The following is a 284,342-nucleotide window of genomic DNA, read 5'->3' as shown; positions in this document are numbered from 1 at the left end:
GCAAATTTCCACTGAGGCTGGCTTCAACTGCAGGTAACATTCACGTTCCTTTTCACTGACAAAAGGCAAAATGGCAACGTGGGGAATGCAACGCTTTCAGCCTGAACCTTCATCGTTGTGGAATCACTCGAGTTTAATTGCTCACAGAGCCAGAGTTCCAGATTAAGCTGCATGTAATCCCTTTACCTCGCAACTCGCTGGGTTGTGTGCAGGTAGCATGTAACCTTCTGGTTTAAAACCTGCTTCCGAGCAAGCACAAGCACAATTCCCATTAGCCTCTGCAGTTCAGGAGCAGATGAGCTTCCCCAACCTGAAAAGTCGAATTAGTAGAGAGCACCCTTGTGCTGCTCCACTTCCCATGCTGGGAGATGCCTCCGGTCCCTTTGTAACTCACACAGCCTTTGCGTGGAGGAGGCCACTTCCAGGAGCTGACTCACTTGCCTCCCACAGAGGAGCCCACACGCACACAGAACCATCACAGCTGCAAGGGAACACATCTCCACGTTGTCACACAGCCAGGCAGCACGTAGACTGGGCACGGGCTGAGGGACAGCAGCCTGGATGCAGATAACATCCTGCTTGTGGCTGCTCCGTCCTTCCACACATCTACTTTTCCAGAACAACGATACACTGGCTCACATGGGCCACTGAAATTAGTGAAGGATCCCCTGGCCAACCTCAGATGAAGGCCTCTTTGTACTCCTTTTGTGGTACAGTTGGGAACTATTCACCTGGCCAGTGACAAGGCACCTTGCTTCATTCTGGGGATGCCTTACCCATAAAAAGACAATTCTTTCCTAACACCGGCCTGGAGGCAGACTGCAACAGTTTTAAAAGCCAGTTCCGAAGGAACAACATTAATGAGTGTAGCACCATCTCTGGAAACAAACGAGAAAGCAAGAAAGACTGAAGTAGAGGAGACAGATGTGAGGTCAGCTTAAAGAGAGCCTAAGTGACTTCAGAGGAAAAGCCCATGTCTGGCAGAGGTACCTGGGAGTCTGGATCACAGAGCCAGTCTATGCCCCTCGCTGCCCTCAGATGTCCTGCCGCTCAGACCAACCATCTAGCAAATATGACAGCACACGTACCAGCAGCTGAACCTCCTCCTACTTCTGCAAAGCCAACGTGGCACCCTGAAGGACCACCGAAACCAACTGATGGGCTGAGCTGTCGCAGGACCTACCCTGCAGGGCTTTCCAGATGTTCTCCCACTCCCCTGGGTACCATCTCTCCCCTTTCTTGGATCACCTGAAGTATGCAATCACCTTCACAGCCCATCAGCTGGTGTCCTCCCCAGGCACCTGTAGCACACTAAGCTCAAGAAGGATAATAGCTGGGAGGGGTTAAAACATCCCCCACACCTTGTCTTGCTTTAACTACAGCTAAAATCCAATTTTTAGTTACCATGTTACTTTAAAACACAAAAACCACACAAAACCCCCCAACAGGCTTTATCCTAATTCTCCCAGGAAATAATGACTTTCTGTTATTAAATAATGTAAAATGATTGAGGTGAGTCATAAAGCATTTGTATTAACACTAATGGATCCATGATTAATTTTTTCTTTATTTTATTATTATAAAACTTGTCTGTATCTCCCCCCCGCCATCCTCTGTCCTCCCCATTGCATTTTGTTCTCAGGGGAGGTAATCAAGACTTCACTTGAATTTCTCGTTACTTGAAAGGCTCTGCATCACAATATGATAATGGGACAGTTTCATAATTAGAATTTAAAAAAAAAACAGAGCAAGAGAAAACTGGAGAGGCTTTCAGATGCTTTTGTCTTTCAGTCACCCAGAAATTAAAGAATTGCTTTAAAAACATATTTAAAAAAAGAGGAGAGGGCAGTTTTGAGTTATTGTTATGCAAAAACCATTGTGCCTGAGCCTTATTTTGGAAAGTCCATCCTCCTTACTTCCTTCAACCACCTCCTCCCTCATTTTTTTTTCCTTTTTTTTTTTTTTTTTTCCTTTTGATAAAGTACTAGGCAACATTAACTTCCAGTAAGATACAAAACTAGACTGGTAGCTCTTGCATTTTACCACTAATTTCCTTAAATGCAAATTACCCACTTTGTGCCTCAGTTTCCCATTTGCAGTGGAAGACACTATAGGAGCTAAGGCTGTTGTGCTGTTTTTACCCAGAGGAGACCTACAGGCTTATACAGCCTATTTTAAACCCTGCCTTTAGGAGCAGGACGCAGGTGGCAGAGATGAGCTGAATTAGCCCTGTTCCCTGCTAACAAGCTTTGAGATCCCACAGGATATAAGGCTGGATTAGATCTGACAAATAATAATGATTATTCTTATTATTCCTCCTAGAACTGGCCTAAGACAACAGCTAGAGACATGTCAAAGTGGCAAGACATTATGTTTTATGTGAGACTCTGAAAAAGCTAGAATTTCTGTCTGAAAATAAAGAGTCCTTTGCTGGGCAGAATAAACACATTTTCTGCAGGGAGTGTTGCTCTCTCAGGCCCCAAGTGCATTCCCTGCACAGCACAAGCTAGTCATCCTGATTCCTGGGGTCCCCTCTCAGACTGGCTTATAACTCCCTTGTGTGACCAGAGGCACCTTGCAGTAACCACACCGTGCCTCAGTTTACCTACTGCTTCCTCCACAAAGCCCTGCAGCACCCTGAGGGTGAAGCTGCAGAGACTCTCAGCAGTACATGAACATACATCCAGAGACTGGCTCTGCAGGAAGGAGACTCCCCACTAGCCCTGATGTTGCTCAGGGAACCCAGCCCTCACACCAAGGCCCTGAGGCCCAGCCAAGCCCCCAGCAGCCTCACCTCTGTGACTGGCAGAGGAGCACAGGAGCTGAGGCAGGGAAAAAGAGGCTGATAAAGAACCTTTGCCCACTTTCAGCTGGCAAACCCAGATAACTCAGACTAAACCTTTACACCTTACCTGCCTGAAAGCTGCTGGGCAGCCAACACACCACCGCTGCCCGCCCAGCCGGCATTTATACCCTCGCCGTGAGGTACGGCTGCATGGGATTGGTTGGGGTGAACAGGCAGCAGCAGCTGATTGGCCAGTGAGGGAGCTGACCCGCCCTCCCCCCCACCTGGGGAGCAGCCATTTTCCCCCCAGAGGCGGCTGTACCTGGGAGGAGTGTGAGGGTCTGAGCCCCGAGGTGGCTGTGCTGCCGCCGCCCCATGGCCTCCCCGGGGTTTTGCTTGGCTCCAGGTGCTTCGGGTTTGTTCTTGGTGTCAGCAAGACCCCCGGGCATCGCTCTTCCTTGCCCTGGTTCCAGCTGTGAAAGGCAGCCTGGCTGCAGGGCCCGTAGTTCTTGGAGGCAGGACCAGCTCCTTGAGTGTCAGCACAGCTCCCCGGGCCCTGGCCTCTGGCAGGGCCTGGTTAGGCACTGCTGTAAAGCAAATAATGCCCAAATGCAAATAGCAGCAGCAGCAAATTCTTGATTAAATATGAACAAGTGCAGAGAATTGCTTATGTCACTCACCCCACTCCTCTCTGTCCTCCATCTGTCTGCTTCCCTCCTCTTTCACCATCGCTTCCCCCAGCCATCTGTTTAGCGCTCTCCCTCCTTCGCTTCCCTCCTGTCCCCGCACCCCCTTCCCTTTGCAGCTGTTCCATTTTGAGTGGGTCCCAGTTAGCTGCTCCTCTCCCTGCTTCCAGGCTGGGCCAAGCCTGGGATTGTGTATTGGTGGTTCAAGCTCTCTTAGTTTGTGTTAGTTTGGGTTATATCAGTGCAGGAAAGCTGAAGGCAGAGGGTTCCCAGTCCTCTGCATCCCCTGGGAATGTCTTCCTGGCATCCTGCTTGAAGGAGCTGCTGGTGGAGAGGGGAGTGGAAGAGGGCTTTTAAATCAGGTTAGCAGCACCAGTTGCCCTGCTTGTGCAAGGAGATATTTCACAGTTTTGAAGAGCAGCCACTTTAAAGTGGGTCCTGGGGCAAGAAGGTTTCATAGCAATTCCCTGTTAATCCATGGGATGTGGGACACCTGGTCTCAGAATACCATTTGGGCCAAGGGCAAAACAAAACTAAATTAACGTTAGGCCGTACATATAGGTAGTTAACATATTCGGTGGTCATAATGGCAAAGATCAAACGCACCCGTCATGAGCCTGTTGGCTATCTTGCAACATCACTTACACCAGTGCAATGTTTGCGCAAACTTCTTCTGAATCAGAAGAGGGGCCTTTTAGTGCACCTAAAAAAACCTAGTGGGTTTTATTTGCTTTTCTCTGGAGTGGACAATAGCACGAGGCAAAGGCATCGGATCAATGGGCATTAAAATCTACAGAAAGGACATAAACCTCATTGCTCCAGTGCATCACCTACATCTTCCCAGAGGGTGGGAAGGATGCCCACTGCCTGGCTGGGTTACCACCAGTGCTCCTGCTGCAGGGGATTTGTGTGCTATCATGGAAGCCAACAAAGCTGGCTGCTGTCAGAGACAGAGATTGGGTTTGATCCAGACTGGCAAATCCAGGGTTCCTATAAAATACCTGAATAAGGGCTCCGTGTCTCACAAGAAAGAAATAAAACTATTGGATTGTTGGCTTTGATAAATCCTTTCCCTGACACATTCTTCAGACTTTGTCTCAGTAAACGATAATGGCACAGAGAGAGAGACGGTGTCCTTTTTTCTGGTGATTTAAATACAGTGAAACAATGACGTGATATCAACATAAAGCTGTTAGAAGAATAACCTGACTGTGCACCTTCTTTCTTGAGTCTCCAGGGTGGAATCAGTTTAGATTGATGCATGATAAAGGAACGAACCTGTTGCCTGAATGGGGCGGCTCTTGGTGCAGGAGGCAGAGCTGTTATCAGACCTGTTAAACAAATAAAGCTGTGAAGTGCAGACATATTGTCTGAAGCACACGCACGCCACACGGCTTTCCAGGCAGCCGAGATCTTCTTAAGGAATCCTTGATAAAGGAACAAGCCTGTTCAAGTTAATGGATATCCTCGGGTGATGCTTGGAGAGGACGCGTGAAGCGAATGGGGATCTTTGCTGCGGCTGCTGATGCACATCCCTCCCCTGCACAAATGCCCTCGTTCATGGGAGCGCTGCCTTTGCTGGAGCAAGAGGAAGAAGAAGGGGACGTTACTGCACACATAGGGCAGAAGGTGGTGATGGATGAGCCAAACTAACGGGATTAGCCCCAGCCCTGCTCAGAGGTAGTAGCAAAGGAGCATTTGGGTTGTCAGGGGTGTTGGACCTACAGCTGGGCCTTTGGACAAGGACTGCTATTCTGAAAGAGCTCACAGAGCAAGGGGGAATACAGAGGGGTCATGGCTCAGGGCTGCTTTGCCCAGTGTCCCACCTCCAGTGACCAAGTTGCTTGGAGAAGGGAAAAGAGGAGTGATACAGGATTTGTCCCCAGCACACGTCCTCCAGGTGAGCATCTTTCAGGAGTGTCTCTAGTCAGAGGCTATCCAGACTGTCCCACTGACCAGCTCCATCCTTAGCCCATGCTGTAATATCCACAAAGCAGGGCCCTGACCTCGAGATCTTGCATCTGGTAACAAGAATCAGATGCCAGAGTTATCTTTCAAACCAGCTTCATGCCTCCTTCTTGTCACAAGCATCTTTGGACTTTGTCCTGATTTGCCCCAGCTTAAGTGAGAAGAAAGCTGGGTTCCCTTCAACTGGGTTTCTAGCAACAACAAGAGAACAGTAATTTCACTGCAATGTTTTTCCTAAGGAAAAAAACCCCACAATTTGTTTGTCTGCCTGCGACGGGGAGAATTTTTCATGTTACCATCAGCCCTGGAGTTCATTCACCTATTGGAAAGATGTCCAGCTTCGAAGGATGTTTAATCTTATTTGAAACGAGATAATTAGGAAAACACACACAAACACATGTGCCACGCTCACAATCTCATTAGAGACTTCTTTCTCCTTCAGCTGAGGAAAAGGTTTTATTTTGATTGTGGGGGTGAATGTGTTTTTGTGCTTGGTTAAGGTGTGTGTGTGTGTGTGTGCATATGTGTGTATCCATATGCATATGTAGATGCATATTTATTTCTCTGAAGGGAAGAGGTTTTTACCTTGTTGAAACCTGTGAAATTCCTCGTCCTAGTTCCATTTTTGGAAGCAGATTTTGATGAGATCTCTCCCGTCACTGCACAGAGAGCATCTAATCACACTGTACAAAGACAGTCACAACTGACAATGCGTCCCCCTCTTCCAGCAGAAAGGAAGAAGGGGACAAAATGAATAATTCAAATGATAATTAGCAGCGTAATTATTCCTGTTTTTAGAGTAACCTACAGGACAGAACATCAATGTATGAGTCACTGACAAAGTATAAACAGAAATAATTTGGAAGATGCTGTCCTGATGGTTTAGAAAGGGACTTGTCAGAGACTTTCTCTTCTGATCTCACATTGGCATCAGGAGTCCCCTCCAGCTGCTCCCTCTAAGGTCAAAACTGGCGTCAGTCATCTGGAGCTCAACTAAGGGAGAAGGGGAGCTTCAAAAACAGTGACAGGCAGTCAGGGCACGCAGGGAGGACACAGGCTGGTAGAGCTCTCAGACTGGGGGGCAGAGCTGAGGCCCATCAGCTGAACACCCATAACATGGGGCAGTGGTTTGGGCTTGGTTCAGGCCAAGGAACAGTCTCTTGCCACGTGTCTACGCAGCCTGGTGTAGCAGATCCCAGTTGAAGGTTTGGCTTTGATGCACTCCAGTCCTGCAAATAATGATGCCCAGAGCCCAGACCTGGGCATGCACCAGGGGCTGAGATCTGCTGATGCTGAACCATGGGAAAGGAAGGGAGGTTTTATCCCTGCATTTTGGGCTGATTTGGGAGGGGAAAAGGTAAAAGCTCAGTCTCAAGGTGTCCACACTGTGATGGGAAGAGCCAAACCCTCTGTACAGGACAGAGTTGTCACATGCCTGATGCTGCTCTAATCATTTCTGATAGGGATACATGCAATAAGTCTAGACTTCAGCTACAGCTCAGACCTCTGCTTAACCAATAGCCTTAACAATCTTCCGAACTTACAGTCACTTTTGCTTTTTTAAAACCTGGAACATCTCTCTTTAACAGGAAACATGAAACCTCCGTGGCCGGAGCAGCTCCTGTCCAAGGAGACACTGAGGCAGTAGCAGCAGCCTGTAAAAGCGAACAGTGGGATGCCTCTTGGCACTGTAACACAAGAAGAAGAGAAGAAAGATGTCTTTAATTTGCCTGGTAATGATCAATATAGAATCAAATCCCACCTTGAATTTTAATGGCTCTGTACTAATAGCAAGCCACCTGCAGATGGATGGAGGAGTATCAGAGCAGCCTGGGGAAGAGAGGGCTGGATGGTCCAACGCACAGCAGGCTCAGCACCCTGTGTGGCCACCCCCTGCCACCACAGATGTGCTTTTCTGGGGTGGCAGTGGCTGGGGATGGGCCGTTGGGGGCACAGGAGGCAGCGTGACCCAAGGCTTCCTGCGTTCCCCCAAACGCGGTTTCATCCAGCAATTTCAAAGCACTGTTTTAAAAGCAAAGGCATTTACAGCTATGAATGTTGAGTCAAGAAACAGGTAAGTCCTTGGCCCAAGGTCACGTGGCAGCACCCAGAGCAGAAGCAGGTCTCCCAGGCCCCCATGGCACCCTCCCTGTGACACCGAGGCCTCTTCATTGCTCCGTCTTTGACGTATATCAGATGCCGTACAGACGAGATGACTCAACTCCTGACCCAAGGCACTGACAGGATTTGAAATTGGCCAAGACTCCTTAAAAAGAGAAAAAAAGAGAATGCATATATACATTTTTATATATAAATAAATAGAGATGAGATTGACCAGTTGAAATTATACAGCAGCTGTTAACATTGGCATCTTTATTTGCTACATCAATTGTATTTGGTTAATCTTGTTCCCACAACGCTGAAAACATTTGACTCATCTTCTGTTTTTTTTTTGTTGATATAGAATCATTTTGACAGTTATCCTGTTGGCTGTTAATAAATATCTGCACTTTCTATAATCAATCATAAAACAAATCCAATCGCCTTTTCGCTTTTTATTTGACCTTAATCCTAACAAATCTGCCACTGCTTTATTGAATTTGCTCATGAGCCAGCAGAAGAAGAAAGAAAAAGAGAGGGTACCCACTGATGCCTTTCCATCTGTCTAAGGCAAAGACAGTCTAGAGGAGCTGAGAAGGAAACAAGGAAAATACCCATCTGTAGTCTGAGACTGTCCGTTGAATCACGCCAGCCAGATCCCTTCGCCTTTCGTGTCTTACTTCCCCTCCCAGAGGACAGAATAAAACTGCAGGGAGCTGAGCACCACATTTTTCTCTCTCCTCAACCACAGATTCACAGGACCAGCTGCCTTCTGTCGACCACACAAGAAAAGGGAGTTATCTTGCTTCTCCAGGAGCTGTGGGAAGGACTTCTCCTTAGTGATCTCACCTGGACTTTTAGTGTTCACCAGTTTGCAGGTTTCCCCCTTCCTTTGCCCCACACATTCAGGGGGAGCAGAGTGGTACAGCTGTGGTGTGGGAGATCTGGTTTCTGTAATGCAGCTGAAATTAAGTGGAGGGAGCTGGAGGGCAAAGGATTCTCCATCCGGCACATTCCCCACCATGCGGCCATTCTTGCTTGTGTGACATCTATGTTTTCTTCCCTCTCTCCCCTCCCAGACTTCTGCCTGCAAAAACAACCCACTGAGCACTTTAAAACTGCCAGTGAGATGAGGCTTGCCTCTCGGCACAAATCCTGTATCACGTGGTGGGGAGGAAGGATGCAACAGCACTCTTCTGCTCTTAAATCAAGCCTAGATCTTCCCTTGCTCACCACCACTCCAGGAGGCACGAGGGTGCTTTACGAGCAATTCTGGTATGGTTTCTACTTTGTGAACGTTTCCCTTCCTCCATCCCTAACAGAATTCAAAGTTTATATGTAAAAATAAATAAATGAAAACAATTCTGCAATTAAAGGGGAGGGGAAAAAAAAAGGATAAAAGCAGGAGAAGCAACTTTGTCCTTTGGTGCCCGCAGCGCCAGGCTCCTGCGGTTGGAACCCCAATGAGAACCAAAGTATCTTCATCATTATGTAGCTGCAAACGGCAGCTGCTTTGCCAGCCGCTGCTTGGGCGGGACGGTCTGTTTTACGAGAGCAGGAAGGGAACAGTGGGGCAGGGAATTAAAATATGGGCTACAAATTGGAAACAGCAGGGGGTGGAGGGGGATTCATCTTAGCCGGCGGACGCCCAGCGTGCTCTCTATTTATGCTACGCCAATGACTTTGCTCTCAAGCAGCTTGCAGGAGAGAAAGAGAGAAAAAAAAAAAAATATATATATATATCTATCTTGCAGCTTGCCTTGACCCAGGAAATTCCTGCAGAAGCCAATGGCAGGAGAGACTGCAGCGCTGTAGGTCAGACCGTGGTGCAACAGCCCATCTGAAGCCATGAATTACCTGCCCTTGTGCAGGGTGCTCTGTCTGGAGAATAGTCTTATGGATGAGGAACTGGCTGGGGAGGAAGGGTAGATGCAGTGGTGGCTGCATCCCCTTATGGTGTTGCAAACCCCATATGAGGTTGAGCCCAGGCTGAAGACAGGATTTGAAATGTCAAAGCTCATCCCCAGGTTTATCTCACACTCAGGGGAATCCAAACTCAAATTTATGCTCCTGTATGACCTTGACACCTCTGTGTCTCTGTTTTCCCATCTTTAAAATGGGAATCAGTGCCCAATGCTCAGAGCACTGACAGGATGAACATGCGGAGAGGTGCAAAGTACTCAGACAGGCCCTCCCTGGAGCTGTGGCCCAGCTGCATCTGGATGTCCCTTTCCAGCAGGACTCTGTCCTTGTCTCTGCTTCTGTGGCCCCATATCACCCCAAACCTGACCAACAGGCCTGCACTTGGCATGCGCTGCTGGGAGAGAAGCACGCAAAGAAGGAGAATAGTGCCTGAGAGGTGCCTCCCTAGTACAGCGAGGCGTGAGAGCAACCAGAAATAGAAACATGGGGCCATGAATTAAACACGCTGCAATCTCTCATCTGTCTCCAGCGAGGAGTTCAGCTTAGGGCAGCTCGCTCCTCTGCTTGAACGGACGCAGGGGTGTTTCCCTGGGCAGGCAGGGCAGGGGTCAGCAAGTGCCCTACCCCACTGGTTTGAACAGAAGCAGTTCCTGCGAGTGTCCCCATGCTGTCCTCACCTTCCTGGCACTGCTGGGCTCTCTGGGGCAACGTTGACCAGTCCCAGGCACTTCCCACCTCCTCAGTACCCTGAAGCATCCCCCAGAGAGATCTGCTGCTCAAGGGCCAGAGCCACTGGTTTCCTCCACACGTCCCAACTGGGAGGCCACTGTGCCTGAGCATGCAGAAGTGGGTGTGCTGCAAAGGGGGACTGGCGAGGCACAAAATGCTTGTGGCTCAGCTGGGCACAGTCCCCAAAGCTTTGGCAGAGGGAGGTTGTCCCTGGGGAACACGCTGCACGACCAAACGAAGGTGCAAGGATGTGACAGGCGGCTCTTTACTGAGGCTGTTGGATATGAAGGTAGACTTCAATCTACAGGTTTCTCCTATGGGAGGGGACACTATCGCCCTGTTATTTATGGTGCTCCCAGCCTCGGAGGGGAGAACAGGGCTGTGCTTAACATCTTAAACTGACATTGGTTGTGATCATTGCTCCTGCGGACATGAATCTCTGCTGGCCTCTGTGCCTGGGCATGATACACGGGCAGGGGCTCACCCCGCCAGCGAATACCCCAATTCCTGGAGGCACAGCAGTTGTGAGCCGTGGTCCTGCCAACTGCTGCTTGGGTGGGAGGGTGGCACAGGCAGGAGGAAGGGCTCAGCCCTGGGGCCAGGCCACCCGGCTCCACTCCTCCCGCCAGGCTCCCTCCACTCTCAGCAATTGTCTCAATTCCCTTTGGTGACACTGAGGAAGGACCAGCCTTTCCCAGAGGCAGGCAGACGTCGGGGGAACATCGCTTGGGCGGCAGATGATTAGCTTTGCTGACAGCTGTCTCAAGTGGATGTGATGGATGGTGCCTTGGTCTGCCCGAGCGCCGGAGTCTATCGCGTGTCTCTGAAGTCCACCAGACAGCAGAGCTCACGAAGGATTAGCCCCACGCATGCCTGCAGCCCTGGGGCTTGAGACAACTCCAGAAGTGACGGGGAAAATGAAGGAAGTAATTTAGAGCCTAACGAGGGGAAATCCACAAAGCCCTGGCTCACCCTGAAAGCTGGTTGCTTGAGAAGGGGCTTGATGTTCATCTGGCTTCGCAGGCACTCTGAGCAAGTTTTCCTGACTCATGAAGGGAAACACGTGGGGATTCGGCATTGGGATGGCTTTGCCCTCCCATCTCTAGCATTGCTTCATTAACAGACCTCGCAGAAGACGCGGAGCATTTTCAGTTCACAGATAAAACACATTTGCTACGTGGCTCACACATGCGCGTGGCAGATGGCGTGTGGGGCCACAGGCAGCCGTGTGGATTGGCTGCACGCAATTAGGCTACAAACGCAGCTTGCACACAGACCAGCTGCAAGGAGAGAATATATTGCTGTTCGTTCAGCCCTGCACACACTCGAGCACTTACCTTGGTCCTCGGGGATGACCACGCTCCCGTTCCCTGCTCCTCTTCTCCTTTTGCTGCCTGCAGGCAGCATCTGTCCCCCTCTGCATGCACCCAGGTCACCTACGATGCTCGTGGGGATGACTGCCACATCCATCACACACAACTAGGTGCAAAGTGTGAGCATGGACACTGGTATAATACCGATCCCACATACACAGTGTTTTTATGTGGACCAAACAGCCACAGGGTCCCTGGTCTGGAATCACAGCTAGGATACTCACATGCATCTTGGGGAGAGGACAGTGCTTGGACAAGCAGGAATAGGAAACCCAAGGACAGGAGTACCACAGACTGCTCTCCATAGGGACAGCTAGGGAAAGGGATCCTATAAACAACCAGTCCAGGCAAAGAAGGAGTTTGGGGACCCTCAAATTCTCTGCTTCTCTCTGCCTGTTCCTCTCTCTCACTTGAAAAAGCCTTGCCTGCCCCTGCAGAAGCCCTGTCTGCTCCCTCTCCCTCCTTTTCATCGGCTTAATTGGCCGCTGCCTTACCGGGCTGTCAGCCCCGAGCCGTGCTTCGCAGGCTCCAAAAGCTACCAGGAAGGCACTGACGTGGGGAAGGGTTTTTAACCTGTCACAGAGGCAGCTGGGGAAAGGAGCAGGACTTGGCTGCCTCTAATTGCTCTTTGCACAGAGGTGCCTTGTTTATTCGATTAATTTGGAGCCATCAAATGCCAGAGCTCAACAAGCAGCTACTGAGAGGGGGGAATTTTTCCTCTCCAGAAGGATGGGGTATGCAAAACCCCTTCTTTCCTTGAAACAATCTCACTTCTTGGTTTTTATATGCATTAACATTCCTTGTGCCCTTAGTAGGAACTGTACTGAAATGTGTCTGGAATGTTTTTTTTCCCCCCCAAAGTCACCCAGAAAGTTATTGTCAGAGCAGGATGGAAATGCTAGTCCAGACCCAGGAGTGAAATCCTCGAGGTTGTGCTATTTGGCCAAAGGAAATGCCCATTTCCATTGAAAAATGAACAGGTATTTACAAAATAACAGATATTGCCTCTTCCCCAAGGCTGCAAATCCCAGACCCAAATTGTCCTCCTTAGCAAGCAGAATCCCCTCCACTCCTGATCTCTAAATGTCATGCACCAGCCCTAGGAAACACACAGCAACCACCACAGCCTGGAATGGGGAGAAGGACTCCTTGCTCCGAGACATAAAACCATAAATCAGAGCAGAATGTATTTCCTCTGCGTGGCTTTCACAGCTCTCTGTGTGTTAATTTGGCCGATTGCACCCTCCGCGTGCATCATGCCGGGAGCCCCTTTCAGCAAGGTCCAGGATCTGGCTTTTTAGAGCGAAATAAAATGAAATAATACAAAAAGCCTTGTTTCAGCTTGCCTGTTCACAAGCAAATTTTCCCTGAGCATGGGCAGCAGCCTCATGAGCCGTTCCTGTTTGATAGCTCGGGTTTTATTCACATAGATAATGAGTTTGGCAGGAGGTTAATAAGTGTCAACTGAAAGATAATTTAAGAGTTGTAAAGATAAATTTGTTGTGTGCTCTTTTTCTGTGTGTGTGGCTAATATCTCAGTGCCCATACACGTGCACACACACACAGTGCACAGGCTGGTTTCCAAGTCCATAATCTATATGGTTTTCTTTATTCCTTGAGGTATTGTAAATATCTAAAAGTCCCAGTGAAAATCCTGCTGCATGTAAATTCCCATCTGCCTTTTTTTTTTCCTCCTTTCCTGGGCAAAGCGATTAGATTAACACAAAGGGGGAAAAGAGGAGAAAGAGGAAAAGAAAAGCAATAGAGCTTTAGAAAATTGGCTTTTCCTCCCTAACACAATGCTCAAGCTGAGAATTTCCTTGCAAGCTAGACAGAGATGTGGCCCTTATGCGAAGTTTTGAGATAGAAAGGGAGTCTTTGAAAAGGCTTTTTTGGGTTTAGGCAGCTGTTTTTTCTTTTTTTTTTTTTTTTTTTTTAAAATTTAAAATGGGGTTTTCCTTACAAAACCCCTGAGCGTTGTCCCACTGAAGCCAAACTAATGCATGCTTCCAGTGTAGACGGTGCTTGGCTGGAGCTTCATGCAAACCAGAGCTCAGGACACCTGTGCCCAGGGACAACAGGAGTCAAAATCCCCCATGGGGACGTGGCCCAGGATCCCTCCTACACCAATACCCCACAGGGTGGCACGAAGGTCTTGCATGTCCCTTCTAACCCAGCTCAGGCTACTTGGAAGTGGTTTTCCCTGCTAACTGATGCTTTCTGCCTCTCTGAAAGCTCTATTAGAGCTTGAGCCTCCACGTTTTAAACATCAGGATCAATGCAACACTCGGCAAAAGACGTAACGCTCCCTGCACCTCTGACAGGTACAAACCACCCGGGATGAAATAAGCCATCAGTTCTCAAGGGAACTTCACCTGCCCCAGCCATCCACAGCGTGAAGGGCCCTTCCCGGCTCAGCAGGCATCTCGGCTGCACCCCACGAGCAGCTAATCAGCACCGCAACGCTACGCTGGGCCTTGCCTTCCTCCTCTGCTCCGCTCCATCCCACCCTCTTCCTAATCCCTTTAAAGCAGAACGGTTTAGGAAGGATTTGGTGGTGGATGCTGTGCGGCGGGGCGAGAGAGGGGACAGCAGGGCTTTGTCACAAGTATCAATACGATACTCTTCCATAAAACAAACCCTCCCAAGTTAAAGATTATTTACGTTTTAGATACGGGTAACAACCATAATCTATTTGGTTAGGCGAGGCTTGAATTAAGTACCAAATTTATCTCTTTACATTGTCAAACTTAATAGTAGTTTAAAGATAAACCTCATTGAAACTCTGCCTTCCCTGCTGGGCTAATTAACACCCATTTAGACTCTTAAACCTTTGATGGGTGTTTCTGTTCCAGTGCTTTGGTAATAGGGGAAGCTGCTTTAATAAATCAGAGAAAAATCTCGGCCGAGCAGCGTGAACCAAAAGGCTCTCTGACCAGGTGTGATGGGTTTCCAATGCGGTAAGGGAGATAAAAGCACTTTCTTGATTAAATACTGCCACCAGGTTGAACTCTGAGTTTTCAGGGGCTGGTACTGCTACCACTGCTAATGTGAGCAGAGTGTTTTACTTCGAGGTTTGTCCTGTAAAATGGGCCAGGTCCATGGAGAAACTCAGCCAGAGCGTGCTGAACTCGATGGGTGGCTGCCTGTGCATTTGGTGGCTTTTGATTTGGGTAAACAGATATAGTCCACAGAAGATTGTGAGGACTTCATACTCTCCTTGGTGGGGAGATAGTCTGGTAAAGCAGTGTCTAAATTAAGGGAAAGTGGGAGTTCAATGTGCTGGTGCAAAGAAATCCCGAGTGAGCTGTGACTGCTGGAGTCATGCTGGGCACTGCAATGGGATCAACCCCAATTCTGCCCTGCCAGAATCAGGACTGGTGGATCCAACTGGGGGTTACAGCTATGAGCTTCTTCCACATTCCCCCTTTGATACTGCTTGTGGTCTGTATCTGTTTATCTGAGGAAATGCCCAGTTATTCTCTCAAGTGGCTCAGTCTGGATTCCTTTTGAGACAGGAAAGAAACCTGCTCCTGGCTCCTCCACCCACACGTGAGATTAACCCTGTGCAGATCCTGGTGCCCCAACCCCTCCTCAAGCAGCAAGAGAGCACTGGTGGGGCCATTTGCCCTGGGCTGCAGCCACAACCATTGCAAACTGGAGAGAGAGCCAGAAGAAGAGGGCAGGGAACTAAGTCCCCAAATATCCCCAAATACTTTGGCAGCTCCTGCTGCTGAAGCCCCTCTCTGCTGCCCCGGGCAGCAGGCAGGGTCCAGGGTGGCTCATCACTGTTGCTCAGGGAGAGCAGCTCCTGGAGCCCCGGTCTGCTTTGAGGAGCGAGAGCAGGGCAAGGAGAGATGGTGCCACATTTAATTAGCTCTCAGCAAAACCAGATTATTCTTAACATTAAACTAATCTTCAAAAAGGGAACCCTTTAAATGAAAAGAGAAAGTGCAAGGCTGGGAAACCATTAATTGATTCCTTATTCATTAACCTTTGCAAACCACTCAAAAGAGCTGAAAAATTACTTCCTTTGGAGCAAGGGCTTATACAGGGGCTTGAAGGAGCCTCTCATAACCTACAATGCACAGGGCAGGAGAAGGGACGGTCCCAAACCGCTCCTTGTTTTGCTAATCAAAGAGCAATTCCTCTCACCGAGTCCCTGCTGTAAACACCGCTGATCTTGAACACGCTCCTCTGAAACCACCCTGGAGCCACAACAGCTTCTCTGATATTTAATCTGTAAACCTCAAACTTCTCACGCCCATCACTGAGCCTAGCAGCTCAAGTCTCATGATAGTTATTTTTCCTTTTCAATCCAGAGCTTCTGGAGTCAAGGGATTTGCATTTAAAAAAAGTCCCTGCTAGATGAAATTGTGAAAAGCAGTTTGCAAAGGGCTTTTGGGTTTAAAAAAAAAGAACCACCCAGAGCCAAATGAGGCTGACAACAGTATACTAAAATCCAGATATAAAATATCTAGTTTAGTTATCATAATGAAACAAATGGAGAAGGGAGATGAGCTGCCCGGGGAGCACCAGCACCACAGGCACTCAGGCTGGGAGCACCTTTTTGTGGTCACCCAGAGAGTCAGCAGGAAGATGGAGCAGTTCCCATCCACCCGCTGTCCCCAAGCATCACCATGCATGGCCGTAGGTCTCTGTCCTGCTCCCCTGCCTGGCTACCCCACAGCTCCCAGTCCCGCAGCCCCTCATGCCCCTGAAGGCAAAGGTCCTTTGATGGCTTATTTTGCTTTGCGGAGGCTTTTCCCCGGGCAGCTCTGCATGTCCACCATGCCCATCTTCCTCGGGATGGCGGACAAACAACGGCAGTTTCCATAGCCACTGGGGGAAAAGAAGAAAGAAAAAGCCTGCCCGGTCAACGGCTGCCAAATCGCCTTTTGTTTGTGCCTAGCAGCACTTGGATTTTCCCTGATCCGAAATGACACTTTTCTCCCTTTCTGGGGTCTTGTTTTCTGGGTATGTGATTCTTGTGCCAGGGTTTGGACAGAAACCAATGGCTAAAAGCTTCCTCCTATAAACTCTGAAATTAACAACCCTCTTTCTCTGACCTCATCGGCACGGCAGGACAAAAGACTAGAAGCATTTTCTCTCTTCACACAGTTTAGACAGAAAGGAACCAAGCTCTTCACGGGAAAGAAGGGCTCTCTCAGAGGCATAGACCGAACCTGGAGATACGGTACCTGCAAAACTGAGATGAAGTTTGGATGTTCCCATCTAGGGTAACTACGGACTCACCTGATAAGCCATGAACCCCATGCTTTGGGGACGTATCAGACCAACGAAAGGCTCCATCAACTGAATTGCTCCTGTTTGCAAAAGGTGCTGGGTTTGCTACAGAAGCACTGGAGGAACCTGTGTCCCCCAGAGCCCCAGACCATGCTGCCCCTTGGGCTGATCATACACATCTCAGTAGCTGGAAGCATTAAAAGGTTTGCGCACTCCAGGAACGTGGGACATGCAGCGCACGCTCGTCAGCACGTCTGTATTGCACCGACCTCCCAGCATAGGGATGAATTACAGCCTTAGCACGTGTTCAGCAAAAAATTAATCTTTCCCAAACATCCCCTCAGCAGTGCTTGGAAAGTCACAGGTCCCGATCTTAAACAAAACCACCACAACCAACCTTCCCCTCCTGCACATCCCCCGCGAAGCACAAGGGCCGTTTCCCCATTGCTGCTCAGCATCCTCCCTCTGCTCCCTGCCTCTGTCCTCGCTCCTCTGATTCCTCCTGCTTCGCTCAGCGTTTGAAGCTGGGTGCTCTTTAAAGCAGCCTCTAATGATACTCCATTGATCTCAATTATCCAGAGACAAGTCTCAGTTATCCTGAGGCCGATTAAGCAGGTTGCAGATTAATCACAGCCTACTAAGTGCCCCCTTCATCCCCCTCACTGGTTCCTTACATCTTGATTTTGTTCTTTGAAAGAAAGCACACAAGGCACCGCGTGCTCCCGTTTCCCGTACCGCAAGTCAGAACGGTGCCTTTGCTGTATCTGGCTTCTTCTACCTCATTATTAACCTGGACATGTAAGACTCAGCTGATATTTTTGTTGCTATTTCTTATTTTCATCATTGAGAGCCATGCACCCAGGAAAGCAGGAAAAAAAAAGCCTCCAAAGACATTATTTTCTCCAAATTCAGCAAATTTTTCGCTGTTAAAATGGAAACCCCTCATCAAAGAGCCCCAGGGAATGTTTTACCTGTGTTTCGATGTTCAGATCTGGCTCATCCCAAGCTTGCGTGGTTGGTGGTGCCCAGGAGGAAACCTCAGTACTAGTCTGAGGGACTGAGATGCTTTGAGATGCTTCTGTAGGGAGAAGCTTGGAAGGGACAGGGGCTTTCTGGACACCTGGAAAGCACAAAGTGCAAGGATTTCCCCTCCTCGTCCGGCAGTCCCTGGCTCAGAGGTGGCTCACACCAACCCCAGGCTGCGTGTGGGCAGGCCAGGCTGCGGGCACAGCCTTGGCCATGAACCTGCACCTCTGGGGACACACATGTCCCATCAGAGCCAGGCAGGGCACTCAGGGATGAGCACAGCGCTGGGTGGCCTCTGCATCTCCACCCCATAGCCCTCCTGCTGCCAACCTGCGATGCTCCCATGCATGGCTCCACAAGGGGATGGCTTTCCCCTCTTCCTCTCAATGATTTTGGCTTTCTCCTAGTTTACAGCTTTGCAAGATCCTTCTATCACAAGGAAGAATGGGTGGAAGAAGGAAGGTTATGCCATGTCTGGGAATTAGCAATATTAGAGGAAAATACACTGAAAGGAGCAAAAAAATTCACCAGTAGCACCCTGCCCTTTAAAAGCTTGCTGTTTTTCTAAATTTTTTTTTTTTCTTCTTTAAGCTCTTGGCTCCAGTTTACCCAAAAGGAGGAAGGGAAAAAAAAAAAAAGCAAAAGAAAAGCAGCAAGAGCAGCGAGCCCCGCACCGCTGCCCTGCTCGGGCTGGCTGGCTGCGAGGCGCAGCCCGGGTGAGGCAGTGCTAATGTCTCTGCGCTTTCCAGATTAAGCGCAAGTGCTTTGTGCAGATAAATTGAAAACCCTCAGCCCTGGAATACAGACTCATGTAGCGGCGCCGTCAGGTTAGAGAGCGAGAGAGGGAGCAGCTGCCTATGGAAAAAGAGATAAAAAGCCAAGAGAGAGACTGGTGCACCTTTATGGCTTGAGCTGTAAGCCGGAGATGGCTTTGAGATGGGAAAATGCAGAACTTTGAAACATATGTATTTATTTATGTATTATACACCCACACATACAGCTCCACATATACTAAATACAATGATATAGGCGTGCACACAATATATATACACACCTACAGAAGTGCTAGGAATACCCTACGTCAGATGCTTGTGCCTCCCCACGGCGCGTGTCCGAGTGCCACCGGGATCAGACCACGAGGACGCAGCAGCCACGGCACAACTGCGGCCACGGCCACGGCCGCTCCTACAAACTCGGTGGCAGCAGCAAGAAGCAAAGGAGGAGCCGGGGCTCAGGACAGGCTGGTGTCAGCGCTGGGGATGAGCCGGATGGCAGCGAGCCATGCACAGGGGCGAGCATGCTCCAGTACCCCCGGCTGGCCCAGCTGCCTGCAGCGGGGACACCCTGCTCCTCCACTGACTGCCATTTAATTAATTATCCTTTGCAATTAACTCCTTTACTTCCCTCCTTTCGCATTTAGCAAGCAACAGTCCCCAGGCCCTCCTTAGCATCCCTTGGCAGAGAGCGGAGACAGTGGGATGGGGACAACAGGACCAGCTTCTGGGGGACAGTCACATCTGCTGGATGGGTTGGGAGGAAGGGGGGTGGGAAGAGGAGGAGGAGGAGAAGGATTTCTGGCTCTGTTTCTGCTTTGAGAGTTGAATCACGACAGGGAAAGGCTAACAGCAGAAGTGGAATTATTTCCCATCTTCCTCAAGCCTGGCTCGCTCTCTCACACACACCCACAATCTAGCCCGTGATCTTTAAGTGAAACTGGCTTTTATCATTACTTGTTCAATCTAGTCAAAATTTCAATTAGTGGCAGGGAATTATCATTCCATTCAGCAGAGAGAGAGGTTTTTTGTTTTGTGTGTGTGTCCTTTTTTTTTAAATAAGAAGTGGCTGTCACGTTGCTGATCGAAGCCCTGGGCAGCCTCTGCCAGCACCCTGCTATCAGCCCAGCAGCGATGCTGGGGGCTTCCTGGCCCCCCCAGCGCCGCAGGTTAAACCCACCGCTGCTTTTTATAGACAGAAAGCACCGACCCTGCTGATAATTTTTTTTTTTTTTTCCCCTCTTTCCCTAATTTCCCTGCATGAGATTTCTCCGTGCTTGCCCAGGACGAAGGGCAGCAGCTCACCCTGTGACTGTGAGGGAGAGGAGGGCGAGCGCAGGAGGGAAGGATGGAGGGAGAGGGGGGTTAGAAGAAGAATCCGTTTGTAATTACTGAAACAAACACAAGTCGAGGAGAAATGCAAATGCCTTGTGTTGTGAATTACTTGACAGAAGAAGTGACAGCTTTTTATTAGGGTGATAACAGCGAGGAGTTTTAAAATAGAATAATCGGTGCAACAAAAGCAATTTTCATTCTGAATTTTCATATTAAATGGATGATCTTGCTTTAATCAAGCGCGTCATCACAAAATGCTTTTAATTACCAAAAGTCAAGAGCTATATTGTAATTTTAATGTCTGCTTTCAGGCTGATGATTAGATTTATATAAAATGTGTGTGTGGGGGGGGGTTGTTGCCCCATTCCTGCTTTCTGTCATTTCCCCTCAAGCGAGCACAAGATCTGAATTTACCATTCAAAAAAACTAAAAGACTTTTTGGAAAGCGCACTCACCTTGCCAACAAATACCGAATGGGCTTGAAGCAGAAGATATTTGTTAAAATCTGGGTTTGTTTATTTTCTTCCCCAATCTCCTTCTGTGTTATTTGAAGCAGCTGAGCTGCTAACACAAAGTTTGACTTTTTGTGCTTTTAAAGGCATTCTGGGATGCTGCCGTAAGCCGAGAGGTTGGACCACTTCCCACAGACTCGGAGAAGAATCCGCATCCACCATCATGCCAGTGAAAAGGCTAATTTCAGGCTCAATTCCAAGCACAAAAACCACATCTTTAGAAGAAAAATGGCTGAGGCTTTGTGATTAGAACTGAGACTACACAGCCAGATCCTCCCTTGGCTCCGTGAGGGACTCCAACATGAGATTCAACAGAGTCATTTATACCATGTAAAATGGATGCAAATCAGGAAGGGGCGAAGCTGGCCTTTTGTTTTTCCTGGTGTAACCTGCTAAGGTACCTTCTTCCTCATGGTTAAATATAGAAGGTTTAAGATTGAAGATGGTTCAAATAAATCAGCACAGCTGCAAAAAATGGCCATGGTCAGTGAGCAACATCCAAGTGGTGGGAAGGGCTCCAGGCCCACGAGCAAGGGGAAGGCACAGCATCATGACCAGCACGTCCTGCCCAGCTCCAGGCTTCCCTACCCTGGCCAAAGCGGGGAGAAAGAGGGATGAGCCCAAGACACAGCTGGGATGTATGTGGCCATGGGATGTTGCTTTTCAGTGCATGGTGAGAAGGAAACTCGGCAGCTTTCAGCTTCCTTGGCCAGAAGGTCGCTTTGGTACCCCACCTCCAAACCCCACAAATTAAAATTACTTGTGTTTTTAACCAGGTCCTCTGCCATATGGGAATGGCTGGTTTATTTTCCCAGGCATGATTGGCCCAGAAGAGATCCCCTTCCCCTCATCCTGCCACCGCTTGTGTTTTTTGACTGAGAGCTGAGACCATCTTGATGTCTCTATTTTTTTTTAAAGAATTTAATACAGACCCTCAAATATTCAAACAACGCAAGCATCAGACACGGAAATTAGCTGAGCCTTCAGAGGCCAGCTTTCTCCCTTCATTAATATCAATAACAACCGCGGAGCTTAATTGAGCCACTTTGGAAGCTGCCTTTGAACAAGCACACAGCAGCGAGAGAAAACCGGGCTCCTGTCTCCCCTGCCCTGCCTCCTGTGAGCTTGTCCCCGAAATCTGGTGCCTGCAGGACACTTGTACCTGGGGAAGGTGGGGAAAGCTTCCCAGCCCTGCGATGCAGAAAGCTGGGAGAGACATGAGTCAAACGGCTCCTTTGCAAATCTTGGAATAATTTCCACCGTGAGCCCCAGACTGGCTCATCCTGGGGATGGACGCTGGGGAAGAAGCAGGGTGGGAGGTGGGTGCTGCTGCCCACGGCAGCGTGCGTGTCCCTGCCTGTACCTTGGGGTCTCAGTGTCTTCCTTCCCTAGCTCTCTTGCAGCTCCGCTACTCGCCGCTTTCCCCATTTCATGCCTGGAATTTAAAAGATCTGTATATTTATCTGCTGCTCTGTTCAAATTACCGGCTGGGCTGAGCTCTCCACGGTCTCTCTGGGAACAGGCAAGATGCTACATGGCTTTTTGATTGAAGCAATCTTTCTGTCGAGGTGGTTTTTTCTTTGCACAGGGAAAAAAAATGCAGATTTTTTTTTAATACCTTTTTTTCCCCTTTCTCATTTTTGCCAAAGAGCATCAACTTGAGGTGAAATATTTCCCAGTGCTGACAAAAGCTTTGATATTGTAATGCCAAATCTGTCAAGCCAAAGCTTTTAACTCTGCATTGTTCTTTTTTTTAAAAATATTGGATTTGTGATGTTTGTCCTCCTTCCTCTTGCCCACCATTGATCTGCCTGTCCTATTTATCTCCTCCATCTCACTGGGCCGTGGCCTCGAGCCCACTGGAGACTTTGCATCGATTGCCCAGGATTTTGGAAGAAGCCAGCCAGTTATTTTCCCTTCCCCTCTTCACCTCCATTACCTGTTGCGTATCCTCTAACGGGGCCTGGATGAGGCTTTTTTTCCTGAATTCAATTAACCAGAAAATGCACATCCCAGCATTGTGAACAGGGTTCAAGTTTGGTTAAAAAAATAATTTTAATATTTAAAAAGTTCTTCCATGAGTCAAAATTCTTCCACAGCATTTCCAAAACTAAATGTTTCCAACGTGAGGACATGAAAACTTCCATCTAGAAATTAATTACATCCAGTGGCTTCAAAAGATGATGGAAATTCTTACTTTTTCACACACTGAGAACAAACCATTTTGTTTTCCTCCAACTCACCAAAAAAATAAGTCTCAAGTCCATTTTAAATGATGTTTCCCTCCACGCCGATGCAACCTATGCATCAGTTAGGGAATGTCAGCACCTATTTCGTGGTCCTGCTCTGATCTGAAGGCTCAGCCTGTCCCTCCAGACCTGCCACCGCCATCCTTCCCCCCAAGCAACATCAGTCTAAACCTCCCCCAGTACCGACTCTTCGGTGTTTCTAAATTAACTACTTATTTTCACTACTTTTCCTTTCAGTCAACAGAGAGAGACTGTCTTCTCCAGAAGGCAATTGCAAACACTGAAGCTAAACTTGCTGTGACAGATTAAGAAGGAAAAACCACTGCGGAGGTGGTCGCTGCGGCGTTCAGCTCGAAGCGGATCCCATAAACCAGGCAGGACGTCAGCTCTGTAACCCCAGAGCAAATGGGAGCTGGGATTACTGGGAGACTGGCAACATCATGGATGTAAAGAGTTAAAGTTTAATCCTTTACACTAATGAGGGCTTTTAGCATTGAAGGTATTGAAAACACAGTGAGTTTCAGGGTCCTTCCCCCCATTCATGTGCACACGGCGTCTCTCATTGAGCCGTTTGCACCCATCAGCTATTGAGGGTCATTTCGGGATGAAGAATTATGTGCTGGAAATGTTTTCCAGTCTCGAGTCCCTGCACATGCTTTATTGGTACCACGGGGCAGATTTCCCCTTATGAGAGCGTTTTGCCCTCTCACCGGTACCAGAGATCGCGGACAGAGCAGTTTGAGCATTTTAACTCACAAGTTTTTGCCCTTCAACCCTCCTCCAGGATTTAATAAAAACCCCAAAACAAATGGGAAAAACAACCCATTCAATTGTTTAAAAGGGGGAGAAATAGCAATAAAATCCCCCAACCCAGCAATTACGGATTACACAAGCTATAGGGAGGAGTGACTCCAAACTCCAGCATCATTAAACAAATCTTGTCCTTCTAAAACACTGCAAAACCTTCCCTTGAAAACGCTTTGAAGACAGGAAGCAAAGTACTCACAACGCTGACCAAGGAACCCGTGATATAAGTCTCCCTCAGCTCCTTTCTGCCTACTTTAAGACTTAATTAGTATTAAAGGCCCTAGGACGTCTGAAGATTATTTATGGAGAACGTTGTGGTAGATATGGCCTAAGGGAAAAAGGAGGTAAGGCAGAACTACAGAGCCTGTCCAGGTGACTAAATCTACATTTTTACTGTTTCATTGCTCAAGGGAAAATTTAGGTGCAAATCTGTGTTTCCCCCCTCCCGTCTCCTGCCCAAAATGTCAAGATACTGCAAAGCTTTTCCAACCTGGAATTGGGAGGACAAAGGAAAAAAAAGGTCAAAGCCCTCAAAACAATTTGGAGAAATCTTGACCGAGACGTTTCATTTTTACTCTGATAGGTTTTTTTTTTTTTTATTAACTTGCACAATCATTTAAAGCAAAAAATGATCTGCTAAAAGACACCGTTAGCCCAACGCAGGAATGGCCTTAGAGGTGTTGTGGTGGGAGATGTCGGTCTCGACAGCTCTGAAGGACCTTCTGTGATAGTTCTGCCTTTGCTGGCATTAATTAACTCAAAATTTCTTAGTAATTATCAAAGAATAATACTAAGAATTTTCTTAGTAATTAATGCAGAATGTCTAGAAACTCTTAGTAATATGAAGTCACTGGATCCCAACCCTTTCCAGATAAACAGACGCATGGAGGGGGGTGGTGCTTTCTGGTAATTTGCCGAAAGTAAAAGTTGGAGACGCAGATCCACAGAAACAAGAAAATAAATAAAACATTCCCCTCTGGTCCCTGCTTGGCTGGAACATGCCCGTTCCCCTCCCACCTCTAAAGCCACCCCGGGCTCAGTGCATCCCCAACAGCCGAGGCAGCTTATCATCGCTCAGGGCTGGACCATGCCCCCTCCCCACGGGCAGGATGCGGTCCTGGACAAAGCCATCCCTCGCTCACAGCTCTGCAGCCAATGTAGCGGATTTTGCCTTCAGTAATCCCTTACAATATTGTGCAGACAGCTGTAGACACGAGCTCTGCTTCACCCAAAACTCGGGCAACCGACGGTGAAGGCATTTGTCACTCTTTCCCCCTCCAAAACTGGGAAGCTTAAACAACATGCATCATTTATGCACCTCGAGAAGCAGAGAAAATCGGAATTGAAAACAGACTGGTGCCTCTGTCTGCATGTGTCTGCATGAAATATTCAGCACAAACTCCGAGTCCTGCTGCGTGTCAGGGCTTGGGAGCGCCACATCTCCTCTCTCTGCAATCAGAAACCATGACAGCTCACAAAAAAACAACAGCTGCGCGATGCAACAGATACCATCTCAGGTCAACTGCTAAGATGAAGAGGTGCTTCGAAGCCTCTTCAATATTTAAACCGAGAATAAGACGCATCGAGACCCGATCGCTAATGGCTTCTTGCCTTGTGCTGCCACAGTAACCCCAGGCAGTGGGATGACTTGCTGGGATCGCTGGAGATACCAGGAAGGGTGAGGAGAGAAGCGCTGTCTGTTCTAATTGCTGGGTGTCCCAGTCTGCTCTGCCCGTGATTGCATGAACAAGGAGGAAGATGTCGGCTGACTCCCAAGAATCCGCAGCAAATGAGCCCTACCTGGGTGAACCAGATCCTGCTTTAGGAACTGCTTGCAAAGTCTTGTCTCCCTGGATAACGACGAGCAAGATCTGGTCTTTCAAACACAGAGATGACAAGCCAAATCCTCAAACCCTCCCCGTCTGCTTAAGGAAGTTTTGAGGCTTCCCCTCAGCACCTCACCGGGGATCTGCCGCTGGCACAAAGCCATCCCGGGCAGCTTTGCAAAACCTCCTCCTGCAACGCCACAGACCGGGGTGCTCCTGCCTGGCAGCGCTTAGAGCGGGCCCCCTGTGAGGGTGGCAGCCGTGGAGGAAACATCAAGCATCCCCCAAAATTTTTCCGTTATGGAAAGGATGATTTAGCTGCTAACTCATCCCAGAAAAAAACACAGACTTGTGCCTTCTTATTTCTAGTTTCCAGTAGCAGACGGACACTAAGATGGATAGAAAAATCACTGACCCGCAGGGCTCCTGTTGAATTCCAACGCGCTGAATAGGGATCAAACATCTGCCCTCCAGCGCCCGCGTGGCCTCCGCTATTTACAGATCACAAACTAGCTGGGAGCCACGAGCAAGTGCAACACATCCTCGGCACAAACCCTCACTGCCAGCGCGTGGTGCTGGGGAGCAACCGTGGTTGCAACCTCTGCGTCCAAATCAGCACCCGTCGAGCATCCCCCGCCTGTGAACTGCTCCCCACCCCACCAGCGCTCCCAGTCGGAGCTAAACAAGGGCCAGAGCTCCTCTGGAGCAAGGAGGTGGTTTCCCAAAGGCAACTGAGGTTGGGTTTTGGGTTGAAATTTGGGGCTGCCTTCTTTTAATCCCCTCCTCATTAGCTCTATATCCTCTCCCTGGGACTCTGAGCATGGTTTGTATTGCCCTTGTCTCCTCTCTCCTTTTGGAGTCCTTCGGAGCAGACAGGAGCACTAAAAATAAAATCACCTGCCAGGTTTCCCAGTTATTACAAACAAAATGTCCTTTACGAAAAACGTAACAAGTAAAACCTTCATATTGTGTGTGCTTATTCACATAAAATATTTAGAAAGCTCCTAATGTTTTTACAGCTGTAATTAATCTTGTGTCATGTTGGGGGAGAACAGAACATAAAAAATTACTCTGGCATCAGGCAGCAGCTCAGGCTTCCCAAGGCAAACCTGCAGCACATCCACGCTCACCGTTTTTAATGTCTAAAATCATGGGGATTGCAAGAAAAAGCTCCCTGCACGTTCACTGCAATCATCAGGATGACTCTGACTATCACAGGAGTCTGAACACATATAAATTGTCACCAGAGACTTCTGGCCCACCTTACCTTGACAATAACTTATTTGATGGGAGTATTCCCAGAAATATGATGCTTAAAAATCAGGGTCCAGCCCTTGCTATCTACAGCTTCTCACCAAATAGGAAATTTTGTCCAAGATACCAGAGATAACAGCTTCCTGCAGCTCCTCGTGAATAGCTGGTAGCCATGGAGGGGGGGGGAACCAGACGGCTGCCTGCTGAGGCACCTCTTGCTGCGGGAGGACAGCCCAGCCTTGGCAAGAGTGGGTGCAGATCCAACATTTCCAGTAACTTGAATAGTTTTGTCATAAAAGCGTCGGAGAACCTGTCCCATCGCACTGGGGCTGGGTGTAGAGGAGTTCGCAATCGAAGCCCAAGACGAGAGATAGGTTGGCCTCAGCAGAGTAAAGCATTTAACCAGCATAACAAAAAAGAATGTATTTGACATTTTAATCTTGATCCTTACACTTCTAAATTGCCCTTTGGAGGAGGAAGATAATGTGTGAAGTACAGGGCTGCTCCTGGGGACCCACCAGCCCATGAAACGCCAACATCCTGATGAAGACGAGTGCCACAGACCTCGTACAGCTCAGGGATTTGGATCAGCCGACGGAGACACCGGGCTGATGGAAGACCTGGCCCAGGGATGGAGCTGAGCAGGGGTAACCAGGCATCATGGTTTTCCTCCTTGCAGGGAACAGGGTGTTTATCCAGGCTGGGAATTAAGATTCAACAAGATCCATCTCTGGCACCCAGTCCCAAACCCCACTCAGCTGGTGCGGCACTGGAGAAGGGGAGGGTGGTCCCATTGATGGCACACTGATGAGGTGTCCTGCCAAGCACTGCTTTATGAGTGCGTATATACCACAAGCACCATGTGGATTTATAGCCCTGTTTATTACTCAAAGCCACGTGGGCTTTAACCTTCCTCCTGCACGGAACAAGAATGGTTCAGGGTTCAGGTACGAATGAACGGGTTCAGGTAACGGCGCAGACGTCCCAAACATGAAGCTGTTACACACATCCAGAGGCGCAGATGGACAGCAAGAAAAATAGAAAGGCTAAAGCAAGAAGGGCTGATGCATAACCCAGCACGTGGCTGGGCTGGGACTGCAGGGGAAGGGACAGGTTTCTGCGTGAGCTGCATAAAGCTCAGGAGTGGGGTTCAGCTGGACCCCAAAATCCACCGGTTCTTCCACAGCCACCTCCTTAATTCCCACATATTTCTGCACAAGTGTGTGGGGTTTTTTTTAATTTAGTTGACTTTCAAAGTAGCCAAGCTGCCGACACCTCCCATTTTGCCTGCAGATGCTCTGCCTTGGCTGCCTCTAAACCCCTTGAAATAGCCACAGCTAAATCACAGCTCTGTCAGGCGATGCTCTATTTAACAGAAGCTGCCCGTCTCGCGCAGCAGCTGCAGCCCAGGAATCTCCTCCCGAGTCCATTTTCTCAGTGAGCGGCAGCAATAAATAAAATCCAGCCAGTTGGTCCTTGAAACGCTACCACGGCCTCTCGCTTGATTACTTCTGCCCGGGATTTTGCCAACCATGCCGCAACCTCCGGCAGATGCTGCCTCCCTCCTCCCCGGGCTGGATGCGGGGGGAAGAGGCAGCGATGGGACCATGCATGGGATGGGACCAGAGTGCAAATGCAGAGCAAAGGGGCCCAGAGGAGGCATTTCCACAAGGATGTGCCCCCATCAAAGCCCCTTGCCCTTGAGCCGTGCAGTGAAAGCAAGGTCCTGCCCGGGAAAGCTCCTGGGTTGTTTCTTGCAGGAGCAGGGAATGCTCCCCCCTGCCTTGGCCAGGCTCCAGGGTAGTTAATTGCATTCCACCTGCCCAACGTTAATTAATTTGGTGTCATGCAGAGACCACTGCGCTGGGTGCATCCGGGAAAAAAAAAAATTCCACCACCTCCCACACCCAATAAATAAGCGAGGGGGAGGGAGCCGGCCTGGCAGTTGGCTCCGAGGCTCAGCAGCCTGGACATGGGGTCCCACTCACAGTGGGAAGCATCTTGTCAGGATTTGGCCATCTCCTTGCGATGCTGGACCCAGCTCAGGTAGCTCTGACACCAATTTGCTTTCACCTACGAGTGAAGGGATCCAAGAGGTCACCTCCAGTTTGCTCCCTGCATCCGTTCCCAGGGTGGAAGATGCCAGTGTTGGCCGGGAAAAGTGCTTCAAAGAGCAACTGATGGACAGAAAGAGTTGCGTACCTACTGCCCACCTTGGCAGCGCCAGGCTGGGCTCGCAAGAAGGTCCATGGGATTGAGTGTGGCTGCAGGACTTGTACGGATCTGGGGGTGCCTTGGGCTTCATGAGCACCGAGAGCGGTTGTGCTGCGTAAGGAGATCCTCTGTATCGACGTGTGCAGTCGCTGGGTGGGAGGGTGGGCATTGCTACGCTCCATCCTGCGCCCCCAAATAAAAGTATGTACACATCAGGGCTGGGGAGGTAAGAGAGGTGTCCCGTGGATCTCTGAAGGTTCTCAGGCAGAGGGGTCAAAACTGCAGGTGGAAAATAAGTCCCAGGTACGTGTTTCTAGCAGGGCACTCACAAGGTGATCGAAGCGGCACCAGCAAAGTCCAGGATAACCCCAACCCCCTGCAAAGACTCTCGCTGCAGAGATGTGGTGGTCTTCCAAACAACACTTACAGAAGGAGCTGCCAAGGGAAACTCATCCCATCCAGGCAGCAAAGCCACGAGGGATGAGACATCCATAGGGAGAGGGCCCCGAGCACACACCTCCCCTGCCAGGTTGTTTTTGGAGGGCAGAGCTATGGCAGGAGAGCCCCTGCTCACACAAAGAACAGATGCTGGTTATTTTAAACCTTACTGTTAACTCATTAAAGCATCTGTCTGCCATCCCCCGAAGACAGACAAATTAGGATTCAACTCAACCAAGAGCACAACACACACACAAAAAATATGTGGCTGCATGAAACACAAATGAGCTTGCTCCCACCACGGCGGGCCGGGGAGCTGCCGGGCCGGGGGCCTCGGGGGGAGAGGCGAAAGGAGGCAAAGCAGCGGATTCATTTCTCATTGTCAAGTTAGAGCACAGTCCCCAAACCAGCCAAAGTCATAACCTGTGTCTAGTTGATTTTTTTTTTCCTTTAAATTCTTGCAACAATAATTTGTCAGATTCACAGCTGGAGAAGCAGCAATGTGAAGAGCTGGGTGTCCTCTCCTCCTGGCCCTGAGAGTTAATTCCCTGAGCTGCAATTCCCTCCCTGATGGGGATGATCAGAGAGGAGGGAAGACCCTCAACCACACGCAGGGAGCACAGCTGGACCCAGCACCCATGGCTGTGACGTGTGGATGCACCAGAGGTTCGCACATGCGGTGCATCAGACGCGCCCAACACGCAGCACGCACCTCGTTCCTGCGTGATGGTGGGATGCTGGGGCACACGGGCAGAGCCTTCAGGGTCACACAGAAACGTTTCAGCACCTGAAGATCCCTCGAGTCCCTTTGCAAACCTTGGTGTAAGTGCTCCATCCCCTGCGAGGGTCTCAGCCTTGACACCCCATCTGCAAAGGAGGGGAGCAGCACTGGGAAATTTAGCACAGCAAAACCCGCGTCACTCAGATGAGTTAAACGATCATTCCCTCGATAGCCAGAGGTAGCAGCACCGACACAGTATCCTCCCGTTGCTGGAGACGCGTCTCATTCATGCTCAGTTAATAGTTAAAGGATCCAGGTGATTATTTCTGACCTCCTGCGAGTGACAGCAGACCACTACGGAGCGATTTGTAATCTAACAGAGACATTAACCTTTTAAAGCATCTCCTGGTCTCCCTGGGGCTGTTGAGGGACACTCTGTTGTGCAGGGGAACAAAGAGCCCTGGGTATTACTCAGGAGTGACTGGCAGGGATGAGCTTTACATAAAAGAGATCAATAAAAATATATCAACAGCTCACAGAGGGCATCGGGAAGAGGTGGAGGGGAGGGGGCTGGGGGGAGATGCAGCGCCGGCCGGGTCACGGCAGCGCAGCTGTTATCGAGGAGTAGATGAAGAGACGCTGATGGGGCTTTTAATCTCTCTGCTTGACACATGGGTCCCCAGGGACGAACACGCACTTTGCTTCACTGCTGGCAGGGCCAGGGCAGGCGTGTGGGCAGGGGCTGCCCCGCTCCCGCTGGGGTCCTCCAGCCCCATCCCCTCCCCATCACATGGGGAACCCCACAACAGCTCCGGCAGCACGTGGACCGCAGCTGCATCCCACGCAGCTGTCCTTCCAGCACGGGAAGTCAGAACTGTGCTGCTCACATGTGCAGCGAGTTTGGCGGGTCTCAGTTTTGCTCCCAAAAAAACCAGCACTGCTGGGCTTAATAAAAACAAATGAGAGGGCAGAGGAAAAAAGCCTGAATTTCTGCAAAGATCCTCCCAACACACAGGGATTGATGCTCCCGGTATCAATGAGACAGCCTCGTGAGCAGGGAGCCTGGGGGAAAGGCTGTTCTATTTCTGGCCGAGACTTTCCAGTTGGGGAAGCGTGTAGCACCAAAATCAACACATTCAGCCTGGAAAGCAGATGGTCCGTGGAGGTGAGTCCCACTGGGGTTGTACAGCGAGTCTGACACCCCGGGGAGAAATCCCACAGACTGGCGAGGTCCCCAAACTCTTCCCTGACAAAGCTTATGGCTGGGGGGACAAGACAACCTGTTCAAGAAAGCCCAGATCCACTGTAGCAAAGGCATGGAGCAACCAGGATTAGGATGGTGCCACCAGCCCTTGGAGCAGTGGGTGCCTTCGCCCATACGAAATAACATGCATTTACTGGACGCATCCAGGGAGCATTAACAGCCTCCTGCTATCCCCAGTCCTCCTGCCAGCCCTGATCTCTCTTTCACTACACAGAGCATTGAAAAAACACCTTGAAGAGGCTCGGAGCTGACCTCACCTGCCTCGGTACACGTGGGAGAGGAGGATCTGGCCCTTTCTGCCAGCAGCCGAGCTCCGAGTCCCGCCTGCTATTGAGAGCGGATCTGGAGCAGGCGAATCGACGCACGAGGCACAGCGGCTCGTCTGCACTGATTGCACCGAGTGGGGTTATTATCTAAATCAGATTAGAGATGCGAAAAAGCTGGAGCGGCAGGTACAGCAAACGGAGGAGGCCACCAGACCGAAGCAGGGATGTGATAACAGCAGGGGCTCGAACACGAGGAGGAACGTTTCTTCTAATCTCTTTGTAAAGCATACTCCTCCAGCCGTGGCTGGATGTTGTTTTCCAAAGGGACTTTCTTCCCTGCCAGCTCCATCGAGCTCTCCCGAGGAGCAGGAGCAGGGCTCAGCAGCAGATTTCCAATGCTGCTCACAAATCCCTTCCTTTGGGATCCACCATCGCACGTTGGTGGTGGAGCATCCAGCAGCCTTCCCTGCTCCACAGCCGGCTCCCGTGGGAGCCTTGCAAGAGCCCACCCCACACCTCTCACCCCCAGGGCTCCGTGCCGGTGTGGCACAAACTGGGAGCAACTGGAAACTGTTCCAGCCTCATCTCTTTGACATGGAGGGGAAATTATTATCTAAGCAGCAGGTTTCCCACAGATCAGGTCCACGATACAGGCTTTGCCCTAGCCAGGATCGAGCGAGAAACCAGGGATGGAGCTCGGGCTGCTCTGGTTTCTGCTCTGGCAGCACAGCAGGAGACCCAGCAGGAGCAGAGGAGGGAGCTCAGCTCCCTGAGACGTTTGGTGCCGGCTGCGCCAAGCCTCGGCAGCAAAAACAGGCTTGTTTTGTTACTGGGCTTTGCAGAGCAGAAAGTGGCATTTTGCTTTCTGAGGAGGGTGCAGAACATGACACCGTGGGAAAGAGCCGCCTCGAAAATTTGACCCAAGAACAACACAAATGCAGCATCTGCCTCTGGCCCTTGACCGTCGGAACAGCTCGAGGGAATGAGGCTGGTTCCCAGAACCATCATTGCAGTATTTGCTTCCTTCTGCAGACCAACCCCAAACCCTTTTAAAAGCTCGTGGGACACAGGATCCTGTTAAAACATCCATTTGGGGCTCAGCCCCTCAGGCTTTTCATTGGGGGCTTCCCCCCCCCCCCATGCCGCCTGGTCAGGATGTGAAAAAATAGCCACCAAAACACAAAAGCAAACAGCGTCAGAACCAAACATTTTGTCAACACCGTCAAAACCAAAACATCTTCACAAAACAGACACCTTGGCTGGAGCAAAACCCCACACCTGACAAAGTTTCCCTGTGGGTGGAAAGGTCCCAACAGCTGCAGAAGAGGGGAACAGCAATTCATGACCCCGTTACAAGGTGAACATCACTTTCTTTCCCATTTGCAGAGCACAGAGGCAAATATCCCATTTTTTTCCCCCTAAATTCCTTATCAGAGCAGCCTTTCACTAAACCAGGCTGCAAACCTCCTGATTAACGAGCAGATTGCACCCTCCTCCCTGCCACTACAGGCCACTCACACCAATAATGCCACCAAAATCAGCACAGCCCCACGAAGGAATTTGATTTTTGTACAAGCTCTTACAATCCTTTTGAGTAACACTAATTTATTCAAATACCTGGGAAACAAGGGAGGTAACAGCTGAAGCCTTGCTTTCTGCCTGACCCTTAGGGCAGGAAAATATTCAGTTAACACCTTAGACATCCAGCCAGACCACATTTATTCTTCCTCTTATTCCTGAGGCTCTTATTCCTCATTTTATATACTGAAAAATACTAAGTACAACTCAAAATAAGAAATATATTTTAAAATATAGCATGCCAGGGCCTCTACTGACAGATACTTAGTGTACTTTGATTTGCCTTTCCTTGCAACCTCTCTCTCAACTATTATTTTCTTTCCCAGTGGTGTCATTCTAATTTTCAACCTCAAGCAAAAAAAAACAAATGGCTCATTCCTCACCTCTGGTCAGGAGCCATCCCAGGAGACTTTCTTCAGCTTCTCAACAAACACCCACACCACCAGCACCTCCAAACTTCTCCCAGTCCTGGGGAAGTTATAGCCACAGAGCAGATGTTATTAATCAGCATCAACAACTCAGGTGCACCATAATGAAGCAACTTTCCTTCATTAGAGACCTTTCCCCCCTCTCTCACTTTGTGTAGGAGGGTCTCCCAGGGTATGAGCTTGCAGAAGGAGGGGGGGAAAGAAAAGAATTGTGGGGTTTTCCCTCCAGATGTGAAGTTTGGTTTGTGGCAATGGCCAAGGGGGAGCATGGCTGCCTTGGGATGGAGCTGCGTGCTTGTTACTGAGCTCCTCGGTGTCCCGACCACCATCCAGGACAGGCTGTCATCATCTCTCTGATGCCCTCTCTCTTCAAGGGAATGATATCAGCCACAAATCGAGCCTTTTGGGTCTTTTCCGAGTCTTTTTCCCCTATCCTTTTTGCTCACCACCCTGAAAATTTTAAGAGAAGCTGCTATTTCCAAATCATCATGTGGTGGGTCTCCCCGCGGTGGCACACATCATGCTGAGATGTGATGTGACTGGAGCCATAAAGTGTTTTTTTTGTAGCTGTCACTGTGGATAAGAGCACACAGAAGAAGGATTTATGTATATTTTCTGTCCTCTTTCACCCCACTATGCCCGCTAAGCTCCAACTGCTCAAACCAGAGCTTTGACTTAATTACACCCTGCCGAGCAAAGAGTCTGGTTTAGAAATCAAGCACGGAGGGACGTGTTTTGGGACTCTGCCAGCATTAAGGGGGGAAAGGGGGATAACCCAGCTTCACAGGAGGATGAGAGGGCAAAGTGGCAGCCATCAGTGCTCCTCTGGGCACGCTACAGTGGTGGAGAGCTGTCGGGGCCCACGAGGCTTTTCAGCAAATCCCCCTAATAATGAGCGTTTGGCTTCTGGTTGAACGTTCACAGTCCTCTGTGTCCTCCCTGTTACTGGGAGGTGCTTTGCTTTCCCCTGCTTGGATGAACCCAGGCCAGGGGCCCAGCCTGGGCTGCAGCATCGCCCACAGACACTGGGGTCCTGAGTGGGGATGTCACACCAGGGAAACTTCAGCCTCCAGCTCAGAGGAGCGTGTGTGGTGGATTGTGAACCACCGTAGTTGACCTTCAGGGTTTGCTCCAGGCCTGTCCCTTACCAAATACTGTATAAACATTAGGAAGCATATATGCATAAAATATATAAATGTATATAATATGCCTGAGGAACAACTCCAACACCAGCTACAACTTCCCATGTGGCAGTTTAGGTCACTCAACTCTTCATCATCATAGTTGGATGAGACCTTTGCTGCACCTCCATCAGTGGTACAGCACACTGCTCCCTATCAGTGGGCACAGATGGGGCTCGGGTTGTGTGGCTGAGCCCTTCGATACTTTCCAGAAAAGGGTGGAAACCTCACAGCCACTGTGAAACCAACATGGGGAAACTGAGGCACACAATTAACTCCTCCCAAAGCCCCAGACGGACTAATTGCTAAAGCCGAGCTTTCAGCCTCAAAACGTAGTTGGCTTCCTGCACTCGCAGGGTGGAGGGAGAAAGAGAAGGTGTCTGAGGGTCCTCCAGGCTGGCAGGGTTGTGTGAGAGCAAGCAGAGACAAAAGATAAAGGCAGCATGGATGGTGATTTGTGGGATTTGGAAATGATAAGGAGATGGGGAGATCTGCCCAAGATCCTACCACACATCACCTCGCTTCCGCCCAACAACTGGTCCCAGTTATCAGTACAACCTGGGACCAAACACCATGGTGGCCAGACTGCAGCCAGCGCTGCAGCCGCACGGCAGCATCTCCAAACCAGCCCCACCAGCCAACACACAGAATCACAGAATGGTTAAGGGTTGGAAGGCACCTCTGGAGATCATCTAGTCTAAGCCCCTGCCAGAGCAGGGTCACCTTGAGCACGTGGCACGGGGTTGCGTCCAGGCGGGTTTTGAATGCTCGAGGCTCTGCGTGAGCAGCAGAACAACCTTCCACCTCTTTTCTCCTATGAATAGGAAGGGACCTTACACCCAAATTTTTCTTCCTTTCCCCTTCTTGTCTCCTGCAAAGGATGAACCTGAAGACATCACCTCGTGTCCCATGCCGAGCCCGGAGCCTGCGGTGTGCTCGATGCCGTTCGCAGGTTTGCCTTAGATCTGCTCTGACGAAGCCGAACAAAAACAAGCTCGGGAGGATTTTAATTTTCCAAGCTTTAGAGGAAAATGTTTCATTTAAAACCTTTTAAAGATTTAGCCCACTTCGCAGTTCCTTCCAGAGCCTGGTGTTGTGCTCTTTAAATAGGAGACATGTTTTAAAGCTCCTGCCATCGTTTATTAAATTAGCTTCAGACTTGCAAATGTAGCTCCCTCTTATTGAATCTTGTAATATTTATTTGCCGAGTTGTGATATTTGAAGCTGCGCACGTTACACGTATGGGGGGGGAAGAGGGAGGTGATGGGGAAGGCGCGAGGGGACGGGGGAAGGAAACCGCTTCTGCTGGAAACGGTGTAAATACATTTGCACATCCCAAGAGGGGAAGGGAAAAGGTATCGTAATTAAAGTGACTGCCAGGGTATTTTAAACAAGGGAGAATAAATAGACTTTTCTCTGCATGGCACAGGCTCCTTTAACTTGGAAACTTCGTGACAGAAGATGATTAAAAATATCTTATGGCATGTCTGAAATCTGCAAGCTTTGATGAGAAAAATGTTCTTGGGAATGAAAGGAGATCAAGTGAAGGAGGAACAGTCTCCTACACAGTGTTTTATGGGCCCAATTCACGACTGCAGATGTCGCAGAAAATAATAATTAAAAAAAAACCTCTTTTTTTTTTCCTACTACCTAACCGAACAGGGGAGAAACACCCCCGGGGCTCCTGTAGTGAGAAGATCCCTTTACTCCAGCTCTCGGAGCAGCCGTGTTTAATACTGGCGAGAGGATGCTCGAGGAACCCATGGCGATGGCTGAGGAGCTGCCGAGCTCTCCCCTGGAGATGTCACCCCGTGTTGCCGAGGGCGCAGGGCTGGCCCTGGCACCCCGCTGCCTTGGCAGGGCCCAGGGCCGCAGGACAGCCCCATCCCCGGGCTGAAAACCCGCCTTGATCAGAAACCCTGCAACACAGATACTCGCCCTGAGCTGGCAACATCATTGCAGCTTCAGCGCTGGATAAAATCCTCTGTTATTTCGGCCCTGCTCCGAGGTGAGCCGGGGTAACACCTCATCGATAGGCTTCTGAAGACCTTAAACCTGGGAGTGCCTGATCTGCAAACCGAGCTATTTCAGATCATTTTGATCAGGCTTTTTTTTCCTTTCTTTTTTAATGATTCTAATTTTTCTACCGCTCAGAGCCCCGGACCCGGTAACCACGGAAACTCAGCTTCACAGGCAGAGGGAGTCGAAAAATACAGGAGCACCACTACCAAATACAGCATCTAATCATCTCCCCTAACTGTGACATTAACAGAGCTGTGTGATGATGCATAGCTGAAAGAAAGGATTTTATTAGTGTTTGCTTCATAAAATGCTCTCCTTCGTATCAGGGTGTGCTTAAATTTGGGGCCCGCGATGCGAAGTGCTGCACAAGTTACAGCCCCCATCTGAGGGCTGATGAGTCCAGCGAGACAAGGCAGACCCGGAGGGAGGACAGGAAGGTTTTGTCAAGGCACACTGGGGAGAAGCATCCCTGCAAATCCCCACGCGCTGCTGTCCTGCCCAAGACAGGAGAGCAAGGTGGAAAAAAGGAAAAATCAGGGGGAAAAAATGCACCAGAGAAGGTGGTTCTTGTGCAAATGCTAATAAAGAGTCCCTGCCTCAGTTTCCCCATTTGCATTAATTATCTAAAAAGCAGCAAAGAGCAGCTCTCTCTTGCTCGGAGGTGTGAGCCATTGCAAGCCTCTTCCAGAGGGGCCCAGAACTGCACCAAGTGACCCCATCGCTGCTGGTTGATGGCAGCTGAGGAAATAAGCTGGGCAGCATCTGGCCTTCCTGACCGTTGGCACAGTTGCCCATTGCTCCTCAGCTTCAAAAACCTCAGGATAATCCTCCCTCCTCGCCAGTGCGGCTGTTAACCCTTGTTTTTCTCCAGCAAATTAACCTTCCCCCCCATCTCCATCATCCTCGTGTCCCCATCATCTGCTCTGGTCATGACGGTGCCTTGGCTGGGCTATCGCCGGGCTCGCTCGAGCGTCCAGCGTTCACACACAATGGCAAATAGAGAGGTTCTGGCAAAGCCTCCACCCCCAGGGAAACCGATCCCCACCTCCCAATTTAATTATGACAAGAGGGCAATCTAACTCTCCAGGAAAAAGCCATGCAGCTCGTTTGGGTACCTGCCCTCTGCACACACATGCCGCCCTGCAGCCTGGCGCTCGGTCTGGCCCAGGGCAAAGCAGGAGAGACCCAGGGGGAAGAGGAGGCAGGAAAAAAGGACCATGCAGCGAGTGAGTGTGAGGCTGTGGGGCTGGAGGGGTCGGAGGGCTGGCAGGCTCCCAGGGCCGAGCCCCGGTGCTGTCCTGCTGGCCCCCTCTGCCTGGCACATGTCGGAGCATCGCTCTAACGAAGACAGCCTTGGCACCGGCGCTGGCCAAGGTTTCTCACAGGCCAGTGGATCCTGTTCCTTATCCAATTCCTACACATGCTCGTCCTGGACCTGGCTCAGCTCTGCTAACAGTCCCAAAGATGTAAAGGAGAAGAGAAAGCAAAGATAAAGGGACAGCAGGGAGGGAAGGTCAGGGAATGCTCTGCAGCAGGACAGAGCCGGGAGAGGGTGGCCATGGCGGGCTGCTGTGAGTGGCAGGACTGGGCAGGAGGGAGGAAGGAGGTGACTTCATCTCATACCCGAGAGCTGCCAGCCAGCAGAGTAGAAAAGCCTGGGAATCCCTCGGCTCCAGCGAGGAGAGCTCTCAGCTGCCAAGAGCGGAGGGAGACGGGGAGCTGGGCTTTGAATTGCAGGCTCAGCCTCTGCCCTCCATCTTTCCCACGCCAGTGAAAAAAAAAAATTTAAAAGAGGCCCAAGTGACAGGGGGGATGCCTGGGACAGGAGCTGGCTGCCAACAGCGATGCCGGCCCCGCTGCCTCCCTCCTCACTGGCTGCCAGGAGGCCGTGGGACACCAGGGAGGAGGATGGAGGGAACATCTGCGGCCGCCGAACCGCCCCGTCCATCACACACAGTTGCTGCCGGAGATGGCATCGGGGCCCACCTCTGGGCTCCTGGCACAGGCAGCGTCAGCAGAGCCTCCCACACCTCTGCCTGCCCTCCCCACAGCCTCCCCAGGGTCCTCACTTCAATCCCAGGTGAATCCCCTTCTTCTTGGGGGCAGCCCCCCAGTCTCACCCCAGCCTGCCCGCACAGCACCTCGCTCTGCAGTGCGGGTGAACGAAGCAGCTAACGAGCACTACGGACCCTGCCAGCCCCACGTGGGATGTCCAGGGGCATTTAGTGCCGCAGGAGATGCACAAGGATACTCCAGCTTTCCTTTGAGCATCTTCCCTAGTCAGTGCCCAAATCGCAGCTCGCCACCTGCACGATTCCTCTCCGGGCTGTTACAATCCCTAGCAAAGGTAGCAAGTTATCTCACAGGAGTGTTTTACCACACCAGGTTTAACTGCCTAAAAGAAACTTCACTTTTTTCCCCCATCTCTCTTTTTTTTTGCTGCTACTCCAAACCCAAGACCCAACCTCCAACTACCATTTGGAAAAAAAAAAAAGCCATAATCAAAGTAATTACCACCTCCACTTCAAACATTACATTATCAAGCTAACCAGCTACCCATTGAAGACAATTAATCTACACATAGGCACCAAAAGAAACTGTCAGCAATTAGAAGTGGAAGCACACCTTTGTAGTTAATTGGGAATATTGCACCTCTGTTACATATTTCATTAGTTGATGGAGTGTGTCCCTTCTCAGACATTTTTCTCTTTAAATTATACCTGAAATTCTTTTTTTTCCCCCCCAACAATTTTTTTTTTCCTGTGCAAAAGAATAAAGGAAATAAATGATGTGTGAGTAACCTGAAACCTGATTCTGGCTTTTCCTTATAGTGTGTACACAGGAGTTTATAGACTCCAAGAGATAAGGAGGAAAAGTTTTTTTTTTCTTTCAGAGCTTCTCTTTTTTTTCTTTTCAATTCTTAATCTGATTTTAAGACCTTGCCTCTGCATTTTCACACTTCTCCCATAAATCTCATTTTCTTCCCATTTCCCTTGGGATTATCAGGTGATCAAAGAGGAGGGCCTGGGAGCTGAGCAGAGCTGGGCACATGCTGCAATACATTCATTTAAACACTTATTTTACAAAGGTTCTAAATTTTATCTTTGCATAATGATGCTGCTTTGCATATCTATAGCCTCTTTCATCCCATGATCTCAGTGCATTCTGCCGACTGTTAATTAATTCTCAAAACACCCTGGCGAAGTCAATAGGAATGCTTTATTGGGGGAGTTTTTAATCTAATTTGTAGGAGTGAAGGGTAAACTGAGGCAGGGGGAAACTGGTGAGGCATTTACAGGCATGGGACAGCAAGACAAAGCCATGTTACAGAAGCCTTGTCTTTGCAAACCCTGTAGACAGAGACACATCACAGTCAACATGTCACTTGGTCCAACAACTGCACATCCCTGGTTACCAAATAACCAAGGTTTAGCCTCAGCATGGTGTTAAACGGGATGTGCCCCAGCCCGCGGAGCTGTGCTCAGCGGCTCTGGTCCCCACAGCTCCTCCAGACCACGTTCCCCTGCGCTTTCATGCCAACACACACCTCCCAGCACAGCCCAGGTCTCAAATGTTCTGGAAGACGCACAAACAGAGCGTGTCTTTGCTTGGGGAGGTCTTTGCTTTTGTCATCCTTGGCACCGCTTTCCAAACACTCTAAAATGAAAACATTTTTATACCCAGAAGGGCCTATTTTTCATCATCTCAGAGCAGCATAGACCAAGAATAACTTTGCTTAAAACTAACAAATACATACGCTGGCTCAAGGCAAGAATCAGCCTGGCAATGGACGTCTGCTTGCCATGAGCAGAAAAACATTGCAGGGCCCGTCTCTAACCCCGGCAGTGACGAGCATCGCTCCTGCACCACTGAAATTGCAGCATGGGTGGCATGCATGGTCCTCACTGCCAACTCCAGCTAGCCTCGCTCCAGCTCTAAAAGAAAACACTCTGCCAAAATCCCATCACCTCAAGCAGAAAGATCCAGCCTGTAGGAATTCAACGTGCCTGGAGGACTGCTGGAACGAACCGCGACAACAAACCTGCGGAGAACTGAGCTGGCAAAGGCGAGAACACCAAGGCAGCTGCCATCCTCACCGCTGCCCTTCAGAAAAACCCTTCCTACGTTAATGAACGTCATTGATTCGTTTGGAGCGTCGTTGCAAGAAGAGGCCACTCTGGCTGTGAATCAACTCCTTCGTTTTGTTATTTGCTGGAGTGAAAACTTCCAAGTTACAACTCAGCTTTGGAGATAGGAGGAAACAAGTCCAGCAGTTGAGCTGGTGGAAAAAAAAATTCACTTTTCAAGTTGCCTGGGAACAACTGCACACTTTAAAGGGCAAGAATTTGTGTGGGTGAGTCTGTATTGCTCTCCATCCTTGGGCAGGAGGCATTTCAGCAGCTCAAGAGGACCCTGTTGGGGTGATGCCTGTGTTTGCCTCTTCTTCCATCTCCAGGTAGTAGGTACAGCTCATCAAACACACTGTCTTCTGGGGATGCAAACAAATGAGGCAGATCACAGAAGCTACCAGGACCATTAGGTCATTGCAATTTCAAGCCGGCAGCAGCACAAGCTATTCAGTGTGGTGGTGATATCATTTAGTACCGCCGGCCGAAAATCAAACTGCGTTGAAGTCAAAGGGAACGTATCCACCGGGCTTTGGATCAGCCTGCAAAGCACATGGAACACGTGGGCGCTTTCTCTTTTTGCCAGGGACGATCCAAGCAAAACCCGACCTCCTTCTTCCTTCAGCTGAAAGCAAGCATCAACAGAAGACTGAAATTTTGGCCTGAAAAGGAGCCAAGTGCTGCTGAAAGCTGGCCCGTGGTCCTTGCACCGAGGATAATGAGAATTACTGAAGTGCCTTTGAAAACTGCCTTGAGATTGTGCCAGGGATTCAGGAACAGCCAGACTCGGAGCAGGACAAGTCTCCCATGCTGACCATGAGGTTGCAACCTCGTCCCCACCACTGGCTGGGCACCTTGGGCCATTGCAGTGGAGCACCGGGCTTTTTCCCTTGCCCTGAGCCTCCACGGCAGATGCAGTCAGGCTGCTCCGAGAGCTCTGCTGGGTACCTGGGGGTAGGGAGCAGGAGAAATGCAGCAGTGGGAGGGAGAGGGGGGACTCCATCTCATAAAAACCATCCTCAAGAGGACCCTCACTATGTGTTACATCCCCAGCTAGACCCTGACGCACCATCCCTGGTGAATGAATTGCACGCACCCCCTTTCCTCCCAACACACATCTCTTGTATGCAGCAGGCAGTGGGTATTTGAGACATCCCTCGGTCAGTCCATCTCCGATAGCCCGTGGTATCAGCTGTTGCAGGCAAAGATGCAAAACCCCACCTATCAAATCAAACCCCTTTTTGAAAGTTACAGCATAATCTCCTCAAAGGAAAACTTCCGTCGAGTGCCCTCCTTTAGAGTTTAGCTTGTGCCCTAAAGCAGGAGGAATTAATCTCAATTCCACCACTCACCGATGCTTTTAAACCCTTGCTTTGTAGCTCTGGCCACTCTAGTAACCTCCTATGATGAAGGGAAATCTCTTTGCTAGAGAGCTGCATGAAACAGCTTGCCTAAAAGGCAGCCACGCATCCGTGTGCTTGACCCGCTTTTCTCACAACCTGAAAAGACCCACACTGGTGGCAAACCCAGCACACGGTGACAGTCCCCACAGCAGCGTGGTGGGTACGTGCTGGCTGCTGCCCCGGCACAATTCGTCTGTGGAGGGGTGATGGGGCGAGAGCCCACTGTGCCAAGGGGGTGCAGGGGAGGAAAAAATAAAGCAGCTTTTCAAATTCTGCTACCAATTTTGTTTATCTCACAGGCTGGCTCCTCCTGCCAGCCCACCCATGGCAGGCAGCTTGACCCCAGCATGTGCTTTTTTTTCAGGCAAACAGCTGGGGAACGTGTGCAGGCAGGCAGGTTTTATGTACCAGCATGCTTGGGGGGCTGACAGCCACTGACTGCATCCTTGTTTCTCCCCTCTTCGAAGCAGAGGTTTTCGATGGCACAGAAGCGAGAGCGAGGAGACCAGCTGCTCAGGGACATCCTGAAATGCTCCGGGGCCAGGTTTCACTTGTTGCTTCAGGCACCTGTTGTACAGGGTGGGCATTTTTGGATACAGGGTGCTGAGGGCTGTTGAGTACTTCTGAAACCCAGAAAAGTGTGTGACCTATACAGCTGGGGGAAATGAAAGCAGGGACCAGAGCAGATCCCCCTGTCCACATTCATCAATGAATGCTGGTGAGGGTGGTAAAAGGTGCTGTCTGGATGTGGATAAATGCAGGCTGGGAATGCAAAGGCACCCCTACCTCAGAGCACAGTCCAAGTGCTCTGGACCAGGATCCCCATGGGATAAAAAGGGACCAAAATCTTAAGTACCATAGGATAGAGCATGGTTTCTGAAAGTGGATTATGAGGCTGGAAGCTCATGACCACAGGGGCTGTGTTCGATGACTCAGTCCCTTCTGTCCTGCATCAAACAGCAGCATGTTTGTGTCCTGCAGCCTCAGTAAATAATTCCCTTTTTTACATATTAGCACAGCCACGTCCTGCCTTACACACCAGCGCTGGTACAGCCACAGGGCAGAGTATTTAATTCTCTCTTAAGCTGGTGTGACGTTCTCATAATAGCAACCCACTGTCAGCTCCTCCGGGTTGTGCGGCACTCGCCTTCACTGCTGCAGAGCGCATGGAGCTGGGTCACTCCTTGTCCCATCACAGTGAGCTGAGAGCTGCCCATGACAATTTTCAACCACCTCCTGCCTCTTGCAATCTGGTCACATGCAAAGAGTCAGCAAGGGACAGGGTGGAGAGACACGACCCTGCTTACAGAGGTCTACCAAGTGGGTAAAGGAAAGAAGACCACCAAAAGCCCAAAGGGTTTGCTACTCTGGATGTCTCCAGGGCTGTTTTGCTGCATGAACATTGGACTTGATCATCTTAAAGGTCCTTTCCAACCAAAACGATTCTATGACAGTGTTTGCAATGTGGACATACCTTCACCGAAACGGCACGTACTGTGGTCTGCTGAGCCCAGGAGCTTCTCTGGACTCTGAAATACCACAGTGGTAGGACCTCTTCCACCACGCTGTGGGGATCAGAGAACAAGGAAGGGCCCATTGCATTTGCAGAGCTCTGCATCAGGAAAATCGCCCCATCTGGAAGGAATTATCAGAAGAGCTGTTTGTCAGCTGCTCCCAGTCAGAGGAAGGGCTGCGATTTTACACCACGAGCCTCCCCCAGAATAAAAACCAGACAGGCGAGGAGATTTATTACACACAAACCTCACAGGATTACAAACACCCCATGGAAAGAGACCTGCCTGAGACAGTGTTTTTTAACTGGCGTGCAAGAACAGAGCAGCCTCGCCAAAATTACCTTGGAGCATGGAAAATGGAGCAGATCCCTGGCTGGATTAAACAATGGCATCAGCAAATGCCTAGTTTGAGAAAGGAGGGGGAAAGAGGAGATGAGGGCTCTGACTTGAGGACCACCCAGGAGATGAAAGATGCTTACTTGAACTGCTGCTGAGCCCTCCAGCTTTGGCTGGTGCCTACATCAAATTCAGAGACAGTGATGATCCCCCAGACTGATCCAGTTGCAAATGACTTCAGCGAGATTCGAGATCCCAGGAGAGGGATCTGGTCTCATTCCTGCCTTCACCAAGGATGAGTTTGCATGCGAGGAGTTGTCCCTGGAGATGACTGTACAGTGTTTTCATGGATTTTTATACATCTTGTTTACCTGTTCCCAAATTGCAGGAGTCATTTTTACTTCTTTGTTGCTAAGTTTTCCACGAAAGGTTTGCTAAAAATCAAAACTGTGCTTGAAACAGATATTGAGCATGTTTTTGTTTCCTGACAACCACACATAGAGATTCAATTTGTATATGCTTCTCGGTGAATATGTCATACTGTGATTGCTCACACATTAACTGACACAGCAGAGCTGGATGGGAAACATTTTTTCTATTCCACGAGAATTTCAGAGACTAATAAAAACACCAATGGATTTAAAAGAGACCTTGATGTTTTGTAACGCATAAGACAAAAGGCTTTACTATTGAATTAGCCAAAATGTTAGACCAAAAAGGATGGTTTAGATTTTGAAAAAAGTCAGTATGGAAACTTATAACTGTTTTCTGCTTCTCCTGAATTAAAAGGATTTCAAATTGGGAAAATGAAAAGGAAAACTTTGGGAAAATCACAGGATGACTTTCTCTTGAATAGTCTCAGTTAAACCAAATCAGATATTTTCTGCTGAAGCCCAAATCAGAAGCCGATCCAGCTGCTCTTGCAGACAGCGTCACCCCAACAAATGCTCTTCTCTCACCAGTATTGGCTCACACGTTTCCTCTAGAAAAACAAAGATAACGACTAACTTCCACACGCTGTGTATAGACAGAGTAAACTCGTGCTGCTTATTATCCTACATGCAGGGACATAGCTTGCCCCTTGATCTTCATTAGAGAGAGAAGGGAAATTCCAACGTTTCAGAGGCTTTGTTATTATCTTGAGTACTGCAGCAGCAACTAGAGAAAGCATCTAGCGAGACAAGACAGAGGATGGGTGTTGGAGACAGGGCACAGCAGCTCAGACATGCGTTGGGTCCGTGAGGCTGAGCTGGAGAATTCCCAGCTTCTCATCTGCCCATCAGCATTCCTGCAGCGGGGAATTGCAGAGTCAGAAAAAACCAGCGGAAAAGAAAAAAAAAATCAAAACCCACACTCATTTTTGTGGTATAAACACAAGATTTGCCTCCAACACTGACCAGCGAACAACTATTTTTGCAGTGAGAGAATGGGAGTGACATTTGCGCCAGCAGCCACCAGCTGCCCCAGGGTCCCGTGGAGGGACACACGCACACCCCTCTCGATGCCTCTTCAGGGATTTACGCACCCACACTTCCACTCCTTGAGTTTTACACCTACTAGCAGGCCCTACTCATCTGAGCACTACTTTTATTCCCCCCTAGATCTGCCTGAGCCTCAGCACACATTTTTGACGCGCGTCACACCATCCCTGACGCATGCATCAGCGTGCACCCTCCCTGCCATCGCTCGCGTACGCGTCTGTAGTTCACAAACACATTTCTGCTGCCTGCTACGGCGCTTTCCCCTCGCGTTCGTCAGCACAGAAACCTTTCTGCTCCTTGTGCTCATCTGTCTGATCTCACTTTCCGCTCACACATCACCAGTGGGCAACCACACATGTGAGCAAACCCCAGGTGTCCACCAGCACCTCTCTCCCTTCCTCTCTGCGTCCTGGGGGGTGGCTTACGCAGCAGCCACGGGACTCAGGGATGCTGGTGGCCAGTGGTGGCAGGCAGGTGCGGAGAGGGAGAGAAAGGAGAGGAATATACGTGTTTTTGAAGCGAAGTTTAGCTGCAGGGTTAAGTGGATGATGAATGATGGTAGGTGCACGCTTAACCGCGTCCCGCTAGCAGAGCCCTCTTGCCTCTCTGCCCACCACGGTGCCAACGGAGCGGCTCCATCGCAATGAATGCTGTTTCAAGGTTACTTAAGCGATAAATTATGTTATATGCTTAACATCCCCAGCAATAACACCCACCCATGACTTGCTCATCCTCCCCATTTATTTTCCCCTTGCAGATGCATGGCTGGAAAACTGCTCCGGCTTTGACCTCGTTACGGGGAAGGAGAGGCCCATTTCCATTCAACAACCTGCAGAAACAGCCACAGCTCGATAATGAAAATAACAGGAGCCAGATCCTCCAACCAGCACCACCTCTTCTTGCTCCAACAAAGTTTTGGGAGCTGTGCTGATTTACACCAGCCATGGATCTGCTTTCTGCAACATGTCCTGCAAACCATAAGGAAAAAAAATCTGTGGCGGGTCCAGGCATGAGGTAAAAACCAAGGGACAGCGACAGAGCTCCTAAAGGGGAATCGCTGCAGAGTAATGCCCTCATGTGCACTGCAAACTGCAGGTGAAAAGGAAAAGAAACTCAAAGGACCTGATTCTCCCTCCAGTTTCAACTGTACATGTAGAGGATCAATCACCCCTTTACCCAGCAATCCCAGCTATAGCCAGCAAGTTCCAGTCCTGGAGATGTCCTTTTATGCCCAGAGATGGACACTTTCTAGCACTGAGAGAGGAGCTGACCCAGTCTCCTACATCACATCAGCCTCCTCCACTCAGCTGCACCTTGGTTGAAGACATTGAAAAGGGCAACACATCTGCTCCTCCATCCCACCCGGCACTGAGCATCCCTGGGGAGAGCAGCACGGAGGGCTGATCCCTCAGTCCTTCCTCACCATGCTGTCTGGCTCCGTCGGTGGCGTTGCCCAACGTGCTCTTCCGTCAGACCTTTGCGTGCCAGACGCCCTTGTAGGCGGCTGCACGCAGGATTAAGATCAACATGTTCAAACCATGTACAATTATGTGCAACTGTTTTCCATTGCAAATAGATGGAGCAGCAGTTACGGTCTCGCATTAGTAATTTCCAAAGGACAGTTGTGTGCCCACTGCCCATTACAGACAGGGCAAATGAAGATGAATGAAAGGGAGTTGGATGACCCGTCTGCCGCTGTTCTTTTGCTGGATTACAGGAAACATCACAAGGGAAAATTTGCAAGGGTAAACAGTTACAATTTCTACCTGAATCCCAGAAAATAATGCATTTAGCTGCAGATGCAAAAATCAAATCACCTGAGATTTGAGTTTTACCTAGTCCTACCTCCCCATCGCTTTGCTGCAGCAGCTCTTGGAGCTCTTATCAGCCATAACCTCCAGCAGCCCTACATGGGAGATGAACAGTGGCAACCCCATGTGGAGAAACCACCAAGAAATAAAACTATGATGAAAAAAATGAACCTTGGAAGACCATTAGGAGCTGTCTCAGAGGAATGGAGCACCACCAGGCGCCAGCAACTTCACCCAGTATGGGCGGAAGAGGGCAGAACACAAAGCTACTAAGGAATAAACCCTCAGCATCTCAAATAAAACTTCAGGAGACAAAACAGACTTCATGGAGATACCTGAAAATTTGGCCTGAGTTTCAAGGTTATGTAGTAAATCAGCAAGAACAGGACCCAGGCGTCCTGAGCATGATCCCTTTCTACCCTGATCAGCATGGCCTCACATAACCATTTGTGCAATTGGCTTATTTCACTGAGTGACTTATAGATGCTATTGTAAGCAGATCCAGTCAATATATTTATTTTCCTTTTGATATACAGCTACAATAGGAAGCCATGCATGAAGTTTATTAAACCTGGCTAATTTTCTATCAGTTCTGCAAAATATCGATTCTATGCATTCAGTTCTCTGGCTCAGCCTCAACCTGGAAAGAGAATCATTTAAAAACAACAAAAAAAAGCATCCAATTCCTCTGAAACAAAGCTAGTCGGAGACTGCAAAGTGTCCCCGTTCTCATGGGCAGAGCCCTTTGATCGATTGAGCCAAAGACAACTGTGTTATTTAGGAGCCATTTGCAAGCTGGCAAATTAAACAAGGTTTTGGGTTTTTTTTCTAAAGGGCGAGTAGGGGGAAGAAATAACAGCTTTACAGTCGCAGTAAAACATCCAAATGCCTTTTTTTTCCCCTCTGACAGGGCCAGATTCTGCAGGTTATAGGGCAGCACAGAAGGATCCGCCATTCTCCATCTCCCCAGGACCACTGCAGGGGCTGAATCCCTTTTGCTGTACCAATAATTTGATGTCTCTCTGGCGGGTCAGGAGCACAGCCAACCTCTATAGGGGTAGCGGGCAGGATCCTGACACACAGAGCAAGCAGGGAGGAGGTACCCCAGTGATGCATTGCCAGGGTCCAAGCCTCACAGGAGTGTGAGCATCTCTGTAGGACAGCAGCTTGCACCGCTCCCGAGCGCACCCTGGGCTGACACCACTTCTGGAACCGTGAGGTTTTGCAGGTGTTTGGCTCTTGAGAGCACAACTGCAAGTCCTGTCCAGCACGCAAGTCTCATGCTTAACCCCTGACTCTCTGTCTTTCTCAAAGCGTTTGCATAGTAAAACCAGAGGCAGGGAGTTTTCTATCTTTAAATCTTAAATCTGAACTGATACTCTGCACAAGGAAACTGTTAGTGTGTCCATATCGTGATGGAAACCAGCAATGAATATAAAGATGCTCTCTAAACCAATACGGCAACGTGTTTTACCGCATCAGTCTCAGGGTGCCTACACTTGGATTAGCATGTCAGGGCAGCTTTCAGCGACTTCCTTTGGTTTAAACTTAACCTGCTGCTTCTCCTGTGCCGTAGGCTGCTCGAGACCAGCTGCGAAGCATCATTGTACAAGACAGAACATATGCACAAGTAAACAAATTAAGGCTATCTCCAAAACAACAGGCCCCTGGCTTCCTGGAAGAGCTGCAAAGAGAAACTTAATCAACAGCAGCGGGTGAAACGGTAAAGGGGAGGAGATGGACCTCTGCTAATGAAGGCGATGCTTTCAGATTGCAAATGCTTGCTCGCAGCACGCGAGGAGGCGACGGCGGGGTCAGTGCCAGCGACACGAGAACTGGCAATCACACTGGCTCCAAGGAAACTCTGGTTTTCACAGCACAGAGCAGCCAGTTTAAGCTGATGCAAAAAGAAAAACAAGGAGCTGAGCAGTGGCACAGGCTCAGCCTTGCCCCTGCCTGTTACAACGAGTGAGAGCTCAGCTGTCGGGCCAGATTTGGGCCCGTATCACGGCCTCTCCAGGCTCCCTCCCCAGGGACTCATTAATGGTCTGAAGTTGCAGCAGTTAAATCAGTTGAATACCAGGACAGTTAAATCTCTGCACACCTCTGGGCAGATGCTTAGGCGTCAGTTTAAGCCTGCCTGCCGCTGGCTTCCCCTTGTGCCTTTAAATGAGGGAGTGCTGATGTGGGAAAAGAAAATAGCAGAAACCTTTCCCTTCACTTCCCGAGGGCAGGCAGGTCCCTCTCCAACTTCACCCTGGAGCTCAGGATCCTTCTCTGCTAAAAACCTCTGTGCCTTGACCCTACGAGCCCAACCGGAGAGCAGCTGCTTACAGTGGATCCTCCTGGGAGCTCATAACCACCAAAATTAAACCACGACAAATTTTATTGCATGGTGTGATAATTTAGCATTGAAGAAAATCCATATTTTTAAAAAACCACACGCATGCACCTGGCTGTTTGCTCCTCTCTAACCTTACATTTTTATGACCAGCTAAATCTCCCTGGTTTTCCTTTTACCCTGAAAGAGCAAGACAACATATGTTCTCTTAGCAAACCTGGAAACCCTCTGAGATATCCCAGGGTCTCTCAGGCCAGTTCTTGCAACCTGCCTCCTTGCTCTGCACACCAGACTCACCTCCCTTTGCCAAAGCAAGCTGCTGGCGAGACAACTGGGAGCCCCAGCTCCTCCTTACCTCAGGCCCCAGTCTCAGAGCAGGGTCTGGCACTGACGCCTAACACAAATCCCCTGGTGTGATAACAAGCAGTCAGGGCATCTGAAAGCGTGAGCAAACCATCCACGATTTATTTGGGGTTACGTATGCCATCACTGGGTCGGTGCTACTTTGCCTCAAGAGGATGCAACATCTGCTCACAGCTCTGAAAACAAACTCAGGACAGTCTGACTTGCCATGGGGCAGTTTATTCGCACGCTCACAGGCCGGTGTAGGACACAAACATCCTGCAAGCAACTCAGCTCACCCGTCAGGCACATGGCTGGAGCTGGACAAGCCTGAGTTTGAAGAAAAGGCTGTTCAAATTTAAATCAAGTACAATATAACTCGCACCTAGTCGAACGCTGAAAGGTGTGAGCTGCTTCATTACTGTGCGCACCCGTGCTCATGAACACAAGCTAAAAGGAGAGGGGAGAAGCTTGCTTTGGCAGATGGGTGCCCCCAGGCAGAGCTACCACAGCTTATCACCACACCTCCAGGTCAAACAGATGTTTCCTTCCAGATACAGATGTGCCAATGGAAAAGATCACTGCCCCAAGATGCGCTTCGCTCCCTCCCTGCCAGATGTTCCTAAGCCTACAGTCCTGACAGCTAGCAGGGAAAAGTATTTAAAAGAACTGACTCATTTAAGACAAGTGTCTCCTTAATCCCAAGCAGTTAGAGGTTGTTTTATGCCCTAGACTACAAAGGTTTGTATAGCTAGTTTATTATATTTTTAAAGCTGCCTTAATGTAACAGTAAAGGATAAAGAGCTGCACGTGTAGAGAGTTGCCTTTGCAGGATGGATCTGGCACATCACCGTGCCAAGCTGAGATCCAGGTCTGATTTTGGTTCCTGCTGCACAACCCCATCTCGCTCCCCAAATCCAGTAATTTTCAAATCTGGGTTTTTGCTCGGGTCTCATACCTCATCAGCGGTGGATTGCAGGAGCTAAACTGCTCGTTGTAAAGCAGCGATTCCATTTTCCTCTGGTCTTAAGCAGCTTCAATCCATCTTACTGCATTAGAGAGCCCGCGCTGATTGTTCTGCTGTAGTGAGGAATAACAACTTGTACTTTGCAGATTACCCCAGGGAACGGCGCTCCCGGCTCTGCCGTACCACCGGCTCCGCAGGGCGGGCACACATCTGCCCTAAGAACCCCCATAGGGAGGAACAGGGCTGCAGGAACGAACACACAAAGAAATTTGGGTGAGAAGATGTGGAAGAGCAAAGGGAGCTGGCCTGCAGCTGGCAGCCATGGGGAAATTGGGGTGCCCAGTCCTGCGAGGGGTGAGCAGTTGCTCGCTGCAAGGCCTGTCAGGGCTGCAGATGCAACGGACCACAGGAGGAAAGAAATAAAAATGGGAGAGAAATGGACATAAAGGGGAGAGAAGATGGGGAGCTGTAGAAGAGGTGTGAGGGGAAGGCAGAGGCACCGCATGAGGCAGTGGGCCTTGCGGAAGGACTGAGAAGCTTCCGGAAGGAGGTGGCTGGCCTGGGCTGCCTCAGGAGCCCGCCAAGAGCCTCCTCCTTGGGGCTGAGGCACCCCAGCCCCCTGTCCCCAGCATGCAGCACCCACTCCTGTCCCCTTTCCTCATGGCCATTGTGATCCTATGCCTCCAGCGGGCTGCCAGCAGCCATGGCAACGGCACTGGGCCGGGTGGTCTAGCTCTCGCTGCCCCTCACAGAGGGCGAGATGGCGGGCGGCCCCGCTCTCGGCCATGCCCACACAGCTTCCTTGGCCCTCAGCCCCCATCACCACAGGGCTGAGGCCCCTCCTGCTCAACGAGGTGGACACAAGATCACCACCAACTCACCAGGCTTTGGGGACACGGCACCAGGTAACGGGGAGCTCGAGGGAGGGCCCATGGTGGCCTTCATCATGGACGTGAACATGAGGCTTCGGAGGAAGACCTGCCAGGCTGAGCAAGGGACTGTCGTCCTCCTGGATGAGTGCTGCTTCTGGAATGACATTGTGTGGAGCCTCATCCACGGTCTAGATCTCCTTTACTATGGTCTGATCCTGCCCCTCTGCAAGGTCACCAGCATCCTGGTCCCCATGATAACAGGCATCCAGCTTCTTGCAAGATGTGTGAAGAGTTACCAAAGCTGGAGGGAGAACAAGCAGCAGAGCGAGGAATGGTGGCCGCAGTCTCCCCCCAGCAGGGTTTGTGGGGCTGCTGACTACCCCGAGTGTGCCATCTGCCTGCAGACACACAAGCCTGGCGAGGCGCTGAAGCTGCTGTCCTGCTCCCACGCCTACCACCGCAAGTGCATCGACCGGTGGCACCGCGCTCAGCCCGGGAGCAAGACCTGCCCACTTTGCCTGCGCGGCGTGACCGCTGTAGCATTGATCCTCCTTGGTGCACACAATGGCGAGCAGGAGCAACCCCAGGAAGGGTAACTCGGAGTCCCTCCTGGAAAATCAGGACCCCCCCATACACGCTGCCGGCAGCTCTGTCTTACACCCTCCCCACAATTCAAGTTCCAGCCAATGCCTCTCAGGAAGCGTGAGCACAGCACAGGATTAAAAAACAAAACAAAACCAAACCCAACAAATATATGGCAATGTGGGAGTAGGGAATAAAGCCTGGAAGGACAAAGGGAATACTGAAGACCTGTCCTTGGCTCTGCCCAGTTCGGGCAGCTGATCACATACAGGTCTGCTTCACATTAGAAGATTTGTGAGGGCCACAAGCCCAGCACAGAAGCAGCAGCTAGCTCTTGCCAAGCCCCTGGACAGCTCGTCTTGAGCTCCCTCCTCTCACTCTGCTTCCTAAGCTCTCCCTCCTGAAAGCCTGCACAGACAGGTTTATTACAAAGGGGCCAATTACCACAGTTAGCAGCTAATTTTTTAGCACAAAACCTAGGTTGACAAAACAAGCACCCTTCTCTACATTTTTTTTTTGCACGCAGATAGTTAAAAAGAACAAACCCCTGCTAAATAGAGAGGATGGTTTTGCTTTATGTCCAAGGTTTGCATGGCATTTTGCCAAAACTAAAAAAGGCAAGATATTATTTCCAGCACCAGTATCTAACAAAGATGTTTCCCTCCGTTGCAAGGCAAACGGCTGGAACTGGAACTCATTTCCAAACAAGAGTACTAAGTTGCAATGGCCCAGATTTGCTCAACTGCCTTTTTTAATTGTGGGCATTAGCAGATTATGGGTACTTTTGTAGCAGGTCCATAAATCACTGCTTTATAATCTTCTGGGTACATTAGGGCCCAGATTATCATGCTTGTACTTGGTAATAACAGAGGAGAGATTGCCTGGACCCCTGGGAAATCCAGGAGGGGCACCTGGTAGAGCACACGGTGCTGAGACACGTGTAGGGGATGGTGCATGCAGCAGGGCTTGCAGAACTCCCACAAACCTGCTCTCCCACAGCGGCAAAAAACAAGGCACAAAACCTCTCTGCACACACAACTCCATTTCTCATGTACCCAGCTCGCCTTTTGGGTGGTGACTCCGGCTGTTTCAGCTATCTATTCTGTAAAGACATGGGTCATCCTTTCCTTTCATCCTAGATGAAAGGAGGTGGTTACATGCACCAATTTCTAAATCAGCTCCTAGCAAAAGAAATCATTAACAAGAGGGTGCAGGTCTGCCTTCGCTGCGGAGCCGGGGACTTGCTCAGTCAGCAAGAGGGAGGTAAGCGTGTCCCACATATCCTTCTTTTAAGAGCAACTGGGAGCTCTGGAAGCACAAAGGTTTTCACTGGAAGGTCACTAGATGGCCCCAGATCTTCCTTCACAGCAAATCATAGTGTTCCAGCTCCAGGAGCCTGGTCCTCACTAATCCTATAGCATGACCCCAAAGGAGCAGAGGGCTCTGATAAGAAGGGCACCAAGCTAGAACCAGGGATACCTGCCAAGATGGCTTGAGCAAAGCATTTAAGCCCTCGTTGGCTTTTTCTGGGGAGGGCAGGGAGAGGCTGTTGTGTGTCTGTGCAATGCCAGTGCCTGTGCACCTGTGACGCCAACCTAACACAGATAAAGGACGAGAAGTCCTATTATGTACAAACTCACATCACCCCACTGCCAGGCTGCTCTTCTCATGCTGCAAAAACCTCAGAGTGGAAAAAGCCATCTAGACTTATTCCCCAAGTTAAATCAATGCTGGATCTGGAGCCTGTAATGCACATTTTGTGGGAGTTGTAATGATGTCAGTCTCCTCTGCATCTCTGTTACAGTTTAAGCTGTTTGGGCAGGACCAGGGTTAGATTTTGCTAGCAGTTATGTGGGTTTAAATCAGCATTAAATTCCTCTGGATTGAGCAGACACTTCTGTGGAATACAAGCAAAAGGAGGAGCTGGTTTTATATCCCAGCTCCTGCACTAAGTGATAGCCCTAAAGAAGAAGTATAAAGGAACACAGACTTTGGGAGTGGTGGGGTAAGTGATCTGTTAATAGAGGTAAACGGTCTTTTCCTTTCTTCTAGCTTGGATCTTTGCTCGAGTGGTAAAATGAGACCTGCTCCCTGTAATTGCTCTGCTCTTACACACAACTGCCGTCTCCCATGCGTGGCTTGTTGACATTCAAATAAATTGCAATTATTCTGACAAAGTAGATTGCAGGGACTCCAGAGAAAATGGGTCAAGAATACATCCAGGAGCATCTGCAGTGTGTTTAACCCATGAACATAACAGAGGTAGGGCAGGATGAGAAGGAGACTACAGTGCTGTCTGTAACGAACGCAGCACGGGGCTGGAGACAGCCTGGCACAGCCCCACAGCAGAGCGGGATGCTTGGCTTAACCTCAGGCACTGGAGCCAAAGCCTCCAGGGCACTGGTGATGGAGGAGGCAGACAGCAGCAATGCAAATGGGAAGCAAGGAGGGAACCAGAACAGACAGGGCACCAGCTTTGGCTCTTTGAGTGCAGACCATCTTGGCCAAAGTCCTTCTCCAGCCCTCCTCTCCTTCCTTCTGCAAAAACAGTCAGTGACTTCAAAGGAGGTGAAGGGCTAGGGTTTTCTGTCTCACACTGCCTGTGGGTGGGATATGGGTACCCTGACTTCAGCTTTCCCTCCTTCCTCACTCCCCAGAGCCTTCTCTGTACCCCATTCCTCTTCCTCGCTGTCCAACCTCTCTTGAAGAGGATCTGTCCTTTTGCCCACATCTCTCTGGGTTACTGCTAAGAGTTACTGAGATCCAGGTTGGAGACTGAAAACACCTTATTTCTCCTGTTATCTAAGGGTTTTGGTGAGCAAGCCAGGATGGCTGCTCCCTCCTGCCTTGCTGTTTCGAGGATGTAAGAGCTGGTGCTGGAGCAGCCAGGAGATAAGAACACACAGAATACAGAGGGGATCGTTCCTTGGTCCCACATCTGTCACAGCTCACAGAGACACATGGCTCCTTGTCCAGCCCCAAAGACAGACCAACCCCTTATGCAAGCAGCAGGTCACTGGCAGTACATAAAGCTTTGATTCGGAGGCAGAAATAGAGCACTGAGTGCAAGTAAAGAACACTAGGATGATGGATGCCATCACAAGCAGCATAAAACCAAGCCAAAAATGCCCCCTAAAAGGTCTCCCAGTGTACCTCCATTTTCTTCTTCATCTCTCATTCTACTAGAAAGCATTTGGGCATTCAGCTTCTCCCTCCTCCCCAAACCTTTTCCTTGTTTTGTTTTTAAATTCACCAAAATGTCTCCTTGCAAGTGTAAAACTCTTTAGATGAGGGGAAAATAAAATCGATTTGAAATCACAGCTGCTGGGAGTCTCTGGCGCACACACACACTGTCTGCTGACATTTGCTGTAGCTCTTTTCCCAGTGAAATCTGTCTCAAGCAGAGCCCAAGGGGGCTAGTAAAAAATCAGTTGCCTAGTACACAAGTCATTTTTTAACTACAGGTCCAACACAACTGCACTGGAAACCACGGGGCTACTCTGAAGTGGATCATTAAAAAAAAAAAAGAGGCTGTCTGTTAAAAGGTACAGGTTTTTAGGGATTTGTGGTTCTGAACTGACCTGGGTTCACTGCATATTCAGACCTAGTTTGTTCCGACAAGCAGGAGAGCTAGTGCATCCCCATCAGGCTGGCGTTCCTCGGGGCACCGAGCAGTCACCATATGAGTTGGGAATTGCCTGAAAGATGGGAGTTTGTGTCAAACATTCTGGGGGGGAGGGACAACACTTGTGCCTTATGCTTTCCGCTCCTTTTTCAGCTTTTTCACCATAACCAGAATTTTAAAATCAGTTTTTATAGCTAGAACCTGTAGTCTTTTTCCAGCCATTCAATTTCCAGTAGCTGAGTTTTTAAAGTAAATTAAGGTGAAAAGCACCAATACAAGAGTTGATGGCAGCCCTCCCAAGCTCAGCCGCCACCCATTCTCACTGTGGTAGGGCAGGAGTCCAACAAGCTCAGCCCCAGCAAGACCCCAAATGTTATCAGCCCCTTCTGCAAATCCAGCTGCTCACTGAGGGGCAGAGAAGGTGGATCTGCCCTCTCAGCAGTTTGGGGAATGGCAGAGTGAGACCACACAGGCAAACAGAGACTTTCAGCTTCTGCCAGCTGCTGTGTTGACTGACAGTTACCAATTGACTTATTTCAAATGACAAACCCCTTCTACCCCAAGCAATTTATTTGGCTTGGTATCAGTTCAAAGATCATGATTTTAAGGAAAAAGTGCGTGTTCACCAGACCAATCCAAGTTGCCACACACCCCCAGCAGTGGACACAGACTAACAGCTCGTTCCCACTCTGCCACATTTTCTGGGAATTGCTTTGGCCACCAGCGTGAAGCTTTCCAGTCCACAATGGGCACATAGATGATGGGGAGGCTCATTTCTCCTGCCTTCACATCATCAGCAAAATGAAACCGGCATCTTATCGGTACCCTGAGGGAGATGAAACTAGTATCTACGTGAATGGAGCAGACCAAAAAGGAAGGGAAGAAGAAATTTAAGCAGGTTGGCAGTAATGTTACATGACCCAGCCTTGGGAAACAGTCAGTGGGTGATGTCACAGATCTGCAGAGAGGATGTAAGCATGTTGCCTAGCAGCTGGAGACAACAAAAAGAGACTAGTTCTATCCTGGGAACCTCTGGACCTACACAGAAACCCTGCAGAAACAGGTTTTGATCTCCATCCTTCTGTGGCTCCAAGTCATGGCATTGTGATAAAACCTGGGTGGGATAGTGCCCCTGTGACGGTCTCACTTTTCCTTTGGGACCAGCCTGGAAATACTTATTCAGAGCTACCCAGCTGCATTCAGCATGAATCTTCAGCTCCAACTTCTTCACTTTGTGGTTGCCGCTGCCTCCTACAACACTGCTCTCAGAGAAACCTTTGGTTACGTGGCTTACAATGACAGCTCCGAGTGCGTTGTTTATAAAGCCCTGCCTGCGTGCTTTGGGCCACAACTCCCAGCAGAAGGGCTGACAGGGTATTTGATGAGGGTGACGCCACCAAATGCTTGCCATGCAATAGAGAACCCTCCTGCACTACGAAACACCTCCGAGATGTATATTGCACTCATACAGGGGTATGACTGCTCTTTTGTCGAGAAGGTCCTTCATGCCCAGCAGGCTGGATACCAAACCGCTCTTGTGTACAATGTGGATTCAGAGCAACTGATTTCCATGATGGCTGATGACAAAGAAATCCAGGAGCTGATTAATATACCATCACTCTATACTGGACAATCAGTCTCCCTCCACTTGCAAAGGACTTCACAATGCAAGAAAGAGGCATACATTAGACTTCTACCACCCAAACGCTATTTGAGCCCTCGTCAAGACGATGCTAAAATGCTGCAGGAAACTTTCATCATGCAGGATGTCAGGGCCATATTCTACATCATTATTGCCACTATCTCAGTTATGGTTGGCTTAAGCTGGTACAAGAGTGTTCGCAAGATAAATCTGTGCATGTACAAGCAGGGAGACAAATATGAGACCTGTGTGATCTGCATGGCAGAGTACAAGGAAGGGGAATGCCTGAAGATCCTGTCCTGTTCCCACACTTACCACAGTGCCTGCATTGACACCTGGTTCCACACCCAGCCCAGGAAGAAGACATGTCCCTCCTGCAAGCAGGTGGTGAACACCTATGGGCGAGGTGACCTCCTGCCAGAGCAAGCTGGTGAAGGTGCAAATGGGGAGTAACAGGACCATGAAGACAATGCATTCAGAGAAGGGCATTCAGAGAAAGAATATTTGGTATGGGAGCTGGTTTACATCTGCCAGGATGCTTCCTCAGTTCTCTCCCAAAATACACATACACGGACACACAAGCACGCACACACACACAGAATCTTGCTTTTCAGTGTTACCTAAGGGGAGTGCCCAGAAATCCCAGGTGAGACATGTCCCCCATTTATTGCAGTCAGCAGGAACCATTCCCTAGCCTGACAGGTACAGAGAGGGGGAAAAAATATGGGATACTAAAGCATAAAGATGGAGCAATTCCCCCTCTCATCAGCTGTAAAAACAGAGCCCACAAGCCCCCAGCACCTCCTTGTCACCCACTGCACTGGCACACGCTGTCCCCCCACATCGGATGGCTCAGAGCCGTCTGCTGCAGAGGACAGCGTGGCCTTTAACTACACCAGCAGAAAAACAGCGCTGGAAGTATTGAGGACACTTTAAGCACTATCTCCTCAGACAGGAGGTGATGCCAGCGGGAGGTAGAGGTCTTTACAGCAGGATTCACTTTGTGGAGCTGGGTAGATGGAAAAAAGAATGAAAAGCTTCTGAGCGTGGCATAATTGGCTGCTTTTGCCTGCTGGCTGGCAATCTCGCACGCTGGCAGAGGCTGACGTGACAGGGACATGTAACCTCCTGCTACCTAGGTTGTTCCAGGTCATTATCCAAATGTGCCTGAGCACCTTAAGGGGAGCTGGATTTATGTACTAACATGATGCAAACAGATCTTTATCTCTTCTCTAGATACACCAGGTATAGTCTTATTTGGGCAGCCTCTGAATACATTTCCAATCCTGCTTAAAGCAAGAGCACCAGTAGAAATCAGTGCTACCTCCCCAGGCTGGTACAGGTGGCTTTAACACCCACTGTGGATGGGGCAGCCAGCCAAGTCCCAAACCACATATGGGGATACGGAGCTGGAAACAGCCACAAAACCACTATTAACATTTAATCTCAAAAGAAAGGCATAAAACCTCTTTAGTAAATGCCAAAAATTTAGGAAGTGAACAGCTCTAACATACTGTGACCAAGACATCAAACCTGCACAGCTGTACAAAGGCTAAATTCCCAAATCAAAGGCTCTCCTTTAAACATAAAACATCCTATTTCTTATGGGCAGTATCCAAGAAGTGGGCTGTCATCAGATCACTATTCGGACCATGCAACAAGATGACACAAGTATGGCCAACAAATAAGACTAGTGCCTTGAAGTATTTTCCTTTTGAGTCATTACATTAATACTCAAAAGGCCAGAAGTTTAGAAAAATGTTGTCTGAAAACATCATGCTGCAGAACTGAGAAGTATGATGTCTGCAACCCAGAAAGCTTGGTGACTCTTGAAAATAACAGCACCTAAATTACATGGGCATCTTTAAGATAGATATAGATATATATATATATATATATACATAGTGTTTATCCTAGAAAGGCTTGGAAAAAGATAAGTGAATACATGTGATGGCCATCAACAAGGTGGACCTGAATCCATCACTCCTGCCCCAGGGAAACCCAGACAGCTTCAGGTGGAAGGAAGAAAGGAAACTGCAATTTCAAATTGTTTTTTTGGCAGTGGAGAAGTTTGAAACCAATTTCTCTGGGAATGAAACATGGCAGCATTTCCAAGGACTTGATGGAAACAAGTCTTTCTGCAAGTCCTCAGACTGAGCTGTTTCATTCCATTTGTGGAACAAATGAGGAAAAATTATTTTTAAGTCACAAGAAAACTCCCTCCTCTGTAGGGTGTGCAGCCTCCTGGGAGCCATAAAGCACTTCCATTGCAGAATAAGGCCCCTCAGGGTGCCTGAGAAGGCAAAGGCGGTTGTCTCCATCTGAGGAAGGAGACAGGTCTTTCAGATGGTGATTAGCAGCAGGAAGTTCATTTAGGTGCCTTTAATTGCCTTCTGGAGGTAACTCTTCTGTCAGCAACTTGGAAGGAGACAGGACTGGCTTAGCTAAGCTGCACAAATGTCTTCTCCTTCACCCGCTGCTGAGCATCTGGAGCTGACCTGGAAGCTCCCCTGGGTCCATAGCCCCCACTGAGACAGGCGACCCCAGGCCCTCAAAGGGAAGGAATAAAAGGAAAGATGTCTGTAGCACTCCCAGCTCCTGCCTCAGCACACTCTTGCTGCCCTCACTCTCCCTCAACCAAGGTCTGAAAAAGCCCAGAAGCTGCAAACATGCAGGGAGCAGGTTGAAGAGCCAGTATTTTCAGGGCACTGGTGGCATGTTGGGCCAAAACCACACTGCTGTTTCCCACAGCAAGTGTCTTGCATCCTACTGATGAAGGAGAAGCGATTGAACAAGACCCCTGAGCCAGACCTTGAGATGGCTTTGGATAATCACAGAAAAAGCCATGGGTGTCATGCAGCTGCAGAGTGCTGGGCTCAAGAGGAGAGTCCTGGGGAGAATTCTCCAGGCTGTATTATGCATGAGGTTGAGATGAGCTGATCACAGTGCCCTTAATGTCTATGAATTTCTTTCCATCTTCAAAAGCAGCACACGCTCTAGACGGGCTGAATTTTTACTGAAATGGGTCAGTAGAAAAATAGATCCTTCTTACAACGCAACACTGCATTGCCTTAATTTAAAAAGGAGAGGAAAAAAAGGAATGGAATCTGGGTAACAGAGAAGCTCTTCACTCCCCTTAATGTTATCAAAGCCTATCACACTGAAAATCTGAAATTTGTGCCCAGTAAACCTGACCTCCAGCCCTACAGCTGTCAGACCCATTGCCCTCCCAGCATTAATGGCACTCCTAATGCAGCAAGGTTAGCTGATTGCCAGGGTGGGACACGCAGCCCTCATAGCCTGAACGAGGATTATTAACTTCTCTGGAGGTAGCACTATCCCAGCATTTAAAATAAACCACAACAGACAATACATGAGAGGGAAAAGGAGAGTGAGGGGTGTGGGTCCCACTGGGGCAGCAATGGAGCTGTATATCCTACAGCAGCTCGAGGCCGAGGCTGTCCCAGTTCAACAGCGCTGCAGTTTGGTTGTGAATCAGGAGAGAAGTGCAGGGAAGTGCAGGTAGATGAGGTCTGGAAAAGGCCATGCTGGGAGGTGCTGTGGGCAAATCTTACAGGAGGATTCATGGCTTCTGCAGAGATGCTGTAGTTGCAGTGAATTTAATTGTCACCAAACCACACAGAGGAGGCAAGAGATGAGAAGACAGCAGCTACTGGGAGAGGAGCCTGATTTCTATATGTCCCAGAGCTCAAGCAGAAGGGGCACAGTATCTGCAGAGTTTCAAACTCATCCCAGAAAAATAACTAGAAATATTTTAGACAAACACTGTGCAGGAAAAGATTAACTAGGGGTAAAAGGGAAGGTGAATGCAGTCTCTTGGGTCCAGCCAGGAGCAGCCAAAGCCCTAATGAACCCATCAGAAAGCCCTCAGGAGGGAAGAGCCAAGGATGATCCAACACGTGCATTTTTGATCAGAGCACCAGTGCCGGTTGGAAGCACCAGTACAACCCACATGGGCCAAACCTCCACTGATATCTCCGCCTTGGGGGAGCACCCAAACATTGTGCTTAAACGAGCTGCCAGGAGCCCTCCTCTTTTGAGCACGCTCCTACCCCCTAAACCAAGCTCCACTGCACATACTCTATTAAGCAATAACCAGGTTCTGGCACAGCCTGCAAGAATGACTTACAGATCTCATTTATCAGGGGGTTCTTTCCAGTCTCTTGCACATTTTATTGCAGGCTTTTTCTCCACAAACATGGTTTGGTATATTGCTGGGAGAGTCACCAGACTGTGACCCAGAGGGAAGCAGCTGATGATCCAGTACTGGGAACTATTGACTTCACCAGAACGTCAGTGCTATAGATCACCAGGAGCAATTAGGGTGGCTGATTACCCCACGTACAGCCTATGGGCCACCATCCAGTTGAGACATTTCTTCTATGCAGAGAGGCAGCACTAAGCCTTGGCAACAACATTTAAAGAACTACTTTGAGGGTTTAAGTGAGATTTGAGTGATCTATAGATCCTGCGCAGGCCAAAGGTAGGAATTTCAACCTTGAAGACTCAAGTTTACTACCTACTGTAATTAAAAGGAGAGTGCCAACTTCCCTACAGCACAACCCAACCGACATCAATAGCGTTACAGCAGCGGAGAGCCCTACCTTTGATCTCCAAAATCCATCTGGGATGGAGATGAAGGACAGCATGTGCCTGCCCACAGGGCCAGGAGTCTCTGCTACCCAAGGACTGCAATATGCATGGAAACCTTCCTTCCTTGGGCCATACCGCCTACCTCCCACGCCATCGTATCGCAGGAGTTTTTTCTTGCGAGGTAGGCAGGTTACCCCGAGGTGTCTTTGCATGCAGGAAGCCTGGAACAGCTAAGCCAGGCATCCAGATTTCTGGGGTAATCTACAGAGTACGGCTGGTTATTAGTCACTACAGCAGAACGATCAACACAGTTCCTGTAATGCAGTAAGATGGATTGAAGCTACTTAAGAACACAAGGAAATGGGATCAGTGCTTTGAAAAAAAATAAGAGTAGCTTGACTCACCAAATCCACTTCTACTATAACAGCTCTGAGCTCACGCACAGCCTTTGATGGCACACGCTGATGCTGCAGCACAGATGCTTGCAGCTGGCAATGCTGGGCCTGAACAGCCAGTGGACAAGCCCGTACCAGGAACGCCAACACCTTACTGCGATGGAAATACATGATAGTCCCATGCTGAGGTAGCAAGGAGCAAGATACTGCTCTGCTCTGTTGCTCCTATCCCTTTCTTGTTATCAGAAGAGGTCACACCTTTGCTCCGTGTCTGCTTTTGCACTAGAATAATTCTGTTCTTTGGTACTTTTCCCTTTCAAACATACTTGGAAAATAAAGATCCAGCTCTTCCCACTGCTTCTGCACCAAGACCTGAGCAGACTGCAAAGTCTCAGAGGCTTCAAGCTACCCGCTCTCTTGCTTTTGCTTAATCACAAAGATTGATTCCACATCTCCCTGAAAGAGATGAGGCGTGAGCAGGTACAAGACTCCTTCCCTGACCCAAAAAGCATTCTTTCTCCACAAATCTCTCCCCTCTCTTGAAATCAGCACAGATGCTACTTCAGAAATTTAAGAAATTATATATCAACAGGGATAAAAAGTCTCCCCAGTGCCAGATCCCACTAGCCACAGTAGCACTGGGAAGGAGAGAACATAAGTATTGCTGGCCCAGCATCGTAAGTGTTGGGAAGCATCCTCCATAGAGGCATCTCCTGCCTGAAGACCAGTATGTGACAGTGATCCTAAAGAAAAAAAAAATTAAAATGTCTTCTGACTCAGACAAGTGTCTTTTTCTCTCCCAGGAATCAGGGGGTGTGAATGGCTCTGCAGAGAATACTGAGAGTCTGGAGGAAGGAACTGAGAAACAACCAGGGAGAATGAAGCAGGCCTTGAAAAGGCTCTGCAGAGGAAAAGCAGCAACATTACCTCTTGGAAGACTATTCTGTGTTTTCACTGCCCCTGCCCTGTCTGCAGGAGAGCTACCCTGCCCTCCCATGCCCCGAGAGGGCAATAGCCCCACTGCCAGCACTGAGCTTGCCCAGTACAAGGAACGAAGAAGAGGGCCAGGAACTTGGGAAAAATGTGTCTGATGCAGCTTGTTTCTATGTGAATGAAAGCCAAAAGTCTCCTGAGAGAGGAACCAGGGGCATGTGGGTAAGAAAACACCACTTTATAGGTAGGGAACAGAGGTGCTTGGAGAATGGGGGCACATCCAAGACTCCCTGTTTACCCATTCCACAGAGCATCTCCTTATTACTCCTGTTTATTGACTAAGTGTAAACCACTGTAGCAGTCTAAGGATTGAGATCTGAGCCAATTTTTTTCTTCTGACCTTTATGCCCTTCTGCCACAAGGCTGGGGGAAAGAGGGAAAACACTGCCCTGGCCCTGACTGCCCTAATTAACTGGAGTCCTGATTGATTTTGATAAGTAGCTCTGGCCTCATTCATCAGCGCAGCTTTTATCCAGATAAGCAGAGGAACATTGCATCAATCCAGACCTCCTTGAGCAGCACAGAGCTGGTCTAACAGCAACAGCATCTTTAACACACCTCTCCATATGCTGAAACTTCATCATCTTTTCGATTATCCCTCCTGACACTTTTTAAGACCTAAGGAAAATCATCCACCCTTTTCAGATCAACAGCAAAGATTATCCCTAAGGGCTCAACCTTATTAAACTTCAAGTTTGGAGCTGTGGGAAGCCCTGGCTCCATCAGAACAAGTGGTGGCACCCGTGATTACAGGGGCCAAATGCTCTCAGCCCATCTACGGTGCTGCTCCTGCATGTTGCTGTAAGGAGATGCACCACGGGCTGGCACCGAGCTAAATTGAAGGTCAGTAGGTAAAAATCAAACAGGGAGACTGAAGGCAGGCTAACACAAGGCTTAAGATAGAGATTTTGATTAAGAGGAGAAAGGGGGAAGGAAGCACACACAGAGCAACATCCATCTCTGGCACCAAGAGCCTCACCAGAGCCCTGCAGCCCAAAGGGAGAGACTCCAAGCATTTTACCCATCAGATTTGAAAACACTTTCCAATGTTAGCTTGGTTTTGATCTCCTTCAAGCATGTGATGGAGAGAGAAAGTGAATGCAAGAAAAGAGATACTGTTGATTTAATTGGCCATATTCATCACCAGAGCAAGAAAAATAACCCCAGCGATAGCCCTGGCTGAGCGACACCCATTTAATCAGTATATGAGATGCATTTGCTTTGGTCAATGAAATATGTATTAAAACCTTCATCTTAACCTGACCTTTCCAGGAAAGCTCTGCTCTAAACAGCACTGCCCAATGCTGCTGTGACAGCTGGGCACTCCCCTGCCACTCCAGCACGCCCAGAGCAGCACCCCTGCACCCCCACAGCCTCCCCGCTTGCCTCTGCTTTGGCTTTCCCTGTGCACAGCCCTGCTCTGAGCTGTGTCTTGCTTTGCACTGTTTTCTCCACCCATTTACCTCCTGGCATCTTTACACTGCTTTTGCCAGGCTTGAACTAACTGCCTTCCCCTACGGAGACGGTGCCACCAGTGCCATCCTGCAGCCTTGCCAGGGGCTGAGCGTTCCCAGGGAAATCAGTAATTTCCCCTGGCAAATTCACTGCCTGGTGAAGCAGGATGCCAGGACGTGGGTCCTAGAGACTGATGGAAGCAGATCCACCCCTCCCACTGTCCCAATAATATTTCTTTAGCTGTAGAAGGTAACATAAGCTGTTTATTCAGCCTTGACTCGGCTCGTCAGAGGTTTACAGCCCAACTGTTTCACTGAACCTCTCCAAAGTCCTTCCTCATGTGGCCCAAAGGATTGTTTAGGGCAGCGTCCTGGGAGCTCTTGGGGTTGAGCCGATAGTGCAAAGGCAGAACCAGACAGATTTGGGGGGTCTGATGTCTGCACCCACAGTCAAGATTCCCACTGTGGGAGTAAGAGCTCCACAAAACGAATTACATCTAATTAGAGCAGGTGCATGGTGCCCAAGGAACATCATCATGTAAATATTTATTCAAATCTTTAAAAAGGCCTTTGTGAGACACAAAGCAAATGGTGTTTCTGTAGCCACGGATGGTCGGTCCAGCCAGGCGGGACCACAGCACTGCAAAGCCATCCGTCAGCACCTGAGCTCACCCTCCCACACAAGCTGTACATTTTGCATGCCCCTTTGGTGCAGGATTGGTGAGGCTTTGGTGACATGTTCCTTTGTCACACAAGGTCAAGCCAACCATCTCCTCCTTCCCAAGGCCTCAGATTTACCCCAGCCGTAACTCCCTCGACTTCCCCAGACAGATCTTGGCACTGTGGCCTCTTTTTTAAGTCCCTTGCTGCAGCGTGAGGGGACACCTGGCAGAACTATTCCGCCTGGAAATCCATCCTTGGACTGCTTCATCTCTATTAGCCCTCGCAAGCAGATGACAGGGGAGCATGAACATAGACAGCGTGGGATGAGACATTCACCCAGCTGCTAGTTCAAAGGCATGTCATCATTTATAACACTCCTAGCTATTCCAACTCTCCCTACTTCTTCTCAGTTAAAAGAAATAGAGAAAGCCAAGCCATTTCTAGTTCTGTGTATTTAGCATTCAGGGAGACTGTTTATTTTGGTGCCTTTACTCTCAGGGTAGCACAGCTTCCCCAGCTCCATGGGGCATTTCTCTTCCAGAGCAGCGCTACCAAGTTGTGCCATAACCCCTCAGCATCCTTCTAGCAGGGCTGTGTGACAGGGCAGGAGCAGCCAGAAAATGGAGAGATGGGAAGAAGGGGACCAGGTACCCTGCTCACTCCCAGCATCTGCAGCAGGGAACAAGAGCCCATCCCAAAGCAGGGCAGTGAAAGCGGTGCCTGCACATTTCCCGTCCATCTCTGGGCCCCTGCAACGATGCTGGTGGGTCCGTACACCCTGGGAAACCCAGCCAGGACTCCTGACTTTGCTGCAGTCCCCACCAGCAGATGTAGGATGCTCAAAGGAGCTTCTTACATTAGGCATTGCCACCCCAAAGCACCTCTCCTGCTCTGAAAAAGGGCAGCAGAGGGGAATTGAGTCCCTTCAAGTTACAAGCCTCTCTGCAAATAACTTGGGCGCATTTCCAGCCCATCACTAAGACGATGCAGAACCGACTGATCCCCAGAGACTGCAAATGGTCTGATCCAAATTCTGCTGAAGTCCATGACAAGGCTCATTACCTCCGTCTGGCATTAGCTCTGGCTCTTTGCTCGCAATAGCTCTGGGCAAGAACTCCCTCTCCAAGGAGCCCTGACTCAATTAACTGGGGAAGCATCACTCCCAGCTCAAATCTGGGGAAAAGCCCCAGACCCTTCCCCACCTCCTGTGGGCACATCAGCCCCAGCCAAGCCGTCCAGGCTGGGTCCAATAGAGGGCAATAACTAATTGCCAACAGCCAAGGTGAGAATCCCTGCCCACCCTCCTCTGGGGCTGGATTTACCCCTTCCCTCTCTCCCCATTTCACCAGGAGGCGAGCGGTTGCACGGGCAGCTCGAGGCTTCAAAGGAGATGGTGACATGGCCAGGAGGGACAGCTCCAAAGTGTTTGAGTTTTGGGTGCTTCTCAGCCAGTCGTGCTGATTTTCCCCTTGATGTGGGACCCTGCAAAACTACCAAACCACCCATCCTCCTCTCCTGGGTCCCATCAGGCCACAGTCCCCTCTCAAAGCTCTACCTCCCCCTCCCCACCTGCAGCTCATTACAGCAATAACAAGCTGCACTCCATGTAGAACCACAACCTTCTGCCAGGCTGTTTTGCATCCAGACACCTTATACACTAGCAAACATTTGTTTAATTAACACTCTTGCTTGCCAGAGGTCTGCCCACAACCCCTGTCGCTGCACAGGGAGAGAGATTTTCCCCACTGCAACCTAGTTCTGACCCCTCCGAGCAGGGGAGACCTTAGGAGCGAGGCTGGGGATGCACCATCCCCTTCACCCTGGGGAATCACCCTGCGCTGTACTCACTGCAGCCTCGCCAGCATCGCTCTGTATCCAGGCACAGCAGCCTAACGAGTCTGTGCAATCCTCTTGCTCACGGGGAGCGTATCCCAGGCACACAAGCAGAGCCTGCCCGTGGGATGCTGGCAGCAGGCATCAGCGCAAAGCGGCTCGGCCAGCACTGCTGCACGCTAGCGAGGTCTGGGTTGCAGCAGGTCTGGCGAAACAGGGACTATTTTTGGGGGAAGCAGTACAAAAAGCAGAGCTCTGAGTTGTCCCTCATCAACTGAGCTGAAGGAAACGCCAGTGCACTTGTATAGTGAAATGAATTAGTGTAACGACGGTTAAGCTAACATTTTACCCTGCATCCACAGCAGGCAGGGAGCTCGCAGGCAGCCAGGCACTGTAACTCCCCATCCTGGGCTAACATGACCATGTGCAACCATGATTTAAGCTCTCACTACAAGAGGGTGGAAGTAGAGCTGTAGACAGCCTCCAGGAGGTGGGATTTCACCCTTGCTCCCACCTGGGAGTCCATGGAAGATTTCCACTGACACCAGCAAAGTCCAGGTTTTACCCTTTCCCATCACAAGGGTTAGCTCATCCCTCCTTGCGTTTGGTTACAGCGCGGGTGGCAACCACATCTGTGTGTTACACACTGCACGTCTGCTGTCATCAAAAACAAACTCTGCCCAAGGAATTTGGTGGAAGTCGCAGAGATGAAGAAGCTGGGATTTCACTTGGGTTGGCAGCAGAGCCTCAGTCCCAGCATCCCCACGGGTTTCATTCGAGCAGGCTCAGACAGGCAGCTTGTTTCACAGTGGGGATGAGAGCCCAAATCGCCCAAATCCCAGATCTCCTGCTGTATCCCAAGCCATCCTCTCTCCCCACAGCACACAGGCCTCCTCCAGCCCATCAGCTCCCTGACAAAACCTGCTCACCAGCATTGAACCTGCTTGTGAGGGGCCACCAGAAAAGCTCCGTCCCCATCACCAAGCAAGCCCCATTCTATCCATGAGCCAGCACAAAGGCAGAGCTCAACTCCTTGGGACAGAAAAGGCTGGACCCAAGCCACAGTGTTGAGCTCAGGGACTAAGTTACATCCAAATCTGAGGGACTGGGAGGAAAGGCTCCATTCAACCCCAAAACCAGCAGCTGAGACAAGCTGGGAGCTGCAGTTTGACTAAAGGAATTCCTCCCACCAGCAGCTGCTGAGCCCTGTTAAAAGTCTTCAAGCTAAAGGCTTGGCCGAGAGCCTGGAGGACAAGCTCATCTCTCCCTGGGTATGTATTTGTTTTCATCTGGATTTACATGATGAGATCAAAGCAGCTGCACGAGGGTTTACCGAGGGCAGAGCTCCAGGGCATTTGGTTGTACAGTTTTGCCCCCATCTCCATTTCACCCGGGGGGTTTCCAAGCTGTTTGAAGGATGAGCTGGGCTGATTTGCTGTAGCCCACTGCAGCCTGTGCACACCCAGTGCTCAGCACCACTCGCCTCCTGGCACTAAATATGCCTCCAGACTGCAGCCTGTGGCAGAGTACACCAAAACGAGCTCCCAGTGCTGCCTAGGGCACACCCGGAGGGGTTTTTTGCTGGCTACATGCTAAGGCCATTCACGTCTCTGCACAGCAGATGGACAGACTGAAGCCAGGAACAACTGCAAACCCACCTTATGGGACACAACCAGGGGACCTGGGCGCTTGTATGGAGACACCCAAGTCCTCCTTTCGGGCTGGAGAAGTTACCAACTTTGCTTTTACAGAAGCGAGGATGTTGGTGCACCTTGAGCAGTGCTGGCACAGACACTGCAGGAAGGCAAGAGCTGACCCTCCACTTAAATACATAATACAGGAGGCAACAACACAGGGAAGCACGTGGGCTCCAAAGCCACGTTCTCCAAAGCTGATCCCTACGCAGTGGCAGCACTCGAAGCCACGATTCACCCCGCAGCGCTTGGTGCTCCATCACCAACGGTGGGTAACACCCTCCCACGACGGCTGTGGTTACACCGGGTCCACCAGAGCAACCTCCTCGGCACTGAGATTATTAGGGCTGAAATTTGGGGGAGGCTGTTTAAAGAACAGATGGTCGTGCTTCAGTATCGCAACACACTGCCAGTTAATTAATGCTAGCTGTAATTAAACTTTACACAAATTAGCTGTCAGCTATGCTAAAGGGAATCATTTCTCTCAAATGCCACCTTGAATCGCTGAGTTGTGAGGCTTTTCTACAACGTAATTAAAAGCAGGAGGCTGGCATGGAAGGGGGCGGTGGCAGGGGAGGGAAGAGCCAGGGGATGAAAGCTGCAGGCTGGGAAGCAGCTGGAGATGCCCACCCTGCACGAGCAGCTCCTCTCCTTTGGTCTGAGGGACTCCAAGGGCTCTGCTTGGCTTCTATCCCTACCAGCATACAAAGGAGGTTCTTCCTCCTGAGTCAAAGTTTTAGTCTGAAGCTGAATTTTTGGCTCTTGGAAGGAAAAAGGTCTGAGTTCAAGAGGCCCAAGACCACCTCTGGTAGGACAAGGAGAAAGGTGGGTCAGGAGTTGTTGCAATGAAGCCCTTCTATTTGGAAAAGCAGAAAACAAGATGCGTTTGCAGGGAGAGGGCTGGTTTTGACAAGTCTTCTGCTTAGAAGTCTGTCAAAACAGCCATGTTGACATTTTCCAACAAGTTGCATTTTATTCTGAGTGATAATTTGGAAATTTTAGCTCATTCCTTGCTTTGCGTATTTGCCAGTGCTCACTGAGCTATGAGATGACTAACGCAAGAGCACCATGACCAAGCAGGCGAGCGCTAACTTGGGCTGGGGGGGAACTAGGAATATTAAGACTAATTTTTCCCAAATTAGCACAAATTTGGCTGGAAATCAAATAGGGGAAACAAATAACAAATGCCTTAGCATCAGATATGTTGATGGTTTTCAAACATGCCGCTGTTTGCACATATACAGAACACATCACAGAGTACCTGTGCATGGTGAGAGCCATCTCTAGAAGAAGCTCCAGGGTCTGGACAGGCAAGAGATGAGGCTGGAAACAAGGCAACAGAGGATCCATAGAAGAAACAGGGCTGGAAAATAAAAACCCTCACCACAACCCATCCTGGGCTTAAATAGCCCTCCTGGGTGAGTGCGTGGGGGTCCAAGGTGAGGCTGCTCAGGGCAATTAAAGCCAATTAGTGACTCAGTAGTCATTAAGTCAAGCCACAGCCTTAAGGAAGGGCCCAGTAACCCCAGTTAGACTTAATGACTTCAGTCCTTGGGGTTATTTCCCCACTTTCTGGTCCTGTGAGCCACCTGCAACCTTGTCCAGGTGCTGTGGATGGTGTATCACCACCCCAGCCCCACGTAGGACAGGGGCAATGGGCCCCAAAGACAGCTGAGGGGCTGTGCATGTCCCCTGGGGATGCATCTGAGGCAGCCTGAGGCGTTACTGATGCTCATGTCTCATGCAGTCACGGGTAATTGATATGCCCAGATGTTTTCCACTCCATGGTATAGAGCAAAGCAAAAATCTCCGTGGTTCCTGCCAGACTGACATGTGGAAAATTCCTTCCTGATCTCAAACCTGCTAATCAGATCAAGCACTTCAGGGAGACTTGGCGGGCGAGCGTGTCTCGGGAAGGAGTCCCTACAGCCCCGTTCCTGCGCTTGCTGCCCATCCAGCATCCCACCTCCCGCCCCGCCGCGGTTCGGAGCACCTGGGAGCGCAGCTGGCCAGATGTGCGCCTGAGAAACCACTTCTCCTCGACTCCTGCAGACAACTGGCTGAGGCTCAGGATAAGTTATAGTCATGGCCTTGCCGCAGAGCTCCAAGTGTTACGAACATCTCGAGGGCAGAGCGGGATGGCTTTCTCCCCAAGGGCAGGAGCGGGAGGGATTTATGAATTAAGGTCAGGAAGGGCCACCGTGACTCCTCCCAAATGCATACGCTGCAGCTATTTTTCTCCTCCGGCAGCTGAATTAAAGCCTCTGGTTTGTAGCAACACCAAATCTCCTTTTGGAGCCTCTGAGCAACAGTAAATCCCTGGTCCCTTGCTCTCTGTCAGCCCTCGCTGCCCTGCAGCGTGTCCTCCTCCAAGGTTGCCTTCAGCTTCCAGCAATTAGGGCTTCTCCGGCATTTTGCTTGACAGGCTGTAGGCTCTGTTTCCAGCCCGAGACGCGCAGAGGAGTTCAATTCCTCTGCACCAGCGCTCTCCAACCTCTCCTCAGGGACCCTGAGCCTCCCACCCCACCGCTCGCCTCCCACCACCACTGAAGCCCCTTTGCCCTTCCCTGCTGGCTGGCACGGCGAGCAGGGCTGGCCCCACATTAGCTTGACCGTATTCCCCCGCACGCTGCACAGACTCAAGAGCACTTCTCGGCTTTGCTTTTGTTTTCTTTTTTTTTTAAAGCTCAATCAAAGATCACATCAACTTCTCTTTTTCCCGCAGCTCTGCGCTGGGAGCTCATGATGAGGGAGTTATACACCCATGACTCCTAAATCCTTCTCTGAGTCACTGCCGCTGCAAGCTCTGCTCTCCCATCCTGGAGACAAACAATCCAGCTCCTTTGTTCCCACCTAAGCTACAGTGGCCTCGTACAAAGCACCAAAGCCACCGGTATTTTACACTTCAGGAGTGCTTGCTTTTGTTTCCAAAGCAGCACAAAGCAGTCATAGCATGGCAGTACCTGGAGTCCCCAGCGCAGACCAAAGGGGATGGAGCTGCATATTGCCGAGGTCTGTGTGTTACTAAGGTGGGGATGAAAAGGTTGAAGATGGGCGTTAATATGAGCCCGATTCAAAATGTTTGTCCTTTGTGGATTTCCGAGCTCCTCAGCCTGGTGGCCAGAGGGACCCCAACCCAAAGAGCAGGAACGTCCCCAGGGCTTTTCTCAGCCAAAAGGAACCCACAGCTTTTACACGAGGCTTCTCTGCCCCCAACTCCTTACTCCAGGGACACCCCAGTCCTTGTGCCAAAGGATACCTGCGCGAAAGTCAACCAGAAACAGCCCCCAAACGCCTGCCTGAGCTGTGGGAGGTGGAGAGCTCAGTCCCAGAGTTACAGCACCGAGAGACACAGGAGGTATTGGCTGCTTTCCCCCACCTCCTCCAGTTCAATCAAGGAACAACATGTTTTCCTCCTTGTCGCCATCCTTTTATCTCCAGCTCCTTCTCGTGCTGCTCTTCTGTCTCTCCCTTCGCGTGACAGCAGCATCGTGGTACCCAGCTCACACAGCCCCTGGGAGCACGGCTCCGTCTCGCAGCCCGCAGGCTGCAGTGACACACACAGCTGTGCGTGTGCATGGGTGTGCACGTGTGTGTGCATGTGGGTGTGCACATTTGTGCATGCATGTGCGTGTGCGGGGATGTGTGTGCATGCACGTACGCACGCATGTTATCCCCACCTCTACGGCAGCCCTGGCACTGGGGAATCACTTTGCTGGCCGCCTCTGCTGGGGTGGTTGAAGGTAAGAAAAGGTGGTTTTGGGAGCAGGAAAGAAGCATTTGCTCAAGGCTGGGTTGTATCCAGCTGCTGAGCTGTGCCTGCCCGGCCACCCCAGCAGACACCCCGCAGCGCCCTGCTTGCAGGATGCTCCTCTGTTTTCCACGCCAGGCTCTAATGTGGATTTTCAGCTGGGAGGAGATGAAACACAGCCCTGGGGAAAGGTCTGAGCGGGGTTAACGAGAGGGCTGGTGTGTGGGGGGGCGCGGGGAGGAAGGCCTGTGGGCACAGCGCTTGTTGGTTAGGGGTGGGTGTGCCTTTCCTCCTCCGGCTGCGCTGAATCACCGTTTGCATCTCACTTGCTGGAGGTTTGAGGGCTCGGCTGCGGCGTGCGCCCACTTCCCGATGGTGAAGGGAGCTTTCCTGGAGGAAAGCCCAAACAAAACCCACGCGCAGATCTCCCGTGCCCAGGTACGAGGTGTCAGCAGTCACTGAACTACACTGAACTACAGCAGGCAGGTTTCTGCCCCACTGCCTCTTGCTGTCACACAAGCCAAGGGCAAAGGGACAGATCCTGGGGCAGACACGGCTCTGGTCCTGCCACCCCGCTCCATGGGTTCACCCTGACAGACGCCAGCTTAGGAGGAGAATCAGGCCCCTGTCATCGCTTGAAGAGTTGATGAATTCATCTTTCACGTGAATAACTGGGGGTAACCGCACAGCTTTTCCAAAGCAAATGGGATGTTTGGGCCCCAGTAGCTGCGTGGTCCAACTGGGAACCCTGCCTGGGCACAGGACCCGTCCTCATTCCAGCTCCACCGTGGCGATCCTCGAGGAATTTAGCAAAAAGAAAAGAGCTGCTTTGAATCCATAGCGAGAGGATGGAAAAGCAGAGCTGGGCTATTCGGGAGCCAGAATAAAAAGAGAATAAGCCCTATAAAGTCTCAGGCCTGGGTGGCTGTTGCCAGGTTTTGCTGCTCTGAAACATTCCTCTGCATTTCCCGACACGCGGTGGCAGACGCCGGGTGGGACACACGGACAGAGGGGTGTCCGTCTGCGAGGTCTCGCACCATCCAGTGCTGAGGATGGAGACACGGCTCCTGCTCCCAGCCCTGCCGCCGACACACGGTGCAGGACCTGCTCTTGGGTACCAGCCTAGTTGCTCCTCAGCTTCCCCATCCTTAAATCAGGGACAACAAATTATTTCTCCGAGCTGTGTTATTCACACGATAACTTTATTGATGAGCAACACAGGGCATCAGGCAGGATGAGGACCCTGGATAAATGGAGCAACACAGAACTGGAGCTCAAGGCAAGTAGAAATCTGCCCATCTGTAGCTCCGGAGTTCAAGAAATCTCTCCTTAAACCAGGCTGCAATTTCATGAGTGTCTGCTCTGCGCTATTTGCTTTTGCTTTATATTGTGCTCGGAGGGCTCTGGGTGACAAGGACACTGTTGTGATTATATACTCCTGCGTGTGCGTGCCTCCACACTGGCTCAGGTGTCTGTCGGTCGGAATAAATTACAGAGAGACAGCAAAAGGAGACGTTACGTTTCATTAAAGCCCCGCTTCCCAGTTGCACTGGGAGTTTCTCCGGTTAGAAGTCAAACTGCACACCCGCCACTTGCTAATTGCACTTTTCAGAATCAAAGGCTTTAGCCAAAGGGATAAATATATAAAATGGTCGGGAAGGAAACATTTTCTTCTTGAATTCCAAGTGCGAACTGAACTAATACAGACTTCTTTTGATAATAAAAGCAGCAGAAACTGATATCTGATCTCCGTGGCTAAAGGCAGCTTGGAACAGAAGGCAAGATTCGCTTATCAGGCCAGGACTGTTCTAAGCGACTGAAATTATATTAGGAAAATCATGTCCCTGGTTTCTTCTGTAATTGTCTCTTGTTGTTTCAGCCTCTTTTCCAGGTAACTCCATCACTATTTGTTCAGTCTCTGCTTTTTTCCCTACTTCTTCGCTCATCTTGCCAAAGGGGCCAGCAAAGAGCATCCCTGAGACAACCCGTGGCGTCAGGCATCCCGACTGCAGGATCCCCCCACCCCAGCCCCCCACCTCCTTTATTCCCCTTTATTTTTTTTCCCTCCCTTCTTTTTCCAGCCAAACCGTGGCCATTCCTCACTCCTCGGGCCCTGGGACAGGGAGATGGAGGACAGAGTCACGCGTTGTTAACCCCCACTTCCCTGTGGCTGCTGGTGATTTATTACAAGCAACGAGGCATGAGGACAGCGAGGCGAGGACCAGGGAGCATCTTCACTCCGTCCCAGCTCCGGGCTGGTTAATGAGCCATTTGAAAGGGAAGGGAAGGGGGGGGCAGTACTTATTGGGTGAAAAAGTAAAGGACATGAGGTTTTATTTATTTCATGCCTTGGTTCTTAAGGAGGAAAAATATCTCCATTTCAGATGGGGCAGCTTGAAAGCACGACGTCTGCAACACACCAGGAGGGTTCAGCCTTGAGCAGAGAGGCCAGATCCTGCTCTTGGTTGCAGTTGGGTGGCTTGGTGGGTGAGATACCTTCCTCCGCTGCTGCGTAACGAAGGCAAAACCCATGCACATACCCCATTATTTGTGTATTTGCACCTGGTCTCTGGGCAAGGCTGGGGTTTTGGCTCAGTTTTTATCATCTGGTTTCCTTTTTGCCCTAAGAATCAAGTTAGTTCACTGATTACAAAAAAAAAAAGGGAAAAAAAATTATGTGATTACTAAATAAATAAATAAAAAGAATAAAAAAAGCTCTACTGGAAACTCTGCAGCTTTTTGCAAAAACGACTGTGAAATTTATGGAACAGCAGCTAAATTGAATGAGATTAGGAAGAAAAGGGCCTGTCTATTTATGTGAAGAGTTTTCAGAGTTATCATAATTAATTATAACAAACATTTCGCAACGCACATTAAATCTCAGCCTTTGAGGCTTAGGCTGGCTCCTAACACTCCAGCCTGGGATGAGGGGCTGAGCTGCCCGAGGCATCCTCGCCGCATCCTCGCTGGCAGGACCGCAGCACCGGTGTAATGTGGAGCAGAGTGTGACCCTGCTCCTACACCTGAGCACCAAAATGAAGCCAGAAATGCAGTAAAAAACCCTCATATTGCCTAAAAACCTGTGAGGCAGGGTTTGTTTAAAGAAGCCAAGCCTATTTTGTGCATCCCGCCAGCTCTGTGGACGGGCTGGGCTCCTTGCAGCAGGGTCCGACCCAGGCGTGCGTGTGGAAATGCATCATCCAGGAGGGATGGAAAGCCAGGGCAGGGGCAGAAATGCCTCCTACAGAATTGGGGGATTCAAGGAGTTAACAGTAGGCTCAGCTTTGCCTCGCTCACCCCTTCCCACAGGTCCTGGGGGCGATGGATGGACACTAATGACTCCAGCACCACTTGTTAAGAGTTAATTAGGGACTGGTGGCTTCGGATCCGGTCCCACCTGCGGCTCTTGGCTCTGCACAAACGTTAACTCCCAACGTGCAGCAGCCCATAGAAGAGCCTCTGACTCTCCCTCTTGGCTCCCCAGATTGGAAATGAGTTGGGAAGGACGTCAGGGGAGTGCGGGAGAGACGTACGGGCAGGAGAATTGGGGAAAACCAACTATGCAGAGCCTGAAGGGAAGTCCCCAAATTCCAGCTGTGTGCCCCAATAGTGACGACTGACAGAAACACCCATAAAAGTGTATTGCAATTTTTGGCCCCTCCTGTGAAACCCAGGAGACAGAAGGACAAACTGGGGACAGACAGACAAGGGCCAGGATGACCCAGGGCATTTTTTTTTGGCATGTTTCACCATTTCCAGCGTTTCCCTGCGCTGCAGCGGTGAAGCGAGCGGCTCAACGGCATCAGTGATGCTGGTAAAAGGAGCAGAGTTATTCCTCCCACAGCCTGATGCTGGACCACGTCCCACATTTGCAGATCCGAGGGGTTTGGATTAAAAAAGCTTGTTTTGGTGGAGGGTTTGGTTTTAAGCGAGGTTATGAATTCAGCTGCCAGCTAAGGGTGCCCAGCTGGGACTGGCAGAAAAAAGAAAAGGCAAGAACAATTCCTCCCCAGTCCAGGAACTACCTCAATAGTGAAGGAAAAAAAAAGCCAAGTTATGCCAACGCAACTCCACTGAAAATTTTTTACTTAATCTGCTCCCATGATTGAGCCAGATGGATCAAATGAAACCTACTGGGGAAGAGCAACACGTGCTTTTCTTCACTTGCAACCAATATATCAACTCAGCCTTCCTGCATGGATTATGAAACACAAATCTTCATGCTTTCAGAGCCCAGAAATAAAGAAATAATGGCATAGGATTAATATAAATATTGGGGGAAATCACATTGCCTGTCATTTCAGGAAGAAATCTTTATACAACAGAAAAACTGGCAGGTCCATCACAGTGCTGCTGGTTGAAAAAAGAAAAATCATTAGATGGGACCCAGGAATCACAAGATTGATGCAAAATTATCATGTTTTTAAAATGGAGATTAAAGTCACACCCTTTGATACACGTCCCGCCCTCCCACGCTGCATGTCAGAGCAGCAGCAACAGGGTCCCAGGGATTATTGGTGGGTCAATGCAAGGCTTGTGTCTGCATCTGAAAAGCTGTGGGTTTGCATTGTCACTTCAAATGCCGAGTTAAATATAGTTTTGTGTATGTATATATATTTATATATAATCCCTCTCCCAGGCCTTCCCCACCATCCCATCCTCGCAGGGTCCGGGGAGGTTAATAGAGACATCCCTGCCTTCCCCTTCCAGGCAACAAATCCATTATGGAAATGGAGCTGCCTTTGACTCATCAGCCTGTACCTTTTATGCAGTTTGGCAGAAGAACATCATTGACTCATATCATAAATCAAATATTTCTCCCTGCCAAGCTCCCGCCAGCCTTTGAACACTTTCATTAGGGTTTGGGGACACCCTGTCCCAGCCAGCCGGGCTCAGACCCAAATCCTCCCCTCCCAGTTGCGTTAGCAGAGGGGAAAGAGGTGGAGGCTCAAGTCAGCCCTTGGGCTGGGGGAGTTGGGGACAGGGCTGTCCCTCTGTCCAAGTGACCTCTGTTGGGAGCAGGCAATGTGGAACAGGGGGGTCTGCAGGTGGGGGGAGCCCAGAGGCCCCCCCAGCTTTCTGCATGAGCACCCGGGGGGCAGAGCCCAAGCTCTTGCCAGGATGGCTCCAACCGACTCCTTTTGTCGCCCTCTGCCTCATTTTCCTCCTTTCTACAGTGTCTCTGCTGCTGTTAATATTGATAATTGATTTCTGAGGTGCTCAGACGAAAAATACAAATTAAAAAACAGCCAAGTGCAGAAAATGACCACAGAGGCAAAGTCAGGAGGACTCTGTCACCCCAGCCAGCCCCTCTCAGCCCACCTCGCCTTTCTGTCTGCAGCGATAGCCGTCCCTCATCCATCACCCCGTCTCCACAAGAGCCTTCTCCAGCCTTTGCACCGCCTCCCGTGAGGCAACGATGTGCCTCTTGGGCTTAAACCTGCAGCTGGTTTTCTTACAGATTGGTTTGGGGGGTTTAATTCTCCCTGGACACCCGCACCCAGATGGTTTTCCAGGTCCAAAATGGCCAAAAGTGGAGAGCTGGGAAGGAAAATTCCATCATGCATTGGACATGAGGCAGGGAGCAGGCACCCCTGATACTTCAGAGTGGGACCGGGGACTTTCCTGACCCAGCACCCCTGTTTGGAGGATCACCCGTTTGGAGGATCACCATCACCCGCGTTTGCAGCAGCAGACTCCAGATGTTTGCTCTTCTCCCCTTGCCTGCTGAAGATGGGATGGCCAAGCCCATCGCATTGCTGCACCCAGAACGGAGGATGCACGTCCCTCCTTGAGCGCTGAAGCCAATGGATGCCTCTGCCAGGATCAAAGCACCCACCGTTAGACGCTCCTTTAGGAAAATTCCAGCCCAAGGCTCTAAAAGCTGCCCCCATGGCTGATGTGACCCCCCCAGATGAGCATGGGTCCCCACAGGTAGGGCCATGGCAGCGACTGAGCCCCACTGATGTGTCCCTGCAGATGCGATTTACTGTCACCCATGGGGTTGATGGTGCAACCAGCCCTCAACCTTGTAGCTCCTGGTCTCTCCTGGACATAATCAGCCCCCTCCACCACAGCCCCGCACTCAGCCATGTCTCTGACCAACCTCTCCCAACCAGGATGGTTTTGCTACCTTGTGCTCCCCATGGCTGACCCACACCGTCTACAAATAAAAAAAAAATCTATGGAGCAAAGCTGCATTAAATCAACAAGCCAAGGTGCCTGCTGCTAAGATAAGCACAGCTACCAGGGTCTCTCGCTCCATCATTAGCGCTGTAGGATCCTCCAAGCCAGAAAACCCGGGGAGACTCATTAGGAGAAGCGGCACTTCTGGCTGGATTTACTGAGAGTCTCTCGCCAGCCTCCGTGCGCCCCTTTTTCGCTGCAGGAAGCCCTGCCCTTGCTCTGATCTGGTATGCAGCGTGCGGAGCCCATAAGGCTTTCAAAAATAACACGCTATTAAAATAGTTTTAATCAGAATTCCTCCAGCCAAGACACGGCAGCCAGAGATCCTGCTGTCTTTGGCAGAAAGGAGCTCGGAGAAATTAAGCGATGATGGGAGGAAACGATTTCAAAAAGCCCGACTGTATCTTGCTCCATCAAGATGGACCTGGAGTTTTTCATGAGGTTCAGACCCAGGAGGAGAAACCCAGCCTGGCTGTAAGAATAAATTTAGATTAAGAGGTGAAGATCTAAACGTGGTTCCTGCCTGTGCAGAAGGTTTTCTCTATGATCTTGGGCAGGTCACGTAATTTCTCTGTGCCTCGAGTTCCCCAGCAATCAAATAAGCTTTTGCTTCTCTTCTCTTCTGCCCTGCCTCCCTCTTTGGAGTCGAGGCTGTCCCAGGGTGTTTGCAGAGCAGCGTTTTGATCTCAGCTTCAGCACTGTAGGGAAAACAAGGAGGAGAAATCACCTCTGCACACAGGCAGGACGCCATGCAAGGAGCTGGCAGGAGTCCTTCAGAAATGAAACCTGGAGGCAGCATTTTAAGGAGAAATCCTTAGGTTTGGGGAGTCCAGCTGCCCTTTGGCACCTGGGGAACTCAGCAGGACCAGGACCCATCTTGGGGATCAGTGTCCAAGAGCAGTGGATGCTGCAAAAACCCTGTTTCAGCCAATATGTGGCAACAGCTTCTCACACAACGAGGCAATGGGCTTGGCTTTTTGGGGTCTCCCCTGTGCAAAGGTAATTTTGGCAAGATCAGCCTCCCACCCATTGACTTTGGGATGAATCTTGGACCAAACCATGGCCACTGGCGGTCTCTCGCTGGAGAGCAAGGGTCTGCCTTGATCTCTTGTCTGAAATCCAGTTTTGTTTATTATGATCTGCCTATCTACCCATTTTGATAAAAATCAGACCAGTGACATCTCCAGGAGGCCACTCTCCATCACTGCCCAAACCATAGGACAGCCCTAACTCAGCCCCCTACCACCAACGCCGCAGGGATGTGTCCACCATCCACAGAGACTCCCAGTGCCGGTCGGGATTCGTGGTGGATTTGACTTGGGTGTGAGAAGCTGCAAGCCCCATCTGGAGGGTTTTTTCAGCCTTGGATGAGATCTTGTTTTATTAGGGCAGGTATCAACCTTCTGCCCACGAGAGCCAAAACCACCGCGCACAAAGCAACCTGTCCATGGTGACCATGGGTAGATGGAAGGAGGAGGAGGAGAAGGAAGAGGAGGGTGAAGGGTCCCTGAAAGCCCTTCTGATCTCCGGAGAAATATTTGGGAGTGGAGATCTGGAGCGCACGGCAGCCCGAGCGCGTTCACTTCAAAAATAAAACAGATGGTTTATAGCCGAGAGAAACAGGCAAACAATGAATGGATGCGCTGGAGAAAGCCAACAAAAGCCAGATGTTCAGGATTGCTTGAATAACCTTAAAATACCCTTTTTAAAAAAAGAAAAAAATCATAAACTGCTATGAATTGGTCTTTTTCTTCAATTTCAGCAATCCTGAGGCATGTGATGGCTCTGCCTATTCCCATCCCAAATGGAGGAGCAGACTTCCCCGCTGTCTCCTCCTTGCTTTGCAGGGAAAAAAGGGGTTCAGCCCTCATTTTCCACCCACTGCAAAAATCTCTTCCCCACGCACACCTCCAGGCTGCCACGGCCCAGTCCTCCCAGTTTAGCAGCCCCAAGCCCCAGTGCCAACCACCAGTGCAATGCTTTGCTGGATGGACATCATCTCCAGGAGGTTCCTGCCCATCGCTGCAGGGAAACGTATGGTCACGGCCCCAGATTTAATTATAATAGAATATCCCACGCCAACAGGAGTCTCGTTGTCTTTCAGGGTTGTCTCAATAATTATGAAATAAATTGCGTTCCTATTGCGTCTTTCGTCCTTGGATCTCAAAGTGTTTTACAAGCGTTAATTAATTGAGCTTTCAAATGGCCTTTCCCTCTGATTGCATATAAAAATTTAATAAACAGGTAGTGGGAGAGGCAGGGACCTGCTCTGGGGCACGTGGTGGGTCAGTGGCAAGTGCAGAAGGAAAACCCCCAAACACCAGAGCTTGCAGGGCGTGAGGGTGTCAAAAAAAAAAAAAAAGGAAAAAAAAAAGCTGGGAAATAGAGATGTGACCATCGCTGCATCTGTTCCCCCTCTGGGACCCTGGAGCCCCTCACGTCCCCCATGGCTGTGTGCCAGTACTGGGAATTGCTGCCGGGGAAGGGGGAAACCCAGGCTGGGAGTGTCAGGAGCTGTTAAGGCACATGACATATTGAGGGAATTAAAACACATTTAGGGAAATCTCCAAATACGTTTTGGTTTTTTTTTTTCCTCTTTTTTCTCTGTTTCTTTTTTTTTTTTATTTTTAGCTTTAAAGAATGACGCTGACTGTCTCAAGCTGTGGTAATGTATTCAGGCAACACAACTGAGTCAGAGCTAATTGAATTTAAAAGCAGGTATTACATCTGTGCCTTCGGAGTGAGTACATCCTGAAAATCACTTCAGTGATGAAGTGTTTTACCCAACTACTACTTAATCTTTTTACACAGAAAGCAGAATTAACCCCGCTGCGCAGCCTTCATTAAGGAAACCAAATGAAGTTACCTGGTGAGGTTCAAATGTGCTGCAAGTGGTAAAACTTCAGCTGAAGTTTCTTAAATCCAGAGGGACGTTTTTTTTTTGTTTGTTTGTTAAATCCTGCAAAGTGGTTTAAACCAGGTCAGTTATCTGGGTCCTGGTTTACTTTCCTTTGTTAAATGTGAGAGGAAATAAGTACCCCGGCCCTCTGTAAAATACATATATGACTAAAACAGGTCAGCTTCCCACGTCCCTCTCCCCGGCACCCTCCGTACCTGCCCTCTTTTCCCCATTCCCATCCCATTTTCTCTTTCCCTCCAGACCGTCTCCCTCTCGCCAGGAGAGAGGATAAAATACATGAAGGAGAAAACGTGCCCTGAAGAAAACTCCAAAAATAACCCAGCTCCCCCCAACAACAGCACTGAGCATCGTCCAGAGCCCCCTGCTCTCCCTCGGCAGCTAAATACATCCCAGGGCAGGTCAGCAGCCCTAAAGCAACCAGACGTGAACTCCTCATGGATGGAGTAAAAGCCCAGAGCTTCTTTTTATATATATATATATATATATATATATATATATATACACACACTGATTTTTTTTATATATATGTAGAGTCATAGAATGGTTTGGGAAGGGACCTTAAAGATCATCTAGTTCCAACCCCCTATAGATATACATTTACTAATATATATATGTGTATAAGTGTGTATATATATATACACATATATGTAAGTGTATACTCATATAGATATATTTATATTCTATTATTGATATATATTATCTACTATATATTTATGCTTATTTATATATATTATATACTATATATTTATACTTAAATATATCCATATATCTTATATTACTTTATATACTTGGTATATTACTTTTTATATTTTTTTAATTGATATATCACATATATGAGACATATTGCTTTATATACTTGGTCTATTACTTTACACCAATTAAAAGCTCAAAGCAATTAGCTGAGCACAAGAGCTTGATGCACCCACCAGCGCTCCCATCCTCAGGCCAATGCAGGGTCCTGGAGGAGGTGATAGACCCTCCTTCCCTGGACTGGAACCAGAGCAGGGAAAACCCCCCCAAAGAACCATTTGTAAAACTATTCCAGCAAATCAACAATTTTTTGCCTGGTTGTACTTATCCATCAGCTCCCAAGGCAGCCACGAGGGAGCTGGGAAAGCTGTGGGGATCCCCTCAACGCTTCATGAATTTCAAGCGCAGACAATTGATTTACATCGCCAGAAATTTGCAAGGGGAGGAAAAAAAAGTAAAACCGAGCTCTTCACCATTCATTAATTTTGTCTAAAATTCATTCATCCAATTAGGCAGCTGAAATGGTGCGTTGTAATTTAGATACCCTGTGACACACCGTGACTATTGATGGTTCCTGATTCAAAGGGAACAGGAACAGAATAAATCCCAGGCTACCAGCTCTTCAAAACCTAATTTCCTTCTAGTTATGAACCAGGAAATCATCTGGAGAAATCAGGAGAGATTCAGACAAATTTGGGTTGGGCATCAAGAAAGGGAGCCGGTTCTTCGCTGGCTGTGAGCAAGAGTTGGAGCCTCAGCTCTCAATTTGGGGGAATTTTTCCTTTACGAAAATATCTTGGCATTTATCATTGATGAATCTGAAATGGGGGCACCCACCCTTGTGCGTCCACCCAGGAGAGCATCTCCTACGGCATCGCCAGCTTGCTTAATTAGAGTTTCATTTTCAACCTCAGCATCTTTATTAGCAGGGAGAGGTACCGGGCAGGACAACTGCCAAAGTCAGGACATCAAGTTTCCGCTGCAGAGGGAGGGTTTGAACAGTAATAAACAAGGTGATTTTACGTTGCCTCTTTGCCATTAAGAGTCACTGCAATTTGCTGACCGAGATGGAAGTGGATGTTATCAGGGTAATAAAGCGGCGACGTGGGGGCCCTGTGAATGTTACCAGCCAGGTCTTCCCGCTCCATGTGGCTCGACCCATTTTGCAGAGGAGGAAAGCAAAGCACAGGATATTTTCAAGTTTTTCAAGGTGTTTTTCAAGGTATTTTTCAAGTTGAACAAAGTTGCAATCCTAGAAAAAACATCTCACCAAGGTCCTAAAACATGTGGAAATCAGGTTTTCCCCAATTTCCCTTACTGACCTCACTGGGAGCAGGGGACTCCACCCACTTGTCTGCAAGATGCATTTAAGTGGCCTGATTTAACACAGCTGAAGAGGGAAATTTGGGGTCAGACTGAGTCATTTGGAGGCTCCCACAAGTCAATCCCAGGCTGTGGAAGAGAACCAAGAACTTCACATTCCCCTGATGACCATGAAACCCTACAACTGTGCTCAGGGTCCTCCTCCACCTCAGGGCTACGGTAACACACAGCATAAATAATACAGCAATAAATATTCAAGTCAGCTGGCTTCATCCTTTAAGTGAATATGGAGATATATATAGATACGTATTTAGAGAGAGTTATAGGCAACTCATCATCGTAACATGTGAGCACTTATTGAGTTTTCCGGGATTTAGGGGGAGATCCAGAGATGCACTTTAGGTGCTGTAACTCAGGCAACATGGTGCTTAAAATAAACGATGGGATACTCAAGGACACAGTTCCAGGTGTGGTCAATGCCAAGACCTCCAAGAGGAAACTCTCCTTTCCTGGCTGCATCAAAGGACTTTCCTGATGTCCAACAGAAACCTTGGGCAGCACCAGGGTTTAAATCCAGACAGAGAATCAAGATCTGGAGGTAAAAAGGAAACTCCTGGTGCCAGGTCCCTGTCTCTTTTCCCCAAAAGCCTCCCAGAAAAAAAATAAAAGGAAGAAGTAAATAAATTTCACTGAGCCTTTTGAAAACGCTGTAATTGCCTTTGTGGTCTAATTGCTCCTCGTTTTACAGCCTCATTTCTTGTCATAAAATTAGTCTCACTTTTTATGCTTTTTCCTTTGCTACTTGTCTGTGATTATTATTTTTTAATTGCTTGGGTATGTTGATTTCTCCCACATCTCCCCAGGGAAGGGGGCGAGGGACCTCACCTGCACGGAGGATGCCACGGCTGCCGAAAGGAGACGGCCACTCAACTTTTTGGGGTGAATATTTGCATTAATCTCCCCAAAGTTGTCTTTAATAGCCAAGAGCAGGTACCAGGGCATCCGAGCACAGCTCAGCCACAGGGGGAGGAAACAGTTATTAGAAACACAGCAATTTCTCGCAGGACTTTCTGGGGAATGGAGAGATCTAGATACAAACCACAACCATCGGGAATGTAACAAGAGCATAGGAGGAAGCAAAACCACCTGAAGAAGATAAAAGCTGCATCATCTCTAACCCTTTTAATAACCACCTTATTTCAAACAGCACCAAATTCTCACTGTCTCTCCACAACAGCATCTATATTTGTTTTCTTTTTGATATACAGCTGCAATAGGAAGCCATGTGTGAAGTTTATTAAGCCTGGGTAATTTTCTATCAGTTCTGCGTGCTATTGATTTCATCTACACTGTTATCTTGCTCTGCCTGAACCTGAAAAGTCATTTAAAAACAAACAAAAAGCATATAATTCTTCAAAAATGCAACTGTTATGGGATGTAGGACATTGCCATTTTGGATGCATTAACAACATGCTGAAAATGAATGTGTCAGAGAGAGAAATCTTATTAAGGAGACTTTGATGATACCGAGACTAAAACAGAGGGAGCGGTTTGATCTGAACCAAAACACAGAGCCGAATCTGAACTTAACTCCGCAAATTTCTTTCTCAGGGTGGAAGGAAAATGGGATTTGCTTTGGCTTTCAGCCCGCTTTCCTTCACCCTGAACCAGCTCTCCGCTGTCCAACCTCTCCTACATCCTTGGAGTTGCTCCCAGTTTATGGCATAAGCAAGAGTGAGCTCAGAGCGAGCGGCTCTACCCACCACGCTGGCGATGCTCAGAGCTGGCACGGGTCCACCTTGGGCTTGCGAGTCTTGCACGGCATCAGAAATGCAGATCCTCAATGCAGAAAAACAAACCTCGAAGCCTTCTCCAATCCACAAAGGGTTTGCAAAGATCTTCAGCCTGACCCAGGGCTTCCCACGCACTCCTCCATGAAATGAGACACCCCGGGACCACGGGATGGAAGCAACCACGTCCTATGTGCGTCCCAGCCCCACGCCCAAGAGCGGCCATCCCAAGTGAGCAAAGCTTTTTTTCCACAGCTGGATCATCAGCCTCACGTTTTGGGCTTCACAAATTAAAAAGGCAATGGTGACAGAGCAAGTTAGACACGGGTCCCAGCCAAATCCAAACCTTCCCGGAGCCATGGGGTGCCAGGATTTGGGTCAGGCCCATCTGTACTCAATTCATCAGCTCTCTCAGCTAACTGGCACAAACCACCCTGCTGTGACATTTAAAACATATTAATTAAGAAATCAAAATGTAGGCATCTAATTTAGCCTGTTCTCCAAGCACAGCTCCTTGTCAATCATGGGGACTGGCACAACCTGCCTGTCCTCAAGCTCAACTCTCCAGCCCTGCAGCCCTGCCCTAACCAGAAATGTCCTTTTTCTCCCAGTTTTCCATGGCTTTAGGTCACCTTCATTTTTTTTACGCCAGTCAGACCAGTGTAATCCAGAGACATCAACCACTCCAGACCCACAGCACAAGGAGAATTTGTCCTGGCTGGACTTAAAAAAAGAAAAAGCAAAGTACAGCTGAAGGCTGCAAGATGAGTTGCGGGAATGAGAGTGCTTTGTGGGACATCATCCAATTCCTGCTGGACAAAATCCATCATCCCCTCGGTACTCACCTGCCTCTGCGCCAAGAGACACCAAAAGATAGCCATGAGCTTCAGAGACCTCCAAAACTTCATCCTACCAACTCGGGGTGCAGCACCTTGGGGTGACAGGGAGGAGAAACCCCAAAGGAGTTTGCTAAAACTTGGGAGTATTCAGAAAAACTGATGGGAAGCAGCAGGACTTCTCCCCACGGCGACAGCGGGGAGACCTTGTGCTCGTCTCGGGCATTCTCCAAACTTCCCTGGAGAACATCTCTGCAGCACAATATTGCACCTCGCAGGCAGCCCGAGGGAAGAGACACAGGATGAGCTCAGGCTCAAATCTCCTCTGCAATTCAGCTCATCGCCAGCATCTGTGGGCATTTTGGGAGGGGGCTGAATGCCTTTATCACCTCCCAGCCCATGGTCTCATAGAGATATCACGGGAATCACTTGTGTTGGGTTTTTTTGTGCAGTGTTTTGGGTGGGGAAGAGATGGGCAGAGGGGAGGAAATGGCCAACCTCATCCGTAATGCTCCATCATCATCAGCCGACCGCAGCCAGGCACTTCCCAAGGAGCGGAGGAGCAGCCCCACGGCTGTGACATTTGCGATGCATTAAGTTTAAACATTTTCAATAAAGAAAAAACAATCCATTCAGACTTGCTTTATGATTCATAGTAATTGCAAATAGAAGCAGTTAATACAATTGTCCAGCTGAGACCAGCAGGCTGGGAACATGTAGCAGTGAGATGTACAATCAGGGGAGGTTGGGAGGGAATTTAAGTGCAGGTTAAGCAAATGCATTACTTTAATAATACACAGAGACAGCCCTTGTAGTTATAAAGAGGATAAAATAAATATTGTACCAGAAATCTACAGAATGGGAGGTTTTATCACCAAGAACTGCCCGCTTGCTATTTACTTTCAATTTAGGTTTTACAAAAGCTGCACTTGCCGTGTTTTTTATGTATGGAAGAGAATGACTTGAATTGACAAATGACCTTATTTCTCCGTAAGTTTTACACAGGAGCCTCAGTTTCTCAAAGAAAAATCGTCACCTCCCAGCAGTCATCCTGGAGAGAGGAAGATGCTTTTATAATTCAAAGGGGAGATGGTGTTTCTGCTCCTCTCTGCCTTGGAGGTGGGCCAACCTCTTTGACTTCTCCACATCACTGAGGGAAGGGACCTGCTTCTCTGCAGTGGTTTTTGTGCCTGAATTTCAGCCCTTTCCTTGCTCCATCTCAGACGTGACTGTGGTGGTAGGCGATGGCCTGGGAGGAAAGTCCAGCTTTGGGGCACAGCTCTGATGTTGTGATGACCCTACTTTGGGTTTCCTGATCCTGAAAATTAGGGTTTTCTCCCTTTTAAATAATTAACTTGAGCTGGTTCAGTGCACAGCATGTAAAAAGGAGAGGGGTAAAGAAGCAGCTATTGAAAGACATCATCATCATCATCATTTATCCAGCTTAACCAAACTCTGGCTCTCCAGAGAAGAACTATAGTGCTTTATTTATTAAAAGATATTTCTGAGGGCAGCACATTAAATTAAAGTATCTTGTTCACAGCCTCCTGACTTAATGACACATAAACAGCTAAACAAAACAGAACATCGGCTCATTACAACCATTTATAAAATATTAAAGGTCTTAAAAATTAATTATTCACAGGCACCTTCTGCTTCTTTATGGGGGAGAATGAGGATGCACCGGCTCAAGCAGGATACCTGCAATATAGAAAGAGAGAAATTGCTGTAAAAGTCCCTCTGCACATTAGCTGGTGTCCCCTGTTCTTGGCGGGGGACGATGGATTAATGCGATGGGTTAATTCTGGGGTGGCAGCGCCTGGATGTTGGCACCTCCGCAGAGGGCTGCATCCTCCAGCATCCCCCCTCCGGGTGATGGGCTGAGAAATGCAGGATAAAAAATGCAAAAAATATCATTACCCTCCTCCAAAAAAAAGCAGACCCCAAACGAATAGGGGCTCTTGGAGGGCACCCCAGGACTACCCATTACGCCGCATGGTTGCAGATGTAGTAAACAAGACCGTATCCAGAGGGCTTCGTACCAGGGGAAGGAGACAGGGAATGTAATTTTAGAGTTGCAGAATTTAGCATAAGAACGTAATGGGATTGCAGTGGCTTTCCAGTAAATGTCATTGCTGTAATTAGGAGAACAATTATTGTCAACCGCCAGAATTGTCCCCTATCTGTCATTTCAGCAGGAACAGCCAGAGCCACAATTAACACCCGCGCAGGTGGGTCGCCTGGTTCAAACCCAGCTAAATGGGATTGACGAGGGCAGAGCAGCACCCACCAGTGCCCAGAAGTGCTGGGGGACAGGGATTTTGGGGGGTCCATCCCCACTGGTCCCACTCCTGATCCACACCAGCTGCACACAAGGCAACGTCGCACCTCTTGTCTCGATGGAGCTATTTATTATGGCACCAGCCCGATGCTCTGGCCTTGGACAGGAAAGTCTTTAAGCGACTGCTTAACTTGGAAAAAAATAATGTGCTGAACTGATCTATAAATTTGAGGCCAAACCTGCCTCCACCTACAGCAGCAGGAAGCTGGAGAAGCTCCAGGGAGGAGGAGGATGCCCCAGCGATGAAGCCGGCCCAGGAACACGTATGTTATCTCCAGCTTCCCCCCACCATCTACTTATTTTCTCGGTGAGGAGGTTGCTAAAAGTGCCGCTGACGGCACATCTGAAGTACGGGGCATGGATGAGTCAAAAAGAAGTTCCCGTGATGTTAGAGAACGGAGGCGGCTGCAGCCATAACCTGCCGTTAATGGCATCCAGTCCCCCGAGATGGCTTATCTCCGGCTCGAGCCCTCGGTCCGTGGCCCCAGGCTCCCAAAATCCCCTCTCCTGCCGCACGACCTGACCTGTGAGCGCTGTGATGCAAATTCGGGCTCGGTGGAGCTCAGCCCTTCCCTGCCTCTGTGGAGGTGTCGCCACCAGCGAAGCCAAAATAAAAAAACCCCAAGCAGCAGCGTGCGTCCAAATACCTCAACTCGGGGAGAAAAGGGGCTCCTGCTCTGAAGGAAAGGGGGCTGCAGTGGAGGGAAGGAACAGGGTGGGCAATTACATCCACTGAAAGCATTTCAACTTGCCATGATTAACCAGAGTGCTATTAGCAGCCCGGGATGATGATTAACAAGCTCTCCTAATAGCTGTTTTTAAACCTGCTTTAAAAAAAAAGCTGGAGCAGAGCTGGAAGGGGGTGGGGAGACCGGGTGGTATCTCCAAGGAAACCAGAAACAAAACGGGCTTTGGCACATCGCAGAACCAGGCGGGTAATCAAAGATTACAACCAGTTTTAATTTAAGGTTAATTATTGTTTACTCTCTGGAGGCCGCCCCGTCGGGAAGCAGCAGTCGGTCTGACCTTCAGCAGCTCGTGGTGGGGCCCTCCAGCCCATCCCTCCCCAGAAAGGCTTGCTGGCATCTCCCCGTGGGAGCGGGGATGGAGGGGATGGAGGGGGAGAAGCAGGAGCTGCGAGAGGGAGGAATCGATGGAGGAGGATGGTGAAAGGAAACGTTGATGGAGGCATCCGACGCCGAGGTGAATCCTGCCCCAGCTGCACGTTGAAAAGCTTCATTCAGTTTTATTTAAGTGGTTGCCCCTGCTGCAGACATGGTTAATTAATACTGGGCTCCTATCGATTTCCCATTGGGTGGAATCACGCTGGCATTTTCACACAAGAGCCGCCCCATTTTTATCAATGAAAGTGCTGCGTGCGGAGGCGTCTTCCCCAGGTGAGACTGTCTACACCCACGGAGGAGAGATGGAGGCTTTAACATGGTCAGGTCACGGGTGCTTGCTCAGGGACGGGGCATCCTGCCCGGGGACGGGGCCAGGCGGGTGCGAGGATTTGGGGAGCTCCTCTTACCAAGAACCACAACTGATTGAGCACCAACACAGCCCCCAGCTCCTCTTGCTGTCCCCAGGGTGGGGGGATAAGGACGGCTCCTTCCCCCAGACCAGACACGATGTCTACAGATAGAGGTGGGCAGGGACCAGGCTCAGCGCCCCGCGCTCACACGTCCCCATCCCTTTTCCTCCTCCTTAGCACCCAAAGATGCCCACAAGCCCAACTCAACCTGTTGAACCCAACTTTGCAAAACACCCCTCCTGCTCTAATACACCTTTGATCTTCTCCAGGCTGGGTCCACCCTGCTTTTTACCATGCAGAACACAACGACTTGGAACATTTCTCAAAGTCTACCCTGGAAGACACGTTTTTCCCCAAAAAAAACCATTTTGCCGCTGCCCTGACAGCGCTGCTGAGGAATGGCAGCTGAGATTAAGGATGGTGACAACTCCCCTAAGCTCTCCTCCCTTTGCCCGGAGACAGACATATTTAATTATGATAGAAAGGCGATCCTGCTGCGCGCTGCAAATGCTTAAGGTGGATTGAAGCGTGAAGCTGCATACAGTTTGCAAGATTTGAGTTCCCAATCTGTTTGGGCTTGTTTAGACAGTTTCTGCTGTTTATTCCCTCTGTGTTTTAATGTGCTTTCTAGCACACGAAGACTTCAGAAAGGCAAGTCTGAAAAATCTCATTGCGGAAAGGTTTCGGTAACTTCATTCCCCATTTGATGCCTGAGATGAAGCCCCGTTAACAGCGATGGGAGCACGGAGTGGGGTGAGGAGGGGACGGGTACGGGAGGAGGCATCACTTCTCTCCAGGAGCAGTTTCCAGTCCCTCTCTTGAGGATTCATCTCTCTCTCATCGCTTTGCTGATCACTTTGCTTTGGCTTGGTAGGGGTTTGCAAAGGTCTTTGTAACCGGGTGTGTGCGTTGGACAGAGGGGAAGAGGGAGAGGGCTTCCCCATGATGATGATCCCTTGGGGTGGGACCTGTGCGTTGTCCTCTCCCTGGTACAAAATTCAGGGTAGATGCAATGGCATCAGCAGGAGCAACAAGGACACTGTTGGTCCTCCTGCTGCGACACACCTGACACAGAGAAACTGGGGTGCAGTAAACATCCCCTTCTGCACTCCTGAGACATGGAGACCCAGCAGAAAGCAGTTCTTGGAAGTCAACACGGACCTTGGTTCATCTGCTGTCCTCCAACCCAACCAGTTCACATGTGGATCCTGGAGATCAAGGGCTGGTTTGTGGTCTCTCTGAGCTACCAGCCAACGTCGCGTCTATTTGCTTTTGATCCCAGCAGGAACTGACCGATAGCAGATTTCAGACCTGGATAAGGACAGGTTTCAATCTTGCCTGGCTGGAAACACTGCAGGTATTTAGAGAAAATAAAGCAAATGGCTTTCCAGTGTTAATATTTACCTGGGAGATCAAATGATTAAACTATGATCTCCTCAGAACTTTTTTTCTAAGTTGCCTTTGAAAATATTTGTCACACTTCCCTTCTGCAGCATTGCTACACCTGCAGTGACCCCGATGCCCTCCCACCCCAAGGAGACCTGCCCAAAGCCACCAAAGAGGCCAGCAGCAAGAACTTCAAACCAAGACAACAAAGTGCTATCCCAGCACTGCCCCATTTGCCCTAAAAAGTGAGATCTCAGTGAGATTTCACACAACCAAGAAGTCACCAGGTATATAAACACTGGATTTGGGCCAGGCCCTCAGCAAGGCACAGCAAACATCCCAAATGTAACTGTCACATGCTGCATGATGTCCTCAGGCTTGTCCCTGTCCTGGGCAACTCTTTGGGTGCAGGGTCGAAGGATCCTGGAGACATGCACACGCGTTTGCACGCTCCGGGGGTACATCATTCATGTGGACACTCGAGGGCAGCCTGAAGCCCTCACAAAGGGCTCGGGGATGGAGCATCGTACCCTGCTGCTATGCTGAAGTGACGACATGGACAGGAATGGCTCAATCCTGGTGTACGTGACCTTTCTTGGGCTTATTTTTTTCCCTTTGGGCTACTGAGGCAGGGAGCACACCACAAACCATGGTGGCTCAGTGGCCCGGACTGTTACCACCTCTGCACTGAGGAAGGAGGAAAAAAAATCAGCTATTTTGATAAATATATTCAAAATAGTACCTGTTTGAGCTATGCCCTGGGAAGACGGACACATGGATGCACCTGGGATGCTGCAGTTATTTACACCTGGGGTGCGGTGCAACCTGGCAGCACCGGCTCCTGATCAGGTCCCAAGAGAAAAATACAAGTTGGGGGGAACAAGGCGAGAAGGACGCTTTGGGTTTCGTGGCATGGATGATTTGTTTGTTTTGGGTTTTAAGCAGCAGTTTTGCATCCCTGGTTGCCATGGCAGCGCAGAGCAGACCGCACGCTGCAGAGCCTCCACAGCTCAGCACCGTGCTGAGCAGGACCAGCGATGGCCAAGCACAGCCGGGGCCCAAACAGGGTGTCGAAGGCAGCCCAAAGCCTGCAGCGAACCTCAGAGCAGAGCGAGGAGCAAGCCTGGGGCCCTGGCACAGGGCTCGGACCCTGCCCACAAACAGGGACACATGCTGTCCCATGCCCAGGAGCTCTTCAGCCATTACTTCCCAGGAACACCTTGGCCACCACTTCCCAGGAGCTCCTTGGCCACCATTTTCCAGGAGCTTCTTGGCCACCGCTTCCCAGGAGCTACTTGGCCACCGCTTTCCTGGAACTCCTTGGCCACCACGTCCCAGGATCTCCTTGGCCACAGCTTCCCAGGAGCTCCTTAGCCATGACTTTCCAGGAGCTCCTTGGCCACCCCTTTCCAGGAGCTCCTTGGCCACGACTTTCCAGGAGCTCCTTGGCCACCCCTTTCCAGGAGCTCCTTGGCCACCATTTTCCAGGAGGTCTTTGGCCACCACTTTCTAGGAGGTCCTAGGCCACCACTTTCTGCAGGACCCAGCTACCTCCCCTGTGCTGCTCCACCACCCTGCAGCCAGACACTGTACTTTTAAACCCAATTAACGGCAGCAGCCGGAGAAAATCAGCACCTTCCCCTTCCCACCCAGGGCTGACACCCGCCGAGGAGGTGACCCTGGTACCGCTTTCTCCTTGATCTCATCTTCGCAGCGGCACTAAGGGGCTGTTCCCGTTGCTGCCCACGCAAAGGCAGCAAGGGGCAGTGGGAGCCCAAACTTTACACCTTTGGCAGGTTTCCCAGCTGCTGTTTCCCTCACAGTTGCTCCCAGCGTCTCCGTTCCCATCTCAAACCCATGCTGTCTTTCTCCCCGTTACCTCGAGTGCTTCTCTTTATTGTCCTGTTTGTCTCCTCTCCACAGTGTAATTTTATCTTGTTAGAGCGATGCCGGCCCGTGTTTACTTTGTTTTACTTTTGTGGCGCTTTTTATTCTAAATTCTCTTCATCTGGGCAGCACTTTATCAGCGAGGGGAAGCCGAAGGAAGCTATCTTTCATCCTTATCGAGATTCCTCTCCTTTCATTATCTCCAGTGCTGCTGCGGAGCATCAAAAGGGCATCTTTGTTCTTGCAATCTAACGTAATTTCGAATATGGCAATTCAAGCCTTTTGAGAAAATTATGTACGCAAACACACATCCATTACCACCCCTCGCTCCCCTCCCCACGACGCTCCCGTGGGAGCTCCACGGCTGCTTTGGGGCTGCCTGGTGTTGAGGGGTGCGAGGTGGAGGAAAAGGACATTTTTCAGGTTGTTTGTGCTGGTGATGGAGGATGGGGATGAGCCAGTGCAGGTCCTGAGCATCTCTGGTCCTGATGCTGTCCTGTGGGTGTGAGGATGGCCCCAGGGGCTGGGGGGAGCAGTGGGACCAGTTGGGAGCTGGCAGTGGGCAGCATTTTTACCCATGCTCAGCTGGAAGCCCTGCTCCATGCCAGATGCAAGTGAGACGGTCCAGATGTTTCCTCCGGGCTCCATCTGTGTCAGAGCCATCTGCAGCCACTGATCTCAGTGTGTGTCCCATGCAAGGAGCGGTGCAAGGTCCAGGGTGGGCTGGGGGAGTCGTCAGCGGTGATGGACGATGCTGCTCTTGATGGACAGCCCGGCTGGGCACAGCGGAGGAGATCACAGATCTTCCATTGCAAGACATGACATGGATGGGGTGAGTGGCCAAGGGGAGATGGGGAAAGCAAAGTCATGGGTAACTTCTACCTGGGAGTGTTTCCTGGGCAAAGGGACTCATTGAAAAGGTTTGAGGGGGATCTGGCTTGAAATCCTCCTTGCTGGGGCAGCCAGGAGCCCTGTGCCTCATGGTCCCACTCTCTCCTAGTCCCAGCCAAGAAGAAAACCCAAACTTTGCTCAGCCATCAAACACTGAGAGCCAACGCAGGGTTTTCACCACACCCCAAAACCCTACGTGACTTCCTAAGCACATTCACTAAAACCCATCCTCTGGTACCCCCGGCCCAGACCTCTCCTCCGGCTCCTTTCCTCTCTCCCACACTTGGCCGAGCAGATCCCTGGGGGCCTGGATACAGCCACGTCGCAGCTTGGGGTAGCACAAGCACCCACCTCCCACCTCCACACCCTTCCAGCCGCTCTGTCCCCATCCCTGCTCCAGCCCCACCCCTCTCCCCAGCTCATCCACATTTCAAACATAACCAGGTGTGAAGGGGGAAAAGCTTTTTAAAGCTCGTGGAATCAAGGAATATGAGGGGGCTTCAATAGGTGTTGGAATAAATTGCCCATGAAAGTGCTGGGGAAAACCTATCTAGGGAAAAAAAGAGAGAAAGAGGGCGAGGGAATGATATATCTGGGCAGGAGAGAAGAAGAGAGATCGGGAAGCGGCTGGCTGATTGTTCCATAAGCACCTCTTAAAAGCAAACACAATAGACATGAGCAGTTTTTAAAATGACAGACAATACAATGGGAGATAATATATTTAAAACCCATATCAGTTGTTAACAGACCATAAAAACGCCAGTACATTAATCTGTGCTGTCTGTCATAGACTCACGAAGCAGCTGTGTTATTTTATAGTTTCATTCCTGCGGGCTTCTCTGACACTTCCACAAATACATCTCAATTTATTTGGATAAGAACAAATAGAAATATTGAATTCTTCTTCTGCTTCTGCTGCTTTTTTATTTTTTCCCCCCAGCCCCGACGACGCGGGGAAGGCACTCGGTATATCTTTGCCAGTGTGTTTTTATCTGCCAAAATGATTGTTTTAGGAGAAATGCGCCATGCAGATGTGAGTCTTGTCCCTCGCTCTGGACTTTCTGAGCTGCTTTCGCAGCAAGTGGGATGAAGGCTGGGCTCCCGTGCCCCCGGGTGCCCATCCTGGCTGGGGTGGAGGTGAGCAGCGGGTGACTTGCTTGCGTGGGGCAACTCCATCCTGCATCACTCTGGGACTCACAGCCGGACGGTTCTCAAACGCCGAAGTGGGACGTGATTTCTGCCTTAATAAACGCCCGCCTTTCGCCTTTGCGTGCACAGCTCTGTCCCCATCTCCACCTTCCTCCTCTCCCTGCAAGGTGGGACCAGCCCGTCCCTAAATCACATCCAAAATCCCATTGCCTTCGCTCCCTATTTGCTTTTATTTCTAAAGAGGAAGGAGGAGGAGAACTAACGTGCTCCTTTGCTCCCAAGGAACATAAAGCATGGATGAGGTGTTCGCTCAAAGCCAGTTTTGTTTTCCCTCTCAATTTGCCCTCAACTTTTTAAAGCATCAGTTTTATGATCGTAAATACACACGCACACACGATACCATTGATGGCAGGGACAGCGGCTGCTCCCAGCCTGCTGCTTTCCATGGGCAGGATGGGTCCTGTGCAGCCCTTTTCCAGGGACTCAGGACCCACCCCACACCCCCATCCTATGAACCCATGAGCAGTGCTGCTCCCCAGGGGCTCTGCAGACCTATGGGCACCCCACAAACATGCTGGTGATGCTCTCACCCCCTTCCCCACACGCCGGCACAGCCCAGGAGCAAGGGGAGCTCTGGTCCCCCCACTGCTACAAGCAAATGTTTAACATGAATTATACTGGGCGATGATACGTGGTAGGTTCAAAGCTCGGATACAGGCTTTGGTGTGGGCCCTTCAAAGAAGAGGCATTTCTGCTTCAGGTCCTGTGGGATGCTGGTCGGGAGCTGCTTAAGAAGCTGCAAAGCGCTTGGTGCGTGTCTCTAATGAGGGTGGAAGGAGAGCAGGAGCCTGCCTGGGGAAAAGCAGGCAGGGGTCTGGGAAGGGCTTGCGCTGGGGGAGCCAGAGTGGCTCTTTTTAATGCTGAACCAGGAGCTTCCATCACCCTTAAGATGTGAGGCGAGGTCTGGTGCCGCCTGCAAGGGGAGCATCGTCGTGCCCCGTCCCTGCTCAGCCGGGCCGTTGCTCTGGGTTGCAGCCGGTGGCTGCCACAGCGGGTACCCCAGGACTCTATCCTGATGGCACCAGCAGCATGCGGTGCAGGTGCAATTTGTGAGCTGCTGCCAGCATCAGCAAAGAGAGGACAAACCCCTCTGCGTTGGCAAAGAGGGAAAGCACCCACCCGACAGCTACCACGGACGAGCCGGTACCCGGGAACTCGTCACCACCCCATTGGATTTTCCCCCATTAGGAAATCCCTGGTCAGATCTCCATCACTGCCCTGAGAGAGAGAAAATCATCTGCAAAGCAGATTGGCTGTACAGAGATAAGGAAAAAGAAACACTTTTATTATTATTATTATCATTATTGTTATTATTGGTATCATAATTTTTCTTCTGCAGCTACTTGTCTGAAGCAGAGCTGGACTCCGACCCTTTCTACGTACCCTGCCCCAAAGGAGGAGGCACGTACCTTGAAAACGATTGCCATGGAACCTGCCAAGCCAACACAATTACTTCCCCTCGATCATAAAAGGCTGAAATACTGCTGCTGTCCCCAGTATATTTTATGTCCCAGCCCAACCCTGTCCCTGCTATCTCCAGCTCTCGGGGCTGTCACTCAGCTGCAATTTCCCACTCTGGATCTGCACGAAGGAGAAGCTGCGACTCCTCCAGCACTGTCAGGATATCATTAACCTTTGCTTTGCATTTAAACGGTCTCTTCTTGTCACTTCAGAGCTGTGCAGTCATTTACTTCCAGCCTCTTTGCTTGCAGCCTCCTTCCATCCTCCAGGTCTCGGGCAGCACTTTGCTTGGTCTCAGCACAACCTGGAGCTCACGTGTGCCCACACACACATGCCCACACACACGTGCCCACACACACTTGCCCACACACATGTACTCACCCCCCAGACGCGTGTCCCTGCCCCACCACTGTCCTCCCCATCTGCCAGGACGATGCCCACGTCAGAACCAGCACATCCACCTGGGAAACCCGGCTCTGCTGCAGCCCTGGATCCAAACTGAGCAACCTCATCTAGTTGAAGATGTCCCCACTCATCACAGGGGGTTGGTCTAGATGGCCTTCAAAGGTCCCTTCCAACCCAAACCATTCCATGAGTCTCTGATTCCACATCCACCAGCGTGGCAGCAAACCCCATCCCAGCAACCCCGCTGGTGCTGGGTGGAGGAGGGAGCTCCTCCAGCTCGCTCTGTACACACGGGCTGGCACGCTGCTCCCGTGGCTGTTTACAACACAACGAGGGGTGCTCAGGCCACCTCCTCCTCCACCCAAACTCAGCTTTCCCTGCCCTGTAGCATGTAGAAATTAGACACTCAGCACAACCCCAGGCGCCCCTTTTCCCCCTTGCTTTTATCTTAATTTGTGCCTGTTGCCCCAAGCTCCAGAGGACACAAAAAGCTGTGGAAACACGGAATTTCCACATCTCCAATTTGCTGTGTTTCCCCAGCAGCCCCAGTTTCTCCAGTCTCCGGCCACACAACTCTTAATTACAGAGGTGGCAGCTCCGGGGAGAGGCATTGATGGGGAGGGCGGCTCCATACGGTATCAGCTGCTTCTCCCCATAAATCACTCCCTGTGATTTGTGTTTCCCGAAGTGCTGGGGAGGTGGCAGGTCTGGGGATCACGATCCCGACGCTGTGGCTGCTTTGAGGCTGATAGCTTTGGGTCCAGTAACTCGTTGGAGTTTTCTCCCCTCCACATCCGAGGAGCTGTGGGAACATCGTGAGCACGGCCGGCCCTTTTCCTGGGAATTCAGGGGAAATAAATCTTTAGGTGTGGGTAGATGTGAGGGGCACAGAGACTCGGGGTTTGCTTTTGAGCAAGGAAAAAAAGATTTTCTTCTTCTTTATTATTTTTTTCCCTCCACCGAGGGAATTTTCTTCTCCCAGATCTCCCATCCCAGTCCAGAGCTGAATATTTAACATGATCTAATGGGAAATCGAGGTTTTGCAAAGGTTTGGGAGCCAGGCAGAGGGGAAAGGGCAGTGCTGGCCGAGGGTTTCGCTAATATCAGATATTTCCATCATTTTGAAATGGTTCCTGTCTTTTATGCCGCTTTGCACATGAATTTGTTCTCAACTCAAGCTGGAGGAACAGGGGAGTTTTTCTTTCGAAGCACCAGGAAGGAAGTTTTGATCATTTCAAACTAGTTTTGTCCATCAAAACCAAATGTGCTATTCAGGAAATATGCAGAAATCAGCTCTGTCCAGCGGAAAATTTGAGTTTTAACATGAAAAAACATTTCTGCAAATGAAAAAATAGTTGCAGGTCCCTTCCGCAGTGATGCCAGGAGCACCTGCTCCCTCCGGGCGCTCGTGGCAGATGCGGGTGGACTCGATCCTCTGCCCAGGACAGGGCACAGAATGGTGGGATGGGGATGCAGAAGCCTTCGGCCCCATTTTGGCCCCATTTTGACCCAATTTTGACCCCATTTGGGCCCTGGGCAGAGGCGGGATGCTCGGAGTGATGCTGCTCAGCAATGTGCTCCAGCCCGCCAGCGCGTGTGTGCGGGACACGTTTCCCTGTGGTGCCATCCTCCCAGATCGTTAGAAGAAAACAATTTCTATGCAAATCTTAATGAATCAAGGCCACAACCCACAACTAGGAACATAAATATCAAAGTGCGGGTTTCGATTGAAGGCAGAGGAAGAAGTGTAATTAATCCCATCGCAAAACACCGCCCTGCTCCAACCAAGAGCCAGGCAGAGACTCGCCGCAGGTATGGATGAGGCCGGGGTGTGCCGTGCCCTGGGTTGGGCTTGGGGTGCTGGACCCCATCTTGTTCGGGCAGTGACCCCCCAAAGGACACGGCTCCATGTATCTGGATCTTGGCTCTCGGCTCAAAATTAAAAGGTTATTTGAGACTTTGCCAATTGCTTTTGATCTGGTGATGAAAGACGACGATAAATCTTAAGAGACCCAAATTAATAGAGAGGAAATTGATTTTGTAACGTGTGGACTTGTTTTATTAGACTCCTGCAGGCTGGGCGAGATTGGGAAGGCAGGAGCGCTGGGCTGGGTAATGGTACCTGCACGGCAGGCACAGTCCCCCACCCACCCACCCACCTTTACATAGACACGGGCAAATTAAACTCATCGCTGTCCCCACAGCACCCCTTGCCATGGGCTGGTGGAGCAGCGGTGGGGACCGTGCAGGTGCCCAAACCCTTCCCCATCGCTGCCTCCTTCATCGCCACGCCACAAGAAACATTTGCTTATTTAAAGGCTGCAGATCCTGCTGCTTCTCCCCCCCTCCCCAAATCACCCCCCCAACCCCGGAGCGTGACCTTCCAGCTGCCACCATCTCCGCTGCTGGAGCGACAGCTTTGCAAATCACGGAGTTCGCAGACAAAGGACCCGGCGCTCGCATCTGCTTGTTAATTATAATGACTTGGTATCGTTCATTAAGAGCTGGAATTAGTTTATCAGGCAGAGGTGGAGTGCCATGCGGCATTAGGGTTTGATTTTGTTCTGTGAGGTGGCCGAGGAGCCCAGGAATTAGGAATGGGTCTGTGCATTGGGCAGGAAAGAGATGTAAGGATCAAGGTAACAACAGGAGAGAGAAGCAAAATTGAGATCCACAGTGCACGCCCGCTCTGGTCTGGAGGAGTAAACGGCCGTACCTATTATTATTGCAATATAATTTGAGCAAAGTATTTTCCTAGGATCTAGAGCATTTGCTATAGTTAATTGAGATCCCGAAGTTCAGTGCCTTTCGTTATGGCAAAGCTCTGGAGTGGAATACTCCCGGCTAACGACCAGAGCAAGATGGAAAGGGCATTTACTAGAGCTGCGTAACACGGCTCGGAGGTGGGAGAGCATCAACAAACACGCTCCGACTCCCACGCCAGGGCTGCTCCATGGTGTAAACCTGGAGCAACGTGCCTGCAGCGAGCCGGACAAACCTTCGTGGGATGCAACAGAAAGCGGGAGCTTGGCTTGGCAGAGCCAAAGCTTGCGGGGGAGGCTTTGCACGCTGGCTTGTCTGAACTCATGGGGCAGGCGGGCGCCGCAGCGTTGCAAACGGGGGGTTTGCTCTGGGGTCTGTGTTTCTGTGGAAGGATCCCGTCTTCCCGTGAGCCCACTCTCCTGGGAGGGAGCGGGACCGTCCTCCCCAGCAGCCCCGTGCAGCCTCGGGGACTGCAGGACCTGCCCTGCCTTCTCCCCCAGCCGCCCTTCCCAGCTCATACCCACGTCATCTTCTGAGCAATGGCTTCTCTCTGCCTTTCTCCATCCCAACCTAATCTAAACTAGCGACGGGAGCAGCTATCCTAATAACCTCCACCCTGCTGGAGAAATAATTACTGCAAGTCCAGAAGATAATGCTAAAAAAGTAATAACTGAGCTCAATAATGGGCTGAGCTGGTGGGATGGGAGCCCAGTAAGCGTGCCCGTGTTCAGCCCGTGCCACTGTCCCCTGCCTTAACCCCACCAGGGCCAGGCTGGATGTCTGATACATCTTTGCATCAAGAAGGAAAACCCACTTTGGATCCCACTGGGGTGACAGCCAGGTCCTACATCTGACAGGAGGCCCCGAGCCCTGGCTCTTGGGTTGCCCTCATGCACTTTTTTACGCTTATTCCCATATTTACATCCCCATGCACCCAGAGCATCTGTCACGGCACGGACCAACCCAGGGGATCAGCAAAGCCCAAAGCAGAGGCTCAGCGTGCCCCATCGCAGCGATGCCGCCATCCCTCCACCCCTCACCTCTTCCAAGCACAGAGGTGATATTTGATCACTGATCAGGCTGCAAAGCCACCAAAAACCAGGGGCTTGGGGGGGGGTCCTCCTCACCCCCCTCCCCCAAAAAAAAGGCTTCCCTGGGAAACGTGAGCCCTCAATCATTTTGATGTGTGCACCTCGGCGCCTGTCATCCGTCCCGCTCCACCTGTGCACAGCAGGCTTCTCTTTTCATTAGAAATAAAAATAACCCTTGTCAGAAGGTGAGTTTTTTTTCCCGTGGTTGAACGCGGAGACGGCAGATGAGTGTCGGCTGAGCCGGGGCCCCCTGGCAAGGCTGGAAGCCAGAGGAAAATCTCTGGAGTTTTTCTAGGTTTAGCGAGGTGGAAAATAGACAAGGAGAACACAAAAGCAAAGGCCGTCACTCAGGGTAACTTTATCTCAAATTAATCCTGCCAAAATGTGGCAGTGAGGGAAGGGCTGGGGAGGGGAAGGGAAAAATGAAATCAAATGTAATACAGGGAAAGTTCTAATAAAAAGGTGGATTTTCCCGTGGCCAGGGTGTCCCATGGCTCCGTTTCAGGGTGCGGGTATTTGCTCTCTTTGCTCCAGGGTGTGGGATTTCTCCCACCTGCCAAGGCGGGTGCCCTGGATCGCCGGGTCCCCTCCTCCTTTTACCACCGCTCTGTTTCCACTAATGCTTTTCTTTTATTTATTTCCCCTCTTGCTGCTTCCAAGCTCCTTCGCCCGGTTGCTATAGCACCTCCCATGCCAGAAATGCCCTCTTTGCCCACAAATCCACCTGATTTCAACCCAAAAGAGGCCAGGTGGCTGCAGCCCCTGCCCAGCCTGCAGGCAGGGCAACCTGGGGTGACCCAACCACAGGCTTCAGGGTGCAGCTTTGTAGCTCCGGTGCCACCACCCCTCTCTCCCTGGTCCCTATTTCTAGCTGAACAGGTTCTCACTGGAAACAAAAAAACTCCTTATTGCTGGAAAAGAAAACCTACACATCTGCCTGGGGTTAAGCGAGGTGTTATTTTAAGCTAGATCTATTTTAAGATGGTGCTGGTCCTGGGGGACGTGAAGCGGAGTAAGCGTGTTTACGTGAGGAGCTGGGGGGATATGTGGCATTAAGCCTTGTCACGAAGGAAAACCTTGTTTCCAGCCACTTCTCCTCTCTCCTGTATTTTTTAACCCTGATGCCCTGGTGTGAGAAACAGGGCTGAGAGCTCTCCCTGCTACATCCCCATGAACAAACTGGGACCAGTGCGAGAGGCTGCGCTGGGCGAGAGCTGCAGGCACAGAGCGAGGGAGGGCTCAGCCCCGAGCTGCAGCTCTCTCTGCGCCTGTTTTACGCTGGTGTAAATGACCACGTAGGAGCCAGGGAAGAATGCAGCCCTGAGTGGGGCTGGGAGGGAAGCACGCTGAAAACACAGGGTTTATTATTAGTTACCTCCAGGGAAGGCTACTGCAAAAAGAAAACCAACCCAAAACCCTTCCAGATCTTATTTCCTTCTTTCTTAGCTCAATTTTCCCCTGGAGGAACGACATTGCCTTTGAGAGGGTCACTCTCCAGCCCCCCCAAACCCTGCACACCAGCAGTTCTGCTAGAAACTGTAGCTGCCCCTTTCCTCCCGTGTGCTGGTCCTGAGATTTACACCAGGACATTAAGACTATCCCAGGGGTGGGTGGGTGATGCAGGGTGCGAGGGGCAGCACCCACATCGGCGCACCCGGTGAGACGGGGGGGTAGAGGGGTGCAGGGACACATCTGGCAGACGTGGGTCTGCTCACCCCTAACACATCTGGACAAATGAGCAGGCAAAGCTCAGCTGGGAAAACAGTGAGCAAACCCCAGGGCACACGGCAGGGAGTGCTCTGGTCCAGCTCCCTGGTCTCGGTCCGGCTGGGTGACCCTGGAGATGAGCCAGGATGTGCGCCCATCCCCTCGAGCACCCTGTGATCTGGCAGGGGGTTATGACAGCACCTTCATTAAATGCTAAAACCCACCCAGGTAATAGGGACAAGTGGCCAAAGCAGCTTCAGAGCTGCTCTAAGAGCGTCTGGCACGTCCGTGGGAAAATCAGCCAAGCCATTTGGCAAGGAGCCAGGTGGCAACCTGAAGGTGCAAAGGGGCTTAAAACTGGAAAGATTTACAGCCGCCCGCCCTCTGAAACCCTTTTACATGATTAGAGCGATGACCATGGGCTGTGTGTCGGGGTGAAGTGGGACTGCTTGTACCCAGCGTGCAGCCACGATGCATCCGAGAAAAAAATAGAGTGAAGCCTCTATAGACACCTGTAGGCTCATAAACTCCAGCAAAAGGATCACAGACGCCTGTGATGGCATATCCGTGTGCTGGTGTGACCGGTACCCGAGCGGGTGCCGCGAGCACAGGCAGCACATCCCTGCGTGGGTGCGGCCGGAGGTGTTGCGTGTGTTGCCGTGGCGTGGAGCTGCGTGGCATCGCGTGTGTTGTGCACAGGGTGCCCGAGGGTCGGGGCTGGCGTGTCCCGGCGAGCCCGCGGAGATGCTTCCTCCGGGGTTATCTGCAGGTCACTTCTTGCAGAGAAGAAAGACGTTTTTTTTTCCTGCGCAGTGACCAGGCTGAACTTCCCAAGCTGTTCGAGTGCCTGTGAGTGAAAACTTCAGCTCATTAATTAAGCCCAGAAAATTAGAAGCTGGCCTAAATATAGCTGCCCAATGAGACTGCAAAACGAAAGGAAAACATCCTTCGAAACCACCTCACCCGCCCGCCCACCCGTGCTGGCAGGCAAATAAAAGCCAGAAATTCCCATTTAAACGCCACATCCCCCAAGCGCGTGAGTGGAGCTTCCAGGAGAGAAAATTCACTTGCAGCAAGGAGGGGAAATTCTTGCCATTGTTTCTCCCCTTGTCCATTGGCGCTCCCACAGGGTCTGGGCAGTGTTTGGGAAGCCGCCCTGGGAGGGCACCCGCCGCGGCGCGGTTTCACGTCGTGGTGGGGAAAGCCAAACCCCAGCGCGGGCGTGAGCTCGGACCTCGCACACGGAGTGGGTTACATCTGCGGCAAGGCTGCTCCAGCATCCCACGCAGCTTTGCCTTATTTAGCCCCTTCCATATTTATCCCACGGGCTTCTGTCCCCACACCAACACCCATCTTGATTCAGCCACCGTGGAGCAGAGGTGAACTCCAACCCCACCGAGCAGCTGAGCTGGAAACATCCCTCCTGGAACGGAAACCAGAGCTGATGCCTTATTTTCCCAGCAGATTGCTTTCCATGTGTAACAAGTCGCTACCAGCACCAGGCACAAGGATGCTGCTGCCTTGGTCCAAAGCACCCACGTTTGCACCGAGCCGGGCTGGAGCACAAAGAGCCGTTTTTAGGCTTGGAAGCTAAAAGGATTCATCAAGATTTTATAGTTTTTACTGTGCGGTTATGAAACGGTGACCACAAGCCAAATACCTCCGTCCTTTACCTTCCTGCAACGCCAATGACTTTGGTGCAGCAGAGAACAAAATGCAGCCTGCCATTTTTCACTGCGGAGACAGAAAATCAGCCCGTAATGTTCTTGATAAAGCAAAGTACCAATGACACAGCTGAGAAACATCAGCGGAGCAAAGAGCAGGGAAAACTTCCCTGGGCTTCCATATGGCACCGCTCCATCTTGGACCGCGTTGTTATTATATTGCATCCAGCTTTAGCTGCTTTCTGTGTTATCTGACGCGGGGAAAATGTTGATGTGGAGGACTCCGGCACAGACACTTGGCTTTCCTCTCCTGCCGGTGCGTGCCGCATTTGTATTCTCCCCAGTACTGCGACGTTTTCAAAATGTTTTGTTAAGTTAATTTGTATCCGCAGCCACTTGTGAATTTTTCAGATTATTTGATCTGTAACTGAACTAACACGAAGAGTAACTATTGTTCTGCAGGAGCAGACTGTGCCAAAGCGTGTCTTACGTGTTTGACGCCTGCCCGTCTTCTAACCCCAAATGAGGTCCCCAGGCACCAGCGATGCTGCTGGAAACCAGTCTGGGGATGGCACTGGGTGCACCCCTGCGCTGCTGCAGCCCAAGCTGCCACCCTGCAGCCCCCAGGCACCATCACACCCCAAAAAAACCTCCCTGGAAGGCATTTGCCTCCATCGTGAATTACCCCAGGTTGCAAATTGTGCCTTAAATGTGCTCCCGCAGCCCAGGGAGCTTTTTCATGTGTCTCATGGACACACGTTTTTTGGGGACCTCCATCCCACAGCCCACAAACGCCCCTGAGCAGGGGTTTGCTTAGCATGGGAGAGGTTTTCCATTTTTCCTGACCATCCTTGGCAGCTCTGATGCCAGCATCCTTTCAAGGCATCCTTTCAAGGCAGCATCCTTTCAACCAGCAACAAACCAGCACTGATCGCACGCCGCACTTGTTCTTTACCTTGTTGTTTTACCAGCTTTAATTTCAGAACTGAATTCAAATGCCATCAAGAGGGACATAAATAACTCTTTTCACAACCCACCAGTGACTGTGTCTGGGCACGGCGGCTACAGCTGCTGGAACAGACTCGCTTTCCACCCCGGTCTTTAGATGAATTAAAACCCAATGGAAAAGAAAATGGGTTGGAAAAGAAGTTGGGAGCAAAGTTGCCTCCAGCACAGCCCCAAGTGTCAAGGTCAAAGCTTTGATTCCCTTGGGTGATGCCTTTGGATGTGGGTGTTGGGTTTACAGGATAAAGGATGCTCCAGCCTTCAAAAAGTCTTGGTACGCTTTGGAGGACCCACAAAATCTGTCTGCACGGGCTGGATCACATCGTCTTGGTACAACATGATGACAAGATGTGACTATTTCACACCGCAGAATCTTCTCCACACCAGCCACCGCTGGGCTCGTGAGAAGGTGTCACACGCTTTAGCAGATTGACCTATAAAAAAACAAAATCAAGGAGGATTTGGGGGCACCACGTGCACCTGAAACCTCACCCGTTAGTCATGAGGACACCCAGCAATTGCGCATCCTTGCAGTCATTCACGGCTTTATGGCAAGTCATGAGATATTTGGTATTTTCCTTCGAGCAAACAAAAGCAGATGATTAAGGAAGAGGCTCAGCTTGCTCGCTTTCAGGAGGAAGACAGCTTGCAAAATGCAACTCTCGGAGCTTCAATAAAACTCCAGAAAGCAAATAAACAGCCTGGCTGAGAGGACGACGCTCCCAGTTCCCTGGATTTTAAGCCAAATTTGGGATTCTGGGGAGGGAAGGCTGGGGATTACCTCCTGCAAAACTGGCATCAGTGAAAATGTCATGAGAGAGTGGATGCTGAAACACAGAGAGAAATGTGTGTCGCAGCCCCAGCCTGACTTTTCAGGCTGTATGTACACCAGAAACTTCTAAAACTTCGAGTGGAAAACCACTTCCAAATGGAAAGCCCAAAAGAAAGCAGCTGAGTTTCACTCTTCTTCTAATTTCATTTTATTATTTTCATTTCCAAAGCCATTTTTGCCCAAGGCAACATGTTTATACAAAAAGCTTCACTTTAAAAAAAAAAAAAAAAAGCGAATTATTTGCAGATGGAAAAATATTCTGTCAGAAATTTCCTGGCCACCTCTCCATTTCATGCCAACGCTTTGCACGCTTTGAAGGGCTATAAATGACTGTACAGCAGCACATTTGGCCACGGAGATTTTAAACCATGGTACAGCAGCCCTCTACGCACAGGATTTAACCTCTCCCCACACATTTATTTCACACTTTCCTTCACAACTATCTCTCAGCTATAAAATATACATGGATGCATCGATCGCTCTAGTGATCAAGTCTCTCTCCCTTCAAAAACATATCCTGTCCAGAAATGTAAGCATCCTAATTAAAAATGTGTTGGAGAGTTGAATTGCAAATGAATAAATTCCTTCCTAAAAAAATAAATAATAAAAAAAAAAATCCAGTCAAGCAAGACCAGGACAGGATGGTTAATAATTGATATTTACATTTCTCCCATGTCTGATCAAAGGATTTGATTGCATGACAAATGAGGAAATTACTGTAAAGTATTATACATCCATTAAGAACATCGATGCAGCAGATAGGACGCCGGAGCCGTGGTGATGTGGTGGTTGCCACCAGGCTCCGTTCGGAAAGGAGTTGGGCTGCTCTCACCAAACCACCCCTTTTTTTGCAAATTTTTGCGATTTTTTTGCAAATTTTTGCGATTTTTTTGGCTAATTTTTTGCATTCGGTCATCAGAGGCTGAGGACATCATGGGGCATCGCAGGCTCCAGGGAGCACCAAAGGGTTTAGAAATGGAAAGAGCGGTCGTGGTGGGGCCATGAGGTGCGGTGCAGGGGGAAGAGCTAAGGGGAAGTATGGGCAAGGCATTAAAGGAGGGAAATATATTAAATATAGGAGATATATTAAATATGGGAAATATATTAAGTATGGGGAATGGATAAATTATGAGAAATGTATTAAATATGGGAAATATATTAAATATTGGGAATAGATTAAATATGGGAAAAATATTAAATACAAGAAGTGTGTTGAATATGAGAAGTATATTGAATATGAGGAATATCTTAAATATGGGGAAGAGATTAAATATTGGAATCATCAGATATGAGGAATATATTAAATACAGGGAATATATTGACTAGGAGGAACATACTGAAGGTGCAACATATCAAATATGGTGAATATATTAGATCTGAGTATATATTGAACATAGGAAATATATTGAATATAGGAAATATATTGAATATAGGTATTGTGTTGAATATTGGCAATACGTTAAATATGGCAAATGTGTGAAATATAAGAAGTAGATTGAATAAAAAAGACTTGCTACAGAGAATAGGTTGAATATGAACCAGAGTGAATATTGTTTATCACGGTATCGTGGTGTGTGGAAAATATATGCAATATATTAAGGGAATATATTAAAGGAAATACGTTGAATATGAGAAATCTGCTGGTGATGGCAAATAAACCGGATATTGCAAATACGCCCCAAAATGGGAAATATTCTGAAAATGGGAAATTTATTGAAATAGCCACAGCAGGGCGCGGCGCGGGGGGGGGGGGAAGGGCCACCCAGGGCCACCCAGGGCCACCTCGGCCCCGCTGCGCGCTCCCGCCGCCCCCCGTCCCTCGCGGCTCCGCGCCCACGTGCGCAGCGCGCGCGCTCGCGCGGTGCCTTTAAGGCGCGGCCCCGCCCCTCGCCTCCGCGGTGACGTCGGCCGCCCCCCGCGCCCCCCTCCGGGAGTAACGGGAGGGAGAGGAGGGGGGAGAGAGAGAGGAGGGGTCCCGCCCCGCGGTGACGTCAGGCGGCGGCGGCCCGGGGAATGACATCACCTGTGCGAGTGGCCGGCGGCGGGCGGGAGCTCGCGCCGCAGTGTCCCCGCGCCGCGGCCCCAGCGCAGCCGCCGGGCGGAGGAGGAGGAGGAGTAGCAGGAGGAGGGCGGCCGCGGCCCTTCCGCGCCCCTCCGCCGGCCAGCATGGGAGCGGGCGGCCGCTCCGCCAGGTAACGGCGGGGGCGCGCTATAGCGGGGGGCGGCGGGGCGTGAGTGTGTGTGTGAGGGGGCGTCGCAGCGCGGGCGCTTTGTGAGGCGCGGGTGCAGGTGGTGGTGTGGGGGGGTGCTGCACTGAGCGCGCGTTGTAGCGGGGGGGCGCAGGTGGGTCGCGTGGAAGGGGACGCGGTGTAGTGAGGGGCGCGGGTGGGTTTCGCTGAGGGGGCGCGGTGTAGCGGCGTGGGGGGGTGGGGGGGAGCGCCGGTGGGTTGCAGCGAGAGGCGGTGTTGTGGCGGGGGCGGGCTGCGCTGGGGAGGGGTCGCATTATAGCGGGCGTGCGCGGTGTAGGGAGGGCTGCAGGGGGGTCGCGGTGTAGCGGCGCTGGGCGGGAGAGGGAGCAGGTGGCTCGCTTTGGGTATCGAGGGTGGTGCTATAGTGAGGGGGGCGCTTGGGAGGGGTGTGGGCAGGCTGCGCTGGGGTCTCGTTGCGGGGGGTGCGGCCGGCTGGCGTGGAGGGGGGTCGCGTTGTAGCGGGGGGGTGCAGAGGGGCAGTCGGGGGGCGCAGGTGGGTGGCACCGGAGAGCCGGGGGCGTGTTATAAAGGGGTGTATGGCGGGGGGCGCGCTATAGCGGGGGGTGCAGGAAGGGGGCGCGCTGGACCACCAGCCCTTGCAGCGGAGGGATGCGAGGGAGAGCCGGGGCGGGGGCCCCGGTACCGGGCGGGGGCCCCGGGAGGCGCTGGAGCCCGGGGGGGGGCTGTCCTGTTCCACGGCCCCGTACCGGGGGTGCGCTCCGGGCCCCGTTACCCGGGCGGGGCTCCGGGCTCCAGCCCGCGCCCCGGTGCCGGTTCACCCTCCCTGGCCCCCCCGCGCCCCCACCGCCTTTAGGACAAGGCAGCCCCGTTTCCCCGCCGTGCTCCCCCCCGTCCCCCTCGTCCCGGCCGCGGTTCCACCGGGCGAGGGAGTGCTCGGTGCGGGGTGGGGTTAGGGGTGTTCTGGTGTCACCCCCGTGCTAAGGAGGTGTCCCACCGAGCAGCACTGTGGGCTTTCCCCGTGCTGGCGGGAGGTGGCCGGGGGCCCATGTCCCCTCTCGGTGAGACCGGTGGCTCCTCCGCCTCCCGGCATCCGCGTGCGCTGGGGATGCTCCGGTGTCGCTCCGGGAGCGGCATCGCGGGGATGCGGGTGCCGGAGGAGACCCGGGAGCGTTCCCCGCGGCGCTGGCAGGGCGATGCCGCAGCCTGGGGACGCGGCTGTGTCCCCCCGGGGGGCCGCCCTCGCCCCACCCCAAACACCGGTGGCCCCGTGGGTGCCGCGTCCTCCCCGCCAGCTCCGGAGCCCATCGGGACGTGGGTTTCACCTCGCTCCCCCCAGCTGTGCGGTGGTGGTGGTGACAGCAGCAAGGAAGGGACCTGGGTCACCCCAAAACTACCCAACCCAAGACCCCGTGTTTGGGGGGGGTCCCCACCCTCGTACTGGGGTGGCCGCACCAAACCCACAAGGTGCGGCTGGCTCGGGGGACCGAGGGACACCCCAAGGGTCAGCAGTTTTCCATCCGCCCTCGGGGATTTCAGCTGAAATCCCGAGCCCTGGGGCCATCCTGCGGAGGGGGAGAGCTGCCCCCGGAGCCTCCAAAACTTGTCACATGGAGGATGACCCCCACACCCCAAAATACTAATAATGATTAACGGTGTTTGTGTCTCACTATGAGGATCCTGTTCCAGTCCCTCCTGGGGAAGCAAATGGTGTAGATGTGGTATAAGGGGGGGAAATATGCTGGTGAAGAGGTGACACCCGTGGGAGGGGTGTGGGGCTCTGCGGGGCCGGGTGGTGCCTCCCGGGGTGGGGGACATCTCCGCTCTGTGGGCGTTTGCCCTCGCCAAGTCCCTGGAGGCTTCGCTTGGCAAAAGCGCTCGTTGCAATTGGGAGGAAAAAGCGGTTTTGGTTGGGGGGTGGGTTCCAGCCCCTCCTCCGAGCCGGGAGACCCAGCGGGGGCGAGGGGGGGTGTGCGTGGAGTGTCCCCCAGCCCCTCCCCAGACAAAGCCCTGGCTGCGTTTGCAGGGGTCATTCCCCACTGGCACTTCTGCCCGCAGCCCCCGGGCTCGCACTGCTGCCTCGCAAAATATTATGGATTTATATATTTTTTTTTTCCCCTATAAAGTGTCTTTTGGGGGTTGTGTATGTGTGCCAGGCTGGGGGAGCTGGCGGCGTGGGGGGTCCCGCTATGGGGGACGAGGCTGCTCGACCCCTCGGGCTGCGAGAGCTGCTGATGGGGGACGATAAAGTCACATCTGGGTCCTGAGCACGGCGCCGGGTGGGTTCGGCAGGGCAGGGTGCGTGCTGTTGCGGGGACCCTCCTGGTGTCCCTGGGGTACAGTACCCCTCCTCCTGCCACCCCGATGGGGGGAAAGCTGTTAATTGTTCCCTGTCAGATTGGCTTATAAATTACCAAGCTTGCTGGCACTCTCCTCCTCCTTCCTGTGCGTGGTAAGGGCCCATATTTCAAACGGGAAAAAGTCATAAATACTTTGAGTAATGCGAGAGGAGCTTCCAGCTGAAGCGGTGCCACCAAGCGGTGCGGGGGGAGAGGGGTCCCCCGCAGTGGAGCTGTTGGTGTGCTCGGGCGTGGGGTGGTGGAGGTGATGGGGGGCAGGAGGGCCTCGAGTCCTCTTGGAGTTGTCCGCTGGCATCGGCCTCGCTGGCAGGACGGGGTCAGGTCCTTCGTGTTCCCCTGGCCACCGGGTTTTATAAATGTGTTTGATAAACGCAGCGTCTTCCTGGGGTGTCTCCTCCGTCTCGCCCCGAGGGGAGCAGGATTGCTCTGCCGTTTGGATGCTACAGAATAACTGGTGTGATACGTTGTGTGAGGAGAAGAGCAAAAAGGTGCCTTTACTCTTTGTCCAGGGGGACGGGTTCGCGTTAGACCCTTAATTCTGCTGCTTTGGAGGAGGGAGAGGTGGGAATGAGAGTGAAGAGACAGCCGAGGTCCAGCCAGGTGGGATGTCCGAGGAGATGACGTGGCCACACTGGGGCTGGAGCAGGGGCTGGTCTTTGTGGTTCTTCATAGCATGCCACCACGTGTGGACGTTATTGGAACCCTCTCTGTTCCCAGCTGAAACAGTTTTTCTTTTGCGTTGCAGGGATAACAAAATTGCAAGTGTAGGATACGGAGAGAAAGCGAAGGCAGATGTATCCCACGTCAGTGCGGGCAGTGCCATTGTGGGTTAAGGAGAGAGGTTATTCAGTTGTGTTAAAAAGGTGCAGCTTAAGTAGCTTAATCCACAGTTGCTGAACTTTGAGCTTTAAATTCTTCTTATATGAGTTGATAAGAACATGCATATTATTCATAACTCTCTCCCCAAAAAAAGGAAAATCTGCAAGTGACTTCAGTTAAATATCGTCGCTTCAACAGCGTGAAAAATATGCCCAACTCTCAACTTCAAACCCTCCCTTCCCTTGGCCCAGCTCCCTCCATCCGTGAAGCTCTCTGCTTCCTGCTGCCGGCGCGGAGGTCAGCGGCAGCGGGGTCGGGAGTCCCGGGCTGTGCTCTGGGCACCATCCTCATAACTCGTTGAGTTTTTTTTTATATTTGCCAAACGAAGCGCATCGCCAGGCTGGGCGGGCAGGGACGCTTCTGGCTAGAACAGGATTATTTTTTAAAAATTGTCGTCGATTTTCAACTCCTGAGCCCTGAAGTAGTAACGCTCAGGCCAGCTTCCTTTCTGCAAAGTTTATTACACAATAAGCTGGAACAATCTGAGGGCTCTGTTTGTTAGACTGTTTTTTTTTTTCACTCTCATCCTCTCTTTCTGATTGTTTGCTTTATAACTTGACTGGTTTTTTTTTTTGTTCTTTGACATCAACCTAGCAAACTGGAAATTGTCTTTTTTTTTTTCCCCCCCATCCTTCACCTCATAAACCCTCTAGACTTCTGGATCTGATCCAACATAATTCTCTTGGACTTATTTTTTTTTTCCTAGCTTGGGTATCATTGTCTTGGCTTAGGAATTTATCGAGCTTGGCGTTCCTGAATGAGCCCTTGCAGAGCCCTTTGCAGGTGGCCACGTCCCTGTACACACACCTGAGCTTTTTTAAAGGATGTGCAGATCTCCAGAGGTGTTTAGGGATGCTCTGCTTTCTCTCTGGAGACAAAGAGGTGGTGGTGAGGGTGACAACAGCCCAGCTCGTGGGGATGGGGATGCTCCAGCACCCGACGCTGGGATTTCTCCCTACCCCTGGGACTTGCTGGCCCCATCAGAGACTCCTGTCCCCTGCCCCGGAAAAGCGAGGCTCCGCCGTATCCCGATCCAGCCAGCTTGCTGCGGCCTTGGGCTACTTGGGACTCACCTGGGTTTGTGCATCTTGGGTTTGGAAAGCTTTGGAGATGGCCTTTGCGCAGCTCCTGGTGTAGCAGAACGGGGTGTCGGAGCCCTGCTGCGTGGATGTGGCCAGCCCAGAGCCGTGATTTTTACCATTTCCCTCTTCCACACGTTAGTGTAGGTCAGGCCATTGCGGTTTGAGTGTTGTCACACAAATAGGATCTGTAATAACGTCCATGCTCTAGTTCCCTGGCAACATTTGCACAATTAAGAGCTGCTCTAGATTAGAAAGCAGATCTTAGTTTGTCTAAACAGGTTTAAAAACCTATCAAATTAAACTGAGCCAGGCGACTCGTATAATGTGCACACCTAAATTGGTTTAACGTTTGCATAAATCAGATTAAATCGGGGCTGTGGGATGGTTTAGGGTAGGAAGCCTGTGGCTGTTTCTGCCCAGCTCCGGAGGTCTCCGCTCCTGCCGCGGTGTCAGGGCTTTTTTTGCAAAGCAGCAGCTGAATCGCTTGTTCACAGCCTCATTTCGTAGGTGGTTGCTCTTACGGCGCTGGTTTACATCAGCCCGGAGGGTTGCACTTGGGCTGTGACCTCGCAAGCAACCGGGATGCCCCCATCTTAGGGCAGATGGAGGCAGAAACCCAAAGGTCGAGTGACTTTTAATGGTGCGATTCGGGAGGTGGGAGGGTGGGCAGCAGCGCGTGGGCAGCGTGGCCGCACGTAGATGCGGATCGGGGCTGGTTCGGCTGCAGCCGTGATTTGCAACGCGTGGCAGGTCCTGCGGGTGGTTTGCAAGAAGGGTCCCTCTCTCTGGGGGGATTTTTAACCCCGCTGGGGTTTGAGTAGCAAAGCATTCGCGTGAGTCCGTACGCGGGGAGCACAACTCCTGGGGGGGTCCTGCCTCTCCTGCTTCGGTCTTGGGGCATTTTGGACGTGGCCCACTGGGGGCTTGGGCATGGGATGCATCTGGTGTCCTGCTTTTGAGCGTCAAGTTCCCTCCAGTTAGCCAGTTTAAGAGCGCAACAGGTAACCTGGTCTGCTCAGACTGGTTCGCTCTCTTTGGCACATGCTGCTGTGTTCCTGGGAGGTGGTGGATTTATGCGCCCGACCGAGGGATGAGTTGAGATACACCAGAACCTAACTTCAGAAATGCCCCATCTTTACAAAATGCTACTTTCAGGGTTTTTTTTTTTCCCCCTTTCACTTCTCTTTGCGGGTAGTGAACACATAACGTGATGCAGAGTTTACACGGGGTAACCACGTGCTCTGGGCACAGAAGGCACGAGGCTGGAGGCGAAGCGCTCTCCATCTCTCTTGCTTGCAACCACCGAGTTGGGATCGCGGATAGTGGGAAGGAGAGAGGGAGGGCACGGTGTGCTGGTTTCTGTGTGGCTCCTCAAAAGACAATAATCCCACCCTGGGGAAACAGCAGCCTCGTCTGAAATTCAGCGCATTGTCTCTTTGTGCTGCTTGAGTCGTATCTCTTCCTCTGAGCTGTTACTTGTTTTCTTCTTCGTGGTGTCCCTGTACCCAGATCGGTGTTGGTAGTGATTCCACAGATGATTTAAATCTGAAAGGTTCTTTTCTTAAAAGTCTTGATTGTGCTTCCCTCCATTTTGCTTTTGTGAAGACAGCAGAGATGGACAGGCTCCCTGCTTGCCGTGCTGCAAACGCACGTGTGCATGCAAAACCTGCAGGAACTGGGGATTTATTTTTTTAAAACTGATCTTCAGCTCTGAGATCAGCAAGTGTTTGCTCTGGTACCCGTGAAACGTAGACGGGTGCTGCTTCGGGCTTGCACTGATTGAGGTTTCCCTCCTGCTGCTTCTTCCCTTTGTGTCCTGCGTGTCGCTGCCGCTCGCTGCCGGCGGCTCCGGCTCTTCCCCTCCGTCGGCTGCGAAGGGGAGTCGGAAGCTGAGCAACAGTTTCCAGTCGCCACGTGAAGTTCCCACGCCCGGCACCGCTCAGGATGTGCAGAAAGCAAAGGTGATGGGCAGAGCTGCGTCCCGCTGGCAGCTCCAGGGTGGAGCGGGCAGGTGGGGGCCAAACCGCCCTTTCCTCCCCGCAGGAGGGGATGTGGAGGGGTGGCCCTGGGCGGGCAGGGACGGTGACAGGGAGGATTTGGTGTCAAAGGTGTTTCTGAGGATGCTGTGGTCTCCACCAACAAATCGTTGTCCCTGGGATTGCTCATGTCCCCTCCAGGCAGCTGGCCGGTGCGCCCGACCCCCCTGGGCAGCCTGGGGGAAGGGGCAGAGGGGGCTGAGCACCACAGCCCAGCACCCACACCTGCAGGCAGGCACCCGAGGGCTGCCTGGGAGCGGGCAGGGTGGCGGCGGTGCCGTCTCCTGGCCAGGCGTGACCTGGTCGAGCTGAACTCCTTGCGAAGGGCAGAGGGATGCTCTGGAAACCCAGAGGCGCCGGTGCAGGAGGATGCAGAGGGCTGGGCATCGTGGTGGCCGGTGCGTGGGGTTTGCCCAGTGCAAACCAGTTCGTGAACCAACTGGTGTTTCTGTCCACTGGTCCTTGGCGTGGGGTGGCCGGCGGTGGCACGGACCTCAGCCCCGTGGCGTTTTGCACTGGACCTTCACGTGCCATGAGCGGAGCGGCACAGAAACCTCCCAGCCGGCTCTTTCCTTCTGAGTCGCCATTTTATTTTTCTTAAACGTTTATGTATAACCGTACACTAACCTATAAAAATTAGTTTAGGATGGCTGCCAAGAAAATCTCTGCAGTGCCTTGTGGGTAACTCCCTGTGAATTACCATAAAAGCTGTAGTGCCGAGGCTGCCGTGGCAGTTGTGAGGATGCCAGTCATAATGCTCTGTATTTAAAGTTCAGATGGATGTGTAATGCCTTCGTGTCTGGATTGCAGCAGCTTGTAGCGTTTCTGGCCTCCCTGCCCTGCGTGCCGCTGCACCCGCTCTTGCTTTTTAACATCCTCTTGCACTCTTCCAGCGTTTTGCCCGATTGCAAAATGCAACAGGTAGCAAAACGTGGGCTAGCCACGCTCGGAGGGAGAGTGCTTTCTGATAGCTTCCTCCCAGGAGGGATGAACCTCCTGCTTCCATTGAGCTGGCGGCAATATTTCACTTAAGGGAAAAGCCGCTGCGTGACCCATCCCCTCTGCATCCTGCACGGACGATGTCCTGTTTCCGAGAGCGCTCTATTTCTGGGTGTGCTGGTCGCCAGGACCCGAACTCGCTCGAGTAAATGAAACGTGGGTTGTCCCGATGCTCGGCGGAGCCTGTGCGAGGGCGATGCATCGCTGCCGTGCGGGAGAAGGCTGCGGCTGGCTTGTAGGCGAGTTGGTTAGTGTTACTGCTTCGCTGCGTGTCCTTGGAAATACGAAGTGCTTTTCTTTATCTGTTGCTGCTGTTTTTCCTGCGGAGCGGCGAGCCAAGGTGACTGCAGGTCTCCAAAGCGGAGCCTCGCTCGAGGAGCCGCTGCGCTCGGTGCGGGTGCTTGGCAGAAGGTGTTGCTGATCTGCTGCTGGGCATGATGGATCATTTCATTTAAATCTTCCTGAAATATAATATTCATCACGGTGTCAGTGTCCCACCTTCATTATAGCTTACTGATAAACATCTCTAATCAGAGAGCGATCTCTCTGCCCTGCCAGAAACTGCCTGGGGATAATGAATTCATTTTGGAGGGTGTCTCGGGGATGTGTTCCTGCTCTCCCAGCCCTGTCCGTGCGTGGAGAATCACTTGCCTGGGTGATAAATAAAGCAAGAAGCAAATCTGTGTTTCCCAGATATATTGGGGGTGTTTGTATGTGGCTGTTTCTGTTCAGGGCTCTGAGATGGTGCTGGTTCGGATGTAACCTGGTGTCCCTGTTAGCACAGTGGGGTTTTGCCCAGGGATTTCTGAAAGGACCCTTAAACGCAGACCCTGCCCTGCCTGGGGCTGGGGGCTTGGGGCAATGCACCAATGCAGCTTAACCCCCCTCCCCTTGCTGGGCAGCCGGGCTGCCCCTTCCACCCCCGCTGCCGTCCCGCGGGGTTTGGGCAGGAGGGGATGCAGCTTTACGCCGGCTCTCACGGGGTGCCGGGGCGGTGACGGCCCCGCGTGTGGCCAGGCACGTGCCCCGTACGGTTCAGATGAGCTGTTTTACTGTTCTCCCTGCGGGGTCCAGAGCCAGTACGGGAGCTGGCAGGACCCAGCACGAGTCCTGGGAGAGGTTCAGCCATGGGCAGGCTCAGGATTGAGCATCAGCAGGATTGTTTCTACCTGTGTGGCGGTGGGAGATGGCGGCTGCTGGTCCCGTGTGCCGTTGGGACTGCCCCAGTGGGGAGAGTCGTTGGTTCATCGTCCTCTGAGCCCCTTTTGGGAAAGACCCCGGAGGTTCTGGGGAACCAGCTCCTGATCATTTCTGCGGTTTTGACCTTCGGCATCAGAGTCAAAGTGTTGCGAGTCCCCAGAAGCCTTGGACAGACCTGACCTCTTGGGCTGCCCTTCTGGAAAGGGCTTTCCTCTCCCCACGCCTCTGCTTGTGCCTCCGCTTCCTCCTCTGCATTTGACCCAGAACAAGCCGAATTTTCCTCTGGTTTGGGATTTCCTGTCACCTCTGCTCCTCTCCGGCATCCAGGCCCTGAAACTCGCAGCCTCTTTCTGTCCTGTTGCAAACTTGTCAGAAGGAGGAAAATCCCCCTGAATTTGGAGTCACTGGACACCGCCCGTCCGTAGCGTCCGACTCCTGCTCCACCGTGCCAGCCCTGGCTCTGCTTCGAGACCCGCTCAGAGCCCCGAGGAGGACAGCTGAGCCAGTTCCCTGCTATCTCCTTCCTGGAAGGACTTGTTGCACCACGCTGATAAGATTTATTTTTTCCAGGAGCCCAAAGCACAACTTGGCACCCTCAAAGGATGAGGGTGAACCTGCTGTCGTGCTCCGAGCAGAGCTGGGCGCAGGGCAGGAGGTGGCGGCGGGGTCCGAGGACAAGCCACCGTTGCCGCGTGTCCTCCCAACGTTATCCTTCTTCCTTGGGGAGGGATGAGGGGAAGCTCCAGCAGCCCCTATCGCATTTCAGCATCTCAATTTTAGCAGTCTGACCTGCAGGAGCCCGTCTGGAGCTGCGAGCTGGGAGCACCAGTGGCGTTTCTGGCCCCCAGGGCTGCTCACGGACTACGTGCCCTAAAGGCTTTGCTGCTGGTCCCTGTAAGGGCATCCCAGTGAGGCCATTTGGGTTTGGAGAGTGACCACAGACCTCCAGCGCTCTCAGCATCACCTCCCGAGCTGCTGGCAGCAGGACTACAGCTTTGATGCTTTATCCATTCATCCCTCTGCAAAGCAGCTTGGAAATCCATGGGTGAGCGGCTGCCGCAGCGGTGTGGAGGGCAGGAGCATCCCTTTGCTTCTCCTCCTGTTGGAGGTGACGCAGGGGACAGCACCCATTCAGCAGCTCCAAGACGTGCTGACCTCAAACTAGGTGTCAGGTTGCTTTGAAAAGAGAAGTAGGGAGGTGGGGAGGAACTGAAGTGTTTCTTAGAAGTAAAAGAGAGAGGCTGTGGCTGCCCCCTCCCTGGCAGTGTTCAAGGCCAGGTTGGATGGGGCTTGGAGCAACCTGGTCTGGTGGAAGGTGTCCCTGCCTGTGGCAGGGTTGGACCTAGATGATCTTTAAGGTCCCTTCCAACCCAAACCACTCTGTGATTCTGTGATCTCACTCACCGCTTGCCCCGGAGAGCCTTTCTCTCCTCTGAGCCCTCTAAACCTTCTCATGAGGAACCTTTACAGGTGATTCAGTTGCAGTTTCTTTAGGGAATATCAGAGGAGTTTGTGATGCTGGACTTGGAGTCTCATATCGGGCCCCCAGAACACTCTGTGGCACACTTTAATCTTCAGAATAAAATTAAAGCAAGACTTTCAACTGGGATTTCTCTTTGGAAGTCGCTTTATTTTAAAACCACTTTTTTCCTGATTGGTCTTTTAGGAGGGGAAAAAACCCATATCCTGAAATCTTGCCTATTTAAATAATTGCCAGGATTGGGCTTTTTTAAGTCGCAAGATGGCTGTGCTGCTTTCCCAGTGCCCTCCGTCGAGGCAGCACTGGAAGCGGTGGCATCAAATGGAGTCCTGTCTGTCCATCCTTTTCTGTCTGTACGTGCATCCCTTGGTGCCTGTTGCAGCTTCTGGATGTGGATAGTGGGAGCAGGAGGGCAGAGGATGCGGGTAGCGGGAGCAGGAGGGCACAGGACAGAGGTACCCTTTGGCACGCTTGCACTCGCAGTTGGCTGATGCCATGAGTGCACCATCGCTTGCCGTCGAGCCTCTCGAAGTGTGCTTTGGCACAACTGGGCAAGAGCCGGGAAAACCCACATCGCTGCCAAGCAGCACCGCTTTGGGGAAGGTTTTGTGGCTCTCAGGAAGCTCTGAGGAGGATGGGATGGGATGTGGGGGTGCGCGGGGGAGGACGGAGTGGCGGCAGCAGATGGGAACACGGGGGATGCCGCTGGGATGGAGGTGGTGGAAGGGACGCCGGGTGCGGGCACAGCCCGTGCGGCTCAGCGGCGGAGGGGGTGTGCAGCCCCGCTGCTCAGCTTGGTGCCAGCAGCCCCCTCTCCGGCTGCGTCGCTCACTCTCCCCGACGGGGCTTCATGCTGTGACTGCTCCTGCCCAGAGGGATGCGGTGAAGCTTTGCTGGAGCCCAGTGCTGTGGGAGTGGGAGCTCCCAGTGCCGTGGGAGTGGGAGCTTCCCGCTGCTGCAGGAGAGTCCGGGCTCCATCTCGCCCCTGCAGATGCTCCCAGTGTGGCTCCCGTGGGTGCTGCAGCACTGGGCACAGGGCAAGCAGCTGCTGCTCAGCCAGAGTTGACCGAAGATGTGTCTCCCTGTTCTCCACTCCTGGGCTCTGTCTGCCTGATCGGGTCCTCCTGGCAGTGCTTCTCTTGGTTTCTGTTTTCCCATGTGCCGCGGAGGCAAACTGGAGCAGCATCCCTGCTCCACGTCTTCTTGGGCAGAGGAGCCGACAGCCCTTCCTGCTGCTGGGACCAGGAACTGTCCGGGGAGCATGATGGGCTGGTGTGGGAAGCAGCTTTTGCTCTCCCACCTGGTGCCTGCTGTGCTCTGGGATGGGGTTTGGTATTTTGGGGCAGGACTGTGAAATCCCAGCGTGGGCTCCCACGTTGCTGCATCGCATCACTGTGCTTTGGGTGTTGCACAGAGCCCAAGACTTTCACCGACAGTGCAACACCCCGTAACGTCCTGTGTGCAGGCTGGTGGGAGCGATGGGAGATGCTGTGGCTCACCTCGGCTGTGGAGCCCCCCTGGGTGCCTTTTGGGGCAGCATCAGCCTTGCAACATATGGGGAGGCTCCAGCGCTGAGATAAGGCTGGGGCTGATGCACAGAAACTTGCAGCAGCTCATCTGCTTCCCGGCCTCCTGCAATTACACACGCAGCTGGAGCCGTGGCTGGGGCAAAGCTGCCGGTGGTGGGCTCGCTGCCTCCAGCCACGGAGACGGACAGACACCCATCATTCTTGGGTGCTTTCATAACTGGCATAGCTGGGCACCGCGCCGTGGGGTGTCCTGTTCTGCCTCATCTCCGGCATCGGCCCGTCTGTAACTGTATGTTCCAGCAGTAAATTCACCCACGAAGGGAGGTCTCAGGTTCCCTCCTGGCTGGAGGGGTGCCCAGGAGCTGCAGCCCTCGCTCCCTGCCCCGTGGCATGACCCGGCGGGGAACGCAGCCCTGTCTCTGCCCGTGGCCTCTGTGACCGGCTCCGGCTGTGCTGACGCAGCTTTTGGGTCCCTCTGGTTTGGAGGCAGGGTGCCCCGAGCACCGCTTGTGGGATAACACAGCAGAAACCCTTCTGGACAGCCCTGCTCCCAGACCCAGCTCGGGGGAGGCAGAGATCATGGCAAACACCGTTGGCTTGGTTCACCAGCATGTGCCGGAGCTTTCCCTGCTCCTGGTGGGGTACAAATGGGCTCTGCGGTGCCTCTGATGCTGCCGCTGCGTCCTACCCGAGTGGCAGATGTCAAAGGAAAAACCCTTTGGCTTTGTTCTTTGTTGCTTTTACTGTTTGCAGTGAAGTGGAGCAGCGTCCCGGGAGCTTTGGGGTACCCAAGAACCCGTCTCTGTCTCTACCGGGGCAGAGGCAGCTGCGTGGGGCGTTGCTGGCAGGCTCTGGGCAAGTGTTGTCCCACAGCCAGATCCTTTAGGGTGCAAACTCCTGCCCTTCTCTGGGCAGGGTTTTCAGCCCTGTCGTGGGGCAGTCGATGGCACGGCTCATTCTCGGCTTTTGGGGTGAATTTGCCATTGATTATCTGTTCTTTTTGGTTGCAAGGGCTTGGCTCAGCATCGTGGCTGTGGATTTTTGCCCCGGGTGAGCACAGGAGCAAAACGACCCTCTGTTCCCTGGGGTGGCCAGAGAGAGATGGGGAAGCTCAGGGAAATGTGGTGGTCCCAGCTGGCCCCTGGGTCGAGGGGAGTGTGGTGGAGGGGGGCTTGGGGGCCGAGGAGAGCGAAAGGGGCTTGTTTGCAATCACGAGTGGGTGCTCATGCTCTGGTGCTGGTAGTTAACATCCCTCTGTGCTCTGCTGAGCGCTCGCGGGACTGGGAGCACTGGGCTTGCAGCTGGGAGCGGCATGGGCTGATGGCCCCCTTGTCCCCAGTGGCGACGGTGGCCCCGTCTGCCCTGTCCCCCTCCCCTTCATGCTGAGCAGGGGTAGCTCTCGGAGAGCCTCTCCCGACCTTTCCAGCTCTGTGCCCTGAGCTGCCACCAAGTGACACGGTGACATTTCACGTCTTGCATGTCTGAGCGATTTCATAAAGAAAAAGCCAGCAGAAATGAAACGCTTTGGCTTTTTGTGTCCGACAAATTGGATTTGTTAACCTGAAGCTTCATCTGTCAGCTGGCGGGACCCCTCCGCGCGGCGGCGGCTGATGGGACGGGGTGGGAAGGGGAGGGAAAGTGTGTCTGAGATGTGGGGAGGAGGAGGAGGAGGGAGTGGTGTGGTGTGGTGTGATGTTTGCTGTGCTTTCAGCAGTGCGTTTCTGGAGGTCTCTTTGGGAAGGATGGGTCCCTGCATCAGGCATGGGACAACTGAGCTGTCGGTGCTGCAGCCCAGCCTGGTCGAGGCAGCAATTGCTGTTTCTCTCTCCCAAGCTGGGAAAGCAGAGTCTTTACCTACCGCCATCGATGGGGTGATGCTGCCATACGCTGGTTTACCCCAGCACGCCAGAGGGGCAAAGCAAGATCAGTGCCCACAACCGTGCTGCACAAACCGCAGCCCACGCGTGTTCGGACAGGGCAGCGTTACCTTTGCGGCTGCGTGGAGCTGCTGGGCTCGGCGTGCACAGCCCTGGGCACGAGCCCATCGTGTTTGCACGGAGCACGGGCCTCGTTCGCAGAGGGGGAGGCAGGCACCGGCCCGACATGACTCGACGTGCGGCGGATGGTTGCACAGAACCTGCTGTTAAATAGTGTGCTGTGTATTGTGTCTGTGATCATGTTATTTATGGTGCGTGCGTATGGCAGGTAGAAGATGCAGCCCCGGGTCCCTTCTGCTGTCCCCAGGGAGCGTGTGTGCAGGGGGAGGTCGTTTCCTCTGCTTTTGGGCTCTGTTGGAGAGCTCTGTTTAGAGTTAATGCAGTTTAACCCCGCTCTGGGGATGGGCACGAGGAGTCCTGGGTCCCTGGGGAATTGCGAAGTTGCTTCCCTTTTCCTTTTTTCTAAATGAAGAAAAAAAAAAGAAAGAAAACAAAAAAGGCTTTCCGTGGAGCGGGCGGGTGAGTGCGTGTGGGGAGAGCCAGCTCCCTGCCGAGCTGTCGCAGGCAGCAGCCGCCGCTGCCCCGGGACTTTGGGGACCCTCCGGCAGCGCTGGCGCCGGCTGCTCTTGCTCTCTGTCCCCGCATCCCCTTGGCCGTGGCACGTTGCTGCTGCAGCTCCCTCCGTCCGTGCTGTCTTTCTCAGCCTTGCCTTTCCCTGGCAGTGGGTTTGTCCTCCGTGGATCCGTTACTGCCCACGTGGTCCTCGCGGCAGCTCGCAGCCCGCGTTGGGGTTTTGCAGGTCTCGCTTGGCTACTCAGCAGGCTCCAGTGTGGGATGGCTGCAGGCTCTGGAAAACTCTCCAGTGCTGCTCATATGGAAAACACTCTGAGTAACCACAAAGAATGGAGATGGTGCTTAAAAAAACACATGCAAAGGTCATGTGGAGGGGCCTACCAGATGGGGTGTGGAAGCTGCCTCGTGTAATTTCTGCTGGGGTTGTGTGACTTGGGAAACTCCTTCCCCTGAGGGATGTGGCAAATGTCTTGCTTAGGTCTTAGAAGGGGCTTGGAGGACTCAGCAAGGTGCTGCAGCACTGCAAGCCGCTGCCTGGCATCTCCTGTGGCTGTGCTTTTGCAGGAGAACTGTTAGAGAGAGAAACGCCTTCCAAGATTATTTGGTTCCTGATGTGCATATTGCAGTTTTTTCTATCCTAACATCACCCAGAAGATCCCCACCACCCCGAGCATCAGGGACACATGGCAAAGTCCAAGGCCAGGGGCTGTATTTGAGGCTGAGGTGCCCAAACCCTCCCTGGGCTTCAAGAAGACCAAAGCTTGGGCATGGTGGGCAACGAGTCCACTGGGGCCACCAGGAACGTGGCTGCCAGAAGAAACCTGATGGGGTGGAAAATCCCTTTATTCAGTTTTCCCATGTCTGAAGTGCGAGTGGGAGTCTTGGACCCAGCTTTTTCCCAATGCAGAGCAAGGGGCTGAACCCTTCTGCCCAGGCGCCGGTGCCATGGATGCGTGTGGCACGTCCTCCTGGCTCCGTCGCCTCGATTTGAGGATTTGATGCATCCTGCTGTTTAAAAATAAATAGTTGGTTATTTTGGGCCAGGGAGGCAAACAAATCAACAGGCCAGTGATTTCTTCAATCATCCTGCATGCTGCACGGGGGAAAAATTAATAAAGTACCTGCCATCCCCAGAAGCTATTCGTTAAAACCAACGATAACGATGGGCAAAATTGAGTTCCTGCTGCTGATGGGTTCGTTCATGCTCCTGTGCTCCGCTCCCTCTCCAAGGCATCGCCGTTCCTGACAGTGCCGTGGTGGGAAAGGAGACGCTGATCCGTGATCCAGGTCTGAGCTTTTCCAGCATTGGGAAAAGCAGCATGGGGCTCTCCAGCCTCTCTGGGGACTCACTTGTTCTCTGAGAATTGGGTCCTTTTAGGTGTTTTGGGATCCACGAGAAGCCTGGATTATCCATGGAGTCGCTGTCCTGTGGTTATTGCTCATTTCTTGGTGAGTTTGGGCCTTTGGAGGCTTTTCAGGGCTTTGCAGAACCTGCACCCAGCATGTGTCCGGTAAAACCGCTGTGTGTGGTGGTGGCTGTTGGAGGAGGGATGGCTGGGAGCAGGCTCCGTTCTCTGCTTTGCTGCAGACCAAGGGAACATTGTTTTTCCAGTTCGTTCCTGAACTTTCTCATCTGTGAAATGGGCACACACAGAGCCATCCTTCATCAGGCACCCAGGACTCAACTCACTGTGAATTCGTCAAGTTTCCGCATGACAACCATGAGCTTGAGAAGACGAAGCTTTCCTTGGGCTACTGATAACTGCTCAAAGAAGCAGCCAACGTTACCTGCCTCCTTAGGGCTCTTGGCTACCCTGTGTCTGCTCTCCAAAGGTTAACCAAGAAACATTTGCCTTCTGACACTGGGAATAAAACACTGCATCATGGGAGCATCCAGCATCTGATTGCAGAGTTAATGGTGTGGGAAGGCTGAAGGAGCATCCTCACCTCTGGGTCTTGTTGCTGCAGAGCAAACCCCCGTGGGCACCTGGTGTTGTACCTCCACAGCCCCTGCGTTCAGTGCCATCCAAAATACTCCTCTTGCAGCAGGAACCTTGTGCAGCTCTTTGCGGTTCTGGGGGCTGCCATCCAGCTGCTGCCGTTGGGTCTCCTCGAAATTTTCCTCCTGGCCAACTTCTTTCAGGAATATTTCATGCCAAAGGAGATAACAGTGCAGGATCTCATGTCATGAGAGATGGAGGGTTTGTCCAGCTGGGAAAAGGGACTGTTTATTTGCTGGTTTAGCGCTGTGTGTGTCTTGCAGTGCCTCGGTGGAATATATACTATGTAAACAGCAGGTTAAATGGCCGTGAGTGTAAGAGCCAACCCCAACTACACTGGTGTGGAAGCCAGAGGGAAAGCTGAGCAGGTGAATGCTCGTATCCCTCAGCTCAAGTGGACAAAGGTCTCTTTGAGAGGTGACTTGAGAAGAAAAACCTTTCTCCCCACCCCAGTTTGGGTCATGCCCCATCCTTAGCCCTGTCCACAGGAGCCCTTTTGGCATCAGGGAGGCTGAAGGCAGTGTTTGCCACTCCATGTTTTGGTTTTTTTTGTGATGAATGTTCTCCTCCCCCACAAAATACCCACCTTTGGGCTGCTTTCATGTTCAAAGCAAGAGGAACGCGGCGGCTCCTGCTAATGAACCTTTGCTGGTTGCTCTGGCTTGTGGGTGGGTGTGAAGAGCAGATCTGGATTTAGCTGACTGCTGGCGAGGCTTTGGGAAAAAGGGGGAGAAAGTCCCTTTTGGGTTTATTGTTGCCATAAGAGATGCAGGCTCCATGGCTGGCGTTAATTAGGGAACGTGGTCGTAAGGTGGTACGAAGTGGCCCTTGAGCTGAAGGTGTGGTGCTCCATGGCCATGGATGAAGCTCCCAACCCACTTACCAGATGGCTCACAGGTCCTGTCGCGGCACCAATGAATATTTAAACCAAGAGTTGATCTGCATTCAGAGCTTTTAAATTATATACAGTGCCAATTGTATTTTTAAGCTGCTGGTATTGAGCTCCTGGGGGCCCATGGATGGAAAGAACCTGTGGTCAGCAGCGTCTCACCGTGGCGAGGCAGCGTTGATCTGTGATCCAGGTCTGAGCTTTCCAGACTGGTTTGTTTTGGGGCTCTGGGTTCCTCTGTACCTGTCTCTGTGCATCCTGCACCCTCTTTGCAAGCTGAGCAGTACACGGTCTTTTTAGTGAAAAAACATCAGTCTGCAGTGATGGCAAATGAACAAAAACAGAGAGATGATGTGGTTCATGCTGGATGCAAGCAGTGGGTTGAATCCTAAGTCCTGTCCTTAGGCTCTAGATGTCCATTTTCATCTCTCGGTGGTGGCTCTGAGGCTGGACTATCCCAAGGGCCCCTCTTTTGGGGGCCGGGAGGAGCTGATCTCCCCTCCAAAGGGCGGGTGGGTGGGTTGGGGCTCCAAGCTGCTCCCACCCCAGCGCATGGGGACCTTGCTGTGAACGATAACGCTGTGTGGCAGCCACCACGAGCGGCTGGGCCCTTCCTTGGCACAGAAAGGACAAATTAAATAAACATGCTTGATTGCTTAAACATTTGTTTTTTAAATTAGCAGCAGCTTTTTTATATTAAAGTATGTGGGTATGCTGCTGGGGAACACTTTAGCAAGTTGTTTTTTTCTTCCTGGTGCTACTTTTCCAGAGTGATTCCTGATTTAAAAACCAAATGCAAAATGCAGGCCAAGTTTGAGGTTTAATCCTCTCAAAGATGTCGATGGGAAGAAAGTGCGCTGCTTGGAGCCATGGGGCCCTGTTGGGATGCGTGATGAGACAAGCCTCAAAGGCAGCGGCGTTTGCAAGCCGTGCTGGAGAAAAGGGTCTATGAACGGCTCGTAAGGGGCTCCGTGAACGGCCACAGCTTCTTGGGAAAAGTTTTAGTGGCCCGTGAATTGTCAGAATGTTGAAATCTCCTGCAAGGAGGTGTTTGGAGATGCTGTAGATGGGAATGTAGTTGTCTGTGCGCTCACAGGGACGTGGATCTGCAGCCCTCATGCCGTGGCCTCGGTGAGCTGGGCTTGAGGACCAGCTGGGCTTGGGCTTGGCATCTTCCCCTCCAGGCATCGCATGGTGGGTGACCCTGCGTCGAGCTCTTCCCCGGCTGTGTCTCTGCATTTGCTTTTACTCTTTGGTTTCTGTCCTGTTTAGGAGGCAAAGAGACAGCGCGGCACGAGGGTTACAGCTTGTTCGGCATACCAGGCTGAGGGGGTTTTTGGTGCTGCTCTAATAGTAACCGAGATTGCTAAATAGCATCTCTGGGAAGGCGAAGTGCAGCCAGAGAGACACTAATGCTTCACATTGACCTTGCTTGAAGCGTGGGGAGTGGGTTGCTGTTTCCATAGGCTTGATACCAATTTCCTGTAATAGCATCTGTCCAAAAAATAACACCAATAATGGAGCAAGGATCCCTGTGTGCGTACCTGTGGGGGTACCGTCCCCGCTGGGGCTCTCTGGGTGCGGTGGCATTGCAGATTAAACTGTGCTCCTGCAATTTTAGGAAAAAATAAACAGAGTTTCCCCAACCCCGCTGCTTTTTGTGTCATCACCCCGGGTTGTAGCAAAGCTCCCAGCAGCTGCCTCGTGGACCAGCCTGACTTCGGGGAGCCCATGGGAGGACACTGGGCTGCTGCTGCTCCCTTTGCATGGACCCCAGGCCACATCATTAATTATTTAATTAATGGATGTATCCTGCATGAGCACAGCTCCAGCTTGGCTGCGAGGGTCCATGCGCAGCTGCAGGAGCGGGGAAGGGGATGGGGGAGCTGATGCTGCTCTGTACCCTGGCTCTGCACCCTTCCTTAAGGCAACCAGCAGTGGTTGTGGTGGTGGTGTTTTGTTTTTATGTATTAAAGGTTTAATAAATGGAATTAAATACTGTGAAACTTAAGGTAATTAAATGTAGAAGCAGAAGGAAAAAAAATTGTGAAGCATCCTCTCCAGGAAACTAATAGGCTCCATGCCTCCTTATCTTAATGATTTTCATAATTTAGCTGAATGCAGAGCTAATGGATCTGATGAACCTTTCTGGAGCTAACTTTAGATTTAATGGGCTTTTTGCTGGGGAGTGGGGTGGGGGCAGGTGCAATCAATGCATTTAAGGGGGGAGATAAGAGCAAGAGAGGCTGCAATAATCAGCCAAACAGGTTTTCCGAAGACTTAAAAGTTGCTGCATGTCCACGCTGAGTGCTCCCTCCTTCCCACCTGGAATTAACCTCGGAAATCATTTTCGGAGGCCACGTGCTTTCCTCCGGCTCGGCGCTGCCAGCGGGTTTTGCCTTTCTGCACAACCTCTGACCCTCCCTGGGACGAGGGAGCCGCAAAGCCGGGATCATCTGCGTTAATCTGGTCTCACGGAGGTGGGATCAGTGAAACCACCTCGCAGATTCACTGTATTATGGAGCAGATTGAGGGACTTAGAGAGCAAATTTAATAAATATCATTTCGATATCACTTGGTGGGAAAAAAAAAAACATCCGCTGAGCGGCTGATGTTGAAGCAGCCTGTGAAAGATGGTTCATACCCTGGGCGTGATGTGTTTGGAGAGCTGTAGGAGAGGGGATGGAGAAATGCTGAATATTGATGTGGAGTGTGGGGGTGGGAGGAAAGGACATCCCTCAGGACCGGTGTGGGCCAAGAGCTGGGTCGCAGCAGCACGTGTGAAAGCGAGCAGGGCTGGGCGTGCTTGGGGAAGGGGGTAAAATCAGATGTTTGCTGAGGGATGGAGGTAACACAGTGCAGGATCTGCACCTTCGGTTCCTCTCCAGTGCAGCCGCACGTCTCCTGCTGCCTCCTTGGCTCTGCGGGGGTTTGCGTGCCCGGGGTGCGCAGGGCACTCCGGCTGATTTAGGAGCAGGGCCGGGGGGAGATGCTGACGCTAACCCCGGACCCAAAGCAGCTTTGCTGTGTCGGTGCGGTGATGGCTGCCCACGATGCAGAGCCAAACTGACCCCCATGCAGCCAGGACCAAGCTGGCACCCGTGCACGGGCGCTCTGGGCAGCGTAGTGAGCGGCTTTAGGGGTGGTGGCGAAGCTGGGGTTGTTTTTGCAGCCAGCTATTTGAAATCAGCAGCTGCCGCATTGGTTGATGTCTGCTTTGTGCTGGGGAAGTGGCATGGTGTGGGGCCGTGTCCAGGGAGGCTCTGGGGTCTCCAGGTCTGGGAGTTTGGGGGTCCCGTGGTGCCTTTGTGTCTCAGGGCTCCCTGTAGTTCCCCGTGGAGTCTTTGAGCTGTGCTCTAACACGTCTGAAGCCTCTTTGGGAGCCTTCCAGTGGAAAAAGCAGAGCTGCTCTAACAGGCCAAGGGCATCAATGGGGGGATGTGAGGTGGGTGCAGGCACCAGGGTGCCCGAGCGTGACCTGGGGAGCTGGGCTGGGAGCAGACACTGTGCCCACTCTGTGTGCCAGGTCCTGTTTGCAGGTGGGGTCTTCTGTGGCACAGCCCAACACAATCCTGTCCCTGGGGCCCGAGGAAAGCTCTGGCTACAGGGGACGAAAGGAACGCGGTTGCAATGGGAAACCCCAAAGTCTTTCTTCCAGGGCTGGTCATGGTGAGCGGGGTTTTGGCTGTGCCAGGCTGTGGGGATGGGTGCTGCTGCCCCTGGATCGTGCTCGTCCCACGCCGGCGCCGAGGACCGGCAGCGGAAGGTGCAGCGCTCGCAGCCAACAGGCAGCTGGAGGGGCTGGTTCATCTTTGTCCTCGGCGGGACCCCCTGCCTGCTGGAAAAACAGTTGGGTTAGGAGAAATGTGTGACCTCTTGCTAACCCCCTTCCCCTTCCCCTCTCTGCAAGATGTTAAAAAGAAGGAGGGGAAAAAAAAAAAAAAGAAAAAGAGAAAAAAAAAAAAAACCCCATGCTGCAGCCAATCCAAGGAGGGTGAGAGCTGGGGACCGTATCATTAAAATGCTAAAAATGAGCGTGCTGAAAACAGACACAATTGGGTATTTAAAGCTCTGAATGAAAAGAGTGTGTGTTAGCCGGCTTGCGGAGAGCTGGTCTCCCAGAGCCCCTGGAAAATATGTGGTCAAACCCGCGCCATTAACTTTTTGTTTCTGGTTTGTAGAGTAGCTGTGAAATCCTGGGGGGGGGCACGGACCCCGCGTCCCTGCCAGGCTGGGGAGGATGCCCGTGCTGTGCCTGAGGGGTGGCTTTGCCAGTTGCTTGATGCCCGTCGGGTAGCAGCTTGTGCATGCCCTTGGCCCTTTGCTGTCCCAAAATGTCTTTATCCCAAAATGCGGCGCTCAGCACTGGGGACTTGCGTGGCCCCTGAGTCCCCATGTCACTACGGACCCCTCTGTCACCTCTGTTGCAGACCGGGTGGGATTTGCACCAGCTGGTCCCTCTTGCACTGAAGCTTGGGGTGCGTGGATGGAGGGGGGAAGTGGGAAGCGCGACGCGGGAACTGCTTCAGCCCTGCTCCAAACCGGCTGCAAATTGACTCCTGCTTGAATCTCTGCGAAGTCACTGCGGGGCTGTTGCATCATTTGTTTGCAGCTTGGGCTGCTGGAGGCCACCAGCTCAGGTGCCCAGGGCTGCACCAAGAGATGTGAGGTCCTCCAGCGGTTTATGGTGCCTCCCTTAAGTGGAAATGTGGATCTTTGCAGCCAAGCTCGACCATGGGTTTGCTGCATCCCAGCTGGTCCCTGGGCAGAGGTTGTGGCCGGTGTTCAGCTGCAGGCTGCTGTGCAGGAGGGCGAAGGTGTGCACGGGGTTATTGCTGTGCACGTATGCGGGTTTCCCTCGTGTGCGTACACAGAGGGATCCGTGTGGGTGCAAAATGTCCCTAAAATGTCTCCTAGGGCAAGAATTAACTGCCAGGCTGGGCTTAGCTCCAGCAGGCAGGAACAGATGAATCAGACGCTTAATGGTAAAATCAAACCCCTCACAGTATTAAAAACAACCCAGCTCCGGCAGGCTCCTCTCTGCCATCCAGGGAGCCCCACCGAGAGGGAGCGAGAAGAGATTTTAAACCAAACTGGGATTTTTTTGGGGCCCCCCCCCATCATATCTCTTGGCTGCCAGCCTCTCCGAAGGGGAAGTTCTACCCCGCCTCCCGCGGGCTCGGATGTCAGGTTGGCAAGAAAAATCCCATCTGTTTTCAATCTGGATCCTCACTTCCATCCACCCAGCCTTTCTCCTCCCTGCGCTCCCCCGCTCCCAGCCCCCAGAGCTGGCCTGTGCGCCAGGCAGGCCTCCGTGATGCTTTTTTTTTCCCCCTTTTTTTTTAATTTTTTTTTTTTCTTCTAAAATGTATGTGGCCTCCTTTGCCCCCTGCATCCTCCCCCTTCTCCCAGGCACATGCTTCGGCACAGCCCTCTCCGCTCTGGGGCCTGCCAAGAGCCTCTCTGCGCTCAGCCCTGCTACGGTTGCTGGCTTGGAGAATTCCCAAATGACCGAGGATTTTCAACCCTGAGCTTTCAAAAAGAAAAAAAAAAAAGGAAAAATATCTCTCTGTGTGAAGAAAAAAAAAAAAAACACCAGGCAAAATCAAGAGAGGAGGGAAGGGAAGGAATTTTGTTGTTGTGATTTTTTTTGTTTGGGGGTTTTGTTTGGTTCCAGCTTCTTGGTATGATTTGGAAAAGAGCAAGTACAGAGTGTTTTGTTCCTGCGCAGAGATAACAGAGCTGCTCTGAAATCCTACATAGAGTCAATGCAAAGACGTATATGTAGCAATCGTGATATCCTAATCTCTCTCTGAAGAAACCCTTTTGTGGCACACCCCCTCTCGCCTTTCTCTTGGCTGTCCTCTATTGCTGCGTTTATGTCTTATTTAAACTATAAAGTCCTCAGGCTAGGAATTACCTTCTCACTTTACAGATGGCTGCAAGAGCTTTGCACGTCTGTGAAGCTCCATGAAAAATAAATAAAGAAGGTTGTGGCTTTTGTTGTTGGGTTTTCTTTTCTTTTTTTTTTTAAAAAGTGTTTGGAGGTGAGAGTTTACCTGATCTTAGAACCAGACCCAAGGTAGCAAGGACCTGATGAGTGGTGTTAGGCTTTGTGTTGCCAAAGATCTCAAGGCGCGGGTTATCCCGGCTGCCCCCCTTCCCTTTTGGCGCTCTGTGCTGGGCTGGCACAGGACCATGCAAAGTTGCCCCGTGTCCGGGGTTTTGTGCTCTAGCTGGGGTTTGGGGCCTTGGAGGGGCCCTGGCTCTGCTCAGATGCGATCTGATGAGGGAAGAGCCCGGGTGCTGCTGGCTGGAGGGGATGGGGGGTGTGTGCTGGCTGCGGTGCCTCAGTTTCCCCTTTGGACAAGTGCTGCCAGCGAGCGGTTGCCCTGTGGGGGTGAGTTAATGGTGACGTGGCCAAGGGTGCTGGGGGGAGCAGTGGTGCTCCCCTGGCGTGGGAGGACGAGGGGGGCTTTTGCTTTTTATTGTGGGGAGCGCTATGCGAGCTGTGGGGACAGGGCTGCGTGTGAGGGGACCCAAAGGGCCCGGTATGAGGGGACGGACCCCAAAGGGCCAGGCAGGACTCCAAGAGCAGGCTCCGGGAGACCCTGAATGACCAGGCTGGAGGGGGGGCACCCCAAAGGCTCAGCTCCAGGGGCACCGAGGGAGGAATCCGGGACCAGTGCAGGGTACCCCGGGGCCGGGCTGTGCGGGGCCCCGCGGCCGGGCGCCCTGAGGGGGCGCAGGCGAGGCCCAGCGGGCCGCGGCGCTCCCCCGCCCCGGGCCTCCCGCCCCCCGCGGCCGCTGCCCCCTCAGCCCCCCCCCATCGGGCTGGGCCCCGCGGCCCCGCCCCGGCTCCGCCTCCCTCCGCCCGGGCCGCGGCGGGCTCCTCGGCGGGGTCCCGGCGCCCCTGGGCCCGTAGCGCCGCGGGCCGCCGTGCCGAGGTCGGCAGCGGGTGGGACGGCCGGTCCCCTCCCGGTAAGTGCCTGCCCCGGCCCCGCTAAACCCCTTCGTCCCCGGGGTCACCGAGGCGCTCCCCTCGCCCCGCACCCTTCCCGCAGCCCCTCCGGCACCGAAACGAGACTCGAGACAGTCGGTTTGATTTACAAATTTATTTTTTTACTCATTTTTAAGACTGGGGAACACACCCCCCCCCCCCCCCGGTAGCACCGTTCTCTGCGGAGCATCCAGCGCGGCCAGGTCGTGTGGGGGACGGGCCGGCGGCTTGAGGGAGCGGCGGGGTCGGGGGGTGGCGGGGGGCTGCCCGCCGCCGCGCTGGCTCCCGCTGAGGGATAAGCGTTAAAATACCCGTTTCTGTACAGCTCTTCGTGGCCGGGCTTTATCTACGGGCTGCCGAGCGATGGGCAGCGTTGCTGGGATGGATGGGGAGCGCTGGCTGGGGCTGGGGCGGCGTTGGGAAGGGACCCCCCTCCCCTCCTCCTTCTCCCCCTTCTCCCCCTTTTTCTCCAGCCAATGGCTCACGGGAGCGTTTTGCTGCAAAACAAGAGACAAAAGTGTAAAAAACCGCATCCCAGCACCCTCTGTTCGTGCTGGGAGAGCTCGCCTGCCTTACAAAGGGCTGACTCTGCCACTCACCCTTTTCTCCACATTCCCCCTTTTCCTGCATGTTTTTTTTTCCTGTACTGGAAATGCATTTTATTTTTTAATGAGTAAAAGGCAGCCCAGGTCCGCAGCAGTCGCCTGCACGATGCTCTGCACAGCTCGGGGCAGGACACGGGCTTTGAGCGTTTTGAGTAAAGTACAGAATTTATTCAGTGTAAACATTAAACAACCTCTGTGCTTGGTTGTTGGGATTAAAATATAACTCTCTTTCTTGGTTTTATATGACTTGCCTGGTAGCCGTTATACTGCTGCTCAAGCTCGAGATGCGGATTTGTCTAAAATGTGTAATTTTAGAAACACAGGAGGGGGAGAAAACGCTCCATTTTGTTACAGGAACTGTGTAGCTGGAACTTCCCTGAGAAATGGCCATATTTTATCCCTTTATGATTTCTTTCTCACTCTGGCAAAGGCAAAATACTTTTACGTTGCAGGTAACTTTTACGTCAAGGCTCTAACTTTGAATTCGCAGCAGCTGGTCTGACTCAAAGCAGTTAAAGGCACACTTGAAATTAAATTTGAATTTATATTGTTCGTTGGCGGAGAACTCTTCTGCAGTTAAGGAAAAAAATGTAAAGATTAAGCTGCTCATTACTATATATGAAAAGCAGTTTCAAACATTAACGTTATGGTTCCTCTCTCAAAAAAAAAGAGGATTCTCTAGCCTGCGCTTTGTATAGCTGCATCTCACTATCCTTTCATTTCCCTTTTCCTGAAAACGTCACTTAGCGGAGGAGAAATCACAAATTCAGCCGCACTGGGATTGCCACACACAGAACAGAGGAACATCTGCTGAAAAGAGACTTTCTGAGAATAACAAACCACCTGCCCAGAGAAATTTTTCTTCTCTCGGAACTAGCTCGGTGTTTGTCGGGTGCGTGTGTGTAATCCACCGCGGGTCTGTTTCTGGCTGCAAAGCTGCTTTTCAGCCCTGGTGTTTTGCAAAGCCAATATTTATTTACAGACTTGGGTTGGTTGGGGTTTGTTTGGGTTTTTTTTTTTCACCAAAAATGAAGAAGTGAGAAATCTGCATTTGAGCTAATCGAGCTCTTTTAACAGTTTGTTCATGATTTGCATTTTCTCTAACCTAACGAGTGTCTGGAGTTGATTGGTGCCTTTCAAGCCGCCCTCTCACTTGTTGTGGAGGGGTGTGTTGGGATGTGGGCTCGAAGGTGGTGAGTAAGGCTGGCTCAGGTGGCAGCTCCGGATAGATGAGGTGGTCCCGCACCAGGGACTGAGCTGGAGGAGGGGTCTGCACAGGGGACGGCAGCTCCGGGGCTGTGCTTCCCTCTTCTGCTTTTTCATCCCTGGAGTAAAAACTGTAACGCTCGCCATCCTTTCACGTTTCTGCTCCAAGAAGCTGCCAAGTAGAAGGGAAGGTGGCATTGATCCTCAGTGCATAAAGAGGTGTATCACCTCCAGGAGAAGTGCGGACGCTTATTCCAAATCTTTCTGCCAGTCAGAGTGGAATCGAGGGAGTGGGGGAGCGTCGGGGCTCCTGCTCCATGGTCCGGCCACTCTGCAACCTCCTCCTGCAGCCAAGAGGCAAAGCAGTGATTTTTCAAAGGCGTTGAAACCAGAGGAGGTCCAATGATGCTTTGGACTTGGAAGAGAGAAGTGTCATTTTTTTGGGAGGTGGAGGTACCAAAATAAACTGTGTGAGGGTTCAGCGTGCAGGCAAAGAGTGACTTTAGTCTTAGGGACTAAATTTCTGCAAAGGTGACAGTTGCAGCAGGTATATGAGGAAATCCCTCGTTACCCTGCAGAGCTGGAAAAGCAGGATATGGTGTTTTATTATGTTTCTTAATGTTGATCACAGCGAGTTTCAAACACCCTCTTTACCCTCGCTGTTGAATCTGGCCTGTGGGTACAGATTCTTGTATGGCGCAGCTATTTCACTAGATTTAATCTCTAAGGAGCGTGCCAGAAAAACAGCCTTGGGGAAATGGCAATCTGCGAGCTTCCTTGTCTGTAAAATGGGAATAGCGCTGAGCAACTCCTTTCTGTGAAGTGTTTTAGGGTCGACCAGCGAAAAGTGCTGAAGTGCCACGGGCTGAATCGCTCGGCCAAAAAAGAGCCGAGGCAGAAGCAGTCGTGAGGCTTGCCCAGGCTCCCGCAGCAGGTCGGCAGCGAGGCCAGGAATAGACCCGGTATCTCTGATTTCTGCTGGAGTGTCCCTGTCTGCTGCGTGTAGGCGCGGGCCAAAAAAGAGCAGCAGTGCCGGTGTCACCCGGCTGCGTGTGAAGGAGAAAATCGAGGTTGCGCGATCCCATCCGTGGTGCCTTTCTGGGGGCTGCCCCGTGGTGCCAGGTGTAGGAGTGACAAGTTGTCTGACACCGGTCTGCGAGGAGCTGGACTGAAGCCACTTACTCGTTTCATGCTGGCTTCTGTGCAGCCCTTGTGTAGTAACGACTTTGTAGATGCTGCTCACCTGGGCTGAATTTTTAAGCAGTCACCTGGAGATGAAAGGCACTCCAGCCCATTACCACTGCCCCCCAAGCCATCCTCTGCCCTCTGTCTGAAGAGATTTGGAACCCCAGGTACACTTTATTCCCATGCAAGGCTTTGCTGTCGGACTTGGCAGAGATCCCGCATCCTGTGGCACCAGGGAACTGTAATCTTGTTACATTTGAGTTTATTTCATGCTGCGTTTGCGGGTGTGAAAAATGAACTGGTAAAATTAGGGACTGTGGAAGGTGTGAGACACCATGTTTGTTCAGATGCTGTCGGTGGGAAAACATCTGCTAGAAGCTCTCTTTGAAGGAGTAGCTGCCCTTCCAGAACTCTTTTGTAGGAGTAATAACTTGTGGGTAGGCGAAACCTTCTGAATCAGGAGGCACCTGGGAGGTGTTACAGCTGTGAACGTGCACGGGCTGATGCAGGGATGGAGGTCTATCAAACTGAGCCCTACTCCAGCTTTATTTTTCCCATGCACCTTTTGTCATTTCCAGAGTGACCGCAGCTTTAATTTTGCATGAGCTCACATGTGAGTTTGTTTTTTTTGAAGAAGCTGTTCTGCCCTCCCTTTCTATTTACGGGTAACTCTTTTATGGGTTTGTAAAGGTGTGTTTCAGTTTCTCCCTGTACCGATTTCTGCTCTCATTAGTAAGTGCGTTGCAAAAATTCTTTAATAAAGTCTGTGCGGAGGCAGGTTTTATTCATGCGAAGAAGCCACACAGTGCTCGGTTTCAGCATCAGCTCCCCTGTCGCAGGACGACTTACCTGCTGAGTTTGAGGTGCAATCTATTTACGATAAGGGAGGAAGCAGCTAAGGGAACTGAGGGCAGCCCCCTGTTTATGGTAATTCTTAAATAGTTCATTTGGGTGTAATGCCTCTTTTTACAGCTGATTCTCTATTATAAACAGATTTTCTGCTAATGGCACCTGTGCCATTCAGATGGGATCATTATTATAATAGTAGCAAGTATCGTTACGGAATTGGTATGTGGAATTTATGTAGGATCGTTATAATGACAAAAGTAATACCATAAGTAAAATGATGGTGTAACAGCAGCACTAAACCTGGGCGTAATAGGGAAAATGACAGTTCAAATTTCCCCCAAGCCTCGGCACCTCGAGCTTTGTGAGGGTTTGTCCCGTACGGTCCGTGCCTGCGGAGGAGGTGGGAGCGTGGGTGACGGGGTAAGGCAGGGGCTGTCCCCACGGCGCAGGGATGCTCGGGGCGTAGGAGGGAGGAGAGATGCTCTTCCCGTACAAATCAGGAAAACCATTAGCTGGAGCCGTTTCAAACGCCGACCAGGGAGATTGTTGCAAATAATCAGTTGTAGAAACGGAGCGTTGCTCTCGTTCGGCAGGGCGCTGGGTTTTGCTCTTGGGCTGGCTCTGTTAACGCGGGTGTTTTTCGGGATGGGTTTTAGGCGGGGTTTTTGCACGCACAGCCTGTCCCTCCTGCGCGGTGTTGGGACGGGCTGTGCCCGCTGGGACGGTGCTTCGCCCGTTTCTCTGCGGGAAATGTGGGAAAGCTTGAAATTGCATTTGTGAGATAAGGATGGGAGTAAACTGACCGGCGGGACTTGACAGAGGAGGCTGATGTAAGTAGCATGCCCTGATACCAGAAGCAATAGTACCAGACCCCCACAAACAGAAGAAAAAGGGACGAAAGGGTAAAAAATCAGTGCATTTGCGAAGTTACTGAGGATGTGGAGTGGAGATTATCCCCCCCCTCCACTTTTCTTTCTATGAACAAATCCCTGGAGATGGGTGTGTTGTCTCAAAGGCCGGTCTTGCGGTCGGGTTTAGCGAATACAGATAATCCAGATGGCTAATCTGGAGCGTGGTTTGGCTAGCAAAATCCTTCTGGCAGGCGATGAGGAGGATGCCGGGAAGAGGTTTGCAACAGTCGTATTTAAGCAAAGTCGCTGCTAATGCTGCTTCAGCCGTCGTGTGGACAGAGCACAGATGTCTTGCTTGGGTTTTATCCCTTTTATTTTCCATCAGTGACCCCTGTTTTAAATCCCTGATCCGAGAGAGGGAATTGTAACCCCTCGGCAGACTCTGATGCGGTTTAAGTTTTGTCACCGCGTCTCTAGTGAGGGATGTGAGCCCTTCTCCGACATGCTGGTGCCTGGGATGTGCAGCAACAGAAGGATGCTCGGCTGTGCAGGCAAGTTGTTGTGCTTTGAACTCCCTTTTTTTGCCCAGGGGCCCCATCGGGACAGGGGCGATGGGGCGATTGCTTTTTGATGCTCGGTGCTGCCTTTGTCAGTGGACATCTGGTGCCAGGATTGCTGCTGTCGGGGCTGGGGGTGGGCTGCAAGGCCAGGGAATTTGATGGATTAGTGCGGTTGGAGGGCTGGGGGAGGGGACGGGTAGGGTTTCAGCTCTTGCTGCAGGTAGAGAGAGAATTTGGGGATTAGGGGCACTTCTCTGCAAGCTGCAAAGGGGGAAGGATTCGGAGAGGGGGGAGGGTTGGGAAGAAAATATTCTTTCCAGTTTTCCCAAAGAAATTACATTTGTTTGCTCTATAAGGCAGCACAAGGGAAATGTGTGTGCGTCCGGAGCAGGGGATGGAAAAAATCCCCAGCAAATCTGGTGCCGGTCTGTCCCCCCAGCTTTGTAACCCTTGGGAATCCCGGTTGCTTGCGCCTGGCCTCAGGGTCACTTGGTTCATTCCCTGCTGCTTCCTATGGATTCAATAACCTCCTTCTCTCCCCAGAGATCAGCTTAAATTAAAACTTTATCCTTTACTTAAGGAAGCAAGCGGCAGCCTGTCCCCGTGCTCTGTTACTGGATCCGGGTAGGTTGCACGTCCCCATCCATCCGTCTTTCCCCGTGGTCACCAGATGGGCTGTGCTGGGAGTCGGCAGCTTTGGAGCCACTGGAGCAGGAGGAGGGGGATGTGGGGTATCTTCGACTCTGAACTCCTTGAGTGACGGAGTAGGAAAGAAAATCCTGATTTTTAAAAGCCTCCCCTGAGGGCAGATATTTCAATACGCTTTGGCCTGGAAAGGGGAAAATTGCTATTTTTCTTGGGGCAGGACCAGACTCCTGGGGATATCACTGGGATGCATCACACAGTCCTTTCCTGGAGCTCCGTGTGCCAGCGAGTGTCCGTGTGTGCGTGGAAATACCCTGTCCCTTGTCTGCCTGCAAGAGCAGGAGGGTTTGCCTAGCAGCGAGGGCCACTGGGAACTGGCCAAAATGGGGACCTTGAGGAGTAGCCACAGTGAAATCCAATCTCCGACCAGCGCCGTGTTTGAGGATCAAATCCACGTGTGAAAACTGCCCAGAAGATAGAAGTCTGCTGGCTTTGCCTCCTGGAAACGCTGCTGCGGGGAGGTCGGCTCTCTAGGAGGCACGTTCGGGCCTTTGATTCGTGTTTTGGGGCCACACGTACACACGTGTGTATACATCCCCAGCCGGGCAGGGAGCTCCGTGCTTGTGCTGTAAAATAAGCCCTCGTGGTGATATTTCCCTCCCCCCCGCCTTTCCAGCAGAAATTGAGAAAATTGGAAGTGGGCAGGAGCAGGAAATTCGAGTGTAACGGAGGAAACTGGGACTGAGATGAGAGAGGTACATGAGAGAGACCTGAGGGGTGTTGGAGAGTTTGGACTGGGGCATCTTTAGTCTTTCCTTGTGTTGCTGTAGCCATAATGTCAAGGCTATTAAACTGCCTTTTGAATTTTGATTTCTTCTCTGTGTTGAACAAAGTGGTGGCTAAGGGCCATGGCAGTGCAGCGAGTCTCGTGTCTGCAAGGTTCCTGAAGTCAGAAAGCCTTAAAACACTGGTCTGAAAAAAAGGAAAATGAAAAACAAGGGATAAAGTTACAACTACCATCCTGAAAATGTGTTTATTTGAACTTTAGAAAAATTTGGGGGAGGGGGAGAGGAGGGCAGAACCCACTGCGGGGGGGGGTGAACAGCTGTGAAATGGGAGCTGCTCAAATTCAAAGGAGCATTTCACTAACCAAGACCTGGTGTTTGCGCCAGGGCTGAAGGCTGCAGCCCCGAGCGTGCGGGCACAAGGAGACCTTGCAGGCACGAGGAGACCTTGCAGAAGTTCAGGCTGCTCCAGGCTTCCCAGGTGGGTTAACTCCTGCTGGAGATGGGCCCTGGTAGCCAGGAAGGCTCCCATCTCCCCAGCCCTGATATTGCAGTAGCTTACGGGTCGTCTTCAGAGTGCTCTTGCATCCTCCACACCTTGTACCTAGTGTGTTGAGGAGTGAAAACTGGGTTATTTGCCACTCTTTCTCCAGCTTTAATGGATTTGGTGTCTTGGATGCTGCAGGGTGCTGTAGGCAAGCGCTCCTCTGCGGTCCCTGCCCCACCGGACTGATCCAGTCCTGCGTCAGGTCCTCTGCCAAGCCGTGGTGGCTTGGAGCTAGGAAGGAACTTCACCCAGACAGGTAATTCCTCTGAAGCGTCTGCTTTTGGGTGCTGCCGGCGATGGTGTGCTGGACTAAATGAATCACCGTTGCCTCCAGCCTGATGTGTTTGATAGTTGCAGCGCTGACTTCCCGGAGAGGAAGGAATTGTAGTCCATTACCAGGAGTCCATTTCTCTTACCGAGGGTGGAGCGTCACGCGAAGCATCGAGTGCTGCTCGCGCCGGGTTCCTCACAGCAAACCTTGCTCGTGTGCCATGAAACACCCGCTTGACAGCGCGTTCCAGAGCAATATCCTGGAATGAACGATGGGCCCACGCTGTGCTTTATGCTCTGCCCTGAGAGGTGGGAACGTGTAAATCGCACCATCCGAATGATTTAGCCCCAGGTATAGTTGTGATTCAAAATGAATTTCTCTCCCTGCTTCTCCCTTGTGCCAGCGCTGGAGTAACTGTTTGCTATAAACCAGTAGAAAATTGCAACAGCCCGTGTGCTGGGGAGGTTGTACAGGGCTGGGCTGGATGTGTGGCTGCGCCCTCCGCTGTCCCCTGCACCCATGGTCTTGATGTGCAGGCGCAGGGATGCGGGTGGAGGTTTGATATCGGTCCCTCTCGTGTCTCTGGGCGACTCGGCCAAATCTGTGTCAGTCCCTAAGCGGGGAGCCGCGCCGCGCGCAGTTTCCAGTAGGCTTAATAGGGAAGATGAGTGACATGTTAAAAGTGGCTTTAGGTTTTATGCAAAGCCAATGATGCTTAAGCCAGCTGGTGGATTTTAGGGTTTTCAGCAAGTTTCATTGGACAAAAAATTCCTTTCAAAAGTGTCTCAGGTCCAGCGTGAAATTTTGGTGGAGATCAAGGCGATGGGAGTTGTGGGTGGCTCATGTGGTGCTTCACATCTTGTCCCTTTGGGGAGTTGATTGTCTTCCCTCCTGCTTTGGGGGAAAAAATGGCAAAATCATGAGAAAGACCCTGTTTTCTTTGTGGCATGGGATGAACATTAATATTAAAATATTTGGTTTTTTTTTTTTTAAAGATTAGTTTTGCTTCTTGGCTGGTACCCTGGTTTAGATCTCCTGGAACAGCTTTGGAAATGCAAGTCGAGGCAAATACATAGGAAAGATGAAGTGCTTTCCTTGCGATTTGCAGAGCTCTTTAGTGCTTCGCTGCTGTCCTGGCGCTGCCTGATGTCCAGGAGTCGGTTGTTTCTCCAAATATAAAGGTCAGAGGTACTGGAGGAGAGATGAACCCCAAAGACTCGATCACTGTTGGAGGCTTCAGCTATCCTCCTGCAGCAGACGTGGCATGGGTGCTTTCTTCTCAGGGAATTCTGTATTAATTTCACTGCTTTGAACTCTAGAGATGAACACGTGCCTGTAATTTCTAGAGAAAAATATGCATTTGCTGTTCTTTGCCTGTTAGGAAGCACGGTTTTGTGGATAACTAAATAAAATTCTTAGTTCAAAGTGTTTCAGCAATGTGTTAAAGTTTATGGAGCATTTAACAAACTTTTTTAGTGTGCAATATTTTATAGTGCCAGCAAACAGCCAAGTGTCACATCAAAGTTGTAGTCTTTTCTCACTTAATGGCACAATGTTTAGTGCTCCTTCAGTTTATCTTGGGTGGCTTTTCAGTGCATAGCTCAGCTCCACATGGCTTTTTCTTTCCTTTTTCACCCCAAAAAACCTCTAAAAGACAGATTAATAACACTGATTTAGGGCCCACAATTCAAGCAAAGTATTTTTATCTTTAAAATAAAAATAACAACCCAAAGGCAAATCATCCCAGTGACTTCAGTGGTGCTCTCCCTGTGCAGATCCCCGCTGGGCTGGGGGAGCAGAGCAGTGAGATGAGATCTGCTCTCGTTGAAGGCAAGGAGAGTTTTGCCATCAGCTCTTACAAATCTATAATGATTTTTCTTTTACGGCAGGAGCTGGACTGTGTCTCAGACAGGGATGGCCTCTGTGGCTGAGATTAGCAGATACGGTAGAGCCAGAGCCCACGGCCACCAGCATCAGTGAGGCTGCTGGTGTGGTGCCTTTTGCCCAGATTTTGGGATTTGTTCCTGTTCTGGACTGGAAGAGGATGAGCCTTGGGGAGCTCTGTGAGGGCTTTCCTCTGCCCCAGCACTTGGGGTCACAGTCACGTAGGAGAGGAACGAGGAGGGAATATACAGGGAGTTAAACCTCCTAAAGCATTTCCATCGGGAATGCCCTAGGGCTTGAGGTTGTCATTTCTACTAAATTTGATCTAAATAGGTGTAAAAACTCAATAACAATGTCTGGATAACGCATCATAAACTGTCTTATTTACTTTATTGTAGATTTAATTGGGATAATGCATATACACATAATTACGTCTGCGTGCAAGATCTATTCAGTAGTAAAGGGTTTATATAACGTTATAAATAATGAAGCCTGAGCTGTATCAAGGGCTCCCCACAGCATCCTTCATCATAGCCCTGAAAGTGGGGAGTCTCCTCTTCCATGTGAGTTACACACAGTTGGGATTATTGAGGTTCAGCCATTTCTAAGGGGTTGGGTTATGTGGCACGGGAGGTGATTTTCATCACAGTGCCTGCGTTTCAGTCTGAGTTTGCTTTGGAAACTTTCTGTAGAGTGGAAGAGAGCGTAAAATGTCTTATTAATGTTGATGGGATCTGTCGTCGGCAGTAACCAGTGAATTGGTATTTGAGAGAGGCATGTAAACAAATCTGAAACCAAAATAATCTGACTGCGTATTATTAAAAAACAAGCCAATATGCAGCAATATAATATGAGGAAATTCCATTTTGAGTTTCTAACGACAAAACCTTTCGCACGTTCCTCCCATGATTTATATAATTGCCGAATCGCTTTGATGGCTTAATGGAATTATAGCTCTGCATTACACGATGGATAATCAATCAAAATAAACCGTGTTTACCCCTTTGCTGCAGTGTGTGTATGAAACAGATACGTTATAGAGTGAATTATTCTTTAACGCTGGTATTTGTACTGAGTTTCGGGTGTGATTTCAGGAGCTGATATCTGCGTGAACCTGACCTCACCTTGTAGGCTTCAAAATCGTGCTGGCTTAAGCAGGGGCTGTAGGAACTTGCTCTTTCTAAGGTGCATGTAGGAACATTTCTGCCTAAATATGCAGTGGGCTTGTTTGTTTAAATATCATAGAAAATAAAACCGCAGCAAGGAGGCCAAAGGTGCCAACACCCGAGCTCTTTGTAGGGGCTAGGTAAGGCTTGTAGGTTGAAATTCTGCCTTTCTAGGCAAGCTTGGAGTTGGTTGCGCCTGATATTTAATAGGCTGTTCCTCGCCTCATTTGCTGCACAAGTTATTTGAGTTCTAGTCTATGACTTCAGAGGAATTTCTTATCCTATTTACCAAATGTGCTGTTGTGAAATGCGGGAGCCCTTTTTCTGAGGGGCTTGCTGGAGTAAAAATTAAAACCAGTCTTTGTAGCGAGTGATAGGTGGGACAATGTGTAAGTGTGTTACGTCATCTGGTTAACATTTGTGTTTAAATCGATGAGCTTTGCAGGAGATGATCCTGTTTCCTATAGCGGAGAGCAGAGTCTCCTCTGTGTGTAAAACCTGCCAGATGCTGATGGAAGGAGATAAAATGGACGGGCTGGGGCAGGGCTGCAGGCGCGGCGCCTCGTCGCTCGCCCCGCTCTCGGGTTCCTTGCCGCAGCATCTCCATCTCCGGCTGGGGTTTGGGTTTGGGTCTTTCTCCGGCAGAAAGGCATCTTTATCCATCACTTCTCCCCGGAGAATCCCTTCTCCTCTCCCTCCTCACCTCGCTGTGAGGGGATCGCAGCTGCTGAGTAAATGTTAAGATAATAGTGTTATTACAGAGTAATTATACTGCAAGTTATTGAATTAAAAGTGATGAGATTGCCCGTAATGCTGAATGGGGAGGGGAGGGAGAGGCTGGGTGGGAGAGCGCGGAGCCGGGAAGGTGGAGAATAGAGAAAACCTAATAAATTTCCTCTTGTCGAGAGCCCCTCGCTGCCGGGACTGGGACTGAGAATGAATGAAAGGGAAGCTCAAAGAGCTAATAAATAAACCATTTCCCTGAGAATAGAGGGTATAATTAGAAACCGTGGCCCTGTGGTTTTGTGTCTGCCCTGGGGTGGAATCTGCTCAGCGCTGCACTGTGGCGATAAAACCGGGAGACAATGCAGAGAAGATGTCGCACAGTTGTTAACTTTTGAGGAAGGAGATGCGTCGTTCCTCTCTTTTTCTAGAAAAATAAAAATAATAATAATAAATAATTTAAGCTTTGTGTTGCAAAACTTCAATAACTGGCTGTACCCTGGAGCCTCTCCATCAGTAACTCCAGCTGATCTTGCATTTTTCTTTCTCTATATTTGCTTGGAGGGAGGGTGGTTTTCAGTGTAGATCTTAGAAGACTTTACTCTTTTTCTTCATTTTTCATTTTTTTCCCCCAAGAGGGCCAAACAAGACTTTCTTTTTTGCTCTTTTTCTCCTATCTGAGGCTGAGATTTACCTACAAATTTACCATCTCTCATTCCTCTCCTGCTATAGCACTGGTGTCCCTGTGCTTTCAGGATTGGTTTCCTAACTGATGCTACGCTAGCTTTTATTTTGTCCTTACTACCTCGGCCTGTCTCTGCCCTGGAAGATCCCACCATCTTGACTGTGGTGTATCGGACACGGGGCCTCCCAGCTTGCAAGTGCCAACAGCTAAAACTTGACCCAAAAGGAGGATAACAGCATGTTAAACTGAGGTCTGCGCTTGAGCCTCAGTCTCCCCCTTATCACAGAATCACAGAATCAGTCGGGTTGGCAGAGCCCTCTGGGATCATCGAGTCCAACCATTGCCCTGACACCACCATGGCAACTAGACCAGGGCACTAAGTGCCATGTCCAGTCTTTTCTTAAACACCTTCAGAGATGGTGACTCCACCACCTCCCTGGGCAGCCCCTTCCAATGGCTAATGACCCTTGCTGAGAAGAAATGCTTCCTAATGTCCAACCTGAACCTCCCCTGGCGAAGCTATCCCTGCTTATGCCGCAGGGATCCTCCATGAGCTTGGACAAGCTGCTGCCTCCTCTGGTCCTTCTGTTCTGCATCTTCGGGATGGGGATAACGAGTGCGATGGCGGATGCCCAAACGTCGTGGGGCTCTGCAATCAGTGCAGCAGTAGGCGTGTACTGGGGACACATAGGTGGGAAGCCACAGGACCATCGTCAGCCATGCAGTCGCAGGGAGCGGAAGGCAAAGGAGATGCGTACCGTGCTCTGTTTGGGTCTGGACAGTCTTTAATAGCCACCGGGGTTTCATAGTTTAAAAAAAAATAAAATAAATTGCTGTCTCCTTCCTCTCCCGACAGAAGATGTATCACTGTCTGCCCATGGCCGGTTGTCCGTCTGCAAGGGGGTCAGGAGTCGGTACCCTGCCCGCGGTGTGGGGCGAGAGGCAGCCCCTGCCCTTGGCGCTGGAGCCAACGTGTCTGCGGAGCCGGGGGCTGGCGGGCGGCTGCACAGGGGCCCGGGAAGCTGCTCCTTTTGATTGTTATAATCGGTGGATCTTTGAAGAGAGGAGACGATAACTAGTAATGAAAGTCTGGGGGAGGAGGGAGGAGAGTGCGTTTTGCTGCTGTTCAACCTCAGAGTGTCTTGGGTGGCTTTGGATGAAAAGGGGGATGATGCGCTCGTGTCTAAATGGGAAGGGTCCCCCCACGCGGGTGTTTCTGCAGCTGAAGTAATTATTTCTGAGAAGCGCTTTGGTAGGTGCTAAAGAAATGTGGAGTGTTTACCTTACTTTACAGTCTAAAAAGCCCTAATGAAATACACAACAGGAGTATTGACAATGAAACTATTTTGAGGATTATTAAGCTGTTATAAAAGAATGGAAGCAAATCTGCCTGGCATTATGTTTTATGCCACTAGATATTTAAATTAATGCCTTCCCTATAGCAGCTCCTTCAGAAATCTCAAGGCACTTAAACATCTTCAGTGAATTAGATACTTGGTGGTGTTAAATAGCTCTTCAGCGTTCTCTATTCATGTAGCACAGCGGGGAAACTGAGGCAGGATGATTTGTCCAGTGCATTCACCACAGGACGGGTAAAGTGGGGATCTGATTCACGTGGGTTTCCATGACCCTTTGGCGCGATGAATGATGGACCATGTCCTTGTCCAGCAGTGCTTCCCCCCACCCGGGGATGCTGGACCGTATTTCTTTCACCTTCCCCACCTCGTCCGGCCGGTGTAGAGCAGAGCCATGTTGTGGGCACCAAGAAAATCCTTTTGGTTTTGCCTTTTGCCTAATTGATGCTGTTGCAGTATTTCCAGCGCTGCTCGTGCCCATCTCCAGGAAGCCCATAAACCCTGATAAAATGTTATTTACTTGTAAGAGGCAAATTGTAAAGATCTGTCTGCGGGCTGCTGTCACTGTAGCCATGGGATTTATTTCCCGTTTATTTACGGTTTGTGCTCATGTATATGCAGTTCTGATTTCCCGTCATAATACGAAGCTTGATTGTCCCTTGGACTTTCCTGTCGCTTGCAGTGTCAGCTGCGTGGGTCCCAGGGCTGCCTCTCTCATGCAGGTTGATTTTTATTTTATTTTTTTTCTTTTTCTGAGGATGGCGAGGAAGACCTGTAGGCATTACATCAGCCTTGGTCTTGAAATTTGCTTCAGGAGGAGAGAGAAGGGCCTGGAGCTTCTGGTGCAGTCACGCTGGGAGTGAGCTTCCCTGGAAACAGACCTTTTTCTTTCTTGCTTTCCTTGATGTGGCTGCTGGGTGGTTTGCCCCAGCCTCCTTTATTTTCCGCAGCATCCCACATCCTGAGCTGGACAAACCTTTTTCCTTCCCCTTTTCAGGCTTAGTTTTCTGTTGGAGGTGGAGAAGCCAAGCAAAGGATGGGAGATAGCACCTCCAGGGCAACCTGGGCCCTTCAGATCAGACAGCGGGTGCTTTTGTGCTGCAATTACCCCTGCCTGGAGCTGGCTGTGCTGCACAGTAGCAGAATTATGGGCTGCTTGCTTCCTGCAAAGAGGGAGGATGGTGGTATCGACCGAGCGTTGCTTAGAACAGGGGCACGTGTGCTACGGCAGCGCTTTTCCAAACGGTCTCAGACTGCGTCTGGTTGGGTCAGGTGAGGCTCCAGCTGCCAGGCTGCTGTCAGCCGGGAGAAGCCCTTAATGTGGAGCAGAGCTGCCCTGCACCACAAAGATGGTGTGTGGAAATCCTTGCCCTTAGATTTGGGTTAATAAAGGAAGGATTTCCTGGCTTTGGTGCACAAATTGGTTGGTTCAGGAGTGGATGACTGATTTCAAGGAGTGATTTCTCCCTGGTCTCTGCTTGTGATGGGGTTTGGGAACTCTTCTTGCTTTACCTGTCCTTACAAGCACTGAGTGTAGTAGGTCAATACCTGGAAATGATAACTTAAAAATAAGGTTATGGCATCCAGCAAAAGGCTCTGATGCCTTAAATGTCTTTAATTGCCGAAGTTCGGTGTATGCTCAAGATTTCTACTTGCTTTCACTCGTAAAGATCCCACCCAAAAGAAAGGCTCAGCTCTTCTCCGTGCTGGTTATCCTTGGTGGAAGACAACCTCTGCCTTGAAGGGAGACAGCCACAGAGCTGGGAGTAGCTCCTGGATCTTCAGCATCGATGTGCAATCTCTCGTCCATTGAGCAAACCTTGAAATACATCCCGGCACAGCCACAGTCCTGGGCAGACATCTAAAGCGGTTGTTGTGGTAGGTGCTGACCCAGGGGTGCTTTCTTCAAGGAACAGTTCAGAAAAGGGACCTGAACTGGTGGAGTCATTTGGTACAGGGAGGAACATGCTGTAGATACTCTGAAAAAAACCAAAATCAAATAGGAGAACTGGTAGTGGAGCTCTTTGAAAATTGTTCAAAGGGACCCTGTCAATGCGAAACTCCTATTTATGTTTTTTCTTCCTCCTCCTTTCTTTTGTTGATACAATCTTGGAAGTGGGAGGATTTACAAAAATGCACGTGTTTTTTAGCTGCTTCTTCATACACCTTTTTTCCCTTGTAAATATTGTGTATGAGGCCGAAATGAAAAACACAGAAAACAAACACGGAAGAGTCCTCGTCAGACCCCTCCTCTCATCGCTTCAGAACCTGCCAGTCAGATTTGTTGTTGGATGTGTCGTACATGGATCCCCACAGCTTTGCGGATGCACCAAGGATAGGCCCATAAAACCCATCGCTCGGACCCACCTTGAAGCCAAATTAGTGACTCCTTTAAAGGTGGGGTCTGCCAGAGCAGGGGTGCTCAGCACCGCCGGGGCTCTCAAGGGAGGCACCTCCAGACTCATCAGGCCAAGGGTCCTGCCTCGAAGAGCTTCGGTCCTTCTTCTGGTGGACCCAGCAAGTCTCTGACTGGGAAGGATTACTTTGGTGTATTCACAGGCATCTAAAATAACCCTGAAGTTGAAGGAAAAGGAGCATCCTTCAGCCTCCCCTGTGCTGGAGGACCTTTCAAACCTCCTCTCCCTGTGTTGGACTCCATCAGGGCATCTCCAAGGATGGTGATGAAGACGGCTCCAGCGGAGAGAGGGCTGCCAGCACTTCCAGCAATAAAAGTGAGTTTTCAGAAGGTTTGCTGCTGCTGGTTTCGGCACTAGGGTGGCATGAGTGATGTACAGACCTGGCCCACAAACCCCAGGGGAACTGAGGAAACTCTGTATTTACTGAAGTTAGCACCGAAGGCTCTGTGGATGCTGCTTTTTTCTTCTCCAGGTGGCTTCCTGGTTCCTTAGAGGCTGTGTATGGGCTGAGCAATCTCAGGAGGAGGTTATGTCAGAGTAGACTTTGATTTTCATGCGAAGTAACAAGTAAAGGCAAAACTTGTGGGGTCCCTTGGCTTTCCACTCACCGCCTAGCTCATGGGAGCTCCATGTGTACTTTGGCTTCTGGGTGATGCTCTAACAAGCTCACGCTAAAGCTGTGCCAGGCCTGAGTTTGCGAGGAGCAGGTTTCTTCAATCAAAGTAAGTGTTTTTATTAAGGATTTTCATTGATTTGGCTGAACTGTTTGCAAAGGTGCACATGAACGGTGGAGAGGGGATGGCAGAGCTTTCCTCCCTGGCCAGGGCCGCGTGGCTTTGTGCTGGCAGTGTAGTCCGTGCGGCACACGCAGGCAGGGAATGAGAGCAGGCGATGAAGGGCTTAATTACAGGGAAGGATGTGGAAACCAGAGCGCTGAAAGGCAAAACGATTCGCCCAAGGACATGGGGTGATGGAGCTGGGGTTGGAGCTCAGCAGCTCTGTCTCGTGTGCTGGAGCGCTGTGTCCAGGCTGGTGCTTCTGCTGGGAAGTGGTTTTGGGGTAGATTGCCAGTACCTTTACCTTGATTTTTCTGGCTGTCGAAAAACCGTAAAGGCCTGGAGGACTTGAGTTCAGATGACTGGTCTGAATGGCTCTCCCTGGAAGCTATGGAAAGCAGCACTGACAGTCCTGTTTGAACTTGTTAGTTGACAAGTTAAAAGGTTGTTTTGACCCTTCAGGATATTTTAAAAAAAAATATATTTCTTTCACCTTCCTTCTCCCAGTTTTATGAGAGGGCTGAGCCAAGAGCTTTGTGTTTGGCAGTAGGAGTGTAATTACAGCAAGTCCGGGCGAGCGATTCTCCCCCAGGGCTGTTTCATAGTTGGTTTTTACTTCTCTTTTTGTTTTTTTTTTCTCCTCCCCCCGCTCCCCTCCATGTTATTGCTCTTACTCCTCCACCTCCCCACGCACGTGCGGTGCCGCAGCAGCTGCGGGACCCCGCTCCTTGCCCCGGAGCCTGGTGGGAGCGGTCCGGCTTTGCCGCTGGATGTGGCCCTTGCATGCAGGAGGCAGATGAAGCGAATCGGAGCTGGAAAAGGAGCAGCAGCCAGCGGGGTCTGTGGCCAACCGACCCCGAGCCATCGCAGAGGAGCGGCTGGACGGGACCCAGCGCAGCTGCGCTGGCCGGGGGAGCCAGGCCCAGCTTCCAGCCCGCGTGTCGGGGCAGGACCAGTGGGCGATGGATCGCTGCCCGCCCGGGGAGCAGCTCCCGCTCCCCCTGCCCACAGTGCGGCTCGGTGGGGTGCGAGCTGCCAGCGGGGCTTTGCGAGCTCTGGCTTTGCTCGTTTGTGCTGTGTTTAATGAGCAGAGAGGGCTTCTTTTTGCGTCTCGCCCCTTGGAAAGTGCTGTGCTGCCTTGGTGTCCGTGTGCCTGCGCATCCTTGGTGTGTTGGGCTCTCCCCTGGGAGCACGAGGGCAGGGGAGGCCCCGGGAGCAGCGGGTCTCGTGGCGTGTTCCCACCTTCCTGCTCTGAGCAGCGTGGGTCTGGTTACACACGGCTGCTGGGCACCGTGTGCCCCGCTGCAACGCTGCTTGCTTTTTTGGGGGTGGAAAGAAACACTGACCGGTTTTGTGTGTGGGAGCGAGTGCGGTCGGCTCCATCTCCTTCGCTGCTCCTGCCAGTGGGATCTGAGAGGGCTGAGGAGACTGCGGGGTGGATACACAGCCCTGCCACTTCCCTGCTGCATGACCTTGGCCACGCTCAGCTGGGTGTGGGATGTGAAGTCGTTATTCCACGGAGAAGGCAGAGCGTGGCATGCACCCTGCCGTTCACCCGTGGGCTCCTGCCCACGTGGCCACCTCTGGCACGTGTCTGTGCCGCGCTTCCCTGGGTGCACAGGCGCTTTGTGGGGGCACATCCTCTGTCTGAGGGGTTTTCTTTGGGGTAACTGGCATTAACCCACCTGAGCGTGTTTTCAACCACAATGAGCAAGTGAGCAGGAGCATGGAGATGGTTGGAGGAGCTTCTGCCTCCACAGCGTGGTCTGCCCTGGGCTTTATGAATGTGAATTGAGCTTTGTGATGCTCCATTACAGAGCAGGATGTTATCCCCGGGTTTAAAGATGGTGAGGGGTGAGTGTGCGGGTCCCTGCGGTGTGGCCGAGGGCTGTCGGAGGGGTCAGGCTCAGGCTGGAGCAACACCGTGGCTGCGAATAGAGGAAGACACCAAAAGAAATCGCGAGTGCTTTGCTTCTCCAGGGGAGCTCGACTGGGCTGAAATGGGTGGCTGAGAGCACCTTGCTGTGCTCGCTGCCTTTTGCCCACTTGATTTAATCGCCAGCCTAACTGAGCCCTCTCCAGCCAGACGCCAGAGCTGTGTGGGTGTCGTTGCCAGCCAAGTGCACGCAGCCACGTGTCGGGAGGTCGGAGGCGTGCGTGGGTGTGCGGAGCTGTGAGGGCGTTTGTGGAGCTGGGGTTCCTCCCTCTTCCCCAGCCACGTCTCTCGCCCTGTGTTTCTTTCACCTCAAGAGCTGTGCTTTGAGCCCTGTTGGCTGGAGGGGCAGCAAGCTGGGACCGAGACCTGTGGCACCAGCACCTCCTCCTGCACCTGGGAAGCTCCCTGGCTGGAAGAGGTCCTAAATGCTCTGCTCTTCCTGGGGCCGGACCGCAGCCACGGCTTGATGTGGTGTTGTCCAGGCAGAAGCTGGTGTCTTTGGGGTCTCATACTCCCCTGTGCAACTGTGCCTTTGCATCTCGTCTGGAAGGCTGGATTTATTCTGCAATAAACTGGATGCCACCCCAGATTGGTTCTGCTGGAAGAGCAATGATCATCAAAGTCCCCTTAATTCTCAATTAGTCTGTCTGCCCAAGCCTTTAAAATTGGTTAGATAAACCGCATTAAAAGTTAAATCTGAATTAACCTTTCCTTGCACAGGCGACCCCTTGGAGCCCCGACTGCAGCAAGGCAGGGCTGGGTGCAGAGCACAGGGTTCCCATTGGGGTGACCCCTTTCTGGGGCCAAAGCGGGTGCTTTTGGGTGCATTCCCCTCGCAGGACACCCATCACAGCAGGGCTGCTCCTCTTTCCATGGCTCAGCCCTGCCACGAGCTGACCCTTGGCACAGGGCTGCCGTGCCGGGGTATTTTTAGAGAAGATAAGAGTGATGGCAGGAGAGAGGGCTCCGTTCCAGGGAGCTCCGACTCTTTAATTATGTTTTTGCTCTAGAAAATTATACGGTTCCTAGAGCGTAAATAGAGAACGTATGGAAGGTAATTGCACCTCGGGGTGCAGATGAGCTGGTAGCAGGGAGAGGCTGCGTGGAGGCTGGGATCAGAGGGACGAGCTGGGCAGAGGGAGAGGGAGAAACTGGCTCCTCGGGGCTGCCGGGCATTGCCCCGCTGCGGGGCGGCTGCCCCCCGCACCCCAGGTGGGCCCAGCAAGTGCCTGGGGGGGGTCACAGCCCCATAAGGGTGAGGACCAGTCCCGTGAGCCACCCCACTGCCATTAGTCCCTGCGTTTTGGGGGCAGTGTCCTTTGCCCCTGCCTCTGGGGGTTCCTCATCAGGACCTCCCTGGGCACGGAGACTGGTCCAGGTTTACCGGAGATGGTGGAAATCTGCCCGTGGCCGGTGCGCGCCCCGACCTGCGTTTGGCTCCGTAGGGAGGAAAGAAATTCAAAACATGTTTTCACGCTTGTGCCTTCCACCCCGCTCAGGAGTCGGGCATGTGCAAGGAGGACGCCTCACTTCTCTCTGCATTTTCTTTTGCTTCCGAGCAGCCCTGGTTTCAGATGTGTAATCCAGAAGTGCAGGGGTGTGGGGCTCAGCCTGCATCCCTCGCCGCTGCGTGCTGCCAAAAAAGACGCGCTCATTCTGCAGCAGAAAGGGTAAAAGCAGGAGCTTTTCCTAAGTGCCTTTTTTTTTTTTTTAAATATGGACAAGCTTAATTTTTGGTGCCTCCTTTTCTTTTAAATTAAAAACCACCCAAAGCTCTGCGTTGGCGGCGGTGATTTTCTGCACGGTTCCCTCTCCCTTCCCTCCTTCCACGAAGCGCGAGCGATTTGCACGGAGGATCCTGCGAACAAAGAGAAGGGTGTGAGCTGGGGCTGCCGCCGCGCGTGCCCGGGAGGACGGCGAAGGGCAGCGCTTTGAACCTGCCGGGTGCTGCTGAGCGTGACCGGTCTTGCAGAGCCAAGTACCCGCAGCAACGAGGAGCCAGCACCTTCGTTAGGTGCAGAAACGTTGAGCGGGGACCTGAGGTAACCCTGTCCCTGCATTTGCACGGTTCCCTGCTGGTAGAGACAAGGAGGTTTCTCCTCCCACCCCATCCCTGGAGTCCTGATGTTCTTGGGATTCGGAGCCTGTATTCGAGGGGAGTCCAGCAAACTCTTTGCTTGAGAGAAAAATCCCAGGTCTTGGTGATGGGAGGAAGCCTGGCTGCTGGTGCTGGGAGATAGGAAAGGGACTCTGGAGAAAACAAAGTGGGATTGGATAAAGAAATTTGGGCTTCAATCTCAAATCCATCTCCAGCTGCAGCTTGTGAAGCAGTTTTGCAGAGCCTTCCCCCAGCCTCCCTCCTACGCTTTAACCCTCCACCTGGCCAAGTGCTGGAGATGTGGGATTTTTTTCTTTCCCCCCTTCTTTCTTCCCAGTATAAATACATGGAGCAAAGCCACCAGCTCTGTTTATTGAACACAAATAGAAGATAAAATAGTGGAAAACTAATTTTTTCATGCTCATTGGTGGGAAAGATTAAAATTATGCAAATCCTCGGCAGCGAGCTTGGTACAGAGATAAGGGGATGTTCAAGCCGGCTGGCTGCCTGCTAATTCACTCATTGAAAAAGAAATGAGCAGGAAAGCTGTGATCAGCGTCACCGGCCCCTCCTGGCGCTCACGGGGATGGGATTTCTTTGCTGTGCTGGGAGGAAGCTGAACAAAGGAAACCTTTTTTTGGAGGCGTGCGGGATCCGTGCCGAGATGCTCACCCCGAAATCACGTGTCTGCCGAGTGCCAGCCGTGGCTGCTGCCTCATGGGCTCTGGGATGCAGCACCTAGACCTTGGCCAGCGTGTTTCTGCCGACCTCCAGCCAGTTTGCAATGACCTGAAAAGCCCTGAAAGTGGTTTTCCCCCCCGCCAAGCATGATGATTCTGGGGTAAATCGGGTGACATCTGCCATCTGGGTCCCTCCGTTGGATCCCGTGAGCAGAGCAAGGCTGGGATTTGAGTAGGAAACCACCAAAGACGAGCGATGCTGGTGCTCGGTGCTTTCTACTGCCCCAGTGTGGCTCTCGGGGGGCTGCAGGAGCAAAGTTGGGTTCAGCTGGAGGTTCGACAATGCGATACAAAGGGTTGTGCGGGGCAGGGGAAGGGCAGGTCCGCGCTGTGCCCTGGGTCTGGACTTCACCCTGCGATCCCAGCGCTGCCGTCCATGAAACCGTGCCCATCTCTCCCCAGGGGATGCCCGCTTTGTAGTGGAAAACAAGTCTTGAAATTCCCCTTCTGGGCACATTAATTAATTTTTTGCAAAGCAACAGTGCTGCGGGGGTTTTTCCCGGGATGAAAGGCCTCTGTGTGTGTGTGTCCATGAAGGATCAGGGTATGTGCAGATGTGTTTGCGGTCAGGAAAAAGCAAGTGTGAAGCAGCATCCCATCACCCCCCTGACTCCGTGTCTCTGACTCAGCCCCAGCTTGAAGGAAAAATTTAACTCCTTTAGACCAAACCAAGCCTGTAATGCTGGAGAGTGTTAGCTGGCTGCCTCTCGCCTCCCGGAGAGAGATGGGGGCGAATAGTGGGTCTTTGCTCGTTGGGCTGCACGCTTTGCCCAGCGCAGGCTCCTTGGCCGTCCAGCCCATGCTCTTATTTCTTGAAATCTCTCAAAACGATGCTGGTGCGCGATGCCTGGCACGGGGGGAGAGCGGTACCCCCTGGAAACCAAAAATCTGCAAAGCAGCTCAAACCGCAAAGGCATCTGTAAAGTGATGTCGGTGCTGGGAGGGGGAGCCAGTGCCAGCGTGTGTTTTTGGAAGGGTTTCTCTGACTTCCCGTCAAATCAATATTTATTCACAAATCTATTTGTTTGCTTTTGTCACTGAAAACTCTTGTGGGTTGGGGTGGGGTTTTTTTTTTTTTGCGTCTTTTTATTCCCCTTGTGTATTTTTGGCCGTGCAGCGCTGGCGAGAGGGGCTGCTGCAGCTTTTGCTGGCTCCAGGCGTTCCAGCTGCTTCTCCTCACCCGTGGTTTTGAGCCTCTTTTGTAAGGAGGGACTCGGCTGGCAGCTCTCCTCTCGCTGGGCACGGCTTTCTCGCCGCTCCCCCCGCGCGCCCTTGGGCCGGAGGGGACGGTGCTGCTGTTGGGGTTTGGGTTGGAAGGCGTTGACCTTCGTGAATGTGGTGGTTTTCCACCACTGCGTCACGGATCGCGGTGGACGAGGGGTGCGGAGATCAGCCGTGACAAAACGCGGTGGCAGCACCAGTGCTGGCTCTGGACCTGTGCGGTCGGTTTTCCTTCGTCTCCTTAGCCGTAGCCAAAGCCGTTGCTGGTTTATGGGCACGGAGGGAGCGTGATGCAGCCGCTCTGGGTCCTGGGGGGTGTGGGACACCCCTGCACCCGTGCGAGCCCACCGGCTGCCGGAGCTGCCTGGGTCGCAGCGTGTCGTGCTGCAGCCCCTGAGCCGTCCCTCCCTGCCTGGGACCGGCGAGAGTTCGTGCGCTTCCCTCCGGGCCTGCAGCCATACTCAAGTTTCACCATCAGCACTAACCTTCCCATTCATTTATTTTTGCATTTTACTGTGAGGGAAACAAATAACAGCTTGAGCTTCACCCTCCATCCAGCCGCTCTCCCCCTTCTCTCTGCCTCCGTCCCCTGACTCATTCCCGACCGCCTCAGCCCATCCTACTGGTGTTTGTTTTCCTCCCTACCCAGGCTCTCACTTTCTTGCTGGTTTACTTTATTTGCGGACGGACGGGGACCCGGGGATGTAGCACCTCTCTTTTGCTTCCAGCTGGCGTGGATCCAGCTGTTCGCAGAGCTCTTTACAGCTGCTGAAGCTGTGTCTGATGGAGACGGTGCCGTGATGGAGGCACAGCCCTGGTCCAGGGGCTGGAGCTGCAGGTGGAATAAAAAAGGGGTGTTTTTAGCAGCTGACTGAGGACCTACGGCTCTCCAGAGCACCTTGGGCACAGGGAGAGCATTGCCTCCTCCTGGGGTTGTCTGCAGAGCCCCGTGGCTGGAATATTATTTATCTACTCCCAGCCAAATCACGCAAAGCTAAATTGAGCTGTGGCAGGCAAAAGTGTGAAGCGTATTATTAGGAACAGGGAGCTCTTGTTCCACAGCTGCTGCTGCTGCTGCCGTTGGTAATTAATGTTTGAGGAATTGCAGATCTTCATTAGGAGAACAATTAGATTAACGAGAGGACCTGAGCTGAGGCTGTAGTGGGAAGGGGTTGGGGGGAGGCTTTAAAAACAAAATAAAATCCTGCCCTGGCGCCCTGCCTTGCTGCTCCAGAGACGCGCCGATGCTCTTGGAGGAGAGTGGGAGGAGACCAGTCCCTTCTGCCGGAGCAGTGACAGGCGCTAACGGTCTCGTGGGGTGGGGAGTGCTTGTGGAGGGGTCGTTATGGAGAGGAAAGAAGCAATCTATGATCGTCATAAATATTTAAGGCAGCCCAGCACCCATCGTTCGGCCACCGAACCAGGTTATTAGCAGAGAGAGCATTGGGTGAAGGCTGCTCAGGGCTTAGCAAGGTCCTGGGCTTGCATCGTTAAGAGCTTTAATTGGTGTCCTTGTTGCTAGAAACACTGACCCCTCCAAGGCAAGAGGCACCCTGGCCATGGGCTATTGCTGGTAGGGTCTGGGCTTTAATTCAGCCCAATGAATGGGTCTGAAGTTGAGCAATTTCAGATGCTTCTTAACACCTTTTTTCACCAAGAGGGTTTTGGGGGTTCCCCCCAGCCCTTATTTTCATCCCCATGGGCTAGCCTCGTGCTGGGGCTGTCCGTGTAGGTGCAGCGTGTGGTTGGTGTAAGGTGCTGCACCACTGGCTGATGAGCGGGATGCAGCAGGAATTCGCTCAGGATAAATGAACCGTTCAGAGAGGTTGTAAAATCATAGAAAGTAACAACAGAAGGGAGGCTGGAAGGTCAATTAGTTCCTCTCGCTGGCCCAAGGCAGCGTCACACGTTTGGAAGTCGTTTGAGGCAGATGCGTGCCTGGCCTTCTTAAAAACCCGCAGCGATGGTGTTCCCGTCCCTGGGCTGCTCTCCCCGGCTGCCTGCGCTGCCTGCCCGTGGCCCCGCGGCCGTGGGGCTTCCCCCGGGGGGCACCAGCGATGTCCTCCCCTTGGGAGATGCTCCACGTCACCCCCCAGACTGGCCACGCCGTCCCCTGCTTGTGGTGAAAGGGAGAGACGGGGGATTCTCATTTCCTTTTGGTTTAGGAAACTTGAGCACAAGAAACTCTTGTTTTTCAGCAAGGTGAGACCCCCGAGCCGTGCAGACAGGTCTGAGCTGGGGTGGGGGAGGCTGTGGGTTGGCTCCCAGAAGTGTGGAGGCCTGGGGGGTTATAAAACCCGAGTGTGTTGCAGGGGGGGCTTGGCTCCGTTTCACCCATCTCCGCTCCTGTTGCGTGGGGAGAAAGGGGAAAGTTTTGCCTTTCAGGGGACGGCCGATTTCTCCCTTCGGTAATTGATGGGGACAAAAAAGTTGCGTTTCCCGGTGACTCCAGATGGTGCAGTGAGAATAAAAGCATTTTCTGCAATATGGTGGCTCCTGAGCATCCGAAGGAGAGATTTGTTGTTGGCCCCGTTCCTGTTTGGCTCGGTGCCTCCGAGGATGGACAAGTCATTACCGAGAGCTCGCGCTGGCCGGGCGGGCAGAGGGGTCGCGGGCTCTGGCAAGCTTCCCGCAGCCGCGCTCATCAAAGAGCGAAAGAATCTGCTTTATGAGGCAGTGCTCTTCCTGCCCTGCTGAAAATGGAGGACAAAAAGCATCCTTCTCCCTGGCCAGGCTTAGCCCGTTGCGTGCTGATGGTCTTCACCTGCCGAGTAAATGTTATTGCATGTTTAATTCATTGTCCCCTTCTCATGGGGGTGCATGCGTTGTCGTGAGCACTCAGCCAGCCTACTCAGAAAAATCTCTTTGCCTGGTCTTTGTGAGGATCGACTGGTAACAAAGACACTGAGATGATCTCACCAGCTTGTCAAAAAACCCCTCATGTTGGTTTAAAGTGTAATATAAAATGACGTGCCTACCAGGTGGAGGCTTTTGAATCCTGGGTAATGGGTAGGTCCTCCCAGGGTCCTCTCGCGAGCTCCTTTCCTCCAGCCTGCTCTAGGAGGGGTATTAGCAATCTCAGAACGCTTATAAATGTTTTAAGCCGCCTCTGATGCATCCCCGGTGTGGACAGGCTGTGGGTGGGTTGCTGTATCGTAACCAATGAGATGCAGCTGTCTGTGGGGTGGGATGGCTGTTAGCCTGGCAGGACCGCGCTGCTACAGCTGCTCAGAGCAGGAAGGGAGGAAAATGGTATTTAATAGAAGTAACCCAGCAGGGCAAGCTCAGGCTGTCAGGCAGGAGCTGGAGTATCGCGAGGATGACGTTACTCCCAATTTCAGCTTATTTAGCAGCCTCTTAATTGTGCATCTCGTATGGAAGATGAGAACTGCAGCAAAGCCCTGCCTGGCCAAGCTGCTCAGCTCAGCTCAGAGCATTCCTGGCTTCAGGCCGTTGCTGCAAGCTGGTCTGTTTTGTGGGGCTTCATTCACGGCATTGAGGTGACTCCTGGAGGCACCCGCTACGGCTGGGACTCTCTGCAAGGATGTGACAAGAGCCAGAGGCTTCCCTAGACAGACAGGCCAGAATTAAATCAGAGAGAGAGCAAGCATGGAGCATGGATGCGGCTTCCTAGCCCTGTTGCTGACCTTGAGCACCGCAGCCTAGGGCTACCCAGTCTGCTCTGGTGTCTGCTGGTCTGCAGGGCTCCCCCAGCCCAAGCAGTGACCTAGCATCCTCCCAGCTTAGCTCTTAAATTTAGATGAGATCATGGCAGTGAGTGATGGATGGGGTTTTTTTTCTTTCTCTCCTCCTTTCTTAATCTCCCCTGGCTGGTGGGTCTGAGACACAGGATTCCTGCCAGAGCCAGGGATGGGATTTGCTCATCTTCTGTCTTGCAAGCTCAAACCCAAATCCTCTTTGTGGAGTTTAACCCCCTGTGTTGGCTGGCAGGGCTGGAGCGCCTGGTAAGGAAACGGTGCGGGGAGAGATGCTGAAGGAAAAGGCAGGTTGAACTAGAGAGAGGGGAGGACTGGGAATGACATCCCTGTGTCAAGGGGAGCACTGGGCCTTTGTGTTGGTCTTGTTCACGGCATGGGGTGGAAAAAACACATATGGAGGCGTCGATGGGCCTGTGGCTGTGGGAGCCACGTTGCCCTGTGTGCTGGCCAGTCCTTGTGGCAAGGTGGAGCGTCCCCAGCACACAGGGGTTGGGTGAGCGTCCTCCCGAGCAGGCTGCCGCGAAAGCCAGGGAAGACGGCGGTTACTAATAACCTTGATTAGCTTTACTTGCTGATCACTAATCAGCAGGCTGCAAGCCGTGGCGGCGAAGCCAGCTCTGCGGTACAGACGAAGACGGACCAGCCTCTCTATCCTTCTTAGCGCGGCGCAGGATCCCCGTCCTCGCTGGGGGATTTGCTGGTACATTGTGCTGTGGGAGCAGCCAGACTCACCCTCCTGTGCCCACCGCCGCTTCCAGCCCTTCCCAGCTGAAGCACAACTGTACCCTTTTCATGGGGTGTGAGGAAATGAGTCCAGAGGAGGGCGACCAAGCTGGTGAAGGGTCTGGAGGGTCTGACCTCCGAGGAACGGCTGAGGGAGCTGGGGGTGTTTAGCCTGGAGAAGAGGAGGCTCAGAGGTGGCCTTAGTGCAGTCTACAACTACCTGAAGGGAGGTTGTAGCGCAGTGGGAGTCAGCCTCTTCTCCCAGGCAACCAGTGACAGGACAAGAAGACACAGCCTCAAGCTTCACCAGGGGAGGTTCAGGTTGGACATTAGGAAGCATTTCTTCTCAGCAAGGGTCATTAGCCATTGGAAGGGGCTGCCCAGGGAGGTGGTGGAGTCACCATCTCTGGAGGTGTTTAAGACAAGACTGGACACGGCACTTAGTGCCCTGGTCTAGTTGACATGGTGGTGTCAGGGCAATGGTTGGACTCGATGAGCCCAGAGGACTCTTCCAACCTCATTGATTCTGTGATTCTGTGAAACAAAACACATCATCACCTGCACTGTTGCCACAATGATTTTCATTTACCACCACATAGTAATCAGGCTAAACTTTGCGTGTTTGCTTCACTACTTTTATTTCTTCTCATTTGTTTTTTTGCTGATAAGCGGAGTGTGTGCAGCAGCTCCGTCCTCGCACAGGGACCCCAGCACTCCCGTGTCATCGCCCAGCCTGGCTACCCAGAGATCTGCAGACAGGAGTGGTCGTGTCATGTACAGGCCATAGAAGGAAAAGTATTTCTTTCCTTTTTTTTTTGTTTCCCAAGGCTTTTGGCTTGCCTGTATGTGGGCTTGAGCTGTTCCAGCCTCTGGGCTTTAATTGCCTCTTCCTGAATGAGGAAGCAAGGGCAGTCTCTCTGCATCTCTGGGCTATGGGGGACCCTAAAAATGTTAAGCAGGGGGTTAAGTTTTCCTCTGTCTTAGTGTAAATGCAGACCAATTTTCTGTTACTCAACGGGAGCCTCTCTGGGTTCGGTGGGGTGTGAGGGAGCGAGGTCTTTGCCTGGGTCTGTAGCAGTCAGCTGAAATTCTCCAGGGTGTTGTGTTTGGAGAGAGTTTTGGGGTTTGGTTTTGGCCTGAGGTGTGCGTGCGTGTGGTTTGGGGATTTTTTGGGTTATTTCTATCATAGCTCATGTTTTTGGGGACCGTGTCTACCTGGGGAAAAAAAGGAGTGGTGCAAAATGTGGATGAAGCCGGGGGTGTTAGCACTCCCCTCCCTGTGGCGATGCTGGTGGCACGGGGGTGCCTGCACTGGGTGGTTGTCTGTCCTCCCCAGGAAGGTGGAGCACCAGTCTGAACCTGCATTTGATCTGGGGTGGAAAAATGCTTTTTCTTAGTTTGGACTCCAGGCACGAGAAAAGCTGTTGCAGTTTTGCTGGTGATGGGCTGTTGTTTGGTTGGGCTCTTTGTTGAGTTTTTTTCTTTTTTCCTTTGCATTGTTTGAGTGGTGCTTGATATCTCTGGTTTGGCCAAGGTCCGATGGTCGTTGTGGCTGCATTGCCCAGGTTGGAGAAGGGGTGGCTGTGATGGGGAGAGGTGTTAGTGCAAGAATTTTGGAGTGAGAACTTGTGTAACGGGACACAGACCTGCAGATTGCTGGTGACCAACGTGACTATAAATGATGCCAAGTCTCTTGCGAGGATGGTGTGTATGAAGGAACTGCAGCCTGGTGCATTTGCTGTAGGTCAGAAGTGGGCATATATCCCCTTTCTTCAGGCTTGTTCAGGAATCTGTACCTACTGAAAACATTTGGGCCAAAGAAAAAAAGATTTTTGTAGTTTTTTAAATCATATGTCATCTTAGTCGGGTGTCCCGAAGGCCACAGCGACTTGGTGCTGGGTGTGTGCTCCTTTGCTGCCCTGCGTTTCCCCACTGGTCTTGAGCACGTTGCAGTAACCCGACGTCACCCATCTGCCTTCCTTCAGGCTCGGGGTGCGGGTGCTTTGGGAGGGGGGTGTTGGTGATTTTAGCATTATTTTCTCACAGAAGATGATGTTTATTCCCCTTGCGGAGGCTGGCTGGTGCGTGTGCTGAGGACGCCGTGAGATGAGGCTGATGGACGATTATTTACCCAGCGCTGTCGGCGTGCGCGTGGCGAGCGCGGAGACGAGATGCAGTCTGTGCCCCAAGGAACTCCCAGTCTGTCAGGCAGCCGAGCTGGGGCTAATGATGAATGACTTCCTAAATAAATAAATAAAGCTCGGAGGCCTGAAAAAAAGAAGCGCAAAGTATTACCCTGAATCGCAAGGAAATGTAGTTGTCGATGATCGCTGATGCTGTCAGGCGCTCGGCGGCGATCTGCGATGGTTTGTTGGTAAATGCTGAAGGATGGTGTGTGTTTGTGTGTGAGCAAGGGGAAGGGGATGGAGCAGAGGGGAAGGGGATGGAGCAGAGGGGAAGGGGATGGAGCAGAGGGGAAGGGGATGGAGCAGAGGGGAACGTGGTCCTGGGTCAGATTCTTCCCTGCCTCGTGCCTTTGTGTATCCCAGAGGAGAGCCCAGGCCCTGCCTTGCGTGCACAGAGGTGGAGGAGAAGCCACGTCCTCAGCCCAGCTCTGCGTGGGGTCTGGGAGGGTGCTCCTGGGATTTCTGGTCACGCCAGCACTGTCTCCCACTCACAGGCGATGCTGTGGTGCTGCCACCGACACAGGCCCCCCACAGCATGGGTGGGCTTGGACTTAACAAGAGTGCAGCCTGGGCAGGGGACCTGTGCTTCCTCCTCCTTCTCCTCCTCCTCCTCCTCGTCCCCTCGCTGCCGGTTGCCTCTGGCATCAGCGATGTCCCCTCTGCCCCGGTCAGTGCTGCCTGCACCTGCTGGACACCTCCCGGCCACCGCAGAGACATCACCACTTGTCAGAGCTGTCACTGCGGGGAACATGGTGAGGGGAAATTAATTCCTCCTGACGATGAGAACCCAACTCAGAGCTCTCCTGTCTCATTTCTGCTGCAGTGACCACGGCTTAACCCTTGCCGTGCCATCGTGCCCCTGGGCAGGGAGCAGCATCTCTTGCAACACCCACCCTGCTGCACCCCAAAATGCCCTTCGTGCCTATTGCTTGGGGACAGTGCTGGGCGCTCTGTGTGCATGGGGGGACCAGAAATGCCACAGGGAGAAAGAAAAAGAGTGTGTGTGTGTGCGTGCAAACGCAGCGAGAGGCAGGATGACTTCATGCTCAGAGCACTGTCTTAGTGTGCAGTTTCTTCTGGTTTTCCACACTATAAAAAGGGATAATACTGTCATATTAAAGCACTTGGAGATCTGGGGATGAAAAGCAGCGTATAGGACCGTGACAGTCCTGATCAAAGCTCTTTTTCTCTCCATCTGTGTTTGTTTCCCCGTGGAAGATAATACTCTGCCTCTTTCTTGTAAATATTTTTTTTAAGATCTAAGTTATTCCCTCATAGATAAGCAGTCATGCTTAGCTCTGAAGGATCTCTACTGGCTGCTCCAATTGTTTGCCAACACCACGGGCCTGCATTTTGGAGTGGATTGGGGAGTTGCGTTCAAGTGTAGAGGAGGAACTGAGTCCAGCAGCTTCAGAGGGGAAGGGACTGGCTTGGAAATACTCCAACACCTCGTTTTTCGGGTAGGATCATGCGTCATTTGAAATCAATCCTTTCTGCACAGCCCTTGGAGCTGGGCATCCAAAGCCACCAGCTATTCTTGAGGTGAGCTTTCCTGGTGGACGGGGCTTGTATTTGTTTTATTAAGGTGTATTGAAGCGCTGCGGGGAAGGGGGGTCCGGTGGGAGACAGGAGCACGGCAGTCCCCTGCACCCCAGCAGGGACTGGTACTCTGAGCAGCAACAGGCTCCAGCATCTCCAGGGCATCTTTACCAAGATACAGTGGCCCAGAGGGCAGAGTCGTGTTGGGGGCTTTGCTGGCCTGGAGAGCGTGGTTCGGCGCGTGCAGGGAGGTCTGCCCAGCGTCAGGAGACTCCGTGTTGTGGGGGAAGGATGTGCGGGGTTCTGGCACTGGGTCTTGCTGGGACTTTTAGCATTTTGCTTTTGTGGCTGGCAGCTTTGTTTTGGTTTTTCCTCTCCCCTGAGCTGAGCAGCAGCGGCGGTGCTGTTGTGTGCGTGTCCGGCTCTCTGGGTGAGCTTCCTCGGAGTCTTTCCTGTCTAACCAAGATGTGAGGTCGAGTGGCTGCTTTCCAAGCGAAGGCACCAGCAGCATCTCCCTCTCTGCCCCGACACTGGCTTTCAAGTGCCTCACAGGAGGCTACGACGGCTGTGGTCTCTCCCACCCTGTTAAACAGGGCTTAGCTGGTCAGCATGTTAGCGGGTGGGGAGGGGGAATGAGCATCAGAAACACATACTTTGAAGCTCATGTCTTCCTGCTCTGTTTCCCCAGGAAAAGAGGCTAATACTTGCCAGCAAAGCAACCTGAGCGTGGAGACATGGGCTGCACAGGCTTCCAGGGACAGCATTGCCCGTTGGCATCTCCTTGCTCCCCAGCAGCCACGGGGAAAGTCCCACGGTGGGGTCCTGGGCCAGGTCCAAGCAGGCAGCTGCCCCCATCGCACGAGCCACCAGCGCTGGCATCCCCGTCCCAGCCCTGGTGGGGTTGGGTTTGCCAAGGGCAGGGTGTTAGATAGGAGCAAGACAGAAATGTGGGGTGGCGAATTTAAATTTCATTTCTCCCCTCCCCAGGGGAGGTGACAAATGAGCTAGTGGTTGTGCTAAAAGCTTTTCTTTCTTTCTTTAACGAGGTTGCTGGGAGGAAATGAAGTGACCCACTGACCTTAGTTAATACGCAGCACAAACTAAGCTGGTGCTGCTGGAAGGAAAAGAGACCTCAGTGCAGCCCTCTGCCTGCAAGGTGTTTGCTTCGATTGATATGTCTAATGGGAGTAATTCTGCCTCAGCAGCTACTGAAAATGAAGATGTTTAATCATGCGCTAGATCTGTGTGGAACTTTTTGCAGAGAATTTCTTTAAAATCACCTTTTCCTTTTCACATACAAGTGAAACAGAAGAGAAGCTCAAATGCTTTTTTTTGTGTGAAATTTCTGTTATATTCTAACGAATCTGAAATGAAAGCATGGTCTCTCCCTCCTGGATTTTTTTTAAATGCAGAGCAAATATTTCGATCACTGGCTACATGGGGGCTAAGGAAAAGTAACATATGACAAAAGACCTGCATAGCTCTGCCCCATCCCACAGCATTTTAGCAGCATTTCCCACAGGCTCCCTCTTTCAGCAGCGGGGACCGAGCTAACCAAACTGCTCTGTAGATAAAGCCCCCTCCTCCTCTATCCCCTCGCATACCCAGAGTAGCTTAAGGGAATTAGGTGTCCAGCACCCTCTGAAATGGGAGCTGCTGGGAGGAAAATCTTCAAAAGCATCTTAGCGGCTTAGGTTAAGTCCCGTTGACTCTCAATGGAACTTAAGCTCTTAAGAAATGTAGGTGCTTCGGGGCGTTTTACCCTTTGTGCCTAGCACCCTTGGGTCCCTGGAGATCCCTAGCTCGGTGCTGGCTGGAGGAGCCACAGTGGGAAGCTGCTTCTTGCAAACGTTTCTCTGTTTTATTATTTTTAATAATACTCTTCAGTGCTTACAAGATGCACACATGTATGTTCTTAGAGGTAGAGATCAGGCAGTGCATAGGAATGCCGTACAGGAGCTCTTTTACTGTAAGAATTAATCTTATTCCTGAAACGTGACCGTATCTAACAAAATCTGACCCCACTGGGGGCCGTGGCTTCACTTAATTGCATGCTTTAGCAAGGATTGAGGTCTATTAGGTGGTTTGCTTGTGTTGCGGGAGGTCCCGTGCCAGAGAATTTAGTGAGGGTTTGCAGGTCCGTGGAGCAGCCCAGGAAAACTGCCATGATGTTTACTTGTGTGGTGCCAGGAGCTTGGCTGGGCGCTGAGCAGCCGGGCAGGCGGAGCGATGCAGACCTGCTTCAAAGAGCATAGCCAAGGTAAGCTGTGCACCTGCAGGGGAGGGGAGAGGACGGGTGATGAAACCCTTGTGATCTGAGCATTCATCAAAGCAATTCCCACTTGAATTCAGCACTGCCGGGAGGGCAGGAGAGCCTTGCTGCGTGGTAGCTGGGTTTCCAAATGTTGCGTGTTCTGCATTGTAGGCAGGAATCGTGCAGTGGATAAGAGTCTGTTTCCAGGCTCCCTATTGCCAAGGTGCTACCACGAGAGCAGAGCAAACTCCTGCCCCAGCCTCTCCTTGGTATCCGCGGGGGAACCAGGTGGGTGCACATCTTGCTGTCCTGAAAATCCCGTATCCAGGGCGAGACAGCCAGTGACGTACCTGCTCTGAAGGATGAGTTGCTGGATTGAAGTTGACATGTCCTAATATCTCTGCCAGCACTTTGTGTCTCCGTCAAGGGCTCGGGAAGCACATTAGCACCGGAGCGGAAGTGTCACCCTCTGGCATCTCCTTCTCTAATCCTGGAGCTGTTGCTGTGTTCCCTTTACCAGACCTTCTCTATCGGAGCCCATTATATGGCATGAAAAGCCATGCAAGATGTGGGAGAGTGGAGCTGCCGGGCTCCTCTCTTTGGAGGAGGCAGAACATTTCCCTGCCATGCCTGCGTTCAGCTCCATCACGGGGGTCTTTGGGGGCTTCGGTCCTGGGCTGCCCTGAGCTGTGGAAGGTCGCTGGTGCCGCAGTTGGAGAGCAGACAAGGCTCAAGGAGGTGTTTGGTGGCATTTACTGGGACCGTGGGGAGGAATATTGCTTTGATAAAGAAAAACAAGAGTTTCTGAAATGCTGGCTGAGCTAGCCCTGTTTTTTTTTAATATAGAGAACTCAAATGGTTGGGAGGATGGTCGCTCTCTCCAACTCCTGCCCTCTCCCCCTCTGGCCTCGCTGATGGGAACTAGGAGCTGCATGACTGAAGCAGGGAGAAGGGGGAGCCAGCGAACAGCAGCTCCGTTCCATTTGTTGTGCTGGCATTGATACCACATCCCCAGTTTAATTAACAGTTAACCATCGCAGCTATTCATAATGTTCCCGGTCTCTGCTCGCCTCTGACAACAACAAAAGAAACCCCAACGCGTTGTCCTGCGCCCTGGAACCCTGCAAACCCCGCGTTAAGTCTGGCTGGAGCCTCTGTGTGTTTCTGTAAGCGCATCTAGAACAAACATTTGAAGAGATTCCCAGTGGTATAATCCAGATTTTTTCTCTCTTTTTTTTTTATGCTCGGTTTTCCCAAGCCAGCACTGAAGCACGATGGCTCTAGACTAGCACGGAGCACACAGCAGAGGCTTTGTAATCCTCAAAGTGCAAGTCCAAAGCTTCTCTCTGAAAAGTTGCTCTTTAGGGCTGAATACATGTGGGGACTTCTTGTTTATCCTGGCTTTTCTTTTAATTCTGTACAGTTCAGCCTTGGAGAGTTAATGGGACAGAAAAAGATTAAAATGCCCCTTCACACTGCCTGTCCCGATGGTCTCATACCCTGATGTGTATCAGAAAGCTTTAGCAACCTCACTATCCCCTTTTAAAGCCTTTGATCACTGTACAATATCTCCTACCTGGCTTCTCTCCAAAAGGTGTTAAACCCTGGTTTTGATTTTTAATTGGGGTAACTGATAGCAGGAAGGAATCTGTACAGATCTGAGAGCGTCCTTCACACAACTCTGGCCCATTATCCTGGTGCTCAGAGTCTGTCTAAGGGAGGAACCTCTCAGCTGCCGACCCTACGAGGAGGCGGTGGCTGCAGTTTTCACTCTATTTTCAGCCCGTCTGGGGCAAAGCTCGCCTCTCTCACTGGAGGAAGCGTTTACCAGTGTTGGCACACAGGGCTGGGGTAGTTGCTAAGGCTGCGGCTCCCTTAATGCCATTCCAGCTTTGCAAAGGGCTCAGGATAAAGCTGTAAGCAGGCAGCTCTGTTTGGAGCCAGGGGTTGTCTCCGTGGAAATGTGCCGGCAGGGCAGGGGAGCAGGCTGGGGCTGAGCTTGCTCTCCCCGGCCGCAGCCGTGCTGATGTGCCGGTGCGGTCCTGCAGCCGCCTTCTGCCACGGCCGGGGCAGAAGCGGTCAGGAGAAAATCTCTGCGGCGTCCTTCGGAGGTTGTGCTTGCTTGCTGTGCCGTTTGCTCCGTCAGGATCAGCAACGGTACCCCCTGCTCCAGGCTTTGTCTCCTCCACTTTTGTGTTGGCTCAGTTACACAGTTCCTCTGTATGTTGCAGGTGGGGAAACTGAGGCACCAAGCGGGGTAGGGACTCTCAGACGTGCAGAATAGCTGCTGTAATCCCCGCCATGGTAAGAAGCCTGGGAGACTTGCCAGCGTGCATTTGCCTTGCAAGAGGGGCTCTGGGACACCTCGGCTGATTCCAGGGCTACGGTTCAGGCTCGCTGTGCTGGGGTGAGCGCTGCGCAGCACAGAGCCTGCGTGGGCGGGAGAGAAACCCCTCCACCAGCCGCAGGATCCTCAGCCAACAAAAGGGGACACGGGACACATCTGCTGCTTCATCTTCCCTCACGTGAGGGATTTTTCTTCTTCCTTCCTGGGTTTTTTGTGCGTGAGGTTTCAGTTTTTCTTTGCCCGCCCTGCGCTTTTGTGGAAAAACAGCCCTTTAAGAGGGTCCCTGGGCCCTGTCGGGTCAGATCCCTTCACAGCTCGTTGCTCGTGTGCTGCTCGGCCAGCACTGCCTTCCTCCCGTGCTGCGGAGGGGAGGGGAGCTGACGGGCGTTAAACTTTAAACACGGGCTCTGCGCGGTTGGTGCCTCCCGATTACGCTTCTCTCTCCTGCGCCGTTCCCTCCCTTTGTGTGAGTGCGTGCGCGGAAATTCGCCGTTACCTGCCGCGGGAGCAGGCCGGCCTCGAGCCCCCAGCACCGCGTGGCGATGGAGCTGGCCGAGTCCTTGGTGGCATCAAGGCGAAGGGCTGCCCGGCCTCCCCGCAGGGACTGTGCACAGCGACTGCCTTCTCGGGACCCCGCTGCCTCTCCGGGCTCCCTTCGGCTGCCCCCTCCCTCGGCGATGTCGGCCGCCCTCCTGCCTCTCTCTGAGTGCTCTCCCCTTTGCCTTTGTGCATCCACAGGTGCTGACGACGCTGGGGAGACGCTGTGAGTCCTGCTGACCCGGAGCCTTCCCGGCTGGGGCTGAAGGCTGTTGCAGAGGATGAGGATCCTTCCCAGCCCTGGGATGTCTTCGCTGGTCTCCCTCGTGAACCTCTTCTCCATGCTGCTGATAGGCTGCGTAGCTGAAAGTAAGTGACTCTGCTGTCCCCCTGCCCCCTTTTTTCACCCTTGCTTCACCTCCCCTGGAGAAGGACAGCAGGAGCAGGCTTTAGTGCTTAGAGCCCACAAATGTATCCCCCTCTCCTTTGTAGTGTTAAAGAAGTGCTCAGTAGCTGATCATGTGTCTTAATTTTCCAACATCTTTAGCTTTCCACCCGTGCCCTCCCAGTCCCGCCTCAGAGGGACACGCAGGGCAGCCAGGTCCTCGCAGCCTGCTTTGAATCCTGGGTTGCCCCTAAGACTGCCAAAGAGCTGGAGAGGAGGGAACTGCCCGACAGCTCCTGCCAGAGCCCTTCTCCCGGCCCCGTCTCCACCCAGCTCACCCGTACTGTCCTCTCCTGCTCTTGCCTTTCAGGCATCTGTCAGACACTGGTGACCGTTGTCATGTTACTCGCTGGGGCTGGATTCAAAGCAGCATCTGAAGAAAGAGTATTATGTTTCTCCTTCCCCTGAGTGAACCAGTTCCAGTTTAGCAGTTTTTATCTTCGCTGCCTTTCAATTCTTGCTTTAAAAAATGAAAAGGGGGAGGAAAAAAAAAAAGCTAAAAACTTCAGTGACTTGAATGTAATGTTCCTTGGACATGAAGGCCGATCGCTCGGGATCAGTGGCGACTAGACTCTTCCAAGCTGATTGAATTATGACTTTTTTTTTTTTTTTGCTCCCCAGCAAAGCTGCTTGAAGCTGGTGAGAGGGCTGCTCTGGTCAGCGTAGCCCTTGACAGCTTTTAATGTAATCGCTTCGTTATCAGGGTTTATTAAAGTGACGCGGTCACCGGGGATTGAATGGATCCTCGACCTTTTGTTGCTGGGAGATTTTTTTGAACAGTGCTTTCACTCTTCTCTGCAGTAGGTGAGGGGGGATATATTTGCCCTTGCCTCGCTCCTGAGTTTTGTTTGGTTCGTGCTTAGCCCCTCTTTGCAGGGAGAAACGTTCACATGCAGGAAGATAATGTTTCCTTTTGTTCTTTTTCATTTAAGAAGCCCGGGAAGTGAGCTGGGCTCTGGGAAGTTTACTATAGGGCCACTTTTTTGGTGTGTAGCTGTAGCTCAGTCTGTACCTCAGCCGGTGCCGCTGGTGTTTGTAAAGACGTACCCAGGCTTTGGTTTGAGCTGCCTGTCTTGAGTAGCAGGAACAGTGCGGTGTTTGGCAGCAAGGAACGAGGCACGAGCCTTTTGCCCAAGTATTTATCCAGGGTCCTACATGGATGTTGCAGCTGACGCTCTTGTAGGTTCTTTATGAGCACCCAGGATGGTTAAAGCTAGCTGCTGGGCTCCCCCTGGGCTCAGGTGGCCTTGTTGGCTTGTGAAAGTGGGCACTGGTGGTAGGCAGGCTGCTGCCTGCATTGGCTCCTGGCTCTGTGCAAGAGAGTCAGGAGAGGAGGGGACACTTACAGTGGCAAATCCAGTGTCAGGGCTCCAGGGTCCCGCTCCTGCCGCTGGTTTGCTGTAACACTCCTGGCCAAGTTGCTTGATCCTCTTGTTTTCAAAGCAAGCGATGCAGCTTTGCAGGCGCAGATGGAGAGTTCATGTGTGTGCAAGTGCCTCTCTGTATGAGTAAAGCCCTGATTCATCTGATTCATCTACTGTGATGTTTGAGTGCCTGTGAAAGCTGGGGTCCTTTTTTCTTTTAAGTGTACACCAAGCGCTGTGTGCTCACTGCTGGGAGTGGGTGCTCTGCAGAATCAGGGCTTCTCAAAATCATGGCTGTGTGACTTCAGTTTTTCTGTGGTTTTGGTTTTCCTGGGCAGAAACGAGCATCTTGTCTGTCCCTGTCTTCTGTGGGGTGAGATTTGCTGAGAGATTCCAGCAGAGCTGGGAGATCCCACATGCTGTCTGACTGCTACGAAGCACTTTTGGTGGAAATATGCCCTCAGGGAGGGCTGATGCTGCTCAGGCACAGAAGGCACCACTTGCGTGGCCCAAGCCCTGCTGAAATCTGTCACTGCACAGCAGACACCTTGCTGCTAGCAGCCAAGTTTCTCTCTCCTGTAGTTCTGCAGTGTCCTTGGATCCTGAACTGTGAGGTTTTGTGCTTTTTTTTTTTTTCCTTTTGCTGCTCACAGATGCACATACGGGAACTTTGCAGGTTGTGGGACTCGATGTCCGAGCGGGGCTGCTCTTACCTGCTTGATGTGCAGCTGAAGTCGGGCCAGGCATTGTCTCTTCTCCTAACCTATAGAGTGTGTCAGCATCTCCCCGACCTGTCTGCCCTTGGGGATGCTCCCCGTTATGTGCCAGTTGTTTGCCTTGCTCTGAGGCCGTTGCTATCTGCCTGGTGATGATGAGTTGCTCCTGGTTTTGGAGGGGCTGCTGAATTCTGCTCCCCATTGAGGCCTGCAAACAGCTTTGTCTGTTACAACGGCAGAGACTGTGTGAGGAGCTGTCACTCTGCGCTGACAATGTCCTCTCCCATCAGATGGCCCTGGGCTCTGTCACACTGCCTCTCGCGTAATCCCTTGGCTGGCATCCATTTGGCTGGCGCTTGCCACGGCGCCGACCCGATTTCCTGCCCTAATTCACCGGAGGGGCTGCCAAAGCCTTGTAGCCCCCAGGGCGAGGGATGCCAGGCAGTGCCAGGCTGGTGCCCCTGCTGCAGTGGGAAGCCAGCAGCACAGGTAGGAAAGCCCCAGGACGTGGCTCTCGGAGGGCAGCACCTTCCCGGCTTCGCAGGGGGAATGGCTCCCCTTGCAGCAGAGCGTGGGGCTGAAAGCTTGAACTTGCCTCCTCTTCAAGTGCAGCGCTGGAGGAGCTGCGGCCTCTGCAATCAAAGGACCATTAAAATACTTCCCTTGTTTCCTAGGCTAATTGATCTCAGTCAGTGATTGAAATCTTTCTATGGCAGGAACATTCTATTTAAAGGAAACTGCTATTTAAATTAAAAAACCAAAGCACCACACTGCTTTCTGCCTGCTGGTTCTTCCTTGTGAAGCTGAAGAGGATAATAATTGAAAGGTACAAAGCAGACCTGTTTCTTCTCTTTTTCTTCGGTTGCATACGGACACTTTCCTTGTTTCTTCTGTATGGTCAAGGGCAGCCATAGAACTGGAAATTGCCAACTCCGTGATTATTTGCAATGGCCTCTCATTAGCCATTGGAAGGGGCTGCCCAGGGAGGTGGTGGAGTCACCATCTCTGGAGGGGTTTAAGACAAGACTGGACATGGCCCTTAGTGCCATGGTCTAGTTGACAGGGTGGTGTCAGGGCAATGGTTGGACTCGATGATCCCAGAGGGCTCTTCCAGCCTGGTTGATTCTGTGATTCTGTGATTAAGGTGAACGTATTATCACTTCGTTAAGGATTCAGCTGGTTGTACGAGTACCATTAATCGGCGTTACTGCAGCGAGGTAGGGGAGGCCTTCCCCAAGAGCTACGCCGTGCTGCACAGCCCGAAAGGCAGGTCGGCAGAAAACCAGACAGCACAGACAGATGAGGTCTGGATGTGGGTCCGGGGAGGGGAATAGTTTCCCAAACTGCTGACGTACCTGGGCACGGAACCAAGCCTTGCTGTTTCCCGGTCGTGTACCCAGCCCGAGTCATAAAACCTCTGCAGCGAGCGCCTTAAAACATCTCATTTTGTGCATACGCAAAATCGGTCTCGTCTCGCTGTCTGTCGCTGGACGGGATGTTTTCCTGCCCGTGCTGCGTTTGACTGGGGCTTAGGACAGTGGTCAGGTGCTCCTGCCTTCCTCTGCTACCCGAAGGAACGACGTGCCCGCGTTAAGTGCTCCTCAGTTGCAGATAAAAAGCCGCTTACTGTATAGAAATGTGGTAATTTTTATAACTGAAATCAGCACGCTCGCTGTTTTCAAGTGGATTTTCCCCATTGATTAAACCTTTACGTTTTACAATAGTGCTTTGCTAATTGGTACTTTGCATACACAGAAGGCTGGTGTGTGGCTCTCTCCGCCCCAGCAAAGATTTAATAGCAGATGCATTACTTATTGCTTAGGTTTCCTTCCTTTTATAAATCACATTATAGAACGCTTACTAGCACACTCTGAAGTATTACCATAAATAATTAAATCTAAATTGCAATTGACAAAATAAAAGAATAAAGCCCCTTTTATGATGCATTACCCTGGCTTTCTTCCCTTTTTAATTGCCCTTGCTCCCTCGTTAATTTGCAGAACGCAGTAACTCGTGCGGGGGGCTCTCGCGCGCCCGGAGCCGCGGTGCCTCCGCGGAGGCTGGCGGCAGATGGCACCAAGGGCTGCACCGCGCGCGTGGGGCTCGCGGAGAGGGTGGAAAACACACGGTGGGTTGGGAGAGGAGCTCGCGTAGGTCCGTGTTCGGCATTTCGGGAGCTGAAGAAGGCGGCGTGTGTGCTCCACGCTGTGAGGTGTAGGAGGTGGTGGCTGGCTGCACGGCTTGTCTCACTGAGATCCAGATCACAGCGACTTACAGGTGTATCTGACTCCTCTCCTCTGCATGGTTCCTCCTGTGCTCTTATCCACAGAGGATTAGCCTCTGCAGCAGAGCTCACAGCTTTTAGCTCTGGAGGTCCTGGCTTTGATCTGTTGTTGGCCAAGACAGCAGTTGTCAGATAAGATGGGAGTAAAAATCAAGGAGACTCCATCTTAGAACTTGATAGACATGTTAAGACGACATCAGTGGGAAGCGAATCTTTCTGCACTGTGGGAGAAAGCTGCTCCATTTGTAAGTGCTTGTGACTGGTTCACGAAACACAACAGCATGTCATGAGAGAAGGAAGATGTCAAAATGTGGTGAGGCTGAATTGCCCCACCAGTGTACCTGCTGGGGGACGAGGAGCCGGGGCGATGCTGGAGAAAGGCTTCTTCCCCTTGGTGGGTGCGGGCTGGAGGGGTGGCAGAAGTTAAGGTGGGGACATATAGGAGGTTGTGTGGTCGGTTGGTAGGTGGTGGAGTTTCTACTTGGTGTTGCATGTTGTTCCTTCAATGAGTAGAGCCTAACGGTGTGCAAGAGGAGGAAGCATCTGAATTGCATCCTCCCAGAAGGCAGCGATCCCTGCTTCCCTCCCCCGGATCCACTTGCTGCTTGTATTCCCCGAGCACCAGTTGCCTTTGTAGGCAAGGAGACACCTTGCTGGCCTTGTTTCTGAATTGCCTTTTCCTCCATGGGCTTCTCTGTCTGCCAGCTGTGATGCAGCCTGTGGTTGCTGAGGGTTCTGGACTGGTTGTTGTCCCACTCAAGGACACCGAATTAAGCTTCTGTGTCACCTTGTTTAAGTGCCTGATTAAATTAAACCTTGTCTGGATCAAGTGATGTATCTTTTTTTTTTTCCCCTCTGTCTTTTTCTTTTTTTTTAGATAACTCAAATTGGAAAGTTTGTGTCTCCTATAGGACCAGGAGAGGAAATAAATCATCTCTTGAAAGACACTCCTTGGGGCAGAGGGGGCTGTCACCTCCCAGGTCTCAGCTGTGCCCCACACCACAAATGCTTATTACATTAATCTCTGCTGAGGAGCACCTGGGGACAGCAGCAGCCACGGGTGTTTGGGACCCAGTCATGGGTGTCTCCTGGTGAAGGATCTTTTCCCAACCAGAGGCTCTTGCTGCTCAGCTTCATTAGATGGCTAAGTTAGGGGAAAGGAGCATCTGTTTGTTGTGTAAACAAGAGGCTTGTGTGAAAATGTCATTTACCTGGTATTTGTGATAGAGAAAATGTACGTCTTCACCATACCCGGATGCCAAAAGTAGGGCTTTTACTCTGTGTCAGGCTTTACCAGGAAGCCAATATTTATTTCTTTGTGACTTTCCCCTTTGGGTGTCCTTTTCACCCACATGGTTCTTGCACACACTGCCAGGAAGGACAGGATCTTTCTGGTATGTCACCAAAACTGTGGGTCACATCAGCTTTTCATCTCTCTGGCAAGGTCTCTGTGGTTGTGTCTTTTCAAGACCAACTAGATACGAATCTCCTGGGTCACTAAAGGGAATCTGTGAGGGTATTCCCACCCTTTCTGTGGCCTGGCAAGTCCAATATTGTTCTTAGAAGGCAAAGCAGAGTGTTTTTCAAGGACGCCCGGCCAGAGGAATGTCGTTCTTCAGTGTGCGTGGGATGGAATCTGGGCTCGAGCTGGCCTGTGAGGCACAATCTCCAAAGAACAGTTTTATTTACTCTGTGCCACTCTTCCCCTCCAGTCAAGGATGTTCTCTTGCAACATAATTGGTCCCAGTTCCCACCTCAGAAAGCTGTGATGTTCCGTGCACTGCAGCTGCCTTTAATTTTGGGGGGTTGTTAAAGTTCATGAAAACAGTCATGTTTTATGCCATCTGCTGCGAGTGGCGGAGCTAACCCTCACACGGGCTGCGGGCCGGGCCCTGGGTCAGGAGTCAGGGGTGTCCTCGCGCTGTGACTGCACCTTCTCAACCCTCCTTCCCTCCTTTTGCTTTTCTAGATTTGCTTTTTTGAGCAAGGACTCCCTTGCCATGTTGTTGTCCAGTGTAATTAGTCTCAGTCTTGATTTGGGGTTCTCCTACTGCAAACGCTAACCAGTCGCGTTACGGTTTGGCAGAGGAGCCGCCTGCTCCGTCCAAGGGCACAGCAGATAACAGCGTGACTATGGAAGAGATCACAGCTAACCTAGACCTGAAGGTTGCCAGGAGAGAGCATTATAAATATATTTTGGACATCTACTGCTAAGACTTTGAAAGGGGATATTGCAATGAATGATTTGAACCGTTGACATGAAGGGGTACGGATTGACCTGGTTTTGCAGTATCGTTGTGTAGAGAATTTTTAGCGTGTCCCATCTTGCTTGTTGAAGACGTGAAACATTGCTGTTTCATACGAGGCTGGTCAAAACCAGCGCCGCTCGTTTAATTGATGCACAGAACCCTTTCTGTTTCCTTTTGAGGCCAAGAGGAAGAGCAAAGCTTTAAAAAAGAAAATAAATAGAAAGAGCTGCAACTGGTTTAGCATTCTACAAAGTTTCTCTGAGTCCTCCAAACCTTTAATTGACTCAGGAGCATAAAATTGAGAAGGGGAGAGAGTGAGAGAGCGTGCGGAGTGGCGCGAGCGATTTGAATAATTTATTGTCCTTTGAAGTTGCAGAGAAATTTCAGCTGCCTTGGGGAATAATTTCTCCCCATTCTGAAAGGGTTTCTCCTTATTTTAAACTCATTCAGAGGATGATAGTTTTGCATTTTCTGCATAATTAATGAGTATAATTCCCCCCCCCACTCTCACACAACCTCTAAAGAGTGGTTGGGTGCTGGAACTTGGTGGGTTTTTTAATGAATAAAGTAAAATTAATTTGGCTGTGTCCTCTTCCTCCCTCACCTCTGTTAGAATCTGTGGATTTATTCATAAATGACTCTGAGCATGCTGTTGAGAGTGCCGACACTTACAAATCTTTAGCCTGGGTTTTGATTTGCTTGAATAAATTTCTAAAAAGATGGTGTAGGTTTTTTTCAGTTCAGCTGTTAAAGATCACCTTGAGACTGGCTCTCATGTGATCACCCAGGGAGCCAGGAAGATCCTTCAGCTCTCATTTTTCTTTGTCTGCGTGGGTAGGATCTGTTTGGTTTTGAGGGCTTTCTGTGTGTGGGTTTTTTTTTCCTTATGAATGCTATGATGGTTTTCTTTCCTTACAAGATCTGTTAATTGTGGTTAATTCCAGTAGCTGCCACTTGAGGGACTGCCTTCACCTGGAAGGGGAGGGCATCTTCTGCCCTGGGGCCTGGAGAGGGCTGCATTCCAGCTTTCTGATAAGAAGCCATCCCTTGCATCTCTTGGCAGGTGTCAAACACGAACAGAAACCCACTGAAAAAAAAAAAGCTCACCTTCCTCAATCACAGTCTTTGATAGAAGAATTTAAGGGCTGGGACTGATCTGTGGCAGTGACAGATACCGTTGGCGCTATGGAGGGAGGTGGATCCTTTCCATACATATGGATGTGCGATGGTAGCCTGGAGAAGACCTGCCGAAACGGGATGACTTCATACTAGCTGCTGTTCCCATGCGATAAGGCACAGTCCCATCCCTGAAAACCAGCAGTTTAAATAGACCAGAAGGAAGGATTATTCTTTCCCTCCAGCAGGCAGGATAACGTGGTTTTTCTCATCTTGGGTGTCAGAACTAGGAATAGATCTGTGGTAGCCTCAGACTCATCCTGCCTCCACCGCTGCAGGCTCGTACCTCCTCTTCCAAAGGGTCTGTATCTGGGTACGTTGCAAATAGGAGCCTGAAGGCTGCGTGGATGTGCCAGATCCCCAAAATTACGAGCCTCATGGCAAGAACAGCTTGGCATGGTGCTAGCTACGAAGGGTCGTCTGCCTTATCCTGGCTGAGGGGAAAGGTGGGAGCTGGCAGGCCAGGCAGGCATCGGAGAGGAGCAGGCGTTGGGGTTGGGGGACAGCCAGTGCAGTAAAGGTGCGTGAAATAAGTTCTTGATCTTTCTCATCCATTTTCTGCTTGTGTTAAATCCTGTGCTGGATCACATCCTTCACTGCTGTCCTTCCTTCTGTGGGAGCTTGCAAGAAAGGAGAGGGGGTAATCTTTCAAGTGACATTCCCTCGTGACCAACGGGAAAAGCCTGTGTTCACCTGTGTATAGCCCAGCTTTTCTGAGTCAGGTTAGGGCTTCAGGGATCAGCGGCAGGGGAAGAGCAAGGTGGAAGTATCTCACTTCTAAAAAAACATCCTCGATCTTTTTATACCCTCCTATCCCCAACCTTGCCAGTCCCATCTCCCTGAAGGGAGCCAAGAGCTGCTGACAGTAAGAGGAAGTCTCTGTCTGAAGCCTATAATTATCCTGTCTGCCTTCCCAGAAAAGGCCAGTTGGGGAGCGAGCGTGCTTCTGTTTCACGGACCAGCCCTGCGTTCTGCTGCCTCCCCAATTACTGCTTAATGGACTTTTTATGATGATAAGACGACTGGGTTGGGGAGAAGTTATTGACGGGGAAATGGAATATAATTCACTCCCTGTTTGTTTGTTCTGTCAGAAAACCCTCGTTTTAATTTTATTTGTGAGGCGCAGAGAAACAGCCCTTGGAGAAAAAGTGCAAAATCTGTCAGTAAAACCCTGGATTTCAAGGGGACCAGAGTCTCCACAGGACCCTTCCAAGGGGTGTTTTCAATCTTGTTAAGTGTCTCCATAGAGACCCTCCCTACAGCCTGCATCAGTCCTGCTCCCAGTTTGCAGCTCTCACTCCTCTCATGAAGAAAAATGTAAATTATGGAGCCATCTTTCTTGCCTTTACTCCTCTTGCAATCTCCCCCACTCCCTAATGCTGCTTTGAAATACGTTCCCGTTCCAAACATCGCATTCTTGCTCCCCACTCTCCGTCTGTCTCCAATTTGGCTGCTCTCTCCTGTTCTCAGCTGCTCCGTGGTTTGTCTCCTCTATCTAATCTTCACTTCCTCGCTCTGGCTCTGAACACCTCCCTCCTCTCCATCTTGCTCCAGTTCTCTTGCATTTTCCCCGTTGATCTCTTCTCTCCTTTTCCCACTGATTTTCCCATCCTTTCTACGCTCTGCTCCCCTCCTTAGCTGCCGCATTCGTTGGTGTGACAGAGCTGTTCCTCTGCTCCTCTGGCCGTGCCTCCCGGGCTGTCCCCAGCTGCTCAGCACTCCCATCCCCATCCCTCAACTGCAGGACATGCATCTGCTGCGTGTAAGCAGACCGCAACTGCACATGTGTGTAAAACACGTTTCCTAAACCAGCAAACAAACGCTCAGTGCGTGGCCAGACCCAGATCTCACATTCCTGGAGAGGTTTTTAGGCGGGGAGATGAAAGCAGTACCACGCAGGGCTGTAGCTGGGGGTGTACCTTGTGCTCCTTCTCGGCTTGTGAGCCTGTCAGCAGTTGTGGAAAACGGAGATGGAGTTTCACTACATCAGCAGAAAGTTTCAGTCCAAAAACCAAAGGGGAGGGAGAGGAGGAGAAGAGGGGAGTTTAACCCTTTGCATGCCAGTGGGAACAGCACGGGATTCCTTCCTGGTTGCTCTTGAAGTTAGTGATATACTGGAGAATTTTGGAGAGAGATGTCCCCGTTCAAGCTAACATGACATGGTTGGTGGCAGATTGCAAAGCTTTCGTCTGGCTTTTGCTTTTTATCATCTTCTCCCACCAAGAAGTACATGTGGAAGAAGATCTCTAAGTTCTGTCTCCAGTGATTTTTCATGGTTATTTTATTTGTATTACAGTATTTAGAGGCTGTAGCTGTGTGCAATACCACCTGGGGTGTTGAGTGCTGAGCAGATCTGTTCTGAGACCATCCTTTACTCCAAATTGCTTGTAGTGTCTAGACCAAGACAGGCAGGCAGGCAGGTGTGAGAAATGAGGATTGTCACCTCCGCGCTGCGTGCGGCCGACTGAGGTGCGGGGAAGGGTGAGAGCCCAAGGTCAGCCGAATTTGCATCAGAGCCAGAGATCTGAATCCTGATCATGGGAATCATCTGGAGCCTGGAAGAGCAGATTGGGGTGTGCTAACGCTAACAGCAAAATAACATTGACCATAAATGGCTTAATTGCCTCATCTTTTACCTTCGTTCTTGAAAGGCAGAGGTGCACGTATGTGTGTGTATGTACATGATGAATTTTGATCTGTTCGATGTTTTTGAGCTAGGATACAGGTTGTCACTGGCTGAATCTCTCTTGTAGCGTGGGCGCGCTCTCACGGTGGGCAGCTCCGCAGGGAAACGTCGGGCTCAGCATCACGGGGCCGTTTGTTGAAGGTCGACGGGGGATGGTGGGCAAAAGGATGGCTGCCTTATGCATTTAGGAAGGCTGTGGTCAGCCGGCAAACGGCATGAAAATGGCCTGCCTGCTGTGCTCCTGCTTTAGCTTTAGTTTGTGGGCTGGGTCTCGGGTACAGCCGAGAGCCCCTCTGTTCCCTGGGGAGTGTTTATTCACCAGGGAGGGAGGAGGTGAAAGCCGGCACTTCACGTGCCAGCGCCGTGGGTCAGCGGGACCGGTGCGTGGGCCTGCACCAGAGCACTGATGGCAGGGACTGAGGGCACCAAAAATGGAAGCAGAAACCTTTAAAAATATGCATTTTGTAGCTGGCTTGCTTTTGTCTCTGCGGATTGCTGCCACTGTGGGCGAGGGGCCCTTTCAGCCTGGCTCACGCTGCTCTCTGTGCTGGGGCCAGAGGAAAGAATAAGTGGTCTGTTGTCGAGGTGCTTTCCTGGAGGTGGTGGGAGGGGGCTGGAGAAGGGGGGGGTGTTAAGCACAGAGGTGAACTTTGCCATCTAAAATCAGCACCAGGTCCCTGCCATGGGGCTGGGGATGAGGGGAGAGAGCTGGGGGGGGTCAGGAGGAGGCAGAGGTGAGGAGAGGCCTCTCTGCAGCCCCCTCAGGAAGAGCCTGCGGGGCGGAGGGGCCGCTTACACACACACTGCCCATTCCCTCCCAAAGCTGGGGCAAATAATAGAGTAATATGGTCAGGGACCATCCCCTGCCCTCTTCCTTGATGCGTGTGGGGTGAGACAGGCCTGTTAACTGTGGCGGGGGCGGCTCCAGGCCTCCCCTGTGGGGAGCGGGTAGAAGGGGACATGGTGGACGACATGTTGTCCCTCTCCCTGTGGGAGCAGCTTTCTGCCCTGGACCTGCCCCAAAGCTGGCAGGCTGTGACTCAGGAGGGAGGAGAAATTTACGTCGCAGTTGGGTCTCCCAGCCATTTTGGCAGCAAAGTGTGTGGGGTCTTCTCTTCGTCCTGTGCCGATCAGGGCTGAGGGTTTTGCCTCAAGAGTTTCACGATGTGGGCCAGGTTCTGGCCGTGTGCATGTGCTCATGCAGCCCAGGCTGGAGGGGCAGGGGCCTGTCTTCAGGCTGCTCTTGTGGGCCCATCCCATACATTTCGCAAATTGTCCCTTATTCCTGAGCCAGCACCAGCGCGTTTTGGCTTAAGGTGGCTGGGAGGATGTTGGGGTATCGATCTGGCAGGCTGGCATGAAACGCTTTGAGAATCAATTTTGTCTCAGAAAAGCCCACGGGGAGTCAATATTTCCGCACCGTGACCTGCCTCTCTCCTTCCCACTGTTCGGGCTAACTCTGGTCGGTCTTCCCTGGAGCTACCGGGAGAGCTGGGCAGAGAGCTGGCGGCTGCCATGCTGGTTTTACACAGCCCTTGGCACTGCCAGGGCTTTGTTTAGCTGCCTTAGCTGAGCTGGTGTGAGTTTTCCCCGCAGTTTTTCAGGCTCTCTCCCATTTTGTGGCTGGACCATACTGGGGTAGTGTGGAGAAAGCTTCTCAAACTGTTTTGTCATCTGTGTATCATCAGCAGGGAGATGTTGGGGTTCTTTTTTTTACATGACTGAATTTGAAGAACTTTTTCTGCTTTGGTGTCACATGAAAGAAGGAAGGAAGGAGAGGTGAGGCAGCAGCATTTTCCTCTTCTGGGAGGAAAGCTGCCTTGGTGTGCAGCCCTTGTACGTAAGCTGATGTCATACCGTGCTCCTCTAGTGTGTGTGTCTCGAGGATGAGTAGGAGATCCCATCCTTATCACCTGGCAGCTTCTTCTGAAAGCCTGTGTTAGAATTCACAAAATCCCAGCAGCAAATGTGCGTCATGTCCCTTCTGATGAACAGATGCCAGCACCGCCCGTGTTTCTCTAGGCCTGTGCTTTGCAACGTTAAGCCAACTGGAGGTTGTCTGCATAGGGGTGACCAGGAGGGTGAACGCATGGTCCCATCAGCTGCCCTTGACGGCAGTCAGGGACGCAGGGCAGGAGCAGGGCTGTCTGGAAGGGGTGGCAGAGGTTAGGTCCGAGGGCAGACAGTGCTGATCGTCTTTGCGGATGCAATTACAGAGCACAGGATGGATGGTGAGTATGTGTCTCTTCTTTACAGTCTGCAGCAACTATCCAGCGTGTTGCTTGCCCCGGCTGTTGCTTTTGGGAAGTGCGTAGGCGGTGGGCAGGAGTGAAAGGTTCAGTTTGACTTGATGGCTTTCCATTAAGCTGTAGAGAAGAATCCCAGGTACACAGCAGCCATCTGGTCTTTTCAACCTTCTCTCCGGAGACCCTGACCCCGCAGGAAGCCTCTTGTAGCAGGAAAATTCTCTTAAGCTCCAGGTTTTTCCATTCCTGTTTTGATACTGCAAAAAAACAGGTTCTGCTCCTTTGCAAGCAGAGAAAGAGGAAAAAGAAATCTCTCTTGTGACCAGTGGACCCAGATGGAATTCAAACTCAGTCCTTCCAAGACTGACTTGTTCTCCACTCTCCATGAGGGAAGGTTGGTGAAGTGATATAAAATCTTCTGGATTGCAAGTATGTCATCTGGAAAAGCCTGTCTCTGACTTACATTTATTTATTTAAACCTGAGGTCCTGCAATCTTGGCAAATGAGGGGAAACACGTAAGCCCCGCTGAGTGGGCTGGTAGTGTTTCACTTTCACATGGCACCTTGTTCCTGCTTTTGGAGGCTTTCAAAGCAATTTGCAGAGCTGAAGACTGAATTCTGAGTGCCTGTTTCACTGCAAGCTGGACCTGGCACGGCAGAGCTGTGGCAGTCCTACGCAGCACGTAGGAATTTGTTTCAGCTTTGTGTCATCACCACCTTGCCTGTGATAGCTCTGGCTTTCTCTTTCCCGGAGGGGAGAGGGTTGTTCTGCGATTGGCGTGGGCTGGAGTGACAAGTGCTGCGGTGGCTGGGGGTGCATAGGTGGGGAGCGCAACGGGTGGTTTGGCAGGGGGGGGAAGAAGCAAAGTCTGGAGCTCAGAGGCTTGGGCAACTGTAAAACCAACCATTTAGCTTTGATTTTCACCCCTTTTCCAAGTGAATGGCAAAATCTGATAGACTGTTTGATAGGGATTTTTGTTTGGTTTCTTTTCTTTTGTCTCTCGCCGTCTAAGAGCGAGTTTATCGTAGGCAGTTGAGCATTGCAGTTAGCTCAGGGCAGCAGTGCTCACAGAGCAACTCGCCTTCCCCGTTACCATACACTGAGTCAACACAGGTCCCCAAAAAGGGATGCTGAACAGTGACTCCAAGTTCGCTATTTTTTGGGGCACCGTCCCTTTCTTCAGGACAGAAATAGAACCTTATTTTTCTCCTCAGCTGTGCTCTCACCGTACTGCTTGCACCCATTTAAATGCATATGTGACATTAAGGTTTATTAGGGGCTTTCATTTTAGGAAATGAACTTGCATCAATAGAGTGTTCTTAAAAGCCCTGGATGTTTTTGGCTGTACCTTCAGAATTTAGTTCCACGAACTCTTCAGATATTTCAGAGAGGAAAGCAGTCAGGTTGTGGGCAGAGCGAGCGTTTGTATTTTAGCCTGAAGCAAAGTTTTGGTTTTGCCTTTCTCAGATGGAAGACAGATTCCCCAGTGCCGGTACCTCCGGTGGGACTTGCTTGATAACCTTTAGCTGTAACATTGCAAAGAAGACTCTGACCTCTAAATATAGATTTGGATATTTATAAATCCGATGCTTTGTACACACAGCATTCGGTGGGATGCAAACAGCTCCAGCGAATTGTATTTACCTCCAGCACGGAAACAATGCTTGATTGCATCACATGAGCTTGCTCAGTAGCTTTTATTTATATACTGCTGGCCACACCAGGCAGGGAAGGGGGGAATGCTTCCTTTTGTCTTTCGACCCCTAAAAGACCGTGGAGACTTCTCTGTAGCTACCATTTGCCCTCTTCTTAAGCTCTTGGGTAGGCTGTTTACATCTTGTTTTATAGACTCTGAGTATGTACATATAAATATACACATTTCAGAGTCATGTCGTCTACTTTTCTCAAGAATAACAGACGGCAACTTTATGATCTGAGTGATTTTATTTGAACACAGCTGTGGCCTTGTGATTTAAATATTTCAATAAATTTTAAACTAACTAGATGAGAGGAAACTGTGCAGGGAAGACAGGTTAGAGCGCAGAAGGAGGATTCCCTGAGGATAGAGGCAATATGGGCTCTGCACAAACACTCCTGGCCTTGTCTTCCTCTCATCAGAAGGCCCTTGACACCCTCCTTGGTCAGAAAGCCCATTCCAGTGTCCTCTCCCCTCCTTGCAGAGGTGCTCTTGAAGGCAGTCAGACATGGGTGGAAATCGGTGGCAGGGGGTGAGGGAGAGGTGCTGCGAGCACAAGGGTTGTTCCCTGGGGTCCAGGCTACCTAAAACACAACCCCAGGCTTGGAGTGTGTTTGTTCAGGCATCACTGCGCCTTTGAGCATCTGGTTATGAGAGGAGTTTGAGGAGGTTTGGCTTCTTCCTTCAGCAGTGTGAATTCCTTGGTTTTCTCAGATGTCTCACGATGAGAAGGGGGAGAAGAGGGGAAGGGGGAACTGCGGGAGCAGACTGCAGACTTGGCTTGCCATGCTCTTGGTCTTGACAACTGGATTGTTGAAGTGATCACAACTTCAGTTTGTTGGGCTGTATCCTATCAACTTGCCTGTTCCGAAGGATGGCATGCCGGTTGCTGTGTGAGTGTACCAGTGAGGGCCAGGGGAAAGATCTGCAGATCAAAACAGAGGTGTGCTACAAGCCAAGGAGGTTTCATATCCTAAAGCCATTGGCATCAGCCTGTTTCACACCATCATCCTCAAGATCTCATGTGCTCCATTTATTTTATGGTCCTTCTCCCACCTTTTACCCCTGCCTTGACTATGTTCCTATAAATCCCCCCCATTCCTTTGTGTTCTGTTCATCTGCTATGATCTGGGGAGTACAATTCAGTGTTTCTTGATGTTTTCAGCTCTACCAGCTTTTGGTGGTGATCATTAGATGGGCTTTGCAAGGACAATTTCCCCTGTGCAAAACAGTTTAAAAGTCCACTTTTCAGAATAAAAGATGCTTTGCAACATCATTGCATTGAAATCTCTCTGTAGGATCAGGCCCTTAACTATTTTGTGCTGTAGCTTCTTCATATGTAAAATGGAGGTAAAGACTGTTGCTAAAAGGCCAAGAGGTTTAATTTCGTCTGGAATCATTACAGAATAGCGATGATAATGCTACTATTAATTACAAACAGTGTTTATTAGAGTTTGTCTTTCCTTGTGCCAATGATGATACTTCTTTTTTTCTTAAAGGTCCCCCTGTGTTCATTAAAAAACCTGTGGACCAAATTGGTGTGTCAGGAGGGGTGGCCTCCTTCGTATGCCAAGCAACTGGAGACCCAAAGCCACGGGTCACCTGGAACAAGAAAGGGAAGAAGGTGAACTCTCAGAGGTTTGAGGTAAGAGATGTCCTTGAAATCTCTGTCTGTGTGTGTATAAGAGAGAGAGACTGACACAAAGCAGCTAGTGCTCTTCTTTGGCTGTTCTAAGACCCGCTAATAAAGGGAGATTTGGAAGGGGAGGAGTTTTAGCAGCAGGAGGAGTGAAATGCAAGCTCTTGGCCATGTCAACAGCTGGATTTGTTCCAAAGCAAGAGAGAACTTGGCTCACTTACATTATGGGAGGTTTTTTCTTTTGTTTATTGTTTTTTTTCCCCTCTTGGGATATAATATAAAGCTGCTTTCTTCCTTCCCTAAGAAACCCCAACTAACCTGGTACTCCTTCAGCTCTGTAAATGCACCTTTCATACCCATCCATGGCTGATTATTTTAACCCTGGGACAACCAGGAGTAAGCATTGCAGCTGCTGGCAGCCGAACCCCAGCAATTGGCATTGTTTAGATAGAAATGAGAGTGGAGGAACAAGGACTAGGAGGTCATCGTGTGGAATTTGCTGTGGGACTCAGCCCTGCCAGGCAGCTGTGTGCTCAGAGGAGCTTTGTGGTGTCAGCTGCCCATGCAGATGGAGGAACAGGGAGGGGGTTCATTTTTATTTTGTTTTCATTTGGTCTGTTTCCTCCTTCTTCATCACTCTGAACACCCACCCCACACACACTGTCACCACGGCCCATTCTTTCAGAGCGTTTGAGATGCACATAGCAGCTTCGGTGGGTCAGTGGTCAGGGACAGGGTCTGGCATGCGGCAGTTCTCTGGCACCTTGAGGTCAGTGGAGAGACGAGATGACCATGTTGGTTATGTGTAGGGGATTGTGGGACAGCTGCTGAAGCGTGTTTGTGAGTGTGCATGCTTGGATATATGCTGGTGCCTCCTTTAGAAGCAGGAAAGAACCTTCTACTTGCAACCCAAGGAGGCTTACTCTGTGCTTGTCTCTCTTTCCCTTTATCCTCCAGACAATTGAGTTTGATGAAAGTGCAGGTGCTGTTTTGAGGATCCAGCCCCTCCGGACTCCCCGGGATGAGAACATTTACGAGTGTGTTGCTCAGAACGCTCATGGGGAAGTCACCGTCCATGCCAAGCTCACCGTCCTCCGAGGTAAAGAGCATGTCTGCCTGCTGTGTGTCAGTGTCACAGGGGAGAAGGGACCCTTCAGCTTCTCCCTTCCTTCAGATGAGTGGGAAGGCTGTTAAAAAATGTGTGGCCAAGGCACAGAGTCCCTTTTTTCGTTTGTTCTGACCTGTCAGATCTGTTTGCTGTTATTACCCCACGCTATGTAAGAAACAAGCTAAAACTGGACCGCTTTAGGAGGATTGACTGGATGATGTGCTGAGGTTCCTTCCAACCTGAATTATCCAATGACTCCATGATCTTCCCTTCCCTCCAATAAAAATTCCTTCCCCAGGTACCACCAGAAACTCCCTGTCATTCTCCTCAGCAATGTGACACCATTCATCCAGACACCCAAGAAAACCTTCTTCATTGAGGAATCACTTAATGGGCTGAGGTTAAGATAATTATGCACCTGCATGGGCTTTCACGTGGTAGCAATGCCAGCCTCTGCCCTTGTGCAGGATACCTATTTTGGCCTTCTGGGCATCTTCCATCATGGTCCTTTGCTCCATGCACTCTCCAAGAAAACAGTTCCTCTCTCCATTTTGTTCTGGTTCTTTTTTTCACTTGTCCCCACTATAGAGGATGTTTACATGGATGCCTCCTTCATGTCATCTGTTTGAAATATGCTCCCTGAACTTGATGTGGGGGAGGGAACAATATGCTATTGCTGCAGATGCCTCTGGATGTTTACCATTATTACCCCGGAGATTTGTAAAATCACTGTGTGAAACACTAAGCTAGGCTGCTCGCTAAAACTGACCCATTTTAGGGGAAAAGATGCATGGTGTTCTCTGTTCAAACCACAGGGTAAAGCAAGTGATCCTGGCAGAGGTGTGGTGGGTAACTGCCTGAGAGCTCCTGAAGGAAGTTTAGCTTGGGAGTGTTGGTTGTGGGTGAAGCCATCAGCAGGAGGTGCTATGGAAAAGCCATGGGTTTTTGAACAGGGCTGCTTGCAGGAAGAGCCGTCATCTCTGCAGTGACCATGGCTAACAACAGTTCTAGGTGCTCCAGGCAGTGTGTGATCCTCTTAAGGCCAAGTGGTAGCTCTGCCTGTATGCCCGGTGCTTTTTCTTCAGCCATTTCAGTGTTCTCTCCCAAGAGCATCTTAAACCCTTTTGTTTGAACAGGCAGTGAGCACATCCTGAATAGTGCAGAGCGAAATTTGTGTGCGAATCCCCAATGTACAGCAGTAAATAAAGAGCAGACATAAAGGGCACATGGCAAAGCCCTTGACCTCCCCTTGTAGCAGGGAATATCCCTTCTGCTGCCCACCTGGCAGGCTCTGTGCTGTCAGGATGCTGGCTGCCTTTGAGCAGGCGGGCCCGTGGTCCAGTCATGCCTGACAGATTTGTGTAGGTGCACTTAAGTCTTTGTGTAGCTTCTTTGCCTGGCATGGCATTTAACCTTCTGTTAGCAGTACGTGGTGGGATGTATCTGTCAGGAGATTGGAACAGCACTTTATGACAAGAGTACATGTAGCTACGGTTATTCCAGAGGGCTGGGAGCCTTATTCTTCACACTGATTCCCATACATTCCTTGGGAGCTGTGACAGTTCGGGAGAAGTGCCCCTGCAATCATATTCCAAATTTCTACCCCTTAAGTGTAGCTACGAGCAGTGGCAAGAGAGGTGGTTCTCCAGCTGCTGCCCTCACAAATCCCCTGGATTCTCACAGCATTTTTAAGGCACTCTCCACCACAAGAAAGCTGCAGCGTATGGGAAATGACGGGCTGAGCTCGGTGACTGTCCTTAGGGACGAAGATTCTTTGTACATGTCTTTTTGCAGCTCTTCCTTCGGGTATCAGCATCATAGACATGTCAGCGAGAGAGACAGATGACAGCACAGGAGCTACATCTCCCCACTGCCTGGCTAATTACGCACTTTGCTGATCCCACCAGAACATGATTACTGTGTGCTTTGCTCCTGTGTTGTGCTGCTTGCACAAGCACTCCTGTTCTGTGCAAGAGCAGCCAGGGTACCCGGCTCATGAAATCTGGCGGAAATTAGCTGCAGGCCTGTTGGAGAGCATCAAGGAAGCAGTTTTTATAGCATGCCCTCCCCTTCCCTGCTCAGTTGGAGTTATTCCATCCGTAATCTTTCCTTAGCTTTCATACAGCAAAGATTGTCTCCTCCTTATCCGCGTTTTAAAGTGCTGGGAAAGTTAAAAGGACCAAGCACAAATCCACTAATCTCCACAATGACAAAGTTAGCATGCTGGCATCTTATTCCTCTCTTCTTTTCTCCCCCTTCTGCATTCACCCACTCTCCTGTTTGTCTTTTCTCTGTCTTTCCTTGCAAGGCCTCCTCCTCCTTTCCATCTCCCTTCTCACTTTCAGAACTAATGCTTAGCATAAAGGTGGGGGCTGCTCCGCAGCTCGTGGATGAATGTGAGCTGTCATTTGCAGAAGCTGTTACCTTGGCGTACTGTGGCATATGGAAACCTGGGCCCCAGCTGTCACAAACTGCAGGACGGGCTTTGTAGTAATTCTGCAGCCTGTTGGCCGTGCTGTTGTGATCACAGCTAGACATACGTGTGTGTACCTTCATGCTATACACATGCATGAACAGTTACAGGGTTTCCTCAACACCAGTGTGGACGGTCTCATGAATAGAAGGGAAAAAAATACATTCTTCCCTCCTAGATGCAGCTGCTGAAGGGACTGAGAGTAAACCCCCTTTTGCTTATGCACGTGACTACTCATGGATCAGACCCTGATAGAAATCCACATGAATTCGTTTAAAAACAGGAAGCTGCAGGAAACCTTTGGGAGCTTCTGAGAAGCAGAGCTTGTGATGGACACCATTCAACTACGCAAAGTCTCTTACCACCAGCTCGGCTGGCTTGTTTGTCCTCCCTGCTCTGCTTCTCAAGGGGTCTGAGCTTTGATAGGGCTGTGGAGACTTGCTGTTCTTTCAACAGCTGGCTAGACATAGTGCCTGCAAACCTAATTCCTGCAGAGCCTGAAGAAAAGGACAGAAAGTGGTTTTGGGAAGCGTTTTCCAGTTATTGTTGACTCCAGCTGCTGTTGTGTTTCATTATAACCGAGGCAGAAAGGAAGCTAGTTGGCACAGGCACCCCAGCTCCCAGTTGGTATAGTTTCTCTAAGCTCCACACTCCTAGGAAAGATCAACATATTTTTTATTATTATTGCTTCCTGTATACAGATTATACTTTCCTTCCACTTTTTTAGTAGCCTGAGACAGAGATTCTCATGCTGCAAGGGATTGTCCTGGGCTGTCAGCAGCTGAGTGGGCTGAGAGTACAGGGGAGCCTTGCTGCAGCTCTCTGCCTGCGTTGCCTGTGCAACATGATCCCATAAAAAACAGTGTTTGGTCCAGTTAAACGTAGTGGAACAAAATTTACTGTGCCCTGGTACATCACTTGCTGCATACTGGCCAATGCTATCTTCTCCTGACCATTACTGCCCTCTGGGAAATTGAGGAAGACTGGCTATTAGACCTGTGAGGTCTGTGGTACTTACTACTGGAGTATGATTCAGGCTGCTACGGACAGACTTTCAAAACTTCTTTTTTCCAGTGATTCCCTGTTGATTTCTTTTTGTGAAGTGTTCATACGTTTCTCTACCAATTCTGGCCTGAAATTTTCCTCACATGTGTCCTACTCCAAGGGGACATCTGGTGCAGGCATGTATAAAGTTCTAGCAAGATCCCTGCTGTTTTGTTGGGTTTTGTAATTGTTGGCTTTAGATCAGCAAAAGGTAAACAAAAATCAGTTCTAGATGCTCAGCAGAAAGCATCGAGTCCCACAGGAGCACATCTTAAAGAGAAGCTGGCCCCTCTGAAATGTTACCTTGCCACTTGCAAAATTCTTGGCAGTCTTTTTTCAAACTTGACTTGTTTTGGTTTTGTTGTAGTGACCTGAAAATCAGGCCACGTTGAAAGCAGATTAGTTCTGTAGCTTACAAATAATGTCAGAGCGATTTTAACTCAGATGCCTTTATAAGGAGGGTGCAGAGGGATATATTAGTGTAGGGAAGACAGTGTATTACCTGCACTGTTACAGGGTCCAACCCACATATCTAAGTGTGTATTTATTGTCTATAAGCCTGCAAATTTTTAATAACAGTTAGGCTATTACTATTTTCATAGTAAAACTTTCAGATCAGAATAAATGGAATCAACAGACAAAGCATGTTACTGAGACTCCTCCATGTATTAAAATCATCTTTGGCTGTGAATTAACAGTTAACTAAGACACAGGTACATACACAGTGGTGGAAAGAACTTGTTGGTGTAATTTCACAAGGTGCATAATGCCGGGATACCTGTTCAGGAGGGGGCAGCTGTAAGTGTTTGTAAAAGAACAGGAATACGTTTCAGGAGTGCTGGATTTTGATCCTGATTCTGCTCAAAATTAGTGTCACTCAGCCTGCTTCATCTCTGTGTTCTTGGTTCTTCCACCCTGAAGTGAGGATAGTTGACTGCTTAGAGACCAACCAGTATCCGTGCGCTGGGCTGCGTATCTCCAGAGAAGAGCGAAAAATTCCTCCTCTTCTTCACTTCAGCAGCATCCTCATTGTGGCTTTCTGCATCGAATACACAGTGTGTCTGTACATGCTCACACCCTCCTTCTCCTCTAAATTATTAAACGACTCTGCACACCCTGCGGGAAAAAGGGCGGCAGCAACACCCGCTTTATCTTTCTTTATCATCGTCATTTGCAGCACAGCTAATTATCTAAAACCAGAGCTGCCACCTTCTAGAGTGACAAGGAGACAGCGTGTCTCCCTTCGCTGGAGCTGGCCACCCTTGCTTTTTCTGTGTGACCGTGTGTGTGTCGGCACGTGCGCTGGTTCGAGGTGTGCCCCCCAGCACAGAGCGTGTTCTCCGGTAGGATTTATTATAAATGAATGCTGAAGTGGTCTTCTTGTCTCTCCCTGCCTCCCTCCATCCCTCCTCCCCTGTTCTTTCTCACCCTACTTTGTTCAGTGGCCTTGAGCCAGCTCTTCACTGGGGGGGGCCTTCAAACAGCTCAGTCTAAGAGCAGGTATAGATGAGGTGTTTGGGATGCTCTGTTAATATGGCATGTGCAACACGTGAAAACATTTGCCTGCGTAAGCTAGCGTGATTTTCAACAGCAGGCAGCTGCCCAGATGTGCCCTTGAAGCATCTTCAGCTTGCGTCTTGGTTCTTTTGTTCTTGCAGTTGCTTTTAGAAAGAGAATTCACAATCCAAACCATTCCTTATTTATTTATTTGGTGTAACAGGTTTGGGCTGGTGTTTGGGGATTGATGAGGAGGGTGGCAGGGCATGTGCGTGCATGTCTTGTGGGGATTGAGTTAAGGTTGTAATTGCATTATTACAGGGAATCCAGTTAGGGGATGAAGGCAGTTTCACTTCCCTGGCAGGAAGGAAATCCGAGCACTTGAATCCGTGCAATATGTGATGTTCAGAGATGCTTCCTCCGCTGATCTGATCCTCAAATCTGATCACGCCTCCCGTCGCAGTTGTTTTAATTAAACTCAGAGGAATTCTGCACATTGTGCTGCAAGATTAACATTTTTGTTTAATTAGAAACACTCAGTAATAATAGTTGTACCGGGCCTCCCCCAACACACACGCACGTGCACACACACACACTCACACGCACACCCTGCCAGCCAAGAGGGCTGGTCTCTCTGTGGATTAATTGGTTCGTGAAATTAAGGGACGCGGCTTTGGGCCAGGTGGAGTAGCATCACCAGGGAGCAGGATAAAAGCAGTAATCAATAATGATGTCATCTGCAGCCAATGCGGCAGCAGCTCCGCGGCTCCTTAACAACACACCACCGCCTGGTTAAATAGCAGAAGAGAGGAGAAGACGTTAAAAGCCTGGCTGAAAGCTGCGCAGAGGCAAAGCAATTCCCAGGGCCCCTCTGTCCTGAGCTCGCTCTGGGGGGGCTGGGGGTTTGCAGCACACGTGATCTGCAAGAGCACGCACTTTGGAGACTCCTGCAACGCCCAGGCACAGCCTGGTGAACTGAACTCCAAGGTTTGGTTCAGTCCCTGGTTAAAGATGCTTATGTCTCTATTTAGAATGCAGTACCCTGGTTTAGAGGTGCTTCAGGTGCTCTGAAATGACTTTGCCTTTATACCACTGTAAGTTTGTCCATACTGGGAGATCTGTGTTACTTGGGCAGTTATAAAATGGTACGTGTTTTTGTTTGTGGTCAGATTCCTTTGATACATGAGCAGAGGTGTGGTTAATACATTTCACTCTCCAGTGAGTCACAATAGATCCTTTATAACTCTCCAACAATGGTCAGAGGAAGGAAACAATGCACATTTTTAAACACACAATTGAGGCATTTAAACCCTTTTCTTCTCCGCGGTAGCTGTGCGCTGCTAATAACAGTATTAGACAAGAGTTTCTTGGCCTTGGGTATCAGAGCACTGCACAAACCTTCAGCTCTGCCTTCAGGATCTTCATAGATTTTTAGAAGTTGAGCGTGAGGCACAGCAGTGTGGAATAGCTCTTACCCAAATCATGTGTGTTTGGAGCTCGCGTGGAGCAGCGCTGGGACCTGGCGATTCTGCTTTGCTCTTGCAGGAAAAGGCACCCACCATAGCGAGGGCACTGGGCTTCTCTCTTGTTTCACTGTCTCTGGGTTCAGCCATACGTCGGCTGGCTCCATTGCTTCTGATATAATGTGCCAACAGCAGGAAATGAGCTCTTGCTGTGTTTGCAGTTGGCAGGGATGTTTCCCAACCGAGGCGAGAGTTTCCAGCCCATCTCTGCTGACGTTGTGAGAGCTCCCATTGGTTTCACTGGGGGGCTGGTTGTGATTTATGTTACTTTTTTTAAAAATACCACCTTTTTAAAATCCTTTATGTTATTTCCCTTCTGTTCCCTCCCCTGCTTTTGGGATGGATTCAGTGCCATAGATTCCCAAGGCTGTGATTCCTCAATAGGCCTCATTTGAAATGACAGAGAATCCCTATGAAGTCTCACCCTGGTGCCCGCATCCTCTTCCCAGGCTGCCCTCCTCCAAAGACTGATATTCCGGGGGAAAAAAAAAGTGACATGTTCCTGAGCTGTGTCAGCCAGCATAAGACAGCATAAGACTGCATGAGTTAGGAGGTCACAACAAAGATTGTGTAGGAAGCACTGGGGTTTTGTGTTAGTTATCACAAATTAGTCGGCGTTGGTTAGGTTTGCCCTCCTTACCCTCATTAGTGAAGGCAAAGGCAAGATTGAGAGGAAGCGGGAGGCTCGGCTGAGCCTGTCTTCTAGGTGCTGGTGCCACGTCCCTCTCCTTCTAGGGCAGCAGCACGCTGGGTTAATAAATCTAAAAATCACACCCTGTCTGACAGCACTTGGCTTCTTGTTGTTATGTGTGTCCCCTCTGGTAACTGCAGCTGGATGATATTGTCCTCTCCTTTCTCTCCTCGTTTCCTCTGTGTCTTTCACAGGCCTTTTCACGTAGTCACTTCCATTATTTCTCTTTTGTTTCATTCCGTGGGGTTCGGAGGGGGAAGATGAACCGCTCCTTTGCAGAGTGACTGTACAGACTGCACTGTGCAGCGCAGGGAGCTTTGCCATATGTGTGCACAGCTTCTGCTGGAAAAACAAATGAGTGCCAGTCACTTACCTGACAGAGGGATTCAGTGCAAGACCTCGAGAAACTTTGAAATGACTCTTCCCCTGCCCCAAAGGGGTTTGATAGATTGCATTTAAATGTAGAATCTTCTTGTGGGCCGTTGGAATAGTCACACAAAATGGGCAAACTGGTAAATGTTACTGTATGATGTGTTTTCACAAACCATCTATGGACCGTTTACTGTAGCCTTGGTTTAAGTTGCATTGCACAGAGCACTGGGCTGCAAGTCTGCCTGGTGCTTTCTTTGGTGTATTCCATCAAACAGCTCCGTCAGCTGCGCCGGTCCATGGTACGTGTTTAACCGCTCTTCCTTTGTTCTCTCCCACCAGAGGACCAGTTACCTCCCGGCTTCCCCAACATTGATATGGGGCCCCAGCTGAAGGTGGTGGAGAGGACACGAACAGCCACGATGCTGTGTGCGGCCAGTGGGAACCCAGACCCAGAGATCACTTGGTTTAAAGATTTCCTGCCTGTCGACCCCAGTGCGAGCAATGGGAGAATAAAACAACTGAGATCAGGTAAGGCCTCTGTGTGAGACTGGAGGAACTGAGACCTGGGTAGAGCCGTGAAGAGACTGCTCAGAAGTTTCTGAAGCAGAAGAGAGGGCTGATAGACATAGGCCCCATTGGTGTGGACTGGGACATTAACTTTACTTTGTTTTTTGGGACTCAATGTACTTACTCAGGGAGTGGTTGGAGTATTTTCCCCTCTAACCCATCCTCCTGGCCTTCCCTACTGCCTCGTTGGCATAAAGGGAATCACAGCAGGGGAGCTGGTTCCCATCCAGGGGAGACTGTAACTAGTTCTCTGGATAATGGTGCTTTTGCGGCTCAGGGAAAACTGAGGACTGGATGGGGGCTGAGGGTTTCCTCCTCAGTCCAAGAACTGGGTAAGGAAGAAAGAACCGCTACGGCAGACACAACTTTTTAGGCCACACACACCTGGCGTAGGGTCCACAGCTCAGGCAGCCTCTTACAGTCGAAACGTGATCCTGTTGGTGTAAATTGAGCCTCCCAAAGCTGATGTTGAAGAACAGCTCTTGCAGGATCTCTCCGGTATCAAGTCCCTGCAGTCATCGCTGGAGAGCAGTTGTGAGCGTTCTGGAGTGACCCCTTGGTGCCCATGGGGTGGATCTCCATGAACAGATGTACCCCAGCTCTGTGGCTCTTGTCAGTTTTCCATCTTTCCCCATCTGCTTGTCCATCTGTCTCTCTTGTTTGTTTTATGTTTGTTGTTTTGTGTGTGTGTGTCAACGTGACATCTCTTAATACTCACGTTTCAGGAGCTGTTTTTATACTTGTTAAATCTGCCAGTTCACTGTGTGAGAACGTGTGGATGTGTGCAAGGAGGGCACAGGTTTATTTATTTTTGACTACTACTGATGAAGCACTTCCATTGATAGGTGCAAAAATGAAACAAGCTTTGGAAGGTTTACCTTGCGACAAAAACTAACCCAAAAAATAATCCTTTTCATATACTGCTTGGACTGACTGCTTTGACCCAGCCTAGAGAAAACGTGTCGTGTGGTTGGACCTAGCATCACGTCAGCTACTCAGAACATTCCTTTGGCCAAGAGAGATGGAGCATTTTCCAGAGTCTTTTTTGGCCAAAGAACAGCATTGTTGTAGGCAAAGGGGAAGGAGAGGCTTCAGTGAAGCTCCGGACTTGCTCCGTTCATGAGACTTTTTACAAATGAGCCGGTCAAGCAGTGCTGGCTGTTCCTGCCCAGAGCTCTGCTGGCTCTGAAGAAATCAGTTCTGATACTGTAATGCTGGATCGGAACATCGGAGAGTGTCACCGCCTGGTTTTTCTCTTGCCCTGTTTGGCAAAGATCCTCCATAAAGATTTTTACTTCTGTGGGCCACCAGTGGAAAAGATTCAGTATAGTTCCAGGTCAGTGTAGCTTTTATACACCTACATAAATGCGTCCTTATTCAGTGAAGCAAACTTACAAGCAGATACTTAAACTGCTTTGTTGAATTAGAATGGCTTGTTGAATCCCACAAACACAGATGAGATTGACCTCCCTGTTTTATCATAACAGCTGAGGCAAATGCAAATTAAAAAAAATCACTCAGCATAAATAATGAGAGGTAAACTAGAATTATATCATGCTCTGTGACCGTGATCTGAAGTGTGAGTAATGCACAGGCAGATTATTTTGAATACATTTATCATCTTGCTAGAATGCCTTTATGCTCTTTAACTGGGGTTGATCTGGTGTTTTCCTTAAAGCCACCTGAGCACTGCATTTTTATTCCAGTGAATTGATTGGCCTCAGAGTGAACTATTGGCCTTTCTGATAAATCAGAAGATACCTGCTGAGAATTAATCTCATTTACAGCTGCTTTGAATTAGTAAACTGGTGAAACCCTGAGGCATCCCAGTTGTCCTTAGGGGTAGAAACCTGTTGCTTGTGTGAAAGGGGGGAGTGCAGATTCCTGGACAGTCAGGACTTCTCAGTTCCCCTAGTTCATCTTCTTGTATGGCCTTTCAAAACTTGCATGTTCTGTGATGCAAAGGGCTGTGAAAATGCAAAACATATTAACATTAGGGTCATATGTACTGTGTTAGTGTTTTAGTCGTTGGAAAGGAGTTTGTTTTAAGACCCAGCAGAGCAGATTCAAGTGTGTATTGGTGACCTGAGTGGGATGTGCAAGGCGATGCCTGTTTGGGCACTGATGGTGCGAGTGCTGCTAAAGTCAGAATTTAATATTATACATTTATCTTTCCAGAAAACAAACTTTGCTGCCAGAAGTGTGGCACTAGCACACATTAGGGCACTGGATGCTTCAGGACACTGCTAATGAGCTTCAGTGTCTTTCACCCCCAGGTCAGCAGTATGACTCCAGCCCAACTTCTTGGGGATTAACAATTACACCCAACCAGTGGGCGTTTGACAGGCCCTCTGTGAAGAGGAGTGCAGGGAGGAGGAGTGACCCTGGTCCTAAAGCACAACTTCATCGCTGCACTTTGTGCTAACAGGGTTAGAATAGAAGCCAGAGACTGTATTGTCTCTGAAGACTTACCTGTGCGTTGCTCCCTGATGGAGATGGGGACAGGCTGAGAGAGCAGCAGGACAGGACAGTCACCCAGATTCTGCCCTGGAGAAGAAGTTATCAGGATAGCAGCCATGCTGCTTTATTACAGAGGGTGTTAAGAACTGAATTTATATCAATGTACGAGTTAGTGGCAAACATGCAAATGAGCTCATTAAAAGGTACAAGTGAAATGTCATACAGGGAGCTCTGCAAAATTGGGTAGCTGTGTCCTGGTTTGGTTCTCATTTATGTTAAAACTGAATGTTTCGCTGGCGATATAAATGGACCTCTGAGACCATGGTCATTATATCCACATCATCCCAGGGACCCATTTCTGTTATGGGTCTTCAGTATAATTGAGAAACAGGTGATACATCATTAACCATAGTGGCTTTTCCCTATCCAGTATTTCTTCTTCTCCTCTCCATCTCCAGATAAACTTCCCAAGCAATTGGAAATCTTTTAGTGCTTGGAGGTTCTGACCGAACGAAAAACTGACTTGTCAGTGAAAGGAGAATGGGAAGAACCTCTGTCTAGGCTCCTGCTTTGACATACGTGAACATCCCAGCCTTAGAGACTCAGGTTGTCTAAGTGGTCTTGGTGGTGGAAGAGAAATGGATATTTCTGCTTAACCCCGATGCAAGCAGTCTCAGGGCATTTGAAACAGCAGCCAATGTCCTTTGCTCGGCCGTGCCACCTAGGGGGGATAGCGGGAGGCAGCCTGCAGCCTTCTGACATCATGGAAACACTAAAACCTTTTGTCTCTTGTGTGTGTCTTCTGTTTTCTAAATAACTGGCTATAACAAACTTATTTTTTTTCTTTTTTTTCCCCACTTTTTTTAACATTCAGAGACCTTTGGTAAGTTTGTTCAATTAAAAAAAAAAAATCAAACCAAAAAACCCCAAACCTGCTAATGTCCAGATTTCTAACCCTTGCCCTTTAAACTAATTCCTCTGTAACAGCTTCTTGAGAGGCATGCTATGCATTTCTTCTACTAACTCTTTCAGTAGGGATATTCTACCCTCTTAATGAATTTCTGCAGGGGTATTGCAGGCTACAAAAAGAATAATAATCATCCTAATTAATAGATCTGTATAAAGAGATAACAGCTAAATATGAACCTCCTAACATTGGATAGATATTTTTTTTTTTGTAACTTAGCAACAGTTGTCCTGGAATTCCCCAGTTACACAATAGCTTGTACCCTGGAACTGTGATAATTGTGTTCACACCTGCAGGAGGGCTTGGAGTTTCACATCTAACAGGGTTACGGGCGTTTTCAGAAGGGAGAGGTGGGGGTGCAGCATTTTCAAATTGAAGCTGTAAATCACAGGTCAGCGGCTATGGGAAAGGGTTGAGCAAAGGAAAAGCAGCCCCCCCCCGCCCCAGCCCTCCAGATCATCTCTGTCCCTTGAGAAGCCAGGAGCCTGTCTGCAGAACTCACGTCACATTTCCTCGGTGTGCCAAGTCCCCTTTTGTTAGGGGAGATGTAGCAATTGCAGCTGTCAGCCAGGATCCGGCATTTTAAAATTGCAGAAGACCCTTGATGATTGCTTGCTTGTTTAGAATAGCAGGCTCTCCCCAGCCCTCGGGAGAGGAGCACAGCACACACATGTCCTCACACGTGGCCTGACAGAAGGTGGGGATGTGTTTTCTGTCATTACCATGGCAATGGTGACTTTCCTCCTCTCCCTGTTTTCAAGGCTTGGAGAATCCGTAGGCAGCTTGCTGTGTGGGAAGTCAGAGGAAGGGATGGTAGAGGAGCAGATCCCATCCTCTGTGACAGGGGGGAACACCTGCACGTGGCAGTTCTGCCTGGCACCATCGTGGTCCTTTATAATCCAGAGGCGAGTCCTTTAAGCTGCCTTTTGCCTCTGCTGCTAAACACTGGGCTGGCCATCTGGGTTCATGCAGCCCCAAAATTTGCCCTAAATGGGCAGATTTACAGATCCTGGGAGGCTGTGGGAAGCAATATGAATAGTTTGTACGTGGCATCTCAAAACTAGCTTTTCGCTCAGAAAGTCAGCATCCAGGTGAGTTCTTCCTCTGTTAGTTTTCCTGCAAAGCCTGTTCCCATGTTCTGCCCTGGACACTGGTTAGCCTCGTGCATCTGCTCATGCACTGGTAGGACACCAGGGAAGCCAGCTATTGCACTCAGGTTCCTCTCCCCCACTCCTTATGAAATCTTACAGGACCTGTCAGGGTTCTTCAGAATAATTAATTTATTTCAAATCCCCTTCTAGCACCATCCTGCTGCCCCTATATTGAACATGAAGCTGGTTAGATGTGAAACTCCAATAGTGAAAATCTACCATCTGTGTCCCTGCCGCCACTCAAAACTGCTGTTCTTGCCTTGCGAATACTCGATCTCATTTTGATCCAAATTCTGTCCCCTCCATCCCTGGTGTGGAGCATCTTGCAAAACATGTTTTGCTCCTCACCTCTGTGTCCCGTGTGCCAGAGTTAGAACTGGAAGGACCAAGGTGGCATTGCTTGGCTTATCTCGCTCTCCAAGAGCACTGTCTCCAAGACAGTCTGTCTCCAAGAGCTGCTGACAACCGATTTCCAGGGGCAACGCTGATGCTTAGAGGGAACAGGGAAAAACCAACCTACAATGACACAAGAAGGTAACGGCTGCTGTTGCATCTGTGCTTACATAGCTCTAACTTCCAGCGTGTTCCTCCTGTAGAGTGAACCTTTGCAGGAAATTGCCAGGCTTAGCCAAGGCCAAAGAGGCTTTATAGCAGTGGGTGATGTTGGGGCCTCTTCCCCTCCTCTACCCTCTTCCCATTAGCCCTGGTCCAGATTTGTGCCACAGATGGCAGATTTTCACTCCAGTTTTGAGACAGAAGGATGTTTCAGAGGCTGTTTTTATTTCCACTGAACTGAATTATAACCCTTTGCTGCTTAGTTTCTCTCTCGCTCGCTTTTTAAAACCTTCCTGCCGTCTCCTGTGTGGAGATCTGCCCAAGTACATGCTCCCCCCACCTCTTTCTCTTTCAAGCGCTGTCTCTCCAACCTTTGTCCTGATAGCTAACCAGCCTGCTTTATTAACCTTAGCTAGTTCCTAACCCTAACTAGATGCTAACTTTTCTCTAGCAAATAACCTAACCTCTTAACTAGAAGCTGAGTATAACTAGAATCTAATATCCTAACACTACAATACCTCTCTTCCCTCATCTCCTTTGAAAAATAAAGGTGAACTGTAATCAGTGTCTGATACTTTTACCTTCTATCCTGAAAATGGAGGATTGAACCGCAGCACAAGAAGGGTGAGCAGGGCTGAAGGATAAGGAGGGAAGGGGGTTTCTGGTGTTTAAGGCAGAAGATTGGCACGCAGGAGGCTTCAACTCCTGTTCTCGCCTCTGCCACAGACTTCCCTCTGTGACCTTGGGCAAGTTGCTTCACCTCTACCCTGGTTTTCCTATCTGTAAAGTGGGGGCAATAATGCTACTGTACCTCACTGGGGGAGAGGAGAGAGTGTAAGGCTGATATTTATCATGGAAGTGCTGTACAAGCCCTGGCTGGGAGGTGCTGCGTTGTTGCTATCGCAGAGAAGCTCCTGCGTTTCTCCCCAGCAAGAGGCAATACTTGCAATTGCGGAATCTGCCCTGTTCTCAGGATAGGGGTAAAACCCAACCAACTAAACCCCCTTCTTTGATAAGCTGTGTGACAAGTTTGAATGCCACTGTGAGCAAAAGGACCTGCCATGTTTTCAAAGGAAGATGGTTGCAACCTCAGGAGCTCAAACGGGGGGACAGTGATTTTGGCACTGACTGTGGCATGGTTCACCAGCCACAACGTCGCTTCCTCTCATCTGGGAGACCTGCATAGGCAGAAGACTCAGGTTAGGCACTAGAGACAACTGGGGAGGGGGGGTTGAATAAAAATAACCCAAGGGAGATGCAGTCAATGGGCAAGTGTAGCAGGACTCCTCTCTCTGTACAACCCCTCTCCTGCGCTGGCGTTAGGGAGGCTCCCAGCGCAGGAGCGTGAGGTAGCCTTCTCGCTTGCCCAGTAGCATGGCCTTCGTTAGTGCAGAGCATCTGGCTTCAGTCTCTGTGCTGAGCCACTGAAGGGTAACTGAAGGTCCTGATAAGGACACGCGTTGAATTCCTCGCACAACCGTGCCAATAACTACAGTTTGGATCTGGGAATTTGCTAGCAAAGGTGGGATCAAACCTGCAGCTCTTAATGTGATGCAAGGTACCTGGATGTCCCTTCCCCTGCCTGGGCTAACGCGGCCATAACGCCGACCCTTTTCACCAGGAGGGGTGAGGATAAAGGCAGGTTCACCATATGTTCTGCAAGTAACAAACAGTAACGTTAGCTGAGAGCTTGGAGACACTCTTTGCATTCTTAGCAAGAAAATGGAGCCAGTCTTAAGACTTTCAAAGCGAGTGCAGTGGAGGCTCTGTAAACAGCCAGCTGAATTGGACTGCTTTAAAAAGGGCATCCCCACCTGAAGTGCCCCGAACCCTCTTCACTCTGCTCCTATAATTTAAGGTGAGGTAGAGCAGGAAGTTTCCTACTGGGAACTGTCTTCCTTGACTCAGGTCCTTTTCCCACGGGCAGTCCCGGTGTTTGGGGTTTTACGGTCTTTTCACTTATTTTCTTTGTTTTCTTTGCAGAAGGTACACCGATCCGAGGTAAGACACCCCCAGCTCACTCACTCACCCACTCTCCAAACACTTCTCTCCACTCAGTTCCTGTTTCATTGACCTGTGCTCAATACAGATTCTCATTGTTGTTGTTATGTTTTCTTGTCCTGCTTCACCTCTGGATATTTCTTTTTTATACTTGTCTTTATTTTATATATGGTTATAATGTCCTTTTTTGTTTGCTGGGTGCACTTGGTAATACTGGTACTGGTATTCTAATAACATCTCAGGCTGTGCTGCCTCAGATTTATGGCAGAGTTTTAAGAGCTAATATTTCCAGGACTGTGAAGGACTGAAGTTTATCTTGAGCATTAAATGCTAGCAAAGCTTGGTAAATACTGAGGGCCTCCTCTTGGTTGGTGCAAAGTGCTCCTGAGCCGCTGATGGTGGTGAAAGTTTTCCAATCCTTTGCTCAGTCAGATCTTCAGCACTTACCATCTCAGCGTACTCATTTGTTTGCCTTCAGAGCCTTCTTCCCCTTCCTCCCCACACTCTTACCCTTAGGTTTCTCTGGGAAAGATACCTGTGGTAAGTAGCTTCTGCACTGTCTCTTTAATGGAGCCAAAAAATACTAGACCTCAAGCTGTTATTGAAAGTCAGCAGGAATTGGGTGTGCACCCCTTGGAAGACCCTGATTTGATTTTTATCTACACTGGCAAATTTAAAAGCCTATAATTCTCTGCTGGTAAAAGCAACGGGAGGTGCTGTAGGTGAGATTTACTTCTTCACACATCATCTGTATTGGCTCCTGACAAGTGCCGAAAACTCCTTGACCTCTCTACAGTATAATTTCCACTGCTGCATTCACCAGCAAAGCTGCAGTGGTCGAGATGAAAGGGGTGAGTCCTAATTCCCCTGCCGAAGCTGCCTGCCTGCAGTCCTTGGTTCTGGTCCTGCTCTGCAACGTGGCTTCGTCTCCCCGTGTGTACGCTCAGACAAGCAATGCTCATGAGCCGCACGAAAAATTTGTCAGGAACCAGTGGAAGCAACCCACAGATTTGTCCAAATTAGCAGAAATTTCTAGAAAAACTCACTGACCAGCTCTCACCAAAGTGGAGCTTTCCGATGACAGAGCCTGCTCGAGCCGTAACTCAGTATGAAATATGCTCAGCTGGTGTCTCAGTGTGAAGCTTCAGTCTGTTTGGTTTCTAACTCCTGTTACGCTGAAATACGCACAGATTCTTTTGAAATTAATTTAGTTTGGTTTAGTGGCTTGGATGGGGATTTTTTTTGGTTTTTAATTCCGTCTGTTCTGCCTTTGGGAGCTACCAGGCACAGTGGATGCTGGCGGGAGTCACACTATCACACCCCATCCCTCTCATAAGTCCTCTCACAGCCTCACGTCTTCCCACGCAGCATCCTTTTTCACCCGTGCACACACAGAGGAACACGAGCTCCGTGTCCTCCTCATGTGAACACATTGGTTTTTCCTTCCTAAAGAGGCTGTATCTGCAATCAACAATGATATCATTTGCACTTATGGTTTTATCAATAATGTTATGCTGAGCTGGAATTGTTTGGTTTTCATATTTTTATTTCCAGAGATGAGAGTTAAGAGTCTTACCACATGTGAGCTCTGTCCATATCTGTAGTATAATCATGTACTCCTAATACATAAAACATTTGATAGCCTGTTGAATTATTTATGTAGTATGTATTTTAACTGGAGTTTTGCAGGGATGAAGCCTTCTGAGGTAAATGAGGCAATTTTCTTCCATGTAGTTACATGCTGCATATCTCTGCATGTTTGCTTACAGGATTGTTTAGTCTGGGCCCTGGGTGTATTCTTGTAGGCTTCAATAATGTACAGATTTAAGAAAAAACTTAATCCTTTTGGCCCAGTTGGTGTAAACCACGCAGGCAATTTTGAAATTCCAGTGCAGTGTTTACAGGGTGTTCCCTGGGGCATAGTCACTATCAGTAGGGTGCTTTTCACACCGACTCTTATCTCTGGTCGGCTTCTTGGGAATCAGGTATTCAGGCACAAAACAAAGGGGTGATAAAAATGCTCCAGGGATCCTAGGCAGTGGGTGACAAAGCCTTTCACTTTTATGGTCACTGCTTCAAATTGAGCAGTGGAGCATCAACTGCCTTCTGATGGATTTCTGGGGATCACAGTAATATGGATTATTGAAGTTGATTTCCCGAGGTCTGGTGCAGAATGCCCGCATTGCCGGAGCCACAGAAGTTGGTACTTTTGCTGATCATTTCAGTATGGAGAGTAACACTGCGTACAGAGGGGGGTATTAAATTTTCTCTTCCTGTTGGGTGTGTGTCCAACCGTAACGCTGAGCACAGACAGTAGCTGGTATCGGCAGAGGGGTCGGTACTTCCAGAGCTCGTAGCCCCAGACCCCCAGGCAGCGTCCCAGGGTGTATTAGCCCAAGGGGAGGAGAAAGCAAAACCGGGATGCTATTGCTCTCTATTGCTGTCTCCTAAAAACAAAACAAAATGGTGATAATGGTGTCTTTGCTGCGGTCTTCTTCTCTCCTCCCAGGTGGCCTGCAGATCGAGAGCAGCGAGGAGACAGACCAGGGGAAGTACGAATGCGTCGCCAGCAACAGCGCCGGAGTGCGCTACTCCTCCCCTGCTAACCTTTACGTGAGAGGTAGGGAGCGCACCGGCTCACCACACTGGCAGCCATCTCCCTCCCCAGGGCCTTCCTTTGTCCCCAGCTGGTTGATTCGCTCCTGTCCGTGAGGGCAGGGGAAGCACTGCTGTTGGATCCTCACAGTGCGCTGCTGAGCTTGCAGGGAGGTCCTGGTGCACCCTGACCTCCTCACCATCGCTGGTGGCTCCAGCTACCATGCCAGAGTTGCAGAGCAGCAATACGAGGCTGTGTCACCCACAGTGAAGTTGAGTGTGACCCAAAATAGCGTGCCCAAGCATCAGCCCGCAGAGCCCAACGGGGAATGAACAGCTTTGGCTGCAAAGAGGCCGTAATCCCCTTTTGTCCCAAAGGATCCCTGCTCTCTGGAGGTGGGAAGGTTTCAGTTCTGCTGGTGTGGGTGTGAGAGGAGGGGAGGACCCTCTCAGCCCCCTCCACTGAGCTCTTTGTCCCTCGGATCTTAGCAGATAGCAACAGGAGAGGGCATTCTCACTTCTCGCCTAAGTCCCAGCTGGTTTTCCCTTTGCCAGCAGTAATTTGTTGCTGGTTCCTTGGGCATGAACGCTGGCTGTGGGCACAGACTCACAGAGAGCTGGAGACGGCCAGCAGACATCTCTGCCGCAGTGACAGGTTCCTTCACCCATGTAGGGAACAGATGACAGGGGGATTGGCTTCTGCTTGATGCCCCCTCGATGTTCTCACACCCAGGAGGGCACTAGCCTTTCTGCTTTCTTTGTTATCTTATTTTAATCTCTCTGACCTGTAATATATTGTGTGTAGCTTTGGTTTAATATCTTTCCACAGCAAAACCCTTTTGGTAATGAGAGAGCAGGGCTGGTCCTTATGGCTTTTTTTTTAAAAAAAAAAAAAAAAAAAAAATACCATTGGGAGGAAAAAAGAAAAGTTGCATCCCAGAAACTGTTCCCATTTCCATCCCATCGACAGAGGAAGCGCCTCCCACCTACACTCACGTTAACTCTGCAGTCAAATGCAGAGCCATGCTCCTGTGTGCACTCCTCTCTCTCTCTCTTTCTCTCTCTCTCGTGTCTCACGCTCACTAAATCACATGCACATGGAGAGAAGGCTTTTAATAATTTAATGTTTCCAAGCTAAATTTTTAAATAGCCTTTTGTGGCCAGCTGGAAAATTGCGTTTGAAATTTGCCCTATCGCCTGGGCCCCGAAATTCTTCTTTTGGGAATGTCAATCCGGATCTGATACTAATTCAGGGCTAAATCCTTCGTGGACTGCTTAGCTGGAATGTTTTGGGTTATTTTAAAAAAAAAAAAAAAGAAAAAGAAACAGGAAAAAAATGTGGGGATTTTTCATTATTCTTTTATTGATAAATTTCCTCTACCTTTCTGGCCACTCGGAAACTACCGAGGAGACAAAGGTTGTAAGCATGGAGTTGCTTGTCTCCGCACCTGGATGAGGTCGGCTCCAGGTGGATAGCCCTCTTTCTATCCCGGTTAGCCCGTGTGTACCTGGGCCTGCCTGGAAAACAAAGCCAGCAGTAGCCGGCCGAGAGAGTGCACAAAACACCGCGTAAGCAAGCTCGGCCTGTGGTTTGGGTGTTTTTCATGCTGTTTAATTCCTTGTTTCTTGTGTGTTAATATCGTGGAAAGGTAACAAATTTCTGAAATGGATTTGCTTTGGTGGGAGGGCAAGTTCATGCACATTTTTCTTCCTGTTTTTTTGTTTTAAAAGAGTCTCGAACACTCTTGTGTTTCCAATTGACTTGTTTCTCCCATAACATGCTTGTCTCTATAGAAACACCTGGGATAGGAGTTGTAAGTTTTAACATTGCAAGGAAATGTTTTGGTTTTCTTTTGCTTTTCTTTTCTTCTTCTAATTATTTCTTTTTTTCCTTATTCAGTCCCATTGTGGAGTTAGTGCAAGCAGGGCCGGGTGTGGGGGCTGGTGGGAGCACGGGCTGGGGGAGCAGATTTCCAGCTTGGGATCTCCTCTGTATCAGATCTTCTCGGCCTGGTACAGGGTCCGCTCCCCCTCTCTAAAAAGCAGATGGGCTTAAAGCAGTGAGAACTCCTTTCTGGGGTCGGCACCTCCGTCGGGTGCTGATTCTGAATCAGGATTGCTCACGGCCTGACCTCTGTGCAGAGCGTGGTTGTTCTTGACCAAAAGGTGCCTCGCTGGATGGGAGGGGGAAAGGCAGGAAGGCAGGAAAGAGGGTCATTACTATCTTCATTTTTTTTTCCTTTCTTTTTATTTTGGTTAAGAGAAAAAAAGAAAAAACAATCAATTTGCAGCTGACAGCCTTGAGAAGGCCTTTTTTTACTCTCTCTGTGTTTCCCCTATTTTTCTCTTCTCCTCATGTCATTGTGTTCCGCATCAAACCCCCTTAACATCCCTCAGAGCTACGAGAAGGTTGGTGTGGTTTTTTTCTTTTTTACTTTCTTTACCCACATTTTTACATTCTTAAGAGAAAAAAAAATGAAAAAAAAATTTAAAAAAAAAAGAGAAAAAGCAAGAAATCTTTAAGATGAGCGAGACCCGCCCGTTCCCGGGTCTCGCAGAGATGAGTTGAGTTGCATTGTGGGCCTCTCTATGCATCCTTTGGTAATGTTGCTGAGTTCTTGCACTTTTTTGTCGTCATGGTTACCTTGCCGTTTGGACATTGGGCCTGATGCATGATAGGAGAATGTAACAATCTTCTTTGCATGCCAGTTTTTAAATTAATTATTAATTATTTTTTTCTATAAATATGTATAGTTTGGGTTTTTTTTACAATTCTGGTTCATTTGAAGTGGATTTACTTTCTAAATTTTCCGTTCTGTTGGGTTTTTTGCTTTCTCTTGATTTCCTGTTTCAGTTTTGATTGGTTATGCTGTGCTGTAGTTTATTCCAAACGCATTGTGAGAAGCCAGTGTTCCTGCCCACCCGGTGGTAACTGAACTCCTCAATCCCTCCAGGAGGAAAGGAGTCACACAGCTCTAACGCCTGTCCATGGAAGCCCTGCTATTTGGGACAAGCCTTTGTTTTTTGGGGGGAGGGAGGGATCTGGGAAGTGGAAAAGATGGTAAGAAGCCAGGGTGTCATTCCAAGAGTTAGAACAGACCCTGGGTCACGTTATTACGTATTTCTTGGAGGTGTGGCTCTTGTTCCACATCCTGCACACAAAGGAAACCCCTGATCCCTGCTCTGAAGGGCTTCCCCAGCGATGCAGAACTCCCTCCCTGGTAACTGGCCATTTCCCTCCAGTGGTACCTGAGTCGCTCGGACGGGAGCTAAGCCGCCGTCAGCCCCGGATGGGTAAGGACAGAAAGCTTCCTGCTGAATCCCACGCAGTTGTCTCTCCTTGAGCACCCCTGAGTGCACGGAGAGCCCCATCATCAGGCAGTGCCTTGGCTCATCAGACCTAGGCAGTCCCTTGTAGGAGGGTGATGCCTTGTCCTTGCAGTGTGGGAAGCGAAGGGCAGCCAGCCAGCCGCCTTCTGCACGAGGGCAGCTGGATCTCGTGGCTCGGCCTCTCCCCATTTACCCTCTTTTTTCGCTGTCGTTGAACCATTATTGCCTGGCTACAGGCACCTTGAAAACCAGCCAGGTCTAGAGAAGGTAGAGCCCTCTTTTCTAAAGGAGCGTGGAAAGAGAAATTCAGCAGTGGTAGACACTGAAAGAGGCTGCTGGGACACATCTGGCAGCTGCATCTCTATTGTAGACAGCAAGAAATCTGACAAGTTACATTCTAGCTGAAAATGCCTCTTTTCCCTCTTCTCATCTCCCTGTTTATCCCCATTAAGCTTCTGTTGCCTCCCGTGTGTGCATCCTGAGTGGGTGAGCCACATGGGACGGTAAGCAGGTGGGGTTTTTGGTGTGTTAGTTGTACCATTGGTGCTTGGTGCTTTTGCCCTTTGCAGAATTGAATGCCCTTCCTTTCCCTGTTTATGCATTTCCCTCTTCCCATCAGTCCTCACTACTCAATAATTACCAAAGGAGTGGCTTTCCTAGTGTACAGGTATTAAAGCTGTGTGATTTTTGAGAAATCCAGTGCAGTATTGACACAGTATCTGTCTCTCTCTTTCTCTATCTCTCTCTTTCTCTCTGTCTGTCCTTCTCTTTTTCTGAAAATGCTGAGATTTCAGTGCTTGGACCCTCAGTGCTGGTATTCTCCCCTCCCCCTTTCAAGTCTCCCCTCCTCTCCCCTTAGATACCAGGGTACCACTCCGAAATGCTGCACTGTTGATAATGTCTTTCTGGAGCGGCCAGCTGTGGCTCTTCTAACTTTGATGCCAACAATAGCCAAAAGACATCCCCCAGCCCCAATGCTCTGTTTAAAGGAAAAAAAAAAGCTTGTTCTATTTAAAAAGAGCAAGAGAGAAGGAATAGTAATTGAAATAAGATTTTCCCATCCCACCTCCCTCCTGCCTAGGACTAAAAGGTGATAATCACTACTAATTACAGGATTTTCCTTCATGAATAGGAGTTTGAGTTTCAGGATTTAGGTGCAATTAAAAAGGGATTTATACACCATTGGTTTTTATTTGTTTATTTTATCTTTTATAAAGTATTTCTAACATGTCCAAACTGCATTGCTGCTGCTAGAATCTCTTGTGATCTGAGAAGGTTTTAAGATTAAATTGTTCCTTAAGAGCCAATTAAAATAATAATAATAATATCAACAACAATAAACTAAAGCTAAATTGGATATAGTCATGATAGGCTGGAATGGCACTGGGTGAGGAAATAGAGACTTGATACCTGGATAAAAGAGCTCATGTGGTTTGCTAGAAGTTATGGGCATGGTCTTGAAATTATTGGTTAAGGGTTTGCTTTATGTGTTATTACAGATCAGATCATGCCATGGTCCAAAATAACAGTCTGCTAATGGGGAATTGTCAAGGTCAAACGCAGAAGTATCTTTATGGAGACCCGCAAAAGCAGATCAGAAGTAGGTGAGATGAGTTCTGCCACCAGCCTAGGGTGTATGAACGTTCCTAGCCTGAGCCAGTTGTCCAGAGTTCACCTATAGTCAGTGGAAAGACAGACACAGTCCTAGCAGGCAAGTCAGCACACCTCAGGATGGGGACGCTGATTTTTATGGGAGCTACGCAACTCACCTGGCTTTCAAAAGTCTCATTGGGTGCTTCTCTGTATCCCCAGGGACACACATACTGTCAGACTTCTGGCCCACAGTGACTGCAGGAAAGGACAGGTTCAAAGTCAGTGTATCAAGAGACGTCTGCTCGGTGGTGGTGGCTGAGTGCTTCGTGCCTCTCCTTGCCCAGCGACAGGGACTTGCTTAGCCCAGGGGAGGCTGGTGTGAGAGCCTGGCAGTCCCCGTAGCTCATCAGACGGCACGTGTCTGGGTACAGCTCCCATGCAGAGAGCTGCGTGGCCTTCCTTCAGCTGGGGTGGAAGGGAAACGTTTTTGGCCTTTTTAGGAGGCTTTGAATCTTGCCCAAAGGGGCTGAGGTGCTTGCTGCACTTTGGTGGATAAAACTAGGTTGAATCGCTCTTACCTGACGGTATTTCTCCCCAAGTGTCGGTGAATCGACACGTGCAGGTCCAGGCTTTGCCCCAGAGGCAGCACATATCTGCTTGTCCAGGATCTATGGCCACCGCTGCCTTGAAACGGAGCTCTTTGTAGCGCTCCTCCTAATTGCGAAAGCTTCAGACTTCCACCTCGATTGTTTTGTTTTTATCCAAAAAAAAATTGCTCGATTGCTTTGTTTTTATCCATTTTTTATTCCTTTTGGCTCAAGGCAGAGCCCTGTATGGAAGGACTGAGCGTCTCTGCGTGCTCTTCCATACGACAAAGGGAAAGCAAGAACGAGCAGTGCCCGGTGGAGCTGCGTGGGCTGTGCTTCAGCAACCTCTGAGTACGCAGAGCTGCTGTCGTCAGTACAGGATGAATTGTCATGGTTGAATTTACCAGAATTAAAATTTTTCCCCTATTTCACACAGCGGTGGCCCGTCAGGAGTTACAAAAGGTAGCAGTTGTGGTGCTGCGGGGATAATCCTTTCCCCCCCCCGCTTTGCTCGAGCTTCTTGTTGCTGTGCTCTTTTCAAGCCTCGGGAGTTTTTAAATGGTTCAGCAGGCGTTTCAAACAGCACGAGGCACTCGCTGTGCCTGCTTAGGCCTTGCCTCTGCTGCTGCGGGAGTCAAGTACGGTGCTTAGTCACCCCGAGTCGGGTTCTGCAGCCCAGGTTCTGCTGAGAACGTTTCGAATCTCTTTCAAGGCTCTCTGGAAAATGTCAACTCATTGAGAGACCGAAGATGAAAACAAGCCAGGGCTAAACACGTAATAGCAGAACTAGTTTAAATCAGTTAAAATAAAAACCATAGAAAAAAGAAAAACCACAGAAATAGCGTGCCTAGGACCTCAGGAAATAAAGCTTCAAAATATATTAAAATGTGCCTAATTTAACAAATAATTTAGCCTGTAGCCTGCTCCTGGGTTAAGTTTGGCTCCTGTGTAATTTGACCATCAAACCAGAGCTGCTGGTTGCTCGGCCCGTCCCTCAGCAGACAAGTGGATTTGTTGCTAAGCTTTTCGCTTTCAAGGCCATTTAGAGGTTAGGAGGAAATAAATTCACTTGCACTGTAGATTTAACAAATAGCTGCAAGGTCAGAGCAATCATTGATATTTTAAAATGTAGGTATTTTCATCCCTATTTAGACTAGCATTGATAAATTCTTTAATGGAAGAGGAGGGAGGCAGAACCACTGCTGGTTTGTACAGCTGCCCCCTTAGTGCCGTTTTCCAGGCGCTGGAGTTTCGGGAGGGCGAGTTCTGGGACAATTTTGAAGCGTTACGTTAGCACTGCCATGGGTGGGGGAGCGCCCTGTCCGTGTTTGGGGTGTCCTCAGCTCTGAAATTCTAGTTCAAAACCAACCAAAGCAAACAAACAAATTTTGCTGTGTTTCTGCAGAAGGATTTCTCAAGGGTATCAGGAAATGGAAATGGATACAAAAAGCCACCCCCCCAAAAAAAAAAAAACAAAACAAAACAAATCAAAACTCTCTCTATATGTATATATATGTATATCTCTCTATAGAGGGCACTTTGCAGGAACACTGTGCTGTACTGATCTCGAAATCTCTGCCTGCCTGTGTCTCTTACACCTTTTGCATCGCTGTTCTCTTTGTTTTAGGGGAAAAAATTAGATTACACCTTGTCAAATTAAAATAACAAAAATAAAATAGTAAAGTCTGTGTTTAATATTACAGAGCTGCTTGAAAAACAATTGGAATCAGATTATTTTATATTCAAACGGAAAAAAAAAAAGAATTACAAAAGACCAGAGATGTTCAGCCAGCCTGTCACTCAACTAATGTGTTTTTTAAAGTGGAAAAGTAACAATGATTGGGAAGGTGATGGATTTCCTCCAGACCAAATCCAAGCCTTGGTCTCATTCTTTTATTTATCTACCTATTTACTTATTTGTTTTTATTTACCGTGAAGGAAATTAGGAAGGAGATGGGCATGAGGAGGGAAGTGTCTCGTCCTCTGGAGGGACGGAGGTCGGAAATCCAAACCCCAACAGCGTCTCGCCCCAGTGGAATGAACTCGCAATTGGACTGGGAGAGGGAGCAGGCAGAGGCGGCTGCACGGACAGCGCAGGGGCAGGGACCGACCACCTTTTGGGAGGGGAGGACAGGTGTAATCTAAGCTTCACTAATAACGTAGAGGCTGCACATTATTTTGGCACCCTTTCCCCTACCCCCTCCTCATTTTGGAGCAAGACGGAATGACTCCTGTCTCACCAAAATGGCCAATAATGTCCGCCTTCTCACCTCATTCGGAGCAGCAGCTTGCTGAGTGTCAAAATGTTTAGTACCATTTGGTTTTGTTTGGTGCTTTCAACCAGTCACTTCACTTTCTTTTGTTTCCTTTTTTCAGTTAATTTCTTCTTTAAGATATAAAATATGTTAATCTTTTAGTTGGTTTAATGTGAATCGGGGTTTGAAGTGACGGGTTCTTGTCTAGTACGTTCTCCTTTCCCCACCTCGCTCCTCCTCCAACATTTTCCTCCCTGAGCTAATCTGGAAGGGGCTTAAAAATTGGAACCGGTGGGTTTCCTCAGCACAAACTGGTTGGTTGGTCCTCAGATTTCTCTCACTAGCAGCGTCCTGGGAACACATTTTAAGGATGGATTCTGGTGTTGCAAAAGTCAACCCTGGATCTGCCAGTGTCTCTTCCGATCAGGTCTGTAAAATCTGTCCCTTTCAAAAACATCTCTCACCTTGTGGACCCCAGCTCTCTTTTTTAACTGAGTGGTGGTGGTGGGGAACCTTAACGATGTCGACTGGTACCTTCTCGTTGGAAAAAATAATGCACCGAAAATGCCACTCACAGAACACAAACTGGGTTAACCTCTGCATCCGTGAGCAGCAACAAAACCAATTGGCTTTACAAGGGTGTGAGAAATTAATGTTAACCAGAACGTGGGGTGCAGATTTGCCTGTGTGAAACAGTTATCCAACAGACAATATTAAACAGACTCATAACTAACTGCACTTAAGAAATCTTTCTGTGCCTCAGAAATGGCTTCTGTGCATTGAAATAATTTGACTTGCATCACAAATGTCCAGCTCTGGCTCTGAAATCTGGTTCTATCAGTGACAAGCTGTATCCTCGTTTGAAAAAAAGCTCCTTGAGAGTTTTTTGGCCGTTGAAAATGTGTGTTTGTGTGTGCCTGCTTGTGTGTGTATATCGGGAGATGTTGCACATGCACATGGAGCATGCACGTACGTGTACGCATGCAAGGTCGGCTTCGTAAAACAGGTCTGACAAAGCTGTCATGGAAACCAAACATCCCTGAAACTCAGGGAAGGTGCTGCTTGAAACCAGAAATTGGTAAAAGTATTAGATAAGTATCTATAAAGTAGAGCCCTGACTGCCCCATCCCAACTTTTCCTTTCCAGAGAGGGTACTTCTTTTCTTTCCGGTCCTTTCAGTGTGTTGGATAGGAAAATGGAAGGAATCTCTTCACCGCATTTTTTACATGTAAAATTTCACTCTTTCAGCTTCTGTGTGTGAAACCCAGCTGGACCCAGAGCCCAAATTGTTCTTGATTCGATCTCTAGCTGCACTTCAAGCTTTCTTCAAGCTCTCCTCCTCCTAGGCCCTGACCTAAATCTGACCCAGAGATCCTCAGCTTGACAAATCCCATGTCAGCACCCAAATCAGAGTGGTATAGCAATTAAAACCAACATGATGGTTGTTGGTATGAGCCCTGTAAGTTTTTCCTGTGACAGTAAATGCGGTTGTCACAGCCCTGAGCCGTAGCAGGGGTGTATCTAGGGACTCTCTGAGGTCTCCGACATTTAACGTTGGAGTTATTTTCACATCCTAGACTGGTGTGTGGATGTTTGTATATTTGTGCACACACAGCAGTGTGTGGCTTTTTTGAAACCAGGATGCACAAAAGTGCTGCTGCCTGTTTTGGTCCAGCATTAGCCTGATCCAAATTCTAACCCCGGTCCAAACTCCCCCTTTCCGCAGAGCGCGTGTTGCTCTGTGCTGCCATCCAGACGTGCTGGGGGCTTCCCGTGTGTTAAGTGTGACAAATGCCATTAAAACAGCCAAAAAGTGATGCTGCCCTGAGACCCCACGAAGCTGACCTGAGCCCCTGGGTGCTGCGAGGAGGGTGGGGAGAAGCTGGGCAGTTGTTTGTGAGCGTGCTCTGCCCCAAGCTTGTGTTTTGTGAGTGGCTCTGCCCCAAACCCCCAGACAGCAGCAGTCTGTTCCCTTCAGACTCCGATTCTCAGCACTCCACCATACATCAAATGATGCTTTTCAGTTATTAAATTCTGGTTTGTTCTTCCTTTTTATTTTTTCTTTTCTCTTTCAGTTTGGTTTGATTTCTTTGTGATTAACCTCGGTTGGAATTAATTGTCTTGTTCTGTTTCCATGACAACTCAGTGTTTGCATCCCACCTGCCGGTGTTTGTTGCTGTTGATGCTGTTTGCTGACCGGATCTTGTCCGGCATATGTCTCCCCATTTCTCCTCACCTCTTCCCACCTTGCCTCCCCTCTCCAGAAGGTTACATATCAGCCCCTCCTCAAAAGAGTCATCCCCACCCCAGATCTGTCTGCATGTTGACCCCACTTGTTTCTTCTCAAGTTCTCTCCATCTTGTCTCAGATTGTGACCGGTGTGGTCTTCGTATGGCTCCATTTTCTGAAACGCAGTAACTCCTGAAGCAGACAGTGGAAAGAAGGATGGAGCAGGCAGCAGGGACGTGCCCTCATGTCTAGGGCTAAAAGTCTTCCATAGCGGTGTGACAGGAGGGAGAAAGGAGCAGGTTGCCTGGTCCCTTGAGCCGGTGCTGGTGCCTGAGGTTGTGCACGTGCCGCGGTACTCTCCTTGCACCTTTCTCTGAGCAGAAAGTCATCTGCTAGTGTTAGTGTCCAGGTTAGTTTGCAGTCTGTCCCTCCGCACTCCAGCCCTTTCCCCAGCTACGCTGGAGGTGAGGCCATGCTGCGCGTTCTCTTTGCAAATCCGTGTGTGCAGGAATTCTCCTCTGATGTCTCTGAGCTCCTAATGCCGCAAATCTGGAAGTCTTCTCTTCCTTGCCTCTCAGTACTCGTTCCTGGGCACTGGTAACCGTGCAGAAAAGGATCTGATAGCACGATGGGAAGAGCACACCCTTCTATGAAGACATCTCCTTGTCACCTTGCAGGAGGAGGCAGAGGCTGTATTTGGCTTTTGTTCAGCAAAGCCCCACTAAATGGAAAACAGCCTCTACCTCTCCTCGCAGCACCCTTCCTATCTGAAAAGATCTGTAATGTTGAGCGGCAGCCAGGGAAGCAGGCTGGAAGAGAAATACTAGAAAAACCCAAGACAGCAGTTCTGGGGGACATCTGAAGGTGCTAGGACTTGGGAAGAGCCATGGCAGGCTAAGCTCGGATCTCCTTTACGTTGCTTTTGCATGGATGCAGTTGCCGCTGATGTTTTAGAGGTGGTTCAGAGAGGTTACCTGGGAATAGGACAGCAGGGACAGATATTTTTCATCCCCCAGCACACCTCCCTCTCCCACCCCCTCGCTCACCCTGCCTGAGGGGAGTTTTTACTGCATGGCTGTCCCTGAAGCTGGAGGAACCCCACGCTCCTTTTCCCCTTAGGCTGCTGCTGTGCCTGCAGCTTCTCGCGCTCTGTATCCTTTGGTCTTTGCTTGCGGGATGAGACCTTGCCCTCAGCTCCCTCCTTAAGGCCTCTTCGATCCACTTACGTTTCTCCTGTGTCCGTTCTCCTGCTTTCACCCCTAAGGAAGAGCACCCACCTCGCCAGCCAGCCCAGTTAGTTCAGAAAATGGAGCCAAGGAAACCGCACCGTCCCCTTTGCGTCCATGTTCTTACTGTGTAAGGTCTGGAAGCTGCATCCACCTCTCTGCTAAGGAGATGCACAGAACATGTCACTGTTTTCTCAACGTTCAAGTTTCATTACCTTGTTTTTCTTATTAATTCTATTCTATTTATTATTCCGCCAGGGCTGAGATGTGACAATGTGAGCCACCACATTGGGTCACATCAGCTAGAAAAAGTATGCAGCATTAAAGTGGGTTTCCCCCTCCCCTCCCTCTCTTTCTCTCTCTTCTTTCTCCCTTCCCCTCCTTGTTCTCCTTCTCCTTGTCTTCCTTTCTTCCTCTGTCACTCTCTTTCTATTCAGTATCCATGTGGGCATTTGCTAGCCGCCCAGAAATTATATTTCTCTGCATTTTCCTCTCTCTTTCTATCTTTTTTTCTCTCTCTTTTTTACCTATTTTGCATGATGTTTGTGACTCTGAGAGCTGCATCTATCGATGGAACCGTGTCAGATCTTAAAGAGGCTTCGTTAGGGTTTCTATACCCGAAAACCACAAAAATTTCATTAGAGTTTCTCATCTTTCCCACCCTCCTCGCTCCAGGGGGACTGCTTCCCCCTGGACCGTTCTCACACGCAGACACTAACGAAATTCTGTCCCGCTCCGGGGACTCCCTCTCCTCCCTTTTTAAAATATTTTTGCCTCTTTACTTTTCAAGTGGTGTCTCTCTGGCCTTTGGGGCTGTGATACTTCTCTCTTTGTTGAATTCTTTGGGTCCAACAAGGCAAAATCTTGAGAAGTTCCCATCTCCATCCCAGCCCTTCTCCTCGCCACCACCCCACCGCTGCGGCATCCCCGGGGCGCGGAGCGGCCGGTGGGAGAGGACCCCTCGCTGGGGGAGGCACCGGCACCGTGTCGGGCCGTGGTGGTGGAGGGGCTGGATTCCTTTTGATATGGGAGAAGGTGATCCAGGAGTTGGACTCCACGGGGAAAGGGGAGGAGCAGGTTTCCCGGGGCGCGGAGCGGGGAGCTGGGGGCCCCAGCGCCCGTGGAGGGGATTTTTCGAGGCTCGCCATGCCAGCTCTTGCCAGTAAAGATGAGAAATTGCTAATAAATTTTTGTGTATTTATCTGTGCTGTGATGGGTCTAATCTTGATCAATGGAACCCTGTTGCTATGAAATATCGCTTTTATGTCTATATTCTATATATTGTTTGTGAAGTAAAAATTTATTTGAAGTTTAATTTTTTTGGTTTTTGGTTTTTGATTTTTTAATTTCTTTGTTTTTTTGTTTTGTTTTTAATGAAGGAAGAAAATAAATGATGACAAACCCCATCTATATTTAAATTATCTTTTGCTCTTTTTTCTTTTTCTCCCTTTTCTTCTTTTTCTTTTCTTTCTTTCTTTCTTTTTTTTTTATTTTGTTTCTTTTTGTTTTGTTTTGTTTTGTTTTTTGTTACCTCTGTGCGTCTCGTCCACAGTTCGCCGTGTGGCCCCTCGCTTCTCCATCTTACCCGTCAGCCATGAAATCATGCCCGGTGGCAACGTCAACATCACCTGCGTGGCCGTGGGTTCGCCCATGCCGTACGTCAAGTGGATGCAGGGAGCGGAGGACCTGACGCCCGAAGATGACATGCCCGTGGGCCGTAATGTCTTGGAGCTCACGGATGTCAAGGACTCAGCCAACTATACGTGTGTGGCCATGTCCAGTCTGGGAGTCATCGAAGCCGTTGCTCAGATCACGGTGAAATGTAAGAGAGCGTGAGCACGCCTGCGTGAGCGAGTGCGTGGGGGCCCCGGCTGCACATGGGGAGTGTGGGAGCTGCTGCGGGGGTGTGGATGTGTGCAAGGCACGTGTTACGTGCACGGTCGTAACAGAGCATGTGTGCAAAGCAATTGTGGGCACGTGTCGTGTTCATGCACGTGAGCATTTGTAGATACGTGGTCGTGCCCGTCAGCCCTCACCGGTGCATGAGTGGGAATGTCGCTGTGTGGGTCCTGTTTCTGCTTGTGTCTTTGTGTGTCTGCATGGGGTGAGCCTGTGGCTGCCTGATCTGCATGTGAGGAGTGTGGGGGGACAATTATGCATGTAAAAAATTAATTGTGCATGAGTGTGCGTCTGCACGGGTGTATGGGCATGGGGGTGCCTGGCTGCATGTATGTAAGTCCGTGTTGTTACAAGCCTGTGTGTACACGCGTAGGTGCGTGAGCATGAGCAGGAAGACTTGTGTGCCACGAGTGCCATGTGCTGGGACCTGTGCACGTGCCTTTGGGGATCCCACACACAAAGAAATTCACAGTGAAGGGGAAGCTGGTGGCTTGAGATCTTCCCTCGCTTTAGGACAGCTGAGCTGTGCGTTATGAAGAGAACTGTGATTCAAACCCCTGCGTGCTTGTTTCTGTCCTGGGATATGGGGCTGGCTGGGCAGTTTGTGAGCAGCCTTGGATGGCTTGAAGCCTGCATGCCATCCTGTTCCAAGGTTAGAGATTCAGCCAAGGCCCTGAGGATCTCTGGCATGTGTGCCCTTGCAGTAGAGCCTAGTTCCAGCATCTTAGTGGCCGTTGCTGCTTCAGCAAGATGGGGAATAACCCCAGCTTCCAGCTAGCAATCCCCAAGAGGAGCACGGGTGCAATCTTCAATCTATTCTGTCCTCAGCAGGGAAGTATTAAAACCCAAGCGGGATGCCCCTGTGGTTGGGTGAGTGTAGAGCTCTTTGTATGAGCTGGTGTCTGCTCCGAGTGCTGGCATTGCCCACGAGGGATCGGGGGGGGAGAGGGAGTGGGAAAGGATGCAGGGGGCTGGGGGAGAGGAGGAGAAACACTTTGGAGAAGGGGAGGGCTAAAGGAAAACAATCCCGTTGTGTTGGTGCATCTGACTAAGGAAGGTCTGACAACAGAAATGAGTAGGGCCTAGTGAATCGTGACATGACGCTCGTCCCCGGCTTCTGCACAGGGAGCAGGCTCATGCGCTAGCAGGAGGATGCCTGGGGCTGGACTGAGGTGCTCTTTCTTTTCCTGACTATTTTCTTCCTTCCTTTTTTCCCTGTTTTATCCTATCAATTTAAAAAGCTGCTATGTAAGACATCGCTTCTGCTTCCAACTATCCTATCTCCTCAGATGGGGGATCTTGCCCTGCTGGTACCTTCTGCCTTTTGTCATTTTATTCGTATTCTGTTCCCTGTTATGTTCCTGCCCATAAGCATCTGCGATCTTTCCCAGGCAGAAGATGAAAGGAGAAGTTAGAGCTTTAGAGGTGCTCAAGTCTAGAGAAGATGAGGTTGGAAAGAGTCTACAGGGAGGACTAATAGGTAGTCTTCTGGATGGGGCAGTGTTAACACGTGTTTGTGGCTTGAGCAGAAGCACTCCCAAGAATTTATAGTTTTTTCATTCTGGAGAGCATGGTCTGCACCGTGCTAAACGTGGAGAGGTTCAGCAGGGCTGGAGCCAGCCTGCCAGCGCTGCTTGGGAACATCTGATTACGTGCTCAGAAGGAGCTCCTGCGAAACTGCTTTTCCTTACTGCCATGTGAGCGTGCGGATGTGCAGCTGAAGTCTGTGCTAACGATTCCAGATGTTTAGCTGAACACTTTCCTTTTGATGGAGCAGTTTAAGGAGGATAATAAAGTGTATAACTAGGTTCATAATATTTCAGCAGCACTTTACTGAACTGCCGCGCTGCGATTGGTACTGCGCCTCTGGCTCCTGCAGCCCTAACTAGCCCAATTAGGCACCATTTCAGCATATGTGGTGGTGGGGTTTTTTTTTTAAATGTCTCTTCTTCCCGATTCTCAGCACTCCCCAAGGCTCCTGGGACGCCAGTGGTAACAGAGACAACGGCAACAAGTATCACCATCACCTGGGACTCTGGGAATCCAGACCCTGTGTCCTACTATGTCATTGAATACAAGTCGAAAAGCCAGGACGGACCGTACCAGATCAAAGAGGACATCACCACCACGCGCTACAGTATCGGGGGGCTCAGCCCCAACTCTGAGTACGAGATCTGGGTCTCTGCAGTCAACAGCATCGGGCAAGGGCCTCCCAGTGAGTCAGTGGTCACTCGCACGGGGGAACAAGCCCCCGCCAGTGCCCCCCGTAATGTGCAGGGACGAATGCTGAGCAGCACCACCATGATCATCCAGTGGGAGGAGCCGGTGGAGCCCAACGGGCAGATCCGTGGCTATCGGGTGTATTATACCATGGAGCCCGATCAACCCGTCAGCAACTGGCAGAAGCACAACGTGGACGACAGCCTCCTGACCACGGTGGGCAGCCTTCTCGAGGACGAAACCTACACCGTCCGGGTCCTGGCCTTCACCTCCGTGGGAGACGGGCCTCTTTCCGACCCTATCCAGGTTAAGACGCAGCAAGGAGGTGAGCACCCACGTCACTAACTTTGGGTGCACTGGGCTGTGGGAGGGAGAGGTTTTGGCTTATAGCCTTATCCAGCTATGGCTGCTGTGTCACCAGAGCATTTTGTTCTTTATTGATTCAATTTGGTTAAAATAGAAGTAACCTTCTGGGAAGAAGCTCAGTCCAGTGGCTGGAGCCAGAGGGCTTGGTGCATGATTTCTGATCTGTTTTTTCTCAGAAAGGTTGTTGCTTAAATGGGTAGGGCAAGCAATTATGCAAAGAGAATCCATTTGTGCTGTGCCATGCTTCAGAGTGAGGTACCTTATTGCTTTGAGTTTCTAAATGTCTTTAATGGACCTCAAAACGCTCACTGCCCAGGCAACGGTGAAGCTTAACTCTTTTTAAAGCACCCAGAAAGTGCCTTCTCAGAGATGAATAGGGAATGAGCCTTGTTTTGCCTTTTTCTAAAAGGCGAGCAAAACAAAGCCCTAATTTTCGTAGCAGATGTGTTGAGCTGAGAACAAAAGGTGTTTTATCACAGGTTGTCACCCAGCATACTTTCGGGTGCTCTGCTTGTGGCGTGGGGTGCTGATGAGGAAACCCTGCGTCCTGAACGGGCTGCTCATGGGTTTCCCACTTCCAGAATGTCTTAATACTGGGGATTAGTGGGAAGGGCTTTATGCTGCACTGCCAAGAAAGAGGCATATGATCCAGTAGGACTCTTCCATCTCCAGCAGCTGTGGACATGCTTGAGTCCTGCAGTGGGATTTAGCCCTCCACTGCTTTAAAGGAAGAGCCTGCCCACTCTGCAGCATGGCATTTTGCTGCTGACACGCACAGGCTTTGAAGAAAACAGGGTAGGAGTCTTCTAATTAGCCAAGTTAATGTGGTTTCTCCTGTCTCTCATCTTGCCTCCTCTGTCCCGTTGGCTCCTTCTCTGCGTCAGTTCCCGGGCAGCCGATGAACTTCCGAGCAGAAGCCAAGACGGAGACAAGCATCGTGTTGTCGTGGAGCCCTCCCCGCCAGGAGATCATAGTGAAGTATGAGCTCCTCTATAAGCAAGGAGACCACAGCAAGGAGGTGAGTCTGGAGAGGAGCAGCGCAAAGGGTTGGGGCCCCGAGAAGCATCCCGGCCCTCCATTCCCCAGGGTGGCTGCGAGAGGGGAGCAGGGCAGGTGTCTCCGGGCAGGGCTCGCCTCTGCTCCTTTGTGTTTGTTTTTATTTTTTTTCTTCCCCCCTCGCCCATCTCAGGTGCAGAAGAACTTCGAGCCAACGACCTCCTTCACTGTGGAAGGCCTGAAGCCCAACACTGAGTATGTCTTCCGGCTGGCTGCCCGCTCGGCTCTGGGCCTGGGGGCCTTCACCCCGGAGGTCCGGGAGCGCACCTTGCAGTCTAGTAGGTGTCCCTCCTTTTCCCACCCTTCTCTGAGGGGAAGACAGTCAGGGAGCCAGAGATGGTGGGCACAGGGGTATGGAGCTGTGGGGCGGACGTTCGCGGTGCTGCACGTCTGGGGTTCCTCTGCAGGGAGGTGGGCGGTGGGGATGCGCCTCCGGGACCTGCTGCCTTCTCCCTTTCCTCCCCCACGTAGCTGGGATGTGAACAAAGAGCGGGGCTGGTCCCTGCTTTAGGGGGGCCAGACAGCAGCATCCACTTGATGGGGTGGGGAGCAGTGAAGAGCTTGTTGACATGCTGTGCTGGCCCGCGGTGCTGAGCATGCTCAGGGAGGACAGCACCCCAGCGCCGCGCCGCAGCGTGCCTGGCCACCAGCACGAACCGAGCAGCAGCTGTCTGCGGAGGGGGCACGAGCGATGGAGCAGGGGGACGGTGGGGGAGTTGGGAGGAGGAGGGAAGGTGATTAATCAAAAGCCCGACTTCTCCAGTAGCCTTTGGGGAAGCAGTCCTCGTGCTCTTTTCCATGAGCGACTTGGTAGCCGTGGGGGGAAGGCTTGCTGGCCCAGCGGGCGCTGGGAACGGTCCCGTTTGGGGCTCCAGCAGAGCGGGAGAGAGGAGTCATATGGAGGCTATGGGGGGGGATATTAATGACACCAGGATGGAGTGTATGCAACCAAAACATGCTGGTTTTAGTTTAATGGATTGTCTCCCTTCGCTGTTGCCCTGGGGACAATAACCCCGGATGGCAATATTTCAACCTGGGCTTTTCACAGATCTTTGCTTTTAAATGAGGTGTTTTTTCACTGCATGAGTGGCTGTGGCAGCTGTTCTTTGTGTTTTCTGTCTCCTCTCATCTCTACTAAATCACTCCGCTGCAGTTTGGAGTAGCCGGGAGCAGAACTAACTCAGAAATGGCTCTGGTCACCCGAGTGAGGAGAGCGAGTGCCTGCTCCCATCTCTCAGAGTCCTTAACAAGGGAGAGCAGCGGGCCCTCGGCTGGGCGCCTGCCCCATCTTTCTGTTTTAATTGTCACATCCTGCTGTCTCTCTTCCCTGTCTCCCTCCTTCTCTTTCTCTCCCCTCAGGAGTGGGAGGAAAGGGGAGTCTGTTTCTGCACAGGCAGAATTCCTTACTGGGGCTTTCTCAGGCCTCCAGTCTATTCAAAGATATTTTGTTTTCTTCTTTCCTTCAAATGTTTTTCTCCTTTTTTCCTTTTATTTTTTTTCTTACTCTCTCCACATATTGAAAGAAAATCCTTTCCTGACTTTGCTGCAAATCTGCTGGTTCTGATCCCAGTGTGGTACTGTCAGAGGGAGCATCGCTGTGGGGAGGGGGAAAGTGAACTGAAAGGACCTGAAAAATACGTGTGAAAGTTATGCACACTCTGCTTCTGTTTTCCAAGGCGTTTTCCTCCTTGAGATTTGTGGGGATGGGAGGAAAAGAGGGTCTGGGATTTGTGCTTTCTGGTTTGATAAAATCAGGCTGGAAGAGGGGTGTGGGGGCTGATGGCAGTAGGGCTTAGTGACGCTCAAAATTTTTCCCTAAAGGATGAGGAGAAGGGATCTGGGAAAGGGGAAGGCTTTGGGGCTTTTTCTAGCTTGGCACCTGCCCAGGATGAGGCCTGGTTTATTGCTCTGTAGCTCAGCTTTCATAGGGATAGTTCCATTAATTTAACGCTCTTAAGAACATCAGCTGGGAGCTGTCAGTGTCCTGTAACACGGTGAAACATTTTTTCCTGGCTGGCTGTTGGAGGAACGAGTCAATTCTCCCTGGTCCGGGCGACATCCTTCGGCTCACAGACCTTCTGGCTCGGGACAGGCTTTTGTGTCTTCCCTCTGCAGCTCCTTTTCCGTTCAGCTCCTCCTCGGCCCGCTCCATGCCTCTTCTTTCTTTTCTCTTCTGCTGTCTGCTTGCCTGCCTGCATGCTCTCGCAGCCCCATGAACCCAGCTCCCTGCTCTCTGTCTGTCTGTCTCTTGCTGGCCGGTTTCACACCACGATGGCATCTTGTGTCTCTGCACCGCAAAGCCTCCTCCGCCCTCCCGCAGCCTGCCGAGGCGTCGGGGCTCTTCCCCTCCCAGCTCAGAGGCCAGCACGTGCCTGCATGCCGCAGCCCTCCCTGCACTGCACACCTTTCTGCACAACACCCTCCACCTCCCTGTCAGGGTGGCTCCTCCTGAGCATCATAACCAAAGTAAAATCCATTAAACTAAAGGTAAAGTATCTTTTTCTTCTTGAAGTAGCTGGGTTTTAACTCTTCAAGTACCAGAGACGTAGATTGTAAAAATAACAGAATCTCGTGGTTGGAGGAAGCTGGTTTGCCCTTTTTAACTAGCCATGACCTTCCCAGGGCTCCTTGGCAACTCTCCTACTCAGAAATTTCAGAGTGCAGAGCGTGCGTCAGCAGACAGGGGTGGCAGGGTGGGTGCTGTGAGGCTGCGTGGGCAGGTGTAGAGGAACAATGGGACTTTCTTACCCTCTGTTCCTTCCTAAGAAGGGATGTTTCCCACACCCATTAGCTCTGCTCTCCTTCCCTTCCCCTTTCCTCACAGTATATGAAGTGAACGAAACTTATACAAAGTCTATGGTACCTAAAGGGTTAAAAAACGTTGTATTATACAAGGTCAGTAAGGGTCATTCTTGTGGCTTGGACAGTCAACTTTAAAGCATGTAAAAGATGCAGCTCAGGTGAGTACTGGCTGGTCTCAAGCGGATTCACAAATACAGTCCACCCTGTCGCTGGAGGCTCACACCGACGTGCGTGGGTCTGCACACACCCGTGTACGTCCTGGAGCCCGTGGGAGGGCGGGGAGGGCTTCCCAAAGAGCCGTCTGCCTGGTGAAAACAGAGCCCGGCGGGCAAAGGTGGTGATCTCCTGGTTGGGGGGCTCCTGCCTGTGCTGGGGCTCCTTTGCCAGCCAAGGGGCTTGTTGCAGAGGTGAGCTCACAGCCCCCGGGTTGGGCTGCGGTGCTTTGCCTCCTGCACACAGCTCCCACCGCCTCCGTGGGGTCCCCGCGCCCGCACGCACGTCTCCAGGGTCGCGCAGGGTGGGCTGGATTGTGAAGGAAACTCTCAGTGCCATGAACCCCCCAGACGCGTCTCCAGCGTGGCCAGCCAGCACTTGGTGGCTGTTTTCATCCAGGTGCTGTAGTCGATGAGAGTGACGGGGAGGGGCGTCCGGGTGGGATCTGGGCCTTCTCCCCCATCACCCACCCACCCCACCCCGCCTTCTTGACCAGAGAAAGTGCAAACCATCCCCAAAGGAGGCCTCACGCCAGGGCCTCTCGGTAGGTCCCTGTGCTGGAGCGTAGAGGGTGAGTGAGCAAGCGAGCGTGACCACGCGCAGCAGCTGCCAGTGCAAACAGTGAACCCGGGGGCCGGCTGGAGCTCCGGCTCTGCGGACGGGGGCTTTCAGAATGAGGTTCAGGATGGAAAGGGTAGGTCAGGTCAGACCCTCTCTGCAGTGGGTTTCTCAGCCGTGGTGGCTTGGGCTGGACTGCTAAGCAGGAAAGGTGGCTTTTAATGCTACCAGCCCCCGATGGGGAGAAAAAAAGAAGCGAAGAGCATCGTGGCAGGCACTGGAAGAGGGTTGAGTCTTTTCCTCCGTACCCCGAAAGGGACTTGAGTTGCTTCTGGGGTGTGGGAAGGAGCAGCACACCTCCATTCTGGAGACGTCGGCGCTGCGTCAGTCACAGCAGATGGAGAGAGCGGTGGGGGGAAGGAGATCCACCCGTGGGGACCTGCCGCCCTGCTCTCTGCTCTCTGTGCAGGTAGCTTGGCAAAAGAGAACAGACTGGGGTCCAAAATTGCCACTACTGCGATAGCTGGGGCTCTGCTGGCGGGGGGGTAGCTCAGGGCAGCTGGCAGTGGGGCAGGGTGGCGTTTTAAAAGCCAGTCATGTGCAGAAACCCACCAGGAGCTTGGTCTGGCCTCGTAGCTCAGTTTCTCTTGTTCTCTCGTAAGAAAGTCTTATAAGTTAGCAGTTGAAGCGTGGAAGGTAGGTAAACAGACTGGGAATGTTCTGGAAGGAGTCACTTTTTATATCAGTATTATTTTATTATTATGATTTCCTTTCTAATGGTTTTTTTTTTATTTCAAATGACTGGCTTGATTTATGTTTTATTTTCCAGTTTGTTCCTTTTGGTTTTGTTTGTTTGACATATTTTGTATTATTTTGCGTGGCTAGCCATGGCCGGGGATCATCCCCCTCTACAGGGGGATTTGTGAGGATAAGGGGTTCATTCTGCCGTTTTAAATACAGCTAAAATGTAGCAATAAAGCATGAAAGTAAGAGGACAACACCCAAAATGTCCTACTGGGCAGAGTGCTCAGCACGGCGGTGTCAGGACTGTCTTCACCCTTTCTGCGAAACCCCCCGACTTGTGTTTAACGGAGGCACGTGGCTTTCACTCCAGTGTGAACGGGGCAAGGCGTGACTTGATTTAGGCGAGTCCTCAAAGCAGGCTGGGCCTAAACATCTGTTTGTGACTCAGGGATGGGAGTAAGAGGTTTGAAAAAAATCATTCCTCAGTAAACAAGCTTTTTGTTGATTAAAAAGCAACAGAGAAATGAGAAATGGCGACCAGCATTTATCTCCTCCTGTGCTTCTTGCAGCCGATGCTTTGGGGGCTTATAAGGACACCCCAGTTTCTGGCGGTGTCTGCAGAGAGCTGAGAGCTATTTGTTGCAGTTTAACTGTGTGGGGTGAGATCAGATTTGCAGAGTTGCCTTGAAAATGTGTCACTGTGCTGATTGATTAGTGTAATTAGTGAGTGAAAGATGTCTGGGCTAAGCTTTCCCAAAGTGACCCGGTTACAGTCGGGGTACAGAAGCGACAGACTCTTTGTCCGGGCTTTGCCAAGGTCTCAGTCCCGTGGCACCTCCGTCAGCATCCCATGTCCCTCGCGGCTCTCCCCGTGTCCCGCGGCACGGCCGTGGCGTGGCAGCGTGTGCCCCGGCACGTGGTGTCTGACGGAGCCGGTGCCGGCGTCCCACTGAGCCAACCGCGCTCAAAATTACCTGCTGCAGTTCAGCAAACACCCAAGCGAGCGTCCTCCTGGGACGTCAGAAGTACCTTGGTGTGGTTCAGGCAGAGAGTGCAGCGGGAGTTAGACCCTCTGCTGCTCCTGAAAACCCCGCTGGGTACCTGGGTACTCTGCCAGACCCTCTGCCTCGCTCCTTCGTGAGTCCTTTCTCTGACACCCTCCTATCCAAACACGTCGTGGGCTCATTGCCTGGCACTATCCTGGGCATCACCACCGTGGTTTTTTGCCTCCTTCAGTCTGTGGACAACTAACAACTTCCATCTGGAGCTACAGGCTCTTAAATTTAAGCCTCCTGGCAAAAGATTTGCTTTTCTTACTTACTTTTCACAGATCCCTTCAAAGAAATTCAAGATCCCAGAGACTGCGGTTTGGAAACAAGTGCTTTACCAGGGCAGGGTTTGCCAGACCGCTGTAAAACAGGGAGCTAAAGGAAAGGTCTTTTATAGGGTAAAGCTGGGGGCTTAGTTTTGTGCCAGCTACACTTAGTAGAAGCAGCAGGACCCCTCTTGGCTAGCCCGCTTGCTGTTTTAGTCCTTTGCTTTATAACATTTCAATTTTGATGCCCCATTTCATTTCTGTTGGCTTTTTTTTCTTTTCATTTAAAAAAAAAAAAAAGACAACAACAAAAAGCTCTCTTCTTTTTTAATTTTATCTTCCTAAACCAAATTTTTGTACGTTTTATTTTAGATTTTTTTGTTATCATTTTCCTTTTTTTTTTTCTTTTATCTTTCCCATCTTTTGTTTTTTTCCCCCCTCCCTTCCCTTCTTCCCTTTCCCTCCTGAATTTTCCCCCCTCGTAGAACCGTCTGCCCCCCCTCAAGACGTAAAATGCGTCAGCACCAGATCCACCGCCATTCTGGTAAGTTGGCGGCCGCCTCCGCCTGAAAGCCAAAATGGCATCCTGGCTGGCTACAGCGTCTACTATCGAGCGCTGGACTCTGAGGACACGGACCTTAAGGAGGTGAATGATATCCCCCCAACCACCAGTCAGATCCTACTGGAGTCACTGGAGAAGTGGACAGAGTATCGCATCACTGTCGTGGCTCATACGGAGGTGGGGCCGGGCCCGGAGAGCTCGCCGGTTATCGTCCGGACAGATGAAGATGGTAATTGCACTTTTTCTGGTTTTCTCCTGAGTCCCCTGGGGAATCCGTGTCCCTGGAGTGGGCTTTTCCCACGCTGGGGAGGACACGGCGAGTCCCACCCTTGCATGGTGCAAGGCCAAAGCCTGCGGTCCCAGACAGGCAGCAGCGCTTGCTGCCGTCTCCCCCAGCCCCTCTGAGACCTGGGGTCTGTAGGGTTTGTCCTTCCCTGCTTTAGGGTTGGGGTTTTTTTGGATTTCTGGGGGTTTTTTAATACCGAGCCTTGACTGCACCACTTTTCCTGAAAAGATGCTCTTACTGAGCAAGGAGGAGGCAGCAAGGAAATGAAATCAGAGACGAGGAGACGATCGCTGCCAGAAACTGTTTTAAAATATTAAGAGTTCTTCCCACACATTCCTTGTTGCTAGCTCCTCTTTAAGTCAAAGTTTTGGTTAGTGGTAAAAAGGAAGAATCTGTTTCTTAAAGTTTAAAAAACCTCAGTAACGAGCAGCTTAGACTCCAGTTCAGTGGCCCAGCTCGGAGACTTTTAGCACAAACGTAGACAAGACTTGAACTTTCCTGGTGTTTCTACAGTAAAATAAAACCAGGAAAATATGTGAATGTGTGCATGAAGGGAGAGCACCCTCACTGGGAGGGTGGGGTAGGACCCTCAAATAATATAGGTCAAGTAAATGACATAAGTAAATTCTAAAATGCTCAAGCTTTTTTCCTCCATCCCAAATAAAAAGCATTAAAAAAAAGTAACAAGTTTGTCCCCAGAGTGGGCTGTTCCCCTGAGTGTCTGCCCATGTCCAAATGGATGGAATACCTTGCTCAGAGAAAGTAGGGTTTTCTTGCAGATGAAGCTGTCATGCCCTGTATTATTATTATTATTATTTCAAAAATTCATCCCCAATTCCATCCAAGACATCTCTTGTTTCCTGTCCTGAGATTATGCAGCGGCTGTAACCACCAACCCACCTGCCCTGCCTGGGAGACAAGGGAACTCCAAGGGCAAGTCCCGCTTCGAATCCTCTCCATCCTGACCTCCCACAGGCAGGACCGGAGCTTTTCTGGCTCGTTAGAAACTGGCTTTGCCCTCAGAATGGGATCTGGAACTGTATGGTTTCTTCCATCTGAGCAAAGTGGGGACAAAGGAGCCTGTGGAAGAATGGCTGGAGAATGAGATGGATGTGTTTCCATGCGTCTCTCCGAGCCATGCAGATAAACCCCCCAGAACTTCTTCCCCGCTCCACTGAATAAAGACCGTGGCAGATGATGGGGTATCTAGTTTGTTAAGTCACCCCCACCTTTCAGGGCTGTAGATTCAGTGTGCGTGTCCCATAGGTGAAGTGACAGGCTCCAGATAGAAATCCCTGAGTGACTCCTGCCCCTTCCTTCCCTTCCTCGCAGTGCCCAGCGCGCCGCCTCGCAAGGTGGAGGTGGAGGTGCTGAACTCCACCGCGATCCAAGTGTTCTGGCGCTCCCCAGTCCAGAACCGCCAGCACGGCCAGATCCGTGGCTACCAGGTCCACTACGTACGCATGGAGAACGGAGAGGCCAGGGGGCTGCCCCACATCAAGGACATCATGCTGGCTGACGCCCAGGTAAGGACTTGCCTCCTGCTCCAGTCTCCTCCCGTGGAAGGTTTGAGGGGGTGGGTGCTCCAGCCGCCTTGTCCCATCCCAAACAACGTAACGCTGGAGAACGTAGATGAGTGTCTCTGTGACAAGGTATATGTTGTCTTTCTGCAGTTCATTTGCACTCCCAGACAATAACTATTGTGGAAGAGTATGAACTGCTGTCCCAGCACTGAACTAAATGCCATCCATCCTCCCTGTGTCTGGGAAGTCTTTTAAGACAGGCAAAGGCCACAGTGGAATCTACTAATTTCTCCCACTCTACTTCTTCCTTCATGCTGGCCTGGTAACTTCTGACCTTGTGTGGCTGCTTGCTCAGGGACTCCTTCCTCATGCTGTGTCTCTGTCTTTCCCTTCTTTCCCCTCTTGTATTCTCATGTGCAAAACCTCTCTTGTTCTCTGCCCAGTGGGAAACAGATGACACTGCTGAATACGTAAGTAAAAAAGTAAAAATCCTCCCATCCTGGTTCTGTTCCTTCCCTTCTCCCACTTTGTGTTGTGGTGTGGTATTTTCCTTTTCCTTTATTTTTTTGCAGTGCCAATGTGCCTGTTTTAAAGCCTGGTTTTGGTGTTCCCATGCACTGTCCCTACCCTGTCCTCTTTGCTTGGCAACCCCGTGTGATTGTGCAGTTTGTCAGCACGCAGCAATACCGCAGGGTTTTCCCCTGGGCTCCGAAGGAGGGACGAGTCTGCTGCTCCTCTGTGGGGAAGCAGATGGGACGTTGAATTTGGGACTACCTTGAACTTCTGCTTAAAGCTGGGCTGGTCTGCAAGCACCCCTGGCTTGTGTCTGAAAAACGTAGTTGGGCTGAAAAGCAGTTGGTATTCAAAGGCCCCTAAGTCCTAAGGTATTGGGGCATGAACAAATGCTTTGTGCCCTTAAAGGGCCAAGATTCTTAGATACTCGTTGATACAAAGTGCTGAATCCCTGTTGACCCTTTTACCTTTTAAGTAGACCTTAAAATGAGCTTGGCTGTTTGGCATTCGCTACTTCTGCTAAAATGCTAAATGGTTTCCGTGATCTTAGAGCTACAAAGCAGCAGGAGAAAGCATTTCCTCCTTGGAATGGCAGGCTCCCAGGGTAATACACCACTAAGCTGATGGTGTTCCTGTCTCCTAGAGATTGCTAAGTGCCCTACAAAAGCGAGGGGCCTCTCTTTTGCAGATGGAGAAATTGAGTCACGTGAAAGGCAAAATCTCTTGCCTATAATCTTAAGAAAACTCAGTGGCGAGTGTGAAAACAGAGCAGGTTTCTTGACTTCTAGAAGACGGGCCTGTCTCTGTAGCTAACGGCTTCCGAACTTGTTGATCAAAATCCTGCTGGTTTGGAGTTCTGCTGTTCCGCTCCCTGCTCAGCTTTGGGGGCAATACAGATATTTCCAGGAGGAGCAAATTCTTCCCAAGTGTTGCCCTGAGATTTCATATTGAAAGCACTGAGGGGCGGTGGGGGATGAGGGGAGATGAAGGCCAGAAAACACGCACCACGTTCGCATCTCCCTCCTTTTCAGGGCCTCAGAGAAAACCCTGCTGCGTATGCTCTCATCCCGTTTGATTTAGCTCGGGTATTGCTGTTACAACACAGCCCTTTGAAGGGCTGAATACTTCATGGGGAAGGGCTGTTCTGGAGGCCAGTCTTCTAACAAAAGCTCTCGGGAGCCAGGTGTGGTGAGGCTGATAGAGGATGGAGGAAGGAGGGTGCTGGGGATTTAGCAGAGAGCTTTAGCATGCAAGCAGAAAATGTCTTCTTGCACTTCGCGTTAAAGCAATCCCTTTAATATTATGAAGGCATTAAAAAATATCTCCGAGGAGAGAAGGGCGGAGGGTAATGGAGAAAAAAATGTAATCTCCTTGAAACCACTGAGACCTCCTCTGAGACAGCGTGGTGAAGAGGAGCACTTTGAAGAGCACAGCAGCGTTTTGATGGCTGAAGCAGTTTGTGTTGGGACAGGGGATGTGTGAGAGGTAGATGTGGAAGGGAACGCGTTGAAGCCAGGCCCTGCGGGGACAGGCTGTGTTTACAGAGGGGTTGTTTGCAGCCGGGGTGTGCGTGCCTCTCGCTAAGGGGACGTGGCTCATCCTCCTGCCCATCGCCGCATCTACCCAGTTGCCCCAGAGCGTCTCGTGGTTTCAGACTCAGTGAATGTTCCTGCATGCTAGAAAAGGGCTGAGACTCCTGCGGGGAGGAGCGATCTACCCGGGGGTACGGACCTGACTATTTACATCATTTTCCTTTGGACTCTCGCGAACAGGAAATGATCATTGCTGGGCTCCAGCCTGAGACTGCGTATTCCATCACCGTCGCCGCCTACACCATGAAGGGAGATGGTGCTCGCAGCAAACCGAAAGTGGTCACCACGAAGGGTGCAGGTAAGAGTCTTTTCCTGAACCATTGGGATTCACCAGTTCCCTAAAGCCAAGAAGCGCTTTTCTCCAGACTCGGCTTCTTTCATCCCGCTCCCTTCATGAAGGACAGACTTGCAACAAATGCCGTGCTGCCCCGAAGGCAAAATTATTTCTAGTAAGGCAGAAACCCCTTCATTCCTCACAGGTAGCCCTCACTAAATGACATAATTTTCTGTCCAGTGCTGCAGAAAGCCCAGACACACCCAGAAATAAAACAGAGGATGAATTCATTGCTTGTAATCTCTTGTGCTATAAACTCTAGTGCACCAGAAGTAAAGACAATCTCTGCCTGGTTTGAGACTGTGTAGCTTTGATGGTTGGCACACACAGGTACCCTGGGGAACAGGAGAGGCGGAGGTCTGCTGTCGTGGTGTTGACTTGCAGTGATCTGAAGAGCAGCAGGAAGACAGTGGTGGCTTACAGTGCCCACTCTTCTCTTCTTCTAGTATCATGTCTGAACATATGTCCCCTCTTTGCTCAGGTCTAGCAGAGGGAAAAGTACTGACAGTATTGACCTTTCCTCGCTAGCATTTCTGGGACCTGGGGTCTGTCTGCGCATACCACCCAGATTCGTTCCTCCCTTTGACCTATTCTTCATGGAAAACTCTCTGTCAGCCTCAGTACAGGGGACGCGGTGCCAAGCGAGGATGGCAGGGCCTAAAACGAGGAATGGCAAAGGGCAGCAGGGCATCCCTTGCTCCTCCAAGCAGTTGTGCTGCAGGCAGAAGGGAGAGGTACACACTCCACCTGTCCTCTCAGTATCTGTGTTCCTGTGGTTTCTGCTCTTGCGGCCAAACCGCTGCTCTGCAGAATGGGAAGGGTTTCAAGACTACGGTGCCTAGACGTGGAGTTGTCCCTTGTCCACTCCATCTCTTGTTGGACTGTGGTTTCCCTCTCAGCCCGTTTTGCTCATGCTCTTTCCTTTGTTCCTGCTGTCAGATGATGGCTTTCTCCCCTTTTCATTTCTTTTCTTTGCCTGCTAACTTCCCAACCCTGGTGCTCTGTTCATTTTCTTCTTAGTTTTGGGGCAGTCGTCTTCACTCTGCCTGTAGCAGCTGCATAAACTGCCATCACCCCTTGTTTCTGGAAGAGCATTGCTCTCTGCCTCTGCAGGGATCGAAGGCTGCATAATTAACCTGGAAACCTCTGCGCCGGCTCTGGAGGCAGCGCAGACACTCAGTGGAGTGCACAGGACAGAGGGCTCGGGAAGCCTGGCCGGGAACACCCAGGGCTGGAGCCGCAGCTGCCCTCCGTGCCCGTGCCTTTTCCCTGTCCTGACTCACATCTTCATCTCATTTCATGTTCTTGTGTTAGAGAAGTGAATGGGATTTCAGCCTTTCTCTCCCCTCTTGCCTCTCCTGCCTAGCTAAGAGAACAGTACACAAGAGAACAAGGTTGCTTTCCAGGACACCAACTCTCGTGGATGTTACAGCAGGGCACGTTTGGATGTCAGCATCCAGGCTCCTGTCCTCACGCCTTGTAGTCAGTGCCCTGCCAGAAGCCTTTTCCTTCACTCGCCCCTTTCTCCTTCCCCCTCCAGCTTTGCCCACATTTCTTCTCACTAGCTCCCTGGTTCTCTCTTCTCATTTCCTTCTTCCAGAGGCTCTCTACCCTTTTCATTTTTCTCTCCCTCCCTCCCTTGTCACTCTCTCTTGTCACCCTCCCTCATCTCTCCCCATTAGGATTTGCAGTGCAGGTGATCAGTCACAGAGGGATGTTTTCTCCAGCACAGCAGCTATTACCCAAAACTCAATTTCCCCCATCTTGAAATAGCTATTTTAAAAAAAAAAAATCTTTCAAATGGCTCTGTAACATTCTTATCTTCTTTGCAGTGTTGAGTCAATATACCTTCTGAGAGGAGAGATTTCTTTCTTTATCATTCAGGGCTGGGGGCTGAATTTAAATACAGTAATACATCCAATTTTTTCCTTTACTGTCCAAACCAATTGCAAAATAAAACACTTCCCCCTGCACCGTGCGTTCTTCTCACCTTTCTTCCAAACAATATTTGTTGTGCAAATGTAATATTTTCAAGCTCAGGTGATTATAGTAACATTTGTGATAAAAACCAAAACATAAGGGTAATGGCATTGTTTTTCTCTTTAATGTGTTCTTCGGCGTTGCCGAGGGAGGCTCTCCCAGCGCTGTTCCCCAGCCGTTCTTTGGCAGTTTGAAATGGATGAAGCATTTGTTTCAGAGACGACCCCCCATCCCCGTGTTCAGGTGTCAGTGGGTGCAGCAGGCAGAGAGGTTTCTCTGGTCTGACCCTGCCAGGATCCCTGACGTGGGCACCATCCTTCCCCTCCCGCTCGCTCCGTGGGCCCCACGACACCTTCCCAACCTGCCCACCCTCAGCCGCACTCCTGCTGCTGGAGTCCGACTCTCTCCTAACTCCATTCTCTCTCCTCCTCCTGTTCAACCAGAAGAAATACAAAGGCGGAGAGGAGGAAATTAGATCTCTAATAGTGGAGATGAGTGTAAATGATGCGTGAGCTGCTGGAATTAATGCTCTGGTTTCTGCAGCTTCAGGAGCCTCTGGGCCTGCACATGTCATTTAGCTGTGGCTCTGCGCTTGCTTAGCAGTCGGGCGGTGCCAGGGCTCATTAGACAGAGGCACGGCACTGCTGAGCTCCTACAATATCCCCCCAAATGTGGAGGAACCAACTGACAGGTTAAGGAGGGAGCTAACTGAAAACACACCAACACTCAGCTGGCTTTTGCCTTCCTTCAGAGGAGAGAAACTGCACAGAACAAGCAGCCACTCTCCCTACCCTCTGCCTCGCGCTGATTTTGGCCTCTGTGTCCACTCTCTGTGTGTTTCTTTCTTTCTGTACCCAACTGGGTGATCAGATGCCTGCCAGACTCGCTTAGCTGGCCTCGTGCCCGCTGCTCAGGACCTGGGGCTGCCCAGACTTCCTCTCCCATCCCTCATTACTTCACCCTCAGCTGCTCTGGACTTCCCAGCCTGAGCCAATCTGTTCCAGTCTCTTTCTGCATGAGTTGTGCTGTGTAATGGAGAGAGAGAGAGAGGATGGGAGTTTGGGGGACTCCTGCCTTGGTTCTTCCCTGCCCTGGGAAGCAATCTGCTTGGGTGATGAGGACAGGAGGCTGGGAGTCAGGATTCCTGAGCTTGTTCTTCCCAGCTGCAGGAGAGTGTGTGGTCTGGTGAGAAGGGCGGACCTGTGCACACCTTTCCATCGTGAGGAGAGGGAAGAAAATAATTCCAGAATGTGTCAGCACCTCCCGGCTGACACGCTGGCAATGCACCTCGTTTCCTAGATTTGACAGAGCCCATCCACCTGCACAGGGGGTGGGTCGCAGCAGCAGCTCAGTTTACAGGGGATACACTAAAGTACACGGAGTTGAGGTGAAACCTTGCTGCTGATCTGAGAACCTACTGCTGCAGCTTAAGAGTCTGCATCTCCTGACCAGCCACCCTGTCCCACGTTTGACTGAAGGTGTCTCTTCTCTCCCAGTCCCAGGGAAGCCCATCCTGTCCGTGCACCAGACAGAGGAGAACACTCTTCTGGTGAAGTGGGAGCCTCCGTTGGATGCGGAAGGCCAAGTGATGGGCTACCGGCTCCAGTTTGGCCGCAAGGATGTTGACCCCCTGGCTACCTTGGAGTTCACAGCCCTGGAGGATAAGTACACCGCTCCCAGCATCCACAAAGGCGCCACGTATGTTTTCAAGCTGGCCGTGAAGAGCCGGGCTGGCTTTGGGGAGGAAGCTGTGCAGGAACTCACCACCCCTGAAGACATCCCCAAGGGTTATCCCCAAATCCTCGAGGCGAGCAACATCACTTCCGTGTCGGTCCAGTTTGGCTGGCTCCCCCCCGTGCTGGCCGAGAGGAACGGAGCCATCGTCAAATACACCGTGGCCTACCGGGAAGCCGGTTCTCCCGGCAACCCTCTGGAAAAAGACCTGCCCCCCTCCCCAGAGAACTCGTACACCCTCAACGGCCTCAAACCCAACACCGCCTATGATGTTAAAATCCGTGCTCACACCAGTAAAGGCCCCGGGCCGTACAGCCCGACCGTCCAGTATCGGACATTCCAGCTGGATCAAGGTAGGACTTACCGGTTTCTCCTCCCTCTCTCTCCTTGTAACCGGTGCCGGGAAGGCAGAGAGCTGGGGAGGTCAAGCCAGGCTCAGCCAGGCTCGTGAGTAAATGCAGAGCACTCTGGGTTCACACTCAGTCCCTCAGCTCCTCTCTGCCTTTGTGCCAGGTAAGTCCCTTTTACCGCTTTCTTCTAAGTTAAGTCCGGACACCCTTCTTTCGCTGGCACCTGAACTGGGGGGCCAGTCGCTATACAGGTGGGAAGAGCATTTTCTTCAGCTTTTGCAAACAGCCAAAAGAAAACGGAAAAAAAATCAAAAACCCTCAGAGCGTGACCTGGGATGGGGTTCCTCACCTGAGCATGCTCAGAAAGCCAGCACCTCGTTCCTGCAGCAGCCACCCAGACCCCTAAGTGTGTGGGCAAAGCCACGCACCCTCCCTCACCCCTCCCTGGGGTTAGGCATGGGGACAGGGAGCACTGGGAGATGGACCTTGGCAAAACTGAAGCAAAGTGTGGAGGAGGGAGCGAGCCCTTCCATTCCTGCAGCGGCGGCCAGACCCACACTGGCAGGCCCTTGTGCCAGTGCCTGATGTTCTCTTCCTTCTCTTTCTTGCTCTTCCTTCCCTCTGCTGCCTTTTCTTCTCCTTTCTCCCCTTCCTCCTCACTTTTCTCCCAGCAGTTTTACCCAAAAATTTCAAGGTGAAGATGGTGACGAAGACATCTGTCCTTTTGAGCTGGGAGTTCCCTGAGAATTACAACTCTCCCACCCCGTACAAGGCAAGTGCAATGGAGGAACCAGAACTGTGTTTTTTCCTCTTTTCCTGGGAGTCTTGTCCATCGGTTTGAATAAGAGGTTGTAAGAGGCTGGAATTCTGGATTCCTGCTTCAGGTGTAGGCAGATAGATCACTAGATCGAGGAGGTGGGCTGGAAATCAGGGCTGTTGGGTTGCATTCCCACCTCTGCTACCAAGTCATTGCCTCCCTAGGCAAGTTACCACGATTTTCCCATTTCCACATAAAAATGAAGTCTCAAGGCTTTGTCCTGCATCTGCCTAGTGCCTGGGGACCCTGCAGTGGGCACAAAAGCAGCTCCTCCCGTTCCCGTGTTTGCAGCAGCTCTGGCAGAGCTGGGTGGAGCATAGCACAGCTGAGTGCCCCGTGTTCTCTGCAACCCAAAGCAACGGGGAGGAAGGAGTTTGGTTGGTTGTGCAGTATCAGCCTTGCTCATGGTACAACTTTGCTGCCTCTTCGCCTCCCGCAGATCCAGTACAACGGGCTGAATGTCGACGTGGACGGCCGCACCACCAAGAAACTCATCACCAACCTGAAGCCCCGCACGTTCTACAACTTTGTCCTCATGAACTGGGGCAACAGCATGGGCGGCTTGCAGCAGAACGTCGCTGCCTGGACTGCTGCTGACATGTTATCGAAGAAGCCAGAGGTGACCCACAAGCCTGATGCTGATGGCAACGTGGTGGTGATTCTCCCAGACGTGAAGAGCTCTGTGCCTGTCCAGTAGGTTTCTGTTAAACTGCAGACGTGGGGTGCTCAGATGTTGTTGTGGGGTTCAGCCCTGATGGCTCGAGTCCCCAGTGTGGACCAGCAAGGGCAGCAGCAGGGAGTGTGTTCCCTGCAGTTTTAGCCTTGCTTACTGTTGTGTTTTGGAGCTACTTCCCAGAGGTAACGGGATGCTGAAGAAATGCAAAGGGAGTAAATAAGGAGACGTCATATGAGGCTGCCGCTGAATCCAGGCTTGTTCCAGGAGCAGCAACAACAACTGTGCTAAATTAAAAATAAGGGGCTTGCTGGGATGGGCCAGCGGGGCTGTTTGGGCAAACCTAGCCTTCCACGTCAGTGTGTGCGCTCTCTTCTTCTGTGGCTCGTCAAAGGAGATTAATTCCTTCTATTTCTTCTGATTATTCCCAACTCTTAGGGCTTACTACATTGTGGTGGTGCCTCTAAGGAAGTCCCGGGGGGGACAGTTCCTCAACCCCTTGGGCAGCCCCGAGGAGATGGACCTGGAGGAGGTGAGTGTGGGTGAAACTGAAGTCAGTTGTAGGGAGGGAGCAAGCAGCTGTAATGGATGGGATGGTGACCTGAGAGCCTGGCAAATGTGGTTTGGGGTATCTGTGCTCCATGTTCTGAGTAGCTAAGGTGTGGCCAGTCTGAGTGGGATGGTTTGGCTCTCCTCCCTTCCTGCTCCTTTGATGGTACTGAAGGCACTGGGGCTCAGAGTGTTCCTTTGCTTCCTCCAGCTCGTTCAGGACATTGCCAGGCTCCGACGCCGAAGTCTGCGTCACTCCCGCCAACTGGACTTCCCCAAGCCCTACATTGCTGCCCGTTTTCGCTCCCTCCCCTCCCACTTCATCTTGGGGGACATGAAGCATTACGACAACTTCGAGAACAGAGCCCTGGAGCCAGGGCAGAAATATGTCATCTTCATCCTGGCCGTGCTCCAGGAACCCGAGGCCGTAAGTGCCACCTGCTTTCTCTTGCCCTCTTCAGATGCTTGTGCCCCTCTGTCCCCGTTAGTGACCAGAGGCAGCAGCTGCTCCCTCCTGAGCTGCCAGCAGCCCTCCTGCCCTCCTGGCATTCTCCATAACTCTCCCACCTGATGCCAGAGCTTGAGGGTTTTTTTTTTCTCTTTGTCAAGGCCTTCCAGTCCGCGTGTGGAGCTTTTGCATGTGGCTGTTGGAGCTGTTTGAGCTTGTGTCTGCGTGCAGCAAACGTGCTCTTCCAATGACTAATGACACAAGCTGCCACTGCTGCATTTTGCCAGTCTTTGTAGGCAGAACTTACCACACTTGTGGCTCCAGGTTTGAGTCCAGGATGGGGAGCCTGAACTGTCCGCTCGGGACTACGCTCAAGTTCAGAGATCCCTGGGTCAGATCCCTTTATGAAGTCATTCCTTGTAAAGTCTGTCCTTTTATTCCTTAGAGCAATGACCCTGCACATCCTGCAGCACGTCACACGGGCTGGTCATTACTGACTTCCCAGCCAAGCAGAGAGGGGAACGTTTTTTTTATGGAAAACTACATGTGTTCACCACCACTTCAGCAGCTCTGCTGATTTCACTGGTGCTGTGTTTGGCTTTATGAAAACAACTGGTTTAATATTTACCTGCCTCCTCCCTCATGCACAATAGGAAGCGGTCTAATACTGTGTTGTTTTTAAATCCCCCTATGGAGTTGTAGCAGGGAGCTATTTGAAATTAAGGGTTTTCAGCGTTTTTTTTTTCCCCAAATAAATATTTAGTTGTGTATTTGATGTTAAAGGATTAGGCTGACACGCTTCTGAATGGGTTTCTCGATCGGATTACTGCAGCTTGGGGTAATTTCTGCTTTAGCACAAGGTGCTGCGTGCTCGCTCACAACGGCCTGGATTCACAGCAGCTCCCAAGTATGGAGCAGCATTTCAGTCTTGCTGAGAGCTGATAGAATTCAAGGACCCAGAGCCCAGATCTTCTGTCCTCGTCCTATCCGAGACTTTTCCCTCAAACCAGGGCATGCCACTTCTCCTCTGTGCATTTCGTTTCTGTGTGAGGTGGGAACGCAGCCTTCCTGGGGTGTGGGGAGATTGTGGCACTCAGGAGAACATGCAGGCAATGCCTGTTAAGATTCTGATGAGTTTCAGTGTGCCTCTGATGCTCCTCAAGCACAGCTCGGAGCAGAGGGAGGAGAGGAGACATACTGCATTTTATTAATTTATATTTAATTTTAAGGGTGGGGTTTTTTCAGTCACCAGACCAGACTGTTACTAAGTGTTAATTCTCGTTTTAATCCCTTGCCTCTTTCTCTGGAATCCCATCTGACTGTCAAAATCCAGGTGGTTACATGAGAGCTTGGAGAAAAAGTTTGTGTGTTTGTGGAAGTGGAGAGGGCTCGGGGATGTGGTGGAACAAAGTCAGAGTCAGCTGGTTTTGTAAAAGCCCCTTCCTGGCTGCAAGATGAGGTGGGCTGTAGGCACAAGGCAGTCTACAACCTCATGTGGATGGGATTGATGGTCTGTCTTGCCTGGAGCATTGGAAGAGGAAGATACCTGTCATGTGGATGCTCACAAATATGAGTTTCTTCTGTAGGTTGGAGAGGGTATTTGCTCTGTTACTATTTGGTTTGTGCTGCAGAGAACTCACATCTCTAGCAATTTCTCTTGTGGGATACTGCGTGCTTGCCCGTTGTTTTCAGTCCCCATTCCATCTCTGAACCGTGTTCCACAATCCTTCATGTCTTCCAGACTTTCGCTGCTAGTCCGTTCTCCGACCCCATCCAGCTGGACAACCCTGACCCACAGCCGATCATCGATGGAGAAGAAGGGCTCATCTGGGTCATCGGGCCCGTCCTGGCCGTGGTGTTCATCATCTGCATTGTCATTGCCATTCTACTCTACAAAAAGTAAGAGATGCTTCTTGCCCAGATCTGTGACCATTCTGAACGTCCCCAGCTCTAGCCCCTAGAGGGAATGTCCTCCTTGGTCCTGTAGCTGTCAGCTGAGGGTAAATCCTTCCCCCGGCACCAGAGAGAGGAGCCCTGAGGCACAAATGCTGATGTGGAAGGGTCTGATTGGCACAGGAGAGATTAGCAGTGGGCTGCAGGGACTGGCTGCTTCAAAGTCTACCCCGTGGGACTCAGTAAAGCTGTGCTTGTCTTACAGACAGTCTGTCGTGGCATGTGTGCAGTGAGTTTGTCAGGTCTCTTGCCCATCTCCTGCAGAAAAGCTGCTCACAGCCGTGGGCTCCCCTTTCTGTGCTCTGTATGTGTGCACAGGGGAGGAGATGATGCAGAGAAAACACTTTTGTGCTGTGGATCAGCAGAAACCCCCATTGTTCTCAAACTGGTTTTCAGCTGGAGCTGGGAGATGAGAGCAGGGGTGTAATGTGAGTCTGCAGGAGAGAGGAGGGAACAACCCCTGGAAATGTCTCCCTTTTCCTTGGCTTTCAGAGCAGCTCATGGTGTGTGGATGGGAATGGGGGTCCCTTGAGCACACTCAGTGTGTGCAGTGAAGGAGGACAGGAGAGGAAGCAGATGCTGAGCAAAATAGATCAAGAAAAGGGGCAGGATGGCAGCTATGGTCAGCGCAGGGGTGTCCTTAGCTGGGACATCTAGTACCCAGGCTGGAGGGAGCTCTCCTAACCCTGCTCCACCTTCCATCTGCACAGGTGTGTTTGCTTATGCACATGGGTGGGTCTTTTGCACCCCAGTGTGTGTGAAGCTGCTGGACACACGAGTGCTCTGGGGTCAGGGACTCAGGTGGTCCTTGTTGGTGTTCATTAGCACCGATCTAGTATTTGCTGGTCCCACCTTCCACCTGTGTTACCAGGGTTAGAGCTGAGCAAACACTTCCCCTCTCCTCTGCACGTCCTTTCTAACCTGAACATTTGTCTTGTCTTCTCTCCACTTACTGCTTTCCTGGACAGCAAGCCAGACAGGTAAGAGCACTGGATTTGCCACTTACTTAGGTTCTTTCTTGCTGGGCTGGCTGTGTGTTAGGCAGTGTTAACTGTCTGTGGTGATGGGGCTTTGTTGGTACGGTTCCTACTGTTAGATCTGTCCTAACAGACACCCTGTGTCAGACTAGCATGGGACCACGTTTGAGTCAGGGCAGAAAGAGTGAAGAAAGCCCAGCTTTCTCCTGCTTGTCCATTCCTAAATGTAATGGCCCTTTCTCAAGCTGAGAAGCAGTGACAGTAAACGGCTCATAAAGTGTTGGGTTAATGGAGCAGAGAAACACCCATTTGTGCTGCAGTCAGAGGTGAAAGCGGGTTTTCTCCATGTCTGACTGCTCCATCCAGGCTGTCCCTGAGCCACTGGCATACTGGAAGCAGAATCCCACCAGCTGAGCTGTCCTCACCCCGTTGCAAAAGCTGTTGTTGCCCCATCAGCCAGGGACTTCTAACAGAGTCCGTTTATGACTGCAAAAATGAGGCTTATTTCGAACCATTTCCAAGGCTGGGAGAGCTTTCACTGGAAGTAACTGATGGGTTTAGCCAATGAACTATTAACAGCAGTTTCAGAACTGCGGCAAAAATAAACTATTCCCAAGCTGCAAAGTGGTGTGATTCTAAAATGCTGCCCCATGCAGTGCTGGCAGGGCTCATGCCACTTCTTCGAGCTATTAATGACATTAAGAGACAGCTAAAAATGTACTGAATAACCTCCTCTCTGCCTAAGTAATTGCCATTATTGCTGTGGGCGTGTTATTGGAGGCTTCTGTGCAACCCAAGCAGGAGAGGTGAGGAGCTCTACAGCCGTCTGGCTGGAAGAGCTGGGACAATGTTTGCCAGCCTCAGGGTGTGGGCACACGTTCTCAGCCCGCTGAAGAAGTTCTGCTCCCAGCAGCTTGTCACTGTTCCCTTGCCAGAGGTTATCACTTCTTCAGATCAGCACTGGGCTTTGCTTCCACATTCTTTTCAAGGAGAATAAGCCAGGTCAGCAAAGACTTTTCAACTGCCTCAGCTAACCTAACCCATTTTGAGCAATATATATTAGGAAGCACTTACATGTGCAGCTCATCTGGCGGGTTGGAGCGGGCTTCAGCTGCTGGCAAGGAGGTGAGACAGCTCTCAGCAGGCACAGCTGTGATGGGAGAGGGTGTATCTGCACCGTTCTTTGAACCTACATTTTTAGGGTTCTACAGATCAAAAAAGGTTGAAAAACGCTGCTCTGACTTCTCTGCAGCAAGGCACGGAGAGCTCCTAAAGAAACCAGCAGAGCAATATCAGTACTTTACGACCAAGGTCATGGCCAGGAGATTCTGTACTTTTCCAAATGATGATTTTGGCTCTGGTTCTTTCAGGCTGAAAATGGCTTGGCCAGAATTGGAAGGTTTCTGCTTGCAGAGCTCTGCAGAGTTCAGTGGAGGCTTTTCTGAGCAGGGAGGCTGAGCTGCGAGTTCATGGCACCTCAGCTGCTCCTCGCTGCCTCTATGTGCTTCTCCTGTGAGAAGGGGGAACTTCAGACTCGGCTGAAAGCTGCTGAGGGGCTGCTGGGCCATTGTAAACCCATCAAATACAGCACTGACAAAACTTTCCAGACCCCTTTTCTGATGCATTTTATGTAAATCACATCCTTGGCTGCATCTGGCCCTGATTTTGGCGGGAGCTGTGCTCAGGTCTGAACCTGGCCCGAGTGGCTGAAAAAACTAAAAGGCCCATAAGCTGAGATGCTTTGTCTTTTTGTTTGTTTGGTTGGTTTTTTTAAAGCAAACGGAAAGATTCAGAGCCACGGACGAAATGCCTCCTGAACAACGCTGAAATCACCCCTCACCACCCTAAGGACCCCGTGGAAATGAGGCGCATCAACTTCCAAACTCCAGGTAACCGGCTGCAAACCAGCCTTTCTCCCTGGGAAGGCAGGAGTGGAGCAACTGCCCTTCCCTTGGCCCCTGCCTGCCTGCGCGAAGGCTGCTGCAGCGCTGCCTTGGAGACCTCGTGCTAACCCAGGATGCAGCCGAGGGACCTCAAAGCCTTGTCTGTGCTTGTCTAAGCTGAGAGAAACCTTTGCTGGGAAACCTCGAGGACCTTGTGCAGGCTCTACCCAGCACTAGCAAGGCAGGAAGAAGGGCTCTACCCAGCTCAATTGGTGCGTTCTGGGCTAAGCACACAGCTGCAAGTGCCGTGGCCATGCCAAGCCTGACCAGTGCTGCCGTGCCTCGCACTGGGAGATCCCTGGGGCGGTGGAGGTGAAGCGTGGTGGGCTCCAGCCACCTCTGTAACTGGTGCTTTCTGCATCCATGCCAAAACCCTCCTGTTGGGAGCCAGGCTGGCCCCGTGGGCTGTGTGGGGAGAGGAAGGCAGCTGGGTGCTTCACTCGGACGAGGCTGCGTCTCCTGGCTGGGTGCAGACACCTTCGCTGCGAGCAGCCGCTGAGCTGGCGTGTAACTGCACTTAACTCCTGGGTAGAGAGGCTCAGTGCACCCTCCTTTCTGTACACGTGTGTCCCCATGTACATGCATGTCTAAGCTGCCCGCATGGCACCTCTGCAAGCCACCACTGACACGGCCCGGCACGGGCATGTCCTCACGGAGACACTTGGCGATGCTGAGCAGTGCCTGCGCACCGGTACACACACCTCTGCCTCCCAGTTCCTGGGGCTCGAGGATTTGGAAGGGAATTTATTGTGCTTTGTGGGGGCTGGTTGTTGTTTTCAGTTTGTTTGTATTTTTTTGCTGTTTTGTGCTTGTTAGTGATGTTTCTGCAGCTCCTGTTTCCCCTTCCCATCCCAGTCCTGTCCTTAGCGTTGTCTGAGTTTTCTTAGGGTGAGGTTGGCAAGTCGGTAGGTACCCAGAGGGCAGGGATCTTTGGGGAGGCACAAAGGCAGCCCCGGGCTGAGGGTTTCATATCGAAAAGAGTTAGGAACAACCCATCAGTATCAGCCCAAGCTTGGGAACAACTGAGTCTCAGCCGAGGGATGGAAGTGGGTTCAATCCAGCGTGCAGGGACTGAATGCAGAGCAGTTCAGCAGCAGTTACGTCCCTAAATGAGCTCTTACAGGAGAGTCTGAAGGTGTTTGAGACCTGCAGCAGGTCTGCTGTCCCTCTGAGCCTGTGAGGGAGTGAGCTGGGCACTGCTTGGAAAGCTTGAGACGCTCCTGGTGTCCCAACTGTTTCGCCCTTTGTATAAGCAGCTGCTTTTGAGTGTCCCCAGCTGCAGCTCGGCAGCGGTTTGCGTTTGGGCTGTTCTATACCGGGTGCAAACAGAAGCTGCCTTTGGAGCGTTCAGGTTGGCCTCTGGGTGTTGTGGGTGGTGGTGTGAGACCCAAGAGGAAGAGCTGCACTCCTCTACGTGAAACCTGTGCTGAAGTAAAAGTAAAGAGAAAAGCTGGTGGCCATCCAGACGCGCAGCAGCAGCTGGGAGCGCTGTGCTGGGTGTGTTTCTCCATGTCCCCACATAATCGCAGGGTCAGCTGAGGGCACCGCCGAGCTCCGGGGAACGTGGTCGATGGATGAGTCTGTCTTCCCTTGACCCTGCTGTTTTGGTCACGCTGTACCTCTGAATTCTTGGTCTAAGAGGCTTCTAAACGGTACCTAAGACACTCAGACCTGCTGTGAAGGCTCTGCAGATCTCAAAAGACGGCCCGGCTTTGTCCGCTCTAGCTGTCAAAAGATGCTGCCACCTTTTCTTCAGACATTTATCCAGCCAAAGAGTTTAGCTAGCTAGTTTATTCTGCTATATAGGTTGTGAAGCAGTAAAAGGTTTTAAAGGCTTTGGGAGAGTTGGTCACCTGCCTCCCAACTGCAAACAGTTGGGTGAAAATGGAGATGGATGGAAAATCAGAGCTTGGAGCGTGTTGGTGGTGATGGAGAGATTGTGGTGCAGTTGGCAGGGGAAGGCTCTAAGGTGCTGTCTGAATTAAAGCCATTTGAATTAAATATATTGTTGTTTAAAAGAGTAGGCTCTTCTCTGGCCAGATGAGCCAGGGTACAGCAAGCAGAGAGTCTCTGTCCTGTCCCCAGCAGGAAAACAGAGGGGGGGATGTGGGAATGGGTCTGCGCGTGAGCGTCTGGGCTCGGAGAGGGGAAAGCATAGCACACCTTAGATACCTGTCCTAGCCTAATCAGCACAAAAAATAACTTTCTTTTCCTCTTCAGATTTATGTTGGTTTTTGTTTTTTTTATTAGCATGAAATTTTTTAAAAAGTGTATATTTTATTTATTTTTTTTTTTTACTGTTTTCTGCAGATTCTGGTCTGAGCAGCCCTCTCAGTGACCCTGAGTTTGACTTGGAAAGTTAGTTCCTGTGTGTTTTTGTTCCTGTTGGTTTCATTTTTCCCCCCACCTCCATTATTATTTTTTTCTCTTCTGTCTCTTTCCTTTTCAATTCTGTTTCGTTCCCGTTGCCTTTTTTTTTTTTCCTTTTCGCCGATCTCTCTGTATTCCTGCGGTGTTTGCCCACCTCATCCCTTTTCTGTGCCATCTGTTTGTCTGACCTGCGCTTCCAGTTTTACAGTACCAAATAACAGGCCTTTTGCCAGACAAGGGTGGTAGCAGCAACCCAGAGCCCCTGGTAGCAGCGTGGGACATTGTCCGTCCTTCTGTGTCTCTTCTTTTGCTCTCTCAGGACACAGACCTGGCTTTTCAAGGCTTCCTTCTCTCCCCGCTGTGGAAGATGTTTCATTTCTGAAGCTTGGCTAAATGTCCCTCGTGCTTACTCGCGGGCAGAACGCGATCTTGTCGTGCACCGGTGTGTGAGCGTCGTACGTGTGCGTGCCTGTGGGTTTGTGTTCGTTGCTTTGTAACGTGGGGAAGGAGAAAACCGGCGCCGCAGCTGCTGATCCCCTCTCTGGAAAGAGCTGCGCGGGCCCCTTGGCATGTTGGACAAGGCAAAGGGCCATTTCCCATCTGGGGCAGGTGTCTGTGCCTTGGCATCGCCTTGTTCCAGGAGCACAAAGAGCCGGGGCCTCTCCACGGTCCTCCACAGCCCCCGGGTTTTGTGCCAAGTGCCATCCAGCCGTGGTGGTTTCGCAGGGATCAATGGGCTCTGGCCCGTGGAGCAGATGTGAGGGTGCCGATCCTGGCGAGTTGGCCGGGGCACAGAGAATCGAGGCTTTTGTGATAAGATTAGAGCGATTCAAGCGATTGAAACGTTAGATGAGACTGGTGCTGAAAGCCTTCATCCCCATCAGAAGCCAAGATCCCAGCTCGGCTGGGGAGTTTTGGGGTTTGATTTTTTTTTATTTTTTAAATTCTGGGCAGGGCAGTAATGGGAAGTTTCAGCTGACAAACACGAAGAAGCACAGATGCTGCTTGTGCTCGGAGATGTGAAGGCTGGGACATTTTTCTGAATAATTTAATCCAATCATTGGTCTCTTTGGTGTTGGATACTCCCGTCAATACTGTCCCAGTCCACCTGCCACCTCCCCTCAGCCCCCTGATTGTAACAGAGGGGGTTTGTTTGGTTTTCTCTGATCCTTGGCTGAAGCTCAGCCCCGGCAGCGCTCCCTCTGCCACCCTCCGCGCAGGGCAGCCCCGCAGCTCGCCGGGGAGGAGCCCACGAGCCATTTCCCTGCTTGTCTGAAAAAGAGTTATTGAATTAGAGCAGACAAAAGAGAAGCTGCTGCCCAGTGCCGGCTGGTACCACTGGGAAGTGCCGCTCCTGGCTCGTTTAATATCAGACTCCTCCTGGATCTTAATGGGAACCCCGACGCACTTGGCATTTTGACCAGGAAAGTGTTTATTGCTGCGGAGGTTTCTGGTCTTCTTTTGTTATAAAGAGCCCTAGAAATCGATCCGACAAGGAGATTTCTGTCTTTAACAGCAGCAAAACAAGGCGAGTTCCCATGCGGGCTCAGCCGGGGGCTGTTTGCGGGGCGGAGGTGGGGGCAGGATGTTCCCCAGCACAGACACAGAGCAGTGGTTCAGGAGCTGGTCACGCTGAGGATTTTTCCTGGAGCTTTTATGAAGGAAACTTGTGAAATGCCTTCAAGGAGAATGCGACTTCTCATTCCGGATTGGCACGGTGGGCCTTTCCCATGCAGCTCAGAGGGAAGGACACGTATTCCTCCATGACTTCTAAGCCAAAGAGAATCTGGGGTTTTTTTCTTGCTGGCTCGTTATTACTACGTTCTCTGACTGTTTTTTCTTTTTTTCCTTTTAACCTATGTGTTCATCATCTGGGATTTAATTTACAGCACTGTGTTTCTGAGCACGCTTCAGCAAATAATCTCTAGCTTTTTGCGGCAGAGTCGGGCCCAGAGCTGCCCCCCTGCCTCCCAGCCCAGGGGGGAAGGAGTCAGGGAAGGGGTGACCCCCAGAGATCTGGAGATGGTTTATTGAGTTGCCAGGAGTTGTTCTGAGTAGGGTTTGGCTTTGCTCTAATGCTACAGCTCAAGGTGTGCTTGCTGCCCTCTTCAGCCCTTACTTTCAGAGGCAGAAGGACAGACGCTGAGAAGAGTGTTTATAATATTAACTTGGTTTGGTCTCTGCTCTCTGGCATCTCAGCCGTGGCCTTCCTGTCCCACGTGGGCAGATTGAGGACCAGTTCCTCCCAACGCCCCCAGTCTGCATCCGTTGCTGTGGTACTGGGATGGACGGCAGCCACCTTCCAGTCCAGGGTGGGAAGTAAATCCTTCTCCAGGTGCAGTGGGCTACAGGACAGCACGAGCCTAACTAGGAGCTTTTCCTCCATGAGCCAGGACTTTCTGCCCTGATGCTCAGCAGAGCAGAATGAAGCCAGCGCAGCCTTCAGGAGACTTCAGGGTTATTTTTGTGAGCTTTTTTGGTCTGTTCCCCCCGGCTTCTATTTTCAGCCAGACTTCCTTGCGCTGAAAATAGCTGTCTAGCTAGCTGAGGAGAGACCTGTTGGAGTGGTGGCTCAGATCCACGCTCCGTGCCAGGCTCGTCCTGTCCCCAGGCCTGGGAGAGGCAGCGTCTCTCTAGAAGTCACTGTAAAACTGAGGATGTCACGCTTGCTTTGCCATCTCTGTGCTGAGTTTTCAGAGTATCTGACCATGCTGCTGCCACCGCCGCTGCTTTGTCACACACCAACACCCACGGGGCTCGAAATTCTCCCTGGCTTCCATCTCCACTCCTGTCCTTGTCATTGGGGGCACTGCCCAGGGCTTCTCGGCACGCTGCTGTCCTGCCTGTCCACTGTCACTCGTAGTGGGACCGGCTGGCAGGCGGCAGGGGAAGCCTTTGGAGAACCATCACCCAATGCAGATGAGCAAAGCACGGAGCGCTTTTCCACCTGGATTTGTAGCATAGGTACCTTCTGCTATTTGAGATGGTAGGACGGGAGAGATCCCTGCTCTTTGCAGAGCTCCAGCTGCCCGTCTCGGAGCAGGGCGTGCAAACCCCACGTCAGACTGAAGCCCGAGGCTGCCTTTGCTGCTCAGCCCCGTTCGTGGCTGAGATGCCCCTTCAGCCTGCCCAGGCTGGTGCAGCACGGCCCTCCCGCTACCACCACGGCTCGGAGAGGATCGAGTCTGTTCCCTGGCAGTTCTGCCTACCTCGATATGAGCACGACTGAGTGTTGGTGAGAATTGCAAGGGCAGCAGGTAACCAGGGTCACGAGGCATCGGTCTCCCCAGCAAATTGCTTCCCACCCCCCAGACTGAGAAGGGGCAGGAGGATCTTTTGCCTCTCCATCACCAGAGGCAGTGACAGCCCCGGCGGTGGCAGAGGGAGGGCGAGGACAGGGCAGCGCGGCCCGGCTGCGGGCTGTGCTGGAGAGGGAACATCATCCACGGGACGAGGAGCTGGTGCTTGACGTTTCCATTCCTGATCACGCTCTTGGAGCAGTGAAGGTCAGACCGCTGCATCCCTGAGCTCGCCGAGAAGCTTTACAGAGCCAGTGTGGTGCGAGGGGCAACTCCTGAAAAGCCTCCCCTGCTTCCCCCCATCTGCATTCCCTGCCCCACATCTCCACGGCTGGATCCCTGCCCCTGCCCTTCCCTCGTGCTGGAGGTTGGTTCTGACCGTGGCGGGTGCTGTAACATTTGCTGCGTAGGATCCTCTGGCAGCGTTTGCTCATTTTAAGTCCACTATTGGAATCGCTAACACGCATCTGCTCTTCGGATTTTCATTTTTGTTTTGCTCTGATTTACGCATTGAAAATGGGGCCATCACGGGAACACTCTCATTTTACTGGTTTTTTTTATTATTATTTCCTTGATTTTTATTTTTTTACTTCCAAGGACACAATTTCGAGCCCTGAATTCTTCTCTTCTAACCTCCCTACTTTCATTGCAGATCTTACATTGTAATTTTTTTTCTTGTTTCTTCTTTCTTATAAAATGTGCAACAGTTGTGAATTTTAGTTATTATTAAATGAGATTCTTTTCCTGCTGTCTTGTCTTTTAGGTATGCTCAGCCACCCACCAATCCCCGTTTCCGAGCTGGCTGAACACACAGAACATCTCAAAGCTAATGATAACCTGAAATTGTCCCAAGAGTATGAGGTATGAGCAAGAGCGAGTGCTGTGCGTGGGTTTGCAGAGCCAGGGAATGAGGAAATTCAGACAGGCCCTCCTCCAAATAAACAGAGCTTTATTTTAAGGATCTGGTTAGTTGAAATTAAAAAAGCTATTTCTGTATTGGAAAATTAAGTATTTGCTCAGTGCTTTCACAGAATCACAGAATCAATGAGGTTGGCAGAGCCCTCTGGGCTCATCGAGTCCAACCATTGCCCTGACACCACCATGTCAACTAGACCAGGGCACTAAGTGCCATGGCCAGTCTTTTCTTAAACACCTCCAGAGATGGTGACTCCACCACCTCCCTGGGCAGCCCCTTCCAATGGCTAATGACCCTTGCTGAGAAGAAATTCTTCCTAATGTCCAACCTGACCCTCCCCTGGCGAAGCTTGAGGCTGTGTCCTCTTGTCCTATTGCCAGTTGCCTGGGAGAAGAGGCCGACTCCCATTCTGCTACAACCTCCCTTCAGGTAGTTGTAGACTGCACTAAGGTCACCTCTGAGCCTCCTCTTCTCCAGGCTAAACATCCCCAGCTCCCTCAGCCGTTCCTCGTAGGTCAGACCCTCCAGACCCTTCCCCAGCTTGGTCGCCCTCCTCTGCACTCGCTCCAACACCTCAACATCTTTCTTGAAGTGCGGGGCCCAGAACTGGACACAGGATTCAGGTTTCTATGATCTGGAACTGACCCTTTGCTAGGTTCAGTTCCAGATCATAGACAAGAAGGAGACTGGGTCTGTGAGCCGTCCCTGTCCGAGGAGCAGGCGCTGGGCCAGGACCTGCGCTCCCTTCGCGGAGGGGCTGCGGTTCTGGAAGGTGACTGCCAGACAGACGGACGGGGAGTTGTCTTTGGGGTGCCTGTGTCTCGCTGCTGAGCACGGGGAGGACCAAGGCGAGGAGTGCGATCCCCGGTGTTAGATAGCTGAAGGGAGGCGAGGGGAGCAGTGAGTCCTCCACAGCTGACATAGCAGCAGCCACAGAGCTAAAGCTGAGAAAACAGGATTATTTGTGCCTTTCTCGTCTTGTCTGCGGGTTTTGTGCCCTTTTTTTGGTTACCAAATGGGCTCCTGCAGGCAGACTTGCATTTCAAATGACTCTCCCAGACTGTACAATTCCCCCTTTGCTGGGGCTGGTGGGTCAGAGCAGTCCCAAGGCAGCCAGGGGGGAAGGTGAAGAGCATCGTAGCCCCCACATTGCCACAGCCGCTGCGTGGCATGGCGAGAGCCGGGCTGGGCGCTTGCCCAAACCTGCTCCTGTCTGCTCGGATCGTGGCTGCGTCAGCCCCGGTTAAACCCCAGCACCAGTGCCCGCTGCTGCCCGGGCCGTCAGTGTGGGAGCTGCTTTCAGTGCAGATTGACCATAGGACTGAACTTCTGTTGTTGTTCAAAGACAGAAAACGCCTCGATATTTTTGGACTAATAACTAGTCTAGACTGCCTAGTTCTGTTTGCAGGCAGAGAGCGAGGGGATATTTTCTGAACAAAGGGCTGGTTCTGGGATGCAAACACCAGCGTGCGTGAAGCAGCTCCGCGCCCACGGAGGGGGGTTGCGCCTTGGAGAAGGTTCATTTGCTCTCCCGGGGTCTTTCACCCCACGTTGGGGCGTGGGGCAGCGGGGAGCAGCAGCCTGTTAATATGCTCCATCCAGATTTCAAAGGCTGATTTGCATAATGCAATATCCCAAGTGCCCTGGCTTTGTTCCAGCACAACCTCCTCTAGTGGGAGAGCCAGAGCTAAACAAACAGCACTAATGAAATGAAGCGAGGCGAGATTAGAGGGATAGAGAGCGAACGGCCACATTACAACAGTATAAATACCCATTAGTTAGAAACGCTCCGCAGCGAGAGTGCAAGAGGACGGTTGTGTCGGGGGCAGTTGGTACCAGCGTTGCTACAACCACCAGAGCTGAGCTGTGCCCTGGGAGCTCTGGGGTCGGCACAGGCAGAGGAGGGTGCCCGGCAAGGGCCGACCCCTGCGAGCTCAAAGGGACAAATCCCAGCTGGCGTGTGCAGGACCCTGTTCCCCCCCTAGCCAGGAGGGACACGCAGGCAGCAGGAAACACAACTCAGCACGCTCCTGCCAAGCCTCCAATTGAGGCAAACCCCTAGGGTGCTGCGAAATGATGAAGGAATTAAGCCCTTGTTTTATTTAATTCTCTGGCTGAGGATTTAGAGGTAAACGTAATTAACCTAATTTCCATATCTGGGACAGCTGGACTTTAGGAAAAAAAAAACACAACAACCAAACCTGGCAGAGAGAATTTTTCTCTCCAGTGCATTTGCTTGTTTACTCCTTCATCCCTTCTAGGAACAAGCCATGTTGGTTCAGTTTCTGAGGGGCCAGGGTCCTTACCCCTTCTCTGTCCAGGGTGGGGGATGCCTCTTCCTGCCCCTGCCACACTCCCGTGCCACCGGGCTGGGGGGTTTCCACAGCAGAGATCGATTCCTGGGGGAAGCAAACCGTGAAGGCTGCGTTCCTCAGGTAGTTCCTTGAGAGCCGTGATCTGTCCCACGCAGAACAAGGTATTTGGAGCTTGATTTGCTGCTTTTCTCCTCTCTGACTCCTCTGTTTTCTTTCCTGATTCCTGCAGTCCATCGACCCTGGCCAGCAGTTCACCTGGGAGCACTCCAACCTCGAAGTGAACAAGCCCAAGAACCGTTACGCGAACGTCATCGCCTACGACCACTCGCGCGTCATCCTGCTGCCCATCGAAGGTACCGCGGCGTCTCCGCTCCTGCGTGGTAGCGCCAGGCTGAAGCTGCTGCAGGGAAACCTATTGCAGCATATTCTCCCTTCCCTGTTCCCCTCTGTTTATATTCTTCTCTTAGCATCTCCCTGGGAGTTTAGCAAGCAGGGGATACCCCTGTAAACCAGGTATTTCTTAAATTCTGGTGACTGACACATTCCCTGGAGCTGTAATCTCTCATTTCAAGGGCTGGTTTATCAAGAAACCGTCTTCCCTTTGCTTGGCGATCCCTGCTCGATACGGTTCTGCCTAACGGGAAGAATTCAGACCACGTAGTGCTTTAGAGAGAGCAGGAGCAGGGCAGGGGGTGGCAATGGATGTGGAGTGTATCGGTACGGCGGATGAATGAGAACTAAGCACAGGGCTAATTGTACATATGTGAGTGTCAGCAAGAGAGCGAAGGCGCGTTTGCTGAGTTGTACAGACGTCAGGATTACTCGGTATGCAGCTCCTGCTGCAGTGCTGGCCCCTAAAAGGCTGAGAATAAGGAGGGGTTAGTGTTAGTGTGGTAGGTCATAAATTGTTTCCTGAGCTTCTGAGTGCTGGTGCAGTCAGAAAATTTACATTAAACTTCACAACTCGTGGCTCTTGACAGAGCTGCTCTGGTGCCCGCTGGGATGAGAGGGACGTTTGGGGAGGGGAGATGGAGTTTAACAGGGCACCTGCTTTGGTTGCTGCTGCTGAGAGGATACTTGAGTTTCATCATCTCGGGGGGTTTGTGGCTGTACGGACAAGGCACTTAAGGCCAGTCTGGCCTTGCCAAGAGCTGATCAGCTGAGCAGAGAGGTTGTGGGATGTCCCAGTAACCCCCTGGTGAAGGTAAAGGTTAATTCAGAAGCCTTCAGGACAAGGGAATCGCTAGAATAGTCTCCCTCTGCCCAGGTAACTCTGAGGGACACGGGGAAGTGGAAGAGCAATGGGTAACGACAGGTCACGGTGAGCTGCCAAAAAGCTGCACAAATCTGGATTGCTCTGGTCTGACGTTGGAGGATTTTAAACATTTCTCATTGTGAAGATCACTGTGTTCTGGCTTGTTTTTCTTCCGAGATTAATATTGTATGAGCCAAGGAAAGCAAAGTCTTTTAAAAGTTGCCTTGTCATTCAAGGGCAAAGAGAAGAGCACAAGTGTAGGACTGGGGGAGGCTTTGGGCTGGTCTCGGCTCTTGGGAAGGCAGAAACACGGGGCTGGATGCAGGCAGGATCCTGCCTCTGCCCAGGTGCCATCGTGAGGGGCCGGTGGTGCGAGTATGACGGGCCAAGGTTTAATTTTCAAGCATCTGAGAGGTTCTGACATGTCTTGGCTGGTGTGTTCCTTCCTACCAGGCCGTATTTTATGCTGAGGGCTGGAAGATGAAAGGACTTGGAGGAATTAGTTGTTGCTTTCTCTTTGTTTTAAATCTGGATTTGTCAAGGCTGCAGATTGTCACCGACTGCTTGGTCAGGAAGAAGTAGCGGCTTTAATTCCGTGACTTCTGTGTAACGGGGCCTGTCACACGGCGAAACATTGCAGGAGCTCATGGCCACCATTTGAAATTACAGCGTGGACCCGAGGGGGCTGGAGAGGAGATTAATTCCAGCAGCTCAGCCTTGATCACGCTCCTGCTGCTGCTGCACAAGTGCCTGCCCTCCTGAAATTTCAGATGGGGAAGGAATGGGGGCAGGGAACCCTCCAGAAATTTAATCAAAAGCCATTTCTACCAGCAGCTGAAATTGCCGAGTACCCTCGAGGGCTGGCAGGCGATTCGGCACGGATCGCGCCTCGCCAGCAGAAGCAGCGATGTCTATTGCTACGGCAGGATGAGGACTAGCAACCCCATTTCATATCGGTGCTGCTCCCCGCCCTTGGCTCCCCCTCGGGGCACCAGTTAAGCGTTCTGTGCGGAGTTAATCATAGGTTAGCACAAACCTGCCACCCTTGCCAGCCGCTCTCCCGTAATTAGGAACGGGCCAAATCGCCCGACAGCGCGGATCCTGCGTGCCAGCCCCGGAGGCTCTCCAAGGCTAAACCTCAACGTCAGGGCTTGCCAGTGTCCATTTTAACTTCAGAGCAGTTTTCTCCTGCCATGTCCCACTCTCTTCGTGCTGGCAGTACCTCCCGCCACTCGTACCAACCCCCTCAAGCAAGGACACAGGCAAAGCAGCTGTAACTCAATAGCCTGTAACTCATGTGAATAGAAAAAAAACGCCACTCCTAAAAATGGCAGTGGACGATTTAAAGCAAGTCAAAGCCGGTAATTTCAAAGCCTTTACTGCCTGAATGAAGCCTGGTTTTATTCCTCCTGTTGTCCAGCTGTAGCTCAGTGCCTGGCATGAGGCTGGGGACTGCGCAGAGCATCGCCCAGGTGCGTTTGCTGCCCCGACTCGGGGCGATCTGGGACAAGGGTTTGGTTTTGTCCTGTTTGAGAGCAGTGAAGCCCTAGGACAGGACTTTTGCTCCTATTGGCAACAGAAGTAAGACCACCGTGGTTTCAAGGTTTTGCTATTCAGTCTCTGTAATATCTTTTGCAAGAAGTTATTTGTCTCCCTGCAGCACAGACCTTTGAGGCAGGAGCTTTAGCTGGGGAGAACTTGCAAAGAGCCTGTTACTTCTCTGCCCCATGAAGGCTCGGGTGTTTTTGCAGGGGAATTCTCTCTAACAACATTCCTGCAAAGATCTCCTCGTGCTTCCACCTATATAAAGTTCTGCTTTTGCTGATGTCATACAGGAATCGTGGGCAGCGATTACATCAACGCCAACTACATTGATGGCTACCGGAAGCAGAATGCCTACATCGCCACGCAGGGGCCTCTGCCAGAGACCTTCGGGGACTTCTGGAGGATGGTGTGGGAGCAGCGTTCAGCTACTATTGTTATGATGACTAAGCTGGAAGAGAAATCACGGGTAAGATGCATGAGAGGGATGACTGGTTAGTCATAATCCTGGAGGATTGGAGGGGTAGGGTTGGGGAGCAGCAAATCGCTTTGATCTGCAGCCCACGCGTACGTCAGTGGGGGGGGGCGTTCTGCCTGCTTTTAGCACCCTGAAAGTTCAGTGATTCATTGCTTTAAAAAAAAACAACCCAAACCATTCACCCTGGAAAGCTGCAGCCTCCAAGAGAAGGGGACACTCAATCCCGTTGCATGCTTTGCAGGCTGCCTCGGAGTTAATCATGTGGCAAGATTCACACTCAGTTCTCTTGTTTAACAAGCCCCAGTGCATTCACTCTGATCTTCAGGATCATTCCAGTCTGTTGTCTACATGATTGATGTGGTGCATCAAAGCCTGCGCTCAAGACAGTAGGAGCTTTTCAAGCCTGGTCTGTCCCTATCATGGTGCTCTGAAAAGACATTTCTTGCCCTTTCCCTCCCCTTTTCGACCCCTGTAGTGTCAGGGCAGTTTGGGAATGAGCTTCCCCTGCAGCACGGGGTTTGTTCTGGTGATTTGCGATGCCTCCTGTCTTCCAGATCAAGTGTGACCAGTACTGGCCAGGCCGAGGTACAGACACCTATGGGATGATTCAGGTGACGTTACTGGATACCATTGAATTGGCCACGTTCTGCGTTCGAACGTTCTCCCTCCACAAGGTGAGCTTTGCCCCACTCCTGTTTCTCCCCGGGGATGGGCTATGGCCCAGCGCAGGCAGGGCAGGGCGGTGTGCTGGTACCTCCCCTTATTCCTGGTGCTCTTTTGTCTTTGCAGAACGGCTCCAGTGAGAAGCGGGAGGTCCGCCAGTTCCAGTTCACAGCGTGGCCCGACCACGGTGTACCCGAGTACCCCACCCCATTCCTGGCCTTTCTGAGACGGGTGAAAACCTGCAACCCCCCTGACGCTGGTCCCATCGTGGTGCACTGCAGGTACCGAGTTCCTTCCCTAACTCTTGCACGAGGCCATCTGCGAGGGAGGCAGGAGGTCAGTGGGATGTTGATTTGCACCTAGGAGATGTGTACCATCTCCTAGCGAGTACCCAGCAGGCGAGAGCTGTCCTGTAAAGTGGTTTCCCAGCCGTGGGGTTTTCACTGAGCGCAGAATTTCCTGAGCTGATGAGTGGTTTAGTTTGCACCGAATGGCTCAGCCCTTGTTAGCGCAGGGCAGCGCCCTGTGCCGTGCCAGTGGCTGGGGCTGTGTGTAGGGGATGTTTCTTGTCACAGCGGGGAAGGAGGAAGATGGAGGGCAACCTGGGAAGCTGCTTGGTGTTGCTGCAGCGGGGGTTTGGGAGGCAGAGCTGCCTCAGCTGTTAAAGGGAGATCTGACAGTGATGGAAAGAGGGTTTTGGGTTTTTTTTTTTTGAGTGCTGCAGCCCTTCTGATAATGACAAGCTGAAGGCCCTTATGGGGAGGTAGCGTTCCCTAATTCAATTTACAACCCAGCGAGGAACGCTTGCAGCCTCAACTTAGATAAATTCCTGGGTTCCTCAGGAGGGTGCGCAGGAGCCTGCGGGTTACTCGGCACTGAGGAAACACATCTGAATTTTACAGCTAATCCTGCTGCTCCTAGAGGTTGCCATTTAAACAGCCTTTGTAAGTGGGCAACTTATCACTAACCTTGCAGACGACAATTATCGTGCACCTCTTGGCAAATGAATAGAGCGAGCTGTCAGCTCACTACATGCTGGAACCAGCTCCCAGATCAGCTGCTAAATTCCTGCCAAAGCTCCACTCACCTGCTTGCTTCAGGTGTTAGGCAGTCTAATTAACAGAGATCAAGGGGCTTTATGAAGAAAGGGGCTGCACTGGAATAGGAAAAGGAAACCCTTTATTAGCAGCGGCGACCACACAGACCCACTGAGCCCTGCTGAGTCACAAATGCCATTACACGCACGTGTGATGGTACCTCGATGCACAAAAACCTTTAGGAGAAGAGGTGACACACGTTACTCATTACAACGTCAGTAGTTTCTCTGCTGCTGGAAGATCAGAGTGATTAAACATGCTTTTTAGGCCCTTAGATCGTGCCAGCCTTTTGTTCCAGCCTTCCTTCCCAGTCACGGGGTGCAATTGTTGTTCACTCTCTGCCTCGTGCGTCTGTTTCTGCCCTGTCTGCTGCTCTTCATGGCAGTGGAAGGATATTTGTGTGTGAGTCCAGAGGAGGGTGACCAAGCTGGTGAAGGGTCTGGAGGGTCTGACCTACGAGGAACGGCTGAGGGAGCTGGGGGTGTTTAGCCTGGAGAAGAGGAGGCTCAGAGGTGACCTTAGTGCAGTCTACAACTGCCTGAAGGGAGGTTGTAGTGCAGTGGGAGTCGGCCTCTTCTCCCAGGCAACCAGCGATAGGACAAGAGGACACAGCCTCAAGCTTCGCCAGGGGAGGTTCAGGTTGGACATTAGGAAGCATTTCTTCTCAGCAAGGGTCATTAGCCATTGGAAGGGGCTGCCCAGGGAGGTGGTGGAGTCAACATCTCTGGAGGGGTTTAAGAAAAGACTGGACATGGCACTTAGTGCCATGGTCTAGTTGACAGGGTGGTGTCAGGGCAATGGTTGGACTCGGATGATCCCAGAGGGCTCTTCCAACCTGATTGATTCTGTGATTCTGTGTGGATGGCCTTTTGGAATAGCTTTCTTCAGGGGCAGAATAGTCCCTCGCTTCATTTTTTTTTTTTTCCCTTTTCTTTCCAGTGCGGGCGTTGGCAGGACCGGCTGCTTCATCGTGATCGACGCCATGCTGGAGAGGATCAAACATGAGAAGACAGTGGACATTTACGGGCACGTCACCCTCATGAGGTCACAGCGCAACTACATGGTCCAGACAGAAGACCAGTACAGCTTTATACACGATGCCTTGCTTGAGGCTGTTGCTTGCGGCAACACAGAGGTCCCAGCGAGGAACCTCTACACGTACATCCAGAAACTGGCACAGATCGAAGTGGGAGAGCACGTGACAGGCATGGAGCTGGAGTTCAAGGTAAGGGGAGATGCTTGAATGGGGACAGCAGTCACCGGGGAAGGCTCTGTATTCCTCGTGGGAGCTTTGCTCTGCTGGCTCTCCTGTGTAGCAGACAGGGAGCCTTTATATGGCTGATGGGAACTTTTTTGGTTCCACATTAGAGAATTAATTACTTTTCTGACTTATGCTACCGCAGTTCCCAGAGGAGACCTACCTGCTGCAGGAAGCTTGTCTGGTCAATTCAAATCCAGATTGAATTTGCCACCTCCTTAGATGGGGTTTTTTTAAACATTTTTCTTTTCTCTGAAAGTTTTACTTAGGGAAAGGTCTCAGACTCTGTCCCCACCCCCCAAAAAGAGGAGGGCACACCAGGCAGAACGACGGGGTGGAACGTGGCGGGCACATTAAGGGGGCTGGCATAGGGCTCAAGTAAAACAAAAAAAAAAAAAGCTGACCAAATGGTTGTGACTCTGCTTTTGCCTTCAGCGACTTGCCAACTCCAAAGCCCACACCTCCAGGTTCATCAGTGCCAACCTCCCATGCAACAAGTTTAAGAATCGCCTTGTCAACATCATGCCATACGAGACCACGCGGGTCTGCCTCCAGCCCATCAGAGGAGTGGAAGGGTCAGACTACATCAACGCCAGCTTTATTGATGGCTACAGGTAAAGGGCACCTTACTGCCCCTGCCTCAGGCCGGAGTTTTCTGTGTATGAGTCTGAGGATGCAGAAGTACCAAGGGATAGACCAGCTCTTGTCCTGTCCCATCGCCTGGCTATACCACATGCCCTGGTGCAATGCTAGAGGGAAATTCCCTCTTGATGATGGCCAGGAACCCACATACAGATTCAAATACAGACTTCTGAGCAGCTTTATTCTCTGTGGGCTTAAAATTACTTATTCCCCTAAAGCAAACCAAACTCTGCTCCAGCTGCAGGTCCTAAACATAGAGTGTCAGTGAGGGGGTGGATTTTGCTGTTGGGAAGTTTCTAAAAACAGATTAGCCTTTTTTATTACTTTTGTGCTTTGGGGAGGTTGCAATTCTGACAGCTTCCCACAGGCAACACACGCCGTGTGCTCCAGCCCTAGGAGCTGCAGCTCTGCCCTGGTGTGCTCAGAGCCTGGCCAGCTAAAGCTGAGGGAACAAACCACCCCATGTGCAGATTTCCTCACCTCCAGGAGCGTGCAGCAGTCCTGGCCCTGGCTGTGGCATCTCTGTGCCTGGCAGTTGAATTCTTGGTGCTGCTCAGGGCCAGAAAACAGAGATTCTGGTTCCAAGAATCCACCATGCAGCATGTTACACCTTCTTCACACAGAATCAACCAGGTTGGAAGAGCCCTCTGGGCTCATCGAGTCCAACCATTGCCCTGACACCACCATGTCAACTAGACCATGGCACTAAGTGCCATGTCCATGCTAGAGCAACCTGGATTTACCCCTTGGAAACAGTATGTAGAGAAAGCTTCACCACTGGGGTTTTTGGGTGTTATTTTTTGGCCAGTAGCACCAAAGTCACCTCCCGCCCCTTTAGGCCTTGCACTGTTCTAGTTCTTCCCCAGCATTTCCATTTGTTTTCCTGCTCTCCAGCTTTTGTACGCATTTCCCAAAGCTTCTGCCCAAGCAATGCTCCACAAACCCTCCGTGACTCCCCTCTTGCGTTTGGGCTCTGTTGCAGGCAGCAGAAGGCATACATTGCTACTCAAGGGCCGCTGGCAGAGACCACTGAAGATTTCTGGCGGATGCTGTGGGAGAACAACTCCACCATCGTCGTGATGTTGACGAAACTTCGCGAGATGGGTCGGGTAAGCGCACGCTAAGGACCAGCGTGGCAGGGACCCTGCAGCACGAGGGCTGACAGAGACCTTTCTTTCCCCCTGGCAGGAAAAGTGCCATCAGTACTGGCCAGCGGAGCGCTCTGCCCGCTACCAGTACTTCGTAGTAGATCCCATGGCTGAATACAACATGCCTCAGTACATCCTGCGGGAATTCAAGGTCACCGATGCCAGGGTAAGTGCTGCACAACGTCTGTGCTTGCGAGGGTGAGAGCTGGGGCTGGGCTGGGGTGGTGCAAACCCATGGTGGCGTATGGAAAACAAGGGAGTTTGGCATGGTTTGGCTCCCGTAAGAAAGAGTGAGGTGTAAACACCTCTGTGAACATCTGGGATTATCGTCGGGGAGGAGAGCTTAGTTGTGATGAGGAACAAACACACAAACACAGACAGATTGTACTTCAATATATCTTCTTGCAAACTGAAAGTAGTTTTCTAACCTCTGCTCACTAATCGCAGCAGTGAGTCACTTTGAGGTGTACCCAGCTTTTGGTTTTACTTGCAGCTTGTTTGAGATGAAGGCAGAAAATAGTATCTATCTCCCCAACAGCTAACAAAAAAAACAGACTTGCAAAGGATACTCTGCACCCTACAGAAAATGCATGTTTCTCCTCTGGCTTTAAGAGGAGCCACCATTACTCCTATTCAAAGGGGCCCATTCACTCCAATAATCTTCAATTCAAAGTCAGATTTCTCCTCCGAAGGAATATTTCAGGACCTTCTGAAATTTGTTTAGCAAATGTAACCCTCACTCCCAAAGCAGAGTCTTCTGCCTTTGAGGCTGCCAGTATTACAGACCCTGATAATTCTATTTGCAAGGTTGAGGAGGAGGATGCCTCATCAGTCCTGGTAGAACAAGATTTATCTTGCTGTCAGCTGCAATTCTGACACTGTGGCAACTCTTTCTCAAGATGGATAGAGAGGCCATAACCTCACCTTTAGTGTTCCTTTGCTGAAGCCTCCATCTGTGCAGTCTTTGCAGTGGGCAGAGCTTTCAGCACACCTGCCAGAGCGGAGATCTGCGCTGACAGACCGACTCCAGCAACGGCAGCTGCAGCATGAGCAGCTTCATCGTTATACATATAAAATAGATCTATTTTCTATTTTTCATTTTTTAATATAAGGCAAAGTTGGTTCAACTTTTTGTGCCCCTTAATGAACTAGCAACAAAATGGGGTGGTTTGTTTTTGAGGGTTTTTTTGCCTTTTGTATTTAGTCCCACAAATAGAGGATGGTTTAAATAACACTATTTTCTTCCCCCAGGACGGTCAGTCACGAACTGTTCGTCAGTTCCAGTTCACTGACTGGCCAGAACAAGGCGTGCCAAAATCAGGAGAAGGTTTTATCGATTTCATTGGGCAGGTACATAAGACCAAGGAACAGTTCGGCCAGGATGGCCCCATCTCTGTCCACTGCAGGTAGGAACGTCTGAATGGAAACATCTAATTCATCTGAGGAGGAAAAGAGCAGAAGGAATCAAAATCCTGCAGCTCTTCCCCTCCTTTCCCACCCCATCTCTGCAGGCAGATTTTGAGGGGGTGCCAAACGCTGTTGCTTCTGCCAACCAAACTCATCTCCCTTCCCACCTGGGCACTGCCCACAGGGCCTTTGACCCTTCATACCCAGGGGAGAGCTGTGCAGTGCTGATACTTGAAGGGAATGGGAACCACAGTGTTCATATTTGACCTGCAGAATTAGAAGTATTTTTATACCAGTTCTGCACCTCTAATACTACAGTCTCATTTGCTGATAGCCAGAACTGTACCTCCCTACCCCTGAGCAGGAGAGGATAATGCGTTCTTCAAATTATTTAATTTAAAAAGCCTAATGTTACATATTAGTAATAATTTTCACGCTGAATGCTGTTTATCACTACCCAAAGCTTTTAGTGTTTTTGTTTTTTTTTTTTTTATTTCACTTTCTCAAACATTTGTTTGGGTCACACACTCTGGCAGTTTTACTATTTCCCACCTCCGGGAGGATGGACTGAGCCCCTCCAGTCCTAACACGTTCACAGGACACAGCTCAGCCATGCCGTAACCTCAGCAGTTAGGAAAGCGTTTGAACATTGTAACATAGAGTCTCTTTTTTTTTTTCCTCCCATTCCTGCAGTGCTGGCGTGGGCAGGACTGGAGTGTTCATCACATTGAGTATCGTCCTGGAACGAATGCGTTACGAGGGTGTTGTAGATATTTTCCAGACAGTAAAGATGCTGCGAACACAACGACCTGCTATGGTGCAAACAGAGGTGAGGCGGGGTGGGGAACGCGTCCCGTGGCACGGCTCTGAGGGCTGAGCAGCGAAGCACCACGGCTGCAGACCAGGCCCAGGCTGTGCTGCTGATTTTACTTAACTAATTAAAAAAAAAAATTCCAATTGTTATAAAGTTTCTTAAAGATTTCATCCCAGTCTGCCAGCCTCGATTCTTACCTCATCCCCAGCTCTAAACACAGCACACGTGGGCTTCAGAGCCAGAAAGGTTGGTGGTGGGGTGGCTGGTACCTGCGAGATGCACAAACAAGAAAGGGAAGGGATTTCCTTTCCCAGCAGGTCGCAGCTCTTTGAGAATCAAAGAGTCCGTGCCCGGTTCCTGCCCGGGTGTGTGCTCGCTGGAGAGCGGGGCGGGGAGCCTCAAGGGTTGTTCCAAACCTCTGAAGCTGGTTCTCTTTGCTGTTGGCAGGATGAATACCAGTTCTGTTACCAGGCAGCTCTGGAGTATCTGGGGAGTTTTGATCACTATGCAACATAAAAAGCCATCCGTTGTGCGGACTCTACCAACCACTTAAGTCCTGGAAGGCCTCTTTTGACCCAGGAGGAGCGCTTGAACTTATAAAACTGACTCAGAAGAAGTACCTTTTCATCTGGACGATGCGTTGGGGAGCAGGGGGAAGGATTGAAAGGAACACCCCTTCAGGAACTCCGTGTTGTAACCTGGATGTGAAGAGGCAGCTCAGGAGATTGCTGGAGGACTGCTTTAAGTGGTGAACTGCTCTTGTTACCTCAAGTGGTGTTCGCTGTGGAGGACGTATGGACATCATGAAACAGACCCAAAAGCTAAAACACACCTTGCGAAACGTTACTGCTGGCGAAGGGAAGGAAACCGACTTTGGTTACATCATTAGAGTTCAGTTTATTTACTAATATAGTTGGCAGTCTTTAAAGGAAGTCACTTGCAGAATTGAAGGTGTTCTGTAAAAGATAAGGAAAGGAACTAAATCTCAACACTTAGGCAGACGTAGGGTCAGGAGTTCTTCTAGCTGGAGTCTTAATAACCTCAGTATCAACCTTGGGATGAGTCTGGGCTTACAGGCACCTTGCAAACAGCGTTCGCTGAATGCCCCCTGCCACGCGAGAGGTTTTATAGCTCACCTTTTGAATACTTGGAACATTCCTCATTTCTTCTAATTCCAAAATTTATTTTTTAGGATATTTAAAATTATAGAGAAAGAAACAGAGAGATAAAACCCAGACTTGGCTGTGTGGTGGGGCCCCCTCCCCTTGCACACAGGTAGAGGTGGCAGCTCCCTGGGGCTGGGTTCCCTGGCTGCTGGTTCTGGTCCCCTTTTCAGCACACCCAGCTCACACAAAGGCATTAATTTTACCCCGGTAAAGAAAGGCAGCCCCTTGCCCCTTCTCTTTGCACAGCCACACAACCCCTCCTGCTGCCAGGAAAGGAGCCCCAGGAGCACCCTGAAGAGATGTTATTTCCAATAGCAACCACTTCTTGCTGCCAGACCCTCACCTCAGCACCCTGCGGCGCTCCGGGAGCGATGCAGAGATCCCCTCGGGGCTGTCCCGGTCCCACGTCACACCAAGGCCCTTGGCACGGCTACGAACGTGCCCCAGCTGTATAAATAACTGGGAAAGATCGAGTAAGATGCAGTCGATGGCATATACTGTGAGTGGCTTTCTTTAAAGTATCGATGTAACTGTAACAAGTGACATTACCTTTTTTTTTTTTTAAATAGTGTATTTTTTCCTTTTTTTTTTAAAAAAAAAGACAAAGAATATCAGTCAATGAATTTAAAAGAAAAATTTGCTTATTTGTTCATATTATGTTCAAAGACAGTCTATTTTTTCACTGTAGAAATGTTACGTGTAATGGCTGTGATATATAAAAATGCAGTGCAAATTGCTACTTCTACATATTGCTTTTCTACCATTTAAAAGGTTTAACTTGCTCATGTAAGAACAAAAATGTCCTTTCTGGATTTTTTTTTTTTTTTTGGGTTCTTTTGTTTTCAATCGCAGACAAATCGCGTGTGTCTGGAAGGGGGGAAGAGGAGCAGGCAGGGGGGCAGTGCCAACCCCTCCCCTTCACCTGTGGCCACGGTGTTGGTCTTACCAGGGCCAGGGGTGAACTGGGAGATGAAACACAAGGACTGAAGACAGAAAGACGGCAATTTTGGACCCAGGGCACACATAAGGGGTTTTTTTTTTAACATTAGAGGTGTATTGTAGGTAATGGCCCAAGTCTGTCCGTGCGCTGGGTTGGAGATCTCACGCTCCTGCAAGTGTGACGAGGAGTTTCCTGCAGAAGCAGCAGAGGACAGCTTGTCTGGGCACAGCCGCCCTGCCCTCAACACTGCTTGCCTCTGACTTTTCCTTTTTTTTTTTTTTTTTATTTTTCTAGAAGGGGTAATCATGGCCATCAAGTGCTACCCAGAAAACCCCACCACCACCTCTTTCCTGTCTTTAACTGAAAAAGGAAAAAAAAAAGAAACGAACGAAAGGCTTCTTCGAGATTTTACTTCTTATTTGTGTGAAAGTTGCCCAAATTTCTAAGTATGTTGCAGCAAAATCTTACTGGACAATTTGGGGGGGGGGGGGGAGGTTTTTTTTTTTCCTTTGTATGAGAGCAAAGTGCTGTTGCTTTCACACTGTTATTTCAAACTGAAACAGTAAGTGGTTTTCATACCACTGTGTATGTAGATATATTGACTTTGTATTAAAGGAAGATTGTCTGAAAGGCCCCGACTGCAAAGCTCTGTGGTGGGAGGAGCGGGCAGGGAGCGAAGCAGCTGCTCTGGGCACCGCAGCCACGGCACAAACCTCTTTGCCAGCGCCCACGGCCGGGTGGGAGGTTGCTCTCTCTCTGCCCAGGAGCGCGGCTCAACCAAGCAGCCCCGGGCGCGTGGGTTATGCCTACCTTGAGGGTTAAAACCTTCAGGGAGCTCTGTGTTCCCCTTATGTGGGACAGTGGCTTGGGAAGGAGCAGATCCTGTCCCCTTCCCTGCTCGCTCTGGAGTCCAGGTGGGAAGAGGTCACCAACAGCCCTGAGCTAGTCCAGGTGCCATCCTGCCTCTGGACAACAGCTCCAAGCCTGCAGGCAAGTAATAAAAAAAAAAATCTCAGTAAAGAAACAGATGTACTCAAAGCAGAAGGTGGCAGCAGCAAAAGCCAAAGGTCCCCCTTTGAAGCTCCTGGCCCCAGCAGACAGAGATCTCCCTCGTTACGCTGTCGGCAATAACAGTCACAGCAATGCTGAAAGCACAGACTCCAGCTGCCTTCTCAGTGCCAATGTGAGCCACTTAAAAAACTTTGTCCAGCTGAGCCCCAGTGATGGCCAAGAAGCTAAACCAGTCTTTAGTAAGTCTGTGCTTAACAGGTAGGCTCAGTCCAGAGCGAGCTTCCCGCTTCATCCACGTTAAGGCAGAAAGGAGCTCAGCAGGGAAGGGCTGGCGAGGACACAGGTTTGGAAGCAGCAGCAGGAGGGTGATGGGAATATTCTGTATATTCTGTATCAGGTATTTTTCCCCTCACCTTTACAGATGGGCTGTACCAGCACAAACCCTCTTCTCCCTCCTACAATGACACCACCAGCATTTTGTCTCAAGCTTAAAGAAAAATAAAAAAATTAGCACGTTAGCACAGAAGCGTGATGAACCCTCAGGTGAGCTGGGAGCCCAGGGCATTACATCACCCTCAAAACGTTGTTACTCCACGTGACAGGTAGAGCCAGGGGTGGGGAGCCAGACAAACATCAAACAGCAACAACTCGATGGCACAGGAAAAAAGGAGAAAGAAAAAAAAAACACACCACAAAACCCTCCTGGTTTCTAATCATGTCTCATGTACGTGAGGACCTCCGGGCAGTCCATGAATAGTAATGGGGTTTGTCTCGTCATAATCTCCCGGATTCAGAGATCATTTGTAGCACAGAGCTCTACGGATCAGCCGTGCAGCACGGGACAGATGCCTTTCATCACGCTCACATCAATCGGTGCGTTGGGGTTTGATGCTCACTTTTTTATCATTGAATAAAAAGGAAAAACTGATGTTTCTTCCAAGCTCTGTTCAGCAGCCTCCCTCCTCCCTCCCTCCCCCTCCACCTACCTGCTCTGTGCTCGCAGCAATACTATTCTTATCTCTCCGTGATGCTGATCACTCATCGCTGCTCTCAGTCTCTTTTTTTTGTTCTATTCTTTTTTTTTGGAGCTGCTGTGCCCATCCCTCGTGTTGAGATGCAAAACCCTTACAGAAGAAAAAAAAACACCGCATGGAGCACAGGAAGGTGAGTGACAAAGAGAATTAGAACAGCTGAGAACTAAGTAAATGATTCCAAAAACAACCAACCAATCCAGGAGGAAGCCGGTTAGTGAAGCAAATAATACAAAGTGAAATCTCAGCGCAAGAGTAAGGCTGCAAAGACTTAAAAATGACACTGGTCCTACAGCAGCTCCTCTTGGAAGGTCAAGAAACACAAGCAGCGTTGCTGGGAAAAATCCCATCTTTGCCTTCTGATCTCCATTGTATCACTCCACGCAAAACTTAAAATACATGAGAAGACGTTTAAGCAGAGTTTGTAGCCATGGTAATAAACTCTGCTCCCTCCTCCTCCTCACAGCACAAAATGAGGAAGAGCACGTGGGAGGAGAGAGGCAGCAGAGCCCGTCCGTAGCCGATGGACACGCTGGGATGCTGCTGAGAATGATTCTGGCACAGAAAAACCCATCTGAGGTGGCCTGACCTGGCCACCCAGAGAAACCCCCGCTGATGAGGCAGGGAGCAGAGACATCCATCGCCAATAAACGGCTCTGCGGTTCCCCAGCCAGACCAGGCGGGGACGGCTGGTGTGGAGGTACCACAGGTCATCGGGGGGCTGGGGAAAAAAAAAAAACAACACCTCACATCACTCAGGGCCAGGCAGGGGCTGACTGGGACCATCAGAGCCAAACCACACCGGTCCTTGCGCTTTTACACACCTAAAGATGACAGCAGAAAGGCCATCAGCAAAGAGCAGGTACCATGTACGAGCTGCTGGGGCAGGGAGGGATAACGGAGCCCCTGCAGAGCCCTGAGCTCGGCTCCACAAAAACCCCCCAGCCAGAACACTTGGCTTGGCTCAGTGTAATTCATCCTGCAAAGCTTGTCTCAGATAGGGTTTATCACACCAGATAACCAGCAGGTTTTATTCTCCATCTCTGCTTTCGACCAGGACAGGCTCAGCCTCAGCCACGGACACACTGAAAAACCTGCACGTGACAGTCCCACTGACGCAGCCTTTTATTGGGGCTCACAAGCTGCTGAAATTACCTTCTAACTTGTCATTTCTGAATGCGACAGACCGACGTGCTCATGCTGGGATTAAATGTAAACGATCCCGGGATGCGCGTGGTCCACCCCGGCTGCACCGCGGCACCGCTCCTCGCTGTGAAGAGCGAGTGAAACCCGCGTTCTTGCGCCAAGCTCAGTCCTTGCTCTGCCAGACAGCACCAGCCTGAACCCTGGCACACACCTGACTTCCCTTTTATTTTAATTAAACACTAAGTGATGGCCCATTAATGCCCATTTTCAGCAGGGAAGGCTCTTGTTTCTTATCGATCCAAGGGTCTTTTTTTTAATCTCTCTCACTCTTTCTTTACTACGAGCTCCAACAGAGCTTTGATGGCAAGTTTATTAGAGATGTGAGTACAGGGTGGAAGGGTAAATTATTGCAGGTAATATTTTTACCCAAAAGGACTGTCACAGAGCTCTAGATCTGCACTGATACGATTCCTTCCTGAGGATCAGGGTTAAAGCACAGACGGTGTGTTTACAAGGGAATCGCTTTTACTAAAGGTTAGAGAGACATTGAGGATGTGGCCCAGGGCCCACGTCAGTGTTTGCCCACGGAGCAGCAGCCTGGAGCAGCCCTGGCAGGACCCGGAGCTGACCCAGCCCCATGCTCCCCCACGACGAGCACCAATGTTGCCTTGGGCACTGCTCCCCCCCAGCCCCCTCCAGCACCCAGCGGGGCTCACAGCATTTCTGACATCAGTTGCACACAAATCCTGAACCGATTCTTTCCACTGTTTAATAAATGTCTCTAAGCCCTCCCTCCACTCTATTTATTCTACATCTAAAGGTCAATTCTGAATTATTCTTTCTCTGCTGTAAGGCCACCAAGCCCTGAGCCCCCTCGCCAGGGCCACCTGCGGACCCCAGACCACCCTCACACCCCCTGGCCACCTCAGCCCCAGCCCCAGGCAGCGCAGACGTGGGACGTCCCGCAGGGCCGTGAGGGCAGAGGGGGCACCCGGACCCCCACGGGCAACCTGGTGCTGCTGCACGAAGCTGAGACGGCGCTCGGCAGAAGAGAGCCCTTCTCGGGGGCTCGGAGGGAGCAGGATTGTCCCAGGTCTCATTTACACCACGCTGGGCAAAACCAGCTCGTGCATCAGCTTTAATTTGCAGCGGCCTGGATGCCAAATCACGAAGGGATCGATTTGCAAAAGCCCCTACGCCTCGGCACAAACCTAAACCAAGAGCCCCTTCAGTCCCCTGCAGCAGAACAAAGACTTTAAAGCAGATGTAACTGTAATTTACATTCCAGAGGAAAAGGAAAAGCCTTCCTTGGTTTACAGAATTACCCAAGTGGCAAACCAGTTTCCAGGCCAGGAGGAAAATCTTCATGTTGCAATATGCTTTAATTATACCAAGAGAAGCAGTAACAGAATGAGAAATCAATTCCTTCTCCTAAATAAGATGGTTGCAAATTCCAAGTCAGTAACTGAACAGATGTAGAACTGAAATGGAAAAAGTAAATACCCTCGTAGGCACTGAGGAAACTGCCTGACTGTCTCAACAATCCCATCCACGGGAGAAGGATACGGGGAGACTTCTCCCAACCTCCCTAAGAAGGAGACCAGACCAATCGCAATCCCTTTTGCTGCAGTGTCACAACAGGCACCTGCCCAGCCACACTACCACCCCTCCTCTGCGCCCACGGCTGCACAGAAACCCTCTCCTGCTTCCAGGAGCAAATCCCGTGTTGGAGCAAGACAGGAGCTGGAGCCCAAGAACCGTCACACCTTCTCCTCCTCGCTTCAGTAGGGTCTGAAGGAAAAGGCCACCCGTGGCCACCACCTTCTTGCCACCAACTGCTGACATCCCTCCTGCTCTGACAGGACCAAGTCCCAGCACAGCCAGAGCCATCCCAGATCCACGTGGTAGCTGTTGCCCTTCCTACAAAGCCAGAGCCTTGTTTGCTAGTGAAACCCTACGTACATCAATGCCAACAGCATGACCCCAACACCTCTGACTCCACGGACGGTCCCCAGACCCTGGGTTGCCACCCCAAGTGTGGAGAACTGAGATGCCCTGGACGTCCCCCTCCTGGGCTGACAGGCATTGATGGTGCTGCGTGAGCTGAATCACGCTGGGTTCGTAGGGATGGATCCACTGCCCGTCCCCACGTCCCCACCACCAAATCCATCTGTAGCGGGGATGGTGACGTTGGGCTCACTCCACACCCACTGACCTCTCGGCTCACGGCAGGGTTGGGACCCAGCTCTGCCAGCAGTGGAGATCCAAAAGACAAATTAAGTTTGAATGCCAAGTGTCGTTCTTACTTAACACTTATTTCTTACTAGAGATGATACAGGAGGTGTGGAACAGCTTCACCTCCCAACTAGTGCGTGAGGAGGGCTGGGGCGGAGGGGTAAGGCACAGCCCCTCACCTTTTACTGCTGTTTAACACATCCCTGGAGTGGAAACGGGGCCATATATTTTAAAGGCAGATAAAGAAGACAGAATTATGGAGAAAACACTGTCCTGGAGACTAACGAGGGCATAACCATGCAGCCACGAGCAGTTAAAACAAGGTGATTGCTTGAAGCTTCACCCAGGCACACGGCTGCGTCTGCCTCCTGCGCGGGCATTAACTATCCACAATAAAATCAGATTATTAGATTGTTTCCAGCCTGGGAAGGTGGCTGAACCCTGAACAGCAGCGCTACGTTCCTGTTTATTAACAGCGCGCTCTCTCCATCCCAGCCCATCCTTCATCCACCTCTTCTATTGTCGACTTATCTGCCCACCCATCCACACGCTACGGCGATAACTCCAGATCCCTTTGCAATTCGTACAGAGATCAAACACCCCCGTTGTTATCTCGCCTTTATCTCTCGCAAGACCGACACGCAGGATTCCCTTCAAGTCATTAAAGAGAGATTCCTGATTAAGAGAGTTTGGGGCTCCATCCATCTGGGTACGTACACGGCGATGCATACGTACAGCACGCACATACGTGCAGATGGCAAGCCTAGATTAATGGGTTACACAAGGGCTTTATCCCAGGCTTACCGAGGATAATAAACCCCCCTAAAAAAAAAAATTGTGTCCAAATGATTAAAAAAAGAATCTTTTCTTTAAATACATAACGTTCTGCCTGAGCTGCACGTAAGGTGGTGTTCAGGAAATTGCTAAACATCACTAAGTCAGGTCCCACTTCCACCAGACCCTCCTTCCATCTCGGTCTGGCTGGGAGAGCCAAGAACTTCCCACCAGACCAACCAGCAGCCCCACGGCACGGATGGGGACAGCACACCGATACGTCTGCAAACAAAGAACCAGCCAGACTCATTTTATATATATATATGTAGGTTTTTAGGGCAAGCAGTGCCCTGTTTGAGGTTCAGGAGGTGTCCATCCATGTGTTCAGCCTCAGTGGAGGGACGGTGGCTGTTCCTCACCCCCACGGCAGCACCAGGACTGGACCTGAGCAACCTCCTTCGCTTTCCTTGGCCAAACCCAGACAACAACAAGGGACGGACAAAGCAATCCAGTGGAAATGTGCATTTGGGGTTCTTATTTTTAATTCAGTCCCTTCCAGCAACCCGATTCATTTCTGCCAGAGACCAAAGGGACTTTTCTTAATAAAACTTGACCGTGGCTTTCTAACACAACTCATCACGGCACAATCGTATCAAGACACCTCAACAAGGCCAGATTTTTTGAAGGCATCTCCACTACGTTCCAAATCCCACCAAACACAACGGCACCAGCACCTCCAGCGTTACTGTCGACACAAACGAGCATGTGCCAGCGACCTGCAGCCGTGAGACTTCCAACAGGACGTAGTGACACCGAGCTAAAGAGCAGCAGAGACCTTCTGCTTGCTTTTTTAATCCATACAATCATTTTTAAATAGATGAGACGGAAATCACATTTTCCATACTGCTACTTTTAACAGCAGGAGGACACAGCAGGGATTTATAGATATTCTTCCAAACTGGGGGGGAGGAAGAGACAGTGAAATGTCGGTATAATATGCATCCACCTTCACTTCCTCCAAAACACTACAATGAAACAAAGCTTGTAGAGCATTTGCCTCGGGGGTGAGGTGCAAATCCTTCCTCCAGCCTGGCCTGGAGATGACAGCCGAGGCATACGGCGCCTCGCTGAATCACACAGCCAGAAATACAACGCAAATAAAAAAAATGCAAATTATTTTTAAAAAAATGTCGTGGGCCCTGCAGGTGTTACCCACGGGACATTTTTAGGGGCTGGGGAGGAGAAGCTGAAGAGCTGCCTCAGGAGAAGCGCTGCCAGGTTTCGGGGAGGCACAAGCAGCAGACTGGGCGAGCGGTGCCGTCTCCTGGCAGCTCCATTTGACTTGGGTTTGCCCAGGGTGTCTCCCTGGTTGCCACATGGCCACCACCACCTCCAGGACAGAGCCAGATCTACATGAGCTTTTCCACACCACCACCACAGCAGCCCCCTTAGCCTCCTGAAGCAGCCAGTGCCCAGGCACTTCACACCAGCACACAACATGGATTTGGGGGGTGAGACACAAACATTTCGATCTCCAGCCCTCCCATGCCAGGGGACAAACAGCAGGGAGGTGAAAATGTCTTGGGAGAAGATAGAGGAGGGACAAGGCAGAAAAGGGACTGACATCAAAGCAGAAAAGGGACTAACATCAAAGCAGAGCATGTTGGAAGGATTATTGCTAAGAAGCCGATGGTACCTGTAGCTGCAGATCCACCCCATCTCGCAACACGAACACGACGAAGTTTCAGCCAACCTCCATCCATGGGGAAAGCGAAGCCCCTCGGTGACGCCAAGCCCCTGCCCACGGACCTGCCTTGGCCAGCCCCTGGAGCAGCAAATGGAGGATGAAGCAGGAGCTGGAGCAAAGCAGGGCTAGAAAGTGGCATCAGGTGTGTGATTTGGGCAGCAAAGCAGCTGGGTGGCACTAACGGCCCCTGCCTGGCCAGGAACAAAGGAGTTCGTGTTCTTCTCTGCTGCTTTATCTGAAAAAGAAGCAAAGAGAAAAGCTGCTACAGCTGTTACACAAAAGAAAGGATCTTAAAAATGTTTAGGAATACAATTCCCAGAAAACTGCACTTCCAAAAGTAGAAGAAAACTGGTTGTTGACCCTCATGTTCTGTTCAGAAGCTGCTGCTGCTCAGGCTCCCAGATACTTTACCACCACTTAGAAAACTCTTTGGCAGGTGGAGATGTTCTGCTGTTTATGAGGAAAGGAGGGACATCTCTCCTGTCCCTGTTCCCCCTGAAGAACAGGACCCAAAGGTGACCAGGCGATCACTGCAAACCATATTCATAGCCAATAAACTGTACAACAATGAACGCAGCCGTCGCAGCGCATGAGGTGCCAGGAGGATGGAGCAGGGGAGTCTTCGTGTCACCACGGTCTGGTCACCAGGTCAGGCACGAAATGAACCATCAAAGGACACGATACGAACCATCAGTGCCAAGAGAGCGCGATGTGGGACCTCATGACTCATCAGATGATGCAACACATGAGAAATTCCTTCTTTAAAATAGTCTTTTACCAGCCACAAGCCTTTGACCAAATCCCCCTGTTCCTATGACGAACACCTCTGCCCCCGTCAAGGTAAATCTCTGCAGAAGCCACGCAGAGCTTAGGGCCTGGAGATTTGGTCTTAGCTATTTTATTTTATTTTTACTAGGGTCAGTTTAGCATTACTGGGGGGAAGCAGCAAGCTCTAGAAATCCTGTTCCTCTAACCTGGACATTTATTCCACAGGTGAGACCTCAAGTTCTTCTCTCCCTTCAGGCACCCATCTGATCTTAAACCACTGTGCCCTTTTTCCCTGTGCCAGGGAGGTGGTTTTTCCACCTTGGGTGCTATGGGCACGGTCTGTACCGCAGGGAAATGGGACTGGGTGAATTTAGGATAAAAATATGAGCTATGGGGCAATGCTTGTCCAAGACACGTATCCTGGGATGTCACCTCTTAGCTACAGAGGAATTTTTTAGGTTGAAACCTAAAGATAAATCAAACTAAATTACTGTTCTACCAGGAAAAGCAGATTCAAATTGCTGCACAATTTTTTTATCTCAATAATGTTTAAATTCTAAAAAAGGGGGGGGAAAAAAAACTAATTACATCTCTGTGTGGAAGATCATAAATCACATAATTACAATGGGAACCTCTGCATCTTTCCAACAGACTAAAAGCAGACTACACAAGTTCTTATCTCATTACTGTTTAATTAAGAATTATGGTTGAGCATCTTCTTTTTAATTATCATGGAGCCCAGATGACTTCTAATCTCCTTTTTATTTTTTTTTTTTACCCAAAATGAGGGAGGGTGCGGTCCAAAATGGGCACTAATGAATTTACAATTTGTTCTTTGGGGAACTTTAATAAAATTAGTCCACACAGAAGATTAACACTGATAAAGAGAACTTCCAAAGAGAACATTTGGTTCCTTTCAATTAGCATCACACAACTGCCGGGAGCTTATAAGGGGGATGCTGAAGTGTTACTTTTTGGGGCAGGGGTGGGAGTTTCACGCACAGCTCTGCGTCTGCGGCTGTACCTACACCCCAAAACCAACACCCGTGCCTCCAAACGGTCCCTGCCCTTGTAAGAACCTGAAGAGAAAAATCTCAGGAAAGCTGTATTTTATTTTATTATTTTATTTTATTTTATTTTATTTTTGCTGTTTCTGGATAAGATTCATTTATTAAGGCTGCAGGTGCTTTGTGTCCATCTGCACTAGAGCAGTTATTCAGCAATAACCAAGTGAGAGGCAGTGGGATTCCTCCAGCTCCTAAGATGCTCCAGTTCCCTTCTCTTAACATCAGGGGAAAATTTTCCCCATCGAAACATTTTGCCACCGAGAGCCCCTGTACCCTGTGCCACACTGACTGTCACCACCCGAGGTAACAAGTCACAAAGAACACACATATATTTTTTAAAACTGAGCCCACAGCAAACACCTTTTAATTCAATTGGTTGAATCGACACAGAGAGATTATTAGTTTTCAGTAAGATTTGATTCAATTAATTAGCCTGAAAATATCAGCACAGTCAGGCAAGCAAAGAAAAACAGAGATAAATCCCTGCCATAGCACTGCTTCATCTTTTAAAGGCAATTAACTCTTAGTTATTAGCTTTTAATTAGGGAATAATAATGACACTATTAATACAGTTTATTATACTTGTCAGCAGACAGCTGTTCCAAGCAGATTTCAGTATCAGATCTTGGCGGGTTTTGTCCGCTCCCATGTTCGTAGGGGGAAGGCATCTATGATGCCAAAAAAAATTCACTTTTATTTTGTTTCCACCCCTCTGGAAGTGCAGTGTTCAGCCAGAGCACGGCAGAGACGACTTGGAAGCAAATAATCACTTAAAGAAATTAAGCATTAGTTTATCCATTCACAATCTCATTCCCCTCCACGTCACTATGAGAAGGCAGGTGCAAAGGGTGGCAGAAATGCCGTGTAATCCTCTTCCTTCTTGCCCCAAATTTACCCTGAAACTGTAAACTTCACAGAATCAACCAGGTTGGAAGAGCCCTCTGGGATCATCGAGTCCAACCGTTGCCCTGACACCACCATGTCAACTAGACCATGGCACAAAGTGCCATGTCCAGTCTTTTCTTAAACCCCTCCAGAGATGGTGACTCCACCACCTCCCTGGGCAGCCCCTTCCAATGTCCAATGACCCTTGCTGAGAAGAAATGCTTCCTAATGTCCAACCTGAACCTCCCCTGGTGAAGCTTGAGGCTGTGTCCTCTTGTCCTATCGCTGGTTGCCTGGGAGAAGAGGCCAACTCCCACCTCACTACAACCTCCCTTCAGGCAGTAGACTTCAAACCCTTCTCTAAGAGTCACCGCTACCACATTAGCAGTGGCCAAGAGCCTCAATTTTATTTCATGCTTTATTATTTATCTACTACATCACTAAAATAAAACACCCAAATACTCGTAATTACACACAGCAAACCACACGTTCCCATTATTTTCACCACCGTCCCTTTCCACGCTGTCCTAGACAGAGCTGTGCTATCTCCCCAACAGAGACTGAAAACCATTTCCCAGGCACAAGCTTGTCTTAACTGTGGGGTTTTATTCCTATATCACACAGTCTTAACCCAAATCACGTATGCAGGATGCTACTGTAACAAAAACACAATGCAATACATTTCCCTGATTTACTTTGGAGTTAATAAATCATGAAAACACTGAAATAAAAAACAAGTGTAAAATTTGTGCTGGGTTCCACTACCTTGATTTTAATATTTTTTTTTCCCCCTTGCTCTGGACTGGAGGAAGCCCTAAGGGAAATACCAGGAGCTTGAGGGAGCAACTCAGCACTTTCCTCCTCCTCAGCCAACACGGCGCAGCCAAGTCCCAAGGAAAGAAATTAACCTGGTGTAGGAATAAAGCAGCTGGAAGAACCTATTTGCAATTTTCTACAGGAAAGCAGAGAGTAGTTAAATTGAAAGCAAGGCCGTTCGAAAGAAGAAACTTCCCCTACTGTTCCTTCGCGCCGGCGACTAAACCTGAATATTTTAGGAGAAATAGTTTCAGAGATCTTGGTGCGACTATAAAAACTTCTCAGCTGAGGGGGTTTTTGTGCCCAGCTGTACCCAGGCAGAAATCGGGAAAGGAAAACCAACAGAGAAACTGAATTTCATTGAATTTTGTCTCCAAAATACACCTGATGCCCAAGATCATGAGATGTTTCAATACTGCTGTCATCATGTAGCAATGAACAGCTTGAAATGAGGGTTGTCAGGGAACTACAATTGTGTTCTGGTAGCACTGGCACTACCCAGAGCTTGTGGCAATTGGCCTTTAATTTAGGCACCATCGTTTGAGGTCGCACAGCTGTGCTGGGAGGGAAGAGCCTTGGTCCAGGAACACTGAGGAGGACGGGTTCCTCCTGTTCTTCAGTGAGGGACGTCAACCGGACACGGCCAAAATGGATCCCCAGGAGAGAACTAACTTGCCCATGACTGGGGCTGGGCAGTGCACCTTCCTGGGGGTCCTGCTCACCTTCCTGGGGGTCCTGCTCACCTTCCCGGGGGTCCAGGCTCAGCCAAGACGTCGTCCCTGCCCTGCACAAAACCAAGGGGTCCATGCACGTGTGGGAACACGACACGTCCAAGGTGGGCAAACCTGCGGAGAGGAGCAAGCGACAGAGCGGTTAAAGCTTTGCCTTTCTCAATTCAAACAGGGGATAAGGAAAGAAACCTCGTGGCCCCGCAGGCCCCAGCTGCAGGCGAGGGGAGCGCAGCCCCTGCCCACGATCCCCGTGTCAGTCTTGCACCAGGGGATTGATTTCCCATTTTACTGCTGCTTTTTATCGGAGAGACAGCTCTGAAAGGCACAAATTTTCTCCCCCACAATGGACCTGTCACAGTGACAATTACACTTGTCAGCCTCGCCTTCCCGGGGTGCCGACTACGGCAGCAAACAGCACGTCAGAGAGGTGACAAGACACTGACAGGCTGAACTCACATCGCATCGGGGGGCTGGAAAGGTTTGATCACGCTGTGGTTGAGACGAAAGAAACCCGAGGGGATGCTCCCTTTTATTGGGCCTTTGGTGAAGGTGGGAGCATGAGGTTAAAAAGACTCTGGTCTAGGAGCAGGAGTGGCCGAGAGAGCCTGGGATGAAATGGAAATGGGGTAAGGAAAAACCCAGCGTGGCAGGGGAGATGGGTTAGTGCTTTGTGTCCCCTCTTTGCAGTTAATCACCTGCTGAGAGCGAAATACCGCAGTGATTCTCGCCGTGCTATAACTAGACATGAAGTCTTAGTGCTTTAAAAGTAAATCTTTTAAAAAAAATATAAAATGATGTCCCAAGTCGAGGGAAGCACCTACAAGTGTAAACCGCAGAGCTCCACAAAGACCACGGCAGCTGCAGGTGTTTAGCCCCTGAAAACAGGGTTGTGTGATGGGCTGGAGGATGCACTCGAACACCGAGTGTTAGGCACGTGGGTCTGAGCATGAGTATCTCCATCCCAGCTAGGAAAAAAAAAATGAGAACACCTCTTACTACTGAGAATAACCGCAGAGAAATTGATTTGGACAAAACGGACCAGGTCCTTGATTTGAGAACATTACAGAAGTGAGAGAAATCATAGCATTTAATAAGCAGCCAATTGTCTCTGCTCTGAAGTAGTAAAAAAAATGTTATGACAAATTGCTCCTGTAAAGCAGAAACATCCCTAAGCAGTGGGATCTCACAGAAGCAGTTGCAGTCAGGCAGATTTTTCACTATACGCTGACAAAAATCCCACACTAATCACCCAACGCAGGCCACAAAGCTACTGGATTGCAGCGTTAATTCCGTGTTATAACCGAATCCCAGATTAATCAGATGCACAGCTTCTCCAGCCTAGATATTCTCTAGTGGCTCCAAGCTATTAAGATAACAAAAAGGAAATAAACCTCAGATTTAAGTGGAGACACAAGGAAATGGGGCTTGCGCAACAGCCCTTCTCCCCAGCTCATTGCTTCTCCACGGAGAAAATTATCCAGTGACCCTTCGGTACCTACAATCAGCTCAGATGTGATCTTTCTAGTCAGGCAGATGAATCCCTGCTCTTCCAAACGGCAGCAGCATCTTGGCTTCTATCATGGGTAACTGACCATTCGCTCCTCATCAAAGAGAATTCGCTGTGTTCCAGAGATGGCTCCGTCCAGTGAAGCAGATGAGCAGGGATCTGTCCATTTATTTATTTTTAAGCCATGATCTGGGGCACAGGGGAGGGTATCACTCCTGTTTCAGAGGCAGCTTGGCTACGAGCTCCTTTGCTGGGGGATATTAGCAACTGGCATCTGAAATGGCAAGGCGAGGGGGCAGAGGTAAGCCAAAGTCAACTGTGCTGCAACACAGCCAAATCCTTATTTATTCTATGGAGGAAAGGGGCTAAGCTGTGCTTGCTACGTAATTCCAAGTGATATTTGCACAGTGACCTTTACGTTTCCCCCTCTTGGAAACAAAAAAATTTGTTTTGCTCCTCTAATAGTGAATAAATAACTCCCAGTAATTTTCTATTGGTGTGCAAGTAAACCGAGGAGTTGTCCTTTTTTTGCTATCAAAGCTGCCAAATAATTTTAGCTCAACAACTCCAACTCAATCAAGTCTTGGTATTTTGCCAAAGTTGATTTGGTTTTTTTTGTGTGTGTGCCAGTGCTCATGAGACCAGAAGCAAGAGATGACCTGAATGTGGGGCTGGAAATCAGGAACCCGCAGAAACCCACTCTGAGTGTTTCTGCTGGATTCTCAAGTAATTTGTTCAATATTTAGTCCCATTGACAAACTCAGGGTGCACTGGCAGGTGTCACCTGTGGTTGGTACTCTGAAGCAGACTCTAAATTTCACAGGGTTAAACTCATTGGCAAGGTCTCCTCATTAACCTGTAATGAGATAAAGGGACAAATTGTCCTTCTAACCCAAGAAACATGAAACTAATGTCACAAGAGATAACAAGGGGCACGAGACGCCCGTCACGCGGCTCCTCTGTGCACCCCACAGACAGACACGCAGTTGGGCGCCCCGGGAGGCAGCAGTAACGTGTCAGACGAGGGGAGAGTGTGGAAATAGCTGTACGTAGCCGCTATCACACCTACCTGGTGAGAGGGACGGCTCTAGCGCTTGGCAGGGTCCATGCAGACAGCGTTGCACCTCACTTTAATCCGTCCAAGTACAATCCCACGCCTGAAAAAGCTCTTCTACAACCCTGCACTCCTTCCAGCTTGGTCTGTTTGCAGGTCAGGACTCTGCAATCTTTTGAATTATTGCAAAAAGGCTGTAAAAAAGCTTATTAGACCACCTTTAGCTATAGGTAGGGCAGGGAAAAGAAGCCCAAACAAGAAAAGTAACAAGGCCTTGCCTACTGCAGCACTAGCAAAGGAACCTACTGCAGGAAACGCTTCACCTTATGCTGTGAAGAAATTCAAGCCAGAGAGAGAACTGACATAAGCAACGTGCTGATCTATTGCTGCCGTCCTCTGAGCCCTCAGATGAACGATGCCCACCACCACAGAAGACGTGCCCTCATGAGAGATTCCACTAGTTCAGCTCACATGGCTATTAAACTAAAATAGCGTGCCCAGGTTCAAAGCTAAGTTGAGTTTAAAACGGCTCCTGAGCTAAAACTCTCTGAGTAAACCACTCCAACCAAAACACGGGCATTCTTCCAGAAGGGAATTCCACCTGTTTAATGAGTAGTTTTATTAAACTGGTGCAATTTGTTCAAGCTGGAGGAGAACTACTGATGAAGAACTAATATGAACAGCAAGGGAAGAGGAACAGAGACAAAGCCCCACAGAATAACCTCAAGAAACAGAAGTTCTGCAAAACTGGCCAAAGCACAGATGTCTACAGCATGTGACAAGGTTTTTTCCATCATCTGCTCTTTCTCTTAACTGAACAGTCACAAAAGTGAAGCAAAAAAGGAAAGGAAAAAGAACACCAAAGAGGTGGCGCCTGAAAGGCCGTGACCTCTCATGTACAAGCAGCGAAGCTGGAAGCCAGAAGGAGAGGCCATGAACGGGAAAGCCCCAAAATACCACGTGTGAACATGCTCACATTGATTTGCATGCTGGGGATGGGCAATAATGCATTTGTTTCAACAGGACTAGAAGTTATCACACTAAATCCAGAGCGACAGAACCATAACGCAGCAAAGGACAAGGTGGAAGACATCTAATCACGCTTTATGGAAGCTGGGGCTGTCCATTCAGCCCCAGCACTGAACAGTCTCACCCAATCAACGCTGCTATTTTCAGTTTTCTAAATAATCCTGTCCTTTACAAAGAAAAAAAAAAAGGAATTATCTCCTCCCTTTCTTCTCACTAAGCTGAAGATCTTTCTCCAACCAGACAAGGAGTTAATGAATCTCCACCCACTGTTCTGCTCTCCAGGCACACGGCAAAAATCTCTGCTGGCCCCAGAGTAGGAATGAGCAGCCTGTTGATCCCCACCTTCCCATTGCTGCCATCAATTACCACAAAATGACTTTATTGTGCATGTGGCAGTTGGTGACACTGACTCAGGGAATTTTATCAGCTTCTATGCTACAGGTTTCAAAGCATCTGCTGGCGTGAAGGCACCCCGCTGTCTGCCAGCCCAAGGGAGCTGGACTTCTGCGGAGGAGTAAGAAGAAACTTGCGCAAGACAAAGCATCACGTACGGGCGTCTCGTCCCTACCTTGGCAACCCAGGTGTGTTAATGGCCAAGTCCCAGGCGAAGCAGTCTGAGGGGCAGGACCAGAGACAAGGGCCAGGCAGGAGGAGGGAGCTGCCCAGCAGGTACCAGTGCAGGAACACGCTGTCCAGGGCTGGAGGAGGACAGACCGGCAGGACCTCCAGCTGGAGCTGGCACGAATGGAGAACGTGGAAAAGCAAAGGAGGAAACCGAGACGTGCTTTAGTAAAGACGCAGCTCAGCTGCAGAGGTTTAGAAGATGCACACAAATACGCTTTCTCCAAGGATAAGGAAGATGTAGAGGTTAGAAGAGGCAGCTAATGAGTTGTGCTCATCTACACTCTGTCATCCAGCCCCGAACGGTACTTAGAGGAGCGTGTAGGAAGCAAAGCTCTTCACTCCAGCAGTTGTAGTATTCACACTGTCTCCCTGGGCACAGAATAATTTCCTGTAACCCTACATCATCTATATTTCACTGTAGCAATCTCAGTGAGTAACAGAAACACACTGTGACTTAGGAGGGTTTGCATGGAAACAGCTCTTCCACCCTGCGAGGCTGCGATAGAGGGACAGAAGGTTTGATCCTTGCCTTTCCATCACTGATCCAGGCAGTTGGAAGGATGTACTGCTTCTTCAGATATCTTTAAAATTATATTAGTTCTCATTACAGCAATATAGCAGAGCTTAAATTCAAAGGTAAGCTTTGTGTGGGTGTAAATTCCAACGGATTTCGTAGCAGCAGCTTCTTCCCACTAGGATGATTCCTCAGATCATCTCAAGAAAAAGCATTAAGCTGCGAAAGACTGGAAGTTGGAGATTTTCTTGCACATAATCTGCAGCATTAGCCTCATACTGCAACAACTGGAGAGGAATTTGTAGAAAAGTATCAGGGCTGAGGATAGGAAATGAAGGCGTTTAAATGAAGGTTCAGGAAGATGCTATTTTAAGAGCTTCAGTGTCAGCACGACCTCCAAGGGCTAGAAGGAAAGGCTACTGGAAGGCGATGAAGCAGACCCCAAAAAGGAAGCAACAAACTGGTGATTTAAAAGATAAAGGATTTTAGAACAACCTCTGGCTGTTTAGCAACCCCGGTTCTCATGAAGGAGCCAGCTAGAGCAAATCCTGGGCCTTGGTTCTTGATTCTGGGAAGGGGTGCAAGACAGACCTCTTCTCCTGCATGGTTAAGAGAGGAAGGAAAAGAGCACATTGTTCTTCATCAGTCTCAGCTTCATCGGTCAGCTGTACCCATCAGAGCTGGGAGCCACCTTCTCCTGTGGTACAAAAGACTTTAAACTTAGAAATGAAGAGACTTCAGCCCCCCAAGAAGTGTAATTCTGAAGTGCTCAACAGCCTTTAATTCATTATGAACCTAGAGGCAGAGGAAAAAATATGCAAAAACTACATCACATCCTTAATCTAGGGGGAGGAGGGGAAAAAAAAATCATTATTTTTATAGCACATGTTCAGACACTTACAAATAATTTCACTGGAGGAAGGGGAGGGCAGGAATGTGCATTTCCTATGTCCTTTTCAATAGCCTGATGGCCATCGATACGGTCAGTATAGATCATCTGCACAAGCCCTTCCTAAACCAAAAGGAAGGATTTAAAACAAAAAGGGAGAAGCCCTGCACCAAGGAAGGGCGTTCTACAGTTCCAGGTTCATGTTCAAACATAACTCATCACCTGAATAGGGGCTGAGGAAACACACTTTGATTTTACAATATAAATAGTATTTTCAGAAGGTACGACATAGGAATACAGTAACGGCGCTATTTTAGTCAGGACTTCAACACGCAGAGGAATTTCCCCATGGCTCAAAACCACTCAGCCCATCCCACCCTTCCCCTCCCACCTCCCCCCAAAAAATCCTCTGCTGTTTAAATTCTCTTTCAATTTTTAAAATATATTTCTCTTATGGTCTGGCAACATTCTTATTCTTTTATACAAGGAAGTTTTCTACTAAATCGTGTCGTAACCAACAGGAGACAGCTAGGTAGGAGTAACAACCGAGGCTTTTAAGAACCTTGCCAAGTTTTAAAACTTTTATTAGTCTCAGTTTATTCTTGGAGACATCTATTGAAAACGTCAAAAACTCAGAAATTAAAAAAAACCCTGTTTCAAACGTCTTACAAACACGCACACACGCGTACAGACACGCACACACAGAGGAAATAACCCGTAGCAGAGGCAGTAAGAAATAAAGGGAACTCCAGTTCTCTCAAGGGAGAACAAAACCCCAAATTAAAAAAAAAAAAAAAGCTTTATTCCATCTCCACTCTTTCACTAGGACGGTTTAATACCCATCGAGTCTCTTAAGATGCTAATCTACCATCTGCCAGCCCACAAATCCTTCCCACTTAGTCCCTTAAAGATCCAGCTAGAGCGTTGCTTAAAAACCTCTCCGCAGAACGACCACCTTGCGAAGGGGCTTAAAAAAAAGAATATTGTCTCTTTCTGCCCAGTAATTTCAGGGAATTAAGTGGAAAAGATCACTGGGCAGCTCTGCTATGGCACAGCGGCTCTGCCAGGCCAAGGCACGGAGGCGAGCGGTGCGATGTGCCCTCGCCCCCCTTCACCCCGACACCGCGGAAGCCCCGTGCCCTTCCCAACGCCATCCTTGGGCTGCCGCCTTCTCCCCTCCGCCCTGGCAGAGGGCCTCCAAAGAGAGTGGAAGACTTTCCAGTGACTTCAGCACAGGGGTTTGGATCAGGCTCTTGTTACAAAACACTGCTCCAGAACAGCTCTTCGACCGGAGGTGATTTTCAAGTGTTCAAGTGGGAGCTGCCCACTCAGTACTTCAGGATTTGGTTTTTTGCCTTTAATGCTCGTTCAATTCTCAATGAACTGAGTCCAATCAAATGAAGGGCTTGCACTCCTCTTCCCAGGAGTATCTCAAAGGCTCAGTCTTTACTTAAGTAAAGGATGTCACGACAATCAAAGATGTTTGGGGAATTTCTTCTTTAATAAGATAAAAGAAAAACATACAAACACCTCCCAGGCTTCTGTCATGGAATGATTCTCACAACTGTAAGGAGCACAACTCAAAAAATAAAAAAAAAAAAAATTAGAGACAAATAAAATAAAAAGGTTCCTATGGGAGACATGCCTACCAGAGAGCTAGAGCAACCCCTCGATGCTCTAGTCTGCAGTGGGGAAGGGGGATGGCTCGTAAGGAACTAACACAAGAAGCAGCAACAGAACACTTGCCAAAACCGGGTGGCGTATTGGAACTGAAAGCCATGCTGATTTTTAACTAGAAAGCAACTGTCATGGTAAAGATGGGGAAGGAAGATGACAAGAGTGACCACAACGTGGCCATTTCTCCCCTAAGTCCCTTCCTGGTGACACGGCAGAAATGCACACATCTATAACATGTCTTTAAGAGAACTAACGGTAAGAAACATCCCAGCTATGAAACATTTCTT

The 284,342-nt window shown here is 50.7% G+C and overlaps 1 protein-coding gene and 1 pseudogene across 9 annotated transcripts; both read left to right on the top strand.

Moving 5' to 3' along the window:
• Positions 1 to 57,310: 57,310 nt before the first annotated feature.
• Positions 57,311 to 58,442, top strand: LOC137675051 (E3 ubiquitin-protein ligase RNF13-like; annotated as a pseudogene).
• A 50,714-nt stretch (positions 58,443 to 109,156) lies between these two features.
• PTPRS (protein tyrosine phosphatase receptor type S) lies at positions 109,157 to 265,180 on the top strand. Of its 9 annotated transcripts, none has more exons than XM_068420460.1 (34): positions 109,157 to 109,318; positions 169,309 to 169,476; positions 185,470 to 185,615; positions 186,567 to 186,708; positions 194,657 to 194,845; positions 204,528 to 204,638; positions 217,386 to 217,655; positions 219,696 to 220,277; positions 221,203 to 221,336; positions 221,508 to 221,652; positions 227,492 to 227,797; positions 229,187 to 229,380; positions 229,821 to 229,847; positions 231,663 to 231,780; positions 235,293 to 235,883; positions 236,555 to 236,652; positions 237,137 to 237,390; positions 237,809 to 237,902; positions 238,131 to 238,346; positions 240,109 to 240,266; positions 243,074 to 243,186; positions 245,551 to 245,598; positions 249,673 to 249,770; positions 252,370 to 252,493; positions 255,231 to 255,406; positions 255,970 to 256,089; positions 256,205 to 256,359; positions 258,115 to 258,400; positions 258,869 to 259,047; positions 260,058 to 260,184; positions 260,264 to 260,389; positions 261,475 to 261,629; positions 262,324 to 262,459; positions 262,892 to 265,180. In XM_068420460.1, exons 2-34 carry the CDS (start codon positions 169,389 to 169,391, stop codon positions 262,958 to 262,960), a joined length of 5,775 nt encoding a protein of 1,924 aa, XP_068276561.1. In that variant the 5' UTR covers positions 109,157 to 109,318; positions 169,309 to 169,388; the 3' UTR covers positions 262,961 to 265,180. The 9 variants fall into 9 exon arrangements, with proteins under 9 accessions (XP_068276561.1, XP_068276563.1, XP_068276565.1 ...); XM_068420461.1 differs by lacking the exon at positions 109,157 to 109,318 and adding an exon at positions 133,195 to 133,278; XM_068420462.1 differs by lacking the exon at positions 229,821 to 229,847.
• The last annotated feature ends 19,162 nt before the right edge of the window (positions 265,181 to 284,342 follow it).

Source organism: Nyctibius grandis, chromosome 31, assembly GCF_013368605.1.
Source record: "Nyctibius grandis isolate bNycGra1 chromosome 31, bNycGra1.pri, whole genome shotgun sequence".
NCBI lineage: Eukaryota > Metazoa > Chordata > Aves > Nyctibiiformes > Nyctibiidae > Nyctibius > Nyctibius grandis.
The sequence above is the reverse complement of the archived record's forward strand: the minus strand, read 5'-3'. Positions and strand labels throughout refer to the sequence as shown.

Coding starts and splice junctions, on each gene's coding strand:
- PTPRS (XM_068420460.1), top strand. CDS start 169,389: ATGAGGATCCTTCCCAGCCCTGGGATGTCTTCGCTGGTCTCCCTCGTG. Junction 194,846..204,527: donor AATAAAACAACTGAGATCAG/GTAAGGCCTCTG, acceptor CTCTCCTCCCAG/GTGGCCTGCAGATCGAGAGC. Junction 221,337..221,507: donor AAGGAGACCACAGCAAGGAG/GTGAGTCTGGAG, acceptor CGCCCATCTCAG/GTGCAGAAGAACTTCGAGCC.